Genomic DNA, 260000 nt, shown 5'->3' on the forward strand with positions numbered 1-260000 from the left:
ACAAGTCAAATTAGTTTATTCTTAAATTAGTAACTATTCTAAAAATTTTCACAACAGTTTGAACATTTATCAATGAATTCATTTGTAATTTTTCAAAACTATTATACTCAAAAACAATAAATAAAGCTTATTATATACTTTATCACTGTTTTAATAAAAGACCTCAGAGTTCAATGGAAAACTGCTTTCTTAAATTAATAACTTTTGATGACCTAATCTAGCCCACTAATAAGAAAAATATATAATTTTACCTGAAAGACTTAACAGAAGAAAATATGTGAACTTGAGTGACTTCAACCACTAATTGCAAAAGCATAACAAATAGTAAATCCAATAGATTCTGAGAACTCTTGTCAAAACCAGTTAAAGCCAAATCACAATCTAATATTTTAAGCATCATTGAAAGATTTTGAAAGTAAAAATCAGATCTATTCAAAATAAATTCTCTTGTGTACGAATAATAAACATTCATGTATTTTCCTTTAATAGCTTTTGTGAAGTATTTTTTCCCAATGTTTGAGTCAATAGCAATTGCATTCAAATCTGAAAATACTATTGGTTTAAAGTCGCTGACAAAGACCTGTTCACTAGGAGATTCTTGATTTTTAGAAGACTGGCTTATGATTTCATTTAAACTTGCATCTACATTGATTTCAGAATTTTTCGGTTCAAATGGTGGGATGTTATTAAAAGAATTTTCAGAACTTTCTGTAGTTGGTGAAGAAGATAACTCAGTATTCAAAGGCGTAAAACTTTTTGCTTTTATTCGATTATGCATTTTAAAGAAATCACTATTTGATGCATCCTCAGAATCACTGATAAGTGCGTTTTTATTTTCCAATGCATTCGTTATATCATCGTTTGTAATAACAGCATATTCCTCTGATACAAGTTTATCAATATGATTGTCACTGTTCAAAGATAACTCCTCAGTAATGAGATCAAGAGATGGTTTAAAGACTGAATTTCTTGATGATAGCATTATAAAAATATAGCATTATAAAAATAGTTATTAAAGAAAATGTAAGAGCATCAAAATAATACTATAACCATTAGATGACTAAGTTGACGCGTATATATGTAAAAAACTGTTATATATACAGCTGTTTCAACTTGTTTTGATACGCATGGAAACGCTTTATCAGCAGAATAAAAGTTTGAGATTTTTATTTTGTTTTTGGAAGAACTGTCACAATAATATTGGTCCGCCGATAAAAATGACCCCGGACTAAATTTCTCAGAAAATATATATCGGTTAATTTTTTTCTGAAATTGGTCTTAACCAGGGTTGCCAGATTGGCCACTTGGTGGCCAAATCCGTGAATCTGGCCACCGCAAAAAATAATCGGCTAAACGGCTATTTAGTTATATTTGGTTTTTTATTATATTTCTATTTTATTTCTTAATTGGCTTACTAAGATTTTTATTTTATTTAGTGTAAAATAATATTATTTTTAAACTTTTACAATGTTATTGTTATAAGTTTTTTTTAACTTCTAATAAAAACTTTATTAAAAAACAAAGCAAGAACAACAGTTTCATTTTATTCATTTTTAGAATCTAAAAAAATTTATCAGTATGTCTTCAGAAAAATGAAAGACTTCTTATGATGTTAATCGCTAATATAAAAAGATATGGGAGCAAAAGTTTTCATGGCTTCAAATGGTTGAAGATGGTACCCATAGAGCATATTGTAAATGGTGTCACTGCATTATTAAGCCCAAAATGACCAATCTTGTCAAACATAACAAATCTTTGAAACACAAACAAAGTACTCCATTAATTGAGAATTTCACCAATATAAATTTAGCAGAAGATATAAAAAAAGCTGAACTTCGCATCACCTTAACTATGACTTACCACTGTGCTGTGTGTACTGTTGATCACTTAAATGAAGTTTTTGTTGTTTATGGACGTGAAAGTTTACTTGAACATGTATATATATTAGGGCTGTTCATGTGAACACAGGAAAAAAAAATTTTTCTCGGATTTGAATGCATAGTTGTTTATTTTGTGCCATTTAACATAGTAATTGACTGTGGAAAAAATCTTTCCAATCAGATAATGTTTAGGGGGTGCTCAATGACCATAAAGTTTTACGAAAAACGTCAAAAACGTGTAAAAAGTTCCAAAGTTCCAAAAATTTCTAGAACCTGGTTAGTTAGATTTTTTCCACTGAAATATTGTCTGATTGCGTGCTATATAGATTAATTAAAGTGCAGCAGATTAACTGTCATCAGGGCACCAGACTAAAAAATGTCTCCTAGTGTTTAAAACAACTGTGTTTATATCATTTTGTTAAAATTTGTATTCATAATTTTAATACTATTATTTAACTCAATTTAGAATTTGTTCAAACAGAATAAAAAGGTTTACAAGTATAAATATTATTTTTATTTGGAATTTCAGTTTGACAACAAATGTATTAATATTTTGATAGTACCTAACCTTAGTAACCTATTACAGAAAACTAGCATGGTAGTCTGGTAGTGTATTGTTTGTTATTAAGTGCAGATAATAATAATTTCTAATTTGAAAATATTTATTTAATTTCTTTAGTAATAATTATTATAATATATTGCTGCAGCTGCATAAACCAACAACTGAATGATAAGTTTGTATAATATGGTATTGAGTTTTGATTTTCTCATAATATTTCAGTTATCATTGAAATGGCAGCATCATCTCGTGTTGCTATCTCTACACGACTTCAAACCAAAATCTTTTTAATTGGACAACCAGAGCCAAATCTTCCAGATAAAGTTCTTCCCTTAACATCTGATGTTTTAAAAACATTTTTTTATCATCTTAATTCAACCAAAAAGTCAGTGCCTGAAAGTCTTAAAACAACTGTTGATGAACTGATTATTATTTGGAATAAAGCCCGTATTCCGACAGCATTTCATCCGAATGTAGTCTTAAAGTTGAAAACTTTAGTCCAGGAATTTAAATTAATAAAAAAAAAAAAAATCCAGATTGTCAGATTCTCAGAAATCGAGAGAGAAATCATTTACAGACACCATTGGCCTACTTTTTGACATTGCCCACAAGGATGCTGAAACCATGATCAGAATTGAAGAAGATAAAGAATTTTTATTGGATCAGAGATGTCAGAGAAAAATGGTGATGTTTGGAGAGGACAAAGAACTTTCAAAATTAGAAGAAAGAAATGAAGCAAGGAAACAAGCAGAGAGAGAACGAAAGCTAAAAGAAGAGCAAAGACAATCTGGTGCGAGTGCAATAGTTCCTGTTATTGAACCTTTACATGACGAAAGTTATAGTGATGACAACGATAACGATGCTGTTGATAATGACAAAGTGGTTGATAGAGATTTTGAGATAGAAACCCTGTTTATTACAGACAACAAGTCAGTAAAGCAAGTTCTTCAGGGTCAGTTGAATCAAGTTTAGCAAGTACTCCAAAACGACAATGTATCTTAGATACAATTCTTGACTCGCCTGATGTTTCATCAACATTAGACAGAATTAATCTATCTGACACAAAATTTACTATACTAGCAGCAGCAATTGCAAGGGCTGGTGGACAGAACCTCGATGATGGATCATTGTCACGTTCTACAGTCCGTAGAAAACGAACCTATCATTGATCAAATATTGAAGCCACTGTTCGAACTGAATTCTGCGATTTGGACAAACCACCATTAATCGTCCACTGGGATGGCAAACTGATGATAGATCGTACAAATTCTGCAGCCCCTAAAGCAAATGTTGACCGGCTATCTGTAGGTGTGACAGGTCACAATGTTGACAAAATACTTGGAATAGCAAAACTATCAGCTGGAACTGGAGAAGCCCAAGCAAAAGCAGTTATTCATCTGCTTAATTTCTGGGACATAATTGGTGATGTTATTGGAATGAGTTTTGATACTACAGCCTCTAACACTGGCTCCAAAAATGGTGCATGTGTAGTTCTAGAGAAACATATAGGTAGAAATTTGTTATATTTCGCTTGCAGACACCATGTTCATGAGATCATAGTAGCAGGAGTGTTTGGATCACTATTTGGACCATCATCTGGTCCCAACATACCTCTTTTCCAGAGATTTCAGCAATATTGGCCCAAAGTTAATCAAGGAAATTTTAAACCTCTGGATGACATTCGAATGAAAATACCCCTGGTGCAAGAACTACAAAAAGAAGTGATTGCATTCCTCAAAGAAAACCTGCATGTTAAAATACCAAGGGATGACTACAAAGAAATCATGGATCTCTGTCTGTTAATACTTGGAAAACTGCCTGATCAAGAAGAGAAAAATTATCATTTCAAGATCCCTGGTGCTTATCACATGGCTCGCTGGATGGCCAAGGTTATTTATTGTTTTAAGATTTATTTATTTCGTGAAGAGTTCAAGTTGACCACAAAAGAGGAAAAAAATCTCTGTGAATTTTGCTTATTTGCTAGTCTGGTTTATGTAAAATCTTGGATATCATGCACAAATGCCAGCGATGCTCCAGTTAATGACTTGTTTCTGTTTCAGCAACTTAAGCAGTTTGCAGTTGTGAATAAAACGATTTCCGAAGCAGCAGTCAAGAACTTTCAAAACCATTTGTGGTACCTTTCACCAGAATTGGTCCCACTAGCTTTGTTTTCAAACAAACTTCAAACGGAAGAGAAGCGAAAAATGATTTCCAACATGAAATTTCACGGTAAGAACTGGTCTGAAAGATTGATCAAATTAAAGAACATTGAAAGTCTAGAGAAGAAATCTCTGGACATGCTGGTGACATCAGTTTCAGCAAGTGCGTTGCGGTCAATGAAGGTTGATATTGATTTTCTGTTCAACAACGATCCAGCTACCTGGAATGATTCCCCAGAATACCAAGAAGGAAAAAATTTAGTATATTCATTGAAAGTAGTAAATGATGCTGCCGAACGATCTGTGGCTTTAATGTCGATGTTTAATGAATCGATTACAAGGAATGAATCTGAAATGCAGAGGTTAATTCAGGTGGTTGAGGATCACAGAAAGCGAGTGCCAGATGCCAGAAAGTGTACTCTGAAGAGTTATAGTCCTCGCTAGCATTAACATTGCACGAACTATAACATTACGATAATTAAATGTTAATTGCTCATATGTTTTTTTGTTTATAATTCGTATTTTAATCAATGACAAAGAGTCAAAAATCCTAGTGTTTTATTTTGGAAAAATTCTGATATAACAAAAACCGCAGAACTTTAGTCGTATTGCAGTATTTTATTTCATTAATTTCTCTGCTAATAAACCAGTCTAAAGTGGATGTGGATTGTAATTTGTATTCAGAATTTAATATTTAGAGATAATTAAAACTGATCAAATCTGAAAAATCTAATTAACCGGGTTTTAGAAATTTGTGGAACTTTGTTACTTTTTCCATGTTTTTCACATTTTTCGTAAAACTTTATGGTCATTGAGCACCCCCTAAACATTATCTGATTGGAAAGATTTTTTGCACAGTTAATTACTATGTCAAATGGCACAAAATAAACAACTATGCAATCAAATCTGAAAAAAAAAATTTTTTGGACAGCCCTAATATATATATATATATATATATATATATATATATATATATATATATATATATATATATATATATATATATATAAATATATATGTATAATACTTGAATATGTATAATATGGGATTGATAAAAAATGTTATTTCTCCTTCATTGAGAGATGATGTTGTTGAAGACTTTAAAAATGAAAACTATGCCTTAATAATAGATGAGTCTACTGACATTTCAGCAAACAAACATTTGTGCATTTTAGTTCGTTTTTTTAGTGTTTTAAAAAATGAAATTGTGACAAAATTTATGGGATTAATTCTAGTCCATGAGACTACAGGAGAAAATATATTTCACTTGCTTGATGAAGAAATTAAAAAATGTGGTCAGAGTCTTGCTAATTGTATTGGATTTGCTACAGATGGTGCATCAAACATGACAGGATGTAATAATTCTGTTTGGACCAGAATTAAAGATGTTTCACCTAACTGTGTTCAGCTTAAGTGCATCTGTCATTTATTAGCATTGTGCCTTGAAAACGCAGTGTCTAAATTGCCTTCTAATATTGCATTTTTATTATCCCATTGGTTTCGTAATAGCTCATTAAGACGTGAAAATTACATCGATTTGTTTAATGTAATTAATGCTGCTACGGAATCTGAGACAGCTCGATATGCCCCTCTTCCATTTGAAAAATCTTCCTTTACAAGGTGGCTTGCTCGTGGAAAAGTGATGTTTAATATTTTAATGAATTGGGAAGAGCTTAAAGCTTACTTTTAGGGTTACTATTTGTGCTGAACTATCACCTTCAAATTTTAGGTCCAGATTCAAAGCAAGACTTTTAAAAGAAATGTTGTCAGATGTTGAAAATTTTTTATTTTTTCACTTTATAACACCAGTTTTTCCGGAATTTGAAAGAATGATTAGTCTCTTTCAGCAAACAAAAGCTGATCCGTGTGATCTTTATAAACAAATGAATTTGTTTCAAATGAGCCTTAATCATAGAATTTATGATTTTAACAGCAATAAGAAGAGTATATGACTTTGGTGCTAAATTTATAAAAGAATGTGATTCTTTTTTACAAAATTGCAATCATAGCATTGACTCTATTATGAAAATTAAAAATGTAAAAGAAATATGCTTGTGTGTATTAGATGAAGCTTATACTCAAGTAACATCTAGACTACCATCATCAATGGAGACATTTAAAAATTTATCGAACTTGAATCCAGACATTATTTTAAGTAAAGAATCAAGACCCAATGTTTCTGAACTCCCATTTTTACATCTATTAAAAGATGACTTGGGCTTAATAGAAGAACAGTATCAAAAAATTATATTTGTAGATTGGAAAGAAGAAGAACCATTTAAAATAGGTGGTTTTCCAACTGATACTGAGCAGTTTTGGCTAGTTTGGCTCCATTATAACACTTTTAAAAATCTTGCAAACTATGCCTTAACTTGTTTGATAACACCTGTTAGCAATGCTGTTGTTGAGAGGATATTCTCTCTTGCATCTGCCACTAAAACAAAAGCCAGAAATAGAATTTCACTAAATATGTTAGATGCAGTAGTAAGAATAGATCGGAACTAATTTTATCAGGAAAGTGCTGTCAAGATTTCATAATATCAAAAAAAAAATGTTGACTAATTTTAGTTCAAATATACTGTACAAATCTGATATTGGAGACTCTTCATTTTCAGAAAATGTTGATGACTTTGAAGTTGATATATAGGACGATTAAGGATTGTGTAATTAAAAACTTTATAAAAAAAATTAGTTAATGGTTTTATTTCTCTTAATAAATATGTTTACCCAAAATTAATATAATAATGAAGAAATCTATATAAAAATAGTCAGAGTAATAACAAAGCTTGGTCTAATATTGTATAATTATGTCGACCAAAATCAAAACAAAAGTTTTATTTAGTGTGTTAATTTAAAACATTTTTTTTAGAAAACTCTTTTAAATAAACTTTACTATATTTCTAGGAGCTATTCAAGTTATATAAAAAACCCTTGTAAAACGGAACAAAAGATAATAAACTCTCACTGCAATGTTTTTTTTCGTCTTAAATGGTAAATATGTGTTACTATTTTTTTTAATGATTTTTATAAAGAGGATACATATTAAATTAAATAAAAACTTTGATTTTTTTTTAAGATTTAACTTTTTGATAAAAATATATAATAATAATTGTTTACTATTAAATAGTTTAGAATTTACTATTCTCCATAAAAAGAAGTTTTTATTTATTTAACTAGTTAACTTAACTTGCTTTTATATTTCATTTAATTTTTATAACTACGGTTATGTAAATGTATATATATAACGACTGTTTTTACGGTATGTTGATATGATCTAAATTATCATTGGTTCAAATTTATCCGATTGTCTTATTACAGCCAATAAGATTTACATTTTCAAAATTAAACCAATGCCATCGCGGAAAATTTGGCTACTTTTTGGCCACTTTTGGCCATTTCTGGCTACTTAATTATATATTTCTGGCTACCGCATATCGCGAAATATCTGGTAACTCTGGTCTTAACTTGAAAAATTGGTCCGTAAAAAATAATTTAGTTTGCAAGTGCGTATATATTTTTAAATTATCATGGAGGACGAACTCGTAAAATAAGTTTTTACTTATTTAACTAATAAGCAATACCCTAATAAGCAATACCCTGATGGAAGTTTAGATGGCGAAAAAAGAATAATTAGCAAAAAAGCTTTAAATTTTATAATTTCTGAAGGAGGGGAATATATATATATTAAATAATATATATATTAAATAATATATATATTAAATAATATATATATATATATATATATATATATTAAATAATATATATATTAAATTATATATATATATATATATATATATATATATATATATATATATATATATATATATATATATATATTAAATAACATATATATTAAATAACATATATATTAAATAATATATATATTAAATTATATATATATATACCCCAAATTCAAGTAAAATTGTTTCATCTTTGTCAGTTGCCTTATCTCCTAAACATATTAGTAATTTGTCTTCGCCTAATAAAAGAAGTCCGTTGTTATCCAGGTTAAGAGCTGACCAGTCGACTCTTAACCTGGATAACAAAGGACTTTACTTTTGCGACTGAAATTGCTACCAAAAAAGCAAAAGCATAGAGAGGATGTAAAGGTGTTGAAAGAAAAAATTAAAACAAGGCCAAGATTTAAACATCTCAATGAGACTATTGGACGCAAAGAAAAGACAATTCGAAGTTTGCAGAATAAATTAAAAAGTCCAGCGTCTAAACTTACAGCTGAATGAGCTTCAAATTTCAAATTTTCGTTTGAAAAAAGAGCTGCAATCCACCTAAACAAAGCTGTCTACTGAAGAAGTTATCTTATGTCAACAACTTGCTGACAAGAATGCAGAGATTAGTGCCCTGCAAAATGATATGCTTATTTTACAGGAATAGCAGAAAGTACAAAGCACCAGATGTAAAAAAGTCTACTCGTTTGATATTAGGACACTTATGTATGTCAAGTTCCTACACACAGTGTGCCCCAACTTCTTCATAAAGTAGGAGAATATTTGGGTATAGATTTAGTGACATTTTGCATTGCAAAACTGTGGAGCAGATGATGCGCGAGCTGGGTATTATTTCAGAACTCCAGGCTGCTGAGATAGCATTCTCAACAAAAAATTTGACTCTTGGTTTTGATACCACAACCCAGGAGGGTGTTCATGTTAATGTTGTGCACTTAACAACTGAATCTTTACGTATGGTTGTAGCCATTGATCAGCTTGCTGGTGGTACAGCTTATGACTATATGAGTCATATTACAAAGTCTGTGGATAATCTTGCTAAGTTGTATAGTGACTTTTACTAGGAACAATATACTGATGTACGAAGCACCATTATCAGCAACATAACTAACACAATGAGTGACAGAGTGGCCGTAAACCATGCAACCATAACAAAGTTAAACACTTTTTGGCAGAAATCTCTAAATGAACTGAACTGTCACCTTCACCAATGGATACAATCACTTCTGCTTGCAAGTCATCACTTAAAGCTTTATAAACTTCAAAATTAAGCTTTTTGGTAGAGGTTGTTTTGCAGCAAACATTGTTGTTCAGTTAAATAAACTCTGTTACAAAGATGGTAAAGGTAAATAAATATGATAAACTCTTATCATATTTTTACTATAATGATGTTTTCTTGATATTTTGAATTATTTTATTTCAAGTTGTTATTTTGAATTTAAATCTGAACAAAATAAATGTGTTGATTAACATACTTTTTCAAATTTGAAAATAAATTTTTTGCATTGCACTTTTGGTTTTAATTTTGTTTTTATAGGTGATCCAAAAGGCTTTGTCACCTTTTTGGTCGAGCATGGTCTTCCTTGAGGACTTATACCACGCTCTAGGGGAAATCGATTGCACATACTTTTTCATACATGTGGAATTTTAATACATCACTACTATAAACTTCAGAGTTTTCTTTTTTCTGGAGTAGTCTTATGTGAAGGACTGAGAAATAGTCTTTTCCAAAACTTCACATCTGAAACGGGTTAGATGCTATGATGGATTAATAAATAAAATGTTTGGTTCTTTTTTTTTATAGCATATTTTATTTAATTTTAGGTATACGTGAGATGTGTGCCCTAGGTTTGTAAAGTTAGTGACTGGTCCCTGGATGAAAAAATTCTATGTTGCACCAGGACTTGACTACTTGTCTGACATCCAAGTGATCAAAAATGTTTGCAATGCACTTGTCGAAAGCAGCACAAAGACTCTTTCCCTTATTCACCGAAAAACAGACTTTTTTGGAGGTGATCTCAATGATCCAGTTTTTCAATCACTTATAGACTTTTGCCCAAGGACTGACGAAATGAGAGGCGCATTACCCAGCTGTCTAAATGCTGTCATTAGTGTTATTAAGCATCAGTAAGAGCGACAGTTTACTATGATCTTAACTGATCAACTCAAGTCCCAGACATTATCAGCACGTCCACATAATATTGACTTTGAAGAACTTGTGGGTATGTTTAGTGTTACAAAGCAAAAAGTTCCTAATGCCACAATTTGTTATTTGTCATCAAAAATTCGCGCATGCAAGAATAAGACTACTGATTTTCTTTCTAAAAAACCAAATGATATACAAAATAAATTGATCGCCTGGTCTATCTCCTCAGCCTGTAAAAAGCGCTTAGCAAACATACAATGCCATGAAGAAATGAAGGCAGAATTGATTAAACACATGGCTAAAAAGATTCAAAATAAGGAAGAGAAAGAAAGAAGAAAAGTGGAAAAAATATTTAAAAAATGCGTGCCTCTACAGGGAAAACAACTCTTCCCAGATCTGGAAAGTAATGAAACTGCAGATATTAAAGACATTCTCAATGGAGATGCTGTTGGAAAAGTATATGCCACATGTGGTATGATGCTGACACTAAAAGCCAAAATATGTACTATGGCAGGCTTCTTAGCATTAAAAAAAAATAATGCTTTATATATAGTTTCCTATTGGAAATCAAATGAAAATGAGGATGATGATGCTGTTGAATACAATATGAGCAAACATCAGTTATCTGCAGACATCATAAGTGGTGATTTGATGTTATCATAAGCAAGTTGTGTGCAAATATGCATATGTTATTGTAAATAATAACATAGTTTATATACTTGCATTAATAGATTTCATTTACAGATGTGGATATTTTTATTAGATCTATTTTACACTTTCACCCCTACCCACCCCCTCCTTTCCCCATCCCCTCCTTTTTTTGTATGCTTATAAAAGGATTTTTTTTTTTAATTCATTGATTGTATATATCAGTTCTTATTTCAGGTAGTTGGGTAGTAACCAATATCTAATAATGTTGATTTGGTTGCAAAGTGAGCACCATTTACATGAAAACCCTCCTGGGAAACAGGAAAGCTCACTTAAAGTTAAGCTTAACTATTTACTTGACTTTTCACAAATATGTTGATGATGATGTTGGTGATACACAGATGCTAATGCATTAACAAGACAAAATTTTAGTGTTAAGTCATTTTATTTAACCAATATACCTTAGACATATTGTATATTATAAACTATTTTAATGTATTTTTTTCAAGTATTATGGTGAGTAGTTGCTCAAGAAAACATTAAAAGGTTGGCTTTTTTTATTCATCAATGATTTTTCTATTTAAATAGTAAAATGTGTTATACATCAGGAGTTATTGTTATATTGATTAAATAGTTTTAATTGGTTCCTTTATGGTTTCGTTATAATAAGATCATTATTTTTTTAACTTTCATTTTTATGTCACATCTATTTTATTTCAGGTATTATGGAGAGAATGATATAAAGCAAACATTGAGGAATCAACTTGCTTCTATTGATGTTTCTATTTTAATGGTAAATTATGTTATGCATCAGAAGTTAAGCTATTTTGATATATTTTTACCCTAGAGCATACCAGATATATTTTATTTATCATTGCAAGGTTTCAACTAAGAGCATGTAGAAGGATAGAGTTTTGTTACTATGAATGCCTTAATAAGACAAGAAAATAGTTAGATTATATTTATTTACAGTTAGATTATATTTATTAGTGCAGTTGTAACAGTTAGGTATTTATTAATCAGGATATTTGACTTCTTTTACTTTGATGATTGTGGATTATATTTTTTCAGATATCTATTTTATTTTAGATACCGTTTAATAGTGTTTATTCTATGGACTAAAGAATCGACTTTTTATCTTATAGGATGTCGTCAATGCTCAATGGTAAAAAGAAAATTTGCGCTTTGTTGGCATTATGAAGTCAAAATCTTCACGCACAAAAAAAGGCTATTTTCATAGCCGCAATTCTGTTAAAAACATTAAGTATGCAAAATTTTTAACTATTGTGCAAAATTTTTAAACTATTCAAATATTCAATTATTATACATCATTGTAAAGAGTTTAAATCAGTATTACAATGGTGAAAATTTTATAAAAAACAAATGATTCTACTAAAAGTTATGCCCATTTAAGTGACAAAAATTCATTATAAGGAATGCTTAAGAAAACTGCAACCAACTTAAAAAATTAGCGTTCGGCTTACGGTAGTTTTATAATAAAACTTCATTGTTTAGTTTTTAGCGCATAACTTTGCCTCGCTTATATTTTTATTCCACTTATAACAAAAAAAAATTAAAATTGCTTAATTAAAAAAATTATTTCTATTAACGAATTAAAAAAATTATAAATAATAATAAGATAAATCAATTTTTATATGATTAAAAATTTTATTCATAAATTAATTTATTTTATAACTTTTTTTTTAAAGATAATGCTTATTATATTACACTTTACTTTACATATATAGGCTTATATATTAAAACGCGTAGTTCATTTGTTGCGTTATTATATATGTACATAGCCTACTAGAAGATAAACAGTGAACTGAGAGAAAATAATAACCTCTTTAATTATATCTATTTTTTGCAAGCAAATAATATGATTTGAAGAAAAAGTCGGAAAAGGATGTGATTTGTGTAAGAGCAATAGTTTTGGGGAAAAACAAGGCCTGTTTTCCCAACCGTACCATTGTTATTACTCAAGCCACATAATTTTCCACTTAATCCATGATAGGTACTAAAAAATACTATAATAAAAATTGTTTAATTACTTTGACACTTAGCGATAACATTTCATGTTAATTAGTATTTAGAGAGATAAAGACTAGGGATGGCAAAAATCCCGGAAATTCTCAATCCCGGGATTTCGGGATTACAAATTTGTCCCCGGGAAATCCCGGGAAATCCCGGGATTGAATGAAAAACTTACAATCATAGAAGATAAAGCCTGCGAAGATCTTTTAATTATCAAACACTATTATATGATTAATTTAACTGATGAAGTAAAGTAATTTAAACTATAAATAACACCTTTAAACGATAACACAAAATAACAATGTTTAAAAATAATATAAGTATACATTAATATATAAGAGTTATAATTCGTTTTGAAAGCTCCACCTTAAAAAACTCAAAGCGTCCATCATTTCATCGTTTAATCGTGTTCGATTTTTAGAGCATAAAAACCCAGCGGCTGAGAATGCTGGTTCAGACTCTACACTTGTTGGTCGTATAGATAGAATATAGTTATACACTTTTTGAAGGTGATCACCTCTTGTGCCACCACTTTCAAATAAAACATTTTTTTTTGAATCTTAGAAGTTATACTTTCTACCCTTATAGGTGTTGTTCGTATAGCTATCAATCCTTTTTCCATAACTTCGTTTAATTGTTCACTAATTGTTTTGACTTTCTTATCACCTTCGTTGCTTCTTAAAACCTGGTTTAGCTGAACATCACAACTGCTGTCTGCTGCTGATGCTATATCTGCGGGATGAAAACGCTTTATCATGCTTACTATAATCTTTCTATTTTGATTACTTGTATTTGGTACAAAAACATCTGTGATTTTCGTTGATGTAACCTGGCCATTATGAAGATAATAAACTAAGCTACCTAATGGTGTTCTCCTCTCTTTAATTCGGTGACTCAAAGCAGCATACAGTTTATTCCCGATTTCAGATTTTTGTTGTTTTATTTTGGTCAACATAAACTCTAATGCAATGTCAGCTGTAATTAAAGTTGCGTCTCGTCGACAAAGTGCTTCCACAGTGGCTTTAACAGGAGTCAAAAGTGCTACTAAATCAGATACAATTTTATATTCATTTTCGTCCATCTTAATTGAATCGTCAATTTTGGAATCCAATTCTAAATCTAGAAATGCCTTTTAAACACAATATTTTAATTTGTTAAATCTTTCAAGCATAAGCAATAAGCTGCTCCATCGGGTTTTACAATCCATAATCAAATGGATGACCTTTCCAAACTCAATTTTTACGTACTTTTGTAAATAATTTTCATTTTTGGTTGGGGACCTTTTAAAGATTTTTACAATTTTCCTGACCTTTGTTATGACAGGTCCAAAAACTTGGTGTTTAATAGTAACCTCAGAGGTTTCATTAAACAAAAATGAATTATTTGAATCTTGAATACAATCTTCCTCTTCAGAAGCATAGTCATTAATACAATTATTATCTTTTTCTTCATCACTGTGGTTCTCTAAACTTGCAAAGGTAGTGTGCTCATCATCTAAAATTTCATCGATTTCCAAGTAATTGGGGTCATTTTTATAAAGAACTGATATTACTGCCAGCTGTAGAGCGTGGGCAAAGCATAGATGTTGATCACTTTCTATAATTTTTCCAAGTTTCTTCATGACGCTTGCACCATCCGTGGTAATACCAATGATATCGTCCTCAAGTTTTATTTTTAAATTGTTGAGTCTTTCGTTTAGAAGTGAAACGTACTTTTCTGCTGGCATAGATCCTAAAATGCGAATCAAACCTAAATTCCAATAACTTTTCAACTCGTGTACGTTCACATTCATGTATCTGCAGTTTCCAAAAGAAGTCCACTCATCAAGCGTTAAGGAAAACTTGAAGCCTCTTGATATTTGATCAATTATATCCTTTATAACTAGTTTTTTAACCTGTTCATAGTAGTCTAACACCATTTTTCGAATAGTGTTTCGTGATTTTGGGACATTTTTAAAGCCTCGTGCAACTAACCCAGCTCGTATATCAGAAGAGTTGCAAATTGTATTAAATGATATACCATCTTTTTCTGCCATACGGGCAAATACTTCAGGTAGGCATTCATCTTTTTTCAATGTTGTTGGAAAATAACTTGTGATTTTCGGTTTTTTATTTTTCGGTTCTAATAATTCTTTTGAAGTTGTAGGTGTCGTGGATAAACTTGATTCCTGCGATGTTAATTTAATTTTATGTATGGAAAGTAAATGGGTATGAAGACCTTTCGTTGAACCACCAGCAATTTTTAATATTTTTTTGCATGTAATTACTTTGCATAAGGCTGTTTCATCTGCTCCTTTTAAAAAATGTTTCCATATGAGATTTGTGCTGTTGAATTCAGCGTAGTTAGTCATGATATTAGGTTAATTTCTATCTTATTGAAAAAAAAAAAGTTATATTTTAAGCTATTTATTGACTAATTATCTTTATTCATAATTCAAAATGAACTTATGTGAAAACTATTATACTTCGAATTAATAAATAAAGTTTATTTAATAAACCTTCCGTATTTGATAACTTTTAATGTTAAAGAACTTGTGACAATCACCCCAACGTTAAGAATTTAAAAAATAAAAGGAAAACATTGCATGGAGAATAAGCAGCTCAACAAATTTTATAGCGAAAATTTAGACATTTTAAATAAATTAAGTTTAATCAATTTTTGTTTTTATTTATTGTTTATTACAATCCCGATATCCCGGGAAATTTTAGAGACTAATCCCGGGATTTCGGGATCATGAATTTGTCTGTAATCCCGGGATTTCGGGATCCCGGGATTGCCATCCCTAATGAAGACTTGTATTTAGAAAAAGCGCTTCAGTATCATTTGTGTATCGCCTCTATTAACATCGAATAATACGCCTACCCCAATAAAAAAAGATTTATTTGTTTTAAAATATACTTCATAATATAAAATTTAAACTAAATTAATTGTTTTCCATATGCTAATTAATGTTTTTAGCAGAATTGTGGCTATGAAAATAGCCTAGTTTTGAAGCAAATCTAGCATTGACTTCCAAAGATAGAAAAAGTCGATCCTTCGAGAATATCTAAAAAAAACAACAACAGATTTTCAAATAAATCTATAGATCACCATAGCGCAACCATTATTAATAGAGAAGGCATATGTCCTGAAAAATAAATTAATATCTAATATGTTACAAATATGCTATTACTACATAATTTAATCTATAAGTATAAATTAACCTCTTTCCTGACTTATTTAAGATCCATAGAAGCAAGTCTATTTTTCAGTTTTCATACTGTGAGTTAAAACCTAGCAATGATAGATAAAATACATCAGATATTTAAAATAATTACTAAAAAAACCCATCAAAAATTAGGAGAAAAAAAGGTTTTTGTTTTAGGTTAAAAATAAATTAAAATAACTTAACTTCTGATGTATAACACATTATGTCATTAAAACAGAAATATTAATGGAACAAATTGAATTCTTCGATTTGTCGCCTGAAAAAGAAATATGATGTTAAAAAATAATAATCAAAAAAACTGATTTCTATACTGATTGATTTAAACTACTTAACACTAACATCTTGGTGTCCATGCATGCTAAAGGTCATCTTTCTAAGTTGAAATAGTATATCAAAAACCAGGTGATTGGCTCAAAGCCAATAGTAAATGAGCTTTGGTTTCCCATAGCACGTTGATCTTATTTAGATCTGTTACCCGATAACAACAGAAAAAAGAGGGTGAGGGGGCTTAATATACACATTAGGCATTAAAAAAATATTGCTAACTAAGGCACTTACCTAATATCTGTAAATAAAAATTATTAATGCCAGTATATAAACCATGTTAAGATTTACAATAACACATACCTTATTATAATCAATTTGCACATCATTTTTTTATGATATTACCATATTACCACTAATGATGTCTGCAGATAGCTGATATTTGCTCATTTCATACTCAACAGCATCATCATCCTCATTCTCATTTGGTTTCCAATAAGAAACTATGTATATACCACTGTTCTTCTTTTTAATGCTAAGAAGTCTGCCATAATATACATCTTGGCTGTTAGTGGCATTATCAAATCACAAGTGGCAAATACATCATCCAATAGGATCTCCAATAAGAATTTCTTCAATATTAGAAGCCTCGTCATTTTCTAGGTCAGGAAATATTTCTTTTATCTGATTAGGCATACAATTTTTTAAAATTTTATCTACTTTTCTCTGTTCTTTGTATATTTTATTTTGAATTTTTTCAGCCATACGCTTTATAAGTTCTGACGTCATTTCTTTATGACATTGTGCATTTGCAAATCGAGTTTTTCTGGCATTAGATACAGCCCATAATGATAATTTGTTTTGAATATCAGTAGGTTTTTTGGAGAGTAGAGCAGTTGTTTTATTTTTACAAGCACGAAGTTTTGAAGAAAGAAAGCAAAGCGTGGCATTTGGAGCTTTTTGCTTTGCAGCACTAAACATACCCATAAGTTCTTCTGAGTCAATGTTGTGAAGCCTTGATGATTTAGTCTGGTTCATAATTTGATCATTAGAACTCATGTTGAACTGCCGCTTGTACTGCCTGTCAATGACACTAACAACAGCTTTCAGACATTCAGCTTATGTTTTACTCATTTCATCAGTTACTGGGTAAAAGCTGATTATTGAATCAAAAATAGAATCTTTAATAAAATCTCCGAAAAAATCAGTTTTTTGTTTAAATAGATTTAGAGGATCCTTGCTGCTTTCAATAAGAATGTTCCGAACATTTTTGACTACCTGAATGCCAGATATGTAGTCAAGTCCCTGACCTGGTTGGATATAAAATTTTGTCATCCAAGGACCAGTCAGTAGCTTTCCAATTAAAGCTAGGGCACATAACTCACAGATACCTGAAACAAAAAATTTATAAATAAACCGTAATATTAGTCTCTAATAATCTATAATCCCCTAACTATTGCTCTTAGTAACATTACTATTGGTTTTAAAGGTTTATCCCATAGCCTTTAATATTGCACCCTTTCCTATCAATTTAATATCTGAATGTGTCCAAGAATGGAAACAATCATATAAAAGATTCACCTGTTTCAGATGTAAAATCTTGGTACAAACTATATCTCAGACCTCCGCATAACGCTAAGCCAGAAAACAGAAATGTTTTCAATATTTCATAGCGGTGAATCAAAATACCACATGTGAAAAAAATGTGTAGTCTGTTCCCTCTGTAGCGTGGTAGCAGTCCTCTGGGCAGCTTGTGTTGGTCCAAAAAGGCTACAAAACCCTTTGGGTCACCTTTAAATAACATAAAGTAAGTGTTTTAAAGAGCATAAGGAGCATGTGAAATAAAAAACATTTATATGCTAATAAAAAAAAACGTTTTAGATTTATATATCATAATTCACAAAATTATGTTGTGTTAAAGTAAAAAAGTGGGATTAAGGGACTGTGGCTATAGTTTACTTTACCTCAAGTAAACTATAGCCACAGCAAGAGCAAAACACTACACCATCTGGTGAAGCTCCATACCAAGGTTTGTTTTTGAACACACAAAAATCTTCATGAATGGGAATCGTATCATTTAGTACTTTTTCTTGACAAGGGTATCCAGAGCAGATATTTCTGAAGAATTCAATAGCTTCTTTTTCATGTTTTCTTCCCCACATTAAAGCTGGAGTTCTAACTTCACTCTTATCGATTTGACAAATTCTCCCTGCTCGTTGGTCAAACCACGTAGAAGAATAATACTGTGTTCTTGTTGCTTCCTCAATGTAAACAACATCCGCATGACTAAGAGTCAACTGGGTGGTTAACACTTCATGGTATTCTTCTAACAATAAATTGGTGTCAGCACCATACAAATTTCTTAACGATGGTGGTAGTGTCTGCAGTTTTACTACTTTGCAAATAAATTTTCTATTGAAATTGCTAAAAAGACTCAAGCCAACACTTTTTGGTTGCACAGATTCAATTTCTTTCAAAAAGTTCATTTTAGAATTATGTGTTGGAATGTTTCTATTTACTGTTAGCAATAAAACTTTGTTAAACTTTTGTTTTGCTGCATCTGAATTAATATTAATTTTGGCAACAGGACAACCTGCAATATTTCTTACAAATGTTTGATTCCATACACATGTTAACTCAGTTGGAGTGGATGATGTTAAACCAATGCGTACTGCAGCTTCAATCTTATATAACACAGCCCCAACATGAGAGCATGTTTCACCTAGACTTTAAAAAATTTGAAATATCAGAAATATTATATATATATATATATATATATATATATATATATATATATATATATATATATATATATATATGTATGTGTGTATATATATATGTATGTGTGTATATATATATATATATATATATATGTATGTGTGTATATATATATATATATATATATATATATATATATATATATATATATATATATATATATATATATATATATATATATATATATATATATATATATATACACACACAATACACATATATATACAATTGTTATAGTTTAACCTTTAATTAACCTTTTAACAATAATTTGACAAAATCGAATATGTTATGTATGATTTAGTATAAATCATACACATGATTATTAATTATGATTATAAGTTATAAAAGATATAATACTAATTATGCTTAATATTATCAAACATAATCTCTTATTGTTCATAATCTTTTAAACAATAATAAAAAATGATGCATAATAAAAAATTATAATTTCAGATTATTTAAAAAGTGCTACCAAGTAATGTCAACTTTTCATTATATCTTTCTTTAGATGTTGCATCTAGATTTTCAAAATATTCATAAATAGATTCTATAATGCTAAAAATAAACTAATAAATGCAATATTTATATAGAAGAAAGCGCTAGCCACAAAGTTTGTTTTCCCCTAAATCCCCTGATGCCTTCTAATCGCGAATTTTGATCACGTGATTTTCCGACTTGAAGGATACATGTTTTAAAAGAAATACTGTAACAATGGGAACACCTGAAGCAGGTATATATACTGCACTTTGTGCGCCAAAACCTAGGAAATCTTTTTCAGAACTCATGAGTAGGATGAAACGTAAAAAAACTGATAATCTTCAGGGACAAGAACTGGAAGAACTTCAACATGCTGTGAAAAGATTTACATCTAATCCCTTTACTGCACCCAGGTCTACTTTATATGGTCCAAATTTATCATTGCATACTTTTTGCAATTTGAGACTAACAGACAGAACATGGGCTGAATTTAAGAAAATCGTTACACAAAATTATATTCTTGTTCCTCCAGGTTTAACCAAGTTAAAAGAATACAAAAAATTGACATATCCAGAGCATGTGGAATATTCAGAAACTGAAGTAAAATGTAGTCTCTTCAATATGATCAAACATTCAGTTTCTAGTGTGTTTGAGCATCTTTTGGAGGATGAAGATAATCCTATCAAAGTTTTAGCACAGGAGGAACATGATAACATATACGTTATTTGCAAAGTGGGAGGTGATGGTCAGAGTGACCAATCTGAGTTTCAGAGTGCAGCAACTATGAAGAGAGGTATGGATGATTCCACCGTGTATAGCATAGTGTTTGTACTGTTGGAGATTCGAAGTCGGAAAAAGGTAATATGGAAGAATTGTAATCCAAATAGTCCAGATGCAACCCGTCATCTTGTTTTGTTTTGTCAAAGAGACTGCTAGTTTTATTCAAGAGAAGTTTGAACATTTATAAAATGAAATTTTTTCTTCAGAGAATATTAAGTTTACTCTTCATGAAAATACTTTTGTTATAATTTCAAGTTTGTCAACTATTTATACCACAATGAATGATGGTAAAACACTTAATGCTGTGGTATCAAAAAATGCTTAAAATTTTTTTAGCATTTCAGTGCTGTCATGAATGTCAAGCAAGTCCTATGGAGTTTAATTTGGAAACTATTTGGAAAAAAGATAAACTCGTAGACAAGAATATATTAAAACTTGGAGTTTGCAGTCTTCATTTGTGGATATGCAGCATGTAGTGGGTCTTCATTACTGCTTGCAAACTTCCTGCAGTGAAACAAGGAAAAAAAATTCCAGCAAAAAACAGCCAAGAATTTAATGAAAACAAAAAAAAATCCCATTCAAAACACAATTAAAAATAAGGGTATCTTTTGTCAGGAAGGGAAGTGGTACATCCAATACTGGCAATGTTGCACGAAAATTTTTTAATAATCAAATTTAAAATTCTTCCATCTGTGACTGGAAGAATTTTAAATTTGAATACCAATATGATCAAACTATTTAGGGACCTGCTCATCGATATGAACAGTACAACCACAAGACCAGATGTAAAAATTTTTAAGCAGAAATCTGAACGTCTGTTTGATCTCATTTCTAACAATCAGTTTTTAAAAGCCATTCCAATGTCACAGTCTGTGCATAGAATGATAGTTCATGGTGTTTTTTTTTATTAAATATTTTAAGTATCCATTAGGTTCTTTGTCTGAGAGTGCCATTGAAGCCAGGAACAAAGCCAACAAAACTGCACGAGTAGGTCATGCACGTTTAACTTTTTTTGTTAAAAATACTCGGGATACAGCTAATTATTTATTTATGACATGTGACATGTATCTATACTGCAAGAAGAACAAAATGCAAGTGGTATAAAAGCTATACTGCAAGAAGATTCAGCTGATAACTGTTCTTAAGGTAAATATTGGAGAAAGCTATGTGTATCTTTAATTTAGATATTTAATGTTATCGTTTAGTTCTATTAATGATACATTTTAGGTGCTGGTCGTAGCCAATCTGATATTTCTGAGGCCTTTTCACATAATCAACACAGTAGGTTTTTTTTATGCTTGCAAAAAAAAAACTCAATTATATCTATTTATTACACTGAATACAGTTTTTTTCTTGAATGTATAATTATTAGAATTAGAATTTGATAATAGATAATTTCTATAATAAATGTTTATATCTTAAACTATACTATTTATTGCAATAATGAAACTTTTTAAAATTTTAATGTTTATTGTTAAATAATTTTAGGAAGTCAAAGAGTAATGGTTCGTATTAAGAAAAGAAATCAAGAAAGTATCATTAAACCATGCAGCTGTAATTGATAAGCAAGTTTTAAAAAACGGTTATTTTCATAGCCATATATTGTTAAAAGCCTATATTAGCATCAGAACCTTTATTCTGCAATTCAAGGGAATGGAACTTTTTTATTTATTTCACTTTTATTTATAATAAAACACTTATATCTTATTTTTTGTATAAGTAAAATATAAGTAGAAGACAAAAAATGCCTGTAACCCCTAAAAAAGATAAACTGATATATCAGACTTATAGTTTTAAATATCAAAAATCGAATAAGTACGGACAAACCGCCAAAAAAACCGGAATGAAAATAAACCTCCAAAAAAACCGGTTTTAAAAAAGACCGGACTTTTTTATAAATATATGTATAAACAAACAATATCTCATAATTGATGCTTTGTTAAAAAAATTACTTCAAAATGTTAAACAGTTTGCTAGTTGTAAGGCTATTTCCATTTTTTTTTATCAGCGCGACGCATAGTGCGGTGTATGGTATTTAATAATAACGTTGTTGTTGATGAACTTATCGCAATACTCGATTTCCCGGTTTTCGCTTTTAAACTTTTCGCTTTAACGTTCTTTCGTTTTAAAACTTTTAGCTTTAACGTTCTTTCGCTTTTAAACTTTTCGCTCTGACGTCCTACTACCCCTACAAGGTAACTAGTTACGTAACAGAGTTAACTCGGTAAAAGAAAGACTTAATTACCTTGTCTTTCTTATATCGAGTTAATTCTGTAATCTATTATAATTCGATGCTTGAATTATCAATATTTATTTATAACAATTATTTATTCTAAAATAAATATTAATCTATTATTTGTACATAATTTTTATTTTTTTTAAGATTTTAAAATATAGATTAATGATAATGTTGATGAATATTTTAATCTGCTAAAATTTAGCAGTGTAAAATATTCATTAATTAGCCTAAATCATCAAATTTAGCGTAAATTTCATGATTTAGGCTATAGATTTCATCATAAATCATGATGAAAGAAGAAAAGTATTAGTTGCTTGCCATTTCCATCCTACTTCTTGTCATATGGGTAAAACAAGAACATTGGGCAGGATAAAAGAGCGTTTCATGTGGCACGGAATGTGCCACATGAAACGCTCTGCCCTAAAAAATTTCCATGAGTTGCTAATTTAGATTTTGTATTATGCGTTATCAAAAAATTTTGATTTTTCCTAATAACTATAAGGTATTGCTATACCATTCTAAATTCTGTTTATGCTTATATCATGTGATGTATGTCAGAAAATGAATAGAACGTTAAAATCTATTAAATGTATTACATTAAAATCTATTTAATGTATTACATTAAAACTAGAGACTGTTTTTCATGTTCACTCATTTTTTTAGAAGTCGTAGCCAGCTCGTATAAAAAGAGTTCTCGACGTAAAATTGTTAATTTTATTCATTCTCGACGTGAAATAATTAATTTTATTGTTGCGTAAGCAACAACGCAAAGAAACAGAGCTCGCTCAAGAAATAAAAGAGAAAGATGAAGAGTATGATGAATCTGGAGATTAATCTTCTGATGATTCATAAATTAATATATTCTGTTGAACAATACTGCGGTTTTATTTATAAATTCTCTTATGTTTAAACATAAAAGATGTAGAAAATGCTTCCTCCTATATATTGATATTTAAAAAAGGTTTTTTTCTCGGCATCGGAAAGAGCTTTTTGTCATACTTTGTATGAAGAGCTGTTATCATTTTCATTTAATGAAAACAGCTTATTATATATGAAAAGCAGGAATACTATAGTATATAGGATACTATAGTATACTTATAAGTATGACAAAAAAAATCTTTCTGACGTCGAAAAAATTTTTTTTTAGATATGCATAATCGACTAACAAAGACGTTTTAAAAACGCATTTTTATGTCTTTTCATGATAAGATAAAGACAAAAAAGACGTCTTTTAGGTGTCGAAAAAAGATGTCTTTTAGATTTGCATAATCGACTAAAAAAAGACGCCTTAAAGACATCGTAAATAAGACTTTTAAAGACGTCTTTTTTTCCACTGGGTAAAGCGTTCACATCATTTTTTTCCACAGCTTCATGAGCTTCTTTATAATTCATTTTTATCTGCAACGGCACCCTTGTTCAATAAGTGATTTTACAGCATTGGGATAATTTTCTACCATTTTAGAGAGGAATTTATATCTAGTTGTCCACTCGGTAAAATCAGCATGAACATCATCATTTACAGCGAGGCAAGTATATATCCCATGGGTGACCAGCGTTATGTAACAAAGTTATTGTTTCTTTTTGTTGTTTTTTCTTACACCTAAAGCTGTAATGCTATAATCCCACTTAACTACTTCATCAGTTAGAAATTTCACAATTTCTAATGACCCAATATGTACTGCTTTGAAAAGCCTCAATTTGCCAAGTATGATCAAACTTTTTGCTCGGAGGACAGCTCTGGCAAAGGTATTTTAACTTTGAGGAGATAATCTTCGAGCATCATTTTAACAGTATTGAGCTCTCTTTTTTGACAAGCGAATTGATAAATATCTTCTCGAGGACCAACGCTTATGTTATTATTTTCTCATGTAAGTGTTACACTCATCTTATTACTTACGCTGCAAACTTTCAATTAAAGATCCGAAAATGTTATGTTTATCAAAATGGCTCAAGCAGTAATAAATTTACAAACGCGTTTCCTTAATCTAGTCTGAGTTTGACACAAAAGATGGTCTTAAACAAGCATTTGATTAAGCCCATCAAGCATGGCAATCAGCAGTATCTACACGCTTAGCGGCTATCAATGCAGCTTTTTTTGCTGTAGGACAGCCCGGCAACTAAACTAATCTCTCTTTTGCAATTGTCTTTTATAGGAATGCATTAGGTGTGAACGCTGATCCTGTTTTGGTATCCCCCTCTCCCTGAACCCCAGTTTAACTATGTCGTTCTTGAGCTTTTTTTTTCTTTTTTTTTTATACTGTTAATTAGGTGCCCCAAGAAGTCCTAACGGTCTTGTCACAGAGCACCGCGGAAGTGCATTTAACCAGGAAGTTCACGCCTCCTTCCTTACCGTGACGCGAAAACGTGTCCAAGGCTCGTTTCGAACCTGGATCTCTTGCTTACAAAGCAAGCGCTCTAACCACTGCGCCACGGCTGCACATTACCGCCTTAGCAAGAGATTATGCTTACCGCCTTAGCAAGAGATTATGCTCTTCATGCTTCAAGCTTAGGAATTTGTGGCCTCTCTACATCTATGGTCAATTAGATAAATGCAACTATATTGTTAACTAGCAAAACTAAGCTGTGTTCATCAAAAAATATAAACATACAAAAAAATATTAAAATTTAAAAAAATACAGAAAAATAAAAAAAACCGTTAGCTTTACGTGAATCCAGAATTAATTTTATCAATAGCTTCAGTTCTTTTTTGATTCCAATCAGCTGTTGCTTTTGCAATTTTTCAGCAGCTTTGTCATGTCGTTTTTGCTCTTCAACTCTTCAATTGTTTTGCTTTTATCTCCTAAGAGAGTTTTATCTCCTGAGAGAATTTATCTCCTGGGAAAGCCTAATATCCCACTCCCTGTAAACGCAACAGCAATGGCTATAGCAACAAAGAAAATCATCCCAATGCCTGTCATCTAATGTTATTTATTGTATTTATTGTTTTGAAGGATGATCATTTTTCATAAGCTGTCTAGTATCCACTCGTAGTCAACAAGATTTTGTCGTATTACCTCATCGATAGTTAAAAACAAATTTTTCCGTCTGAGATTTCAAAATTGAGCTCGGTGCGCTTTGTTATTTTCATTTTTTCTACAGCTTTTGATACCTTTACAGTAAACAGTCCAACTTTTATACTGTAGATTACATCTGCTGCCAATTTCTTGTATGGATTGTCTTTGTTGTTGATACTCATTTTCTATGTTATATATATAAAAACTCACTGCTTTAATTAGAAGTTTTTTTAACCAATATTGAGTTTAAGTGGTAACCACTTTTACCGACAATGATTGTTTGAATGTTAAACCCTATAAATAAAAACAATGTAGCTTTTAAAATATTAAAGTCAGGTTTAAGCTCAGTTTTCGTTGTTATATAAAGCTTTTCAGAAATAGAAGATATTCCTGATGTAATTACACCCATCGTTATAGTATACCAGTTATTCATTCAAATAAGAGGTAAACGTTACTTCGAGAATTTTTTTCGAAAGCTTGGTATTGAATAAGCTTGATACCACATCTCGGTTTAAAGAAATCAATGTCAACGAGCCACTTTTTGGTTACTGTATAATTTAAGAGAAACTTTTGAACTTCGTCAAAGTTATTTTTTCTGACAATTTCAGCAAACATCATTGCTTGGAAAATGTCAGAAAGAGGAGCTGGAGGAGGGCTTGAGTTTTGTATTTTATATGAATGCATTTTATATATATGTATATTCTTTAATATGAATGGTTATATATTAGTCGTTGGAGCAACTAACTTGGGTAAAACAGAGCTTGTGCTTTGCGTTCTTGAAAGAAGGCCAACAGCCTGCTTTTATTTATTTCTGAATATCTATTTGTAGGTGTATGGGTTATTGGGATAATTTACCTTTTAATGCAACCGAAAGCTACTCTGTACCTCTCCTCCTCCAGGTACTCCCGTACCTGAGCCAATAAAAAAACTTCTTCAACTTGAAAGAGATTGTTAGAGTGTTTGTTAGGCTCTTCTCATCGTTGGATATCGTTGGATATCTTGTACATTTTCTGAGCTATTATCAGTTACATCAGCTGGCTCATTTTTTTGCATTTCTGCGTCAACTTGTCTGAGAAATTTTAGGTATTTTTAAGTATTTTTTTTTATTTTTAAGTTTCAAAGAGCATTTACAAATTCGTATTGTGCTTCTTTAGCTGCTGAATTTATACCAACAATAGACCTAACAGCCAGTTGAGCACTAATAACACAGATTGTGTATGCTCGTATGCTATCTAATAATGCTCTAACTCCTGCAGAAGTAAATCCTTCCGTACTTTCTGGAATTTGTCCTGCTAAAAGATTTATTATTTGAATTGCTCCTGTTTTTCTATCACGAACAAAACGCCTCTCGTTAAAATGTTATACCTAAGTCTGAAACCCCATTTCAGAAATATTAAACTCTCTTCTTATCTCCTCAAGTTGGCTAATTTTGTTTTAGATGGTAATGTAAGACCTAATCGCCAAAAAATTCGTCTCACAGTGAAAACATGAAATCTGTAAATATATCGCATATAAGGGTCTGTACAATAAAGCATAAGTGTTGATACTCCACATTATACAATGCATTATACCGTAGCTAATGGTACAGCAAAATTTAAAACATTTATATTTATGAAACAGTGTGTCCTGAAAAAAAATTACAACAAAAAAATAAAAAACAACAATATAAAACATATTCAAACATATGTTTGAATATGTTTCATTTGAAAAAAATTTTTTCGGGAGAAACATATGTGTCTCCCGAAAAAAAAAATGATTGTGAACACAAAAACAGTTATGACTCCATGGATGGGTTACTAAAATCCTCAAAAAAGAAACAAAAATTATATGATAAATACTTAAAAAAAATAACTTATAAAAACGAAATGACATAATAAAACTACAAAAATATATTCGAAAAAACAAAAAGAAACTCTAAAAAGCTTTATTATGCAAAGCTATTAGGCAAAGCAAGCGGAAACACCAAAAAAACTTGGAATGTAATTAAAGAAATAATTGGCAAAAATAATTATGCAAGAAACACTCTGCCGAAAAAAATAACAATTGATTAAAAAAGTATTTACGATAAATCAATTATGGCTGAAAAAATAAAGAGTTTTTTTTATTAATGCTGGTCCAAATTTGGCATCAAATATTCCTCTGAATTCAACTTCATTTGAGTTTAATTAAAAAAATTACGATAAAGTTATGAATGAACCTAATCTTAAATTAATTAAACAGCGAACCGCCTTTTATTATCTAAAAACTAACAAAAGTGTTGGATTTGTTAAAATTAACGTTAATGTTGTAAAATCTGTTTATGATATAGTCGAACCTATTTTGTTTCACATGTTTAATTTTTCTTTTAAAATAGGTATTGTCCCGGAAAAATTAAAAATTGTACGAATCACACCAGTTTTAAAGACTGACGATGACTCTATTATTTCTAATTATAGACCTATATCTATATTACCGTGTTTCTCAAAATTGCTTGAAAGAATAATGTACAACAGGCTATTTAATTATTTATCAGAAAACGATATGTTGTGTTCAAAACATTTTAGTTTCAAAGAAAAATGTTCCACATGCAGTGGTTGAAATAGTCAATCAAATAAAAAACGAATTATGTACTAACTACTTTACATTAGGAGTTTTCATTGACCTGACAAAGGCTTTTGATACAGTAAACCATAACATATTAATAAAAAAATTTGAATAATATTGAGGAAAAAATAATAACTTACTTTGGTTCAAAAGCTATTTGACCAATAGAAAACAATTCATCCAATATGAGCAAAAAAAAACAATTCCATATGCTGTGACTTGTGGTGTCCCCCAGGGCTCTATTTTAGGACCCTTATTATTCCTAGTATGTATAAATGATTTAAATTTAGCAACAGGCTTTTTAAATCATATTCTTTTTATAGATGACTCCAATCTTTTTTATTCCCAAAAAGATATTAAAACACTTTTTGAAACAGCTAACGAAGAGTTGAGTTAGGTTAATGAATGGTTTTTAAGTAACAAACTGTCTCTAAATGTAGATAAAAACAAATTTTTTTTTTTCATAAAGTAGATAAATTAGAAAATATTCCCATTAAACTGCCAAATCTAATAATCGATAACGTTAACATTAAAAGAGAAACTTCAGTTAACTTTTTGGGCGTAATGTTAGATGAACATTTACGTTGGAAAGATCATATAAAAAGCATTGAGAAAAAAATATCAAAAAATATTGCCATGATATGTAGGGCTAAACCATTTCTAAATAATAAATCTTTAAAAAGTTTATATTTTTCTTTCATTCATTGTTATTTGATTTATTGTAATATTGCATGGGCAAGTACAAACCATACAAAAAAAAAAAATTGTACAGTAAACAAAAATATGCTTGCAGAATATTATTTGGAGCTGATAAAATTGTACCATGCGAGCCTCTTCTGCGTATACTAGGCGCATTAAACGTTTATAAAACCAACTTACACCAAGTTTTAATGTTCGTGTATAAAATAAAGATGGGACTATCTCCTAAAATATTTCAGTCCTATTTTGAAAAAGTAGTGCATAAATACCCGACAAAATTTTCAGGTAATGACAACATTGTCCTAAAATATAATTTAAAACAAGTTACATATTCAATTCAATATCGTGGGCCTTTTTTGTGGAAAAAGTTTTCTAATATTGCAAATACGAAAAAAGGTAGTATAGAACAGTTTAAAAATGAATTGAAACAGGTGTTATAACTTATGGATTTTAACATATTCAATTTTAAATGCTTTTTTTAAACTAAAAATATAAAATATGTCTCAGAATTTATCAACTTTTTTTTTTCATTAATTCAGTTATGGTGTTTCCTCTAATTTTAAAAGTTATTATTGAAATCTAATCTGAGTTCTCGAATATATATATATATATATATATTTTTTTTTCTCAACTATCAATAAATTGTTATATATTTTACTTTTATACAAATTGGTTTTAAAATAAACATAAATATTACGGTTTTTGAAGTAATTCTTAAACTAATTGTTATTTATTTTTACATTTGTAATTTTCAATAAATTTGTAAAGTATAAATATATTACACGGATTTTGTAAATACGTACGATTGGGGCTCGGTGATAAGACAAAATAATGTCTTCTACTTGCCCCGCCAGTTTTTTTTTATTTATAAACTTTTAAATTGTAAAAGTTATTAAACGGCGAAAATAAACAAATAAGCAAAAACAAAAAATATATAAGTAATACTGTTAGATGGTTCTACCCAAGCCTGAGATGGATGCACTACTGCCGGATATGAATAAGTGAGAAAAATATTTATGTATGCTACACAAAATGAAAAGTTAGCATTATCACAGGAGTTTCTAAATCAGCAATTGTTATAGGACAGTGTGATTCACATTTTGTTGGAGTAGGTGGTTTTTTATCAATACAAGACGTTAATTTGCTTAACGTCTTGTATTGATAAAATTATACTTGGTAAAGGGTCTAAAGGTTCATACTTAAAGTTTGGATTAAACTCTAGAGTTGGATAGTCATGCTTCCCTCCACCAAGTTATGATCCATCTGACCCTGCTACATGCATGTTTGTTAAAACTGGATAGCCGTTGTATTTGCCTGGTTCACCTTTTATATTAATACTAACATGCTCAAGTGGATCCCATCCACCGGACGTAGTAGCATCAACTACCATTTTTAAAACTTAACTTCGTTTATTTCTATCACTTCGTTTCTTTTTGTTGTTATATCTATCTATTAGTCGTATGAAGTTCCAACAGCTATAAAAAGAATCCATACATTTTCTGCATCAAGTCCAACAATTATAATAAAAGTCCAACAATTTTAGAATCTATAATAAAAATCCACTAAAAATATTACCTAAATAGGAATAGCGTTTGCAGTTTGCAAGATGATCAAGGTATCCTTTATTTTGTTCTGAACCGTCTTTTTTAGTCTCTCCTTTGTTGGGTCCACCACTAGTTTATCTTTTATTAACTACTAAGATAGATAAACTACCACTAAAAGTTTTAACTAGCACGTAAATAATTGCATTAACAGCAAAAATTACGGCAGATGTTATCCAACCTTCTTGTGTAAAAATAATTTTTATTTTTTGTCTTAAAGTAAGCCTACCATCGAAATAAAGTGTACTAAAAAGTTCTCGAATCCTATAGTATTGGCTATTAAGTTTACTTGCAAAAAGCTTAACATTTACATCTGCTTTGTTAAGATCTTCCAAATATTCGTAACGGTTTCTATTTTCCAACTCTAAATCACCTAATTCTTTAATTTTTTTTATTTTTTGATCAACTATATCCAACTTATCATTAAGTCTACGTATCTCACTATTACCATCTTCTATTTTTCAATTAAGGTAATTATTTCTTTTTTTATAGTACATACGTTTTGATTAACTATTTTGTTACAACCAAAAATAGTTGTAACAATGCTATCAAACGTAGTAGTAAATTTATTTAATCCTTTTGAAATGGCAGCAGTTGGGTTTATTTTTTTCGCGTAAAGTATTTCAATTTTGCTTTTATTTATAAGATCAATAAGCATGTTAAAATGTGTATCCAATATTTTTGGTTTTTCTCCTTTATTAAAATCAAGTGCGAGATCCCTTAACTGATATTCAGGAAGGTTCGCTATAGATTGAAATTATCTCATATTATTTTTTGTTATATGAATATTAAAATATTTTTAACGGTTCGTACCTGAAAAATAAACGTTTTTTTCACAAATAACATTTTCAGTTTTATTTACGGCAAATGATCCCGTAATTTTAGTTTTATCGACTTAGTTTTGTGTCTTACTAAAAGCTTCAAGTTTTTCATATAAATGAACTGCAGTATTTATTGCTTAATACTGATATGCCTCACGTAATCTACTCATAGTGTTGTTTGCCCGAGCCCCGTTCGGATCCAATTTGTTGACTTCATTACGTAAATAAGTTGATCTATATTTTGGTAATAAATTATCAAGATTTAAGCGTGGTATATCAACTTCTAGACTTGTTTCATCCGGATTAATAAGATCCACTAATGGTATTTCCTCTGGTATTAATGCTTCTGCCTTCTTGTAGACAACAATATATTAGATAGTGATCACACCTCTAAATATAGCAAAAAATGAGTTCATCTCTTCAATCAAGTTATGGTACTTTATTAGACCCTCGGCGCAACCTCACTACAGTGTAAGGAGTTCGAGGTGAAAGATAAATCATCACCGTTAGTTCAAATCTAGCAACTCTAGCAAATCCATTAGGTCAGACGTTTTTAATTCGTTTTTTTAATTTTGTTACCGTTCATGATAGTTGTGCCAGGGTCAATCCGTTTGCTTTACGATGTTGTTTTCACTAGAGGTACAGACCTTACAGCAAGGGTTGTAGCGAATCTCGATAGAAGCCTTATTAATAGACTTACAATAAGAATGTAAGGTTAAGAAATTCAAAGTACTTTTGATTATGGTGATTATTGGAGTGTTCGAGATTTGTTCTTATCTTCATCAGCACGAGCACGTTTTTAGTACTAGATCCAGATCTCAAAAAAGTTAAATTGCCTGGATCAGCCTGGTTCGTCAGGTATTGACCACCAGGCTGATCCAGGCAATTCAACTTTTTTGAGATCTGGATCTAGTACTAGTTTAACAACTGGAGCTAATGCAGAAATATCACTTGTATTTGGAAGAGGTCCGGCTCCTGCTGGTTCAAAGTATTGCACGCCTCTTGATTTTGAATTGTTTAATAGTCAAGGACCGTTTCACCCTTTATCGTTTTCAGATCAATTTGAATATGAAATAGTTTTCTCTGACCGAAGTCAAGTTATAGTTTCAACTGATACTTTAGCTACTCCAAACTATGCTTTAAATAATTTCGTTCTGCAATATGAAGTTGTTAAAAAAGCTTGCAAAAGAAATTGCTTACAGTGGTGTTTCACGATTTGGTCTTTCATTCGAGCGAATTGTTCGTCATTGACGTGTGCAGAGAGATTCAATCCAACCCCTATTACAATTTACTGTTAGAAAAAAAAAAGTTTAGGGGTAAACTTAGAATTCGAAAGCCATTAGGTTTTCGAATTCCAAGTTTACCCTTAAACTATTTTTTGTTTATAAGTTGTTTAGGTGCTCTTAGAAGATCTATCGGTCTTATCACAGAGTATCGCGAAGAGCATTTAACTAGGATTTTCGTGCCTCTTTCCTTACTAACGTGGTTTATTGGGCTAAAGCCGGCGTCGAACTACGAACCTCTACAACTCCATTCGCTGCGCCACGGCTGCTAACTTTTAAATATCAAATCTCTAAATTTTTTATTCTTTATTTATAAAAAGAATTAAATAACAATCTTTAAAGCAGTATTATCGTCGACACAATATTAACACAAACGGTTAAAATATTCGTACCTCATTTATGTCCTTGTTTAAAAAAGAGGTTTTTAAAAATATCTACAAGCTTGTTGTCATAACGTAAACTAATGACGTAACTAGAGTGACGCAAATACGTTCTTTATAACTCCACGTACCAAATTGATTACCATTTTTATTTCCATTAGCTTGACTGCATTTTTTGAATAGAAAACTTAACAATAGCCTTCACATTTATTTCGCACACAACCATATCATTACTTTGGATATATGACACTAAGGTATAATTACACCATATGGTAGTATCATTTCCTGAATTGATGCCGCAAATGCATAAAAAAATGGAAACGTTATTTTTAACCTAATTTTTAAATATTTGAGTAAACCAATTTTTATGCTGAGGAGTTTCACAATGTAAGTATAATGCACGAGGATGGCGGCACCGCACCAAACATACTGGGCACTCCACTTCAGTGGTAAATGGTATGATCGATCTAACAAATAAGAATACTAAATAAAAGTCATACAAATAAAAAATCGAAATTAAAAAAAAAAAAATTGGTTTAAAACATACCGGCCTGTAAGTTTATGTAACTCTTCAAGCTTTTGACGCTGCTCTAAAATACGGGGGTCAATTTCTTTTTCCTTTATTAAAAAGATGCCTTTGTGATATGTATACAAGTGGTTTGGTTTTTCTTCATATCCGCAGTCAAATAAATAATCATCTTTAACCTAGACAAAAAAAAAAAAAAATGAATTTTAAATCTTAAATTTAAAAAGTCACAGATTTAAGTAATGTATTAAACTTATAAATACGCAAGCAGCAGATTTTTGACATCAACTTCACTAGTTACTTAGTAGGTGTACCAATACCACTTAGTGTCAACTTAGTACGTGCACCGTGCACCTACTAAGTAACTAGTTGACACTAAGTGGTATTGGTGCACCTACTAAGTAACTGGGGGGGGCACGTGCCCCCCGGTGTCGTTGGCCCTGATCATATGCCCTAAAAAATAACTACATTAATTACAAGTTACTTTGACTAATGAGTACCTATATTTTATCTTTTATTTCGAAAATATATAATTTCATTCAACACACCAAAATTTTTTTAATACTGCAATAAAGTATATGGTACTTTTGACAACTTTTATTGCCACTCATATTTTAGATACAGAAAAAAGAAAAAATCCTTTTAATGCTTGCACTATAAAACGTCTTTAATGCTAAAAATGAGTTATTACCAATAATAGACCATTATTATATATATTTATTTATTTTAATATACTTTAAAAATTACTTTATTTATAAATAAAAGTAAAAAAAATTTTTTTTATTCAATATTTCAATATGTAATTGTTTATGAAAATTATTGTACGAATCGATACATTTATTATCCGTCATAAGACGACAATTATTATTATTTTAGTATTTATGGGTGTATGTCACGTAATGTTATAACTGTGCACAGGCCATAATTGTGAATCAGGAAAATAATTATGAAAACTCATAAACTGTAATTACAAAATACATAGCTTGGTTGAGCTGCGTTTCAGTCGACTGCTTACACACAATACACACCAATTATAATAAAGTTAAAAAAAAGATATTTGACGTGTGACCATGTTGCGGTAAATAGAAAAATGCGGTCGAGTACCAATTGGAACGTATTATGAGTTCAAATGAGAATTCAGATAATCAATTAGGTAATTTTATTTCAAACAAATGTTCCTGGGACCACACAATGAATAATAAACAAATCTTCATGAGACCACACAATGAATAATAAACAAATGTTCATGAGACCACACAATGAATAATAAACAAATGTTCATGATACCACACAATGAATAATAAATGGATCGTCTAAAACCAAATCAAACTAATCCTCTAAAAGATTACCGAATGATTTCTAGATGTTACTTACTGGTGAAACAATGGTTGTTATGCTGATGCTCATATGATATTGTATCCTAATATCACAGCTTGTTGGCCACTAATGCCATTTGACAGTCATTTTCAATCCATATCGGCCACCAATTCCAGTTGACAGTCATTTTTAATCCATGTTACCATTCACTCGCTATGAGCTTCTGTGAATTCTTTTGGCATAAAATTACTTTTTTAATAAAATATTGTATGCTACCTTATACTTGATACCTTAATTTGCACTCGATACACTTTTAGATCATCATCATCTTAGCGCATTTAACAACTCTTCTTTAGTCATTTGATGGCGATAAACCAGATAAGTCAAAAAAAAAATCAGGTTCTTTTACTACTGAATGTGAACAAATTTGGTAAAATAAACGTGGACAAAATGGCAGTAATTCAGGAAAAAATGACGAAAAAGTGGTAATAATTCTTTTTTACTGCGATTCAAAATTTTAAAGTTTATAACAACCGAAAAAAACATGAATGTTTTAAATAGTGTTTCCTTTACACTATGTATTTATTATTATAATAACTATGAAGTTAAGTACTTAAAACATTTAATTATAAATTTAATGCAGTTATTTGAAAATTACTTTCAACATCAACTTTTTTAAATAAATATTTAAAAATATTTAAACTAATTGTATAAATATTTGAATTTATTATACAAATATTTAAGTCTATTATCAAATCTAAAAAATATTTCAATTTATTGAATAAATATTACAAAAAATATAACTTTGATTTTTTTATGATTTTTATGAACGTTTTTTAAATAACTTTATTTAAATAACAAAAATTATACAAAGTTAAAAAAGGAAAGAGAACAAACATAATAATGTTGAATTAAATATAAAAAAATAAAAGTAAAAAAACCTGGTTCCATAAAAATTCTTTTGGATATGATTCTGGTGTTTTATCTTCTCGCTGTTTGTTGATCAGGCTGGTATAAATTAAGAAAATAAAGTGATTTACATACTTGCAATGAGTATTTTAACAATAATGTCACTAGTGTAAAAACCTTTTTTAAACCCAAATTGTTTGTATAAACATTTTTTTTTTTTTGGCTTAAAATTATAAAAGAAGCATTGACTTTATTTACTTTTTTAAAAAAACCTCCCTCTTCAGACCTTTGATTACATACTAGGTCCCATATATCAGTAAAAATGGTCGTCAACAAAAGAAGTGTAATTTTATATAAAATTTAATATTAACAGAATTTTTGGATAAAATAAAAACATCTAAAAAAAATATTAAAGATTGTTTAAAAACGATTTTTAAAAAAATGCTTCTTAACTATTTTGAAATCTCTATGAAATTTTGAGGCAGGCTTTTCTGACAGCTTGTTTTAAGACAAAGCTTCGTTTAAAACAAGTTTTTTTTTGAGATGTTTTCTCTTCTGACAGCTTCTTTAGAGACTTTGATACACTTTTACTTATTTAAACCAGTATGAAATCTATGAAATCTATCAAAAGTATGAAATCTATGAAATCTATCAAAAGTATGAAATCTATGAAATCTATCAAAAGTATGAAATCTATGAAATCTATCAAAAGTATGAAATCTATGAAATCTATCAAAAGTATGAAATCTATGAAATCTATCAAAAGTATGAAATCTATGAAATCTATCAAAAGTATGAAATCTATGAAATCTATCAAAATATGAAATCTATGAAATCTATCAAAAGTATGAAATCTATGAAATCTATCAAAAGTATGAAATCTATGAAATCTATCAAAAGTATGAAATCTATGAAATCTATCAAAAGTATGAAATCTATGAAATCTATCAAAAGTATGAAATCTATGAAATCTATCAAAAGTATGAAATCTATGAAATCTATCAAAAGTATGAAATCTATCAAAAGTATGAAAATTTAAAAAAAAAACTTTTACAATGTCAATTCTAACTTCAAAATATTTAAATCAAGAAAGTTTACTTTTGGTTTAAAATCATTAAAGTTAAATTTTAAATAAAAATTATTAGATAAAAATATGTCATACTTTAAAAGTTTTTCGCGAGCATATTTCTGTATTTCACTAACTTTATCAATAGGATGCTCAATGGTTTCACTTTCAATGCCAATTGCAGTGTTGATAAGAAAACGAACTGAATTAATCTTTAAAAAAAATGGTAATATTTTTAAATCTTAAAATAATTAAAATCAGTAAAAAAATTTGTGTTTAGCAAAAAATCATTAATTTTCGTATAGAATGCATTTGGAGATATAGTTAAAAAAAATTAATTGTGTTACCATGTTTTGTTAAATAACATAATTAGAATGTGTTATCATGTTATCATGGCAACAGCATGCGTTATCTATTTTAGGTTTTATGTGTTATCATGAATTATCATGTTTTTTTATCATGACAATAGCATGTGTTAGTGAATCGAGTATTAGTAAAGTTTAACAATTACTTAAAAAAAAAATTGCAAGAAAATTTATCACAAACCAACTTAACACAAATTAATATTTAATAAAAACAAAATATAATTTTTGTTTTTCTTGTTTTTCGCCTCCTTAAGGCCAAGAAGGCCACTACAGATGAGGAGGCTACTTAATAGTAGTTATAACTCTCTCTCAACTCTATAACTCCGAAACATGAACCTTGACGAACAAGGCCGCTGCGCTGAGAAACAAGTTGAGCACGGTACTACCAGGGACGTGGTGGGGATCAAACTCGGAACCTCTCGCTTATAAATAAAGAATGGATCAAAAAGAAGAATGGATCAAAAAAGCCAATAAAAATTAGAGGAAATAAAAAAAAAGTTTTGAACATTAATGCTCAAATGTACTTTTTTTTTTTTTTTAAATAAAATTGAAATTTTAAAAAGATATTTTAAAATACAACATAATTCTTAAAAAAAATATTTGACAGCATTTCAAAAATATTTCCATATTTTTGTCTAAAAGTGGTGACCTCTTATAGTTAAAATGTTCCAAGTAGTCCTAATGATTACAAAGCAGCACATAAGTTCATGCAGGCACAGAAGTACATACATACATAGGGAAGAGTGAGGCATTATAATACACTATTAGTGTTTGCTTCATAACAATTTTTTTAATATGCTGTTTTTAAGGAGTTTAATTTGAAGAATAAATTTATACCTACAAAATTAAATTTATTAATTACCAAAATATAGAAGGTTAAACTTATGAGACTATTTAAAGGAAAAATAGAAATTTGTTTCAAGGTACCACACCCAGTACATTGATACAAACTATGAGCATCATTAAAAAAGGAAATAAAAAGTATTAAACTTAGAAGAAAAAAAGATTTACACTTGTAAGCCAAATAAATTAACAATTACAACTCATTGAATAACTTTAAAACTTAACAACTTTTAAATCTAATAAATTACTTTGCCATCAAAAGAGCGCAAAACTTGATTCCATGCAGGCCTAATGACATCAATGACATAATCAAATCAAATATCTTGACATCAATGACATAATCAAATCAAATATAAATATATCAAATGACATAATTTTTTTTTTTCAAAACATAGCTTTAGTAGTAACTATTTCACTATATGAAAGTGGTTGTCACAACTCTTAAGATCCCTCCACAACTACAATGTTGATAACAATGTTGATACAAGTTGATAACAATGTTGATACAAGTAGATAATTGTGAGATGAACATCACAAATGACAAAGGTATTTCAATTATTCTTTAGCTGATGAAGCAGCTTTATTTGTACTAAAGATTTAAGATCATAAGAAATTAGAAAACATCAAGATTATGCAAGATTATGCAAGAAAACACCAAGAATATGTTTGCAAATACCTATTGCAAAATTGAATTGTATATTGGTATTGTAGTCGTTTTGGCTGACATGCATAAATGTACATTTATCTATATTTAAATGCATTAGTCCAGTTAAAAATGTTGTCTAGATTTTTTTTTTGAGGTTACTTATACTACTGTTGTTAAATTTCTTGTAAGTAGCTTGGTGTTATCAGCATGCATTTCTTGTAAGACTGAAAAATTATCAGGAATGTCATTTATGAAAGTAATGAATAATACTGGACCAAGAACAGAGCCTTGTGAAACAATACTAACAACACTAGCCCATTCCAAGCAAGATTCACCAAGAACTACAGATTGTGTTTAATTAGATAAAGGAGTTTAGCCATTTATGAAATTTGCCTTGAACTCCGTTTTTTAATACATTAAAAGTCTTATTAGACTTTGATATAGGGTATAAAGACGAGAGTCAAAGAAAATTAAATTAACAGAGTTTTTGTTCCAATTCATTCAGTTGTAAAATAAAGTGTTTCTTGAAAATTTATTAATTATCATTATTAACAAAACTTTAAAGTATCATTATCTGCAATTTGATTGTTAGTTTTTTTTGTTTGATTTGAATATTCTTACTCAAGATTTTTTTGCTATCTTATCTATTTTAATTTCCTTATATAATGCAGCATTTGCAGATGAATTAGGTTTGATTAGTAGACTGTTGCAATGACTGGTAATGTTGCTTAGCAATAATGAAGTAATTGTTGCTGAGGTTTTTTAGTTTTTGCTCTCTTCTTTAAGCAATTTTATCTTTTCAACAAGACTACTGATAACAATGCAAACTTCACAAACCCAGACATAGGTGCATTTTGTAGTATCTGATAACCACTCGGTACCTACTAAAGTCCATTCAAATGGCTATTTTAGTATGCCATCAGTGACATTTTTATGCACATAAATCTAAATTTGATATTTAAAATTTTAATCCAAACACTTTTTTATGTAAAGAAAAAGAAACATCAAAAAAAAAAAAAAAATACAATTATTTCAAACAAATATAAGTCAGTTAATAATACACAAGTGTTTTGCAGAACACCTTGCAAACTAAAAATAAAAATTTACCAGGTCAGCAATCAAACTCTGATAAAAATGTAGATTAAAAAAAGATCCGTAAGTTTAAATAAAAAAAGATTAAAAAAACATTAATGTTATTTTTCTAATGTTCTTCTATTACTATTTTCTATTGTTATTTCCTTTCATCACATGCTTTCATCACATGCTTTCATCACATGCTTTCATCACATGCTTTCATCACATGCTTTCATCACATGCTTTCATCACATGCTTTCATCACATGCTTTCATCACATGCTTTCATCACATGCTTGCATCACATGCTTTCATCACATGCTTTCATCACATGCTTTCATCACATGCTTGCATCACACGCTTTCATCACATGCTTTCATCACATGCTTTCATCACATGCTTTCATCACATGCTGAACTTAAAATGAACTATGTATTTATAATATCTTTAATGTGGAAATTGTGGAATAAAAATAAAGCTGAAAAAAAAACAAATAACAAACCAATAATAAATCCTCTGCATCAAATTTTATATCAAAACTCAATTCTAGATCATGATCAGGCAATATTGATTCACCATTATCATTAGCACCTAGGCCACAAAGAGCACCAATATAATGAGTATTTTTAGCATGGCACCTATAAAAAAAATAACTTTAAAATATCTACTGTAACACATGAAAAATTGCCCACTAGGACATAAAAATCTCAGTAGAGTTTGTAAAAACAATTTAATATTATATCACATAAAACTTTCAAAAATACATAAAAACTATGAAATTTGTACATTTTTTTTAACCAATCATCTATTTAACCAAATTTTTAATGACCTATACATTCCTTTTTAAAAAACTCTTTGAATAAATTTCAAAGACTCATTTGAAATTTATTCAAAGAAATTGGCTTTCCGTTATTGGAAATAAAGACAAATAAAGAAAAACACAATGAAAGAACAAAAACTACAGAAAGATAAAATCACAAAAAAAGTTTTTCTTTTTTAAAAAGATTTTATGCAAACAGATTGTCTTAATCAACTCTTGCTTGAGAGTGTCAATATCTGATAGTTGACAATGGTAAAAACAGAATATAGATTCACTCTTGCCAATGTTTGTTTCACAAAATTCTTGTTTGTTTCACAAAATAAATGTTTAAAATTAAGAAACTATTCTTCAGTAAATAAAGTCTTAAAACAAAAATTCTTTTTAAAAATGAACCTTTAATATTAGGATTTTCTCCTTTTCAGTAATTGCTTTCTTGAAAATAGTTCAAAACCACCATTATAAATTTATCAATAAAATTTTTTAATCATTTATATCTTTTTTCATATCTGACCAAGAGTAGCCTCCTAACTTAAGTGGCTCCCTCAGCGTTGGGGAAATAAATACAGTAAATAAAAAATAGTATTCTTATTTTCTCCCCCTTATTAAGTCAATGTATATGCAAGACAAAATATCACAACATCAGAATATCACAAAATTAGGTTGATGGAACATCAAAATAAAAACTTGCATACAAATTTTTAAGTTGTTTTCATCCTGTCTTTCTGTATATCATACTACTTAAATTAGTTTCCCCTGGCTGATGAATATTATTATTCTGACACTATTATTTAGATAAAAGTGAAAAAATTTAATTCATCATTAAATTTGTTCCTCATTCATTTGATGAATGACAAATAACTTTTAATGATGAATTTGAAAAGTAAAATAAACAGTAAACCTGTTGTTTTTTTTGTACTTTTTTTTGTTAATGAATGCTTGAAAATGTATCAGAAAGATATTTAAAAATATGTCTATTTTTATTTTTTATTCTTTGTTACTAATTTTATTTCAGTTTTGCTTCAAATAAATTTTTTAACTTAAAGAAATTTTAATTTAACTATAAACTTTTTTTTTCGCATTAGGTTACCTATCTTTCAAAAACCAGGGTAACTAGTAACTTAGCAACAAGGTAACTTAACATTCACAAAGTATTTTAGGTTACTTTTTCCGCTTTTGGTTTTTTAAATATCTATAAACATCAGTTTTTAAAATTAAATTAAATAACTATATTAAAATATTTTTATTTAAATTATAAATTTTTCTGTGGTGGGCATCTAAATACTTGATTGTGCATAAAGGAGGTATGAAAATCCCTACTCCCATATTCAAATCATTACTAAAAATCTAAATAAATACTTAGTTGTGTAAAATGAAAATAAAAAATACCTCAATTCAGCAACAGGGGCAAACAATAATGCTAACATAGAATACAACCCGTGAATATTTGGAAGCAATGTGGTTTCCCTATAATTAGTAATTAATAAATATCAAATTTCATAAGATATCATGTAATAGAATTTTATTTATACAGGCTCCCAGGTGCTTAATACAAGGTGGGGTGAGAATAAAAGGATTGGTGGGAATAAACTGATCAGTGGGAATTTCTGTCCAGACGTATTAAATAAAGGGAAATAAGGAAGGAAGGTGTCTTAATAAACAGGCGGGTGGGAATTTTTATCTTTATTCCTATAAGTGAATTTATATATTCTAATATTTAAAAATTAGAAACCAAGATACCTGAAAACTAATAACTGAAAAATGATAACTGAAACAAGATAACTGAAATATTTTTTTTTAGTTATGAGATACAGCTTCTTTGTTCATAATGAGTAAAATTTAATAAATGGGGAGTGGGGGTCTCAACAAGCTCAGGGTCAGTAGAAAATTTTTCTGAAAAATATTAAACATCCACTACTGTGTATTAAGAGTACCATCTTTTTTTCCCTCTTGATATTTTATAATTCCTGTTTTAAATAACAAATTCAAGTAAATTTACCATGTCTTTTTTTCTGTTTAAGAAAAGACCACTCTCTAATTCTTTGTAACAACTATAACTAAAAAATTCAGGACAACATCTTAAAAAAAAAAGAAAAAAAGTGGTATATTGGCATTTTTGTAATTAAATTTGTTCTATTAAAATTGCAATAAAGGTTAAATTTTCAGGTGTTATATTTATTTTTAAATATCTTAAGCTGTTTTATTGGATTCTTTGGTTGAAAATATGTAAGTGTCCTTATTTTCAGCTTTCCATTGCACACAGAATAGAAACAAACACAAAACCATTTTTAAAAATAGTGGACTTTTTAAAAATAGTGGACAATTTTAACTTTGTCTTGAACCAACTTTCGTTGGTTCAAGACAAAGTTAAAATTGTTATATCTTTGAAATAGTTTGGGATTAATAAAATCTTTGAGTAGTGTAAAAATCAGCAAAATCTAAGACTTAGGGTTGCATGTTCTGGATATTTTCACATGAAATTATTTTCTAATGGTTCTGAAAGTCATAGCACTTTCCAATGTAATATGATAAAAATTACAAAGTATTATTTTCAACATGAATTTAATTGCATAACCTGATATATTTCAATCTGGAAATGGCATTTTCAATTTATTGTTGGTCAAATATTTTAATTTTTTTATAAAGAAAATTTTAAGAAAATAACAAAAGAACTTTTCTTTTTATTTATCTTTGTTTTTATTATTTATTTATATATATTATTTATTATTATTTAACCTTTTTATTTCATTTTAAATTTTAACAAAAGCAATTTTAAAATAACATAACTTAAAAAATACAAGCTATGTTTTTCTAAAAGTTTTGTCATAAAACTGAAATTTTAAATTAATACATGTGTGTTGATATTAAATATTAGATTTAAACTTTGGAATAAAGATGCTTAATTTTAATTTTGAACTTGTGTAACGTAAGTTAAAACTTTGTGAAATTACTTTTGATGCTCTTTTTAAAATGTCAACCATGAATTTCTCTTTTTTTTAAATGTCAACCTTCAACCTTGTGTTCTACTAGTTTTTTCTTTATGTCTTGTGTTTTTAGTCTTATGTCATTGTACTGCTATGTATAGCTTACCTTGCAGGAAAAGTACCAATAAAAATTGAAAAAATTGCAAACATAAAGAAACTAAAACCCTGCATTCCAGTGGAGTTTGAAAACTTTTATGCTGAAATTTAAATGTGGCCAACAACTGAAGTTGTTGAAGTTAAAAATGATGACGAAGTTGTCGTTACTCCTATTGCTTATCTCAGACTAAAGAGATTTATTAGAAGATATATTTTGAATACAAATCCTGCTCATCTTTATAATCAAAATCTCAACCTTTAATTCACATAAAACACAACTTAAAAGTTTAACTGGCCAGGTTAGAATCATGACATTAAAAAACACATAAAACACAACTTAAAAGTTTAACTGGCCAACTTAGAATCATGACATTAAAAAAATGACAATACAACATGCACAAAATTTATAAATGTAGATAATTATCTATTTCAAAAAAAGGTTATTATGATTTTTAGGTGTAATATGAAACTTTAATTTAAATATCTTTGATACTCTCATACCTCAATTATTATAAACTTGTTTCATAAAATGGCTTTACATTGTTCGTAAAAAGTTATCAATGTATATATTTTTCAAAATATTTTTGAAAAATTAAAAAAAAATTAACTTCCAACAAGGCTAAAAGCAACCTCTAAGTAAGTTGGTAGTTTACAAGATTTAATTGTTATCATCATGTAATTTAAGTCGGTAGTTAACAAGATTTAATTGTTATCATCATGCAATTTAAAAAGTTAACAGAAAAAATAGAAGAGAGTTAAAGTGCATGAAAGTGAAAGTGAAAGTATAAAAAGAGAAGTGAAGGAGTAAGAAAGATTTGTATAATAAATGTGTCAAGGAAATGAAAAAAAATAAATAAATGAAAAGAAGTTTTTTGAGCAGGAAGGAACAGGTGCAATAAAAAGATGCAACTTAGCTGAATAACAAATCATGCAAGATTGAATTTTGATTAATGAAACAAGTAATGATAGCTCATAGAGTAGGTCCAAAAGCATTTACAATTTGTTTTTGGATCTGTCTAAATAAGGGAGGGCCTTATTAAAAAAAACAGCTTAAACATGACAACAGTATTCCATACAACAATAAATCAGAGATTTAAAGCGCTAGAGAAAGGAATAAATAATAAAAACATGGCAAGCACAATAAAGAAAAGCAATCTTAGCAGATAACTTTGCAATGTATTGTATATATGGTTTTCATGAGGGGTCAGCAGTAAAAAGATAAACAAAGAAGACATAAAGTAGAGGGCTTAGTAAGAGTATTTCTATAAAAGCCACTCATCAATATAGGAATACTAATAACCATTATTAGTAATCCTATATTGGTGAATGGCTTTTATAGAAATACTTATACTTGCAATAACCATATATATATATATATATATATATATATATATATATATATATATATATATATATATATATATATATATATATATATATATATATATATATATATATATATATAGTTAATTCACCTCCCCAAAGCAGAGAAAGCCTTGGGGAGGTGAAAGCCCGAGGAGGCTACTTAATTGTGGTTATAACCCTCTCTCAACTCTATAACTCCAAAACACGAACCTTGACAAACAAGGCCCCTGCGCAGAGAAACAAATTGAGCGCAGTACTATCAGGGATGTGGTGGGGATTCTCGGAATCTCTCATTTATGAAGCAAATACTATACCACTACCACATATACATATATATATATATATACTACCATATGTATATATACTACCATATATATATACACTACCATATATACATATACATATATATATATATATAATACTATATATATATACACTACCATATATACATACATATATATATATAATAATATATATATATATTTATATATATATAATAATATATATATATATATATATATTTTCACCATCTTCACTTTCAACAAAGCTGCAAGCAACCACCATTAGAGCTAGAAGTTACTGAAAGAGAAAAGATGAAATCTATAGAGCAAGATAACAATTAACAGACAACTTAAAAGAGTGGAAATTATATGAACCAGGAAAACAAGAGGAAGAAAGCAAATTCCAAAGGACTGATGTTCAAGGAAAAAAATTAGCTGAATAAGAATTTTTGGAGCACTTAGGAACTGTCACAGTTAACAAGAATTTTATGAGTAACACAAGAATAAATTTTAGTTGATTGCAAAAATGCTAGCTCTTTAGAAAGAGAAAGAGAAGCAACATTATAACAATGTGATAATGGTTGGAGATTGGCTGCAAGAGAAAGTCCAATTTTGTTTACAATGCATTTTTGCACCTTGTCTAAAAAAGAAAGGACATCATTGGAAGATCTGCCCCAGATATGGCAACAGTATTCCATACAATGACGGATTTGAGATTTATAGAGTTAAAGAATAGAATCCTGAGTAAAAAAGTGGCAAGCACGATAAGGAGATGCAACCTTATCAGATGCTAATTTTGCATTACTCTGATATATATTTTCCAAGAAAGATTTGAAGTTAGAGTTAATCCTAGAAAATGAAGGGTAGATGACTCATCGAGTACATTTTCGCTGGTAAGGAAGAATTCAATAATCTTAAAGACCTGATACACTGTAAGAAGAGAGCTTATGGAGAAGACCAGCATGCCAAACTTTATCAAAAGCAACAAATTTAGAAATGTCGAGAGCAATAGCCTTAAGCTCTTCACATCTATCTAGTGCAGGATAAAACCTATCAGTTATTACCGTAAACAAAACAGCAGAAGAACAAGAAGATTGAAATTCATATTGATGATCAGAAAGTAAGTTATTAGATTCAAGATTAAGTGTTTGTTAATTAAAGACTTACAAACCTTGCTTATGATAGTATAAGACTAATGGGACGGTAGTTAGATGAGTCAGATTGCTCTCCAGAAGTTTTGACAATAGGGTTAACAGATGCCGCTTTCCTGCAGGATGAAAAACAAGACTCTGATAAGCACTTGTTAAATAGTTTTGAAAGTATAGATGACAGCTCCAGAGTATACTTCTGGAAGAAAATACTTCTGCAAGCTGTAGAATAGTCTTAGCAGAAAATCACTTTAGATACAGAAGCTGGAATGATACGAAAGTCAAGCAATAGACTATTTCACCTCTATATATTATAGACCTGTTTATTGGCTATACCAAGTAGAAGGCGACTAGTGGAACCAAGAGATAATATTTATGAAAAATTCTTAGCAAATCTGAACCATACAAGAGAGGTGAAATAACAGATTTGCCCTAGTTATAGATACTGTTAAAGATTCTCTAGAAGTCACAAGAACCTAATTTTTGAGATGAAATACGAGATTTTTTGACCTGAGAATAACGGGCTTTGTGTTAAACAAAACTTTTTTACAATGGTTTCTAGCAATAGAAAACAGACATCTGTTTTCTGGAGAATTGTTTTGCTGATAAATATGAAAGTAATGATTTCGATTGGAAATTGCAGCAGCACAATGTGAGGAAAACCATGAAGAAGAGTGAGGCTTGACTTGGAATTGTCGAGAAGTAATAACTGATTCCATTTCAGCCTGAATCCAAGAAGTTACATAAGAAGCCCATTTGTCAGCAGGTAAATGAAAGATTTCTACCCAAGGGCCATCACGAAGAAAATCACAGAACGAGTCCCAGTCAGCTTTAAGTTAGTTGTAAGTGGTACAGCCATAGAGGGATTTTGATGATAAAGAAGAATAAGATAATAGTTTTAGAGAGATCAAACTGTGATCAGAAGCACCTAAGGATGAATGTGGAGAAACTGAGCACTGACTAGGATCAGAAACAAGACATAAGTCGAGTAGAGAAGGTAAATGATTCAGATTATCTGGAAAGCAAGTTGGAAAGTTGACTATTTGTGTTAGAGATTAAGAAAGATAATAGTTGTGGGCTTTAACGCCTGCAGAGTCACTGACACTAGAGCCGAGCCATTAGGTGTGATGAGCATTAAAGTCGCTAATAACAAAGATATTGGATAAATAGATAGGGCTTGGTCAACTTAATCAAAAATAATATCGAAAATAGTGCAGTCTTGAAATGAAGGAGAGCAATATAGAACAAAGAAAAAGGCAAAAGAGGGAAGTGGTCCCAAACAAAAGTACATAAAAGAATAGTCTGTAGATTCAAACCTAGTTTCCAGACAAATGGGTGAATTCTTACAAATGTAAACACCCAGACCAAGCATATGACTATTGGAGACGAATTAAAGGAAGATAACCATCAATATTAAGATCACAATATGAGACAGTAAGCAGGTTGTACTGGTTTACATGTTACAAGTAGCAGGATAACCTAACCTGACATTGATTATATATATATTATAAGTATATATATATAATACAGTATATATATAACACAGTATATATATAATACAGTATATATATAATACAGTATATATATAATACAGTATACATATAATACAGTATATATATATATATATATATATATATATATATATATATATATATATATATATATATATCATAACATTTTTTATTACCATATGTATGCAAGTGTAAAATAACAAGAAAAAATAATAAGAAGCTGTAAAGCTTGGTCTGAAACAGCCATGAATATATATATCATAATGTTTTTTTAAAAATCAAATCAGTAACATCTTGTTTATATCATACCGAGCAATGATGCTATTCCCAGCTGAATTAACATTGACAGTTGCGGCAATCAATAACTTTTGATGCTTATCATGAGGATCTTCACATATTACCACACTATTAACGGAATCCTGTTCAACACGACATCCGCTGTGAAACGTGAAGAAAAAAAATACATAAATTATTAAAATGAAAACAACAAAAATGTTAACATGAAAATATAAACATACCGTAATCTCGCAGAAGCAGTAAGCCCAAAAAAACTCAATTCATAAGGGCTGTGAGGTCCTCGCAAAGGAATCTAACAAATTTAATTAGATTAAGATAATTAACTGTACAATAAATTAAATAGAGTAGGGGAGACCAGGGCTAGTTGGCAGCAGGGGTAAGTTGATGAACTGCATTTATCTTCAGAGCCTTTCATCAGAAATTGATAAAAATTACACAGAACCTTCCTAATTGATCACTTTATCATTCACTATAGTATTGTTAGGATTTGCGCATGCACATGGGAGATATTAAAATTTATGTATTTTTTGGACAAAAATGTAAATTTTGGAATATCGCTTCCAAAAGCTCTTTGACGTTACAAAGAAAATAGTTGTATGAAAAAAAAAAATTGTAAAAGTTCCAGTCACAATTGTTTTACTATTTCCAGTCAGACTTTTTTTCAAAATTGTCATTTTTCAGGATCTATAGACTGTTTATTGAAAAAAAGGCTTTTGGGGTAAGTTGACTCATAGCGTTTACTATGGAAAAATATATTTTTATAAAATTAATTAATTTTTTTAATCTTTACCAGTATTAAAAAAATTTATTCTTAAAATTATAAAAAAAATTTTTTTTTTAGGTTTTTTTTCACAGATAAAAAGTGGGCCACTGTTTTGGCTGTTACATGTACTAATATTTGGTACCAGCTAAAAGTAATTTTAAATTTTTGGCTTAAAATTGTTGCCAAAATTAATAGTAAAAAAATTTCTATTAATTTTGCACTTAATAGTACATTAATAATCATTTTTATAGTTTGTGCAAACTTACTCTGGGGTGGGGTAAGTTGGTGCAACTTTTTTTGAGGGCCTGGGAAGACCCCAAGAATTTTTTTTTTGTAAATGAATTCATACTCTTTGAGACTACACTTTAATATTTTCTAAAAAATTTGCTGTTAGGGCTACAGAGCTCATAGAGTAAAAACCAAGCCAACTAACCCCAGTCTTCCCTACAATAAAGCATAAATTAGGCTTGTAATGCCTGGTCAATTTTCTTTATCTTTTTATATTATTGTCAAATAATAGTTGGCATGCAGAAAAATATTTTTAACAGTAATAAAAATTTATTCATAACAACTTAATTAAAATAAACTTTAAAATAAACTAATTATTCTATCTTAGAAAAAAAATTAAGTGTTGAATAGCAAATTTTTTGTTCAGTAATATATATGAATATATATATATATATATATATATATTAATATATATATATATATATATATATATATATATATGAATATATATATATATATATATATATATATATATATATATGAGGCACTTGCAATAAAAACATTGAAATGTAATGAAATGTAAAAATATGACAAAATATTTTTATTTATTTTTGAAAAAATTTAAAGTAACTAAAATCTCAATCTTTTTATGTTTTGTCAATTTTTGATATTCACAGGGGTGTTTGTGATCACAGGGGTGGAGATCACAGAATTGGAGAAACCAATTTCAAATATTTCCATACAAAAATCATTACCTTTATAACTTCTTCCCCTTTTTCAATTCTTGAGACATCAGAAATAAATATATCTGATGATTCTTGAGTCATTGATTTAGTTTCTATGTTTAAACTTTGTTCATGATACCTCTAAAAACAATATTATTACAAAATTAATCACCAATATTACACCACTTATAATTTTGTAGAACTAAAAAAACAACAACCTGTGATTGCAATGTCTCTTCTTTGTATACAGCATAATTTTCTTTAATCAATGTCTGATTGATACTTGTATCACCATTAAACAACTCTAGGTGATAAGCGCCATGTACTACACTATACACCTAATAACATAAGAACTGAATACTACACGCACATCTAATAGTGTAAATCATAAATTTAATAACCAAAAACAAGTAAAATGCCTCGTTTTTTAATTTTTCTTATTCATTTGATATAACCACAAGGAATATCCAAGATTAACAACCCCCCCCACACACACACACACAACTACCTGCAACTAAATTAGAAGGTTTTATATCATAGTTTTCCCTCTTCTAGGTTTTGGAATATTTTCCATTGTTTTCACCATGGCTAAGGAGCTGCAGAGAAGCCTCATTTGCTTCCTAAGATACCAAAATCAAAACATATAAAAAAAAGTTGACGAAGAAAAAGTATACTTTTGCAATTAATACTGCTGATCCAACAGGAGCTAATTCAACAAATCTGTTCAATGCTTGATCCGTCCATTTAGTTCGAGAGGGTTTAACTTCACTTAAAAAACACTCAAATGCCTAAAGTAATAGAAATATATATATAAAGAAGCAAGTTTACACATATTGAATGACAGGTTAGGGTAAATTCTATGTGAAAGATTACAGCATTAAAATAACGATGTATATTTTTGTCATTGTTTTTCTTTTACATTTTATTCTAAAAATTAAGATGCACACATTAAGTTAAGAAAGACACAGAAATTGCTTATATTGTGTTTATAAAGCTGTAGTAGATATACAAATATACATAATACACAAATTTATTTCAGAACAAACAGCTTTTCTGAGTGGTAGCCCTGCCACTTATTTTCAGAGTGGTAGCCCTGCCACTTATTTGTCGTACTCTTGTTTATTGCATTTATTAATTCTAAAATTATATTGAAATAATAGCACTTTGATAAATCTCCTGTGTTTTTGGAAAAATAAGTCAGATTTATTAGATGGTGATGATAATGTTATAAACAAACTATACAACTTATATGCAACTTTTACTGCAAAGATGAAATGTATGATGTTAAAGTGACTATTTCAACTGAATATATTGATAAACACACAGATAAACATTTTGTGGAAAGAAACAAATATGATAAATGCAAAAAACACTCTTAGAGGCTTGATTACAGGGTCTCCTACGCATAATAAACATATTCTTTTATGTGAAACATAAAATAAAAGTTTATGGCATATCAATTTTTAATTGATATTATTCATTATATTTACATTATTTTTATATTGATATTATTCATTATATTTATATCATTTTTATATTGAACTATCACTTTTCTCTTTATGGTTCTTAATCTTCCTAAGACTGCAATCTTTTCTATTTATTTTCTAATCAAATTGACTGTGCCCTCTCTCTTTACCTCTTTGCCAATATTGTTGTTATTGGTGACTTTAATGTTCATCACATTGAATGGCTTGGCTCTAATGCCACTGACCCTGCTGGCATTAAAGCCTATAACTTCTGCATTTCTCAATCTCTTACTCAGATAGTTAACTTGTGAGTCATTTTCCTGACAACCCTAATCATTTACCTTCATTCCTTGATTTATGCCTTGTCTTCAATCCTAGCTTGTAATCAGTTTCTCCTTTTTCTCTTTTAGGTGGTTCTGACCATGCTATGATCTCTTTAATTCTTTCATCTCGTACTTCCTTTTTGGACTCACTCTATCATCGCAATACTTATTACTACTTTAAAGCTGACTGGGATTCTTTTCGTGATTTTCTTTGTGATGGTCCTTAGGCTGATGTTTTTTCTTTCTCAGCTGAAAAATGCGCCTCCTACGTAACCCCCTGGATTCAGGAAGGAATGGAAGCTTTTATTCCTTCCCTTACCTGTCAAACAATCAATATCGTTTTCGATCCTCTCGCTCTATGGCTGACTTGCTGATTGCTGTGACTGAAAAATTTTATTGTGCATTAGATGGAGGCAGAGAGGCTAGAGCCATTGCTCTTGACATATTTTACAAAAGACCAGCATATCAAACAAAGTTTGGCATGCTGGTCTTCTCCATAAGCTTGTTTCATATGGTGTATCTGGAAAAATTTTTGAGATTATCAAATTATTTCTTTCTAACCGCTTTATTAAAGTTATACTTGAAGGCCAACACTTTTCCAGTAACTTCTAGGGTATTTCAAAGTTCTTGATCATGTTTTGTTTCTTTTCTATTAATTAGTGATCTTCCCGACAACCTTACATCTAAAGTAGCTCTTTTTGCTGATGACTCAACTTTATACTTCTGTCTTGACAAAGTCTTCTCTTTCAATTGCTTAGAACAGACAACCAATCTTGAATCTGATCTTACTTCAGTAACAGATTGGGGTTCACAGTGGCTTGTAAATTTTAACTCCAACCAAACTCAGTTATTTACTGCAAACAACTATCGCAATACTGTTGACATTCCTATATTAATGAATATCAACCCTCTCACTGAGTCCTCTTCTTTACGCCTTCTTGGATTATTGTTTAGTTCTGACATTTCATGGAAACCATATATACAATTGATTACTAAATTAGCATTTGCTAAAGCTGCCACTATATAACTTATTGTTCTTGCCATTTTCTTACTCCTGACTCCATTCTCTAGCTCTACAAATCTCTTATTCATCCCTGTATGGAATACTGTTGTCATATTTGGGCTGGTTCTTCTAATGATAAGATAGAAGAACCAGCCTAAATTTTCTAGACAAGGTCCAAAAGTAGTTGGACAGGCTCTACCTGCTAAACTTGAGGTTCAAAAGCAAACAAGTTTAAAATAAAAAAAAGTAAAAGTTTGAAGTGAACATAGCTTTGAGTTATTGAGGACAAAAACTTGAATGAACCAATTTTGTGAAAATATTGTCCAAAAATGGTTGGTAATATAAAACTTGTTGAGATTTTCTGTTTCTAGAGAATAAAATTTGGGTAGCAAAATGTGTTAAACACTCCTTTCACCATACAGAATTATTCAATGCACTTACCTTACATACCTAAACAATTTTGGCATGAGAAAAAAATGTCAACAACATATATGAGACTTAGGCATCTACTAAACTTTATTAAATCTCTTAACCTTACTTATATGAAATACAAATGCCATATTGGGCTGGTTCTTATAAAGAGGTCCTCTTTTTTTAGACAAAGCCTAAAGAGCCATTGTAAATTTGTTAAATCTACTATAGCTGCCAAGGTTAGACTATCTTACCAACAAAGATTGCTTACAATGTGGTACAGTTGTCATTACTCATGAGCTAAATGTGAAAACCAGATAATAAAATAACAAATAGTATATATTATTTAAAAGAGATATAAAGAGATATAAATTTTTCTTTTTATAATAATATTTTATTAATAATAAAAATTTTATTATTGATAAAAATTATTTTTTATTCATTAATTTTTTAGCATCACTTTTTAGTATTTTGTTAAAAATAATATAATATACAAATAGTAATTGTGTCGTACAACTATTTCTTCTATTTTTCTGAGCTGGTTATGAACTAGTTTTTATTTGACAAGTTTAAGTACCTGAGAACATAATTAAAAAAAAATTATTACTATTAAAAGAAAAAATTTATTATTATTACTATTTAAAAAAAAAAAGAAGTTATTTGGTAAACTTTGTTTAAGAAATAGTAATATTTAGTTTCACATTTAGTATATAGTATTACTATCCACGTTTAGTCAATAGAAATATTTATTAAATTTGGGTACCCAAGTTTAATGAATAGCTATTCGCTATTCATGAAAACACTATTCAATGATGCTATTTTATTATTAGAGTTTTGATTAAGGATTAAAGAAACAAAGCATGAATCTATCCTTTATCCTTTATTCAGTAGACCTAAGATAAAGTAATGAAATGCAATTAAACTTAAAAAATAAATATTTTCAAATAAAACTGAATAAAAAATCTCTACGACTATCAAGCTACCAGAGTGTTATTTTTCAACTACCCAACCAAAAGTCTATTGGGGTTCCAAATATTAAGAATATGCAACAAACTACCATCAACAAATTTGATATCAAAGTTTGTCGTCAGTTTATCACTTAAAGTTGCTTTGTTGCCTGTTTATCCCTTAAATGTTAAACAAGAATTATTTCAAATGATGATATCAAAAGTCAACTTGTATTTTTATTAAAAAAGCAATGTAAAATACTTAACAAGATAAGAAGGAAAAACAATGACTACTATTTTATGTAGAAATCTATAAACACAAATGGTGATATATAGCAATTTAAAAAAATAAAATAATTACAAATGTATTCAGAGCTATATATATATATATCTATATATATATATCTATATATCTATATATATATCTATATATCTATATATCTATATCTATATATATATATATATATATATATATATATATATATATATATATATATATATATATATATATATATATATATATATATATATATATATATATATATATATATATATATATATATATATATATAAATATATATATATATATATATATATAAGCGGTAGTGGTGTAGTGGTTAAGCGCTTGCTTTATAAGTGAGAGGTTCCGAGTTCCATCCCCACCACGTCCCTGGTAGTACCGCTCTCAACTTGTTTCTGCGCGCAGCGGCCTTGTTTGTCAAGGTTTGTGTTTTGGAGTTGTAGAATTGAGAGAGGGTTATAACCACTATTAAGTAGACTCCTCATCTGTAGTGGCCTTCTTGGCCTTGAGGAGGTGAGTAACAAAATATATATATATATATATATATATATATATATATATATATATATATATATATATATATGTATTAAAAATTAATGTCAATGTTAAAACAAAAAATCTATAAAAACAAACTTGAAAAGGTAAAATCAGTGTTAAATAAAGAACTAAAAGATCGATATAATCAAGAGTAGGTGTTGGCTAATGGACCAAGAGTAGGTGTTGGGTACTGAAATGTTTCTACTTTCAACTTTCATTTTTTATGTTTCTACTTTACATTTTCCAAGACATAATTTTTTAATACCAGGTCTGATATGTTATAAAAATTTTTAAAGTTGAATCATGAAGAGTACTGAGCAAAGTAATAAACATAAGTAGCAATAATAAACAAAAATAAGTAACTAAGTAACAATACTATTTATCATAATACTAATGACATTATTATGCAGACAATATTTCTACTATGTTATATGTAAGTCAAAGTTTCAAATTTGAGCATTTATTTAGATTTGAACAAACCTGAAATGGTATTTCCAGCAAAGAATCAGGGCATTTTCGTATATAACTTTTTTCAACCAGTTGTGTTGAATTACCATAATCAAGGAAAAAGACCTAAAAAAAGTTCAAAACAGAAAATTAAAAAAAAGTTCAAAACAGAAACTTAAAAAAACAATTAAAAATCAAAAAAAAAAAAGGGAAAAAAAATTGTGACTTTTTTTTTTAAAAAGATTTACCTCTCTAAGTTAGATTTACCTCCCTAAGGCATCAAAGAGAGCAACTTCAGTTGAGGAGGGTACTCTTTTTTTTGGTGATAAACAAAAAAGGAAAAAGTGAGCAAGACAAAGACCAAAAAAATTTCGAAATAGAAATTTGATTGAGAAAGAAAGAAAAAAGATAAAGAGAAAAAAATTGGAAAAAATGAATTTTAGTGAAATTGTATAAATGAGATAAAGATTCTGTAACTTTGAGATTATGAAAACATTTACTTTTATCAAATTTGGTGAATAGGCTATAATCTCGGCTCTAAAAAACTCATCTTCATATGGAGCCAAGCAATAAGCCCCAACTTGGATATTTTCAGGCTCCATAGGTTTCCAGTTTCTACCACCAAACTCATTGATCTTGTTGTGAAGATGATGCATGATACGAATTGTTTCTTTATCGGCATAAGTTGCCCAAAAGTGGTCAACATTTAATACCTGAAATTTTATCATCAAAAACAAAATTATACAGAAAATTTATTTTTTACAATTTTTCATAGCATCATTTTATATATATGCTTTTATAGCATTTTTATGATACTATTAATATAAAATTGTTTCTATATGATTTAAAAAATATTTATACAATATTATAAGAATGCTTTAAAATCAAGTCTATTCTATAAAATGTATACTAACCTCTTGTATTTGAAGATGAAAATAACCACATTCTTTGAGCATAACCTAAACAATTTGCGAATGTAAAACTTTGATACCAAATAGTAAATGCAACTAAAAGTAACAAACACAAACTTGTTTCACGTTTCCTTGTAGAGTAACTGATATCTTGCTGTCTTTGTTTAAATAGGTGTTTATTCTAATGAAATCAGAAAAAAAAAATTATAAAAAACTTATATAACTAATCATAAATTATAAAAAGTTATAAACAATATCATATAACAACTAAATAGTTATTATGTATCAGTTATCATGTATATATGGGAGTTTATAATAACAAATTTAAGATTTAAGTTTGTAAAATTCAAAACATAAAGTTAAAAATATATGTACATATATATATATATATATATATATATATATATATATATATATATATATATATATATATATATATATATATATATATATATATATATATATATATATATATATACATACATACATATATATATATATATATATATATATATATATATATATAACCCTCGGAATTAGAAAAATGAGGTCGGTAATAATTTGCCGACCTCAATCGTGTGTGTGTATATATATATATATATACACACACACATACATATATACATATATATATACACATACATATATACATATATATATATATATATATATATATATATATATATATATATATATATATATGTATATATATATATGTATGTGTATATATTTATATGTGTGTGTATATATAAATATATATGTATATATATATACACATATATACATATATTTAATATATATATATATATATATATATATTTAATATAAATATGTGTGTGTGTGTGTGTGTGTGTGTGTGTGTGTGTGTGTGTGTGTGTGTGTGTGTGTGTACGTGTGTGTGTGTATAAATTATTTTTAAAAACATTAAATAATTTTCATTATCTAAAAATGCATCAAAAAAAAAAAATATGGTAAAGTTTAAAAACATTATTTTATGTTTTTTAAATAACCAAAAAACTTTTAGTTACCTGTTAGTGCGAAGCCCAGTTTCTGGATTGAAAGGCTGCAACGGATTACTTGCTAATGTTTTGCGTAACTCTTCATCTCTCTGCTTAGAAACATAGATGTCCAAGGGCATTCTTAAGTGTCTGAAATATAAAATCAAAAAATAATTTAAAAAAAACCTATATTACTTAATAGAAAAATACATTATTTTAAAATCACATAATACCTCATTTTGATAGCCATATAAACTGCAGGTGCAACCGGATTAAAATCTTCACCAGTTGAGAAATTCTCAAACTCAACAAATGCCCTTAAAAGTTTAAACTTTTTAAAAATCTAAACTAAATCTATTTGGCAATCATCATCATTTAATGGAAATATGTATACCTTGAGTTTTCAAAGTATAACTTCTTTCCTCTTCCACATTGTCGAAATAGCTTTGCTACACTTTGTTTGTAATGACATAGTGTAGGTGGCGCTCCTGAGATCTTTAAAAAAAATTTCATGTATTCATAAACTAATCAAAAAATCATTAGATTGTAAGAACTGATAGTTTATTTAAGTTATTTCTTTTACTTATAAATTTATATAAAATTTTAAACTAATATAATCTTAAATATATTCTATTTACACTACTTACAGAAATTTTGAGGCAAGTACTGATTTTTCGGAAGTGAACAAACAAACCTTTTCAAGTATTACTGTTGTGTTTACAAGAAATAAATATTATTAAACATTCTTTTAAAATATATTTCTATTTTTATTAAATTTTTTAATTCGTCATAATAACATGTTTTACTTTTTATTACAGCTGCACAGATCACCACACTTTTATGCATGAGAATATTGTTTTAAAAATAAATAAATCAAAAACAAATGAAATGTATTCTGAAATAGATTTTACATTTTATGGAATATTTACATATACATTACAAGTACTGATTTGTACAATACTTTTACAAAAAAAATTATTTGTAATAAAAATAACAAAATAAGAAGTTAAGTATATATAAAACAAAAAAAGCAAAATATTTTAAAAAACAATTGAAAACTATGCTAACAATTAAACAAATACAACAACAACATTTGTTTAAGATTACAACATTTAGATATTTATTTTAATAATAATTAAGTATAATAATTATTATTTATGTATAAAGTATAATAATTAATAAGGTCTCACTGGACAGTAGTACTTAATGTTTCAAAATATTTTTTTATAAATTTTATTTGACATCATTCCTATAAGTTTGCATAGGTTCTCTATGTATTCTTCACCAAAACATCCTAAATAACAGATCCCTATGTTTTACAGTTGGTAATAAACGTTTTTCTGAATACTTTTCTAGCATATCTTTGAACAAAAGAACAACATTTTGAACCAAAAACTTTTATTTAAAACACACTTTTTTAAATAGATCTACTCCCAACAATGCTACAAGTAACCACTATTTAAGTTAAGAATAATCAGGAAAAAATTGATATTGTTATTTTAGGAGTTTTTATAAAAATTATATAAAGAGTTTTAAAAATTAGAAAAGAATGAAAATAGCTGACACACTCATCTGTTCAAAGGACAATTTTCCTTTGTTGGAAATCGATCAACGTTCATGTCTTTTAACTTATTTTAGACTTTGTTATTTCTTGACCTTAATAATGGTTTACGTGCAGCTGCATGCTCAAACAGACTAAATTTCTTCAGTTCATCCTTGATGGTGAAAATGTTAATCATAAGATCATCAAACTGATTGTACGCAGACCTGATAATTTTGGTGATGTACCTTCTTTTCAATGAGGAAAATTTTTTATTCGTTTTGTCTTTTACTCACTTTTTTTTGAAATTAGGACTAGTGAACAATCTTTGTGGAAAAAAATCCTTTTATTAATCCCATTTTTTAAAGTAAAATAAAACTTTACTTAAACTTTATATGTTTATTTTATAATGAAACAAGAAAACTTTATCATATTTAGCAGGTTCCAATATATTTAGACCAATGTTTATTGGAATCAGGGATGCGGAGTCCCAAAAAGGACTCCGGATTTGAAAGTTACATAAATAAAAATTCTCATTCCTGATCTAAAAATCAGGTTAAAACCAAAAAGACCATCATTAAAAAATTTCTTTAACTCATTCATGTTGTATATAAAAAGAAAATAACATTATGGAAACCCATCCAAAACACATGGAACCATGGATATTATACATAGAAAAAAAAAAAAAACCTTTTATTTAATGACAAAAATTTGACAAGACTTTTTTCACTTATTGACAAATAGTGATACAAGATTAGTCAATGTAAATGCTAAACAACTCTTGATATGTAATAAGAAAAAAAATTCCTCATAACCAAAAAAGTTTTAAAAGACATGCTGAAGATTATTTGGATCAGTCACAGCAATACTTTAGTAACTAACTGACCTTTTATTTTTATCAATTAACTGACTCTTTTATTAGTAAGTGGCTGGGGCCCAGGCCCTAGCTCCAGCTAAATATGGAACTTTTTACAAACTCTGCCCAGCAAAATTTTAAGATTTAATACAGGTTAGCCTAGGCCGAAAAAAAAGGTAATATAAATTTATCCATATATAATTAATATTTATAAAGTACTGGCACATAATAAGGATATATATATAGGTATAAACATATATGTTTGCTATTTATTTATATGCTGGCATACAATATGCCTACATATTTATACAAACTTTAGAAGGGGAGAGTTGTTGAAATTGGAACATTATTTCTATTTTTACACTAACAATTCAATCAGTTCATTCAAAACTTATAATAGGATTAAAATTGTTCGAGCAAAATGAAAGTCTTCAATTAACAATTTGTATAAAAGCTTCAATTATTGTGATATTTTATTTGATTAACTAAAAATCAAAAATCTTTTATTTTACTAAAAATCAAAAATAATCAAAAGTATAGTTTTTGAAGCTAATGATGGTAACTATTTATTTTTAAACTTAAACTATTTCGATTTTTGTTAAACCCTTACCTTACCATATAATCATATAATTCCCAGAAGTATAGTTTACCTGGTGTAATAAATATAGTGTGAATACCTAATTAGACCACCTAACAAAAAAAATGATGCAAAAAAGCTTTAAAGCATTTTTTTCAAGGATCACTTACAAAATCTCTCAAACAATAAAACATTTTACTAGAAAAAAACTCAAATAAAGCCGAGAGACATTTTATTTCTAAAACAAATGCAAGTGTTACAATTAAAGAATTGTTCCAATTTTAGCAATTCTCCTTTATTTATAAGGTGTTTGCAGAGAGAAGATAATGATAAGATGGATATTAGGTGTGACTCTAACAAGACAAGAAAAGAAGTCATGATGACATGATGTCATGAAGTCATGATGACAATAAATAGGAATAGTAAGTGTATCGAAAAAGGTCAAAGAAAATTAAAGTGGTTTGGGTATGTTGAGAAATGAGGATGCAGATTATTTGGGTATTAGTATGTAGAGGGGTAGCAGCTTTAGGAATGGTAGAAGTAAGAAAACTTGAAGAGAGTGCAATTCATATGGTATAAGGAAAGAAGAAGCTGGAGATACATATTATAGGAAAACAGTATAAATTAGGAAGACTAAAGCAATAATGATAATGATGAAGATGATGATAATTGTGATGATGATCATGATGATGTTTAAATAAATATACAAACATTTTATTTATATAAAATACAACATGAATTTCAAATAAAAATATTACATTCTTAGAATTTCTTTATCCTTGGATTTAGGATCTTTTATCAAACCCGGCCCCAACCCCGGTCAAATATTAACCCTGGTTGCTTATTACCTTTCATATCTACATTTTTGTTTGAATTTACTTTAGTAACAACGTTACGTTTCATACCAACATTTTTGTTTGAATTTTACTTCTAAACATCACTCAAACTTAAGCAATAAATCTTTGCAAATATCGATGTAGTGAATATTAGCAAAGATTTATTCACGATAAATCAAAATTTAAAAAGATCCAAGAGAACTAGCAACAAGAACTATATTTATAAACAACTCTCAATAAGCATTTTGTTCATAACTTGTAACACTATGTTAGGTATTACATTAAACAAGAAGCCATTAAAAGTTATTGTATTATTGGATATTTAATTGATTATTCATTATGTTGTAGCCAGACCGTTTAAGAGTTCACCTCGTTTATCATTTTAAATTTTTAAAAAATTAAGGAGAAAAATAAAAAAATATTTTATCTACTAGATGATAATTTGTTTGAAATTGGATAATTTATTTGAAATTCAAAAGTTTAACCTTTGCTTAGTTTATTCCTCAAATAATAGTTTTTTCAAAAAACATCACTCAAGTGTAAAAAACAACAAGTGTATAACTCAAAAACATTCATCTCCCCAAAGCCAAGAAGGCCAATACAGCCCAGGAAGCTAATTTTAGTTGTGGTTAAAACCTTCTCATAACTCTAAAACATGAACCTTAACAAATTAGGCCGCTGCGCGGAGAAACAAGTTGAACCCCGTACTACCAGAGACATGGTGGGGATCGAACTTCTCACTTATAAGGCGAGCACTTTACCACTACACCAATACCACACTTAAAAATAACTTGAGTGCAACCTCCTTTTAAACAAATGTACAAGACTTTCAAATATATATGCTTTATTTACAAATTTTTCTTTTTTTTTTCTCTTTTGATTCTTTCAATTTTCAGGTTTCCCACTTTATTTAATAAATCATAAAATACTTTCCTTAGTAATCAAAGAGCTCCAGTACAAAAAAAAAATTACAATAATAATAAAAAAAAAAAATAAAAAAAAAATAAAAAAAATAAAAAAAATAAAAAAAATAATATTAAAAAAAATAATAATAATAAAAAAATAATTGCTATTACAACATAATACTTACAACAACAGTTGTGAATGGATTGAGACCTGACATTGTTTTGATGGCTTCTTGTTCATCCAATGGTTGAGTTTGAAAATAATTTGGATAAAAAGCACCTGCAATGACAAGCTGTGCAGAAAAATAAAAAAAAAACTTATGCAAAAGTGAACAAAACCTTTAAAAAGTTGTATAACTTATCTTTCAAGTTTTTTAAATAAATCAAGATTTTATTTCAAAAAATGATAAATAAATATTTTATACAAAGACATTAAAGATAAAAAAAAATGTAACCTTTAAAATAAATTCATCATCTTTGGGTAACACTTCACTAATAAAAAATTAAAAGAAATTATTAATGAAGTAATGTCGTAGTGGTGAAGTGCTTGCTTTGGAAGTGAGAAGTACCAAGTTCAATCCCTGCCATGTCCTATCACATAATAGGAATCAAACCTGCTAACTATAGATAAAGTTGTACATTGCTGTATGATCAAGTTGTATATTGTTGTCGTGGTACAGTGGTCTTCAACTTATATATAATTATATAAACTAGTTAATACAATAAATACCTTTCAAAAATGTTTTTATTTGCATGAATATTAAATTGTGCAAGACGGCTGTGCAACTCCATTATTAGTTCATCAACCTATTATAGTAACAGATTGATATACAATTTTTCTTAAATTTAATTTAAAAATATTGTTTACTATAAAATTTTTTTATCTTTTAACTTCAATAACTCAAATTTTATTTATTTATTCAATCAAAACTCAAAAGCCCACTAAACAAAGCATTTCAACATTCAAAAGAGGTTTCAGCAGAGGGTTTTTGACTCTCTTACTCAAATACATAAATATTATTGTGAAAATATCAGTACAAATAAAACTAGGTTTTTGACTCTTTTACATTACTTACAAAAAAATTTAAGTTTAAAAACTATTAAATTTTGCAGGTGAAATTAAAAATATCTTCTTACTTTATTATTAATATTTTGAAAATTAGAACTAGCTACCAGGGATTTAAAGTCATAGTATGGAGTTTAGGTTTCTGTAAAAAAAATATTTTTATAACTTCTGAAAGAATAATAAAACATTTAATGGCTTTAATTGTTTGATTTGTAATGGAGTTTTTTTTTTTTTTAAATCTTTTTTATAGATGTTTTAAAAAAACTAGAGTATGAAGTATTTTAAGTGTTAGTTTACTAGACTGTACTAGATGTAGTATACACTAATAACACAACTGGTATACACTATAATGACAGGACACTTCCTGCATACATCATCAAATACATAAAACTTATTTACATAACTACATTGGTGTAAAGCACTCATTATGCAGCAGTACAAATCATTTCATTATATAACATATACCACATATATAAACACTTTACAGCGGTATAAATCTGCTTATGAAGACTTGTATTTAACTTGCATCATCATTGCATCAACTACATTGGTGTAAAGCACTTGCATCACCTACATTGGTGTAAAACACCAACAACATTTTACAGCGGTACAAATCTGTATAGGAAGACTTGTATTTAACAATCTGTGTATGTGTCAAAAGTATCTGAAGAAGTGTGTGGAATTGCAAAACCCACACACACTTCTTGTTTATATTAATACTTAACATTATAATAAAAAAATAACAGCGTTATACACTTACATTTCTGAACATGTGCATTGCAGTTCTGTCAGTAGTAGTAATGCAGGTTGTAAAATAGTTTTAAACTCTTTAACTTTTTAGCACTTAAACAAGTTAATGTATTTCACCCATTATGTTCACTAAGTTTAGATAAATGCTGCTTTACAGTGAGGCTAGTGTTTGTAATATTAATTGGCACTTATAGAGATTTGCTTTTCATCTATTTTATGTATCTACTTTGCTATTATTCACAAAAAAAAGTTCAGTGGTTTATTTACTATTTTTTGTGGAGATTTGACTGTATAGGATAATAGTGTATGGTTATGATACATGTTTTTAGCTTAATTTTTGAGGCTCTATTCCAAAATCTTAACCTGCTTCTGAGATTATACCGTAACATAGACTATAAAAAAAATATATTTTTTCTTAGATAATTAGATATGGTCACAGTATATCTTTTTAGCTTGATATTTCAACCTATATCTATTAGCTTTAGCTTGATATTTCAACCTATATTCATTAGCTTTAGCTAGATATTTCAACCTATATCCATTAAAAATACTCTCATGATCATGATTATGATCATATGATAATAATATTTAACAGTTTAAAACGAATTGTTAAACTCATTTCAAATTAATGTCAATTATAAAATATTTACTCTATATTACATATTATATTACTTTACTTTATATCATATTAAATATTTATTTAAAGAATTTTAAATAATCATTAGAATAAACAATATCAAGAGTTTTGATGGTTTTATAATAATCACCTGGTATTGTTCCATAATCATGAGATAGAAATTTCTTTAGTGACAATATAATTATATTTTAAAAAAAATAAAACGTATAATTCTACATTTAGGATCTAAAATAAAATTTACTATTGTAATTTCAAACATAGGTAATCCATTAAAAGTAGAAAGCCTAGATCTTGTGCTTGATACCCATGATATCAAAGATAAAAAAGTGGTAAATAATGTTAATTCGATTATGGATTTCGGAGAAAAAATATTCAACCATTTTTTTCCAAATGGAATAAAGGAGTGTAAGAAGTCTATCTTTAATCCAATAAAACGAAATAAGCTACCACTTTTTAGTTATGTCAAAACAATAAAGAAGTTAAAAGATTAATCACAAATATCTATGCTCAAAAAGAACTGCCAATTGTTTTTGCAACCGTACATTTCCTACTAGATCCGAGATGGCAACCTTAACAAGTTTTTGCTCATAAAAACCACACTTTTCCACCGTCTCTTTCAAAACACAGTGGAACACGGACACAGTGGAACACGGACACAGTGAAAACACGGACACAGTGAAAATAAATCAGATCTGTTAACTTGTTTTTAATTTAAGTTCTTTTCAGTCCAAGTATCTAGTCTTCAAACAGATAGATTGATCTACTAGGACTTAGTGACCTACTAGGACTTAGTGATATCAAGCCAAAATATCAATAAGACTAATCTTGATCCCTAGATTGATCTACTAGGACTTAGTGACCTACTAGGACTTAGTGATATCAAGCCAAAATATCAATAAACCTAATCTTGATCCTTGCAAACATGAAGAAGCAAACATTAGTATACTTCTTCGCACATATAATGCTGCTATTACTTATAAGTAGTGGACTCAAAAAAGCTCAGAACTGTAGAAAAACTTATTACTTATACTTTAGATTATCTTTAAGTCAGAAAATATTTCATGTCATGAAAATAATTTTTATTAAAAATCACATGATCATGGTTTTCTAATTTTAGGTTTAGAACTTTTTCATAAGCTACATTTAAAAGAATTATGGATATGGTTTGGTACTGGCCAAAATCAAAGCTTCATTTCACTGCACGATCTTATAAAATGTCTTGATAAAACAGAAATGTTTACCTCTATTTCACGCAATAACAAGTTGCGATCAAGTTCATTTTTTTCGGGAAAAAGAGAAAAACTTTCCTGTAAAACTTGGGAAAAATTTGAAGATCTTACTAACAACTAGCAATCAATTTCCAATTGTCCCTCAAAGGAAGATATCAGTAGTATTTTCCACTTAATTAAAAGATTTATTGTGCTACTATATGACCCTGCAAGTTCATATGGTAGTGTAAATGAATGCAGAAAAGACTTATTTTCAAAAAAGGAAGTTTATCAGACACCATACCCCCAACGCAAGACGCTTTGCAACTGAATTACTCTAGAGTTGTTTATCAAGCTTCGTATTGCTGGGCACAATCATTGTGTAACAATTGATCATTGCCTCATCCATTTGAGTGGGGTTGGATTATGAAAGAAAATATTTACGAAATTGTTTGGACGACAATTCCGGAAGCTTCCAAAATGTGCAATGAACTTATACAATGTGGCAGCAAAATAGAGAAAGGTTGTAGAGTTTTTTGTACATGTGTAAAGGCATTGTTTTCATGTACCGCACTTTGCAAATTTGGTGGTGATTGTGAGCGTTAAAATCATAATTTACCGAAAAATTTAAATATAACGGGTTTTTTAAAGTTTATTTAATATTTTAAGGGGTAATTTTTGATTTATAACATCGTGTTTTTAACTATTTATTAAATATTAAAATTTAAATATTTTAGTATTATTTATAAAGTTTTTTTTAATTTTTATTAAAGTTAAACTAATTGTGTCATTTAATTATAATTGAAAAATACTATTTGGTACAAAAATATTACGCTTTTATCCCTGACTTTTAAATTTTTAAAGCCCTGTCTCTCATTACCAATTTATTTTTAACATATTGTGTTTATATATTCTTTTCTTGTTTTATATATATTAATATTTATTTATATATATTAATATTTATTCACATTTTGTGATTATTATAGTATGCAGCTAGAGTAAAAATCAAGGTAAAAATCAAGTATAATGCAGTTTCTTGTTTTTTATTTAACTTATATAGTTAAATAGAGTTGTTCATGTTATGTTTAAATTCCATTTAGTTTAGATGGTTTAATGAGGTTTATTCACCACAATTATATTATTTATTAGTTTATTGTATGATCTTGAGAGTATTTTTAAGGGAATGGAAGTTGATATATAAATATTAAAATATTTTACAGCTGCATTCTTTAAGACTCTAATGGTTGCCATTAAAAGCATTCTGCAAACCATTTAAAGATGATTTAATTGTTTTTGCATTTTTTAAATTATGTAAAGAAAGAAGTCACTATAAGAATAGGTCTAAAAACCTATTTGGTTTTTAAAAACATATTTGGCTTTTGTACCTAATAGGTTTTCAGAACAACTTTGTTTGACAAATGAAAAAATGACATTTAACATTTAGTAGGTAAAATGATGTTTCCCCATTATATATAAGTGTGATTTTCTTCTAACAGGGTGTAAAGAAAAAGATAAGTGACAACTGCTGTTATTTTCAAGGATTGTTGCAGGAGTCAAATTTAGGCAGAATGGGTTATACTCAGCAGAGAAAAATCCTAAAAGTTTCCCAGTATAGACGACTTTACAACCAGGTATGTAATATAATTATTCAGAAAACACAAGATTTACAATCAACTGCCCAATGTTATTGCAAGCAGCACTATAATGGTAATGTTTTTCCCACTTAAAATTCTAAACCATGAAAGTATTACATCGTGCAAACAGCAATTCCCAAATTCAAAGCTTACTCAAAAGTCACTAATAATTCAAATAGGGAAAAAGTCAAATCAAACCTTTTCGCCTCTTTAATAATGACAATGACAGCCATGTTAAAGTTAACATTGCTGCCCATAGTTTTGGCAGAAAAGCTTCTAATACATATCAAGGAACCGAATACTCAGGTACCTGTACCAATTTTTTGAGATTTGGATCTATTTGATTAGGGTATTTAGTTCCATATTATTTTTACATAAAATTACTTTTTATAATGTTAATGTTGCATACTATTATAGCACATAGTTTTAACTTTAGTTATACACATAGTTTTAAACTGTTGCACTTTAAAGAATTATATTATTTTAAAGCAATTTAGAAAAATAATTAGAAAAACAATGACTTTCCAAGAATTTAAAAGCAATGCTCCTATTTGGGAGCATTTTATTAAGTGCAAAGTAAACGAAACTGCTCAATACAAAACTTGTAATGCCATTGTAACAATCAAAGGAGGCTGCCCAAGAGTTATGCAAAAGTATTTAAAGATTATGTGTAAAATTGAGATGCCATTATTATCTCATTGCAATTGATGAACTTTCATTTAACACTGTTGCTAAAAGTAAGTGGTTACAAGAATTTGCTTTAGCCAAATGACAATAAAATACTTTCTAGTTCAATATCCATTAAAAATATTTTACTGGATCATGCTAAAGAAATCAAAGCTCATTTATTGGCTGAATTAAAAGACATGAAAGCTAACAAAATTGGATTTAGCTTAACTGTTGATGAATATACTTCAGTTAAATCGGGTCATTATGTGAACATAAATGTGCACAAAGGGAAGCTTTTTCATCAGGAGTATGCCATCAAAAAGCTGTTGAGTATGTAAAAAGTTGAGTGAATTCAAACTCGAACTTAATAATGATATTGTTAGTACAACTCTGTATGGTGCATCTGTTATGATTAAATTTGGCTGTTTAATCAACCCACTACATCAACTACTACACAATAATGAAGATCTCAGTATAAAATCTCTCAATAAAGAATTTTCTGTCTTTAGGCCAACAAAAAAATGTACTTCTATTTTGGAGACTTTATTTCAAACTATCAAATCAACACCTGTTGAGAGTGAACAAGCTTTTAGTGCATGCAGATTGTTTGTAACCAAACTTAGAAGTTGATATTAAATGATAACACTACTGATACCTTATGTTTTTTAAAAAGTTATTACAAAAATATTAAAAGTGTTAAAAATTTAAACTAAAATAGGTTTGTTGATATGAAATGCTGCAAAGGTGACTTAACTTGGACTAAGACAAACAGAAGCATAACATTCCTGAAAGAAGAAAAACCAAAATTACAAAAAACTATCAGAGTAAAAAAAGAAATAAAATAGAGTTTTGCAGATTCCAATGGACAAGGAGAAAATACAACAATGTTACCAAAAATTTTCTACAAAAATTGTAAACTGAAAGATAACCACTGATTACATATCAAGTCAAACGAACCATGAGTTAGTTAAAAGGTATGGCTTGCTTCTTTCCAAAATTCTGAGAACAATGCCATTTAGCAAAAAAACTAAAGTTTTACAGTTTTTAAATACAGTTTGCTACTATATTTCTGTAAAAATGTAAAGAACAGGGACTGTAGTGTAGAAGATAACTCCATTCTGTCATAAACACCACGTTAGGGAAAATTGGCTTTTGAAAATTAAAAAGTTTTTTGATTTTTTTAATTATATATATATATTTTTCTTTTTAATATATTCTCTTCAATGTGTCAGGAGCTGAACATCTTGCTCCTACATTAAGTTTATTGCATAACTCCAACGCTGCATTAATGATTCAACTGGGTTGAAATCTTGGACTGAAAATGGAATAGAAGCTAATAATGGAAGTGACTCAGATATTTCAGAGAAAAGCTGCAAAAAAAATCAATCAATTGTCCAGTATAGAAGAATGCTTTAAAAGACTTTGGCTAGAGTCTGACCCTTTGACATAGATTGTAGGTTGCAGAAGAACAAAACAAAGATACTGTTTTAATAGACAACATTCCGAATCCTCATGTATGCACAGAAATGCATCAATTCATAAACTTACAAGCAATCTTTTTGTTTGGAAATATTTTTTGTAAAACATTTGTAATCAATAACTTTTTAAAACCAAATCCTTTGACTTCTTCAAAAAAGAAAACAACCTAAAAGAACCTTCAGAAAACAATTTATAAACATGTTTTTTTTTAAATTGCAAGTGGGGCCGAAATAAGCTTTGCTTACACTGGCCCCACTTGTGAAAGAAAGCATTATTATGCTTCAGCAAAATAAGGCATTTTTGTTGTAGTTTTTGAATCATTTAATTTTGTATTATACATTTTTGAAATAATGACTGATATGTTAAAACATTTCAGCAAAATCATGTGCAAAAACTCAAAATTTTCACATCAATTTTATAAAAAAGAATTTTCTTCCTGAAATGCTATTATTAACAGCTAGAAAAATTTATTCTTTCGTCTCTCTTTTTTTTTTGTCTCGCTTTTGTAGGCTTTTAATCTCTGTCTTAATCTCTTTTGTAGGCTTTTAATCTCTGTCTTAATCTCTTTTGAAGGCTTTTAATCTCTGTCTTAATCTCTTTTGAAGGCTTTTAATCTCTGTCTTAATCTCTTTTGAAGGCTTTTAATCTCTGTCTTAATCTCTTTTGTAGGCTCTTAATCTCTTAATGTCGTAATCTCTTAACATTTCCTAATTTTCGAAAGACCAATAATCTTCTTTTATCATAATATTTTTGTAAAAAAAAACTATTTTATAACTATTAAATAACTATCAACAACTCTATTGGGTTTATTGGGTTTTAACTCTATTGGGTTTTAAAGTGTGTTTATTTTATCTTTTTCAGGAAATCAAGTTTAAATTTAATTTTCAAAACACTCAAAAAAAAAAATTTATATCAAAAATTTAAACCACTATACTGAAGTACCTACCTATGTAGCTTTTATATAACTAAAATCTATATCCCTGTTAGCTAAAACTGTTTAATTAACAAAAAAATTAAAAAATTATTTACCTCAACAAACCGCTTAAATTCAAGAAAGTTTTCATGTGCCCATTTTGTCTCATTCTAATAAAAATAAGTGATTCCATTGTTACTTTATATTATACTTTATTAACATTATTATTGTTAATACTTTGAATAATATTAATAATAATAATATTAATAATAATATTATTATTATTATTATTAAAATTATTACTATTTATTATCATTATTAATATTTGTTAAAAACAAAGCTTAATAGCTTTATAAATAAAAAGGTGATTAGATTAATTATTTAATATAGTATACCTACATTTGGAAATACACAAGTATTTCCAAAATGTAGAAGAAGTATAAAACCTGGACCTAAATACTTTAGGGCATGCAAAAAACCAGGACTAAAATACATTCTTTTTCAAACTATTTGGACATTTTATAAAAGAACTGAGGCATAGAAAAAATTCATTTAAAAGATACAAATTTGATTAAATAATGCAATTAAAATAATTTGACTACTTTAAAATAAAGTAAATTATTCTTGTTGAAGTTTAATGTAACATCTTTTTCTCAGTTTTTCTGTTTGTAGAAAACTATTTTTTATTTTTTTTACCAATTTACTATTTAATAGTATTTATTTAATAGTATTTATTTAATAGTATTTATTTAATAGTAATTATTTTATAGAAATGTTATTGAACTATTATGCTAAAATAAATACTGTGATTAACAATATTCAATATCATTAAAAAATAAAGCAGTATATTTATGTTATTAAAATTAATAAAAAAAAATTGTTTGTTATTAGTTGCTGGTATTATATAAGAAAAATATGCAATTCTTCTGTTTTTTGTTTGTTTCATTTAGTTTTTTCTAGTTGTTGAAATTTTGATTTCTGTATGAACTCTAATATTTTCTTATTTTTATTATTGTTATTATTACCATTATTGTTATTATTACCTTATTTTTACAAATTATTACTATTATTGTTATTAATTTCACCATTATTACTACAATTATAATTTGCTAGCTTGTTTTTACACTGCTTTATATGACCAAATATCTTGATGTATCTTTTTTTATAAATAATAATAAATATATCATTTCAAATTTTTATATAAATAATAATAAATATACCATTCCAAATTTTTATATAAATAATAATAAATATACCATTCCAAACCCAGTGTGTATCTTTCTAAACTTCCATGACTAAATAAAAGAACAAAAGAAAAAATTTTAAAAGAAAAAATAAACCAGTTAAACTTGATTATGTAACTAACTGCAGGAGGGAAAAATAAAATATTTAACTTACTTTATTTATAAGATAAATGTACTTTATTTATGTCATATTAAAAAAAAAATGATCTCAAACATAATCATTGGAACTAATTAAATCTTAAATTTTTAAAGTCATTTTAAAACTGGTGGTTTGCGAAGTAGATAGACTTGGATTGTTATCTTCTAGGGTTATTTATGTGGAAAAGAAAATTAATACATTTACACCCAATGCAGAGGGAACCAGTGTAGCTGAGCCACTAACTATTTATTTAATTATTTAGAAATGAGTAATTAAGATGTTTACAAATTAAAATTAAAATACTTTAGTAAAATTAATTCACTTTACTAAATAGATACTATTTATCACTTTAATTATAAATATAACCAATTGCATAAAACTTAAAAGTAGAAAGAACTTGAGTTATGTGCGCCATCTTGTCAAGCAATTATACACAACTTTTGTTAGACCTCTGATTGAATTTGCAGCACCAGTTTTGTCACCAAACTACAAAGGTGACATTGAAATATTAGAAAAAGTACAGCAAAAAATGACAAGGATGGCAAAGAACATAAGAAATCTACAGTACCAATACCGTTTACAGACACTAAATTTAACAAAGAGGGGATCTTATTCAAGTATTTAAAATTTACACCAAGGAAGATAAGATAAAATAAACAGATACATTTGAACACCAGGTTGAGGAGTTTTCAAAGAAACTTTTTTTTTGCTAATATCAGGGACCCATTAAATGTTCAAAGGTCATGAGGGTCTTTCAAAACATTTTACTAACACATTAAGAAAAAAACAATAATAATATTTTAATCAAGTAATAATAGTAGTTGTCAAAAAAAAATAAAAAAAATAAATTCAAATTATAATTTATTAAAATGTCATCAAAGCAATTTGAAAATCGTAAAAAAAAAAAACATGCACATACATGAAGAAAACCCATAATAAAACTACAAACGAGTCTTAAAAGCTACTAGAATTCCTATATCTACTGTTGGAAGAGTTGAAAAATGACATAAGAAGATTTATCCATCAAACAAACTAAAGGATCAGAAAGAAAATAAATTTTTAACAATAAATCAGTGGTAAATAAGATTCATTGTTCTTTTAAAAGAAATCAAGGGTTTTAAAGGGTTAGGGTTTTCTAACAGAGAAAGAGCTAAAAAGTACTGTGCAATTATTTTTTTTAAATAAAAAAAAAATTTTGAAATTAAAGGTATTTTTATACTCTTTAATTTCTTAACTTAAAAAAAAAATTTAAGAAACTTTTAAAAAACAGTTATTTTAAGTATTTTTAAAAAAAAATTTTCTCATTTTTTTTATCTCATGCTTTATACCCACAAAAAAGTCCCAATTTGTTGACTGCCATTAAAATTCATTGATGTATGTATGTATGTATGTATGTATGTATGTATGTATGTATGTATGTATGTATGTATGTATGTATGTATGTATGTATGTATGTATGTATGTATGTATGTATGAGCTTGGTAACTTTTAACTTGTGACAAACCTAGTATATTTCTAGAAATTTGTATGACAACCCAAAAAATGATGTCTAAAATGGTTTCAAATGTGGAAGGAAAGTGTAGGGGCACCCAAAGATTTATCTAAAATTAAAATATTGTTTTGTCTTTAAAAATGATTATGATATTCAAGCTTTCAAACAAAAACTTTTGAAAAAATAACAAAACAATAATAATATTTTGAGAGAAAAAATGACAAAACAAAAAATATTCTGTAAAATAAACTGTTCATCATCTTTGTTTATTTCTTTGTGTTGTAATGTTTCTGTGACACTGTTCACCAATTTATGGGCAATTTATATATCACCTATGTCTTCCTTATATTAACGATACTTTGCATAAATTTTGCAAAAATTTAAGTTTTTCATCTGACTTTTCTCATTATTTTTAAGGTTTTTTTCTAATTATTTTCAAGATTTTTTTTATTTATTTATGTTTTTATAATGTTTTTCAAATTTGTGCTATTTTTCTTGCGTATGAATCAGGGCTGTGGAGTTAGGTTGTGGACTTAGAGCTGTGGAGTTAGGGTTGCAACATTTGTGGCAGAGTCGGAGTTAGAGTCGCTAAATAAAATTGCGACTCCGACTCCAATAGTAAAACTTCTTGGTATTGCACATACATGTACAAAATATTTATCCTTTGAAGAATTTTTTATATAATTGGCCAAAAAAATTTTTTTAATTATCCTGTCATATTTTTTAGAGAATTTAAAGAATTTTTCAAAAATTTGTAAAAAAACACCCCCAGTATGAATATTATTTATTCTTCTGTTATTCAATTTATTTTATATATTCTATGAGCATTTTGAGTTGCTTGAATAATGCCTATAGAGTGAGCACCAACATTATATGCACCCCAGTAACCTCTTTTACTTTTCTTTGTTTTTTTGAAAAGTTGCCTTTTTAAACAAAACAAAGAAAAGTAAAGGGTTTTGCAAATTTACTTTTAAACTTCAAACATGCCAAACAATTCTATGTTTTTCTTTCTAGAATTTTAAAAGTTAATGTTTTAATTTTATGTTTTAATAAAGTTGTAATTTTAGAAAGTTAAAAGTTTTAATTCTGCTTAATAATAAACTTAATTATAACGAACTTAATTTTAAATTTATTTATTTATTTTTTTTACCTCAAAGCATTATTTTCCTATTTTTTAAAAACTAAGAAAACTTTTTTGTGGTCTAATAAAACTTGATACTTGGATATTTAGATAAATATATTATTTAAATATATAGTTATACAAATTTATATAGATCTATCATCTATTATACAATTTAATTGGTAAGATATATAATTCTATAAATATAATCTTATATAAATATACTATTTATTATGAAATTCAATATATAAAGATATCACTCAATAAATATTGTTAATATATTATAATTTATAAAAAAAATTAATATCATTTTTAATTTTCTCATGATAACTTTTTAATTACAATATTAAACTTTATGTACAGGAATTAAAAATACAAAATACAAAACACAAAACATAAACAGTATTCACCATAAAAGCATGTAGAGAAGCTAATAAATCACTCCCAGAATATCTTGACCAATGCATTTTATTTCTAAAAAATAAAAAAATATTTTAAAACTTATTTTTGCTGACCAAAAATGTTATTTAAAATATTGGTACATTAACTCAAAACATAAAACAATATCACATGCATACATATACATACATAAAAGAAAAAAAAAAACTCATCATACATTATTTTCCTTTTATAAGTAAATATGATTAAAAATGGAGCAAATAAAAAGTTTTGAATTTAAATTAAAAAAAACAACAACTTTAAATTAAAAGCTTTAAAAGAAAGTTCAATGTCATTTATTAAAAGTTTTTGCTTAAGTTTAGTTTTAAATTAGTATTGGGAAGAAAAAAATGTTTGTAATTCTTTACTTTTTGAATGAAAAAGTTTTTAAAAATTGTTTAAAAAATGTGTTTGTGTTGAGAAATTAGTAGCAAATTTTGAATACAATTTTTTTCTGAGAATCTTGGAGGGTATGTATATAATTTGTGGGATCAACATAGAATATTAAAATTAGAATCTGATAAAATGTTGAGGATTTTAAATTTTATTTAATTTTAAATTTGTTAAACAGAAATTTAGTGCGAGAAATTTGTTAAATAGAAATTTAGTGTGAAATCATTTTGTAATAATTCCTAATGCATGTTTACTTTTACAAAGCTTTTACAAATTGTGTTTATTTTAGTCGCATTTGTGGGTCACCAAGCAAATTAAAACCAAGTTTATGTAACGATTAATAAATTAATAGTAAAGCATGTTTAGTTTAACGCTAAACATGTTTGATATACTTATATCTATGATCACTTATATAAATAAGTAAAAAAAAGGTCTTAAATTTAAAAATTGATTGCTGCAGGTAATGTTCATTATATTTGTTTTTCCCTAATTGCTTAAAATGAATTTAATCCTGTTCATTAGATCACTAAGTTAGAATCTATGATATCATAATGATTAAGATTATGACGACAAACAATAACAACTATTAATATTGATCGTAATGATTAATATCATTACGATCAATATCAATAGCTTTTCTCAAATCAATAAAAACAAGGGTTCCAAGAGTATGCATTGGTCTAAAAGTGCTTTTTGATATGACAAATTTTGAATCTTAATGAAATGCTTTGCGTTCAAGAAATTCAGTTCATTTCTTGAACACAAAGTATTTCATTAAGTTTCAAAATTTATCAGTTTTCAAAAGTTTTGAATGTTTCAATTTTTGTATTACTAAATTCATTGGTTTTGATCTATTGACACCCAGTTATTTGAGTAGGATTATTTAAGATTGGAATATAACAGACACCCAGTTGTTTGTGTAGGATTATTAACTTATGGTTTGTTATATTATTAACTTTTAGTTTATCTTATTAACTTATAGTTTAATAATATACATAACATCAAAATCTTATAAAATAACAACATAATCTTATAAACCTATAGGGTTATAAACTTCAACAGCACAAAATATATTTTGATGATTAATAGAAAATTTTAAAAAAGATTTGTTTTAAAATTTTTTTTAATTCTGAGTAGTTATAAGATATATTGTAGTTAGAAGAACTACTTGCTGCAATAATAGCGTTTAGAAAATCTTCCCATTTTTAGTGTGTCAACTTGTTTCTCCGCGCAGCGGCCTTGTTCCTCAAGGTTCGTGTTTTGGAGTTATAGAGTTGAGAGAGGGTTATAACCACTATTAAGTAGCCTCCTCATCTGTAGTGGCCTTATCGGCCTTGAGGAGGTGAATAACAAAAAAAAAAAAAAACTTGATCTTCACTTAAAAGATTATGACAAAGAAAAAACTGTTTGTAATTCTTTACTTTTTGAATGAAAAAATTCTTAAAACTTTGAATGAGTTTGATATCACAATAGAGTAAATCACTTTTGAATAAAGTTTATTTGAAAGACTTAGTTTACAATATTATTTAACAATAAAATATATATTGTATATAATCTATTACTATTATACATATTGTAAATAATATATTGTTTTAAAGTAAAAATATATTGTAGCGTATTTTCCTTTTTTATATGTTTATATTATAAGTGTAAAATGGAAAATAACATCTATTGAATTTTAAAATAAATTTATATTTTTATAATACATAATAATCTTTTAAAGGATTTCCACATTTCTTTTTTTAAATTTAAACAGCTTTGATGACATTTAATTAAGTGAACTTTTTAAAGAACTGGCATTTTAAATAAAAAGGGTTTTGAATAACCTAAACATTAAATTAACACAGCCTTTTAAGAAGATATTTTTTAGGAAAAGTTTTATTTTTTATCATTAAACTTTTTTTACTTTTTTAAACGTATTTATTTGTACATTATGTTTATTTGTACATTATATTTTTTTGTACATTATATTTTTTTGTACATTATATTTATTTGTACATTTTATAAAATAATTTTTATCATTAAACAAATTAAAAATTTATTATGTAAATCTAAACCAAATTCATTGTATTTTAAAATCCATTAAAATATGACATCGAAGATTATTAAGGATAAAAAAAAAAAACATGATTTAAACTGATGGATTGTGTAAAAACAGATTGCTTGCACAAAAAGTTGCATAGGTGAGCAGCTTGCTTAGCTCACTATATTCTTTTGCCATAGATTTTTCTCACCTCAATCACCTTTTTCATTTTATATATATATATATATATATATATATATATATATATATATATATATATATATATATATATATATATATATATATATATATATATATATATATATATATATAAATTAGTAAAAAACACTTATCTAACTTTTATCTTCGACTTGAAGTTTCACCATTGCTGGATCATCAGGAAGAGTTACTAAATCTCAAAAAAAATTCAATTTATAGAAAAAAATATTTTACAGGAAGTTATAAATTATTATAAAAAATTTTTAATTACTATATTTTTTTGTTAACGGGAAGTTACAGAAAGTAATTATGAAATAATTTTCTTTGGAATGGGGATAGTTTAATTTGGTCATTTGTTTTTATAATTTTTTAAGAGGTATTTATTTTCGTGCCTACATTTAGAAATTAATTCAGATTTTTTATTTAATAAATTTTCTTGATTTAAATGAGTAATTATTTCAAATTTTTCTTGCAAACATAGCATACATTTTTTGGAAATGTTATTATAGGCAGGGGCAGATTTTAGAATAGACCATTGTAAATTAAAATTTTTATTTTTTTCTTTTAAATCCCAAATATATTTTGACAGCATAGTCTCTTTTGAATATTTTTTGTGTTTAAACGATTGTTTGTGGTTGGCATAACGTTTTTTCCATTTGCCTCGGTTAAGCCAATACATTGTTTATCAGGGTTGTTTTGTGAGGAAACAATGCACTTGTAAATTACATTTTTCGAAAGGCATTTTCCATTTAGAGGGCAATCTATTTTTTGTTTACAATTACAATAATCAGTGTTTTTTTCTTTTATATGTTCATTTTTATTAATTAACGAGTAGTTGTGGCCTTTTATAATTCTTTCTAAATTTTTTGTACAACTATAACTTACTTTAATGGTATTTCTGTTAAAAATCTTATGTAATTTATTAGAGGGAGGAAAATGTTTGTCTACTAATTTTAGAAAAATTTTACCTATATTTGTTGAAACAATTTTGCTGTACGGGGGGTTGAACCAAATTATGTTTCTATTTCTATTACGCTTTTTTGCAATTTTCTTTTCAAATTTTAGCTCGAAATTTTGAAAGCCACTTTTTTTAAGGGCATCTTCATAAACGCGTTTAGAGGAGTTAAAAATATTTTCATTAGAAGAGTTTTGGTTTAGCCTATTGTTAATTAAAATTGGAATTTGTTTTAGAATTTGAGGGGGATGGTTCGAATTTACATTAATATACAATAATTCGTCATTAGGTTTTTTGTAGGGCTTATAGGAACTTTCTGAGAGGTTAAATGTGACATCAAGAAAATTCACTATTTTTAAATTTATATTTATTTCAATTAGGAGGCCAATATTTTTAAAAACTTTAATAATATCTTTTCTAATTTTATCGAGTTGTGGCCCTGATTTTTTATGCATTATTATTAAACCGTCGTCGCGATAAGGACCTATGCCTTTCGAAATGCCTTTCGAAAAATGTAATTTACAAGTGCATTGTTTCCTCACAAAACAACCCTGATAAACAATATATTGGCTTAACCGAGGGGAATGGAAAAAACGTTATGCCAACCACAAACAATCGTTTAAACACAAAAAATATTCAAAAGAGACTATGCTGTCAAAATATATTTGGGATTTAAAAGAAAAAAATAAAAATTTTAATTTACAATGGTCTATTCTAAAATCTGCCCCTGCCTATAATAACATTTCCAAAAAATGCATGCTATGTTTGCAAGAAAAATTTGAAATAATTACTCATTTAAATCAAGAAAATTTATTAAATAAAAATCTGAATTAATTTCTAAATGTAGGCACGAAAATAAATACCTCTTAAAAAATTATAAAAACAAATGACCAAATTAAACTATCCCCATTCCAAAGAAAATTATTTCATAATTACTTTCTGTAACTTCCCGTTAACAAAAAAATATAGTAATTAAAAATTTTTTATAATAATTTATAACTTCCTGTAAAATATTTTTTTCTATAAATTGAATTTTTTTTGAGATTTAGTGACTCTTCCTGATGATCCAGCAATGGCGAAACTTCAAGTCGAAGATAAAAGTTAGATAAGTGTTTTTTACTAATTTATTATTGCTCTGTTCTTTAAGAACATTGAGCACTCTATTTGTAAAATACACTAACATAATTTACATATATATATATATATATATATATATATATATATATATATATACATATATATATATATATATATATATATATATCCAATTATCTCTAACTCCATCACTCAAAACTCATTCTAACTTGACTCGTCATTCACCAATGTCCTGATCTTTTACTGTATCTGTCCCTGCATGCTCTAAAAACTTTTATTCGTCTAGTTTTTTTCCCAGCACTGCAACCCTTTGGAACTCTCTCTACCATCATGTTTTTCTGACTCAAACTACTGACAACTTTTCAAACCTTCTGTCAATTATTTTCTTGCTCTTCAATTCTTATTTGTTTTCTAGTAACTCCCAACTTAACAGTAATTGCTTGCAGCCTTGTTGAGATCAAATCAAAATTAAATATATATACATATATATATTATATATATATTATATATATTACATATATATAATATATATATATATATATATATATATATATATATATATATATATATATATATATATATATATATATATATAATTTATATCGAGTCCTTGATTCCAGGTACTTAGAAGAAATAACAGGGTCCGAGTCTGGGTACATGGCACCAGGTCCATTTTAAAAAGTTGGAAGAGCTTGTGAATTTGAAAAAGTTGGAAGAGCTTGTGAAATCTCTAGTGCTGAATTGTTTTCACAAAAACAATTCTGACACTAAATAATTTGTGCTAATTAAGTTTGCCTAAATATATCAAGTTTCTTTTTAATAAAAATCTATATTTACACTCAAGGTCAAAAATTCAATGTCCATAAATAATCTTTCTCAATAAAAAGTTGTTAATATTTAAAATAACTTGCCGCCTGACGTCATTAATACCTAAAACATCAAGAACTTTAAAATTAAAATTAACACTATCAACTTCGAAAATACAATTCCGGCTAACTAATTTTTGTTTTATAATTGTGGTATTATATCAGGCCTTGTTAAGAAGCGTTACGCAGCTCGCATTTTGCTTGCGAAAAGGCGATTTGCCTACGCGTTCAACAGTTTTGCGCTACACAAAAACTTATATCTTTTAGAATATTCAAATTATCTTTTGATTGTCGTTAACGTGACGTAATGTAACATTTATTCAGAAGAAATAAAGTCGTAAGTAAAAGCATTTAACCGCAATTGTAAACTAATAGATTTTTTGTTAAAGAAACAGTTTGTTTCATAATTTTTTTTTTGTTGTTGTTAAAAATTAGTTAAAAAATAAAGTGTTTTAAGTTTTATCTTAAGGAATTAAATATATAAATTCCTTTTTAATATAAAAATTATTTTTAGTCATAATAGTTTAAAAAATGCACGACATTATTTTGATGTAAATATTTTATTAATAAGATATTTTGTTTATTGTTAATTCAATAACATAAAGTTTTAAAGAAGTTCGTTTAATTTATGAAAATAAATTATGATCACGAATATGTTATCGGTAACTGATAAATAACAAAAAAAAAACTCTTTATCGTTTAAAAACATTATTAAAAAGAGTTCACAAATTAAATAAGAAAAAATTTATTAACAGTTAATAAAATAACCAAAAACCAACTGTAAAATCATAAGAAAATAAACAAACATTATTTTACGTTTCATGAAAAAAAATTTTTTTTTCAAAATAAAATTTAGTTCATATTTGAAAAAAATAATAAAAATGATTTTTTAAATAAGAACTTAGATTTTATTTGTAACTTTTGTTATAGTGAGAAAAAAACAAACTGTTTGTATGATTTTTAACGCGTAAATAAAATAACTTTAATTACAATGCGGTACTTGAAAAGACGCTAGTGACGCAATATACCTTCTAACGATGCAAAATATATTTGCTGAGTTGAGTTACTTAAAAATGCGTTACGCGTTTTCGCTACGCAGCGAAATCTCGTAACAAGGCCTGTTATATATAATATTTTTTCATAATTTATCACTAAATAATTACTAATATGCGCTAATTAATTATAATGTATAATTTTTTAGAAACCATGAAGAACAAAGCAAAAAAAATCGCAAAGAAACAAAATGATGAAAAAAACTTAAGAATGAAAGGAGTAAAATTATTTTGTGTAATTAAAATAATTACAGAAATAACTACATGGAAGGTAATCAATTATGGAGCAGATTTATAATTATATTGACTAGGCTAAAAACTATTTAAAACTATTATCAAAATTAATTTTTTTTAAGACAGAAATAAAATTAAAACTTACGAGTATGCTTTAAGATCACGCTGAAAAGGCCGAGAAAAAATGCTTTTTAGTGAAAGACAACCAGCTTAAAAAAAAAGATTAATAGTAAATTTAGTATAACATATTTAAAAAAATAAAACATGATTAAGCTTACCTATGGTTAGACATTCCTCAAGAACACCAAAAGTATATCCAATAAGCAATAATTTTCCAATCCGCACATCAACTGGCAGCGAACCCAAAACGCGACCAACAAATGTAAGGTCACCATCTAGAGGATTAATTTTTCCGTTCTGTCGAACTGTTATAGCGCCAACCTTTTTAAAGTTAATTTAAATCCAAGTTCACATCACAAAGATATAAGTTTTAACAACTTTTTTCAAAGGTTATATTTATATATACACAAAAAACTTATAACTACACACATTTCAAAACATGAAATAAAGTTGTAATAATATAAATAAAAAAGTTTTAATTATCATTAGTAAGTAATAAATAATTAGTATTAAAACAATTATTATTAAAATAATAAACCATTAATAAGTAGTAAATAAATTTTACTTATATAAATACTTGTAAAAAACACAATATACCTCTTTTAAAAGCAGAATTGTTTTTTGGATATCTGTTAGTGAAGGTGGTTGTATAGATAACATCAGAGTATGAGCTGGAGAACCCAGATCAAGCAGCTTAACTTTTAAAACTAATTGTTGTAACGGAGAACGCTGAAATAATTTAAATACTATTATTGTATATATTGGAATACATTTATAATTGACCTATCAATATTAAAGCAAAACAGATATCAAAAGCAATATTAACAAAACAAAATTTTGGTAACATACAAGAATTTCTGGAGTGCAGTATTCTGGCAGTTCATAGAACATTGATTTGGAAATTAACCGAAAGCAATAACCTTCTGAAACTCTGCCAGCTCTTCCTTTTCGTTGAGTTAAAGAAGCTTGTGATGCCCATTGCAAAGTCAACCGCTGATAATTAGTTTCCATATCAGTTTCATTTTGCTTTGTAAGGCAAAAATCAATAACTAAATTAAATATAATAATTTTAAAATTACCAATAAACTTAACAGTAAAACATTATTAAAGAAAAATTTGTTTATATGGGTACACAGGTAGGTGACACAGTCATTGAGAAGATAGAGGTTGAAAAAAAGGTGTTCTTTAAGTTGTTGGTTTTGAGAGTAGAAAATGTATTTTCATTGCATCCAGAAAAAAAAACAAGAAGAGATTGAAATAAATTGCGGTGGAAAGATAGTGAATTGGAAAGTTTATTTTATCATAAAGAAACAATCAAACCAGCTGGTGGTGCAGAGGAGGCATCAGAATCAAGAGTTATGTGCGCCTGTGCCAAGTTCAGAGAATGATGATCAGATAGATGTGGTGTGACTTTTGAAGATAAGGAAAAAAAGACGATCTTAAACAGAGATTTGTTTTTAATGTCAACAATTGTCAAAAACTAATTATTTTTTTTTAACAATTGTTTACATTTGTCTCAATATTTTTTGGCATAAGTCTAAAAAAATTGTCTCTTTAATGTGTATTGAATGGATAAACTTAACTAATTACTTTTGAAACTAATTACCAAAGCACATTAATAACTTAAGTATCTCTATCGTAACGTACGCGCAAAAAATCTCTACTGTGGCAAAGTAGACCAGAATTGTCTAAAAATGGCAAAACTATTTATGGGTTAAATATACCCATATCATGTTTATAAGTGTTTTTTTGGGGACAAGGATTACATTTTTAGGCTCCATTTTAAGTTTGGAGTGGTCATGACCAAACTATTGGTCATTTTAGGGGTTATTAAGGGTGGTCATGGGATATCTTGGTAGTTTGTAAAATAGATGGGATATGTTGCTTGTCTAAATACAAGCAATTGCGGTGTTTAGGGAATTCAAATCTGGGCATATTCCGTCTTTAGACCGAATATGCCAATATATACAGATAAGAAATTAAAATTTTGTAAAATTGTCTTACTGACCATGTTTTCTTTTTTATATGAGTTTTACATTTTCACCAATATTTGAAAGGTAAAATATGGCCATTTTCATGGTCAAATTAATATAATGAGCTCAAAAATCATATTAGGGAAAAAATATATACCAGTTTTAGAGTGCTTGGAGTCTCTAATTACATTTATGAAAAAGAGGCGTTTTGCTAACCTCTGGCCACTGTGAATTACTTTGATGTTAATTGCAATTTAAGTTTTTTAAAAACTCTCACCCTTTTGTTTGTTATAGTATATTATATCTTTATATATCAACAATAGAACTTTAAAGATGTTTTAATTTGTATTTTAAAAAATCGTAAAAGATTTTAAAAAATTAACATGAAAGCGAACCCTTATGTTGTACTTCAGAAGCGCAGCAAGCTAACCACTTAGGCCACTAAGACACACTATACTGCTGATTTTTAACACTACTTAAAAAACAAAATAACTTTATAAAATGGAAAACAAGTGTTTTAAATCAAAATTAAGGAGAATTATGTAATTTTTAAGTAAGATTAAAATTTTTTTTAACTATTTAATAAAGGACTTTTTTCCTTTTGTTTATTAAATAGTTTAAAAACAAAGGACTTTTTTCCTTTGTTTATTAAATAGTTTAAAAACAATAAATAAATGCTATAAATCAAAATCAAAGAAATGTTGCCACAACTCAATTTTTAAGAAAAATTAAAACTGTAAAACTTGATATATGTTTTGACATTACATAGTTTAAAGTTTACATAAATTAGATATTTGAATACATTTTCGTACACATTTTCTGATACAAAAAGTGCTGCGACTCTCTCTTGCAATTAACTCATGTGTAATGGCTTCCAAGACTTCCGTGACAAACACTCACGAATGAGTATCAGCAGTAGCAGCAGCATTATATTCAGTATTAAAATATTATAGAACAAAAACGAAAAATGAACACTTTATTTAAATTTTAAGTAAAATAATTATAATAAAAACAGAAAAACAAATGATTTATTTTAATTCTAAGTAAATTAATAAAAATAAAAACAGAAAAATTAATGTTACATTGTGTAATGTAGTAAAGAAAATTAATTATAAAAAAAAGAAATATATAAAATTTAATAAAAGCTTGTTTTTTAAAATAAATAAATTTAATTTAAAAAATTAAAAATTTGATAAACTCTTGTGCTGTAAATGTGAGCACTTAAAAAATGTGAGCACTTAAAAAATGTGAGCACTTAAAAAATGTGAGCACTTAAAAAATGTGAGCACTTAAAAAATGTGAGCACTTAAAAAATGTGAGCACTTAAAAAATGTGAGCACTTAAAAAATGTGAGCACTTAAAAAATGTGAGCACTTAAAAAATGTGAGCACTTAAAAAATGTGAGCACTTAAAAAATGTGAGCACTTAAAAAATGTGAGCACTTAAAAAATGTGAGCACTTAAAAAATGTGAGCACTTAAAAAATGTGAGCACTTAAAAAATGTGAGCACTTAAAAAATGTGAGCACTTAAAAAATGTGAGCACTTAAAAAATGTGAGCACTTAAAAAATGTGAGCACTTAAAAAATGTGAGCACTTAAAAAATGTGAGCACTTAAAAAATGTGAGCACTTAAAAAATGTGAGCACTTAAAAAATGTGAGCACTTAAAAAATGTGAGCACTTAAAAAATGTGAGCACTTAAAAAATGTGAGCACTTAAAAAATGTGAGCACTTAAAAAATGTGAGCACTTAAAAAATGTGAGCACTTAAAAAATGTGAGCACTTAAAAAATGTGAGCACTTAAATAGGATAAAATAAGCAGTTTAATAAATATTTACTTATTAAAAAAAAGATTAATTTTATTAAAAGCTTGTTCTTCAATAATTATTTTTAAAAACAATTAAATTAATTTAAACAATTAAAAGTTTAATTGAAGAAAATAAAGCATGTGTCAATTGAAGAAAATAAAGCTTGTGTCAATTAAACATTATTAATGTGCATACTTTTATTGCAAGCATTTAAATAACATAAATATCCAAGCTAAAAAGGGGAATACTGCGTCAAAATGGGGAATACTGCGTCAAAGTTCAGTGAAATAGTTCAAGTAAAAGAAAAAATGGTTAGATGCATCATGAAGACTGTTAACAGAATGTTTTAGCTTGTTTTTTTCCATACCTTTAAAATATAAATAAATGATATTTAGTGAAAAGTAAAGATGCAATAACAAACTTAGAAACAAAAATGTTAAATTTTTTGTTGGTTTGTTTTTAAAAACTTTTTAAATTTAAACATTTTAAAAAATAAAATAAATTTTAAACAAACATGATGTTTATTTTTCTGTCAATTATATGCTAAATGTTTGAACACTTACCAATTTGTTGAACCCTGAGTATCAGACAGGGTGGGTCATAAAATATCAAAATAGTTTTGGCATGTGTAAAGCATATAGATGGTTAAGTATCAACATTTAAAAAGTTGGCAATTAGAAACAAGAAAATATGGAGAGAATGTGTTAAAGAGGTGAAAAGCTAAGAATAGATGCTCAAAATCCTGTATATTAGAGAAACTAAACTATTATAAAAATTAGTAGCATTAATAAAGGCTAACTCCAATCCATCGCTGAAACTTTTCATTACAGTTGCAGATTGGTGTTAAGCCTTTCTAATGCTAACTATTTGCTCATTGCTGATTGTGTTCGTATTAGTGGACAAAGGAGAGATAAGAAATTATCAAAATGTGTTTATGGTGGTTTTATACAACCACCAAACAAAAGAGACTTATTGTATAACAACCACTTCAAATGAATTTTAGATTATTTAGACAATTATTTTTTTACCTTTAAGTTATTTTATTTGCTGCCAAGAAAGTCCACAACACTACTCACTAAACCAAGTGATGTCAAAGATTCATTTAAATAGATTAATTTTCTAAAAGTTTTGAACTAATACTTAAAAATTTGCACACATGAGAACATTGGCATGAGAATATTTCACAGGCTTTTCAGAGTTAATTTTTTGTTTATTTCCTACGTACCAAATTTGTTTAACTGGGTTAATATAAATAAAAACTGTAAAAACGTTTTTCACTCAGTGTGAATAAGATTATATATATGGTGAAACAAATTCAAAGCAGCAAACAAAAATTTAAAATATGTGTACATAGATACACACATTACATACATACATACAAAAATAAATAAATACCATATTTAATATCGGGAACAGTTATAGAGCTCTCTGCAATATTTGTAGATAAAATAACCTAAGAAACCAATATAAGAAAAATGAATTAAAAGTTTACAAAAATTAGCTAATAAAAGATAATATAGACTTCTCAAGACCCTCTAGTGGGTTCCCAAAAAATTTTTTTTGCAAAGTTTTTTTTTTTTTTTTTTTTGTTATTTCACCTCCCCAAGGCCCAGAAGGCCACTACAGATGAGGAAGCTACTTAATTGTGGTTATAACCCTCTCTCAACTCTATAACTCCGAAACACGAACCTTGACGAACAAGGCCGCTGCGCAGAGAAACAAGTTGAGCGCGGTACTACCAGGGACGTGGTGGGGGATCGAACTCGGAACCTTTAGCTTATGAAGCGAGCGCTCTACCATTACACCACTACCGCATTTTGTGCAAGTGTGTCAAAGATGAAAAATTTATAAATTTTCAAAATCTAAAAATCTTAAAAATAGTAGAGTAAAAGCAGGTCTATTAGGAAATTAGGGGTTTGCAATCCTGAGCTTTTCAATCCCAGGATTTCAAGATTTACCTAATCCTGGGATCCCGGGATTAATCCTGGGATTTTTAAATACCTTGAAAGATTTTAACATATTTAAGAAGAACTTTAATAAAATTAAAAAGACATTTAAAATATGTTTGGAAAAAACTATTTATTAAATTATAAGGAAATTCTTTGGTCTTTGGTAATATTATACATACTTAATTATTAAATTATAAAAAATTTGTTGTTTTTATAGATATACAGTGTCCGACAAAAAAAAAGCTTAGTTAGACATGCAAGAACTCAACTAAATTTCTACAACTGATATAGAAAAAAATAAACAAAAAATTTTTATTTGGTGAATTGATTCTTAGATAGGAAAAAAACAAGAAAAAAATGACGAAAATTTGAGAATTTTTATTGAAATAACGAAATAAACCAAACTAATACTTTGTGGTGAAGCCACGGCTTTTGATCACTGCCTTGCACCGACGAGGCATACTCTCAACAAGTGATTGTAAGAGTTACCCAGAAATGTTCTTCCATTGATTTTGAAGAATTTGAAACAACTCTTCTTCATTTTTTGGAGCTCTTGTCTTGATTCCATGATCCAATATACTCCAGAGATTCTCGATAGGGTTCAGATCAGGACTTTGAGCTGGCCAAGAAAGAACCACTATTTTTTTGTTCTTCAAATAATTTTTCACATTGTTTGCCGTATGTTTCGGGTCATTATCTTGCTGAAAGACCCAACTTTTATCTTTAAAGAGCTCATTTGCACTAGGTATCAGTTGATGAATTAAGATTTGTATGTACATTTTACTGTCCATAATACCAGGAATTTTATACAAACGACCAACACCAGATGAAGTAAAACATCCCCATACATTCACTTTTTTATCATGCTTTACTGTTGGCTGTGTTACTAATAGATCGTAACGTTCATTATGTAACCGCCAAACACGCGACCGCACACTGAAGCGCAAACAAAATGGTGACTCATCACTCCATAAAACATTTTTCCATTGTTCGATTGTCCAATTCTGATATTACTTTGCCCATTGAAGTCTTTTTTTCCGGTTACTTTCAGAAATAAATGGCTTTTTAACGCTCCAGAAAGATTTAAATTTCCCAATAGAATGGATCCTTCGAAGAACCGTCTGTTTGAAAAAGCATTACTTCCAAATAAACTTTTGGTTTTTCACTGGCTGGGTACTTTAACTCAGATAAAACTCAATTTTTTCCAGCTAATTGTTATTGCAACAATCTTGATCTTCTTATTTTTATAAATGGTAATGTACTTGATGGGTTATCTACCCTTTGTTATCTAGGATTAACTCTTATTTCTGATCTTTCTTGGAAATAATATATCAAATCCATTGCAAAATTATCATCTGCCAAGGTTGCATTTCTATATTGTGCTTGCCACTTTCTTACACCGGATTTTATTCTCTATCTCTATAAATCTCAAATCTTGTATGGAATACTGTTGCCTTTTCTGGAGCCAATCTTCAAATAATGCCCTTTCTCTTTTAGACAAGGTTCAAAAATGCATTGTAAACATAGTTGGACCTACTCTTGCAGCCAATCTTCAAATATGATCACATCATAGTAATGATGCTTCTCTTTTTTGTTTCTATAATGGGCACTGTGCTAGAGCTAGCATATCTTGTGCTAGAGCTAGCATATCTACTTAAATTCATCCTCATGTTACTCGTCATTCAATTAAGTATGATCCTTTTTCTGTGACTGTTCCTAAATGGTCCAAAAATTTCTTATTTATCTAGTTTTTTTTCCTCGAACATCAATTCTTTGGAATTCACTCCCTTCATCTTGTTTTCCTGATTCATATAATTTGCCATCTTTCAAGTTGTCTCTTAATTATTATCTTGCTTTATTACCTTTATCTTTTCTATTCCAGTAAGTTCCAACTCAATTATTGGTTGCTTGCAGCCTTATTGAAAATGAAGATGTTTTTTAAAAAAAAAAAAAAAAAAAAAAACCAAGATACATCTGAAGAAAAAATTTGCAACTGTGTCAACAATCCATCTGCCCCATGAAAATTAAATATTTAAATTACTTTTATATATATATGAGATAGTGCATACATTGCAAAGAAATTAAAAACTTTTTTGTATGTTCTCTATTGATATTTAAAAAGAAACTTTTTTAACACACCCGCTTTTTGAGACCAAAGCACCAAAGAATATTTACTACTAAACACACACAATATAAACTAATGGTTTCTTATGATTTAAGCCTAAAATAATTATGTTAATTACTTTGTACTTAGGTTTGCTTTTTTAAATTGAATACCTTTCTTTCTCTTTTTTCAGAAGGTAAAAACACTTTAATTTGTTCATTGCTTGTAATCTGAGAATGAAGGGGTATAATTTTTAATCTTGAACGAGCTTCAATATCTGCAAGATGCAGATGCATTTGCTTTATTTCTGGCAATCCTAAAAAGGTAAGGTAAAACAAAATTGTTTTAAAAAAAAATCAAATAAATTACAATAATAATAACAACAACAACCTACATAATAATAACTAATAATAAAAATCAATGTGGTAATGTGATAACAGACTAGTAGTAGAAAACTAAACTCACAGTCACAAACTCAACCTGTAATTTAAACTAATTCATTACCTAAAACATAAGTCTTTCCACCAATTAAAATATGTAAAAGGAAATAAAAAAACTTTTTTCCTATAAAAAACGGAGAAGTGTTTTTGTTTCAGAGAATGTTAATGTTTCATCAAATAATGTTTCACATGACAAGTCAATTGCAGTTGCTAAAGACATTTTTAAGCATTAACTCAACATATTAAACCAAAGAGTCATTTCAACACAAAGCCATTATTTACAAAAAGACAGTTACAACTGTGGTGTTTATGTATGCTACTATGCATTACAGTTGTGTGAAAGTAAAATTCATAATGCATGTTAGTGACATCCAGCTGTTATAGACGTTTGTAAATACATAAAAAAGCATTTTTATCATATAGATATATTTTATAAAAACATTACTTAGGATAAGTAACATTTTCACTACAACAACATTAAAACTAGGTCAACAAAAGATTGCTGATCTTAGACACTGTCAGGTCATAAGTTAGGTCGACATTGCCAAATGCAGCCCCCAAATCCAAGGGCTGATAATTACAATAGTTATATATATAAACACAGAAAGATAATAAAAAACATTGGTGTAGTAATCCCATTAGAATTATGTAGTGAACTATAGATGAAATTACATCCTCAGGACCACAATGCATTTACTAATGATTTTTCAGAGAGCCTAATAAAGAGTGACAAGTACCACTTGTCAGAGATGTGTCCTTGTAACTGTTAATCATTGTCTTTAATATTTTTCATTTGAAAGTGAAATTTAAATAATAAGTGAAAAGAGTCTTACAAGTTTTTTATTAGTTTTTTATTTAATCTAAAAAATTATGCATAAAATCATTTTTAAAATGGATTCTGGAATTAAAATAATTATTTAGGAAAGTTTATTTGATATCAAAAAAAGACATTCTAATGTAAAATTGATTATTAAAAATGCATGCTTCTCATAACTCTAGAGTCTTTTGCAGAAGATCAAGAGAAAAGCTTCTCATTGTGTGCATTGAAGAGTTATTCTCTGCCTCTAAATTTCTAAATTCTAAGAGAGACTTTCAAGAAACCAATCACTATCCAATCCAACTTTAAGAATATAGTTTGATCCTATGACCTTTATTTTAATTTCAGTTCTCAATAACTCTTAGTGCATTCAAGTCTTTGCAATACATCTAAAGCCTTTTTAACTGTGAAGTATTGATTGCTTTTGTTTGTATCATAAAATCATTTTTATGCACAAAAATTTTTTGTGCATGTAAAAAGTCAACTCATACATACATACAGACTTTTTGCAATCATCATGATATTTTGTTTTATTTGGCATTTTGAGAGAATAAAGTTAATATAACACTTAAAGCTTAAATTTGTACTGTTGCCATATTTTATTTTATTTTTTTAATTGAAACTAAATGCAACACAAAACAAAACTAAGTTTTGTTTGTTTGTTCTCAAGTTACTTGAGAACTATCAACAACAAATATAAAATCTGCAACACAGTAAATAAGCTTACAGAAAGAAAGCTTACAAAAAAAAAGTACTTATTAATATTAGTACAATATCAAATATGCCATTGATGTATTTAACTTAGAATTGTGTTCTAAACAAAAGTTATTAAAAAAAAACCTCCCATAAAACAACTACAAAAGAGTTGAAATTCTAATTTAAAACCAATGTTGCCAAGTCTACAGCATATTAAAAATTATTTCATAAAAATATTTAATTTAAGATAATTCTGAACATTGGTAGAGCATCCCCTGATAAAAATTAGTTACAAAATGCAAAATATAACCAAAACATTTTCAGGACAAAACGGCATGTTTTATTTTTACATCAAAATATGTCTTTTTTATATCATAAAATTTTTTATAACAAATTATTTTTACAGTATTAAATTGATTTTAATTAAAAAAAAAATTAAGACAAGTAATGAAAATATGTTATTAAAATATAGTTTAAAAAAATTGAAAGTAGAAATTTAATAAAGCAATGAAAACAAAGCTATATGTTATAAAAATGTTTATTTCATAGAAAATGTCTTAGCTATTAAAATAATGATTTAATGTAAATTTTTTCTTTAAATTATTTTTTAATGAATCAAAATGGGTAAACCTATGCTTAGCCAAGTCACCATGCTTAGCTAAGTCACCAAGCTTAAGCCAAGTCAGCCAAGTTAGCAAGCCAGAATGCGCAAACAGCAAACACAACTGATGTTTAGAAAAAGAACATTTGAAGATGAATTGATGAGTGCGCTTTTCAGATAAATCAATTATGTCAACATCTTTATAAAACATGTATACGGAATAAATGTAAAAGAATAAAAATGCCATTTTTTACTTGACTTATGTCTTGTTTCTGATCCTAGTCAGTGCTCAGTTTCTCCACATTCACCCTTAGGTGCTTCTGATTACCGTTTGATCTCTCTAAAACTATTATCTCATTCTTCTTCATCATCAGAATCATCCTATCATCATACCTCTTACAATTACCTTTAAGCTAACTAGGACTCTTTTTGTGGTTTTCTTTGTGATGGGCCTTGGTTAGAAATCTTTTGACTTCCTTTTGAAAAATGTGCTTCTTACATAACTTCTTGGATTCAGGCTGGCATGGAATCTTTTATTCCCTATCAACGATTCCAAGTCAAGCCTCACCATGGTTTTCCTCACATTTATCAGCAAAACAATTCACCAGAAAACAAAAGTCTGTTTACTATTGCTAGAAACCATTTTAAAAAGGTTTTGTCTAATGCCAAAGCCCGTTGTTCTCAGTCCATGAAATCTCGTATACCATTTTAAACAATTAATCTCTTGTGACTTCTGGAGAATCTTTAACAGTATCAATAATAAGGGAAAATCTGTTATTCCACCTCTCTTATATGATTCAGATTTTGTCACCTTACCTGAAGACAAAGCTGAATTGTTTGCTAAGAACTTTTCATCAATTTCATATCTTGATTCCAATAGTTGCGTTCTACCTGATATAGTTGACAAACAGGTTGATCCAATGCTTGACATTCGTGTCACTCCAGCTTCTGTATCTAAAGTGATTTCCTGCTTAGACTCTTCTACAGCTTGTGGTCCGAACAACATACCTGTTATAGTCTTGCAGAAGTGTTCTCCGGAGCTGTCATCTATACTTTAAAAACTATTAAACAAGTGCTAATCAGAGACTTGATTTCCAGCCTGGTGGAAAGTGGCATCTGTTATCCCTACTTTCAAAAATTCTGGAGAGCGATCTGACTTGTCAAACTACCATACCATTAGTCTACTTCCTATCGTAACTAAGATTTTTAAGTCTTTAATTAAGAAAACACTTAATCTCTCATCTTGAATCTAATAACTTACTTTCTGATCATCAATATGGATTTCAATCTTCTTATTCTACAGCTGATTTGCTAACAGTAATAACCGATAGGTTTTATCGTGCATTAGATAGAGGTGGAGAGGTTAAGAGGTTATTCTTGACATTTCTGAAGCTTTTGATAAAGTTTGGCCTACTGGTCTTCTCCATAAGTATTCTTCTTATGGTGTATCAGGTAACATCTTTAAGACTATTGAATCCTTCCTTACCAATTGTAGTATAAAAGTTGTTCTCGATGGACAACACTCTTCTTCATATCCTGTAACTTCAGTGATTCCTCAAGGCTCTACCCTTGGCCCTTTACTCTTTTTAATTTACATTAACAATCTTTCAAATATTCTCACATTTTAAGTGGCATTGTTCGCTGATAATACTACCAATTATTCTTGATAAGAACGCCAACACTCTCTGATTGCTTGGAGGGGGCATTTGAGCTTGAAAAGGATCTAACTTCTGCTACAGCATGGGGCTCACAGTGGCTGGCAAATTTAAATTCAGATGAAACGCAATTTTTTTCAGCCAATCATTATTGCAATCGTTATAATTTAGATCTTCCTTTATTTATGAATGGTAATGTACATGATAAGTTATCTACCTTTCATCTTCTAGGATTAACTAACTTTTGATATTTCTTGGAAACTATATATCTAATCCATTGCAAAATTAGCATCTGCTAACGTTGCATCTCTTTATTGTGCTTGACACTTTCTTACTTAAGACTAGAGTCTTAAGTAAGAAAGTGTCAAGCACAATAAAGAGATGCAACGTTAGCAGATGCTAATTTTGCAAAGGATCTTTATTCCTATAAATCTCAAATCTGTCCTTGTATAGAATACTGTTCTTCCAATGGTCCCCTTTCTCTTTTAGACAAGATGCAGAAATGCATTGTAAACATAGTTGGACCTGCTCTTGCAGCCAGCCTCCAACCATTATTACATTGTCATAATGTTGCTTCTCTTTCTCTTTTTTACAAATACTATAATGGACACTACTCTAAAGAGCTAGCATCTCTTGTGCCATCTACTAAAATTCATTCTCGTGTTACTCGCCATTCAATCAAGTCTCATCCTTTTTCTGTGACTGTTCTTAAGTGCTCCAAAAACTCTTATTCCTCTAGTTTTTTTCCTCGAACATCAGTTCTTTGGAATTCGCTTCCTTCACCTTGTTTCCTGATTCGTCGTCTGTCAATTGTTATCTTGCTCTATAAACTTCATCTTTTCTCTCCCAGTAACTTGCAACTCTAATAGTGGTTGCTTGCAGCCTTGTCGGAAGCAAAGATGTTAAAAAACAAAAAAATGTTTGTTAGTGGTTATATATATTTTTTAACTATTCATATTTTTTTTACAAACACAATTTTTTAGTTTTTCAAAGAAGAAATTTTTTCTGGTTATCAAAAATGTTTTAGTTTCCTTATTTAGCTTAAAATTAGTTTCAAAAATGACAAAAGAAAATGAATGTTAGAAAAAATTATCCATATTCGAAAAATCCCAATAGAAATTACAATTTGTTAGAAAAAGAGTTGCAAATACACACATGCACCTTGTTCAGATAGATCCATATATCCTGTTCATAGTTTTTATTAAACAAAATCTAGCAAATGCAGATTTTGTGAAAGATTCATCCCATTAAATATTTTTATAGAACATCACAGTAATTATGGAAACAACCTAAAATAAGCTTTTTTACCAAAAAAGTAATTCTGAAAATAACTTTTACATATAAAATTTTTATTCAAAAATAACATTACCTGGAAGAAAAACAAGAACTGTTCCACGAGTTTCTGAGAACATACCAACTTTATAGTCATCACCTATTTCGTCAACATCAAGAGCCATTATAAGTTCACGGCAAAACTGATAACACTTTTCACTTATTTCTGGTTCATACAAACTTTGTTGTGGTGGCTAAAAAATCCATTATGTATACTATAGCATTAATATTCAATATAGTAAATAAAGTTTAATTAAAAGTTTATCATTAAACAAATTAAGTATTAATTATTTTATTAATTATTTTAAACAATAATTAATATTAATAAAAATTGAACTTACAGCAGCCAATGTGGCTATATCATTGAAGTAGTACTCAGACACTTCATACATTTTTCCCTCGACATTCAGAACAGGGGCTGGTTCTTGTTTCCCATTTATCAGCACAGAAAAATAGTTTGCAAATAAAGTAGAATCTACAGTTGCTGACATAAGAACAACCTAAAAGAATAAAATCTATGATAAAATTAAATATAGATGTATGAGTTTGAAAAAATATATATATATCCTGCTGCCAAAATTTTCTAGACAAGAAAAATACTTATAATATTTTAGTACAAAGGTATTAATGTTTTAATTTTTAATTTTTTTTTTACTTATGGTTATAATTATTTAGTATAGAAAATATTTTGACATTAAATAGAGATAAATAAGTAAAAGAAAAATACATTATCGCTTTCTTTTTGTCAGCCCTTTAATTTTAAAAACTTTTTGTAATTATTGGCAATCAATCAATTAATTTTTAAATGACTTCTGCAGAAACTGCACCCATGACTTCTTTAAGATATTCTATAACTGATTTTTTAACGGACATATTTTTCGAATATTTCTACCATGTTCTTCCCATGGTAACCATGGTAACTCAATTGGGTGTAAATCATGAGATTTAGCTAACTAACCAATATTTTTAAAAATTTCTTTAGCATCTTGTTCTTGAAGATAGTTGCAACATAATCTAGACTTATGTTTAGAATCATCTTGCATGAACACAATTCCATGACTAAAAAATTGTAAACTAGATAGAATAACATTTTCTTTTAAAGTTTTTTAATAATGTTCTTTTCTCTGTCAATTTTCACAAGGTAACCAGTGGCAGTTGAAGGAAAACATTCCCCCATCATCATGTTTCCATGTTTGACTGTTGGAACTACACACTGTGGATCCATCTCTTCTTTTGCTGTTCTTCTCAGTCATGTCTTTGGTTACCAAAAACTTCAAATTTGGAACCATTTGCCCAAACTACATTTTTATAATCTTCATTTTTCTTTGTATTTTTGGGCCCTCTTTAATTTCGTTTGCTTGTCTAAGCAGAGGTTTCTTAACAGCAACTCCAAAAAAAAACCTTGCTTCTTTGAGATGCTATTTTTTTTGTATTTACAGATGTTGCCTATGAATGACTTTCATTAAACTAAGCAATAATTTCTGGGGCAGAAAAAAAAGTCTTCTTTTACGTTTACTTATTAATACAATTGTTTTATCTTTACTTGATGTTGTGGATATCAATCTTCCTGTTTTTTTTATATCTGCAAAATTACCAGTTTCTTTCCAACGTTTGACAGTATCTTAAACAATACTTTTTGAAACTTTTTTGAAATATCACAAATATTGAAACCTTCTTTGTGAAGGGTCATTATTTCAAAACGCTTTACAATAATTAAATCTGATTTTTACCTATTTTTTTAATAGCTTGTTGAAATTTATTTGAAACACATTTTGAACCCAATTCTAATGTTCATTATATCAAGTTATAACTGACATATAACTGAATATAGGTTCAAGTCAATATTTAGATCATTTCTAAAGTGATGCATTTGTTAAAAGCAATGTTAATAAACAAAAACATCAATTATGTTTAACTAGCGAAGATAAAGCAGCATTATGAACCCAATGTATAAACTTTATTTACTATATTGACAACCTTGCCACCCTATCATATATATTTAACAACTTTTTTTCATATATATTTTTTGTCGAAATATTGTAAAACAAGCTAACCAGACCTGTAAAAATACTAGTCTTAATAAGCCTATTCCACACTGATTTTTTCTATACTTTTTCCTTATATATATATACTAGCTGTCCAGGCTCATAAATAGGGGTCTTTACTAAACCGACCATTTTTAAACTTACCTATTCCACACTGATCATTTCTATACTTATTCCTTATTTACTTGTTTCTCCGCGCAGCGGCCTTGTGCGTCAAGGTTCGTGTTTCGGAGTTATAGAGCTGAGAGAGGGTTATAACCATTATAAGTCAAATAATTCATTCTGAAAAATTTATGCTCTAAGCATAATAAATTTTTAAATTTTTTTATTCTTGCCATATATATTTATAGCAAAGAAGACTTCTTATAGTTAAAATTAAATTTTAAAGTTTTCTCATATTATACATATATTATACACAATCATTCCATATACCGCCTGTAAACTCAACTAAAGACATACACACTTATAGACATTTGTAAGTAATACTAAACAAATGGCGGAACTAAGAAGATGACATAATTTTAGCAAACAGAAATTATAAATAGAGTGGAGAGTCATGGCAAATCTTAAGTCAAAGTTTCAAATTTTCCACTTGGATGAGACAATATGTTTCGTGTTTTCAATCTTGTCAATTTTTTAAATACAATAAAATAAATACAAAAATTCAAAACATTCAAAAACGTTTAAGCGAAAAAGATTTTAATAATAATTATAAAAGTTTTCTTATTACACACGATCCTGTATAACTTTAATAGCTCAGTGGTTTAATGCCCTGTCATCAATGTCAATTTGCAAGGGATCAAACTCACTCCTTAACACAGTACATTTTTAATTTTTTCAATCTGGCCATATATATTTATAGCAAAAAAACAAATATAGCAAAAAAGACTTTGAATTGTTAAAATAAAATTTTAAAATTTTTGCTAGTTTCAGGCTATTTTTTTATTTTATTTTATTTTTTTTTTGCCTACAAAGCAGCACCTTCTGAAGTTAGTTATTAAATTTTTTATTTATTATGTTTCGAACCATGATTTTTTTTCAGACCATCCGCATCAACTAATTACATACGTCCACAGCTTATTACTACATATTACATTAATAATATAAGTATTTCTACCATGACACATGCACAACAAATTTCTCCTGGTGTTTTGATGTTTTTAGAAATTTTAAGCTTTTTATAATATAAGATCGAAGGATTTTTTTAAAATTAGGTGTAAAAATAAATAGACAGTATTCAAGGTAAACTGGCAAAACTTAAGTAAAATAAAAACACAAAGAATCAATTTGTTTTGAAATAAACTGATTCTTTTATGTAAATACATAAACAGAATTATCTTTTAAATTGTTCAAAAAAAGTTTCTACTTATTGCAATAATAAACTTGATTCAACTTCAGAATCTTGAGCACACCATTTTTTTATATTCCTGGACAATGTTTTCAATCTTAACTTTTACAGCTGCTTTATTGGAACGAAGTTGCTTATTATCTTCTATTGCTAATACTCCATACGTTCTTCTCCAGAAATTTATGCACCTTTTAGGTACAACATTCTAGTGCACCAGATTGTTGGAAGATAAAATGATGTCTATTTACTATTTGACCCTAAACCCTTAAGAAAATTTTTTGCCTTTACAGGCCTTGTTTTAAATAACAAATGTTTAACGCATTAGCTTAATGTGAATTTGACGTCATAAAACACTCTTTATCTTTTTTATTTTTTAAAGACATTTTTTAAATAACAATATTTTTAAAAACTTTTTTAAATTTCTGCAATAATAATAATTACCGCAAAACGAGTTAAATATTGTTTAACTCGTTTTTTATTAATACTATTACAACATGTTTATTGCTTTCATTTTTTTTTTATATTAAATAATTAAATTTAATATTACATTTAAAAAAAAATTTTATATAAAAAATTGTTTCTCTCAACATTTGTATGACTGAATTGAAATATGTTAAATTTTCTTAAAATGATTACTTCTTAAATGATCATTTTAAAAAATTTGCAACTAAAAAAGATCAATGCATTTTTGATAATACAAAAATTATGAAAAATCAAATAATAATTACAAGGTTGATACTTTATTTGTGAGTCCATATCAATTCACACAGGACATCGCATCTCACATCATGAAATATGACTATTTTACACCCAACTTTAAATCCAAAAGAATTTATTGCAAACCATTCAACTCCTTTACTTGAGAAATTAAGTTATGAAAAAAAAAACATTATAATAGGTCTATGAATTAATTCATGGGCTTTTTAATTGAAAATTGAAGGTTTATTTATTGATAAACTCCTTGTTATAAATTGAAGGTTTATTTATTGATTAACTCCTTGCTATTGTTCAACTCCTAACGATTTTGCAAGGTCCTCTTGCGTTTGACAAGAATCCTGATCGAGCAATGCTGCCAATTCTGCATCTTCAAATTTTTTTGGCTGTCCTGGTCGCTCTTGGTCTTCCAAACAAAAATCACCACTTTTAAACCGTGCAAACCACTTCTGACACGTTCGCTCAGCTAGAGCATGGTCACCATAAACTTCAACCAAAATACGATGACTTTCGGTAGCACTTTTCTTCATGTTAAAGTAATGAAGAAGAATCCCCCGTAAAAACACTTTATCAGGAACAAAAATCAACATTATCAGTTAAATTAAAAATAGTGTTGTTTATGCTTAAATCAAATGGTTTATAATGAAAATGATGCGCAATAACAGTGATCTTCACACGCATGCGTGGCTAAACGAAACGCTGAGACAATAAGCTAGTTTCGTAATCCCTTGTCAAACCGCACGAATTAATTCCTAGACCAAATATTAATGGGTGATTTTAACATGGACTTAATTAATTATAGAGAATCTCCTGTTGTTTCTAATTATCTCCAAACACTATGCTCTTGCTCGCTTCTCCCAACCATAATTCTTCCAACACGTATAACTTTAAAAGCCAAGACTTTCCTTGATAATAGTTTCATAAACTCCTATTCTCCTGAAACAACTTCTGGCAATCTAACAATTTCTATTTCAGACCACATGGCCCAATCTTCTGTATTCCTGGTATTAACCAAAAAAAATATATCAATAAAATTCTTTATAAGATGCTTCAAAAACTTTTATACTGACACCTTTATACAAGATATATCTAGTATGAACTGGGAGTTACAAATAAAAGACGAGGATATCAATAAATAAATGATAAGTTTTTTAAATACATTTGAAAAAGTTCTAGACAGACATGCTCCCTACAATGTTTTAACAAAAAAAAAAAATTAAAATTAAATCTAAACCATGGATAACCGCTGGTATTCTTAAATCCATCTCAACCAAAAAAGTCATTTAGAAAAAATTTGTTAAATTAAACAATATCAATACAAGAAACCTACTCTTTGATAAATTTAAGTTAAATAAGCAACTTACTTAAACAATCCCAAAAAATGTATTATATTTCCTTTTTCAACAACAACCTTTTTTTTTTTTTTTTGCTATTCACCTCCTCAAGACCAAGAAGGCCACTACAGATGAGGAGGCTACTTAATAGTGGTTATAACCCTCTCTCAACTCTATAACTCCGAAACACGAACCTCGACGAACAAGGCCGCTGCGCGGAGAAACAAGTTGACCTAAACAGCATTAAGAGAACTTGGAAAGGAATATAAGAAATAATCAGACCTAATATATACAATAACTTTTTCAACCTCAAAATAAATGATAAAGTCATTTCTGATCCAACCACAATTGCTAATATTTTTAACAATTACTTTGCTACAATCCAAGAGAGTTTAATAAACAAAAAAATTATCCCTAAATATGATTTTAGAGACTTTCTAAAAAATCCTAATGAAAGTTTTTTTTTCTTTGAGCCTGTGACTGAAGTTGAGGTGTCGAGTCTCATAATGAACCTTCAAAACAAAAAGTCTGGGCCCAATTAGCCTTCCCACATTTATTCTTAAGCTTATTTCAAACATAATCTCAAAGCCATTATCCATAATGATGAATAACTCATTTAGAAATGGAATTTTCCTAGATCTCCTTAAGATTGTTAAAGTGAAACCAATACATAAAAGAGGTTCTCTACTGGATTACTCTAATTATCGTCCAAATTCTTTTCTCTCAAATATATGCAAACTATTTGAGAAAGCTATACACAATAGACTCTACAATTTTCTGGAGAAATTTAAGTGTCATTATAAAAATCAGTATGGATTTAGAAACAATTATTCAACAATTCATGTACTAATTGGTATAACTGAAAAAACTAGAACAGCTTTGGACAACAAATTGTTTGCATGTGGTATTTTTGTTGATCTCCAGAAAGTCTTTGATGCAGTTGATCATTCCATTCTAATCAGAAAATTGGAGTACTATGGTATCAGAGACACAACATTCAAATGGTTTTCTTCTTATCTTCAAAATAGAACACAATTTGTTTTTATTAATGGGATGGAATCTGAATTAATAAAATTAACAAATAGTGTCCCACAAGGCTCTGTATTAGTACCATTGCTTTTCCTTCTCTTTATTAATGATCTTAATAGCTCTCTGAAGTTTTTCACTGATTACCACTTTGCTGATGACACGAATCTGTTAATAAACAAATCACTTAAAAAGATAAAAGTATTAACCATGAATTTATTGGATAGAAGCCACTGGAGCGAATCTACTCCAGTGGCTTCTATCCAATAAATTATCACTTAATTCCAAAAAAACAAAATTATTATCTTTAAATCAAGTCAAACAAAAAACAACAACTTGAATTTCAGATTAAGTAGTCGAAAAATAGATCCTGTGAATTTTATTAAGTACCTTGGTATCAAATTTGATTCCAATTTAAGTTTTGCATCCCATCTTCAAGACTTAGCACTGAAACTAAGCAGGTCCAATGGTATGTTGGCCAAAATTCAACATTATCTTAATTTTGAAATGCTCCTTAACATATATCATGCTGTTTTTGAGTCTCATCTTAGATATGTTTGTCAGATATGGGGACAAACCCAATATCTAACATTTAAAAAATTATTTCACCTCCAAAATAAAGCCCTAAAAATAATATATTTTCAGCATTTTAACTCTGACCCTAATATCCTCTACTACATATTAAAGATACTTAAATTAAAAGATCTTATTCAACACTCCAACTGTTTGTTTGAAAACATCAACATAAAACTTTACCTGCTCAATTTACTAATTATTTTATAAAAAAAATACTTGTTACCAAATTCAATCAGCTAAAAGCTTCAAATTATCTATACCTAAACATAGAACTGTTTATTATGGCCATGAATCTATTAAATATCAGTGCATATGCACATGGAATAGTCTCCCTCACAGTTAAAATCTCTTTCTACATTTTCCAAATTCAAAAACAATCTATTTAATTTTTTATTAAACGAATACTCTTCCTAATTTCTATGCTACTCGACTGCTAACTATCTACTATCCATCTTAACTTTATTCGCTTCAATGCTGGTTTATAACTACTAATACTTGCTCTTTCTTTTTCTCAAATTAATATTATTTTTTATATCACTATTTCAATCACTTTTTCAAACTCTCAGTATTATAAATATTGCTACTTTTGTTATTGTTATTGTTATTATCATTATTGTTATTATTATTATTAATAAAGTTGTTATTTTTATCGTTAGTATTATTATTATTATTTTGATTATAATTACCAATAACTGGAGTTTTTATTATTATTTCCTATTATTGTTACTGATACTTTTATTACTATATTATATATAATGTTGCTACTGTATATTAATATAACCTACTTTTCTTTTATTGCTGTATTTTAATTAGGTATATAAAAGTCTTATATGTTAGATAGATGTATAAAAGTAAATTAAATTTTGTTCTAAATATATATATAAATATTAAATAAGTATATTTTGTTTTAGATATATCAAACTTCTTACTTTATTATTATTACCTAAAGTTTTCTGTTTAAGTATTGTACTTAAACAGAAAACTGTAGGTAATAATAATAAAGTAAGAAGTTTGATATATCTAAAACAAAATATACTTATTTAATATTTATATATATATTTATTTTGTCTACATTTTTTTTAGTTTTTCATTGTGGTGTTTACTTAAAACTGGTACTTGTACTATATGTAATTATTGAAATGTAAAATCTATTTCAGAATACATTCGATTTTATTTTACTTTTGTAGATATTGGCACTTATTGTCCCCTTAGAATCATGACAGCCAGTCTCTACTTGTACCTTCAGAACCACATCATTTATTTATAGGTTCCAAGTCATATAACTTTAAAAATATTTGAACTATTTGCTTAGTAAATTGTATCTGCCTATTTTAGGATGAGAAATCCAATTAAGTAATAAGAAATGTAAACAATTTAAATAACATTATGTCATTTTTTATATATCTGATTTTTTTGCTTAAGTAACCCACGTGGGTTGCTTAAGCAAATAAGCCTTAATGATATTTAAAAAATAATTTCACACATCAATCAACATTTAATTAACTTTTTTAAAACATAAAAACTTTCATATGCAAATATACATACAGATGTTTTAGCGCCAAATTAACTTATACATCAAATATGTTGAAATGAGATTATAAAATAAAAGCTATAAGATAAAAGCAAGGTTCAAAATTTTCAACAAAAGATGACACTAAACAAAGTGACTGAACAACCTCGTGAAAATACTGAAGCTGCAAGCTGTAGCATTGAAGAGAACCAGAATACCAGATTCTGGGGCACAGAAAATCCACACCAAGTTCATGTGAGTCCGTTGCATCCGGTTAAAGTCACATGGTGTGGAGTAACATTAGATAGGGTTATTGGGCCCTTCTTCTTTGAAGATGCAAATGAAAATGCTGTGGCTGTAACTGCTGAGAGATATCAAGACATGCTAGCAAATTTTGTTCAACCTCAGTTAGCAAACATGGCAGGGTATTGGTGGCAACAAGATGGAGCAACTGCACATACCGCTAGAGCCACAATGCAGTTGTTAATTGGAATGTTTCAGGATTGGATAATCTCTCATAATTCCAATTTTGAATGGCCTACACGTTCTCCTGATTTAACAGCACCAGACTTTTGGCTTTGGGGAAATCTTAAAGACAAAGTGTATGCAAATAAGCCCCAAATTAAGAAAGAAAGAGCTTGACTTTCTGAAGCCGAGAATGGAGGTTATTTAAGAGACATTATCTTTCTTAAGTCAGAACTAACTTACAGACTCTAAACTTTGTAATAAAAAAAGAATTAATTAAATACAGTCATTTAAGAAAAAGTTATTTAATTTCTAAAATGTAAAGTTACTTATGGGCCACCTTGTACATTTATTAATAATTAAGTTACTCTAAGATAAAAAATAACAAAATAAAATACTCAAATACATATGTTTAGATCTAGTTACAGGTGCATTAATGTTATAAATTTTATGTTAGTAATCAAAACCCAACATAGCCAATCTAGTATAGAAGGCCAGAAAAGTTTGGACAAATAAAAAAAAAAAAAATATTTCAGTATAATTTACTATCTGGTTATTAATGGACCTTCGTAGACTTGCAATTGTGGTTAACCAACTTAACACTGTCTGTACTGTCTTTACTTCAGCTCAAATTTCCTAAGTTTTAAAGAAACATACAGTTCTTTAGGGATATAGAAAATCAAGAACTTATGCACGTACTGATATCAATACTTTTGAATTCTTTTCTGCCAAGCATTTGCCGAGTAAATTCATTGTCATTTCATAAAATATTGACTCTGTCTTTTGTTCTCTGAACTGTTATTATTTTAATTAGTGTTGTGACCAAAACTAAAAATTGTAACTAACTTAACTAAAAAAACCATAACTAAAATTAGTTGACTAACTTTTTAGTCTAACTAAAATTAGCCAATAAATTTTTAGCCTAACTAAAAATAATCAACTAACTTTTTAGTCTAACTAAAATTAGCCGACTAAATTTTTAGTCTAATTATAATTAGTTGGGTAACTTTTTAGTGTAAGTTGCAAAATATAGAGAGGCAATTTTATAATAACTATTATTATTATTATAAAAAAATAGTTATTATTAATACTCCAATTCATGTCTTCACTTGTCATTAAGCAGTAATATTTTGATGAACAAAAAAAAAAGGTGAACCAAAATTAAAGCCTTTTTGTTAAAGATATTAAAAAAGAAAACTAAATTTATTTTAAGAACAAAAAACCGAAAAACAATAATTTTTATTTTTCAATCAAAAAAACAGAATCGAAAGTTATTATGGAACGAAAAATAATTTCGTTTTAATTTAAAAAAAATTGAATTATTAGATATATAATTATTATAATATAAATCATTCATGTAAAATTCGCATATATTATTCGTACTGAATAAAAACTAAATAAAAATTATTATTGAACAAAAATATTAATCATCTTAATTTGAAATTAATTGGAAGTATATATATTTTCTAAACTTAAATGTCACCATCATTAATTTATTATTTTAAATTTCAATGAAAAGCAGTTTAGAATCTTTTAGCGTTTTTTCAATTTATAACAAAAGTGATTTACTAATTACAAAATATTTTAATTGAAACCAATTAAAATATTTTGTAATTGAAATGAAATGTTTTATGCAGAATTTGTTTCCGATTTCCTTTAAAAAACACCTCCAATCATTAATAATGATAAAAAGGTAATGTGTAACTTAATTTAGTTTTACACACATAAAAGCACAGATATTTAATTAAAGCTTTTAATTGCTTTTAACTGAGTTATTCTGCTAATTATTAACAAACCATTATTTAATTTAGTGAAATAAAATTTGGGGCAGTATTAGACAAAAAAAATATTTTTCTTAATTAATTTAATTTATTATAAATATTTCTGCGTTACAATTTATACTAAGTTCAATCAACTTTTTATCCGGTCAAATGGAAAATAAAATTAAAACACAGGAGATTGAAGAAGCAACAAAAACTACATGAATATTACTCAATTGAAAAAGAAAGTCTGAAATGTAATGAATGCAATATGAACAGATCTAAAAAGTACTCAAATAAAACATTAAAGAGTATACTAGATTACCATCTTGAACACGGTCACCAAATAACTATGCCAAAAAAAAGAACTACGGGTGGCATCTCAAAAGAAAATAGCGATAAGATTGATAAAAGTCTTTTAATTTTCATTATTGCCTGTTGCCTTCTGTTTATGTTGGTAGAAAGTAATGCGTACAAAGAATTTGTCTTGTGTTTAAATACAAAATACAAATTGCCATGCCGAAAAAAGTTAAGATCTCTTTTAACTGATTTACATTGAGAAAAAGTTGAATTTTCGAAGCCGAAGTTATTATCAATCAAAGTTTTATCTATTACTACTGACAGATGGATACCCTGTCAAAATTATGGCTACATATCTGCAACTGCACATTTCATTTCTGAAAAAACAAACTTCATCAGTTTTTGTTTGGGCTTTGCACACCTTAATTGCCATCATGACCCAGATAATTTGAAAGAGGCTTTGCTAAAAATATTAGAAAATTTTATCGTTGATAATAAATTAATCAGTGTAGTATCAAACAACGCCAGTAACATAAGCAATTGTCTAAATTCTTTAAAAGTTTGTTTAAACATTCAACCAATAAGATGTATGGAGCATGTATTGCAATTAATAGTTGTAAAAAGATTTAGTTGAAGAAAGCGAAAAAGATAGTTCATCTAAATTCTTTTTCATTGCAAAAACATTACCCAAGTGCTTCAAAATTGTTACACCATTTGATCATTGTTTTCAAGTTAATAGAAGAAAGTCAAATGCAACAAGGTGTCAAAAAAAATCACATTCTTCATTTGATTCAAAATATGAAAACTCGCTAGCACTCCACATTTCTCATGGCAGAACGAATGCTTAAACTTCACTCCTACGTAAAGGAAATCTTTAATTCGAAACAACAATACAAAGCTATGAGAAAAATTTGCTTGATGAAGATGAAATTGTTAACTTAAAAGAAATGGTAAATGCATTAGTAAGCATTAATCAAGTGAGTGTTTTACTATCTGGCGATACATATGCAACATGTTCATTAATTATTCCAAGTATAAATTACCTTGAGAAACTAGATAAGGAAAAAAATGAAACTCCTCCTTTAATTGTGCTAATTACATTGTTAGAATCTTTACAAACTTACAAAGATTCATATGATATATAGAATAACTTGTTTTTATTGTAAGTCACTTTTTTGGATCCAAATTATAAAAGTTTTCAATACTTTGAAAAGTACAAGAGAAAAAAATATTTCAAAAGCGTAAAGGAATTTTTGGCAGATTTTTATCTGGCAAAAAAAGTTTGTGAAATATTTCTAATTAAAAAGCTGACAAGGGAATCAAAAAAATTTAGGTTATCATTTGATGATGAAGAAGATGATTTTGGAAGTGATAGTGAAAAAAATGTAAATTTAGATTTAAAAAAAGATTAGTGCATGAAAAAGCAAACAAAAAAACGGTGCATGAACAAAATGTTTTAGAGTTTTGGCATCAAACTCAACATGTGTTTCCAATACTGTATTGTATTTCAACAATGATTTTATGTACACCTGCTACCAGTGCACCAAGTGAACTCCTTTTTTCTGACACATTAAACAATTTGTATGCAAAACAAACAGGATGACAGCTGAATGTTTTCAAATGTTAATATTTTTGTACTAAAACTTGGAATTTTTTCATTTAGTTTAAAACTAGTGCAGTTTATTCAATTGTAATCCAGAAGTATCTTCTTGTAACAATTGTTTTTAACTTTATTTTATTGCTCTGTGATAAAAATTTTAAAACTTAGTATTTTAACTCTTTTGTTTTGAAAATAATAAGTTTTGCTATAATATTTTGAATGTATATTTTTTTTAATAAATAACATAAGGAAGGAAGCTCTTATAGCTCTTATAAACTTACGATACTTTTCTACTGAAACATATTACAAATTTTTATTTAATTAAACTTAATTTTTTAATTTGTTTATTTTTTAATTTTTCTTACAATTGACTGCTTGCCCAAACCAAAACTCGCAGTCAATTATGTACACTCCCATGGCTGTTTAAACAAGTTCGTTTAAACAAGTTCGTTTAAACAAGTTCGTTTAAACAAGTTCGTTTAAACAAGTTCGTTTAAACAAGTTCATTTAGTCAACTCGATATATTTAAATAATAATTTTACTTAAAATTATTAAAGTAAATATTTTTTAGCCAAAATATTTTCGACAGAACAATTCTTTTTCTAAATTCAAAATTTCTTTTGTATCCAATATCCAATATCCCTATGTCGTCCTCAGACGATAATTTTAAATAATTTAATACAACATAAAAAGGTGATAATAGCACTATCCAGGAATTAAATTCCACCCAAAATTTAAAAATTATAACATTATACCATTAGCCCTAGTGTAAAATAAAAACGCTATCAGAAAACAATGATGAAAGATGCCAGAAATAAAAGCTCAATTGTTTAGCTTCTTTATTTTATGTTAGCTTCAAAAGTCTGAAAGGAGAACAGGAAAGCTATATTATTCCTGCTTTTCAAAATGCTGATATTTTAAAGAACTGTTGCAAAAAACTTAATTTGAAATGAATTCATTCAGAGGATTATTATTGCAAGTCATTCTTGTAGATTAATTTTTACTTTTCATATAATGCATAATGTAAGGTAAATTTTTGTAAGTGTAATATCCGGAAGAACAAATTGAAATCTAGCTAAAAAAGATGCGAAGTCTTCTAATACCATAAACAAACAAACTTTTCAAAAAACAACAAATATATTCTCACAATAGCTAAATAAAGTTATGTGCTTTTGTTAACATTGTAGATGCCATTTTAATTGCACACTACTTATAAAGAGTGGCAACAACCACAAAACCAGCTGTCTTTGAGATAGCGACAAATAAAACAATTAAATTTAGTTTAATGCGTTACTATGATAATTTGACTGGGCCATTAAAATCATTATTAGGACAATACCAAAATAGTATTCAAACACCTTAATTAACCAGCCTCAAGTGTGAAAATTTTATGCAATTTTTTTTATTACTTCATCTTGTTTTAGCCGACTAACTTTAGTTACACCGAAATATTAATCCACTAATATTAGCAAACTAAAAATTTAGTCAAAAAATTTAAGTTAACTAAAAAATTAGCAGACTCATTTTAGTTAGACTAAAACCTTAACTCCCATCCTTAATTTTAACTAACTCCCATCCCTAATTTTAATGTTACTTAAAAAAAAAAAAATCCTTTCTTATTCTCAGAATGAAAGGTAACAGCTGAATTTGAGTTATTTTCAGAAACTAATAGCTTTTATTTCTGTTGTTGATCAAGATTATCATTTACAATTGTCAATATTTTTTGTGTGAAGAGTTTTATGTTTTAATTCAGCTTTGCTAACACCACTTTGAAATATGCTTTTCATAATTTAATATTGTTTTTTCAACTTTAGCAACAAATAACCGTTGATACTTTGTGATACTGAAACACCATATTTTTAACTTTAAATAATCGTTGATACTTTGTAATGCTGAAAAGTTTTATTATTTCAAGACTGGTGTTTATTATTTTTTATAGCGAATTCTTTTGAGAAGTTGTACTTAAGAAGTCTTCTTCAATTTAAGATTTCTTAACTTTCTTATAACTCACAAGTATATTTTTTACTGAATTTATCAATTATACAACCGAAGCAGTTCAGTGGATATTTGGGGAAACAGTTTTCTTTGTTTGGTCAGCTTTCGCCAATTTTTTTTTTTTTTTTTTTTTTCAGAATTTAAATTGAACTTTTTTTTTGTGTGCAGTTTTTATTTTACTTATTTCATTTAGAGTTTAAAAAAAATGTTTCTCTTTTATCTTAATTATTTTATTAAGAATTGAAAAAAAATTTTTTTGCTTTTTTTATTTTAATTATTTAAAAAAAAAATTTTTTAGAATTCAATTGAAATGTTTATTTTACTTTATAAGAATCTAAATAAAATGTTCCTTTTTGCAGATGTTTTTTTCTTTCAGAATTTAAATAAAATATTTGTTTTGTTGTTTTTATGTTAATTATTTAATTTAGAATTTATCCAAAGCATTTTTTTAAATTTAATTAGCAATTAAAAATGAACTTTTAAAATTGCACACACCAACCTAATAATGATTACGCAGCCAGCGCTTTTTCTTGCACTAGCATTAAAGAAACTGGTTTCTCAATTTTTTTTGCCATATCTTGTGTCATTACATGACTACCTGAAATAAAATTTACATTTTTTTATTAGTGACTACCTATAAAGATAAAAACTGTTTGTTCATATTTCAATATTATACAACAAAACAACATAAAATTCTAGTAAAATCATTACTTCAGATAGATGACTGTTTTTAATCAGCACCCTTGCAGATCAAAACCTTTATGCTTTAAAAAATATCATAGAATATAATGATATGTACAACCTTTTTTGATATTATCAATATCAATGATTTACTTTTAGGTTTTATGTTTGCTATTGATGGTTTTCGGTGAACTTTAGAATAAGAATGGAGAATACTTGTTTGTTTTTTTATTTCTAAAAAATTTAACTCTTTCTGTTTGTTTTGAATCTCTGATCTATATAAGAAACCTTATGATAATATTTTCAAACTCAGTAATTAAAACAAAAGAAAAAAAGAAAAATTAATGCATTCAAATCAAAAACTAATTTTTACTTAAAATATATAAAAAATTATTAATTAGATTAATACATCAAAAAAATAATTAAAAACACATAAAATTTTTTTCACTATAAAGACCTGCTTTACAGACTTGGAATTGAAGACTATTTTTTCATTATCTCAGATTGCCCTAAATTCATTTTTCTTAACTTTGACTTATTTATGGTTTTGTATAACTTTCTAATAAGTATGTTTAATGATGACCACTAATGTTAATAAAGAAATGTTTGTTTAATATTAGTTAATATTGTAAATTACTTCTTTGTTTTTGTTCTGTAATTTATCATCTTCGATTACAATGTTAAATGATATAAACAATATATATATATATATATATATATATATATATATATATATATATATATATATATATATATATATATATATATATATGGGATGGGGCAGCAATCTTTATCTCATAGTCAAAAGTAACTTTTATGCTAAAAAAGTCTCTTTTGACAAAAATTTTGCGACTTTAACAATAAAGCTACATTTTATTGTCCTCAAAAAGCCAAAGCAATTAAATTAATGTGGAAGTACATTAAATTTTATCACTTTTTTATTAATTGTTTTTTTATTTTTGTTTTATTAAAATATATTTTTAAAATATGCGCGGAGTGTTGCTACATTGACTATTTTATATCCTGCTGCTACAAGGGATCGTTGCTAATTTGACTATCTTATAGCCTGACTCGCAATGGAGTGCTGCATCGACTATCTTATAGCCAGATTCAAAACAGAGTGCTGCTACATCAACTATCTTATAGCCTGACTTGCAATAGAGTGCTGCCACATCGACTGAGTGTTTGGTTAGTGCAGGCAGTCTATCATTTGAAAAAAAAAAACATTCAAATTTTTAAATTCTTTCTGGTCTGGTTTATTAGTGCTCTCTTCAAAACTACAGTTTATGGAAGAAACTTTGCAACTACCATGCAAGACTATATATATATACACACACATATATATATATATATGTATATATATATATATATATATATATATATATATATATATATATATATAATTTGTTTGATAAAAAAGTTTGATAGGTGATTTTTTACTAATTTATATATATATATATATATATATATATATATATATATATATATATATATATATATATATATATATATATATATATATATATATATAATTTGCAGTAGTTAAGACATTTATGACTTCCTGTAACTTTTGGTATAAATTGAAGTTTTATTAAGTTGATAAATCATTTCTGATGAGTATTTATAGATAAAACACAGTGTAAAATGAAAAAAGTTTGATAGGTGATTTTTTACTAATTTATATATATATATATATATATATATATATATATATATATATATATATATATATATATATATATATATATATAATATATATATATATATATATATATATATATATATATATATATATATATATATATATATATATATATATATATATATATATATATATATATATATAAATTAACTTAGTAAAATATATATTAATTTATAAAAGGTTAAATATAAAACATAAACATAATTTACCTTAACATGTCTTGATACTGTTCGTAAATACTTTCTCACAACAAGCATGCTGAAATCAATATCTTGATCTCTTTCGTGAATCTTAAATTAAAAAAAATAAAATCTTTGAATGGTTAGTTTAATGGATTGTTAAATAAAGTGAAGAAGAATTAATGATTAGTTGGATAACCGAATAATTTATTAGATAAATGACTGGTTGATCTAATATCACTCAGTGAAACTAAAGTGAAATTTTCTAGCCAAATATTCCAAAAAAATTATAATATATATTTGTAGAACAAAAAACAGTTTTTAAAAATCTTCTTGCATAATTTACAAATGTTTCAACTTTTGAAAACTCTGTTAACAAGCAATAATATTTAAAATAAAAACAAGAATATTTTTAAAAAATTTATGCAAAATATTTTGTTGTCAGCTCTTGGAATAACTCAATGATACCAGATGGCTTTTTTGTTATTATGTATAGTTTTTATAAATGTACAATAAATCAGATGATCACATGCACAAGACAATAAAACAGTTCTTATATCAAAATAAAATAAAGTTGATTTTTGCAATCACATTTTCTCATAAAATTTTTACAAAACATCTTAAAAACTTTATTGGTTACCTATTAAAAGGATCCCAAACCTCTGAGACATGTTGTGTTCATATTAAAGGGACCCCAAACCTCTGAGACATGTTGTGTTCATATTAAAGGGACCCCAAACCTCTGAGACATGTTGTGTTCATATTAAAGAGAATAACAAAAAAAAATATAATAAAACTATATTTTTTTTATTAGAACAATCGAATAAATGCATATCAAGAGAAACTAACTTTTTTTATTTTCGATCAATCTTTTACACAAACAAAAAAATCAATGACGTCATAACTCTTATGAATAAAACACGCTTGAATAAATTATTAAGTCTGTAGATTGCAGCGTATATTATAGCCTTTTTGGCCTACAACAAAATGGAAAAGGCGAGTTTTGACTAAAATTCTTAGGAATAAAACGGGATCCCTTTAAGGTTTTTAGCCATAGGACATCATAGGTACAGATCAACATAGAGAAAACTGATTTTCTAGTAAAATGCCTTAAACTTTGATGAGTCAATACCATAATTTCATAAAATAACAGTTTACATCTATGTTCATTAGCTAAGACATTGTATTGCTGAAAAAAAACTGTATTACAATCATTAAATGTACCTGCCTAATTTACTTTTGGTTGGTCTATGCGTAGATCAATCAATTTTTAAAATACAGATCCAACATCAGTCTTCTTAAACTTAACAAAATTTTATTTCCATCCCCAGTTATAGCCTGCTATTTCTTAATTGGCATCTCATAAGAGATATGGCGCCTAAACTTTAGAAACCTTGTTTTTGTAGTATATTATTTAACATTATATATTTTATATCAAGTGGTGGACAGCAATTTTTTTAAATAAGAAATTGTTTTTTTGACAAGCAGCAACTTTATTACCATTTCATATACAGTTATTTATTTACAGTTTCAGAGTTTTTATTGGTAAATAAAAACTTTAAGTTATAAATAATAATCTCAATGAAATTAAATTTTTTTAGAGCAAATAATCTGGAGTATCAAGTAAATAATCTGGAGTATCAAGTAAATAATTAGGAGTATCAAGTAATTAGGAACCACTTACACTTCTAGTTATTTATTACAATTGATTACAAAAAATTATTGTCATTATCTCTGAACTGTTAGTAACATAAAGTTATTTACAAATTTAAAAAATACATAAAATTAGTGCAACATCTAAAATTTAAAAATTAAATACCTCATCAAGAATAATATGTGTGTAATCATTAAGATTTTTATTTTTAATCAACTTTTGCAAAAGAACTCCTGTAGTCATATAGGTTATTCGAGTATCTTCTGTTACCTCACGCTTTCTTGAAACTTGAAAACCAACTAAGGTACCTATTGGCCAGCCTCTTTCCTGTGATACACGTTTTGCAATACTTACAGCTGCAATCTTTCTTGGCTGAGTTACAAGAATGTTGCAGTATTTACTCCGTTGTTGATGGTAATCCAGAATGTATTGAGGTACTTGTGTTGTTTTACCACTTCCTGTACTACCTACCAAAAAAAACTAGAATACTTATGATGATGATGATAATGATGACAATGATGATGATGATGATGATGACGATGATGTTGACCATAGTTAAATTTGGTATTGTCACTTTTTTTTTCGTTTATGTAGATTTTTTTCTCGGTATTGCAACTTTGTTTTTGCAGCAGCGCTATCGTTTTTGCAACCACATCATTTGTTTTTGCAACCGAAATGTGTATAAATTTGCTTTTGCAACCCGTAATTGGTCAAATCAGCACCGATAAAAAAATGTTTAAGCTTTCTGCCATTAAATTTACTTGAAGAATCTTCAAAAATTTGTTTAAGATGGTTTTAGATTTTTAAGAATGTTTTGAAAAGTTTGTAATAATAATAGTAATTTTAGTTTTTTAAACGGATTATAAAAATAGATTTTATCGAAAATTAAAAATAGTTGAAGCTGTATTTTCACTAAATGTTGTTTAGTTGTATACATACTGTATGTATGTCATACAAGAGTCAATGTCACATAAGCACTTGGACAAATAACTTAATGTTAATGTTTTAAATATTTAATATTATTCAATACCAATTATATTGATTTAACAAAAACACTTAGATTTTAAAGTTTTGATTTGTTGGTTAGAGACGCATAATTAATTTAATCAAAAGTTTCAAAAATATTTAGTCAGCTATACTATTTTGTGATAAATGTAATACAATGTTGCATTATTTAAAATAAGTAAACCCTGTTGCATTATTTAATTAAACACAATGTTGCATTATTTAGTTAAATAAATCCTGATCCGGAGAGCAAAACTTTAACATTGCATATGATTAATTAATCATATGCAATGTTAAAGTTTTACTCTCTGGATCTCTAATAATGCAATATTGAGTTTAATTAAATATTGCAACAGGGTTTGTTTAATTAAAAAATATTTATGCTAAGAGACTCTAAACATAAATGTTTTTTAATTGTAAAGTAAAATTCAGTTAACAGCATAATTCTACAATTGTATAATTTATTCAATGCAATATCTAATTTATCTCAAACTTTCAAACAATCTAGAGCTTCAATTTTGCAAAATGTATTTATCAAATGCAATATGATTAATAATTTTTATTACATAAAATGTATTGCATAATATTTAAATTTATAAACAAATAATATTTTTTTTGTATTCAGAAAAAAAATTTTAACAACTACATAAGCAACTATTTTTATTGTTTATTTTTAAAAAGTAATAATTTTTTAAAATAAGTTCTTGTAGTAAACCAATAAAAAAAAGAAATCTTTTAAAAACGAGAAATTAAAGTTTTGTTTTTTGGATATTTTTCTCTATTGAACAATTATAGAGATAAACAATCACTTGCAATGTGCTTGCAAATTATTTATAAGAATTTTATTTATATTACTTTTAAATTAAGGCAAAGATATATATAAAAACTTTATATATATATATATATATATATATATATATATATATAATTTATATATATATATATAATTTATATATATATATATAATATATATATACATATATATATATATATATATATATACATAATGTATGTAATTATGTATATATATATATATATATATATATATATATATATATATATATATATATATATGTATATATATATTATATATATATGTATATATATATTATATATATATAAATTATATATATATATATATATAATTTATGTATATATATAATATATATATATATACATATATATATATAATATATATACATATATATATATAATATATATATACATATATATATATATATATATATATATATATATATATATATATATATATACATACATACATACATACATACATATGTATATATATATGTATGTATGTATGTATGTATGTATGTATGTATGTATGTATATATATATGTATGTATGCATATATATATATATATATATATATAGAGAGAGAGAGAGAGAGAGAGAGAGAGAGAGAGTGAGATAAATTTTAAAAATTAATATCTTTAAGCAATGGTATTTAGGTTTATAGTTACATAATTTATACATAAAGGCATAATTTATTTAATGCATGAAGTAAAAGTAAAAGTACATGTAATTGAGTGACTTTTTTTAAGATTTTAAATAGTAAAAAAAAAAAAATACGATGAATTTTTAAAACTTTTTTTTATTGTTTTACTCCAAGAAAATTTATGTGATCAAGAGCTGATTAACTTATTAATTGAGGATCAACAACACTATCTATATAGTGCTTTGGCTTGGTCATATAATTTTATAAAAGTAAATTTTGTGTTTTGCTTTAATTTTTTTTTTATGTTTATTTACCATTTAACAGAATATGTAAAATATACATTTAAGTTAGTTCAAAGATCTCTTTAGAATTTTAAAAAATTCGTTGCATAACTGTTAGCTTGTTTGTTTTTTTAGTATAATGAATATGTATTCAAAGTTCTGGTGCCTGAAGCAATTATTTATCTTTTCGCTAAAGTTGAGGGAATGTTAAAAATTCAAGTATTCTTTTTATTGTTGAACTTTGTTATAATCTTATCCATTATTATCATTTTTAGTTATCTTTTCAGTTTTATTTAATCACTATACTTTTTAAGTTATATTAGTTTTGTAAATTAAAAGTTTAAACTGTTTTGAATTATTGTTAGGAAGAAGTTTTATTATTGTCATATATTTCAGAAAGGTAATTTATTATTTGTCTGAGAGTCATAAATGTATGAGTTAAAATAACTTTAGTCATGACTGTTTGTAATTTGTTGGTGACATTTACTGAATATAACTTAAGTCAGATGGTTAGAATAAATTATTATTGTTAAGAAAGCAGAGGAGTTTGGGTTGTAATATTAAAGTAAGTAGTTAATTGTAATACACAATAGTTGATTGTAATACACAATAGTTGATTGTGACACACAATATTTAATTGTAATACATAATAGTTAATTGTGATACACAATAGTTAATTGAGAAAATGTTTGAAATCTTTATAAAATCTTTGTAACTGTTAAGTTTGCAATTTAAAAATGGGAACAAGTTTTTGTGATTTTAAGGAGTGCATTAAATCTATTTTAAATTAAAATGTACAAACTCTTTTTATAGGACTGAAATTATAATATTGGAATAATTTGATCTGTGTTATCTAATCGTATTGCAAACTTTTTATTTCTCATCTTATATGAAATGCCATAGCATCAAACTTATTTTAATTGCTTTAATATTTTCTTATTAAAATTTACATATAGTTCATTTTATTTTACATATAGTAATTTAAATATAGAATGCATGTAAAGCAGTTTTAAACAAAAAAAAATTTTTCAAATTTTTCACTTGCATTCTATAGTAGAATAACGATTATAAGATTCACTTTCAGTTGGAGTTAAACATTTTCTTTAAATAGCTTTCTTTGAATATGGTTGAATAATATATATGTGTTAATTATATAATTATGTTAAATAATTTATATAACATTCATATATGGTTTATCTTTACATTTATATTTTTAATACTTTAGAAATCAAGAAATATCAGAGGAAGATGAAAATGATAAATCATCTGGTAAGAATCAGAATAAATTTAAATAACTAAGCTAATTTAATGCATTTAGCATTTTTTAAGTCAATTTTTAACTGTGTTGTATTATAAATTTAAATCATAAATTTGTTGTAGCTTCATGTTGTTTGTTGAAGCAGTTTTTAGTAATTGTATATTATTTATTTTTATATTTAATTGTATATTATTTAATTGTATATTATTTATTTTTATATTTAATTGTATATTATTTATTTTAGATTGTGGTAGTACTTTTTCACAAAATTTGATAGAAAGGCTAAAAAGTTTTCAAATAGCTAGTATGTTTTACCTGTACCTTTACTTTACTTATTAAATCATTGTAGTGTATATTATGATAAAAACAATACTTTGCAAGTAATAGATAATATTACTTTTGTATTTACTGTATTTTTTCAAAATTATTTTTCAACAATTATTTTTCAAAAGTTTTTTCAAAATTATTTTCAAAATTTTTTTAAAATTCAAAATTACTGTACTTTTGTATTTATTAGTATTTACTAATAGATAGTATTACGTATTACAAGTAATAGATAGTATTACTTATTGCAAAGTATTTTAAATATATTATTTTAAATATATTAAAACTATACAAATAATATATGTGTGTATAATTTTATGATGATTATATAATCTATATTATGATGATAAAGCTAATTACACTGATAAACAAATAAAATTTTATTGTGCAAATCTTGTTAACTAGGTGGTTTTTTAAAACAAATTAAATATGTTGATTTCAAATATGCCAACCATTTTTCACCATCACATCAAGTTGTAAAGATGTTTGGGTTGAAATCTTTAGTATTTAAGATAAAGTCCCTAATATTGTCGAAAAAAAAGTTATTCAAAAGTATGTCAACCTGGGTCTCAAAAGACGCGTATTTTCATAGAGATTTTAGATAAATATTTTTACTTAAAATTTATTGACAAAAAAAATTATGTGAAAAAATGCTAAAGACTTTTAAAAAAATTTTAACAAATTGTTTCTCAGCAATAATACAAAAAATACTAATTTTTATTACAAACAAATACCATTTTTAAAATCTCTATGAAAATACGCTTCTTTTGAAACCCAGGTTGACATACTTTTGAATAACTTTTTTTTCGACAATATTAGGGACTTTACCTTAAATACTAAAGATTTGAACCCAAATATCTTTACAACTTGATGTGATGGTGAAAAATGGTTTGCATATTTGAAATCAGCATATTTAATTTGTTTTAAAAAACCACCTAGTTAACAAGACTTGCACAATAAAATTTTATTTGTTTATCAGTGTTATAGTTAATTTGTTATATAGTATTCTCTTTTCTTTTTGATTCTGTTTCCTATATAATATTTCAAATTGTTTTTAGAAAATGAACGGTTACAAAGATGGTTTAAAAATCAAGAAAGTACAAAAGTTATATAAGACTGTTGTAATTGATAAAGAGGAAAATGTAATTTTTTTCTGTGCATTTAGAATTAATTTAATAATAAAATATTGTCAAGTTTATTTATAATGAAGAGTTTATTTCAATACTTATCATATACTACGTTTTTTTTATTAAAATGAATTGTGGATATGTTTCAGAATGTCATCATCAATGAATTACTATAAAATAATTACACAATAAAAATTATTACAGCTGCATGCCAAATATTTGATCAATTATTAATTCACACAACCAACAAATTTTGCAACAAACTCATCGCTAGTGATATTAATTGCAACTGCATTAAGAAAACTGCATGCCCCTTAAATAACCAATGTCTATCAAAAAATGTTGTATATAAAGCCACTTTATCATCGCTTAATCCCAGTCTTATGGAAAAATCTTACATTGGTATTAGTGAAAACGCATTCAAGCTCAGATTTGCAAACCACCTTAAATCATTTAATGCAACCAGGTATAGGAATGATACAAAACTTTTTTAAGAAAATCTGGAAACATAAAGACGCAAGCAACATGTCTATAATTAAGTGGAACATAATTAAAAGATGACAACCTTATAATCCATCTACAAAAAAGTGTAACCTTTGTATCAATGAAAAATATTATATTATAATAAATATTTTACTTTAGATAGTCGATTACTACATATCAAAAAAAGTGAATTGGTTTCTGCTTGTAGGCATAGGAAGAAATTTTTACTATCTAACTTTGATTCCTACAATTAGCAAATATCAGATTATGTATACTTGACGTCAGATGCCGTTGCAACGCTAAACTTGTATTTTTTATAACGGTTTTTATTTTCTATTTGAATAATATGGCTGATGATTGCCGAATGGCATGAAATATATATATATATATATAATATATATATATATATATATATATATATATATATATATATATATATATTAAAATATAAGTTTTTATTCAATATAAGTTTTTATTATGGGTTAATGTAACAAACTTATTTATTTTTTTTGATCAATGATCTTTTTTTATTTGGGATTGTTTTCTATAATGTAGTGTTGTTTTTAACAGGTTTGTTCAGAATTAAATGAAAATATTTATTGTGAAAATGAAGTGAAAGATGATAGAAATACAACTAAAGTTGATCAAGTTGAAAACACTAAACAATTGGTTAATGCAGAATAAACTGTGTTTGATTTTGGAAAAGTTTTTAAAGCTATAGATGTTGAAAATAAATATGAAGTAAATTTTGTTTTACTATATGTTTTATTATATTTAGCATCTGTTGCCAGACACTTTTTATTTTTTATCATTTTATTTTTTATCATTTTATTTTTTAACATTTTCCCTATGTTATTAATACAAATCTTTTATTTGATTTTTAACCATGATTATTAAGACAGAGTAATGTCATAAGTGGTTATTAAATTCGCTTGTTTAGCATAAGAACCTTACTAATTAATAGGATTTTGCTCATTACGGTGTGTTTTCTAGCAGAGCAGTATATATGTTTATCTTTTCTTTTTTTCTTTTTTTTGTATGTTTATGCACAGTCTGTTATTAGCTTTGTATGTTTTATTTAGACTACAATCTAAATTTTGAAAACATTGTTTCAATGTTTCTAATGAATTCATAATGAATTTTATATGTTCAGGAAAAATCTTCAGCATCAAGATCACCTTTAAATAACAGCGTGGATGCAATGGAACTCAATGTAATTTTAATTATTAAAATTTGTACTATTTAACCATATTTCCTTTTATGATAGAATTTTTCATCTTTTCAGTAAAAATTTTTATATTTTTGTATATTCATTTTGTTTGTTTTTTTCAGTTTATGTCATGAATACCTTCCCCTTAAGACTGAATGCTGACTTAAAAGTCTTATCCAAAACAATTAGTATTTTTTTGTTTTTAACTTAAAGTTTGTTTTTACCTGTATGAAAATACTAGTTTTTGCAAAACAAATATATTATTTTCATACATGTGAAAATAATATATTGGTTTTGCACATCAACTATTTAAGCTTGTGCAAATTGATTCTATAATTTCATTTTTGTTGTTTTCGCCCTTTTTTTTACCCAAATTATTTGGGTTTTTTTAAACCTTTATTCAATTATAATATTTGCAAATTTGAATTCTCTTTTTTTTTAAGGAATTATAAATAAAAAACATCTACTGTATTGTAAAATAGCATATAATATCTATAAATTTAATGTTCACAATTTAGGAGCACTTAAGTGATATGACCAAAGTGTATAAGCTGTTTGAAAAAAGATTTGTAAGTAAAAGTTTTTGATTTGTCATAAAAAAAAGTTTAAATTTACTTATTTTAAAATATTTAATGTTTTGAAAGATAACTGTTTTATCATGCTCTGTCATTCATATTAATTTAGTCTAAAAAGAATAAAGAATTGAACAATGATATTCACAGGTTAAAATTGTGACCAATTGAATATTTATATAAATATAATTACATAAATTTATATGAATATAATTATATAAATTTGTGTCTGAAGAATAATATTTGTTGTTTTAAACAGTCCAGTTGCAATGAATGAAAATGAACAAACAAAAATGGGAAGTATGCTAACAGGATTTATTAAAGTTGGTTTGGTGTCTGAGGCTGAAAAAGTAAGTTTTTTTTGAAAAAATTTAAAAAAAAAGTTTTTTCTGATTTTTTTTATTCTATTTAATACAAAATGATTATTTTATAAATTTATCTTAATTTATTATAAGAAGACTTATTTAATTAGAGTTTTGTATTTTTAATATAGTTATTTGAACAATGGAAGAGTTTGAAAAAAATAACTTGAAAGAAGTAAAAAAGTCTCTCTGTCAAAAAGTTAAATGCACAGAAAAAGACTGTGGTGCATACATTATTGATCTTCTCAGACATATTTGATCTTCCCATCAGACATTATTGATCTTCATTATTGATTAGACATTATTGATCTTCCCAGAATAGCGGGTTTTGTCTAACGCCAAAACCCGCTATTCTCAGGTCATGAAATCTCATATCTCATCTCAAAAATTAGGCTCTCGTGACTTCTGGAGAATCTTTAATAATATCAATATCTATGACAGCCAGAATATATTAATTACTGTTCAGTTTTAAATAAAAAAGCGCTAATAATAAGCTTTCTTGATTCTCGTCTTGTTTGCTATTGCTTTTAAATCAACAGATTGCAAGTTTGATTTAAAACTGTTAAGTGTAATTGATTGAATGACTTCTGCTGGTAGACTATTCCACCCATAAACGACTCTATTGCTGAAAAAATATTGCCCTATCATACAATTTCTAACCAATTCAGGTTTCAATCTATGTTTTGCTAATAAGGGCAAATCTATAATTCCACCTCTCTTGTATGGTTCAGACTTTGTCACCTCACCTAAAAACAAAGCTGAATTGTTTGCTAAAAACTTTTCATCAATATCATCTCTTGATTCCACTAGTTGCTTTCTACCTGATATTGCCAACAAACAGGTTGATCCATTGCTTGACATTCATATCACTCCAGCATCTGTATCTAAAGTGATTTCCTGCTTAGACTCTTCTACAGCCTGCGGCCCGGACAACATACCTATTATTGTCTTGCAGAAGTGTTCTCCGGAGCTGTCGTCTATACTCTCAAAACTTTTCAACAAGTACTTATCAGAGTCTTGCTTTCCAGCTTGCTGGAAAGCGACATCTGTTACCCCTATCTTCAAAAATTCTGGGGAGCGATCTGATTCGTCTAACTACCGTCCCATAAGTCTTCTTCCTATCATAAGCAAGGTTTTTGAATCTTTAATTAACAAACACTTAATTTCTCATCTTGAATCTAATCACTTACTTTCTGACCATCAATATGGATTTCGATCTTCTCGTTCTACAGCTGATTTGTTAACAGTAATAACTGACAGGTTTTATCATGCATTAGATAAAGGTGGAGAGGTTAATGCCATCGCTCTTGACATTTCAAAAGCGTTTGATAAAGTTTGGCATGCTGGTCTTCTCCATAAGCTTTCTTCTTATGGTGTATCCAGCAACATCTTTAAGATCATTGAATCCTTCCTTTCCAATTGTAGCATAAAAGTTGTCCTCGATGGACAACACTCTTCTTCTTATTCTGTAACTTCAGGGGTTCCTCAAGGTTCTATCCTCGGCCCTATACTCTTTTTAATTTACATTAACGATCTTCCAGATATTCTCTCATCTAAGGTGGCATTGTTTGCATTGATGACACTACCATTTATTCTTGTCGTGATAAGAAACCAACACCCTCTGATTGCTTGGAGGGGGCATTTGAGCTTGAAAAGGATCTTACTTATGCTACAGCATGGGGCTCTCAGTAGCTGGTGAACTTTAATTCAGATAAAACTCAATTTTTTTCAGCCAATCGTTATCGCAATAATTTAGATCTTCCTATATTTATGAACGGTGATGTACTCGATGAGTCACCTACTCTTCATCTTCTAGGATTAACTCTTACTTCCAATCTTTCTTGGAAACCATATATCAAATCAGTCGCAAAATTAGCATCTGCCAAGGTTGCATCTCTTTATCGAGCTCGTCACTTTCTTACTTCGGATTCTATTCTCTATCTCTATAAATCTCAAATCCGGCCTTGTATGGAATACTGTTGCCATATCTGGGGCGGATCTTCTAATGATGCCCTTTCTCTTTTAGACAAGGTGCAAAAACGCGTTGTAAACATAGTTGGACCTGCTCTTGCAGCCAACCTCCAACCATTATCACATCTTCGTAATGTTGCTTCTCTTTCTCTTTTCTACAAATACTATAATGGGCACTGCTCTAAAGAGCTAGCGTCTCTTGTGCCATCTACTATAATTCATTCTCATGTTACTCGTCATTCAATTAAGTGTCATCCTTTTTCTGTGACTGTTCCTAAGTGCTTCAAAAATGCTTATTTGTCTAGTTTTTTTCTTCGAACATTAGCTCTTTGGAATTCGCTTCCTTCATCTTGCTTTCCTGACTCATATAATTTGCAATCTTTTAAGTCGTCTGTCAATCGTTATCTTGCTCTACAATCTTCATCTTTTCTCTTACGGTAACTTCTAACTTTAATTAGTGGCTGCTTGCAGCCTTGTTGGAAGCGAAGATGTTTAAAAAAAAAAAAATCTTAGAAATGTACACAAAACTAATCCTGAAGTAGCTAGAAAAGCTAGAGGTATTTTTGATCTAAGAAAAACAAGATCCTCAGGTAGAGAAAAAATAAAAAAAAGACAAAATACATATGTCCTATATGTAGCATTGTTACAAAAAATATAAATGATCATCTTTTTAAATTACCAAATGAAGTTGGATATTTCCGAACATCTTGCTTGCCAAATGAACCTAAAAGCAATAATGATGATAATGATGATAATGAAGCAAATACTATGATTGAAAAAGGAGAAAATGACATTCTATGTTCTCAATATTATCTTCACACATTTCTTCTTTACTTAAAATGTCAATCAGGAGGTAAGAAAGATCCACAAGCTGCATCAAATGAAATGCATCAAATGATGGAACAATGATGGAAGTCATTTTACCAGACTCTCTAATGCTACCCAGCCTGTGGTTTTATGTTACACAAGTCTATTAAACCTTAAACTCTTACAAGATAAATGGTTCCCTTACTCTAAACAAAAAGGTTATGAGCCAGGCATTCAACGTTCTTATTTGTTATCATTAAGCCATTTCGTAAATTTTCTTCTACACTCTAAATTAACTCCCTGTGTTCCCAATATTGTTCCTTGCATCCTATCTGCTGATGTTCTCAATGTTTGTCAGAAAGAAATTAGTAATTAGAGAATTTCTTCGCGTTGTGAAGAAGCACTAAGAGAATATGATGTAATGATGGCAGATGCTGAAAATATAATTTCGAAGGAATCTATATTTTCAGCTAAAACTAAAAGTGATTTTTATCAAGATATTGTTAAAAATGTTAATTATATTTACAATAACTACAAAAACAGGCTGTCAGAGTTTCTAGTTAGTAATAGTAATAGTTAATGCGGACGAGATAAAGCGTCAGGCAATATCTATGACAGCCGGTATATATTAATTACTGTTCAGTTTTAAATAAAAAAGCGTTAATAATAAGCTTTCTTGATTCTCGTCTTGTTTGCTATTGCTTTTAAATCAACTGATTGCAAGTTTGATTTAAAACTGTTAAGTGTAATTGATTGAATGACTTCTGCTGGTAGACTATTCCACCCATAAACGACTCTATTGCTGAAAAAATATTGCCCTATCATACAATTTCTAACCAATTCAGGTTTCAATCTATGTTTTGCTCCTCTAATGTTAGATGCTCGACCTGATGAGGAAATAGAGTTCATTTCTTGATTTTGTTTAATATCAATCTTTTCAATACCTTTTAATATCATGAATTGCTGGATCAAGTCACCTCTTAGCCACCGAGTCTCTAAAGTTGTCATATCCAAAATTTCTAATCTTTTTTTGTACTCAAGATGTCTTAATTCCAGTATCATTTTGGTTGCTCTTCGTTGAATTTTTCTAGTTCATTAACATCTTTTGTATAATACAGACTCCATGCTTGAATCGAAAACTCTAAATTTGGACTAACATACGTACAATGCAGTGTTTTTATTAGATCTTTATCCTTGTACTTGAATGTATTATTTAGTAGTGAGAGCATACTAATTGCTTTACTGGCTGCATATTTTACTTGTTTGGCCCATTTCAAATCACTTGATATATTAACACCAATGCCTTTTTCTAGTTTTGACTTTTCAATTTTCATTAATGTATTGTTATTAGTCATAAAACAAGAATATTCTTTATTATTTGAACCAAAGTGCATAATTTTACATTTGGTGTTCCATTATGAAATGCATCCGTTAAAATATCTAGGTATTCAAATAGGTTTGTTGTACAACTTTTGTTTTTCATAAAACCATGTTGTTTTTTTGAAAGTAAATTATTTTTTATCAGGTATTGCATGATACAATCAGCTATTATTCTTTCCAATACTTTACATGGTATTGAAGTTAACGAGACTGGTCTGTAGTTTGATGCTTTTAATTTGCTTCCTTTTTTGAAAAGTGGCATAACATTTGCCTTTTTCCACATATCTGGTATAGTATCTGATTCAATTGATTTTTTGAACATTAAATATAATGGGTATGATAATGAAGAGCTGCATTATTTTAAAATATAAGGATGAACTAAATCAAAACCGACCGATTTTGACTTATCAAGTACTTTAAGTCTAGTTTGAACATCATTATGTGTTATTAGAACTGTGTCTAACAACAAATATGAAGGTATATTATGCAATTCAATAATGCTTGTATCATAGTCATCAACATACACAGAGTGAAAATATTTATTAAATTCAGTAGCTATAGTAAAATGATCATGTATAATTTCACCATTTTCATTTTCCAGAGCTTGAATTTGAGCTTTTACTGATTTCTTCTCATTGATATATTTATAAAGTAATTTAGGATTAGATTTGAATTTGCTGGCTATAGTTCTTTCTCACTGTTTTACATTGTTCTTGATATCATTTTTTATTCCAATTTTTAGCTTATTATATTTAGTTTTTGTTAATTCGTCATTCCAGCCATATCATTTGTTAGAGAGCCATATATTGTTTTTAGTTCTTATTTTATTTTTCAATTCAGGAGTAATCCATTTGTTTTTGTTCCTTCTATTTTGATAATTAATTCTTAAAAAAACTGTTCTGTTGCATAATTATAATGATACAAAAATAAATCATACATTTCATTCAAAGATTTACCTTTAAATTCAATTTCCCAATTCACGTTATTGAAATGACTTGAGAATAATTCATAATTTCCTTTTTGATATAATATAATGGATTTCTTATGTTCTTTAGAAGACTTAAAATCATTCATTAGATAAAGACACTTTAGTAATTGATGACCCTATTTGACATTCCCTAAAGGAGCTGAGTGAGTTATAGAAATAATTTTTTTTTTATTGTTTGTAATAATAAGCTCTAGAATATTAGTTGATTCGTAGCTTGCTTTTTGAAATGTTGGCTCCCATACACATTGAAACAGAAAACATTCTACTAGACATTCAATAAATTTATTAGTTTGAGATTCACTATCAGTTGCTGAAAAAGGACAATCATTGTCAGACCAATCTATTGTATTATAGTTGAAGTCCCCTGTAATAATAAGATCGCTGTATTCTTTCTGATAAATACTTGTCCTACCAGCATTAATTGATAACAAAATAACAAAATAGTTACTCAAACTCTGTTTACAAATATTAGAGACTGTGTTTTTTTTGGCCTAATAACCGATAACGTTTCACAGTCTGGAGCTGTCTCAAATATGACAGCTTCAGAATTTCGACCAACAGGAACTTTTTTACCAACAGGGAGTTTTATCGTTTTAGTGAGGAAACATAAAACTACTAAACAATACGGTCCATGTCAAATTATATTAAACCCTGATCTTAAAGTTATGTATGACTATTACGATCAAATTATACGCAACGCAATTCCAGGTAAAATATCTGAAAACTTTTTTATAAAGTGATCTGGGTGTGCGTTTAAATCAGGCAGTGATTCAACTCAATTAAATTCTTTTTTTCAAATCATTTACCAAATGAAAGTTCAATTGAAAAGCGATGCAGTGCTAAGATGGCTTGAAAAAGTCTACTTACTTTTTTTTATGACAACCATCCTGAATATAAAAGCAAGTTAAAACTCTAATTTTTAAATTTTGCATATATATATATATATATATATATATATATATATATATATATATATATATATATATATATATATATATATATATATATATATATATATATATATATATATATATATATATATACAACCCTCGGAATTAGGGTCGGCATTTGGCAATGCCGATCTAACTGCTGACCTGAAAGTGTTTGAGGTTTCTATATTTTATGGTTTGACCTTTGTATCAAATAATTATTGCCGACGTGATGCTGACCTCAAAAAGATTGAGGTCGGCAAATTATTGCCGACCTCATTTTTCCTAATTCCGAGGGTTGTATATATATATATATATATATATATATATATATATATATATATATATATATATATATATATATATATATATATATATATATATATATATATATATATATATATATATATATATATATATATATATATGTAAATTATGTTATGTTAGTGTATTTTACAAATAGAGTGCCCCATGTTCTTAAAGAACAGAGCAATAATAAATTAGTAAAAAACACTTATCTAACTTTTTCTTCTACTTGAAGTTTCACCATTGCTGGATCATTGGATCATCAAACTCTTCCTGATGATCCAGCAACTTCAAGTAGAAGAAAAAGTTAGATAAGTGTTTTTTACTAATTACTAATTCATATATATATATATATATATATATATATATATATATATATATATATATATATATATATATATATATATATGTATATATATATATATATATATATATATATATATATATATATATATATATATATATATATATATATATATGTATATATATATATATATATATATATATATATATATGAGTGTATATTGGTACATGTTGTATTCTATTAAAAAAGCAACTTCTTGCTGAAGAGTGATGGATATTTTTTGCAAAATAGATCAAACTATATTAGAATAATTTAAATTAAATTAAAATAGTTAATATAGTAGAGGAAATAGGTTTTAGATTTATCTATTTAAAGTTCTTAATCAACTTCCAGTGAGTCACTAAAATGGCATTATTTAAGGAGGGGAGGGGGGCCCACTATTATTACAATTAGCTAAGGGATAGTCCATAATTATCAAATGCATAATTTCACTAACAACAAAACATAAAAGATCAAAAGTTTTTCCTCGCCTTAAGTTAATTAAGCAATAAAACTAGCTCATCAAGTTTAATAAAAATCAGCACGTAAAAAAACTTAAGATCTCCTGTGTTTTAAATAAATTTAGCATTGTGTGATTATGAGCGATCACTAAAACAATTGGATAAAGGTTTCATTTTGTTCAACAATGGATCATGAATATTAAATAGGACTGAACTTTCGGAACGCATCTTTTACAATTATTATTTTATTTTATATACTTTAATTACAATTTATATATAGTTAGTTCCTTATCTGTTTCAGCTGAAACAGATACATGAAATTTATTTGATGCAGACTTATGACGTAGTGCGATGCTTGAGATCAAATCTCTGCTTAACCAAGTAAGTCATCCTCCTCTTAAAGCAGTTTCAAAGACTGTTACAGTAACTATATGTGTTATATATTAAAATATATTTCTATCAAAACTACAAAGCTTCTTTAAAAAAGTTTGAATGATATAAAGTTAGAGGGGCGGTGATGACATTTTTCGGAATAATACAGTATAAACCTTATCAATTTTAAACGATTCTCTAAACATATATAACCTAAAATTAGTTTATGAATTTAATTTATTGTATAATTTTTACTTTTTAGCATTGCTTAAAAAATCCTCCACTTTTAAACACCATACCACCCTTCAACCCACAGTTATAGATAAAAATAAACTACTCACTGTTTCTAGTTCACTGATTATATAATGTACACATTATCTTACGCTAAAGGTTTTAGCCACCAGAATTACTTTCTTTTAAGGGTCCAACCTGCCTTATGCATTCTTATATGCTCTTAAAAGATGTCTCTTGATACCCGATTTTTCTTAATAATTCAGCGCCTTTAGTCATGTACTTATCCAAACATTTACTCAATATTCCTGAAACAATATTTTAAAAAATAGACTATCATAGAAAGCTTTTTAACTTCTAGGTTTTTACAAGCGATCAGTATTGGAACCTTCATTAATCGGTAATGTAAAATTGTATCTTCTTTTTATTAAAAATTATTTCGGTATCTTTCATACCAAAGATAACGGAGTCCATCACTCACTTTCATAATCACCCATTAACAAAATAAAAATTATGATTTTTTTTAGATTTATCATGAAATCAAGTAAGTTTTAACTCAAGTATAATTAGAAACAATTTATACTTGCTTTTATTAAAAAAAAATGATAAATTCATGATAATTTCATATTCAATTTCAAATTCATGATAAATTCATAAATTTTAGAGTTATATGATAATGGTGATCATTATATTTTTAGGGGTGATCAATCCTAATAATGCACAGTGGGCCAGGTGGTGGACAAAACCTCAAAAATGAAAGTTTATTATTTCAAAAATCATATTATAAAACATAATCGCAATACTCTACTGACTAATTAAAACATTTGTTTGAGTTTAATAGTATATTTCAAAACCACAAAAATCAATTGCGGTTCCATGTATAATAATTTTATTTATTTTTTTAAAAAAGGGCGAGTTTTTTTAATTTTTGTGTATATCTTTTGTTAACAGTAACTTTAAAAAAAATATGTGTATGCGCAATTAGTTTATTTATTTTAACTATTAAATTGTATAGCTTTATGAAAAAAATAAATAGAAAAAAACCTTATTTATAAAACATTTGTAAACTGGCTTTATTATAACAAGGTAAGTTTATAACATTTAATATTTTTATTTCGTACAAAAAGTGTCAGATAAGTTAGGGAACCTACGAGAACCTATATCGAGTGCTTGAGCTAGTAAATGCTACATGTCTATAACCTATTAGAACTGTATACATCGCCCATTATTTCCCATTTTGAGTTTATTTGATACTTTAAAAATACGAGTTTCAAATCGTATTATTCGCTTGAAATCGAAATACTTATTTGAAACGTCATGTTTTTTATTCAACCAAACAATAACAGATGTTATTTTTCTCCAATACAATTCAATGCACATTGTACTGTTTGAATAATACTTTTTTTGTTTTTTACTTTAGTTATAATATGAAAATTGGTGAGATTCACACACTTATAAGACAAAACAAACTACTTCCTAATGATAAATCATTTTTTTCATCAGTATTAACTCTCCTATCTTCAGTAGATATTACACTAAACGATTGTGAGTGTAAAAAATTTATAAAAGTATATCGTAAAAAGTGGATAGCTGCATTTAATGATGCAAATTACTTTGAAAAAAGCAATGAAAAATGGTTAGCTCAAGATTTTCAGTTTACGTACATTACGCTAAATTCTACAGTTAATGACGTTGGAAGACCTTGTTGCTCTTTTAAAAACTCATGCAACAAAACAAAAAAGAGAAAGCTTAACAATGTTATTAACAGTTTATCTGGCTCTGAATTACTTCATGCAACAAAATTAAAATTTAAAAATGAGTTTAAGTACGAGACTGGTAGAAAAATTGCCGAAATTTCAGATGAAAAACCAGTTAAAAATCCTATGAAGTACACACCGGATGAAGGTCTAGCATTGGTTGTTGATGGTGGTTTATCAAAATCAACATACCAGCTTTTACGAAATGACGCAGAAGAAAAAGGCTGCCACATTTATACTTTATATAATGATAAACGGTTTTCAAAATCTAAATGTTATCCCAAAAACGTTTATGTAGATGAGTATGTCGTAAACATACCGCTAAAAGACCTTCTTATGCACACTCTTGAAAGACTGTGTGACGTACAAGCTCCTGTGCTAATAACAATGTTAGAAGAACTAACTAAACTGACATTTAGATGCAAAGCTGGGTTTGATGGTGCTACAGGGTAAAGCGTTTACAAGCAGGTTAGCCATAATGAAAACATTGAACGAAATCTAAAAAATGAAGAGTGCTTATTTATGACTTGCATAGTACCATTAGAACTCAGCGGATTTTATAATAATAAAAACGTAGTAGTGTGGAGAAACGAAAAGCCGTCATCAACTGCATAATGTCGAACCGTTAGATTTTCTTTTCAAAAGGAAACTAAGAATGTTGTGGAAGAAGAAAAAAAAACTATTGATTCCGAAATTGAGAACTGTGATGTCATTAACATTACTTTTGCTGGGAAAGAATTAGCTGTAAAATGTTTTATTGAGCTGACCATGGTAGATGGTAAAATTCAAACAATTTTATCAACTATGACAAACTCGACACAGTGTTGTCCAGTTTGTGGTTTATCTCCAAAAAACATGAATAACTTGGAGAAAGTTTTGAATTTAGACACCAATAATTTAGAGTTTAAATATGGTTAATCTAGTTTACACGCTTGGATAAACTTTTTTGAACTAATACTTCATGTTGGATATAAAAAGGAAACCGGAAAATGGCAGGCTAGAGCCGTAGCTGATAAATTAGCGGCAGAGCAAGTAAAGTGCCGAATTCAGACCGATTTTATGAACCAATTAGGATTGGTTGTGGATTTTCCGAAAAGTGGAGGTTCGGGTAAGTCAAATTTTATATTGTATAAAATTTATATTGTATAAAATATATATTATATATCCATATAATATATTAAATATAAGATATAATTTTCTAATTTTTAAGGTACTAGTAACGACGGAAATACTTCCCGCAGAGCTTTTGCCAACTATAAATTAACCGCCGTTAAATTGGAATAAAAGCGCAAAGTTGCATTATCGAATAAATTTCAACATACTGATGATGATGATGATGATGATGATAATGATGATGACGATAATGATGACAATGATGATAATAATGATGATGATAATGATGATGATGATGATGATGATGATGATGATAATGATGATGATGATGATGATGATAATGATGATGATGATGATGATGATGATGATGATGATGATGATGATGATGATGATGATGATGATGATAATGATGTGATGATGATGATGATAATGATGTGATGATGATGATGATGATGATGATGATGATGATGATGATGATGATGATGATGATGATGATGATGATGATGATGATGATGATGATGAAATATTATATAACATACTTAAACATATTTACCTTGAATAACTGTTACTCTATTAGCTTCAATTGTCTGAATGATTTCATCATGCTTGCTCGTAATAGGTAATAATGGATCATACTCATGTTTAAACTGATAATTATCATACACTTCAATTGAAATAGCTTTGCCTTCAATGGAATTAGTTCTTTCTTCAGGCTCTGGAAGCAACAACTCATTTTCTTTTTCTGGTTTAGATACTAAATTATCTGTAAGATCCCTTTAAAAGGCACAAATAAAACATGTTAATTTGTATATAAAAAGGAAAGCATTACAAAGCATAAATAAAACTTACTCTGTATCCAAAGACATACTTGATAGCTTTAAATGTTGCTCTAAAGAATCATTCCAATCTTTTTTATATGGCGTTGCATAACCACTATTTGACTGCATAAATGAGCAAGTGCCTACATGATGTTTTGCTATTTGGTGGCCATTACTTAAAGTTTTATTAGGTTTGATTTGAAAAAAGTCATTCATTACATCCGGTGTGATGTCTATTCCTAATCCAGTTCGCATCATTTTTTTTCTTCCAAAAAAATTAAACTATCAAGAAGTAACAACCAATAAAAAAAAGTAATTAGATAATTTTGTACTAACTGACTATCTTTATCAATTTTATATATATATATATATATATATATATATATATATATATATATATATATATATATATATATATATATATATACATATATACATATATATATACATATATATATATATATATATATATATATATATATATATATATATATATATATATATATATATATATATATATATATATATATATATATATATATATATATATATGTATAAGGTAGTTAAGGACATTTGAATTTGTAAAAAGTTTTTTTAAAATGTCTTTATCTGCTGTCTTTTGAAAAAAATATATATACTATGCATAATTCTTTTCTTTCTTTTTTTTTTCTTTTTATTTAATTCATCTCCCCAAGGCCTAGTAGGCCACTACAGATGAGGAGGCTACTTGTGGTTATAACCCTCTTCCAACTCTATAACTCTGAAACACGAACTTTGATGAACAAGGCCGCTGCGCGGAGAAACAAGTTGAGTGCAGTACTACCAGGGACGTGGTGGGAATCAAACTCGGAACCTCTCGCTTATGAAGCAAGTGCTCTACCACCACACCACTACCGCATTTATTTATATGATATAGGACTGCACGACACGAATATATTTAGGGCATTTCAATTCTTTAATAAAACACAGATAAATGACTTTTTTTAGAAAAAGATGATAATAAAGAACACAATCGAAACAAAACTTTTTATCAAGTAATACAAAAATACATATATTCATCATACTTAAATAGTCATATAACCTTCCATATGCCTATTTTAGTATGACGTCTCTAACGTTATTTCGTGCAAGTCTAAGTACACAAAAATATTTGTGTATACACACAAATATATAAATATATATTTTTGCTAACTTTAATTTTTAAATCACTAACTTTTTTTCTGACTTTTAAGAAAAAGAAATTCTCATCTGTTATAATATGAGTTTTACAATATGACATCATCATTTAAAAGATAATGAAAGATATAGATCTAAAAAGACAGTGAAATTGGTTATGTATTTTCCCAAATCACAGACCCCAGTATTTTTTTAAAGAAACCTAAGGTAGAGTCAATTTTTTCTCAGCTTTTGTGGCATTATTTGATTAATTTATATTTTGTCATAACTTTTACAATTACTATTTTTTTTTTTTAATTAAAATTTTAAATTTTTAATTAAAAATTAATTATTGATTGATTTCAAATTTAAAATTTTATGTAAACCTTATCAAAGAAAAGTTAACTGTAAAACAATTTTTTTTTTTTTCTTCGAAAAAAAAAAAAGAAAATTGATGTCAAATTTATTAAAAAAATTAAAAGCAAAAAAAATGAAAACAGTTGAAAACAAATATTTATTTTCTAAATAACAAAATTTGTAAATTTTAAAAAAAATTTATAAATCTCTTGGATTCTTATAAACTAATTTAAATTGAGGAAAAACCCAAACTCCAAATGTAAAAAAAACTACAAAAAATATTAAATATTTGTTCAATTTTTTAAATGCTAATAAATACTATAATTTAACTTTTCTTATAAAAATTGTGTTTAAATAATTTGCAAAAAAAAATATAAATAAAAAGTTGAAGTGTAAAAAAGCATTTGAAAATCAAAAAAATGCAAATAAAAATGTTTTATTTGTGAGTAAAAAAATAAAAACAAAAGTATATAACTTTTACACTCTTATTCAAGAACTTCAAAAACAAAAAGACAAATAATTAAATTTATTATAAATAATTCACAATAAATAAATTAAACCAAGTTTTAAGTTATGTTTTAACTAAGAATAAAAACAAAAAGCTACAAAGGTAAAATGCAAAATAACAAACTCAAGATATATTCAAACATTAAACCAACAAATATTTACTTTGCTTAAATATTTAAATATTATAAATATTGACTTTAATTATTTTATTACAAAATTATTTCTCTATCAAATCTCTTAGTTTAGCTCTCATATCTAACATACAACACAAGTTTTTCTTTTTCAATACATCAGATATAGAATATAATACACCATCATAGTTGAATACTGAAAAGCTTGGACATAATAAATTTTTTTTAATATCAATAGCAGCTTGTAGAGATTGTGCTAGATCAGAGTAAGCTGGATAAATTTTTGCATTCCATAAATTTCGTGAAGGACAATTTTCGGGCCATATATTCTGCTACAGAAAGGAAAAAATGCTAAAAATTTACCAAATATTAAATATAATTGCATATCAAAACTTTTAATTGTTGTTATAAAAGTGTTGTTATAAAATATGTTTTTTTTCCTCAACTTGTATCAAATTTTGTTACTAAAAATAACAACCAACCTAAAAAAGAAAATACAAAAGTTGTATAAAATTTTTTTCTCAGTAAATAAGTTTAGTTCTTGCCGCGAATTATTAAAACACTTTAAAAGTTAAAAAATGCGAACTGTCGCAGTCAGTATGTCTAAAACAATTACTTTAAATGTGGAAGAACAAGGTGTGCGACCGCACGTGCTTCCGGGGAAGGCTTGATTGAAAGTTTTGATATGCAAATTATTCACGATTTTTACAAAACTAATTTGCTATGTACTCTAGAACTATAAGAAACTTTGTTAATTTTTTTACTTACATTTATTTGTTTTCATGTCTTTTAGTTTTTAGAAGAAATAAAATAAAAGAATACCATGGTTTATTTCTTAAATGTATTTACAATACTTGATGCCTGTCTGAAATTATTTCCTTTATTTAGCCCAATTTCCAATGTTAATACAAATTACTAGAGATAATGAACATAACGATTGCTCTGTTTGAATAAATGTAATTAAAAACTTAAAGAAAAGTTTTAAATAGGCTCCTAAACATTTTGTTAAAAAAATTCAGTAAATTAACAATGCACTAGCCCACAAGCTTTTAGGCATCCTCAAAAACAAAACAAAAACAATACAAAAGTTTGTCAGGAAATAAACTGTCAGGTTTATATGCACAATTTAGATAATCCAACAAAAGCGCAGACTATTTCAATAGGGGTAGTGAAAACAACCAAATGTTTTATATTTGAATATTAGTATTAATGACTTTTTTTTCTTTTACATGAAAAACTTGTTAAAAAATAAAAAAAAATTATTACAAATAAGTAGCAATTAGCTTTCTCGCTTTCCTGAGCATTGATAAAAAATTGAAAAGTTCAGCATAAACATGAGAAAAGAAAATTCAAAATTGTCCATGTTTATAGCGCAAATAATAAAGTATTTCCTTAATATACTGACTGAAAAAAGTCACAAATAAGTTGTATATTAAAAAATGTTTTTATTTTCATTATATTCTCGTCTGCTTTTTTCCTTGACTTGTATCAATTTTGTTAATGAAAAATAACAAATGCCTTAAAAAAAAAGAAAACAAAAAAATTAAAATATTTAGGTATACTACTTTTTTGACAAAATTTTTATTTTTTAAATTTTCAATATTTTTTAGTTTATTTTATTCTGATTTTCTATTTTGTATAGTATTTGTTTTCATTCTTCCAGTATTACCATATTATTCTCTGCAGTTTCTTATAGTTTTATATTTCCGCAAATTCTTAAAACACTTACTATTTAAAATCGTGGTCAAGTTGTTTAAAATTACTACGTGGAGGAACATAGCGTGCGACCGCACTTACTTTCTGGGATAGCTTGATATAAGTGTTTTAGTTATTTATTTACTAATACCACTATGATACTGATGTGTGAGCTTTTCTTCTCTTTTTAAATCCTTTATATCAATCAATAAAGAAACACAAATGATTTCAACATATTAAATGTTAAACAAAATATAATACCACAAATTTATTATCACATAAAGTTACAAAAATTTGTAAAATAGATATAAGTTCACATACCTCATTTATATGTAAAAGAAAGACAAGTTCCTTTAAAGTTTTTCCACAGAACTGCAAATGACAAGTTTCAAAACTTGTAACAGAAGTTTTCAAATCATCTGTGACATCAAAAATAAGTGTCACATAATAAACTCTTCCTGAATCTGTTATTGGGATTGTGTGTAAAAATGTATTTGATGGAACACATGCTCCATTTGGAAAGGAACAATTACTAATTATACAGTTATCACCAATTTTATTATCTGCATTTAAAACAGAATATTCAACAATAACGCAATCTCCGATGCAAGACAAATCTGGGATGTATGAATGAATTAGTATATGCTGTTTGCTCCTGTCACCCAGTACACCACCATCAGTTTTTAACATTACATGATTTAAGCATGATAATTCCTCTCTAGAAAAAAAATAAGGCAATATTCAATAACATCAAACAAGAATTTGTGGGCTAACTTTGTTTACTGCATTGAGAGGGGGGGGGAGGGGAGAGAGTTAAAAGCCTTATCTTCCAAGCAAGAAGACTCGTTACATTATATTGTAGTGCTTAATTAGTCTATCAAAGAGATTTCTTTTAAGGACATGTATGAACATAAAAAAGATAATTTTTAAAAAATCTTGTAAAATTACTCTTTAGATTCAAAGAGGTGTTTTTCAATATATACTGCCAGTTTTCAAAACACCTTAAGTTGCTTTTTAGGTCGAGAAAAATACTATTTTAAATTTTTTCTGCAGTTTTACAAAAGATTTTTAATTAAAATAATTATTTATATAAGCTTTATTGTCTTAATTATATTATGGGTTGGAAAAAAAAAAAATTAATTTAAAATAAACATTTATGTTGATTTTTTTGTTGGAAAAAACATAGATATGCTTTTTTAAAGATAAAAGCGGCATTTAAAACGCCTTATGAAACAATGACAAGTAAATTTACTTTGATTTTTCCCAATGAATTTTTCCAAAAACTTGGCTATGTATCCAAACCGTAATAAATACACGTTTTTAAAAAATATATTGATGTATGTAAATTTTTTCTTTATGAAAATCAATATTTTGACTTTTTTTAAAGATAATTTATTTCAAAATGTAACTATTTTTGTGTTATTATTTTTTAAAAGACCACACAACATTTGGAGCAATTATTACAACTAGCTCCATGTTTTGCAATCTTTTTATAAACTTTTACACAAAAATCAACTATTTAAATTAGGCATCCAAATATTTTATTATCTGTCACTTTTTACAAACTTATCAACTTAAAAACTTTATTAAAATATAAATAAAAATCTATTCAAAATGAACCTAATTTGACAGAACTACAATAATTTAAGTGATGAAAATTCAGAAAAGGAAAATAACAAGGAATCGATAGTGTTAAATAAAGGACCATCGCAAGAAATTTCACAAAAATTAGAAAAGAAAAGAAAAAATTCTGAGAAATCAATACATAAAATTATAGTGGAAATTGCCAACATGATTGTGCAAAAAATATTGCTAATGATAGAAGACATGAAATTAATGATGATTTCTGGAGTAAATCACTGAAAAACATGCAAATTTTAACAAAACAAAAATGAATAATAGCAAATCCAAAAAGCTCAACTTTCGCTATTTTTTGGTTGGTGACAATGATGTCAACTATTTAGTATGTCAACTATTTAGTATGATAAAAATTTATCTTACCACTTTAGAATTAAAAAATACAAATAATAAAATGATTAGTCGAGCTTTTGAACAAACAATTCGACAAAAAAAGGTAGAAGAATTAGTTGCACATTATTGAGCTGCCATAATCGACTATATCTTCCTTCCGATTTGAATGTAAAGAAAATATTGGGGGACTTCAACAAGTATAATAATGTTGTTTGCTCTGAATCAACATACAGAAAAACTATTTAAAAAATTAAATATTTAAATTGCAAATCAAACAAAGGAAGAGTGTTACTCATGCCTTCACTTCTTTACACATTGTAGAGAAAAAAATCATTCTAAATTAACTTTAACTCCAGATTGTACAGTAGGGTGTCTCAAAAAAATTTTTTTCCCGAAAATCAAAATGTAGAAAAGCTTAATCGTTATCGTTATGTATTTGTAGCATATAGTGAAAATTTCAGCCGTTCAAATCAACTCTAAGGTAAAGAAGGTGGTTTAGTCAATTTCTTTGTAATAGAATATTATATTGCAAATTTATTATTTTGTAATAACTTTTTTTTATGTTAGGAGAACTTAGCAAACACATTTTCAATTAATGTAAATGTTTCAATAACATTATTAATATAATTATTTTTTAGTTATTTACACATTTTTGTTTATAATACATGACAAAAATTATTAAAAAATAATATAATTAATAATTCTAATAAGACATTAAAATGAAAAAAAGATTTGTTTGCTAATTCTCCTTACATAAAAATTGCATGCGTGCATATGAAAGTTTTACATAATAAGTAAGTTTTCATTTCATTAAAGTTTATTTTTCAATTGTAAAGCGACTTTTTTCAAATAATTTGTTAAGTGTAGATAATTATAATAAAAAACAACACGTGTATACTATGTATGATACGCTTTTTTTTTGCTTGGCAAAAAAAGTCTTTTTTAATAGTATTATTTGCTGTTACAAAACAAACTACTGTACTGTAAGCTATATTTTATACTATAAATTTATAAATATATATAATTTTATAAACTGTATTAGCTATATTTTCAGACAATGGCTTCAGGAAAAAAATGCCACAATACAATACTAGAGCCAGCTGAAGATTTGAGACAGGCTGCAAGAAAGCGTAGATAGTTTTATTTGTTATTGGTAGTGCTAAGAAAATGCCACTTGGCATTTTCTTAGCACTACCAAGATGAACTGTAAAGTTGGATGTGCCCTTGCTTTTTACCAACAAGATCAATGAGTACTAATCTCTAAAAAGACTCAAGACTCTAAGTCTACCAGAAGGAAGCTATTGCAAGAAAGTAAACAACTTTCTAAATGAAAGCAACTTTTTATTCCCAATTCATAAGGCCAACATCTTTAACTTAATAAAGAGTGATCCATTAAGGAGCAAAGAGGCTCAAAAAGAGGACATTGAATTTCTAAAGCACTGTCTCAAAGGACGCATGGTCAAGATGGCAGGTATTGAAGTTTCCTGGTACACAGACAGTGATAGCCTTCCAGACACTGACGAAGCTTTTATGCCTCCTACCCAAAAACCCAAAAAATTTCAGGGGAAGTAAAAGTTAGTCTTCAGCTAAGTATGGATGAACTCCTAAATAATTGGATCCCAATCATGACAAGATATGGTATTGGTGTTCGACCAGGAACCTGTTTATTGACATCTATTTATAAAGCTGGCGGTATTAACATTGAGGAGTTGAAGATCTCAAGATCAACTCTGACTAGGAAAGCACGCACTGTAGTAGAGTCAGAAGCCCAGATCATCAGAGAGCAAAACATGGACAAAGTAAGAGGCTTAAAGCTAGTGATTCACTTTGATACTAAAATTGTAAGGCAGTACACCAGTGAAGAAGCAGTTTCCACAAGTCATGAGAGGATCGCTATAAGCATTTCTTCTACGAAGCTGACCCTTTAGATTTCTGCTTGGTATTTTGAAAATTAAAAGCTCCAAGGGAAGCGACCAGGCTGTAGCCATTCAAAGTATCCTCGAATACTATGAGCTATCAGATCAAGTTATTAAGGTATGTGCTGACACCACAGCTAGCAATACAGGAAAGAACAATGGAGCTATTAGAAATGTTATTGTTCATGCTTTGGGGAGGCCTGTTCTCTGGCTAATGTGCAGACATCGTATATATGAGAGACATGTGTCTCATGTCATGGAACTTGTTTTTGGCACAACAAAAAGTCCAAGCCAATACCTCTATGTTTTACTTCGGCCGCAAATACATAGAGAAGTTTATAAACTTGAAAGAATTGTCAAATTTGAATGGTCTCAGGATGCATTTAGACCAGGTACTCTTTTGCACCAACTTGCAGTTGAAACTAAAGAATTTTGCACCACAGCACTTCAGAGAAGCACTTTCCAAAGAGGAGACTACAAGTCTCTTTGCCAGCTACTGGCTTACTTCCTCAGTGCAGGTTTATCTAATTTCTTCTTTAAGCAGCTGGGAGCTCACCATGAGGCCAGGTTAATGAGTGACTGTCTTTACCTTCTTGTTCTGCAGATGACACAGAACTATCATCCGAATGATTCACAAACAGTAGAGTCTGCTACTCTCAAGAACATAAACACTGCTACAAATTATATTGTGTTTTTCTATGGTCTATTCTTTCTGAAGAGTCCTATGGCAACTCAAGCTTCTTTAAATGACCTAAGAGCTTTTAAGATGTCAGATGATTACAAAGCCTACGCAGAGATTGGGAAAGTTCTCAACAAAAGCCTTCTACGGCACACTTGGTATCTAGCTCCCCAGCTTGTAGTTTTGTCTCTTGCTGACAGGGATCTAGATATACCGAGTTAAGAACAGCATCCTTAACAAATTGTTGTCTTTTGCCGTTCCAGAAAAAGAATATATGGTGCTTGAGAAACCTGGAATCCAGCCAGTCATTGTTCCAATGTCATCTCTTGATGATTTTGTCACTGAGCACTGAGTTATCTTCTCTTTTTTCTCCTAGAAATCACGAAGGAAGAGCTTTTGCTGTGGGGGGAGAGAGGTATAGCTGCTTGCGGAATTGAGAAAGCCCCTAAGTTATTTGTCAAGTTTTTTGCTTGTGCAAATCAGCTTGCAGTGATAAATGATAGGGCAGAACGTCACATAAAGCTGATCCAAGACTTTATTGGAAGGACACATAACGAGGATAGACTTCAGGATACTCTTCAGGTAATTACTAAACATTATTACACAGACCTATAGTGTGTAATAATGTAAAATTGTTAGGGGGAGGGGGTCGTTTTTGAAAAATTAGGCAATTTAAAATAGCAAACACATATCATGCTCATTTTTAATAATAAAAAAAGGAAGTCAATTGCATTTAACAATTTCCACCTAACAACCACTTACCCCACCCAATGTGCGCGCATGTTACACAATAATGTCTGCAAAATTTTTAAAAGTGTTTCCATATCATTTTATTTAATAAAATAAACTATTAATTTTAAATACTAACAATTTTATTGCTTGGATTATTTAATTATTTTACATAATAACCTGCTTTTTTAATTTTATTTATTATTTTCTAGGTTGTCCGTAAAAACAGACAACAAGTATTCAAGAAAGTTACAAAGAAGTACCTGCAGAACATCTAACAAGTATTACAACTGTAATCACGTTTTTGTTGCTTTTAAACTCAATTAAGAATTATTATCTGAAATAAAATTGTCACACAAAATCTGTATCTTCCTTATTTTATTAGATATATTTTAAATCGAAACCAGTGTTTTGTGAGTGTTTTAAATTTAAAACTATCTATATTTGGAACTTTAAAATATAATATTCAGGAAAAATTATATTATATAGAAATTTTCTAAAACCACCTTCTTTACCTTAGAGTTGATTTGGGAGGCTGAAATTTTTACTATAAGTTACTAATACATAATGATAACAATTTAACTTTTCCACATTTTGATTTTCAAAAAATAAAATTTTTGAGACACCCTATTGTACAGATTGCATGAGACGGAATATTCATATGAAAAGGGTTGGACACACCAGAAACAAATATAGACTTGATGCTGATCGAACTGTTTGTGCACAAGAAATAATAGTGGCGTCAGACATGGAAAAAGTAATCATGCTACCAAGAATGGAAAATCTTAAAGTAGCAATGTTTTGTCAGCAATTAATAACATACAATCAAACATTTGATTGTTGTGACTAGTAGCAATGTTTTGACAGCAATTAATAACATACAATCAAACATTTGATTGTTGTGACTAGTAGCAATGTTTTGACAGCAATTAATAAAATACAATCAAACATTTAATTGTTGTGACTAGTAGCAATGTTTTGTCAGCAATTAATAACATACAATCAAACATTTAATTGTTGTGACTAGTAGCAATGTTTTGTCAGCAATTAATAACATACAATCAAACATTTGATTGTTGTGACTAGTAGCAATGTTTTGTCAGCAATTAATAACATACAATCAAACATTTAATTGTTGTGACTAGTAGCAATGTTTTGTCAGCAATTAATAACATACAATCAAACATTTGATTGTTGTGACTAGTAGCAATGTTTTGACAGCAATTATAAAATACAATCAAACATTTAATTGTTGTGACTAGTAGCAATTTTTTGACAGCAATTAATAACATACAATCAAACATTTGATTGTTGTGACTAGTAGCAATGTTTTGACAGCAATTAATAAAATACAATCAAACATTTAATTGTTGTGACTAGTAGCAATGTTTTGTCAGCAATTAATAACATACAATCAAACATTTGATTGTTGCGACTAGTAGCAATGTTTTGTCAGCAATTAATAACATACAACCAAACATTTGATTGTTGTGATGGCCCTGTGAATAAAGCATCAGTTTTATCCAAAAAGCAGAAAGACAAAATGTCAACTTTACCATATACTAAAATCTAAACTTGTGTCATTACTTTGTCCTTTAATGCCGCCTAATAGAAGAGAGTTTCAGGAAAATTTGTTGGCCAGAGAATAAGAGTTTTTATTGACTTGAACAATTCTTCAATTTTAAAATTATATACTATAAACACCTTGTGCGCATAGAAATTTCCTTAATATTTGTTTTTTCCTTTTTGTATTATTACTTATTTCACCTCCTAAAATACATTTAATTTACATAATATAATCTTAACCTAATAATTGTTTTGTAATATTAGGGGGGAGGGGTGTAAACAAAAATTAAACCAGGCTAGGGCAGCAAAAATTAGAATTTGAATGAAAAAAAATGAAATTTTAAGAAATTTGGGGAGGAGGTAGCAATTCCCCACTCCAAAACCTCCCCTGTTCCTACATCAGTGGTATTATTTACGGTATATTTTAAAATTCTTAATAGTGATTATTGTTATATTATAATATTTATAATTATTGTTATAATTTAATAATTATTGTTATAATATAATATAACAATAACTATAATTGTTATAGTAAAACTATAATTAACTATTAAGAATTTCAAAATATATTGAAGTCGAATCATTTTTCCCAAATCAATCGCTATTCAATTGTTAGAAACTATTTCTTTTCAGGAAATAGTTTTTTATAAACTTTTAAAATTTTTCTTTTTTAGAAATATCCTGTCATAAATTTATTTTTAAAAATAATTTGTTCTGATAAAAATTGATTATTAGGAAGAAGGTTGAAGGTTGATCAGAATTAGGAAAAATGAGGTCGGCAATAATTTGCCAGCTTCAATCTTTTAGAGGTCGGCATCATCATCAAAAAAATTTGATACTAAAGCCATACTATAAAACATAGAAACGAGCTCAGCAATTTTTTGCTGACCTCAAACACTTTAAGGTTGGCAGTTAGGTCAGCATTGCCAAATGCTGACCCTAATTCCAAGGGCTTTATATATACATATATATATATATATATATATATATATATATATATATATATATATATATATATATATATTTATTTATTTACTGTTGATCTTAAAATTTGCCACCTGTGTGCCTTGCACACTTTGCAAACGCCACCAGCCGGCACTGTACATATATATATACATATTTATATATATATATATATATATACATATATATACATATATATATATATATATATATATATATATATATATATATATATATATATATATATATATATATATATATATATATATATATATATATATATATGTATATATATATATATATTAGTAAAAAACACTTATCTACCTTTTTTCTTCAACTTTAAGTTTCACCATTGCTGGATCATCAGAAAGAGAGGAAGAGTAACTCTTCCTGATGATCCAGCAATGGTGAAACTTAAAGTTGAAGAAAAAAGTTAGATAAGTGTTTTTTACTAATTTATTGCTCTGTTCTTTAAAAACATTGAGCACTTAACAATGAGCAACATTGAGAACATTGAGCAAAATACACTAACATAATTTACATATATTTACATATATATATATATATATGTACTTATCATATACCTAATATATATACACATATATATTAGGTATATGATAAATTTTAAATCAATTAGCCTGGGGTTCTAAATGATGAACTTTTGTCTATAAATCACAGAAATGACATTGATTTCACCATACCTTGAAAAAACTTCCCACACCTAAGACAGTTTCATATTTAACCATACAACACATAGCGGCCCAAAGGCTATTAATTATAATATGTCAGCTTTATATACAATACACATGAGAAATACATGAGAAGGAGAACCTACACTGTCCTACAGCATTTGTAGTGATGTTAATAATCTTTCAGATTTGTGTATTAGTATTAATAAATTTACAATTAAGATATTTGTTTGTTCTGCAAGAAGAACGAATGTCCTCCATCAACTTTACAGCTCTCTCGGCTACTATGTTGGATCGAGGCACATCAAGCATTGATGGTTCCTTCTTCCAGTGGGTAGAGAAGCATTTCACAGCTTTGGAACACTTAAGTTGGGATATTGCTGACAGCAGGTCTTCATAAGCCTCCTCTGCATAGTGCTGGTTTGAAAACCAGGCCCGCGACCATGTAGTTGCAACGAAATTGCAAGTTATCCTCAGCTGTTCTCGCCAGTTTGGAAGAATGAAAAATGCAATAAGCACAAAAATGCCTCTTGAGTTCCACCTGGCACTGTGCAGTGATGGCAGCTTGTGCCATTTGATACCATTTTGCCTCATTTTTGTAAAACTTGTATGCTTCACAAAGCTGAAAAAGAAATTTAAAGTCATCTCTCCAGCCAAGGTTCTCATACTCTGCTACCACTGCTGTGCCTTTGTAGGCATTTTTTAAATCATCATAATGCTCCATAATCTCATCAATAAACTTGTAGTTAATGTTAGGTGACTGTGATTGTATAGGAAAAAAGAAATCCAACACATGTCATAGAACAAGATCAAGAATGTGGTGTTGGTAGCCGATGTATTGAGGTTCATTGAATCCCTTGTCTCGAAATGTTTTCTGAAGCTTGGCTACAACTCCATTCTTGCCACCAGTATTTACAGCTGTTGTGTCAGAGATGATCATCTGAATACTGTTCCATGCATTGTAATCATCAAGTAGGTCCTGTAGTGCTTTATATATGTTTGCAGAGGATCCACTGTCACAAACCAAAATGCCAAGTTTTAATGTTCTTTTGTCATTTTTCAAGCACACAACTTGGTACTCAGTCTTGTCAATTTTCTTACCATCAAAATGCAAAGAAAATTTCTCTTCAGAGATCAGTTCCATAAGGCAGTTCTTAACTTGTTCTGCATCTCTGATTGTTCCACGCCAGACTCCAGACTGTGATGGTGTTGGGACACAAACTCCATCGTCAGCCAGACTTTGAAGCTTCCGTGACATTTTTCTGGTTGACAAAGAGTGACTAGATACTAGTTTGGCAGCAGACTTAGTTGACTGGCATGTTGCACGCTTTCTGGGAGATTCTCCTGGAACTGCCTCCGAGTCACCACTGCTGCTTCCTTCCTCAGAATCCTCACTATCGCAGGAAAGTGGTACGGAGATAACCGCTTGGTTTGTCGAGGGTTCTGATGTGTTTTTGGCCCTGTTTGATGGATGGATTGTTGACATAGGAGCCACTTTCATAGTTGTATATCCCACCCTGCCATCTGATTCAATTTGTACTTTGTACAGTTGTTTGTCCTCACTACAAAGCCAATTTCCATCTGGTTTTGTTATATCGAACAGATGAGCAAGATTTTCTTTAAATACTGCATTTGGTCACTTTCTTTGTTTTTCAAATGATGTGATAAGTTTGTCAACATTAGCAGACACTTGTTGTTTGGAAAGAACAGGAAAATTAAACTTCTGCCAAAGATTCATCAATTCCTCTGATATTTTTGTTAGTCGATCATGTCACCCTTTCAATTCATCAAAGAGTCCCAAGAATCTTCCAACGATATCTCTGTTGGAAGGCATTTTACACAATTTGTCGCTCATATCCTGTTTTACCTGTGGTATATTAGGACGGCGCTTCGTGCTTGATTTCAAATTTTGTGTCCACATTTCACTAGCTGCTTCCACTGCTGATTTTGACTTTTTACTTTTAAAGGACATATTTTCAAAAAAAAGCACTAAACAGCAGATCTTGCAAATTAATACTGCAAATAAACAAAAATTGTTTGAATGATATGAACAACTATACAATATACAATATTATATATTTACAGTTTTAAATATCAAAGTCAAGCATAAGGAAGTAAGAACTGGGAACAAAATCAAGTGCTAGGTGCGGGAGGTTTTTTTGTGATCCAATGAAATAAACCTCAAAACAGTGATCTATTGGTAAAAGTTCATCAAATGCAACATCAGAAAAATTAAAATTTTGAAAAAAGTTTCTTTGTCATATACCTAATATATATGTATACATACCTATAGTATCACTTATGGGAACAGATTTACAAAAAAACGAATACTTATGGGGACATAAGCATTATCGGGGACATGTTAGTATACCCATTAATTTTTTGTCCCAATAAGCATCATTTTTTTGTAAAAAAAAATGTCCCCATAAGCAAGCTTTATAGAGAACGAAAAGTACACTCATCGACTATCAAATAGCCTGACTTGCAACGGAGTGCTGCTATGTCGACTGAGGGTTTGGTTTAGGTCAGCATCAAGGTCAGGCTTAGGGTTAGGGTTACAGCAAGATTTAAATATGGTTATATTACTGTAATTAATCATTTTTATAAATAGATAAAAATAAAAATGAAATATAATATATAATAAATAAATAAAAATAAGAAAAATAAATATAAAAAAACTTTTTTTAATAATAAAGAAATAAATTTAAATAAGTATAAATAAAAATAAAAATATAATAACAATTAAAAAATAATTATATTTATGATAAAAACAGTATAGAAAAAGTAAAATAAAAAATACATAACGGGAACAAAAAAAACATGTCCCTGTAAACACCGACTAGGAGTATATTTATATATATATATACATGAGGGTTATATATATATATATATATATATATATATATATATATATATATATATATATATATATATATATATATATATATATATATATATATATATATATATATATATATTTATATATATATATATATATATATATATACATATATATGTATATATATATATATATACACATACATAAATAAAGAGTAGTATCCCTAATTACCTAAACGCATTGTCAATACAAAAATGGTATATATATTCTTGTGTTGTTCCAATATGATAAAACTTAGATTTATCAAGTAAAATAATGTTAAGTGGTGTTCCTTTTAATACATTAAAGATTTCCAATCTTGTCTTTTCTAATTCATCAAGTACAACTGTAACATTTTTAACATCTCTGCAATAATCTGAAGTAGCAGCTGAACCCAAAGATTGAAGGAAATCTATAATAAAATAACGTAAAGTTATGTTAATAAAATAAAAAAATAATAAAAATAAAAAATAATTAAAATCTCCCCATAACTATATCCCCATAAAAAAAAATAATTAAAACTATCTCCCTAAACTATATCCCCATAAAAGAGTTTTCAAAAAACACTTAAAAAATCTTTAGATATCCTTACCAATGTTCATTATCAGTAATCTTATGGATAAAATAGAAGTTGTTTATAAGATCTATTAATTCTCTTTTATACCATTAAAACTCTATCTTAGTAAGTGCGAAAATAACATCTATTTATCATAGTAAGTATGAAAACAACATATTTAGAAAGTGTAAAAATCTTTAAATATTTTATTGTGCTTGCAGAGTGGTAAAAAATTATTTAAATAAATTCAAAATAAATTAAATAATGAATAAATGATTGTTGCATAATAAACAATGTAAATCACAATTTAAACCACAATTTAAAATTCAAAATAACTAAACATGCTTTAAAAAAATTGGGTGCTTCAAAGTTAAATATTGAAATGAATAATGGCTCTAAGACTAAATCCTGAGTCAAAAAATTTGTCAGGTATGACACATTTAAATATCTATATATAATGAAATAAGTTTTAAATCCAAATAAAGTCAAAACATACCACCGTATGCATCTATTTCACAAGCTAATGGGCCATGCATTTTATACCAATTCAGCAACAACTTAGCAGTATTATTATCCATATAGTATGCACTATCTGAGTAAATATATTCTTTGCCATCATTAATAAAAACAGCACCTTGGCTTCTCATCAATTCTTTAGAAGGTTTATGCAAAAACCGCTTACATCCAGACATTTTTGTTGTAGTGCTATTGCTTTCTAACAACTAAAACAAAATTATGGTACAATAAAGAATTTATATATAACAAAAAAAATTAATGTGTGTATTAGGGTGTCCCAAAAAAATTCTTTTTTGGAAAAAAGAGATGTGCGCTATCTCGAACTTGGTTACTAGGTATATTATGACCAAATATATTAGAATTCTTAAATTTAAACGGTTATAAATGCTTGGTGTAAAACTTCAAATTTTTGAAATTTTTTGATTTTTTCCTATTTTTACAATAAAACTTGTAAATATAAGAAAAAAAATTATGTTAAACATTTATTATAAAAAAAATTATATAAAATATATGTTGCATATATTTTAAAGAACCATGGAAAGAAATATTGAACAAATATCACAAGCACTTCAAATCTGATTTAGCTGGGTTTTAGTCAGATTTGTATTCAACGTTTTTCCGTGGTTTTTTGCAACCAACAAGACAATTTGCTTCATATCTTCATTTTAGTATGACATAAAGGGGTAAACAGATTCTATCTGTTGACCAGCCTCGCACCCTTTCTTCATCTATTAGGCTGGTGCAGATGTATTTTTAATACATTGTTTCCAGTTTAGGATGTTGAATGCTGGATCTTCTTGACTCAATGCATGGGTTTGCTTGTGTCACTGTTTTTATGACTAGGCAACTCATTCTATTATCTCCTTATGAGGGTACAGCTCTAAAACTCAGTTTTATGGTTCTGAGGCCGGCTGGTAGTCAGGTTTCCCGAACTCTCTGGTAGCTCTCAGAGAGGCTGATTCCATCAACAGCTGAAAAATATCAAAGTATTAACAGTGCCATGTTGCGCATGGATGGTGTCCCTGTTTGTACTTTTGGTGTGCATTGCGGAGGCCACATTTAGAGCCCTTTTTACGGCTTAGGGTTTATTAGTAGTAATGAGGCAATTGGGCTATTAAACGGTGTTCTGAGTACTATCTATGCTTTGAGTCAAGTTCTTCAATCTAATTTAAAAATGAAGAAAGTACCAAAAACTATAAAACACAAAAAACCATCATCATCACCAAGTTCTCTAAACCTATCATTCACTAATATTCGTGGTCTTCGAAGTAACTTTTCTTCTGTTGAGTCTTATCTCTTGCAAAGTTCACCAGACCTACTTGCTCTTTGTGAGATTAATTTGAGTTCGGCTGTCTCATCTTGTGATCTTAGTGCTGATGGTTATCTTCCTCTGATTCATAAAGACTCCAATAGTCACATGCTTGGCCTGGGCATTTACATTCGTAAGAATTCACCTGTTTGTCGTGAAACTAGGTTTGAATCCACAGACTATTCTTTCATGTGCTTTCGTTTAGCACCACTTCACTCTATTGCCTTCCTCTTTGTTCTATATCGCTCTCCTTCATCTCAACCCTGCACTCTTTTTGACGTTATTTCTGATCATATTGACTTAGCCCTCTATCATATTGACCAAGCCTTCTCTTTATCCATCAGCTAATATAGTTGTTGTCGGTGACTTTAATGCTCACCACTCTGAATGGCTTGGCTCTAGTGTCAGTGACTCTGCAGGCATTAAAGCCCACAACTTTTGCCTTTCTCAATCCCTAACTCAAATAGTCAACTTTCCAACTCGCTTTCCTGACAACCCTAATCATTTACCTTCTCTACTCGACTTATGTCTTGTTTCTGATCCTAGTCAGTGCTTAGTTTCTCCACATTCACCCTTAGGTGCTTATGATCACAGTTTGATCTCTCTAAAACTAATATCTCATTCTTCTTCATCACCTGAATACCCCTATTATCGAACCTAATACAACTACAGTAAAGCTGACTGGGATTCTTTCCGTGATTTTCTTCGTGATGGCCCTTGGGTAGAAATCTTTCAACTTCCTGTCGACAAATGTGCTTCTTACATAACTTCGTGGATTCAGGCTGGCATGGAATCTTTTATTCCCTCTCAACGATTCCAGGTCAAGCCTCACTCTCCTCCATGGTTTTCCTCACACTGTGCTGCTGCGATTGCCAATCGAAACCGTTACTTCCATATCTATCAGCAAAACAATTCTCCAGAAAACAGACGTCTGTTTATTACTGCTAGAAACAACTGTAAAAAGGTTTTGTCTAACGCCAAAACCCGCTATTCTCAGGTCATGAAATCTCGTATCTCATCTCAAAAATTAGGCTCTCGTGACTTCTAGAGAATCTTTAATAATATCAATAATAAGGGCAAATCTATATATTCAGACTTTGTCACCTCACCTAAAGACAAAGCCGAACTGTTTGCTAAAAACTTTTCATCAATATCATCTCTTGATTCCACTAATTGCGTTCTACCTGATATTGCCAACAAACAGGTTGATCCATTGCTTGACATTCATATCACTCCAGCATCTGTATCTAAAGTGATTTCCTTCTTAGACTCTTCTACAGCTTGTGGCCCAGACAACATACCTGTCATTGTCTTGCAGAAGTGTTCTCCGGAGCTGTCGTCTATACTCTCAAAACTATTCAACAAGTGCTTATCAGAGTCTTGTTTTCCAGCCTGCTGGAAAACCGCATCTGTTATCCCTATCTTCAAAAATTCTGGGGAGCGATCTGATTCATCTAACTACCGTCCCATAAGTCTTCTTCCTATCATAAGCAAGGTTTTTGAATCTTTAATTAACAAACACTTAATTTCTCATTTTGAATCTAATAACTTACTTTCTGACCATCAATATGGATTTCGATCTTCTCATTCTACAGCTGATTTGCTAACAGTAATAACTGACAGGTTTTATCGTGCATTAGATGAAGGTGGAGAGGTTAATGCCATCGCTCTTGACATTTCAAAAGCGTTTGATAAAGTTTGGCATGCTGGTCTTCTCCATAAGCTTTCTTCTTATGGTGTATCCGGCAACATATTTAAGATCATTGAATCCTTCCTTTCCAATCGTAGCATAAAAGTTGTCCTCGATGGACAACACTCTTCTTCTTATTCTGTAACTTCAGGGGTTCCTCAAGGTTCTATCCTCGGCCCTATACTCTTTTTAATTTACATTAACGATCTTCCAGATATTCTCACATCTAAGGTGGCATTGTTTGCTGATGATACTACCATTTATTCTTGTCGTGATAAGAAACCAACACCCTCTGATTGTTTGGAGGGGGCATTTGAGCTTGAAAAGGATCTCACTTCTGCTACAGCATGGGGCTCAGAGTGGCTGGTGAACTTTAATTCAGATAAAACTCAATTTTTTTCAGCCAATCGTTATCGCAATAATTTAGATCTTCCTATATTTATGAACGGTGATGTACTCAATGAGTCACCTACTCTTCATCTTCTAGGATTAACTCTTACTTCCAATCTTTCTTGGAAACCATATATCAAATCGGTTGCAAAATTAGCATCAGCTAAGGTTGCATCTCTTTATCGAGCTCGCCACTTTCTTACTCTGGATTCTATTCTCTATCTCTATAAATCTCAAATCCGGCCTTGTATGGAATACTGTTGCCATATCTGGGGCGGATCTTCTAAAGATGCACTTTCTCTTTTAGACAAGGTGCAAAAACGCATTGTAAACATAGTTGGACCTGCTCTTGCAGCCAACCTTCAACCATTATCACATCTTCGTAATGTTGCTTCTCTTTCTCTTTTCTACAAATACTATAATGGGCACTGCTCTAAAGACCTAGCGTCTCTTGTGCCATCTACTAAAATTCATTCTCGTGTTACTCGTCATTCAATTAAATGTCATCCTTTTTCTGTGACTGTTCCTAAGTGCTTCAAAAATGCTTATTCGTCTAGTTTTTTTCCTCGAACATCAGTTCTTTGGAATTCGCTTCCTTTATCTTGCTTTCCTGATTCATATAATTTGCAATCTTTTAAACCATCCGTCAATTGTTATCTTGCTCTACAATCTTCATCTTTTCTCTTACAGTAACTTCTAACTTTAATTAGTGGCTGCTTGCAGCCTTGTTGGAAGCGAAGATGTTTAAAAAAAAAAAAAAAAAATAGAGTCTTGGATAAGTTTTATATTTCTTTCTGCACTATCATTGGTGACTTCCATATTTTTAACAAAAAATTTAAGGTTGTCTAAAACAGAAAAGTCCCTTTGTGCAACTAACTCAACTTGGTCATGGGTAAACTGGGCTAGGCAACACAAAATCCAGCTCTGATCACCAACTAAATTTGAAAGTGTTGTTGACGGTGTAATTATAGGCAACTTAGATTTACCTTTCATGAACTCTTCAGGAACCGGAAATTGTAAGAACTTTTTGAGTATATTCTTCTCGTCTTTTTCAACATCACCGTCCACTAAAGCTATTGCAATAAGCTGCTGACCAGGTATGATATTGCATACTTTTCAGTATTGATTGAGAAACACGTCTTTGAATGCTGCTAAATCATTAGCTGGTGCTTTAATACTCAGAGAGCTTTTAAAAAACCAAGGACAGTATGTTAGAGATATAAATAAAGAAGCTGTCTGAACCATCTTCTTCTCCTTTTCATTCATGATGCTTGAGACGTCTTTTGTCATTTTTAATGTAAGCAAATATATATATATATATATATATATATATATATATATATATACACAAACCAAAAAATGTTTTAGACTTTTCACCAAAGTATTGTATGCAGAAGACAAATTCAAAATTGCAAATAAAAACAAGGAGTATCTTGACGGTAATTTTGAGCATTTATTTGATTTGTCATCATGTAATTGTGGACTTCCAGTAGTAGCTTGCAATGATAGGCAAGAAAGACCTATTTTTATTTTAACATAATTTAAAACAATTATTATCATAAAAATAAATACTATAAAATAATTTCAGGATTTGCAGTAATACTTTTCATTTAAATTTTTTTTGGGTATAAATAAATTATGTTTTAAACATTTTTATAGATCTGCGAAGTGTAGGAACCTCACAGATTGCAAGACAAAACATTTTGCTTGTCTCTGTGAAGTTAACAAAAAGGTAAATAAGTTAAAATTATAAAAGTTAATTTAATTTTAATCTATAGTTTGTTAAACATCGAGTAGTCAGAATCAAAAGCATGTCAGAAAAAGAACATAATTACTTTTCTTTGACTTTGACAACAAATCATTTTGTTATATTATATCATATTATTAGGAAACACAAAATTGCAATATAACACAATAATATATTATATATGTATTTTTTTACTTTTACATGTCTTCATAATATATAATATATTTAATTTTAATTGACTTGGTGTAATTGTAAAAGTTAAACGTGTCACTTTTCTTTTCTTAAACGTGTCACTTTTCTTTTCTTAAACATATTATAACTTTTATGTTTTACAATTAAAAAGAGTTTTAAATTTTTTAGTTACAACTATCAGATAGAGAATATTTGAAAGATCAAAAATTGAAAATTGGAACTATTGGAAGTTTTCAAATTGGATTGATAAAAAAGCAGTTGCCAAAGAAAAAAGCAAGACCGTGAAATTAATGAGCAGATAAGATCTGCTAACTCACTTGCTCCAGAAATTCAATGTGATCATTATATGGATGGTGATTTAGATAATAAAAATGACTCAGAAACAGATTCAGACTTTTCCATAACCACACTAGCTGAAAGAAATTAAACTTGTTTAACAAACTTGGCAAAAGCCGCTATTAGGTTTCAAATAAGCAATGTTGCAACAGCTGCATTGGCAACAGCTAGATTAATTGACTATGGAATTGTTAAAGAAAATAATAAAACACAAATAATAACAAACAAACAAAAAATTGGGAGGGAAATTAAAAAAGAATCAGCAGCATCATAAGTTTTAAACATTTAGCTGACGTTAAAGCACTGAGGTTATTGGAGTTGATGGAAAAAAAGACAAGTCTACATTAACACATTCTATTAGGTATAACATTAATGAAGATCCAGTCATTGTTGCTGCAATCAAAGAAGAATATCATCTAACATTTACAGCAGAGAGTGGACCCACATCACAAAGTTATTTGACTTATGTAGCTATACCTAATGGATTTGGTGCAACCATGGCAAATGCTACTGCTAATGTTTTATTAGAATATAACAGTGTTCAGAGTTTAATAGCGGTTGTTTTAGATAATATAAGTTCAAATACAGGTTGTGATAGTGGTTTGGTTGTCAAACTTTCAAAAATTATAAACAAAAACTTACACCTTTTAGGATGTTTGCTGCATCTGAATGAATTGCCACTGCGACACATCATATCAGAATTAGATGGAAAAACAATTAGTCCTAATTTTTTCAAGGGACCAATCAGGAAAGCTGCATCTAATCTAACTCTTCATGAACAGCCATTGTTTCAATTTGTATCCATAAAGTCAGAGATAGAGTTGTTTGTTAACAGAGAGATCATAAGTGATCTTAGTACAGACCAGCGCAAACTCTATGAGTATTGCATTGGTATTTCCAAAGGTTTTATTTCTGAAAAGTTTGTTTCAAAAATAACCTGGACTAGTTTGCCATGCTAGATTGCTAACTTTAGCTCTCAGAATTATGTTATATGTTAGGACTAAGGAGCCATCTCTTGAGCTAATAGCAGTAACTAAGTATATTGTGCAAGTTTACTGTGTAATGTGGTTTGCTATTAAGCACTCTGGACAATACGAAGACACGTGTCTACTCCTATATAAAAATATTCAGTTGGTCAAGCTTCAAGAGAGCAGAATTCAAGGTATCGCTTTTACATGCATGCAGGAAAATTTTCTTTCCTGCATGCTGCAGGATATTATGTATATAAGAAATCGAGCTTTTAACCAAACTCTTATAATAAGAAAATTAAAAGAAGACATTATTTTCAAAACTCAGCTCAAGCCGAAATCGGTGATGAATATAAATTTTGATGCTGGTTCTTGGGATTTTCTTGTTACTGCTGATGAGATTCAGATTGAGCCACCAGCAACACTTAGTGCAACTTAGAAAAAATTGGAGAGACATTTGAATCTGGACAAAAATTTTGCCTAATTGATTTTCCTAACAATTCTCAATCCATTGAGAGAGCCATAAACCTAACCTTCAAAGCTGCAAAGTATTTTATGGTCAAGAACCAAAGTCAAAAAAAGAATAAGAGAAATGTAAAAAAATGTGATTATTTTATAAAATGAATGTCTAATTTTGTAATTTTCTGTGCGATTTAATTCAAAACAGCTAGCTATGAAAATTGCAAAATAAAAGCAGTTCTGATTATGTTCCCAATTGTTTAGTGTTGATAAAATAATATTCCTTAAAAATAAAAAGGCTACGAAAGTTATAAGCAAGACTGTAAAAAATGTCAAAATGGCTAAAAATTCAACTAAAGGTGAATATTTGTACCATTTTCTCAAACTGAATATAAATTAAACAAAGTTAAATTCAAATTTTTCTTGTTATTTATATCGCAATTATCAAATTCCAGGGTGACTCTTCGTTGTTTTCCAAAAAAACACCTTCTAGGCAGTGGCTTATTCTCTGAAGCCTATAAAAATAAAGAAAATATTATTAATAAAATATTTGTAAAATGGTGTGTGGGAACTGTTCAGTAATAATAGTATCAAGATGGTCAATATAACAAGATTAGCATAAGGTAGGACCATATGAGCTCCCATGCTAGTACCTTAGATTTGTCGATAATGTTGGTCATTGAATTTGAAAATAGTGTTGGTAAGTATGGTATCAAGTATAATAGATAGGACCTTAGAAGATGGGCATTAATGAGGTAGTTTACTGCTTAAAAAACTTTACTGCTTCAATGCCTTTGTTAAGTATTAATATAAATATTAGTATAAATTGCGATGACATTTGCAGAGACGAACCTGATCTCGTGTGAGATGAATTTGTACTGTTCAAGAATAGAATTGGTTGGTGTCTTTAAACTATGCTGGAAGTGATTCGATAAGGGATTGTATAACTTTGGTGATAAAATGCTTTTACTCCGCAAAAAGTTGATAAGTAATATATAGTTCATTGTATGCAAAGTTGGGTTGTATGGTAGTGGGCAGTAGTTTTTTGTCATCCCAAATCAAAGCAAATGATGTCAGCAAATCTTTAACTTTGTTTTCATAACCACTTGTTTTAAGAATAAAAATACTGCCTCCTTTATCCGCTTTTTTTATGAAGATAAATTTATTTGATTTCAAAGGCTTCTCTTTCTAGTAAGGTAATAAAACTTAGTTTGTCTGCTGTCAAGTAGTGTGGATCCATTTTTATAAACAGTTTCAAAAAAAAGGGTCAGAGTTGCATTGTGTGGGGTGAAAAATTCCTTTCCAATTGACATCTTCTTTTTTGTGGTATAGTGATATTAGGATCGTCATCATTAAAAAAGAACCTTAACTTCTTTCAAATTCTTGATGGTGTCTAAATAGGTTTTATTCTGTATATATTGTCCAGCCAACTGTACCCAAGCCCTATGGCCAGAACTTGTGTTTCAGTGTTTAGTTATGAAAGGGTTGAATATGTTTGTTGTTTGATTAGGTTAAACAATATTCCTTGATACTTTGCTAGTAGATAAATAATAGTGAATATTGTTAGTATATCGTATACAAATTTAACAGTAAAAAACTTGACGAATGGTAACAGCAACAATAGAAGTCGATAGTATGAAAGATAAACAAGAAATCTGACATGGACACCTATACATGAAGAGTCTCTGACACAAGATTTCACCAGAGAAGTAGTCATACCTCTGGGAATCAATGATGGATAAAACGCCTGTGCATGGAAAAATCTGACCTATGATTCAAAGGAAAATCTCTCTAATACACACTCAGAACTAGTGTACCAACCAGTGGCAACTCAGATTGTGTTCTGTGCGACATTTAAGAAGGCTAATGACATTTGTAATGATGTTGAAAAATTGGGAAAATGAGAGCATCATGCAGTTGGGTATGGGTAAAGGGTAAATATATAACAGTCTAAGTAGCTTGTTGTATCATTTAGTCGGAAGAAGTCACTGCTCCATGATCCATAAAAATAATTATTTGTTTTTGTGTAATTATTTACAAAAGATGGATTAGAATAGGTCGCGTACGCTTGTAGATGTAAAGGAAAAATAAAGATCTGAATAGTTCACAAGAATGTACTCTAAATGTGAAAAACTAGATATAGAATGTTGTATGCATATAAATCATAAAATATAACAAAAAGCCATAATAAATAATTCACTTTTAACAACGACTGCAACAACCTAAGTATTGATTGAAAAATCATATCTTTTAATTTTCAACCAAATGGTCAAAGTAAAAGCAATATTTTTCCACAATTATGAAAAAAAAACATTTTTGGTTAATTAGACGTAATCAACTTGTTTTTCAGCACAGGGGCCTTGTTCTTCAAGGTTCATATGTTGGAGTTATAGAGTTGAGAGAGGGGTGGCTATTATGGGGAAGCTTGAGGAGGTTAAATAACATTTTTTTTTTAAAGTGCAAATTAAAAAGATTAATAAGAGAAATTTTAACATTAGATAAACCTGTTAATATTATATAAGGCTATCAATATTAGATAAGCCTGGAAATTTATCAATATTAGATGTATCATATATGATACAAATAAATATTTTGCAATTTGTATACCTTAAAATAGTTTTTTTTTGATCAGAAAGAACAAATACGGTTAGCATTTATTTTACCTACATAACTTTTTAGGCTTCGAATTAAAAAAGTAATTAATGTTCTGTTGGAGTGCCTTATTGTCTTATCTTTTGTTGCGCAAGCTTTTGGTTAATAATTAAAACAAATTATATTATTTTAGCCTTAAGCTGTGCAAGAAGGGTGAATAAGAGTTTTAGGCAAAAGACTTTCCAGCCAAGCTCTGATAATTTTTGTTGTGTAGTTCTTGGAATAAAAGTACAGGTTTTGTCATATAGGAAGTAAATGTTGTGCTTAAGGCTTTTTTTTAAAAGAGTTCCGCTTGAAACTTTTTGAGCACAGTAGATCACTGCTGTAATTTATAAATCCAATTTATCAATATTAGATAAGCCATGGAAATGTTAGTCTGGCATTATTAAATAGAGTGGAAATGAGGCAATTCATCAATATAACTAATTTCCTAATACTGTAAAAAAAATGCTGATAAGAATGTGTTAACAACTGAAAATTAAAATAACTTTTTAATTTCAATTAAATAGTTCTGTATGATAGCTGACTGATAAATTAAGCACTATAAAAATATCAGAAAACAATTACACACTAATATCACATTCACATCAAAAATAAAACAAGTTTTAACAATGGTATTTTCAACACGTTTTATATTTTTACAATCACATCAATTTTAGAACTGGTTTTAATTCCACGCAGAAAGTGCAAAAACTATTTAAATAAAACAACCTTGCAATATTTTTTAATGAGACACAATTAGGACACAGTTTATTAAGTGCAGGTTTGGTGTGAATGGGGTATAATCTACAACTCATTTTATTTAAATTGCAATTATCAGCATCAATCAGCAGAATTAACTACTAGATTGAATCAACCAAATAAAATGTAAGTTAGTGTTTGTACCTGTGTTTTTTATATCTAAATTCCAAAAGCCAGACTAGAAAAAGAAAAACCAGAAAATGTTAGATCTTATGAACAACTTGATTTTCCTTAAAATAAAATACTTAGAAATAGAAAAGATCTTGTCAGTGCTGGTTAAAGAAGCAATTATAAATGGATAATTATAATAAAAAAAAAATTAAAAAAAAAAAAAAATGCATATCATGTTACTGCTGGTGTTGTGGAAGAAGTTTAAAATTTAATCTTTTTAATTTATGCTGATTAAATCACCCTTAAACTTTTTAATGGATTAGTCTAAAAAATTCTAAGGACTAAGTTAAGTAGATTGTTATCCTCCTCCTCCACTATTTACTGATTTTTTTACTTATAAAAAAAATACTTGTTACCAACTTCGATCAGCTGAAAGCTTTAAACTATCTATACCTAAACATAGAACTGTTTGTTATGGACATGAATCGATTAAATATCAGAGCATATGCACATGGAATAGTCTCCCCTCATAGTTAAAATCTCTCCCTACATTTTCCAAATTCAACAGTCTATTTAATTTTTTATTAAACAAATATTCTTCCTAATTTCTATGCTACTCGACTGCTAACTATCTACTATCCATCTTAACTTTATTCGCTTCAATGCTGGTTTATTACTACTAATACTTGATCTTTTTTAAAATTCTTTTCTACTACTTTTTTCATTTCAATGCTGATTTATTACTACAAATACTTGCTCTTTCTCAAATTAATATCACAATTCTATTTCCAACACTCACTATTATAAATATTGCTATTTTTATTATTGTTATTATTATTATTATTATTGCTATTGTTGTTATTACTACTATTAATATTATTGTTATTATTACTATTATTATTATTATTATTATTATTATTACTATTATTATTGTTATTATTATTATTATTATTATTACTATTATTATTATCATTAATAGAACTGTTACTTTTATCATTAGTATTATTATTATTTTGATTATTTTTACCAATAACTGTAGTTTTTATTATTATTGCCTATTATTATTACTGATACTTATATTAATATATTATTTACAATGTTGTTATTGTATATTATTATAATCTACTTCTCTTTTATTGCTATATTTTAATTAGGTATATAAAAGTCTTTTATTCTAGATGTATAAAAGTAATTTGAATTTTGTCCTAAATTTATCAAACTTCTTACTTAATTATTATTCCATAATGTTTTTCGTTTAAGTACTGTTTTACGTTGTTTTTTTTGCTTTTGGTTTTTTAGTTTGGTGTTTTAGTTTCTTATTATGGTGTTTACTTAAAATTAGTACTTGTACTATATATAAATATTCCATGAAATGTAAAATCTATCATAAAAAATCCAATTTGATTTGTTACGATATATGAGTTAAAGTGAAAACAAAATAATGCTTATGGTTTTAGACTTTCGTAACATCCTTAAAAATTAATTTTTATTTTTTTTCCTAAGTCCAACATTAGAAATTAAATGCCGCTATAATTTGTTTCTTGGATAACATTAAGAATTTGTCAAGTGAAGTTGTCTGCTGTAATAACAAAGAAAAGTTAAAATAACAAAGCAGCCAATAAATTTACTCTCTTAAGAAAACTATGTGAAACTGAGAAAATTGATAATTTTCAAGTTGCAAAAAATGTTATTCTGAAATTTTTCTGAAAGAGATAGTTTACTGAGTATTTATTTAAAAAAAAAGTTGATTTTATGAAATCATTAAATCAACAAGAAAGTCAGAAAGGACTTTTTCCATTGTAGTACATTTTATAATAAAAACTTAAAGTTATATGTAAATGATTTCTTATGACTTTACAAGTAATTAAAACATATTAACAAATTCAAATTAAATACATAAAGTCTACAATGGCTTTAAAAGCAGCCTACTTGACATAATAAAAACATTGACTTATTTACACTCAAGTTAAATTTGATAACAAAAACTTTCTTTTTTAAATTTGATTGCTCAATATAAAAAATTACCATTTATTTAAAAAAATTTTACCTGAGATGATTTTATATCATCAAGAATATAAACACCATGTGTCAAGCCAACTTCAATTGGAGAACAATGGGCAAGAGCAGTTACACCTTCTCTTGTAAAATTCCATTCATCTCCATCCAAATGATAGAGTTCAAAGCAATCACTACTTGCTACAAATATACCAGCATTCATTCTTTTTGGAAAATCAACAAACAGTGCAAGCTTGACTTCAATCATTTGAAATATTGGATTACCTTTAAAAAACAAAGTTTTTACTTAATTTTATTAAACATAATGGCATTTCTTTTGCTATTGACTTAAAAAAAGCTTTTTAAAATAATGAGTTTCATTTTATTTTGCAGTCAAAATAGGCTTAAATGTAAATTTAAACAAATCATTCTTTCTTGTGATTTAATTCTTCACTGCATATTTTGCATACAATTTTATGACTAAATAAATTTAACTTTGACTACAAACTAAAATTCTTTTACAATAACAGGTACTACAGAATAATTTTTGAATTTAATAAAACTTTAAATTTTATGAAATAGAATAGTGATATTAATTTTATTCAATTTAATAAATTGAATTTAAAAATTTAAAGGCAAGCAGCTAAATGGATAGCATGGGAAACAAATGTGATGTAATGGCTTAATTACACACAGTTATTCAAGTTGTATTAACAATTTATACAATAATTTTTCAGGAGGCTCAAAAATCAAATGTCTCCATTATTATGGAGGGTACCTTGTACCTTAAACAAAACATGAACCTCCTAACCTTAAACAAAACATTTAGCTCCTAACCTTAAACAAAGCATGTACCTCCTAACCTTAATCAAAACATGTACCTCCTAACCTTAAACAAAGCATGTACCTCCTAACCTTAATCAAAACATGTACCTCCTAACCTTAAACAAAATATCTACCTGCAAACAATAAACAAAACCTAATAATGCTTTTGTAACAACATGTTTTAATTGAAGTATACTAGTTTGCATTAAGATCTAAACTAAATCTGTGTACTGTAAGCCTAATCATTCAAAAGATCCTTAAGTATTTTGTTTGGCAAAACAATAAGCGGTTCACCTAAAGTTACTTTTTTAAAGTTTTTAATTTGCATCTAGATCTGTAACTGCATCCAGAAGTTTTCTGAATTGACCGGACCATTTATTGTTTAAAAGTAGTTTTTGATCGTATTTAACTATTAGATGTCTGAGGGGTAGTTCATTAGTATGAAGAGGGCATATAAGCCAGTTCAACTTTTTATTAATTTTTATTAACTCAACAAATTGTATGACATTTCTTTCCCATCCGGTTTTAACATTTGTTAAATCACCACCCAATGCTTGTATTGATTTTTCAACAAAATGTTGAATCATCCATTCTACTAAATGATTGTCAATTATTTCAAGTTTTTCTTCTTCAGTTGATTTTCTTCGAGTGAAGTGAAACAAAAAACTTTCAAACAAAAACAAAAACCTTCTGATTACATGCATGTTTACATGGTTACGTTCATCATCATGTTATGTTCATCATCATGTTACGTTCATCATCATGTTACGTTCATCATTATGTTATGTTCATCATCGTGTTACGTTCTTCTCTAATAGATCCAGGAAAAAATTAACTGGATGCATCTACTTTTTTAAAGTCTTTTTCAATATAAAACAAAATACAATTGATGTTCCTAAAGATTTTAAAGTTTTATTTTTTAACTCAATCATGACTTGAGCTTAAACTTTTTTGGTGGTCGATGAACTGCTTTCTCAGAAATTAATTCAGCATCAGTCTAGTCGAGTAATCAATGCTGAAGCAGCTATATAACTTATTTAAAATATATATGTTAGAAGAAAATAAACTTAAGTCTTTAATTTAATTTATGATAAAAATTAAATGCTTTATTTGTAAATTAAAATTTGAAAAACTTTAATTTATAAATTAAAATACAACCCATTTATAAATCAAACTAAAATTTATATAATAATTTTATTATAATGTTATTTAATATATTTATATTTTATGTTTTTTATGCTTATTTAAATTTCTATTTATTAAACCTACAAAAAAACAACCTTTTAACAATCTTTGGAAAATGACTCCTTAATTTCTTATATATTATTTTTTTTAAAGAAAACAACCAATGGCTTTTGAAAATTGCAAAAATCATTTACCTTCCTCTTTGAAGAAAAGGAAAAAAATATACAAAAAAAAATTGATACACGCACAAAAATTATAACAAAAAAACAGAAATGAAACTCAACATTGTGAAATTAAAATCAAAATTACAAAGAGTTAAAAAACTTAAAAAACTAAAAAAACTGATTTTTAAAAACTTTATTTTTAAGTTGGAATGTTATTTAAATTTATTTTTCTCTCTTAGGGATCGTACATAAAGTTTGTACGCTTTTATTTCGACTCTTTATTTAGTTTCTTTATTTCTTGTTTGTATCTAATATATTTTATATATTCATAGATTGTTTTTTAACTTTTTCATGTAATATTTTTTAACTAAAATCCTGTGTGAAATAATGTTAACAAAAAAAAGTACTGAATAATTAAAGTTATTGTTATGGTTACCAAGTTCAATCTGATTATGAGAATTAACTTAACTACAAACTTGTTTGTTTTTACATTAAGAGATTACCAAGTGCCAAAACAAGTTTTGTTTATATCTTGAACAAACCTAAGTAAATTAGTTTGGAGTTAATTAAACTTTCCAAAATAAACTATTTAATGAGATACTAACAAAAAACTTCATAAATTTTAAATCTTTGTGAATTAATATTTTTAATTTTTAATTTTTTAAATTTTAACGATTTTTGCTAAGGAAAATTCTGACTGATGATTTTTTCATTTAAAATCTGACAAATGCATTTTTATAGTTAATATACAACCTTTACACAAAAAAGTATTTTCAAATGACTTAAGATCAAGTTAAAAAAATGTTATATTTGGATTTCCCTTTTTTGCAGCTAATATTTAAATCTAATTAATACACATTGTTGTTATTTTATTAATACACAGAAAAATCGTAAATTCAATGTTTGTAGTTTAAGAAAGTTTTTGTTTTTGTTGAGTTTTTGTTTCTTAAATTAAGAAATATATTTTTGTTTTAAGATATAAATTGCGGTGTAGAAAACTTGCTTCTTAAAACCAGAAATCTATTTCTTGTTTCAAGATTCACAGCAAAATTGTAAACCCATTGTCCGTCGATAAGAAATTTTTTTCTCAAAACAAAAAAATATATTTCTTGTTTTAAGAAATAAATTGTGGGGTGAGAAATTTATTTCTTAAAACAAGAAATATATTTCTCGTTTTAAGAAAAAAAGTTCTTAATAAGAAATGCAATTAACTGGTTTTAAAGAAAAATACTTTACTTGAGCATATATATTTTATAATATATAAATCTTTATTTTAATAATACCAATAACAATAAGAACAATTGCAAATCATTTTGCATTGATTTAAAACAAGTTAGGCTATTAAAATCTAAAAACCAAAAATTAATTATCAATTTTTTGTTAAGTGAAAAATAATACAAATGAAATTGAATTGCTAATTGAGGTAAAAACATACACTTTCATGTACTTTTATAAAAGTAGAAACGTGGTTTGGTTTTATTACAATATTTATTTTGCTGTATCTTCAATTGTATCATAAACTGATGTGCTTAATGTAGTGCAACTTTTTCTTATAACCATCATGGACTAACTTTGTTTCTCTCTTCTGCAAAATTTTTGGCAAAATCTATTAGGATTTTTAGCTGTTTGATGGAATCTTCAACATATTGAAGCTTTAATTTTCTATCTATTTAACTGTCTAAGTGCAATAGAAAAAGATATTTAAATCAATGAAATAAAAACTAAATTTTTTTATTTGAAATATCTAAATCTTTTTAAATCTGGACAAGATAAAACAATGTAAAAATTCTTTCAAAATTCTTTTAAAATTACCTTGAGTAATGTTTTGTTGATGGAAAATCCTCTTTTCTGAGTTTGCATTTCTGAAATTCATCCTAACTTTTGAATCTCTGCATCATTTGGGTTTTTAACTTTGATATGAGCTTTAACTGTTTTGATGGTTGCAGAACAATATCATTAATAACAAATTTTGATAGCAAATTCTTTAGAAGTTTCTGTATCTTCGGAAACAAGACTGTAATCATTGGCTGTTTTGGTTTCTAATGCACCTGTAAGTCTTTGAAATCATGAATAATAAAAATGACGGAGAATCCAAAAGCAGGCAACATTTTATTATTTAGTGAGATCTTGATACAAATTTACCTTTTAATTTTTGCAATACCTGCTTATTATTGAACTCTTTTTTATTTGATAGAACTTTTGTATTTTGTTTCTGTTTCCTTAACTTTAATTATAGATTAAGCTGGGTTACACCAACTGAAAAGTTTATATCCTCAGAACAACGCCTACAGAACAATAACAACAGAACAATAACAACAGAACAATGTCTACAGAAGTTATGGTACCAAGACTAATTTGAAACTTTTATTCATGGCTAGCTCTTTTTTTAGGCTGATTGATATTTGGTCTTTTCTATACTGAAATATTTACTTAAAGTAAATTTAAAAAAATATAACTAAAAAAAAAAGATCTTGAAAACATAATTGACAACTTCAACAAGATTTCTTAAATAAGAATATTGTCAAGCCTGCTGTTGATTGTTTTTCAAATGACATTGTCAAACAGCTTTATTAAAAAAAAACCTGCCAGATTGCTGAAAAGACTTAAGGCTAAAGGGTACATTTACTTTAATGGGTTTAAAGACAACAAAGTATATTTGGAACTTTAATACTACAAACTATAATTAGTTTAACTCCATTTGCATTAATCAGTGACCAGATTTGTTTAATATTAGTCTAATATTGAACATATTGATATATTATTATATCGATAAATGGATAAATGAAAGTGACAATATTTGAATATAAGTCTCATATTGATTCTAATTTAGAGTTATTAACTGGTAAACCTTATAAAGTCTGATACTGCAAAAAGAATGTCTCTTGATTCCAGTGTCTTTGACATTCCTTTGAGTGATAGGTTGTTGTTTTGATTTAAATAGTGAATCAATATTTTGGGCTATAAAAAAAAAAAGGATAATGTGCCAATAAAACAATTTTAATAAAATTGTTGATATTACATAGTAGAACTTATGTAACCATTATTTTGAAAATAGTGACCAAATATCATTGTACCGGTTACAAATATTACAGTAAAGGTTACAAATATCACAGTAATGGTTACAAATATCACAGTACCAGTTACAATTTGAAGTATAAGTAGCAAAAAAATAGCGAAATTTAAACTAAAACTGCCATAAATCATTATACTAATAAGACTGAAATTTTATTCAGAGTTTAGCATGGCTATAGACTACATTTGCACCAAATTTAATCAAACTATTTGGAGTAGCTCCATTCTAAATTTGTTTTTATTGTATTTATAAAGTCAAAATATCACTTAATTTAAACATTCAAATTAAATTTTCTTCTGCAAACAAAATTGAAAGATTTTTAAATTTGCATCACAAGGTACCTTGATGTGTACGCTATATTTCCATATATGTGGCGTTTTTGGGTCAGCTGGGTTGGCATAATCAGGATTTATTATAACCATGTAAAAAACCTAAAAACTTATTCACAAACCTAAAAAATTGAAAGTCCAATAAGTTATTACTGTATTAATCATTTTGTACACACTAATTCTGGGTCAAAACTAATGGAAACCATGGAAACCAAAATTTACAGTTTTCAACCTAAATTAAATATATATTTGTTTAGACTTGTTTTGTGTTAGTTAAATTGAACGTGATGCATTTAACTAACACAAATTTAAACTATAAAGTATTTTAAAGATTTATTTGAAAAATAAATTGTAGCTTGTTTTAATTTTTGTTATTTTTTTTGTTTTTTTTGAATCTGTAATCAGTTTAATCAGTTGCTGCTGCAAAGAAGTTTGATTTAATATCAGGTTTGCTTTGTACAAAATGTATTTTTGTATTTTTTTATACATAATATATTTTTTGTGTTTAATTTTTGTATTTTATATTTTTGTTTGATTTTATATGCGATGCTCAATATTTACTTAGTGCAAAAAGACTTCATGTATAAGACATAAAAAAGACAAAGTGAAATACTCAATAACCAATTGATAAAATTAATCAAGAGAAATATAAATTCTTCTAAGATAAAAATGTTCTGAGAGAATAATTGTACAATAAAAAATAAATAGATAAGGGCAGCCGAATTCTATTTAAAACCTGAATTTAATACAAGCATATATAAAGGCTTGTTTCTAGTACTGACTATGAAATACTCTTTCTATATAATTATAATAATTATTATAATGTCTTTCTATATAATTTTATTACAATATATGATATAAATTAGAGTACATCAATAACTTTGTTTTTAACACGATTTGTGCTTTAATGTTTTAACTTTGCGACTTCCCATGAATAACATTTTACCTTTTTTAAATAAGCACCAGTGAAAAAAAAGTTTGTTATTTAAAATAGTGCTGATACTAGGTTAAACGCGGCTTGAAGTTTTAAACTCAGTTTTATTTGCAGATGACACTAATTTATTTTATTCTAATGGAGATATCAACCTTTTATTTAAAGTAGCAAACAAGGAATTTTTATATCTAGCAGAATGGTTTAAGGCAAACAAATTGTCCTTAAATTTAAATATACTAAGTATACTTTTTCATAGACTTCACAATAAAAAAAATACTCCATTAAACTCCTGATCTTTATATTGGCAACTCTAAAATAATTAAAGAGTCATCATTAAAGTTTTTATGAGTGATACTTGATGAAAACTTGACATGGAGAGAACACATAAGAATGATAGAAGATAAAATTTCAAAAAATATTGGCATACTATACAAAGTTAAGCAATTATTAAACCAAAACTGCTTTAAAATCTTATATTTCTCCCTCATACATTGTTATATAAATTATGCATATTGCAGCTCTAGTAGTAAAATTAAAAAATTGCTTAGTAGACAAAAACACGCTGTCAGAATTATTTCAAGTGCAGGTTGATTCACAAATTTTAAAGAACTCCTATAATATTTAATACACTTTTCAATAAAACTGATCACGTGTACCCTACAAGATTTTCATATAACAATTATGAGCAACCTAAAATGCACTATTTGGTTACTAAATTTTCTATTGCCATCAGAGGTCCTAAATTATGGAAAACTTTATTAAATAACCAGCTAAAAAATTGTTCTTCACTTTCTCTATTCAAACGAAAACTCAAACAAAAACTTATTGTTAATAAGTTTTTGTTTGAGTTTTCGTTTACAAAAAAAGAATCTTAAAAAGAATTTAATTCATGTTAATGAATTAAATTCTTTTTAAGATTCTTTTTTTGTAGATTTTATATAACACTGCATTGTCTTCTTTTTTTAATGACAAAATAAATAAATGAAGATAAAGTTTTAGCTGGAACAATTTTTAGAGCTTTATTAATGCTTATGAAATTGTATCTTATACCTAAACTTAAAAAAATAAGCAAGCTTATTATATCAGTGATGGATCCAGGATGGATCCATTTTTTTGTTTTTTGTATCACATTTGTGTCTCCTAAAAAAAAAAAAGGTCCTCCATTTCCAATAAATTTTATGACTTCACAGATTCTGGTGTGGGGGTAGGGGGCTTATTAGACATCTTCCCACCACCACCACCACCACCACTACCACGCACCCACCCAACTGGATCCATCACTGTACTATATCTAGAAATAAACAAAAAAATACAACTTGTCTCTTATTAAATTGCTAATTTTGTAAATTGACACATCAAAATCAACTTTTTAGATTTTCCAATATTTTTTTAGGTTTTTTAAGTAGCTATTATGGATAAAATGTGACATTAAAAAATAAATGTTAACGGTTTACAAGAGTCTAGAGCTTGCATTTAAATAAAAAAAAGTTTTTGAAATTTCATTTTAAAAATATACAGATTCAAAGGATAAACCAAATATTTTCGCAACTAAAGTTTTTTTTTTTTTGAAAAAATCAGATACTTTTAATGACAGTATTTCATGAACTGAACAAGATTTTAAGTAGAAATTTTCAGGATTCGCTTTTTCTATCAATATACAATAACCTATCAAGTTTCATAAAACCTGAGATAGTCCATGTTTAAAGCCTAAAACTTTAGCCCAATTAGCATGGGCATCAAAATCAATTTTATTTAAATTTTATTTTTTTAATAGAAGTTAATCTGCAATTTTAGGTTTTATTCAACCCATACTAAACATTCCAAATAGGATATTAACTATTAATGATTTATTTTTAATTTGAAAACTAGTAACTTATTGATCCCCTTCAAATCAGGAAAGTGGATGCCTAAATTATATACTATATTTTAATATAATAAATCAAAGTTATATCTTACCAAAAGGAAGTGCAGTAAAGATTTTTCCTAGTGCAGATGCTGAAGGAAGCCTTTGACTGTATCCACCTGATAAAAAAATAATCACTTTAAGAATTTCCAATTTTTCGCCATAAATTTGATTGAGCTCATCTATTATTGCAATTACAGCACCACCATTTCCTACCTTAACACCAACAGGGTCATGCATAACATGGTATGTAGGTGACAAAGGCAGCTCTTTGCGCTCTATTTTTTCTTTTATTTGCATTTCAAACGCAATTTTTTGATCACAGTCTAATGCACTCAACACAACCACATCCCAAAAAATTTCTGAGGAATATTTTCCTCTCATCTTATTAAATTTGACAATCTTTTCAAAAGTTGCATTTTTTATGATAAAATCAGACATACTTTGACAGTGATTTTTTAAACAGATGCTGAGACTTTATTAATTGAACCTTATATTGAACAACATTTAACAACTAAAACTTGTAGAAAATTTAATTTTAACATTAAAACATTAAAAAAGTTTTTATAAAACTTGCACTATATTTCAATACAATATAATAATGCATATATATGTGCATTATATTGTAATTATTATATTATTATTATATAATATTTATGGGCAATGGGAAATTACAAAATAATTATGCAACTTGTGCATGTGCGTTATATTATATGTGCATTATATTATATGATTTATATAAGAAACCAAGCATACAAGCTAGTAATAAGAAGTTCCTTATTTTAGAGGTTTATTTTCCCAATTTAGTATCAAAAGTCTTTTGAGTTTTTTAAGAACTTTTTCTCAATTAATGGATTGGATACGCTTTCCTTCCATTTTATTGCGCATGCAAATTAAAGATACATTTCAACTGTTGTTCTCCGTTTTGATAGTAATAGATCACTTGATTAAAAAAAGTGTTTATGCTGTTGTGATATGCAGTTAAAAAGTTAGGAAATTTATCTTATTAAAATGCCTTATCAATTCGTCGTGAATAGTAAAGGATTAAATAAGAAGTTACAATTTTTGTTTTTATACAAAAGTTTTAAATTAAAAAGCTTAAACACATATAACAATTTGTAGTTTATAAAGTTTTTACAAATTTCATACAAATTAAAACACTTTATTATTATTTTAAGTTTTTTTTTTTTAAAAAACCATCATTTAAATACATTTGTTTTATGACAAACAAATGCGTTTGTTTAGCAAAAAACAAATGCATTGAAATGAAGAGCGTTATTTTATGGGGCGCTTAGAGTACTTTCACGCAAGGGGTGGGGTGAGCGGGTGGTAATGAAAGAGGAGGTAAGGGGATGTTAGTCCAGATAAACGGGTATTAATGAAACACTTTTAAATCTAGTGTAGCTTAGCCCATCCCATTTTAACCCTCATCAAAAAATTTTGATACGCGGAGTGTCGTAAAATATTCCCAAGGGTATTGTTTTCCTAATGAAGTTTTTTTAATTTTTAATTCAGATGACTATTTTTACTCGCGCCACTCTCTTAAAGTTAAACATTTTTACGTTTTTTGAATTTTTACAGGCATTTTCAAACAATCGGCGCAAATAGACATTTACAAATCAATAGCTATATAATAACGTTATTACAAGTAATGGAAGGTTTTTCATCTATACCGATTGTGCGCTTTTTTTACTTTTCTTTTTGTTAACTGGTTGTATTTTAAAAACGCACAAATTTTTTATAAATTTAAAAAAAAGTGGTTTTTAAACACGATAGCGTGGAGGCCCAATACGCAGCAATTAGAAATTTAGAGTAATTAGAGTTTATATTAAGTGAACTCCAATCAAGTCTTTGTCGGCGTACATTAGTTACATGACCGAACTAATAGTACGTATTGCACCTTCTAACATCGTGTGCAATCCTATACGCTTTCAACATGCTATTTTTTTAACACGCTTCTTCTGTCTTTCACTCTAACATATCTTCGTTTTTCCCAAACTCATTTTACTCTTGGTCCGTAGAGCGGGTTATGACGCTCCTTTTGGAGCTGAACCAGTCTTTGCGGGCCTTGGTAATGTGGCTTCTATATGGCAGTTAGCCTGAGGAGGATAAACCACAATACCAGCAATTAGAAATTTGTTAGATGCTTTCTATCTCATACAGTTCACCCACTTCAAGCCCTGACTATTTAAAAGGTGTTTGAACAAGATTAGCTAAGTTTCCTGACCGACTATTATTCTTGTTAACCACCTGTCATCGTGTCGGAGAGCTTCATTTAGCCGTAGCCGTAAATAAAACTGTTGAGCTGGAGAATAAACTATTTATATCATAAAACCATAAAAGGTTAAAAAATAGTAAGGTAAAGATAAAACTGCTTCACTTTAAAATACAACTTTTGCATAAATAAAATGAATAAACTTCTAATTTTAAAATTATTTACATTTAGACTTTTAAGAAATGCAGGGATTATTGTGAATATGCAAAAAAAATCAAACGATAGGGTAAAAATTAACAAATATGGAGTTGTTTCGGATACCTTGAATTTCATGAAATTCGAGTTGCATTTCTCTAAATTCAGGCAGGTTTTTATTCTGGGTAATAAAATACTCAATGAAATCAAATGGCTGACTAAATTTGTCTCTCCAGGGAGTCGCGGTTTTTGACCTGCAACTTTTCTGATTCTGCAATTCTTTAAGTAAAACCAAATTTCATAAGTTTTGATATTCTAGTCTTATTATTTAAGAATAATTTGTGTCATAAAGTAACAAATTGTTCAAAAACAATGGTTAGCAAAATGGTTTAAAATCAGATGTAAAATACAAAGAAAATAACTCTAAACCAACTTTTTTTTATAATGACGTCTTTTCTTAAAATCAATATAATAAAATATAACATAATAATAAAATAAAATATAATAAAAAATGAAATAAAGATGAAATCAACAGAAATAGCACTTTGATTTTATCTTGTCAAAAATAAATGTAATATGTATTTAGCAATGTCATTTTTAACCTTATTTTATCTACATAGCATTACTTTTAATTTACACTTTTAAGAGCAACAAGACTATTGGCAGATGTATATTGAGCCTGCTGCAGAGGTGAAATTCAAATCATGGTAAAAGATGTTTGATGCTGGCGTTAGCATCTTTTGACCGAGATCACAATATAAAAATGGTAAAAAGTTCTGTATTCAAAAAAGGAGATCTGAAAAGGTGTAAAAACGGATAGAATCAAAGCTAAAATCCTTCTGAAAGCAGTTTTTATTGATAAAGACCTCCCACTAGGTCTTGAGATGTATATTTTACCAGACTACTGGGTAATTTTTGATATTCTAAGTCATAGTTTGAAAAAATGCCTACGATCGAGACTCCCTCAGACTTTTTGGTTACAATGAATTCCAAAACTTTTAAAATCTTTCAAAGTTGCTAACAACTCATCAGAACTCACAGCAAAATCGTAAATCTATTGACCATAGTTTAAGAAATTTATTTCTCAAAACAAGGAATTTATTTCTTGTTTTTAAAAATAAATTGCAGGGTAGGATATTTATTTCTTAAAACAAGAAACGCATTTCTTGTTTTAAGAAAATATTTCGTAATATAAAATTCAATTTTGCAGTGCTTACAGTAAAATTTATTCAAGATAATGTAGAGAGTGTGATGAGGTTGGAGAAGCTTTAGAAGCTACTTCAAATAAAAATTTCTTGTAAAAAACCATTAAAAAAAGAAGAAGAGTGGATATAAGGAGCTAGCTACGGCGACTGCTTTCTCACTTTCTCGTTATTGAATGGTTCTAATAAATTGAATCTTGATCCGATATCTAACTGCAAACTCTGAACCTTAAAAGTACATTTAAAAACTTTTTTACATATTTTCTTGAGATATTTGCCTTAAGCTGGAAATTTATATGTATATAAACATTTATTGCACATTTGCAGCCTTTAAAACGCTGAATTCTGAAACAAATTTGCTTCAGAAAAAAGAGATCTGTGGCAGTGACGGATCCAGGATTTTTTTGGTGTTTGAGATAGCTAACATGGAGCAAAACCCAAACATTTGTATGTTTATATTTATGTCAAATAATGATGCTTTTTAAAAGGTTGCTGGCTGGGAACAAAAAAAGCCCAAAACTTTTATCCCCCTGCGCCAAATGAGAAAACAACTAATGATGATGAAATAATTTTTTCGCTATTCTTAACTATATTTATATTCCTCAATAAATTTTGAGTATAAAATCTCTAAGCGTTCAAAAGTTATGACTATATAAAGTTTGTAACGCCTTCAAATTGAGGGGGGTTTAAACTTTATATGGTTATAACTTATGAACTCTAAGAGATATTAATATAAAACTTAAAATTTATCAATGAATATAAACAAAGTTAAAAAATGTTTCGAGTTTGTGTCATGTCTGTTAGCTATCACTATTAGGTCTTCTTGGAGTACCTAAAATAACCACAGAAAAAATGTGTATATATATATATATATATATATATATATATATATATATATATATATATATATATATATATATATATATATATATATATATATATATATATATATTTGAATCACATTAATACGTTTTGATCTAGTTTAGTTTACAACAAAAGATCCTAAGTCTTTTACCCAATCTTTAAATGAAACCATTTTGGATTTGGATTTGTTTGATCCAAGGCTCCAGTAACAGTATTTTAAAAAACGTCATTGAATAACAAAAATCAGGCAAAAATCATAAAGTTTGTTGTATGACTTGAAAAAAGCCTAAAGATCAACAAAAAAATCACTTTACAGTAGCCAAAGTGTTAATTTATCTACCGTAATCAGTGTAAGGTAGGCACAACACATTTCATAAATTAATAAGCAAAAATGTAGCTTCGAACAATCGGCGCGAATACTTCTTTCAAGAAAAAATAAAAAAGTAAAAAAAATTTTCATATAAATATGACCTCTACGCCATTCATTAGCCACTCCGCATAAAAATTGGTTGTCGAAAAAAAATTATGGGATTGGCTAGTATAGCTTGCGGTCAAATGCACATTTTTTAACAGCTGTTTCATTACAAATTCAATTGGGTTTAATATGATATATTAATTATCTTATTGTTAATATGCTTACATTAGTTTTATACTATGGTGAGAAATAAACAAAAACCTTATTTTTGAAAAATCGAAATTTCTAGATCTTTTTAAAGGTCGACGATTTTTAAAGTCTGATTACAATGCAGGTCTTTGTTCTTTTTAGTGATATATATATACATATATATATATATATATATATATATATATATATATATATATATATATATATATATATATATATATATATACATAGACGTTGAGTATTGGGTGCAAATTGGGTGCAAATATATATATATATATATATATATTATATATATATATATATATATATATATATATACATATATATATATATATACATTTTTGGGACTCTGAAAGGGCATAAAATGCACAAATATGGACATATTTTTAAATTACCAGTATTAATACCAAAATTAGTATTTAACCTAATTTTAAGATTTCGAACTTGAATCTGGTACTATATTTTAGCAAAATTTCAAATTTACGTTTTGATCAAGGGTAAAAAATTATGCCCAAATATGGTCATATTTTTAAATTACAGGTATTAATACTACAATTGGTATATAACCTAATTTTAAGATGGCGAACTTGAATTTGGTACTATTATTTGTCAAATTTTAAATTTACGTATTAATCAAGGGTAAAAAATTATGCCCAAATAAGGACATATTTTTAAATTACAGGTATTAATACCAAAGTTAATATATAACCTAATTTTAAGATGGCGAACTTGAATCTGGTAATAAAAATTAGCTCAATTTCAAATTTACATATTAATCAAGGGTCATAAATTATGTCTAAAAATAGTAATATTTAAAAAATTAAAAATCGGTAAGTATAAAAAGAAAATCGGTACATAACCTGTCTGTATTGTTAGCAACTTGAATAAACAAACTTGAATTAAGAAAGTCACTTTTAAACTTATAAAATTTATTAAAAAATAAATAAAAAAAATAAGTCAAAAATTATAAAATTTTAAAATTATAAACATATTTAATAAGTGCATCAATATAAATTTTGTCATTTAATGACATTTATGTTAAACTAATATTAACATTTATGAGGGCAAAGTGTTTACCTTTATTAAATAATAATATAAATATTCAACATTTTTAAAAATCAACGTTATTAAATACAGATCGACGTTAAAAGAATTAGTGAATATTTTTTTAAAATACAACTACAAAATATAGGATAAAATTTTTATAAGTACTAAATAGAATATTTTATCAATACTTCATTATAATTTATAAACACTACATAGAGAATAACGTCTTTCATGTTTCGGTATCCGAATCTGATTCGCTGGAGTCTGTATCAAAATTAGATAACTCATCATCATTATTTACAGCTACATTTTCACAATCTTTAAGATTGCAAACATTTGTGCATGATAAGCCGTTGTCTCTGCAAGAATAATCACCTTGTTTGCACTTTCGTTTACAGTCGCAGGAAAGCAATTCCATGACCTTAATAGTAAGCATTAATCACACTATCATTTTATAGAATCAAGTAATTTTTTTCAATAATACAAAAATGGTAATAATAAAGTCTATCTGACCTTGTCCGGAACAGGATTGCAGCTCATCCAGTTAATATTAATTCCATCAGTATGAACAATCCTTCCATGTTCTGGAGATGGAATTACAGGGTAATTAATTAGAGCTGATCTCCATAATTTGCATTGATAGTTAGCTCTTAAAATATGTTGATATAAGCTTGCTTTACAAGGTGGAAGTCTTTCACAATCAAGTTCTCCTCTTTTTGAGCAGTACAATTTGTATAGAAGATGATTTATGTCTTCACATTGCGTACCATATAAGTGACAAGTGAATGCTTCCAGCTCTTAGATTGTTTTCTCATCAAAATTAACGTTTTTTCACGCATTACAAAACAGCTCAAAGTACTTCTTGTCTGTAATCATTAGCTTTATGGCTTTATTTTTCCCTACCCCAGAAAATGCAATGACAGTATCACAACCTGTGTATGCATACAAACCAAGAAGGCCTTGAAAGAACGTGTTAATATGGATACCTCTAGACAAATATTTTCGCTGAACTTCTTTTCAATCCTCTCCAATGATATAACTCTATCTTTATCTCTAGTCCCTTTAGGGCATTTCCAAAAAACCACGCACAGAACATTGCACCTGTTGCATTAATTATTTTGAAAATAATGCAATTTGTAATCACCGACTTTTAATTTTAAATTAATTTTTTTATGGAGTCAGGCGCGGAACAGAAAAAAGCAAAAAATAAAAAATTAATAAATGAACCCTATTTTCTCTGAAAATGTATTAGTGACGAGTGTTTCGTTTTTTATAGGTAATCATACAAGCATTCTTAAAGATTATTACAAAATTACAGAATTCAACGATGTATCTTTGCTCCACGATATTAGTTTAAACCGAAAGCACGCACGGTGGAAATAGTATTAAATTTGTACCTTTCAGATGGAGATGATACCACGTTTATCAATAATGAAGATGATGAATTCTTAACAACTTTTATCATTTCTGATTGGTTACAAATTGCCATATAAGCACAATCAATATTAGAAAGAAAAGAGTGGTGGATACGAATACCCTTGACTTTAAACTTATCTTTGAGAAGCGTCTCATCAATCTCACTTTGGTTTGCGGTAATACACTCATTTGTAATCGAGATGATCTAAAAAAAATGAAAATTTAATAACTAAAAGTTCCATATCTACAACTTTCATTTTTAGATTTTTTCTCTAAATAATGACTTTGTTAATTTTTCACTTGCAACGCTCACAAAATCTTTTAAACTGCGACAATATCGTTTACCAGATTTTACTGTTGTCTAAACCATTCTTTTTATTTCTCCACCTATGCCATCAACTGCTCCCTTTCCGTGTGATGTTGCAAAAAATGACCAACGAATCTCAACAAGATCAGATGATAATTTGTACAAAGTGTAATTTACAAATATTATGATAACGACTTAATAATTGTTTGATAATGAACAAGACGGCATATTTATCATGAAGTAAACGATTGGATACAATGGCATAGGCATGTGTATTGTTCTTACTCCAAACTGCAGCAGTGAATACTGTTAGTTGCTGATGAACCCAGTTAGCAGATTGAATTTCACTCTGCTCCATTATGGTATAATTTTCACTGAAATTCATCTGATTTTAGAAGAATTAAAAATATGGATGAATAGTTAGTTTATAAATATAAAAAAAAAGTTTAATACAAAATTATTAAATTTTGCTATCGTATTACAAATGAAATTACAATTTTACTTACTTGTATTTTTTGATACATTTTGGTGACATAAACGAAAATATGCACTTTGTTGTTGCTTTATATACACATGACGTATATAACCTGGCAATTGTCGACGCAGTAATACGCACCCCTCTAACAAAGATGGTAGTGGTTGTTCAATTTTTTGCGCATTTTCTGAAGACCATTGGTCAAAAACATAGAGCGGTTTGTTGGAATCGTCACCAAATGAGTCTATTACATTAGAAACATATTCATCAAACTTTGGCAACCCACAGTTTTCTTTACATACCATAAACATGCAAGATTGGTTGTTTTGATTACACACAGATCTGTCAACTATGTCTGACATAATAATAAATTTTTTTTGAAAGACATTCGTTAACAACCTGAAATTTTCATGGTATATGCAAAGGCAAATATCGTGGGGGAGATCGTTTACTAGCTTGACATAGAATGGCCGCAGATCGTAAAACTTATTTTTCCCCACTTTTAAATTAATATGCCCACTTTTAAAAAGTGAATATGCTTCTCCTATCAGCATGTGACGAATTTGTTTCTAAAAGAAAACAAAAATTGTTTACAAAAGCTGAAAACCTTATTAAATAAAATGAAATTCCTACATATAAGCGATGTGTCCTTCTCTTTTGTTTTTTTATCAATAACAACATCTTTGCGTCCTAATAAAAATCTAGAACTTTGCAATTAACATCGTCCAAACCGGCGTATTCAGGGCCTGATTCTGAAATATCAAAAAGTAGTATGTTTTCACGTTTACTAACTTCTTTTAAAAGGTATTTTCTTTTGTTTTAATCGGCAGGTCATGCTGAATAAATTTTTAAGTGCCTTTCCAAAACTCTACGGAGATAAAAAGGATTGTTCAATATCAGATGTAGATTGGTTCACCTCTCGCTTTTGCTTCTTTCTTTTGCAATCTTTTCGACGTACTTCCTCCTTTTCCTTTTCGCTCATGTTAGCTCTTTTATTTTTCATTCGATCAGCAATCCGATATTCTGGATGTTTCTTTCTAAATTTTGCAAAAGTTTAGAAAGAGAATGCAAAAAAACGATGCTAAAACGTCATAGAAGAAAAAAAATGCTTTTGCCATTCAATTCGGTAATTTAAAAATATGCAAGTAAAAAAAACCACTTTAATTGGAACTTTTAATCACTTCATTTTCTAAATAATTAGATCTTTTAAATCACACACGGAAATTCAAAATGCCACTTTGGCATAAAATTTAAGATACCTCCAAAATACTTATTTCAATTTATGATAATGAAATATTAAAAGACATCATTATGTTTTAGAATCAAAAATATCTGGGCCATGAAATCAATTTTAAATATTATAATCACATGTAATAAAATTTTTGTTTTTTGTTAAAAAAAATTTTTTTATTTATTGCTAAGTTTGAATAATTAAAACATGAGGAAACACTTGTCTTTTATCATTTTTTTTTTTGATAATCAAAATATCACTTATCTTCTTTAGAATTCCATCGTCCGAATTAAAAAAACATTCGTTTTAAAATTTCATTTTTTTTTACTCACTGGAATGGAAATGCCCTGTATGGAAGAATACACTTACATTTATTTGCTCTAAAAATGATAAACCCATTACAAATACATCAGTATCAGGCGAGTGAATTACAAACTTCATAAAACTTGCTGAGAATGCGTGAAACATATGAAGAAAAATTTTAGTGTCAGCTTCTTCCTGTACTGTTTGCAATTCCTCGACTGATTCTATACATAATATTGAAAGTTTATAATATCTATCTTTATTTGTAACATAAAAAGGAATGATTTTTTCTGTTCTAAAGTAATTATTTCTACCCCATTCATTAACAAAAAACTCAATAACTTCTGTCTCATTACTTCCAACTAAAAGAAAGTCATTCCATTGTTTAACTGGATGATCTTCTTTGATACTACAGAATTTTATGAAATCTGCTGATGTTCGTTTTTTTAGTTCTGCATCTTTAATTGAATTCCCCATGTATGCATCAAATATAACATCTATGCGGTCTGCATTAACACTTAGATTCAATATTATCTGCAACAACCTTTGAGCCAATTGACCAAAAGCCAAAGCTGTTGTTTTTGCTTACTGTAAAATAGTCATACCATCAATCAAACTAATGTAGTGGAAAAGTTCATCAGACCTAGGTTCTGTGTCTTTTTCTAGTTCATAAAGGATAGAAACTTTTGATTTTTTTCTTAGGCCACCCATGTAATCTGCTAATGACAATGGAAGCGGGCCTAATGAATAGCTAAATACATTTTTTAAATCTAATTTACGCCTTTCCATGATTAAACAAATACTTGAGAATAAGTTTCGTGAAGCCTTTAGAGGAATAAATTTTTTGTTTGAGCTAGTATGTACCCCTTTTTTCAAAGTAGAAAATGTTTTAAGTTGCTACTTTTTCATGGGATCAAATATCAATTTAGCGGCACAAAAGAATAACTTTTCATCTACAAATGTTTTCAAAGAAGATTTTCCTTTTCTTTTTTTTTCCATTTAATAAATCATTGGCAATTTCATCTGAGGCTACAATGCCATTTGATAAACAAAGCAAAGGGTTTTCAGAAAATGGATTAATAAAGGTATCTTTCAAAACTAAGATCAATGACTTAACATAGTTCTCATCCTTTTTAATTCTACTTGATGTTAAATTTTTGTGTTGATGGACTTTATGACGCATATTGACAAATTCATGCAAAGACTTTCTATTCCCTGTTCTAAAAGGGTGAATTAAGTATCCACTTATTTATTGCATTACTGTTCGTTGAAAATCCTGTTGTACCTCCAGGAGTTTTAGTATGTCGGTTAATAGTGACTTCAACAACCTTATTATGTTCAACTTTACCAAATGTATTAAACTCACTAAGCTGAACAACAAAGTTTCCATTTGTAAATTCTTCATACACTATAGAAAAGTCATTTTCAAGTGCAATCATTTCTGTTAGGTAAGGTGACAAATACCTGGCATAATTGTAATTATCATAAGCAAAAGCATAAATTGTAATATCTCAAATGCACTCAAGTAGCAGTGACCACACTCCAGCTCTTACTGCATATAATGTGTTTAGCAGGAATTCAACCATTTCTAAATAAGATAACCAGTACTTTGTGAGTGGTTGCACCAACTTGAAGTAATTTATTGTTAAAACTAACAAATCTTATGTAAAACTGCTTGATTACATCTTTTTCCTTCAAATTTTCAAACTCTTCTTTGCACACATTCAGTTTAAATTTGGACAGATGCTCAGAGACATTATCAATAACAATTTGATCCTCTGTATGATCAACTTCTTCTTTAAATTTATTTATATGTAATCTGTATAAAGCTTCGTAAAGTAGTTTATTGCAATGCGCTGAACGATTGTACATCTTGCCTGATAAAGCTATTTCTACAGACCCATCTGCAATTACTTTACTTTGAATAAGTACATCACGTAATTTTGCGTCTCTAAACCTTTTTCTAATTCCGAGATACATCATAATCATGTGAAACATTCCATGCATTATGATGCAACTTTTGTATTTTTCTGGATATTTTTTCATTTGATTTCAACAGCTTTTCCATATATGGCTTGATCAAAGACACAGATAATCACTTCAACATTTAACTGCTCTTTCAACTTTAAACATCGATCAAGTATAGTATATACGGTTGAAATATCAGTAGGAGGTCTATCAATAGTTTTAAGATAGCAAATAGTAGATTTTGTGATACCTATTTCTTTTCTTATTTCAATATTAAATCCTGTCCTAGGAATTATCTGCGGTGAAGAAGTCTTTCGTGCTAAAATCCAAAGTATATTCCATACATTATGATGCAACTTTTGTATTTGTAACAAATTGTTCATTTGTTGACTTTCCAGCAACATTTTCCTTTTTTCATTTTCTAATAGTTTTAGGTTGGTTGGTCCTAATCGTTTACCAAAGTTAAAACTAACTGTGCTGTTGTTCAATGGTAAAGTAAATAACCGTCTACTTCGTTTAATTTTGGCTCCAAATTTTTCTCCATACTACCAATTTTTTTAGACGTTCCATGTTGTATTTATGTTCTATTGACTCAATGTGATGTACTAGAACCTAAGCATATATAAATTAAGGCACGCGATCAAATGAGCTTGATCAAATACAGAAAATAAACAAAAAAATGTAACTTAAAAAACTAAACTTAAATAATATTTAAGTTTAATATGTTAAATGATTACATAATAATGTTTCTTCAAGCCTAACAATAGTATCATGCACAGTAATAGTGTGTTTTTTATCCATCCTACTGGTACATAATCCTCATTCGTTTCTGAATCAATCAAGTTAAAAGTATTCTCAGTAAACGATTCTTCTATTTTGGATTTGCTTACACCGTGCCCCAACTTGTTATTCAATGTAATAAGTTCAGTACAGTTTGTTAACGTTTTTATAACAGTTGGGTACATTATACTTTTAGGAGTTTTGATTTTCCCTTTGGAAACTGCATATACAATGTCTTGTCCAATAGATATCTTTAATCGTATCACTCTGGTGCTAAATGATTCTTTAATACTACCTGACAACAAGACATTCAGAAAAAGGAATAAAGATTCTCTAATTTTCATGGTGTTCATATCTAAATCTTTTAAACTTGGTGGTCATGGCATAGTATCTTTAATTGCTTTTATATAATTTCTTTTTTCAAATGCAGCTTCTATAATATGTTTCTTAGATTCACAGAATTGTTGAAGTTCATTTAACTTATTTCTATTTAACAAGCTCCGTTAATACATCTTTAACTTTCAAAGAACTATTGTATACGTATAAGTTTTTTCAATTGAAATAAACTTATATTGTGTAATGTACATCTCGATGCGACGACGCAGGTTCTTTTTTGTATTTAATATTATATTAATTATAATATCGTGGGTAATATTATTATTATACTTCCTTAATTACACTTCAACACAATTTAAGAGCGCCTTGTATGCAATCACTTTCTACTTATTATTCTTTTCAGCAAGATCATTTTTCACGAATGATATAATATCTTCACATTCTTTTTTATAGTATTGTTCACGAGTATAATAACGATAACATGACTTATGATACTTTGCTTTTTAGGCAATTAAACCATCACTGCATATTGCCATAACTGTTTGATCATTTCTTTCTATGCTACACTTTCTAATTAGCTTATCAGCTCTCATTTTCATATAAAATAAAAGTTTTTCTGTATTTGATGATTTTGGTATATATTTCTTTTTTTTTACAAAATATACATTTCTTAGGCCTTCTTTAATGTTGCTTGCTATGTGCAATATTTTAACATCATCTCGAATCTTGGCAGCAATCAAAAACTTTTGCCAAGATTTTAGACTCGATAACTGAATCGTTTTGTTTATTTAACAAAAATCGTGTATACAGCATTCCATTTATTGATACTTGTTTAGCTAGATAAATCAAGCAATTAGATAAAGAAGTTCTTAAACAATTTTCAAAAAATTGAAAATATAGAAAAATAAAGTTCTTCTGTTATGGAAAAACTACATATATATACAGTCACGGACAAAAGTTTGGAAACACATAAAAAAAATTGCAAAACGCATTCTTTCATTCAAGTGAAAAATAACAAATGTGTAATAATATAAAGAAAATAAAAGTAACAATAAGCACCATAGCTGATAGACTAAAAATAGTTCATATTGCACAAAAATAAAGTAGTTTGTTTAAATTATTTAGTATTTTGTATGGCCGCAACGATTTTTTAATACAGCTGCTATACGACGAGACATTGAATGAATTAGTGAATGACAGTAATCTTCGGTGATATCCGATGTCCAGACTTGCTTGACTTTTTCCAGGAGATCAGCCTTAGAGGTTGGATTGCTTTCTGCCACTTTTCTCTTCATATTGTACCACACATTTTCAATGGGATTTAGATCAGGCGAGTTACCTGGCCATGGTCCCAAGATTTCAAAACATGATGATTTAAGCCACTGTTTCATTGCTTTAGTACCATGGCATGGCGCCCCATCATGTTGAAAGACTGTGGTTCCATGTATTTCCATAAAATTAGGCAATTTTTTTTTTAATACCTAAGTAAACATTGCCATTAATGGTAGTTCCGTCTGGCATATCCCAGAGACCTGCACGGCCAAACACTGATATTGCTCCCCAGATCATCAGCTTCTTTGGTTGTTTGACAGTGGGCAACACGTACTTGCTATTGTACATCATTAGTGCTGGGCGCCTAACTTTTGGTGCATAGGAAGTAAATTGTGTGAACGTTGACTCATCACTAAACATAACTCGTTCCCAATCATGCTCAGACCAGCACTTGTATTTCTCACAAAACTGCAATCGATCTTTAATGTTTTTCAATGACAGCTTTGGCTTTCTTGCTGGTCTGCAGCTTTTCAAACCTTTTTGAGATAATCTTCTTCGAATAGTTTTGTAGCTCATGTTTCTGCAGCTTTCCGGTAGTCTACTTCTTATGAACCCAGACGTTGCACGAGGCGTGCATACAGCAATCCTATAATTCGCACGATCATTTTGCACTGTAATTCTCCTTGGTCGGCCAGAGCGAGGGCGGGATAAATACGTTTTAGTGTCACGGATCCATTTAAATGTTTTACAAGCTGCAGCAGGTGATATATTTAAGATCTGCCCAATTGCTCTAAATGACTTGCCTTCGGATCGCAATATTTCCACCTGGGCTCGTCGAGTAACTTTCAGCTCTTGTTTCTTACCCATCCTGTAATTTAAAAAAGTATAAATTGATATAATATAAAAACAGAAATGAACAGTAATTATGTTTGCCTAAGTTAGTTCAGTATTTACAGACAGTATAGTTTCTTAATAATTTTAACATTACATGTACTGTACTGTATACCTGAATTACACACCTGTATACAGGTAAACAATTACAGTTACAATTACAGTAATTTAACTCATTATTACTACAGTCATTAATTTATTTTACACATAACAACAGCTTATTATCACTCACTTTTCTACAAAGCTAAATAAATAAAATATAACAACAAATTTATTTAAAGCGACACAAAATTAATCTTACCTTGAATTGCAAAGGGTAATAAATTCCAAATTTGCCTTAATTACTTTGTTTATACGATCAAATTTAGCACGTATTATCAAATAGCCAATTACTTTAATATTATGCAAGCATCAATATAATGATTTATGGGTGCCAAGGTAATTTGCAATGAAATATCCTAAAAAATCACTAAAAATTACAGTGTTTCCAAACTTTTGTCCGTGACTGTATATATATATATATATATATATATATATATATATATATATATATATATATATATATATATATATATATATATATATATATATATATATATATATATATGTATATATATATATATATATATATATATATATATATATATATATATATATATATATGTATATATATATATGTATGTATATATATAAGTATCATTATTAGAATAGTTATCAATGTATCAATTAAAATTAATAAAAATCCTCCTTGACTGCAATAGCTTTGAATATTAAGTATATTTTAGTAGTGAGTAAAGTTGTTAAATAGGTAAGATAGGTAATGTATTTTCACGTCAATACAACAATTTTTTTATTATTTTAATTTTGTATTACTGTATTTGGGCATTTTATTTGACCCTAAATTTCATGGTAATATTTCAAATTTGGCTAAAATACAACACCAAAATATGTTATGAGCAAATTTATAAGTTAAAAGATTTACTATTTCAATATGACCATATTTGGAGTTTAACCATTTCATAGCCCCAAAAGACCACTTAGCTAAAAAAATAACGAGTTCACCACCTATTTTCGGTTTCTACATATAATAATGATTTCAAAAATTTTTACATAATTTGGTGCCAAAAAAAAAAATGCAATTTTTTCGGGCTAATCCCACGGTCTATAATTCTTTGCTATAAACATACCCAAAAAAATTGTTTTTAAGATAAAACTTGGAAAACTTGACGAACGAGGGAATCATTTTTTCAGATAAAAAATACGTTTTTTCAATAAAATAAAACTTCAGATGGTCTTTTGATCTCAATTTAAGATTTTTTTCTCGCTGTATACTAGTAATTTAAAGTAATTTTTATGATATAGAAAATATCATGTCACTCGTCCAAAAGTTCATCGCTTTTACTTTTTACAAAAGTTCATACGCTTTTATTTTAGGCTCACCAAAGAGGCTCACTTGGTTTTCAAGCCTAAAATACCAAAATGAAAGCGAAGATGGACACCAAAATCGAGCATCATTTAGACTTTTTTACCCAACCTGATGGATATTGCGCAAGGCTTCTCTAATATCTATTACTATAATTACAGGTCACTTCTAGTTTTGCTGGAAGACCTTACCACCAACCCTAACTTTACCAAATGCTGAGTGGAAGCAATGGCCTTTTTGTCTTCTTTTTAGGTTTTTGACAACTTTTTTAAACTGGAATTTAAATGCTATATAATATAAGCGGTCGTCCGTATATTACGTCACGCTATAAAGGAAAGGGGGTTGGTAGTTTTATGACGACTCATACAAAACTTGCTTCTTAAGTGTTACAATTTTGTGACGAGAAGGGTGGGGGGTGGGGAGGAGGAGATCAAAAACGGTTAAAAACTGAGTGACGTAATTTATGGACGACCACTTAGCGTTTTTACAATTATAATAATCTCAATTATATTTATAATTATATTTATGTTTATAAGATTGGGTAATTTTATAAGAAGAAGAACGCGGAAACTCGAAGACCGACAAGACCTCAAGGTCTTGTCGTCGAGAACCGTTTTGTTTTCCAATTAACTTCGTTACGTTTATGAATGTGACAAATGCAGTTGAATATACTTTAAGTAAAAATAAATACCGTAAAAGATATATAACAATCAATGTAACTGTCTAAGAAGTGAAATAAAAGGATTTTACTTATAAAAAATAAAAAAATTTGAGTTATTGATAGTTAAATTGTTCAATATATATTGTATATATAACTGTATATATATGTATATATACATATCGTCGCAGTGGTCCATCATCTTCTTTCACAAATGCAGCTTGAACATTTTTGTTTGAGATATCAGCGATATCTTTTGAATTTTGAGTGGTTTTACCATTTGCTCCCTTTAATGCTTTTATACTATCTTTGACTGATCGTTGATTGCTCATGTAGCTGTAGAGAAGCTTTGGATTCATGATGGCTCTTTTTACCAGATCAAGTTCAAAGTTTTGTCTCACTTTTTAAACCTCGTCTGCTACATTTTTGCAAATCATTTTGTATTTAGATTTCAAAACAGGGTCTTTCCATTTACAGGAGCAGTTTTTATATCTTAAATTTTGTTTGCTTCTAATAAGAAACTTTAACCTAGCATTAACTCAGGCTGTTCTAATTTTTAAAGAGTTTAATGTCATTTTAATTGGAGTGAAATGATTACATGCCACCTCAGTATAAAAAATCAGTTCATCAAACATTTCTTGAACATTTTTGTTACTGAAGCATTGTAATCAGTCAACATTTGAAATTAGATCATATATAAGTTCAAAATTGCAATTAGTAAACATAAATCTTTGTTTACTTTTGTTGTCACGGATTGCTTTATCAGACAAGATGAAACTGAAACATATTATTAGATGGCCTTTAGTTATATTTCCCAAAATAAGTTTTGAATCTATTTCGTTAACATTTGCTGACTGAGTTGTAAAGATTAAATCTAAGGTATTCCTAAGTGGTTCATCTGACAGCTGGAATGTTGGTATGTTAATATGCTGATAAAGAAAATTATCATTTAAAGTATCTGTAAATTTATATTTAATTCCATTCTCATTTGAAATTGCATCAACACAGCCATTTGACCAGTTGATTGATAGGAAATTGAAGTCGCCCATGATAAGTAAATCTTTGAACTTATTTTTGTCTATATATTTGCGTGCCAGGCCAAAAACAACACCAAATTCTGCCATATCCAAAAAATCATTTGGCCTGTAGATGCATCCATGTAAATACTTGTCATTTTCAAAATAAACAACTGCCCACACCTGTTCTAGTTTACAGGGATTTAGAACAGCATTGTTTAGTTCGTAGGAGTCTAATGAGTTGTCTATATATAAACAGACACCACCGCCTTTTTGTCCGCCTGATCTGTCTTTTCTATACAGATGGTAAGTTTCAATGTTTACAACTGAATCACTTTTAAACCATGTCTCAGTCACAGAAATTACATTTGGTTTGTATTGTTCAATTACCACTTTGAACTCATTTAACTTGTTATCGAGAGAGTTAGCATTTAGGTATAAACATGACAGCTTTTTAATTTCATTGCAATCTGACACTGAATTATGTATAAAACTATTGATCTGATTTCTTTTTGAATTTGATGATCTTATTGCTACGGATGCTATACCAAAAGGGGTCATTGTCTGGTCTTGCTTGATTAATTTAATTTCTTTCAGTTCTGAGGTTAAAGTCTTGGAGTCTCTGAGCCTCAGTCAAATCTGGACTAAGATAAATATCTTTATGTGCGACCTTACTTCTCAATTTTTTAGCTGATGCTAATATTGTGTTGCGAAGAATATCCTCAGCTTATTCAACAAGAATTGGACCTGGTTTATTAGTTTTAGATCTCAGCCGTCTAACAAATTTTGATATTACATTCTCTTGATTTATGAACTCAAAAATTTACTTTTGACTCGTCTTCTTTTGATTTCATTTCTATGCTTTCTTTAGTTGATTCGGCCATTCCATAAATAATGACATTTTTTGCTCTTCTTTTTCTTTCGTCTTACTCATTAATAGCTACATTTGTTACCATCAGCTGCTCTGTAGGCTTCTTTTTTTGTATACCCTCTTTGACAATAAGCTTGATTCAGCTGCTTTATTTATTTCTGTCTTCAGATTTTTAATGTTTTCATTATTTTCAGTTTTTGTTGTTTCTAGTTTTGTCACGCGTTCAAAGAGTTCCAAATAAGCGTTAGAAAGCTGGCCAATTATGAATGTCTTTAGTTGATTGAGATTGTGTACCGGCACCCAATTTTGGTCAATTGTCTTGTTTAAAAAAATCTAAATTCATTCCATAACTGATATTAGAGAGCTACCACCTTGAATAGCAGTGGATTACCTCTTGTTGTGAGTTTATTAAACTTATTAACACAAATAGAACTGTTAGTTTTTTGTGTTGTTTTCCGCTTTTATAGTTTCCGTTTTCCGATTTAATTTTCCGATTTTGTGTTGTTTTCCGTATTAGATAGAACATTTTATTTATTATATTTGCAGATAGAACAAGATAATACTTAGGGAACGAAATAATACACAGTGGAAAAGCAGTAATTTAGAAAATCTCGAAGAAAAATTATAGTTTATTCGTGAAGTACATACATGTGGTTTAAAATAAGGTGGTACGAAGGTTTAGTAAGTACTACAAGCAGAAAATGTCAGCTTGGTACTTTTGGGTGGAATTATTATATCACAAACAAAAAATAACTAAAGTAAATATGCAATTAAAGTATAAATGCAATAAAAAAGTCACAAAAAAAAAGAAGACATTTTATCTCATTAAATAATTCTTTTAAAAAAATACATTGTAGAAACTACAAAATAAAATATTATTACATAACCCACCCGTATCGACATCCGTGTGAACACAAAAACCGTATCGACATCCGTGTGAATACAAAAGTATCCGAACACAAAAATATATTTAACGTGAATAAATTTTTGTTCATTTTTCACGAATATCCCATACGATTTAAGATTTAAAATATCATGTAAACAACTATTTACTTTATCTCAATGTTCGCTTTTAATCGTTTTCTTTTATTAAATTTCTTATATGAGGGTTATAATCCGGATCTAACATGGGATCATTTATAGCATTGTTACGCCCGTAACTTGCCATCAGATAAACAACAATGACAAAGAGACCTAACAAAACTACTAATATAAAGTATCGCCTCAAAAAGTTGTTTTTTGATTTCTTCTGATCGTTTCCGTCTAACCTAAATAAATATAATAAACAAAAACTTTAAAATATTTTATCATTTTTTTATATCTTTTTACTTATTATTTATTAATTTTTAATTATATTTTTAAAGGATTCTTCAAGCTACTTTTTAAAATCATTTTTATTATATCAAAATAGATAGCCAATCTGTACGTGAAATATTATATAGATAAATTACAGCGAGCACAAAAATACTAACTCCATAATAGTTTCAGCCATTTATTACCACGAACGGACGTGTTTGAACAGCAAAACAAGGAAGTCAAAAATGGTAAAAAATTTTACAATTGCTCAGTTAAAATAAATTTTAAAACTTCACGACAAATATTAAAATTTAAAACGACAAAACTGATAGGCCGGTGAACCAAATTACTATAAAAGATGAAGATAAAGTTTGATATTAGCGATTTAAAAAAAACTATCGATTTAAGAAAAAGCTATCTATTTTAAAAGCGAGAAATATAAAATTTTATTTCAACCCAAGCAACTTGTAACAGAAACCATAAAGGATCAGTGGCGTCGCTTAAAAATTTTTATGCTTCAGATACGACACTTTCAGCATCTGCTTACTCATAACTTAAGTATTTTTATTTTAAACAAGAAGGTCTTTCAAAAAGTCGCGGAGATTGAAGCATGGGAACGAAAATATACCAGTTGCCCCCGCCCCCTTTTTTTTAGTTAAATACTTAAAATATATTTTTTAGCAAATTATACTAAACTTAAATTCATCGACAGACTTTTTATCTTTCAACTTTCTTTTTCAGAAAGTTCTATCTAACAATTTTTGAACGTTTAAAAGTTATTATTATGTAAAATGAACAAACAATTGTTTGGGAGAATAAATATTTTAAATGATCATAAACGGGATCAAAAACGTATTTGTATTTAATAATAAAATGCTATATTGTTGTATTTGTATTTTATTTAAATAAAAAAGTTTTTTAATATTTGTATTTAATTGTGCAATATACCAATAACATAGCGTTTTTTGAATTCTTTTTGTTCCCACAAAAGCCAAGAACTAGCTAACTGAAGAGATTTAAAACAAATTCTGAAACTTAAACCAAACACCTAAATGCTTGGCTAAAAATATCTCACCAATAAGCACTATTCAGTTAAGATTTGTGCAAAAAGCTAAAAGATTTTCTTGGTACAGTGAATAAGTTATGTTTGACAGTTGATAAATGGTCTAAGAGATGCCTGCGTTTATATATTGGAATAACATGTCACTTCCCTGTTGACTATAATATGCAAAGTTTTATCAATATTTTAAGCAATCTTGCATGGAAGACTCTGCTGATCCACTTGAATACTGTCAGAAAAATTATCAAGATTTTGTAAAGCTTAATACATTTTATGTTAAACATTTATTACATATATACAATACATTATTACACTGTAAAATGAATCGGTTTTTTAGTGTTTTTTTGAAAAACTACTTGGTAATCATCGTTAACATTTTGCCAACATAAACTATATTCTTTAATTCTAAATATTGTCTTAAAAAAAATACTTATACAATTATTTTTTTTATTAAAAAAACTTTTTGAAATTTTAAAAAATTGCTTTTCGGAACAACCTGAAACTTGGTCAACTCTGGATGTTACGTTATGGTTAAAAAATTGTGGTTTGGAAACATGCGTCGACAAATTTACAGGTACTTTTTTAAAATATTTCAGATTTAGCTAAAATGGCAACTTTTTTTTTATTGTTCAATGTGTTCAACAACAGTATCAAGTATTTTAAAGCTGTATAGGCATTACAGTAATACCACTTACATGACTTTATTCTGAAGATTAACTGCTGTTATTCAACATGTAATAAAAGTTTTTAAAAGCTTCACAGTTTTCAACAGCATATAAGGAGAGCGCATGCAACTGATAACGACCCAAAACCGACACTTAGCACATCAGTTATAATGGAGGATTTTGATTTGTTATTACAAAATTCAATTTAAGATACAGATTTTCCAGGTCTATTTCTACAGACAATGTCTCGTTTGAAAAATTCTTTAGGCCCAGGGGCGGATTTAAACCCCGTCAAGTGATGCAAGTGATTGGGTAAAAAAATACAAATATTGATATTATGACGTCTAACCCCGCTTAATACTAGTTGTCGATTTTTATATTTTTGTTATTTTTATTAGAAATATAATAAGAAAAAAGTTTACAATGAAAACTATGCTTTGCAGAGGTTGCAAAAATTGCTTTATAAAAATTGGCAATGTAAACTATACTTTGTAGGATATGAGAAAATTATTTCTTAAAACTTCCTAATGTAAATTATACTTTGCAGGATAAAATTGGATAAGCTAATTGGTTCACGCTATTAAAAGGAACAATCTGATCGTTTAAAAACAAAACTTTTTTAAAAATCCAAGTGTAAACAATACTTTGCAGCATTTGCAGCAGTTATTTGATTGGTTAAAATATACTCCGTTCTATCAACAATGTATTTCCTTTAAGTCGTAATAGAGGGTTTTTGAATTTTAAGGTCCTTAAATTTAAAAAAGGTTAAATCCTCAAGTTATAAGCATGGCTTATAACTTAATTGAGGATGTTTTAAAAAGATTAAAAACTAACAATGTAAGTTTAAATATGTTTTATGAAACCTTATTGGATAAATTTACTAATAACAATAACAAAATGGTTACTAATAAAAATCTTATAAGTGGATTTTTTGATGGCGCATTAAGAAGAAATATATGTGCAGAAGTTTGTACACGTCTTACTTAAAAGACAATAAAAAGTATTGTATTGCTCTAAGGTAAGTCACTTTAATTTTTTTTCAAAACTAATTATCTTACTATATTTTAATACAATAAGTTAATCTGTTTTAATCTAAAATTTAATACTTTTTTGGTAAAAATATTTAATTTTAATATCGTATTAATCTAAAAAAAATTTGACTTGTTGACTAATTAACATTTGATAAGCGTCAACACCAACAAATGATATTAACATGTAGGTATTTAATATTTACATACCAATTTAAAAGAAATGCTTTGTTGATAGAATAGAGTATACCTTTATTGATAAAAGAAGTTTAGTTCTTAAAAACATGAAATAAATATACTTTTTTGTCTTAAGGTCTGAAGCATCTGGAAGGTGTATGTACAGCTCTGCGTCATTATTTTTTGTTGTTGACAATACACTGATAGATGTGTTGAGAGTTTTAACATCCCTTGAAATTTACATACATGCTGATTTTTACAGTAAGCATCCTTTATTTTTTTAAATATTTTCTAATAATAGTTCTCACTCTATTAATCTCAAAAGTTTATTGTGCATGTCAGTATCTCATTCTGCATTCTATCTTTGAAACTAGTAACATTATTAAAGCTGAAGCAATTGCAAACTGTGAGAGCACAGAAAAATGGGCTGGTTTTTTATGTTTGCTAGGTTTATCTTTCATGTAATATTGTTTCCTGATACCCAGATTTTGGTGTTGAAAAATACAAAATATTTTTTAATTAAGAGATGACACCGCTACTACCATTTAATTTTTTTCACCTTTTGTATACATTTTGATTTGTTATGATGGGAATTTTCAGTCTAGTAGATTTCAGCATAATCACTATGTTCCTAGATATTTATTCCTAAAACGCGTAAACTTTCCAATAAATCAAAAACAACAGTTTCAAAATTTTTTTTGCCAGTCTTGACACCTAATAAATTTCTAGATACAAAACAAACCACCATTGATCAAGTTGCTACAATTGTACCCAGTGCAGAAGCTAAAAATCCAAATAAAAAACCTTATTCTATCCTTAGATTTTTTCATAAAACAAACCCAGACTTAAAAACTGCTAGCGTAGTCTTTCAAAATACATCTTGTATTCTAAAATCAAATAGTTTTTTTCTCAATCAGCAATGTCTTCTTCTCAATCAACAACATCAAAAAAAAAAAATTTCTTCTCTCTCAAGAACATCTAAGGACAGTGTTCTATCAAAATTTTTTTTCACAATCTTCGAGCATTGGCAAAGTTAATAATGATAATATTGTATGTCCTCCGAACGTTATTTTACCACCTATAGAAGTACCAAATTCTGTGCAATCTTTTGAGCAAAATGATGTTGCATTCTTTAGACAAAAGATTGAATTTTTATATGACAGTGAAATTTTTTATTAATTAAAAATATGTTTATACCTGATAAAGATTATATTTTTCCAAAAGATTCTGGTCGTCAGTTTAGATACCTTTGGTTGAAAGAGTTTCTTGGCTGAGGTATTCTAAAATACTGATGGGGCTTTTTGTTTAGCATTATTTAGCAATAAATTCAAACTGAGATCACGTAAGTTAAGGCATAAGTCAACCAATAAATGTCATTATTGATGCTAATGTTAAAGAAAAAATCATTAAAAATCGCCAAATACTTCGCCTTATTGTTGATGCTATAATTTTTTGCGGTCAAACCAATACACCTTTCAGAGGCCACAGAAATGATTCCCAATATCTTCCAGAGGCTGGAGAATATTTGAAACGTGGAACTCGTTGTTTTAATAAACTTTTAAATTTTGCTGTGCGCAATGGAAATGATGTTTTGGGCTCTTATCTTAATAGTTGTTCAAAGAATGCTATCTTTATTTTGAAGACTTCACAAAATGAAATTATTAAATGTTGTGGTGAAGAAATTAGTGAATCTACTTTATCTGAAGCTCGCAAAAATGTTTTTTCTTCAATAATTGCAGATGAAGCTTGTGACTCATCTACTAAAGAGCAAATGTCATTAGTTTTACGATTTGTTGATAGTGATTTTTATATCAGAGAAGACTTTATTCAATTTATTCATTGTTATTTATTAGTGAAGGGACTAAAGGAAAAGATTTGTCTAATGAATATTCTTTTAAATTGTGTAAGCAACTTGAACCTAGATATAAAAAACTGAAGGGGTCAAGGATATGGCGGAGCTGGTTCTGTTTCTGGGTATATAAATAATCTTTCTGCTCAGGTTCTAAATATAAATTCAAAGGCTCTGTATACACATTGTCATAGCATAATGTCTAATTAGTCTAAGAGGTTTTTGATAAAGCTCGTGAACTTTTTTATTTTTTTAATTATTCAGAAAATAGACAAAGGTTTTTAGAAGCTAGCATTTTAGAGCTTGAACCTCAGACAAATAAAAAAAAGTTAAAGGATGTCTGTAGAACTAGATGGAATGAGCATATAGATGGCTCAAACACTTTTCTTGAACATTATCTATTTTCCATGCTTTATGTACCATGGTTTCCCCTGAGTGTTCTTTTAACAAAGACACACAAAAAAAAATCTTCTACTTTTTTAAATTCCATTAACGCTTTTCAATTCATCTTTACTTTAGCTGCGACAACACGTGTCTTTGATTGTACTTTACCTGTTACTCGGTTACTGCAATCAAAAACTATTGATGTCTTAGACGGTTTGCACCTTATTATAGCTCTTAAAAATACATTTGTTTCCATCAGAAATGATATAGATAATTTTCAAAATAGCTGCTACGAAGCATCATGTTTGCTTTCAAGTAAAGCTGACATTTTGGTTTCGAAACCAAGAACTTGTTTAATTCAAAAAAATCGTTCTAATGTTCCATCAGAGCCTGTTTCAGAATACTTCAAAAAAGCTGTTACTATCCCTCTTATAGATCATGTATTTACATCTATATCTACAAGATTTAAACCAGAAACTGTAGCTGCATAAAATGAGTTAGCAATTATTTCGTTTATCATGATTTCTTTTCTTAAAAGACCCAAAACCCAATTGTGTTGGAGGCAGCAGTTTATAACATTCTGTAATTTTTATATAGATGATTTTCCTAATATCAATACGTTGAATGGGGAACTAGTTTTTTGGGGAAAGTATTGGGAAAGTTCCTCTGAGACTATTCCTGACAATATATCTTTAACTCTTAAATCAATATCATTTCCTGGATTTGAAAACTTTAGGATAGCTTTAAGGATACTAGGGACACTTCCTGTAACTTCATGTGAGTGTGAGTGGAGTTTTTTTGTTATGCGTCGGTTAAAAGACTACACAAGAACAAGAATGTCAGAAGATCAACTTAATGGTTTGGCATTAATGTATATCCATCAAGAAATTATTCCTTGTATTGATAATGTTATTAATAGATTTTCTATAAAAAATAGACGATTTGAGTTCAATGATGTGTGTTTATGCTGCTTATTCTAACATACACCTACTTTATATTAAGAAAATCTTGTCCATTATCACTGCTCTTCATATAACAGCTAACAAATAAGCATGGAAACTCCTGGAAAGGCCAAGACATGTAACACCATATATACAACCTTTTATCTGACTATGCATATAAATCTGTATAATATATATAACCTCTATAATATATAAAACCTTTTATCTGACTATGTATATAAATCTGTTTGTATTTGTGTCTTTCTCTTTTCTGTTCTTAATTTTTATTTTTCCTGTTGTCCGTGTCTGGAAAAAAATATGTTCCTAGACATGATGTAGAGGGCTGATGAGCCCTGATATTGGGCGAAACGATCATTTGTTGTTTTATATATTTATTATTGTAATGTGTTGGTAGAGAAGAATCTACAGCTCTTTTAATAAGAAACACATTTTGTTAAAAAAAGTTTCTAAGTAAAAGATATAAGCTTTTCACTGCAATAGAAAGAAAATCCTTTTTAAATGCTCAAGCCCTCGGGCAGGAGGATTTAAACGGATATATAGGAGGAAGGGGGGCGCTATTAGGGCGATTGCTCTCCCCCCCCCCCTCTGGATGTTTTTTGGGATATTGGGCGCTAGGACGGGGGGGATCTAGCCCCCCCCCGCCCTTTTTTTATCTATTTGCCTTATGGGCGTAGTTGCGTCACTTATAAATGGCGTAAGGCGCTTTTTTTTGACGGGGTAAATTAAAAACCTGCGGCTGCCCCTGTTTAGGCCTTATGTTTCTAAAAGTAAGAGAAAAACATGTAGTTGCAAGCCGAGTTCATGTTGATTTAGCAATTGACATATGAGAAGTCTTTACTGTATTCTTTTTGTCTTACAACAATTTAATAAAGCAATTTATTCAACAAAATGATACTGTTAATTTAGTCCATATGTTAGATAATGACAATCTCTATGATTTATTTTCTTCTTTTATTCATGAACATCAATTGATTAATTTTTGCAAGTCTAATTTACAAATGGTGGAGCCACAAGAAAAAACAGTTAAAGGTTCCGACGGAGTCACTTATAAATACCATTATGTTAGTGTAAAAGATAATTTAGAAAGAGTTTTGGGTTAAGAAGATATATCTAATGAATTTTGTCACATGCATGCAAATGAAAATCCTACTGGTATTATGTATGACTATTGTGATGAAGAAATTTACAAAAGACATTCTTTTTTTACAAAACTACCCTTTGAAACTGTTAACCCTTTAGGTTCTAAAAAAGGAAAACAAAAACTTTGTGATGTTTATAACAATATTGGGAACTTGCATCCGCGCTATTGCTTAATAACATCTCAAATACACCTTGCCATGTTGTTCAGATCTAAAATACTGCAGTTTTCTTATTATTATGTATTAAAGCCACTGGTTGATGAATTAATATCCCTTATGTGTTCTTATGTGACTGTTCAGGGAGATACTAAACACAGTCTTCATGTTTGCATTGTCTTAGTATCTGCAGACAATTTAGGGGCCCACTCTCTTACTGGTTTTAGGTGCTTTTCAATTCAGCCTTTTTAGAAATTTTCCAATAATCATTATTGATTATGTTTCTATCCATGGTGACAGTTTTCCATCATTTTGGGAAGTCTTTTTACTGTTTTGTCAAATATCAGACATTTTATTTACTTTCATAATTAAACATGATCAAATTACATATTTATCATCTCATTGAGAATTTTCTTTTTCTATTTAATATTGAATATCCTGACAAAATGACTCCAAAAAACCTTTTTTTGGAGTCATTTTGTCAGGTTATTATATATATATAAAAATATATTCACAAAAATATATTTTGTATATATATATATATATATATATATATATATATATATATATATATATATATATATATATATATATATATATATATATATATATGATTAGGTTTAAGTTTTGCAGTGTGCGAAAAGTTATGATGTCCTGAAAGAAAAGTTTGTTTATGAAATGAAAATAAAAAAACAATCAATAAATTTTTACACAAACATATTTCAACCCGGTCCGTGGCTTAAATAGATAATATCTGCCTCCATTTATGTAAACATAAAATACAAAACTATGTTTACAGATATTTTTATATCTTCTGTTTATTCAGTAGTAATATCTCCTTTTTATTTAGTTTTTTATGGTTCTTTTATTTTAAGGAAATTATTATTTTTTTTAATCCATCCACTTCATACAGCTTCTGAAGACTGATACAGATTTTTGTTCTGAGTCCATGGTAATGTCTTATTTATTGCAACAGTTTAATAGTTTGTTTAACAATTTTTTATCTATAAAATATTGTGATATTTTAGGCACAACATAACCAGGATACTGCTGTTAAATCAGTTTTAAAGCCCCTGCCACCGCTAAAAACTTATTATGCCAATGTTATTTAAATGATTTTTTAACTAATGCATCAAGTTCCTACACATTTTTAGAGTACGAAAGAAACAAATACCCAAACATCATCGAGTGTACCTAATGTAATTTTATAAACAGATAATTCTGCTATAAATTTTCAAATGGTTTTTGAAACAGCTTTTTATTGTTTTAGTGTTTTGCATAATAATTTTGATGATGTTAATGACTTTTTGATTTTGTATAGGTTTCAAGCGTTCCACAGACAGATAATCAGTCAAATGTATGCCGAAAAATATTTATTTTTCATGCAAAAGTATTATCTTGGTATATATATATATATACAGTATTGGCCATTAATAACAATCTACCATGATTTTTTTGATATTATTCGACTTTAATAATAAGATTGATAATAGATCAATGATTGTTTGACTCATTTCAAATGTAAAAAGTGTAAATTAATGAGTATCATATTTTTTTTAAATAAATATAGATATTCATAAAAGTATCAATCGATGTGCTAATCATCTGGGGTTTTTTTTAACAACTACCTCATAATCTAGAATAATTATAATGGCCAAAATTAATTATCCACTCTATTATTTCAAAATTCCTTCAAAATTGTGTTTGTCTTTGAGTAAAACTTTGAAACTATTTGCAAATTAATAACTATTGTTAGAGAGTTTTTTTTTTAAATTGTAATAAATATTTAAAAAGTTTGTGTAAATGAAATATAAAATTTAGCATATAATTAGCAACTACAACATTTCAGCAATAAAAAAATCAAAATGACTGGAAAAACTATTGATAATATGACAAAATGTAAAATCATAGTTATGAATGAACAAAACATCTCAATGAGAAAAATTGTGAAACATTTAAACACAACACATCCAACTGTTAGCAGAATAATCAACCGATATCATGAATACAATACAATTGAAAATATTTCGCGTCCTGGAAGACCCAGCATTTCAAATGAAAGAAATGAACGTTCACTTAGTGAAAAAAAATAGAAAGTTATCATCTACTGATCTCAGTCCAAAATGGCAGGAAGCTTCTGGTGTTGTTGCTAGTGCACAATTAGAAGAGTACTACAAAAACATAATTACAAGTGGCAAGCTGCTTGCAAAAAACCTAGTCTATCAAAAAAACATCAGAAAGCAAGGAAAAACTGGTGCTTAGCTCATAAAATTTGGTCTAAGAGCATGTGGCACAACGTTCTTTTCGGCAATGAAATGAACATTGAGGTTGATTCAAGAAAAAACCGAGTAATGCTGAAAAGAATGCCACATGAAAGAATGCGCCCAGATTGTTCTATGTATAGAAAAAAAGGTGGCCGGTTCTAGACAAGAATTCAGGAAAGCCTTTCTAGGGTAGAAACATGAAAATTCTTGCTATGATAGAAAAAAACACGATTACTTTTTAGGATAGAATAATTGAAGGATAGAAAAGAAGAAAGAAATACATATATCCTTTCTGGCAAAGAAAAATGAAAAACTTGCTAGCAAAGACTTTTTTAGGATAGAAATCGCACAAGTAAAAGTCATTTTCTTTCTAGCAAAGAAAATTGGAAAAACGTACTAGCAAAGAAATTTTAGAAAAGAAATTTTAAAAACGCGCTAGCAAAGAAATTTTAAGAAAGAATTTTTTTTGGATTAATGAAATAAAACTCTGTCGTAGCAAGTTTTTTAGATTTATTAAATAAAATTCTTTCCTAGCAAGTTTTTCGCATTTATTAAATAAAATTCTTTCCAAGCAAGTTGTTTACGTTTATTAAAAAAAATTCTTTCTCAGAAAGTATTTCAAGTTTCTTTTCAAAATTTCTGCCAAAAAATATTCTTTTGTAAAAATTCTTTTCTAGTAAGGTTTCTTTATTTCTATCATAAAACATTCTATTCTGAAATTATTCTTTCCTAGTTTTCTATCCTCATTTTATTCTTGTCTAGCATGGCACACCGAAAAAAACAAGGTAGTGGCAGTATAGGCATCTGGGCCTGCATGAACTATGAAGGTGTCGGTTGCTTCAAACTATTTGATGGCAGGCTTGATTCTCAAAGATATTTAGACATATTGGATAATTATTTGATGCCTTCTATTGATATTTTCCGAAAAGACACGGGAATTATCTTCCAACAAGATAACGCTCGATGTCATACTGCTAAGATTTGCAAGCAATGGTTTGAAGAAAACAACATTAAAGTCATGTCTTGGCCTGCCAATAGTGCATATCTCAATTGCATAGAGAATTTGTGGTCTTGGTTAGACCACAATCTTGGTAAAATTGAAATAAAAGATCTAGACCAGCTGAAAGAAGAAGTAACAAAATTACTAAATAATGTTCCAAAAGATATTACTAAGAATTTAGTGAATTCCATGCCGAAATGGATCAATGAATGCTAAAAAGCTAAAGGATTGTCAACAAAATATTAATTTTTTTTTGTGTATTATAATTTTTTTTTGTTCTTATAGTTAGTTAATTTTGTTGATGTGGTTTGTTTATTTTGGCCACATTTTTTTTTTTGATACATATGAACACTTGTTTTCATTTCAATATTTCAGTTTTTAATTTTTTTAATTTATTATTACTTTATAATAAATTTATATAGCAATTATTTGATTTATTTGAATAAAAAAAAATTGAATAAAAAATTTTTTAATTTTTAAAATATGTAATTTCAAACTTATATCCATACTACAATAACATGATGGAATGTTATTAATGGCCAATACTGTATGTATATATATATATATATATATATATATATATATATATATATATATATATATATATATATATATATATTATATATATATATACATTTTTTATTATGGTAAAATGTTGCAATTTTAGTGAGTCCCAGCTAATCCGCTGATTCAAGCTTATTACAGATGCATGATAGTATGCTTGGTATTTGCAATCGTCTAAATGGTGAACCATTTAGTGTTCAAGGTTTGAATATTTTATATTACTAAGGCTCAGTATTTATTTTTTACAATGTTTTTTCATGGAAAATAGTAGTAGTATTTTTTTTAAGTAACATTAGTAACAGATCATTTTCTTTCATAAGAGGCACTTTCATAACAGGTCACTTTCTTATGAATGTGTACATTTTTTGTGAATTAAATTCTATTTAATCTAAGTTGATAAGCCTTGAACAAAGACAGGGAAGGTTGGAAGAACGCTTTTGTAACGATCCTGTTGATCAGAATATCAGCCAGATCCAGTTCCCAATTTTTAATTCTGTACTGTAATATTCTGAAGTTGAAAAGCACTTAAAGAATAAGGTATGTTTTTATTAATTTTTGTATATGCCATAAACTGTTGATTTTGGAATGTAACAATAATTATATAAAACATTTCTAATCTTTTTTAGCTGTCATGGATGATGTTTGAAGGAGGGTTGACTGCCCATGACCATATTTCAAGAGTGGTTAATAAGTTGCTAACACATGACATCATAAAAAGATCAACAGGCCTGGAACACATGTCAAACGTTTTTTGATCACCTGAAAAATCTGCTTAAAAGTGAGCGAAATTTAGAGCTACTTCGAATAATTTTGAAATAAAAAATACATTGATATTAAATTTTAAATAGCAGTCTTGTGAGTAACCCATTTGACTTACAATCACTGTTTGAAACAATAAAATGAAGTTACGAAAGTTGTTAATCTATTGTTATTAACAATTTACTTAAATTTATACGCATATTTATATTGTCGATGTGATTATATGTTACAGTCTCTTAAGTAAATAGTAATTATAAAGTGATTATTTTAATATGATGTATTTATAGCTTTAACTGTTCACTTTTCCCCCGGCATCATGAAAAAAGAAATTGAGTTAAAAGTTGCACGACTTTTCAATATCGCCAGAGATTGCTCTCGTGGTCGGTTACAGCGATGTAAGAAAAAAGCAGTTTCGATTGACGCGAAAGATACAGACAGTGACGAGAGAAGTGTAGAGGACAACGAAGATAATAACGCTCCTCGATAAAAGAAGCGAAAGGCATCTTTAAATAAATATTAATATCTTGTATTTTGAATTAATATGTAAATAATATGTAATATAAAAATAACAGTTTATGTAATATGAATCGTAATAATAAATAAATTTAAAAAATATTTTTACAATCTATAAAAAAAAAAAAAAAAAAAAACACGCTTTACTACTCATTTTTTGAATTTAAGGGTCACTTTAGGGCTAGCCCTTAAGGGACCCTTAAATTCCGCGCGGACATTTTAGTCAGGGTCCCTTAAGAGACCCTAAAGTTTTTTCAAGACGGGGTGGAGGTGGAGCATCAGCTTATATTCTGAATGAAGTTTGATAGATAGAAAGTTGAAATTTATTCCTGAAACCCTAATTGACTTTTTTTATTTGTATTCATGAAGTAGTAATATTCAGGTTTTAAGAATCATTTTGAAATTAATTTTGATTATTAAAATAGTTTTCTTTACTTATAGTAGTGTACACTGGATTTAAAGAATGGATTATAGGTATAATTTAAATTCGATTTAAATTTATTGATATTTTTATAGAAAAGATAATGGCCCAAATTTAAGATTAATAAAAAAAAATTTGACTCTAAAAAGCTAAAGCTTGGTTTCCAATAGTTGTAGAAATGTCGTACAACAGTTGTACAACAATAATGCTTTATAATGGAAACATTTTCTTGCGCAAGTTGCACAACTTAACGTCGGTTGTACAACGAAATTTATGTTGTAAAACAAAGGTTGCGGAAATAGAATCAAACCAATCTCAGCAACAACTGTTGTACAACATAAACGCAAAACTGTTGCACAACATTTCTACAACTATTGGAAACCAAGCTTTAGTAAACAGGGAGGAAGGTTATAATAAAAAAGGTGAAATGAGAATTTTTTAAAAATATGAATTCGCTTAGATGGTAAAAAATTCACAATTGATAAATTGGTAGGGGACGTTTCTTTGGCACCTGACAGTAGTTGTGCATGAAAGAGGCTGGAGTTGTGAAATTGGTTGGGAAGGGGCTTAGTATTTATACAAAAAATATCGCCAAAGGAGAAATAAATCCTTAATAAACAGGATTGCCAGAATTTTTATATTTAATAACACAAAACAATGATGATGATTTATATAATACATTTTAGTAGTGAGCAATATTGCCAAATTTCTTGGTTAATGCAATTTAAAGCAAAGAACTAAACTTCGATGTTCCTAGAAAATCAAAATTAAAGATCTCCTTTTTTGATGTATTGTTTAATGTTATACAACCTAGACATGGCTTGTATGTAAAATTTTGTATGAATTGATATTGATTCATGAAATGAGATTGATGATCTTTTATCTTATTTGATTTTTTTTATTTAAAGTAATCATTTTTAAGTTTTTTAATTAAATTATAAAATTGTATTTATAAATTATTCTAAGTTTAAAAGTAAAATTACAGAATAATTATAAAATTTAATATTTATTTATAAAATAACTATTTTTAAATGGCTATCCAAGTATTGTGACATGGATGTCAGGACTGTATAATTATGTTTATTAAAGTTCTAAAACTTCATTTTTTATTGTTTGTATTATTTTTTTTATTGTAACTTAACTGTTTGTATAAAAAATAAGTTGTATTCTTAAATCTATTTATTTTAGGTATCCAAGTAGTTGACAATTATACGATTTAGTTAATGAAGTGATTCTACGTGTTGAGGTGTTATGAAGTGTTTTCCAAATGTTAAGCCAACATAAGCAAGCACGACATTTTTGTTTACACTTAATTTCAAAATTGCGCCATTACCAAATTTGTTGTTGCACTTAGTTAAGAGCTAATTAAGAACATCTTGCTTATAAAGCAAACGCTCTACCACTACAACGCTGCCGCATTAATTAGTTTATTAAGTATTTTAATAAACAAGACAAACTTTTTAATTAATAAAACCATTTTATTAATTCTAAACAATACATGTTTCGACTATCAAATAGTCATCTTCAGTTGAAGTTTAATTTTTAAATTTGTTATAGGTGATTTTTTAATACCAATACAAAATGTAATTATCTGTGTACAAACTATTAATTTAATTACAAAAATACAACAAAAACTATTATAAGAATAACAAGTAATACTAAAAAAAAAAAGGAAGTGAATAAAGAATAGGTTAATAAAAAAATACATAGAGTAATAACTAAACAGAAAGTGTCAATTGGACATGGTTGACCTGTTTGTTCATACCAGGTTTCAACCATTCTATAAACAATTATTATTCGAAGCCTAATTTTTTTGTAGGAGTTTCTAGTTCATGCTTTAAAATAAAAACTTAAACGAGTTAGACGATCTCTTGTTAATGATGCCACAGTCAAGAAATACAAAAAAAAGTATGGACACGCCAATGGAGGTCTTAAAAGAAAATCTGACATTATAAATGAGTCAATGACTCAGATATTGCCTGCTAAGAGGCTCTGCCACTTGATTACACAAGTATATATATTTTTTGTAATAAAAAAGTTGAATGAAATAGATTACACTAACAATTACTTTATAGTTTTTATATATATGTTCATAGTATCATATTAATAAATATAAAATGTTATTGTTTACAGGAAGAACATGATGTCACTGACGACCTTTTAGCATTAATATCAGAAGAATGCAATAAACTATGTCCTGATATCCCTTTTTTAGTTCAAGTTAGTTTAATCATTGGCACTGTTAAGAAGCATTGTCAAAACAGCACTTTGAAGAATGTTTAACTAAAGTTTCCTGTCTCAAGTTTGAGAAAGTTGTAAGCTAATAATATTGTTATGCAAATAAACATGCACAGTGTTTTTCTGTAAATGTAATTTGTCTACATTTAAATTTAGCTGCTGGAAGCTTCAAATGTTTTGACCAGTACTGGTCAAAACATTTGAAGCTTCCAGCAGCATGGATGTCCTCAAATCTGATCTTAACATTTTTAGCGCAGAGAACAACCTCTTCACACTAACTTGAGTTGGTGGCAAGGCAGTAACTACTCGGGCAACTTCTCCGACCATTTCAGGATACATAACAATTGCTTGCAGTACTGTTACTTTTGATGAACGGTCAAATTGTTCCACTACTTTTAATGAGTTGAAATTTACTGGCAGTGTTATCTGATAGGGATGACTCTTTTTCCATGCGGGAACGCTTTGTACGGTCTTTATGGTCCAAATATTTCTCAAAATCAAAATCTTCATCAGTAGATGATGTTGAAGATGTGGCAGTATGACCCAATTCTTCTTGTTCCTGACAGTTCTGTAACTTGTTCATTCTTACAGCTATTTCAAACAGAGTTTCTTTTCCTTTAGCCAGCTGTTGATCATCAAGAAGTATCCGATGCATTGGGTCTACATAAACAGCTGCCAAAAGAATCTTATTTTCTAATAGTACTTTTTCTCTCTGTTTCATTGAAGCGGCAATGCCACTTGCAAATAACGCTCCTTTTTGAGACAGGCAAAACATCAAGTTTTTCCACTCCTTAAGGAAAATGCCTGGAGTTAAGTCCTCTCCTTGCAGTTTTTTAGTCACTGCAATTGGATGTTTTAGCAATTCTTTAAGCTCTTTCACCTGTTTCAATCGGCTTTTATGTAGCATCAATTGAGGATTAGCCAAGTCTACGAGAAAGGGTTTCAGTTCAACCAAGCGTTGAATCATTAAATAGGTACTTCCCCATCGTGTGACTTGATCAATAATTGCCCCTTTTCCAGCGCGTCTCTTCAAAATTGAGTCAACTTTAGGAGTTCTGGCTGCAGTAGGCAATTTTCTCAACTTTTCAATTAGTGCAGCAGCATGTCCTTCTTGCAGACCATCCCGTATAGCCAGCTGTAGCGTATGCATAGCACAGCGCATGTGATGAATGCGAAAACGTATCGACATCGAAGTTTCAACAAGCTCATCTAAACTGGCATGTTGCTGTTCATCTGAAGCAACTTCGGTTTGCTCCTCTGTCTCTATACTGTGTTCCTCTATTTCAAATATATCTGTTTTTCTGAGCCCAGTATGTTCTTCTAGCTGCCTGAAATAAAGCTGGAGAAATTCGCTGGTGTGATGAGCTTTGGTGTCTTTTACTGCCAATGTCTTGGTAACTATTTCATTATTTTATTTTAAGAAACACAAAGTGTCCTTTGAGAGATTCTTTAAGTTCTTCTTTTTGTTTAAAAGCTTCTTCAATCACTAATTTTCTAATACTCTCTCTCTCCAGAGAAATGCTAAGCTTGCAGGCCATTTCTCTATTAAGACCCATAAAAGCTGGTTTTGAAAATAATGATATAGGCAAAATTTGAGGGCTAGAGTTTGATACTTAAGCTTTAGACTGACAGAACAAAAAATATTTTAATGAATAATATATATAAATTCATATGAAATTTATGAAACTTTGAAAGATTTTTTTTAAGCTGGAGTCGGAGTTGGTATAATTTTTCCGACTCCGACTCCAGCCAAAAAGAGCTCCGACTCCGACTCCACGACTCCGACTCCACAGCCCTGCTTTTAACTGATATCGATGAGGAATCAGACAAAAGTAAGAGATATACATAGTTACAAAATCCATTCCATATGTATATACATATATATATATATATATATATATATATACACACACACACACACACACACACACACACACACACACACACACACACACACACACACACACACACACACACACACACACACACACGCACACACACACACACACACACACACTACACACACATCTTACTTTTTTGTAAGCAGCGATTTATCATATTTAGGCATTTTGAAGAATTAAGAGCTGCAATGTTAGTTCATCTGTTCACAGAGGAGTTTACTATATGTCTTTGACACGGTAAGAGTTTCATCTTAATCATGGTTATTGTAAATATTTGGTTCAATATAATTTAATTGTAACTTTTTATCTTGATTTTGGATCTTGATGTTTTATCTTGAATTAGGATTATTAAAAAAATAGCTGTATTTAAATTTTGTTTTTCTTTAACACTCAACTTTTTCTACAAATGGTATATGGTAACATGTTAATAATTTGAAATGTGGTAACTGTTAATTCGTTTATTACAAAGCAAAGTTTGTTTGAATTCCGCCAATTCTGTAGCGGGAGAAGAAGGGGGAGGGGGCAGCACACTCCCTGATTTTTTTGATAAAAAAAAAATTATTTCTAAAGGTAGTCAATTTCCGAAAAAAAGTAGAGGGGGAAGCCACGTGTATTCCTAGTTACCCTGGCGTTGTTGCCCGCGCAAAAAAATATATATATACCAGTTTTTCAAAAATCCGAAAAAGGTTTCAATTTGGCTTCAGTCTAAACAACAGATTTTGGTTTTTTGCTGCACTGTTTTATTTTACCGTGTACATACATAAAATACATTTATATGTTAAACAAATTTGTATATATAAAAAAAAAAATTTATAAAATTTTGTAACAACTTATAATTTTTTTTTTAATATATCTCTAGAAAAAAAAAAACAAGCCCCACCAGTTCTAGGCAGTTCTAAAAAGAAAAAGTCTGTTCTACTTGCATTCCATTGCCTATTTTCTTACTTCAAGCGCTTTTTAAAATGAAAAAACATTTTAACCTAGATAATTTACTCTATAAAAAGCCATAAATTTAAATTCTTTTATTATATGAATAAAGTTGTAAAAACTTTTTAGTTGAACCTTTTAAACAGGATCTACCAACTAAGTGCATAATGTGCAACTAATGTGCATAATGTTTATAAACTAATGTACATAATGTGCACCAACTAATGTGCATAAACTGATGTGCATAATAAGAATAATGTTCATAAATAATGTGCACCAACTAATGTGCATAAGCATAATGTGCACCAACAAATGTGCACCAACTAATGTGCATATTTCTTTTACCAGGTTAATTTTTTGATTTTCCCGTTTGCACAAATACTTTTTTTTTCACTGCAAAATATTCTATAATATTTTTCACAGCAAAATATTCTTTATCTTCATTAGTAGTATCTAAAGAATATTCAGCAATTCATCATCACCATTAATGATTTATTCAGAACTTCATCATCATTAATGGTCGAGTATAATTTAGTTCTGCAAAAATTATCCAATCTGTTATTCAAACTTTCATTGCCAGAGCAAATTTAGACAGTTGTTCATACCAAAACAAAGCCCCAAAACCAAAAAAAAAAAAAAAAGCACATAAACAATATTTGTGAATGAAACACATAATTATTTATGTTAATTATTTAATGTTTTTTTATAAATGTAATTTGTGTCAAAGGTAAAAAACTTCTCCTTAGAATCACACATAACATAAATTTTAAAGAGGCTTAGAAACAATAAATCCTGTCAGATAAACATCATTACCACTTATACTTTACCGAGCGATTTAGGTCTGCTCCATACAGCAGTAAATTTAGACTTAATTACAATTGGCCAATAACAAACTACACCCAAAATTTGTAAAGCACAAGTATTTTTGAAAAAGTAATATGAAAATAGAGGTTAGAAAATGAAATTCAAATTAATTTTAAAAATAATTAAAAAATAGATAACATACTATTGTAGAAAATTGGTAAAGAACAATTAATAATCATTTAAATTGACACAGGGGGGGGGAGGTAGACGAAAAAAAAGCGTATGTACTTTATGGACGACCCCAAACTTAATTTTAAAATCTTATTGCAAAATTTTATAACAATGGAATGTGTAAAAAATTTACTTTTTCGAAAGATAGAACGATTTTAAAATATCCATTGAGAGTTAACATTTGTTTTTGGCAATTAAGAGTAAACTGTTTTTGATGATAAATAAACGAAAGTGGAGAATTTCAGTCTTAAACTATCACGCAAATTTAATTTTTGAATGAATGAACTTTTGATCTTTAGCTTCTCGGTGTAGTTAGGGCAATTTACAAATTATTCGAATTCTTTTATTTGAAATTAGCATGATTTTATAAGTATTATGTCCAAACAAAACCTTTAGATGTTATAATTTTTTTTGCTTCAGGTTTTTTTAATATTTGAAGAAACTTTTTTCTTTTTTATATAATTTTCAAAGCCTTTTTACTGCCCCTAAAAATGAATCTAAAGAACACCATTTTAGAGCCTTAAGATCACTTTCTTCGGCGTTAACATGAATTTAGTTAAAATCTTTTGAAAAAGTGCAATAAGATCCTAGTTCTAATAGGTTCTGATGTATATTAACTATATATAGTTGTCAAAATACAATATTTCTACCAATTTTCACAAAAAATACTAGAATTTCGACCAAGAAAGAGCTTATAATTAAGAAAAGGCGCCAATAAACGATCGGAACAGATCATATTATTAAACTATGATGTTCATTTTAAGTAAATAGGTAAATGTTCATTTTACCTAAAAAACGTATTTACTTAAAATCTTATTCAAATTTGGACAAGCGATTGGGATGCTCAATAATTATTTACTAATAGTGTGTTATTTGCAACAAAAGCGTTTATTAAAGTCGTTAGTAAAATAGTTTTCTTATCGTAATTAAAGTAACATTTGTCCACCGGTAAATTCATATATTCAAAAAATGTCTTTAAATCAACTCCTTATCTTAGGATAAAACTAAACAAGATAAACACAAATGATTAAAACGATGATTGAAAAAATGATGACTAAAAATCATTGTTGCGGCACCGGTTTTAACTAGGGATAAAGAGGGAAGGGGGAGGGGGAGAAAAAGTACTCAAAAACATACCCCTCCCCCCCCCCCTCCAATGTTGCCGGAAAAAAAAAAGAGGATATCCCCAAATAATCTATTATTTTTAATATAACAAACCATAACGATGCCTAACTAGTCTTTGACACTTCAAAAAATAATAAACACCAAATATTAATTATTGGTTTGAAAAACAATGTTGTGAGACGACACCAATTTAGGCAAAATAAATAGTAAAAAATTATAAGAAACATTTAGACACAATAAAACACTCTTTAGAACAAAAAACGAAAGAACAAATTAAATTTTATGTACAAGATATATATAGAATATAACATACTATATATATTAGAAGTAGATAGAATATAAACATCCATATTTATATATACACACCTGTAAAACTACGAGCATACATACATCATACATGTAAAACTACATGCATATAAATGTTTGGTATACTTTAGTATTTTATAAATTTATTATTTCTAATAATTCTTATATTAAAATTCTTACTTTAGCAAGTTTCCTATCCAATGAAAAATTCCTCTTCTTTTATATTTGTTGTCATCGTGATCAAAAGATATATCAACTTTAGCATCATATCGAGTTGAATCAACAACTTTGTGAACTGGAGCAGTATCTTAATAAATCAAACTATCTACTTAATACAGCAACAAAACTTTTTCAAGAGAAATGCAATAAGGAAATTTACCTATATTATCAGTTTTTTCTTATTAGAAAATTCATAATGCAGAAGCTGTTGTACATTTTTTTACCAAAATTTTTTTTTTAAAAAAAATATCTTAAAAATCTTTCAAACAATCAAAAATATATATTTTTATTAACTTAGAAATGCATTAGCATATTTATCAAAATCAGCATTAGTCATATTAAATATTAAATAAATTATATTGTCATTAAATATTATAATATCATTAGTAATATTAGAGAGTATAATAATATTTAGTAAAGTTAAATTTTAGAAAATAAACAAACTTTTTATGGTTTCATATTTTTAGATTTAAGAAACTCTCAGCTGAAATAATTGTATAAGAAGGATGTTTATTACAATAAAAGTGAATTGTTATTGTTATTTTAAACAATAGAAATAATTAAAAAATAACATAAAAAACTATATTAATCCAGTAAACATCCAACCATCTGATTATTATACAGTGTTCATAACTTATTTAAAATCGGGTGTTTACTTGGAAATTTTATTAATAACATACTATCATTTAAGTACTTCTCTCGAACATTTTATTAATAACATACTATCATTTAAGTACTTCTCTCAAACATTTTATTAACAACATACTATCATTTAAGTACTTCTCTCGAACATTTGATGATGGAGCAGACTGTTTTGACAACGGCACAAAAGGGGTTTTTATAGTAGTTGATAGCGGTTTGTAACTTGATATTGGAGTTGATGTTTGAATATTTGTTTCTGCTACAACTGGATGCATTATAATAATTTACATGTAAAAAAAAAAAAATTAAAAAAGTCACATATAAAAATAAGTTTGTCTAAACATTACAGATTAAAATTGTATATTTAAATTAAAAATATTTTTATTATAAATATCAAGAAAGGTACCTGGAGTTACAGGTCTAACTTCAGATTTCTGCTCAACCTAAAACATTATTTTTGAATTTATAAAAATGAAAATACCTTAAGTTTTTAAGTATTATTTAGTGTAGTGTGAATAACAAAATTATTCACAAAAATAAAAATTAATCGCAAAATTAGACTTTTTTTTAAAATACGATTAATATCCATGTTGTAAATAACCATGGCAGGTATACCATTTCTATAAACAAGTTTGATTTTCTAAGCAACTTTCCTTGAAAGCTGTAAAACATTGAACTAATAGAATATTTTTTAAAAATACAAAAAATGTACCAACTTAATACTTAACTTGTACCAATAATTTTTTAATGTTAACCTTTCCAAGGCCAAGAGAACCTTTACAGTCAAAGGGGCTATTTTCACTTAATAGACTTTAAAAAAGATTGAAGTTTTTAAGTTATTTAACTCAAACTTAATTACCTCCAAACATAATTATTTCAAAACTTTAATATTTTCTAATGTCTAATAAGTAAATAAAACATTGAAAAAAAAAAGATCTGTTAAAAACTTTTGAACCTGCATTTGATATTTATCTAACAGTTGCGCTTCAAATGTAGAACATTTCACTATCTACGAACACACCAGCGACGCTTTTAAATTAAAAAAATACATTATCTTTATGCTTTAATATTTTCTGTTTAATCATCTTATTTAATCATTTGTTAAGATTTTGTTTCTCTTTACAGTTTATGCTTAATTTTTTCTGTAATTTAGTTTGGTTTTATTGGCGCATTTTTGAAACTCGCAAATTAGACAAAACATATAAAGAGCTGTGGTCAAGTTGTAAAAACAAAATATTATATACGTGGTCATATAAGGTGAACGTATGTCTCTACTCAGAAGGCTTGTTATTGTGTGTGTATTCTAAAAACATTATTATTTGTTTGCAAAATGTTATAAAAAATGGCATATATTTTATCATATTGACTCAAATAAGAATGTAAAATTCTCTAATAATGAATCTTATACTATTTTTTATGAGAACTTACAAAAGCTCATTTATAAAATGATTAGGGGTCATCCATAAATTACGTCACGCTCTAAGGAAGGAGGGGGGAGTGATTTTGTGACGACTCATAGGGACTTGTTACTAAAGTGTTACGATTTTGTGACGAGGGGGGTAGAGGGGTATCAAAAACGGTCGAAAATTGCATGACATAATTTATGGAAGACCCTTTAGAGTGTAGTATTTACTATATGTTGGGGGTTTTATATTGCCAGAAAATTTTAGACTTTAATTAAGATGTAATTTGGATTGAATTATGATTTTATTTTAACTATTGCAAATCCAAAATAGTGAATTTTAAGTATGTTATCAAATTTAATGAATGTTATCACTTTTGATGAATTGCCTAAAACCATTATTTTAGAAAGGAAAGAAGGCTATTACAAAATAAATCTTTTGATAATAAACATAAAGTAAGCATGCAAAATGCAATTATATGTTGTAATTGCAATACCCATTAATGATATAAAAAAAATTAAAAACATTAATAAAACTTTAGTAATATTGTAAATTATACTAATACATACTAATTTTTCAGGTTTCAATCCAAGACCACGCCTTCCCCAGGCAACAGCTGTAAGCCTTTGTCTTACAACATCAGCAACAGGAGATACCAATGCAGTGCTTGGAAAAACTGGAGCCTTAATATTAACAAGTTGCAATTTAAAATGCATTACTGCTCATTAGAAGGCTGCAGAATAATATATGAAATATAATAGAATTTAACAACCACCAAATATGTAGCCTCAGAAACATAAAATACAACCTTGCAGTCTGGACACTGATATGATGCAGAACTAGCATTTTCTGAAAATTTTAAAGCCCATTTATTGAAGCAATCCCAATGAAACAAATCTAAAGTAAATTAAAATATTTAATAAAAAAAAAAGACAAATAAAAAAGAAATGAAAATTGAAACCAAATATTTCATCTAAATAAAATTATATTAAAGCAGCAGTAAAAATCTTCTTTTTTTTTGACTGTATCCAGTGTAAATTTAGGTTAAATTTTGTAGACAGTGTTTGATTAGTGAAGACAGAGTTTGATTAGTGAGGTTGGATTAGATAAACTGCTATTTGATTTCAAGTCAATATAAATGAGATATGAAACTCAAGGCATGATGTGTTGTTGCCTAATCTGCAGAATTGGTCATTTGAAGTTGCAAGAAAAGCATCCTCTTGAAGAGCAAACCATAATTGAGAAAGAACCAATTGTGTATTGTAGCACATGCCTCAGCCCTTTAGGAAAAGCCCCACCAATGGTCTTAAACAAAGTTCAGAGAATACCTTTAATCTTTAGTAGCAAAAGATGCCAAACAAATTGCATCTCGAGTTATTACCAACCAAGTATTATCTCTTGAGGGAACTATTCAACTTGCAAAACCATCTGACATACCTCTAGTTACAATTATTTATTATTAATTATTACTCCCAGTAAATATTTATACTTAAATAAGTTTTACATATGAATTGAAGAAAAATCTTAACTATTAAGAAAAGAGACTAGATAGATTTCAGGAAGTATATTTTTGATAAGTTTCTAACCTTTTTAAAAACAAACAATTTGATAGCTTTACACAAACTTACTAAAAAAAGTTTATTATAAAATATAAAATATTCTTTTTTTGGTTTTAGTTCAAAGTAGTGCCCAGCTATCATCAAGCACTCTAAAATTGACCACTCTAGCCTTTGTAAACTTCTCTAGCACTCTGGCCTTTGTAAATGTACAATTAAATGGGTCTGTCAAACAACAGAAACTTGTTAGAACTATAAACTAAACATCAAGCAGCAAGATGATAGATTCAAATTTTTACATGAATTTTCTAAGAACTGGCCAACACTTGATTAATTTCTCTCGATCACTGAGATCACAGTGACAAATTCTTGTTGCAATTTCAAAAGCTTTTCCAGAAATTTATTCCAATATTGAAAAAACGTGGTCATTAATTAATGCAAATGGAGCTAAACTAAATTTAACTTGCAATACGAAAGTTGCAAACATATTTTTTGGTCTTCAAACCCATCCAAGTATGCACCCTTGCAAATGATGTGATGTCAAAGCCATGCGTCTTTCTAAATCTAGAAACTTGTTCAATCAAATCTAGCCACAACTCTTTTCAGCAATCTGGCGATGTTGTTGCCAATGCAAGCTGTTTGGCAATGTCATTTAAAAGGCAATCATCAGCAGGCTTGACAATATGATTTCAGAAATCATCCCACCAATGAAATTGCATCTTTTTTTAGGAATTGTCAATCATGTATTCAAGATCCTTAAAACTGCTTGGATAGAAGCTGTTATGTGGTTAGCTGCCCTTTACATTTAACTAAGCCCATATCATGGGGGCAAGTTTAAGGCAAATGAATGAAGAAAGTTTCTTAAAAATGTGGATGTACTGCAGTAACTTCCTATTACAAACATGGTTCACAACATTGCTAACATAATTAAAGCATTCAAAGGTTTTAAATTAGTTGTCAAAAATATTATGTAAATGATATTTTTATTTAAACCAAATAGTAACGCCCAAACATAAGCATACTCAGGATTCTAAAATCATTTCTTTTAATCTTATGCTTCCACAAAACTATCCATACTATGCTATTGTATGAGGTTTTTCTTGATATTATTATATTATGTTTGTATTGGATAAAGTTTTTTAATATTAAAAAAAAGTTGCACCTTATTGTCAAATTTAAAGAAGTTACTCTAAAATTGTTTAAAACATACTAAACAAAAACTAGTATCCAAATTTGAAAAGTTTGAAATAAAAAGTGGTAAAGGATGTAAAGCAAGATGTACAGGTGTAATTTAGGTGGCAAGAATGAAAGTACACTTAAATAAATGTTGTCATGAAAACAATGCAGAAAGTGATATAAGCAGGGTTGTATGGTTTTAACCAAATGGTTTAAACCATTGGTTTAAACCATGGTTTAAACCAATTTTAAAAATGTTGGTTTAAACCAAATTAATGTTTTTTTAAAAAGATTTGAACTTACAACAGGAAACTAAAAGAGGGTTATGTTCACAAATAAAACTAATCTTCAATATAGAGGATTTTTTTTGAATCCATGAATTTTGTTTTTGTTTTTTCATTGAATAGAGTCCTCAGTGTTATTATAGAACAGAGCAGTAATAAATTAGTAATAACACTTATTTATCTGTTTTCTTCTACAGGCTGTTTCTCCTTCAATAGGTTCATCAAGAAGCATTGCTTCCTGATGAACTTATTTCATCAAGAAGTTTTCTTAACGATATATATATATATATATATATATATATATATATATATATATATATATATATATACATATATATATATATATATATATATATATATATATATATATATATATATATATATATATATATATATATATATATATATATATATATATATATATATATATAGATATATATATATAGATTTATATGTTTAGCAAAAGTATAAGTAGTTATAACATAATTTATTGATACCACAAAAATGTCTCAAAAAACTGGGCGCAAATGTGATATGATTTGGTTAAAATATACACAAGTGACTGTTCCGGAGAGAAAGGGGTGTTGAGCAGTTTGTAATGCGTGTAGAAAAGAAATGGAAGGTCAAATTCAAAGGATGCATGAACATATAAAAAAGTGCAAGCAATCACAACCCCATGAAATTATGGATTCAATTGAAGATCAACAACTTCTTGAAGGTAATTAAATGACAGCATTGTCATTTTAAATTTTATACTTTCCCTAAATTGTAAACATATATATTTAGAATAATTCAATAAACTGCAATTTCATTTTAAAGGTAACTCACCATCAAGATCACAACAACAAATGAAAAGGTTTCAGCCCAATTCAACATCAGCTGATAAATATTTGAAAATTGATAAGTTTTTCACACGAACAAGCCTCAAAGAGAAAGATCTATTTGATCTGCAACTTGGTAGATTTATATACAGTACAAACTCTAGCTTCAGAACAGTTGAACACAAAGAAATTAAAAAATTTATCAATATGCTTTATCCAGGATACACTCTACCTAATAGAACTCAAATTGGAGGAGAATATTAGATAGAGTTTACAAAGAAGAAATTGAAAAATCTAATGTATTGAATGGAAAAATTGTAGCCATGTCTTTAGATGGCTGAAGTAATGTACATAATGAACCTATAGTTTGTATCTCTGTAATTACAGATAAAATTAACATTTTAGTAGAAACAATCAACACTTCTGCTCATTCACATACTGGTGAATATCTTACACAATTAGCAAGAGAAGCAATAGATTCTGTAAGATGTAAATTTGGATGCACAGTAAAAAGCTTTGTGACTGACAATGCAGCTAATATGAAATCAATGAGACAAGAAATGTCATCTGAAAAAGATATTATCATAACTTATGGGTGTGCTGCTCATATACTGAATCTTTTAGCAAATGATCTTAACATTGAAAATGTGAGCAAGCATGTTACACAAATAATAAAATATATAAGAAATAATTATCAAGCTGGAGCAATTTATAAATTAGGCGGAGGAACAAAATTGCCACTTCCTACTGAAACTCGCTGGAATTCTGTATGTGATTCACTTGAAAAATATCTCAACAACTGGAGCATCATTTTCACAATGTTTGAAAAAAATAAAGACTTGGATCCGATGATTGGTAAAAAAGTAAGGGATATACAGATATAGCGAAACGCAGAGGATTTATTAAAAATATTAAAACCAATTGCAGTAGCTCTAGATAAGTTTCAAAGTGATCAAACAAAAATAAGTGACACTGTTAAAATTTTTAAAGATTTGATGAACAGTTTATCATTTTTATCCAACGAAAAAAAAAAAATTGAATCTAGATACCTTCAGACTGTCAGTGATGCTCATTTACTGGCAAACATACTAGATCCTAGATATTTTGGATATAAACTTTCTGAAAATGAAAATGAAGCTGCCATGAATTTCGCAGATAAAGAGTTCAAGAATTTGTTACCAATAATTTTCAAATTAAGATCCAAATCTGCTCCATTCGATAAAAGCTATTTGTATAGTGAATCTGTTTTAAAAAATGTATCACCAATAGAATGGTAGAAATCTCTAAAAATTGTGAATTGTAACATATTGAAGGTTTATTAAATGCACCAGTTTCTAGTGCTGGAATCGAAAAAAAATTTTCAACTATTGGCCTTGTTCATTCTAAGTTTAGAAACCAATTAGGGGTAGAAAAAGCAGCAAAGCTTGTATTTATATATAGAACATTAAATAATGATGTATTGAATAATTTTGATGAAATATAACAGTAATATTGATAAAGAATATAGTTTACTCAAATAAAATGCGTTGTGCTTTTTTTTTAATTTAAATGGATAACTAAATACAACATTTTTTAATAAAAACCTAATTTAAACCAAAAAAACCATGGTTTTTTTGGTTTTTTTAAAAAAAACCTATGGTTTTTGGTTTTTTCCAAAAAAAACGGTTTTTTTGCAACCCTGGATATAAGATATAAAACTTTATAATAATAAATTTTTTTTGTAATTAGTATTATTTAAATATTTTTAAAAAAATTGAATTTCAAACTGCTTTTTCAAACAGTCAATTTGATGTTACAAAGCAACCCTTAGGATTATCATTAGTTTCAGCAAAAAAAATTTAATTTAAATGTTACCAGGAAAAAAAAACCACAGACAGAAAATATAAATAATAATGATCTGTTATTTTAAAATGTTAATTTAAATGCCTCTGTACATTAACTATGTCCATTATGTATCTAAATATGCATGTATGTATGGTGGTATGCAGGTATGTGCATTAAGTATATCATTATGTATCTGTCGATTATAATGGTCTATTAAATAAAAATTTAATTTAAATGTATCTGCAAAAACATTACGGATAGTAAATATAAGTAATAATGGTTATTTAAATAAAAATCTTAGTTCTGGGTTATTATCACAGGTTGTTAGAACAAGTCAGACTCAAAAGGTCACTTTTGATGAGCAGATAGCAAAAATGATTAGTGCAAGAAATTCATCATTTCAATTAGTTAATAATACAGAATTCCTAAAACAACTGAAATCATTGATGTCTATTAACTGAAACCATTGATGTCTACATAGTAATAATGATGGTTGGTCAAATGTTCACAAGAAGCCTATCATTTCTGTTACAGTTGCAAATGAAACCAGTGATATCTATTTAGTGACATCTTGAAGTTTTCACACTTGTCAATCTTGAAAAACCAGTTTTCTCAATTAAAAAAATAGAGCCTGAATTTGGGTGTCATGTAGAAACTATTGCTACTGACAATTGAGCTAATTTATCAAAAACAAGCTATAATATGAAGCTATAATATGAATATTGATGTAGTTACATATGGTTGCTCTGCACATTTAATTTGTTAGCATATGACCTAAAAATTGATAATGATAAAGATCAAATAGTAAATATTGTCCAATGTTTCAGGAACCACCACTTTACTTTGGCAGAATATGTAAAAGCTAGTTGACTAAATCTTGTATTGCTTCAAGATGCTTGCTGGAATACCATGTTGCAATATACCTTAAAAAGGTATATTGCAAGTTGGTAAACTCTACTAAAAATCTGTAAGTTTAACCAGACCATAATTTTTTACAATAATAATTTTCATTTACTCGACTAGATTATTTATTTACTGATCAAGAAGGAAAGATCATAATAGCAGAGCTAATCAAGACAAGTTCCCTTTGTACTCAAGTACTACTTATACGCTGAGTAGGCGGAGCTGGGATTTGATCCTGCAATCCTGCTGCTACGGCCAATAACAATTCCGTACTTTTAGCAGTGCTTTAACCAACTGAGCTATCCTGGCTCGCAATTAACACTACAGTGCAACAGAATGTCTCTAACTTAGTCATTAAAAGATCTGCAGATCTTTTAATGACTAAGTTAGAGACATTTAAAGTTAAATAAAAGACAAAGAGCCTATTGCTTTTGTACTTGATAAAGCAGTTCTACTTGCTCGCCTGTATTGCTTTTGTACAATGCAAAACAGCAGATGTAGTGAAAGTGGAATAATCTAGAAAACAAACTTTTACATAAAAGTGACAAAGTCGTCGAAAAGAAATTAAAAATAAACAAAAGAAAAGGCAGTGAGCCCATCCCATGTTCTGCCTTATCTTCTTCACCCTCATTACCAAAGTTGAATGTTGAATGAAGCTGAAATAAATACTGCATCGGAAAATGCCAATCTACAATGCCCACATATCATTCCTACAATTACAAATATCCATTCCTAAAATTTGATTTTAACTTGGAGGTTTTAACAGCATTATCATCAGTTCAGTGATGGAGATCACATTTTGATAACAATGTAAGGAAAACATTAAATACAATTTTCCAATTAAAGACTGTGGTAACTTCTGAATAATGTTCTTCTCTTATGATACATTTAAAACTTAGAAATAGAACTTCTTGAGCTTCTTGAATAAGGTCTAGAAAAAGCTACTGAGCTTGTATTTCTCTTCAAGGCAATTATTCAGCAAAAACTATTCAATTTGATATTGATGATTAAATCAAATGCTGCATACAGGGAAAAATTTCTCAGCTTTAAGTGGTGATTATGTTGATTGATTTGTTTTGTGCTCTGCAGTATTTTATTCTATGGCATACTTTGAGTCATTACTTCTATAAATACATAGTTCTGCTATATTTATTTTATTTTGTTTTAAAATATGACAAAAAAATGTTTTTAAACAAATTTTTTTAAATTAAAATCAAGTTTTTCTCTTTGACTAATGATTTAATCTTGATCTCTGAGACATGTTGTGTTCATATTAAAGAGAATGATAAAAAAATGTTTGGGCTAAATTTTTTTGATTAAAACAAAAGAATAAATGTATATCAAGAAAAAATAACTTTTTATCTTAATTGAAGCTCGCCTTCTCCATTTTGTTGTAGGACAAAAAGTCAGCATAATATATGCCGCAATCTACAGACTTGATAATTTATTCAAGCCCATTTTATTTCTAAGAGTTTCAGTACATGATATCATTGATTTTTGTTTGTTTGTGATCAATTATGTAAACAAATGAAAAAATCAATGACGTCATGTACTTAATAATTGCTCTAATTAATTTCGCCTCAATATATCAATATTTAAATTCAAGGTCAAATTATGCAAACTAAAGTGTAAACTTGATGCCCATATTCTTTCTCCTCATGGTTGGTAATATTAGAAATAACTTACCGTTTGATGTTTTTAATGCTAAAAACATCAAGAGCTTTAAAATTAAAATTAATATTATTAACTTCGAAAAATTCTCTTGTAAAATAATTCTCTCACACAATATAAAGAAGTTATTTAAATATAAATCAGTTTCCTTTTTGCAACCTCAAACACTCTTAGGTCGGCAGTTAGGTTGGCATTGACGAATGCTAACCCTAATTCCAAGGGCTATATATATATTTTTGAACTTAATGAATATTTTATATTAAACTAGTCTATTGATATTTAAAGAAAAATTAAGGAATTTTGATGAAAAACAAACTTTCTTTTTGTAAATAATCATAATTTTTAAAAATTTGCGTATAAAATTAAAAAAAGCCTTTCTATTTTAAACACCAAACCTTAAGAAAAAGCATATGTGTATTTAATTTATACATATACATACATACATATATATATATATATATATATATATGTGTGTGTGTGTATAAATATATATATATATATATATATATATATATATATATATATATATATATATATATATATATATATATATATATATATATATATATATATATATGTATATATGTATATATGTATATATGTATATGTATATATATATATATATATATATATATATATATATATATATATATATATATATATATATATATATATATATATATATATAGTTTTATAGATTGTTGCATTTGGGAGTACGGAAGGAAAAAAATGCTTTTTATTACAACAAATATGTCACTTTTAATTACTTTTAACTTTCGTCCAACATTTGCGTGTTGTCAGAAAGTTAAAACCATTAATTTAATTACAAATTAATTGTTTTTTTTTAAAAAAACAATTAATTTGTAATTTTTTTTAATTGACCAGAATGTTTTTAAAAACATTCTGAATGTTTCTAAAACTTTCTGAATGTTTTTAATAATATAAACAATGTTTTTATTTTTATTTTTTTTAATAAAAATGTTTTTATTTTTATTTTTTTTACTGTAAATCATGCACGGAGTATTGCTACATCAATTATCTTATAGCCTAACTCGCAACAAAGTGCTGCTAAATGGACTGACAAATAGCTTGAGTCGCAACTGAGTGCTGCTACATCGACTGACAAATAGCCTGACTCGCAATGGAGTGTTGCTACATCAACTACCTTATAGCTTGACTCGCAAGGGAGTGCTGCTACATCGACTGAGGGTTTGGTTGGGGCAGGCAGTCTAGCAAGTGATAAAATAAAAAATTCCGGTCTTGCATTTTAATTTTTACTTTTTGTCAACAAAATATGACACCATTATACCATTTAATAAAAAACTATTTTTATCTTATGCCTGTAATGTCTTCTTTTTGACAGTTTGATTTATGTAGTTTTGTAACAATTTTGTAACGTTTTTTATTACACCTGATGATGCTGACCGCAAAAGGTCAGCGAAATATTGTGTAAATATATAATTACATCAAAATATATTTAAAACAAAAAGTTTATACGCAGCCGTTTTAATCAAATCTAATATATATATATATATATATATATATATATATATATATATATATATATATATATATATATATATATATATATATATATGTATATATATATATATATATTAGAGTGTTCCAAGTTACTGTGTTCAAATTTTTTTTAATAATATCAATTTGGGTCATAATTGCTCTTGTATCTATACATGAAAGTCCTTAAGCCAAAAATGAGACAGATTCAGTAATAATTAGGGGTGGGGCAAAGTTGAACAATTTTAGCGGACACTAAAGATATTATGTAATTTTTCAATTTTTTTAAGCTTATCTGAAGTTATTTCATTTTTTGTTTGATGGTTTCATTTTATATATTTTAACCTCCAAGTGTGAGAGTAAGTACTAAGTAATGGTAGTTTTAGTTCATGAGAAATATAATAAATGTATAATAATTTTATAATAAATTAAATATAGTAATCTGTAAAATGAGATTTTAAAAAGAAATATATTATTTGTATAGCAACTTTTTTTGCTTATTTACTTAATTTTAATTTAAGTCAACTTTTAGTTGCTTTCACTTCTTCTCATGTTTGTATTTCTTGCACAAGTCTCCACTATTATTAATATGATTATTGATTAAGTCAATTATAATTTAATAATTAATTACTATACCACACGCAGTTGTTTCAGATTTGAATTCTTCAAAGATTCCAAGATAAATTATATTTTAAAAATTAAATTAAATATTTATATATTCATTGTTCAAACTGAAAGTTGTTATTATTAAACTAAAAATTATTATTCTGTAGTAGACTAGTAGTAGTAGTAGTAGTAGTAGTAGTAGTAGTAGTAGTAGTAGTAGTAGTAGTAGTAGTAGTAGTAGTAGTAGTAGTAGTAGTAGTAGTACTAGGTTATTTCAATCATTCATTAAAAAAAATTTTTAATGCTTGCGTGAAACAGAAGTTTGATTTGAAAAATGGCAAAAGCTCCAACAACGAGAAGTTCTGCCAGTGTGTGGTTAATTGGAAAATCAACTAAAGTGTTGGAATGCTCCAGACTTCCATCGAATCAACAAGTACTGGCAAACTTCCTCTACTATCACAAGAAGAAAAGAAATCATAAAACTCAAGTGCCAATATTACTATATCCGTCTTTTATTACTGGGATATGGCTAGGATACCGACTACACCAGTTAGATATTCTGCCAAAAAATTACTGAAGTTACGTAATGTCTACAAGTTTTTTAAAAAAAAGTCGCACAACAAATTTCGAGGGATACAGAATGAAAGAGGAAACTTTCAAAAATGATTTACATGAACTTTTTGATGTTGCACGATCAGATGCATTGCAGATTATTTGCATAATAAGGAAGACAAAGCATTTCTGGTATCCCAGCGAGAAGATGTCTCCAGTTCCAGTTTTGGAGGTATGGATAGCATTTGGCCCAACAGGAATCTCAAAAAATTAAACGAGCAGAAAAACATTTAAAACAAAAAGAAAGGGATGCTGAAGATGCCAGGAAAAACCAAGAAGTGGTCACTTCAACTCTACTGTCAGAACATTCTTCCAGCTCTTCCGCTTCTGAAACTGAGTTTATATCTGATGATGAACTTTTCAGCATTTCCACAAGGCTACCTCAATCAGCTCCAAAAAGGGCAAGGAATAACATCTGATTCCAGACTTGAACCTCACACTTGACCACGTTAACATTAGTGATATGCAAGCTAATTATGTTATTGCTGCAGCTGCTCAAGCCCTTGGACATGATCTGGATAGCATTTCAGTTTTTGCAGCGCTATCCGTCATTCTAGAATAAATACACGCAATTCCAAGGCAGTCAAGGACCAAAAATCATATTCAACCCAGGTACCACTTCTGTTGCACTGGGATGGAAAACTCCTACCAGATATTGTTCAGACAAATGTAAAGGTAGACAGAATTGCAATCCTAGTTTCTGGAGCAGGAGAAGAAAAGTCATTTGGGTTCCCAAAATCAGTTTTTATTTTTTAGCCGTTAAAGTGATCCCCAATTGCCAAAACAAGTTGTGTTCATAAAAAATCCTTGAGAAATAATTTTCATGTTAATTAAACTTTCCAGAACAAATTATTTATTAAGATATTAGCAAAAGACTTTATAATTTTTAATACCTTTTTTTTCTCGAAGGTAAGAAGACTTTGCTGGTCTGGTTAATGGGCTTTTGTAGTAAATAAATGACATCAAAACAAAAAAGTTCTTTCAAATAATTTTAACTCGAGTTATAAATGTTATTTTTGGGTTTTCCCATTTCAGTTAACTTTTATGTAAAAGAATGCCTTTGTATATTTTATAAAATGAACCAAATTTTTATAAACGAATAAAAATAACACGATCAATAAGTAAACGCTTTAAAAGCTGAATGTATATTTTATTTTTTTTTTAAAATACTAATATTAGTGCTTTAAATATAAGATATGTTAAATATAAGATGTGTATATTTCAAAATTATACTGATATTTATATAATGCGATAGTGGTGTAGTGGTAGAGCGCTCGCTTCATAAGCGAGAGGTTCCGAGTTAAGTAGCCTTCTCATCTTTAGTGGCCTGCTCGGCCTTGAGGAGGTGAATAACAAAAAAACAATCGAACAAAAAATTTATTAAAAACACATTTTTTTTATAAAAGGGAAAAATCCAATCTAATTGTTGATTGTGGAAAAATTATGTGGTAGGTACATTTACTATTCTAACAACATATTTTTATAATGGAAAAAACCATCCAGATTCATATTAACCACTTAACAGGAAGTGTAATTAAACGTAATTAAAAAAATCAACATTTAAAATAAAACAAGGTTTGTGTATACATAGTAAGTTTATCAACATCCAAAATAATATTTTGAAGCATTCCAACTTTACCATCTGACCAAAGTAACCAATATTTTTATCCAATTTTACCATTTGTCTAAAGTTTGTCACTTCAGTAACATAACGGAAGTGTAATATATAATAGATATATAATATATATATAATAGATATAAAATAGATATATAATATATATATATATATACATTATTAAATTTAATGTTAAAATTTATATTATAATAATATTTTACCAACCATAACAAGTTAGACGAATAACTTCTCCTTGTTTAACTGATTCAAGACACAGAGAACAAGTCTCACTGTAATCACTGTCTTGCAACCAGTTGACGTAAGATTTAATGATGCACTAATAAATAATATTTTTGCTTTATTTAAAACTATTGTTAAATATTCAAAGTTTGAATTAAGTGATCGCAAATCTCGATATCTGGAAATGCTTCTGGTTCTTAATTTTTAGTTTTTCACTAAAAAAAACTCAATAGTTTTTTTTCAATAAAAATATTTGCACATTGATCTTAAATTATGATATAAAATCTCATTATAAACCTTATTATTACTATTATTATTAATATTACTATTAAAAGCTATAACTTAAACTTTAATCTTTTAATTTATTTGATAAATCATTAGATTAAAGTAGTGAAATAAAGCATAATGTTAAAAATAAAACAACTGCAAATCACAAAAGTTTAAAGGAATTTTGCGGTGATCAAATATTTGGATTAAAAGAAATCGTGACTAAATTGTGGTTATAACTTATTTAAATATTATTCAATATATTCTCATAAATCAAATATAACTGTTTATTAATTGCTCTTTACTCTCTAATACAGAAACAAAACACAAAACAATACATTTTTTTGTTATCATATATTTATATAAGTATAAGTATTAATATATATCTATTACCCTTTCATTAAAGTAGTGTTACAGCTTTTAATAAATTTAGAATTTGAAAACCAGAAATATTTCCAGATTTCACAATTGGTGAACACTTAATTTGCGCCTATTATTAAAATAATACTATTGTATATATAACAATTATTGGATACATACCACAGAGTTATATATATATATATATATATATATATATATATATATATATATATATATATATATATATATATATATATATATATATATATATATATATATATATATATATATATATATATATATATATATATATATATATATATATATATATATATTTTATGAAAAGATCAAGAAAAATCCAATGGCAAGTGTCAACATATATATATATATATATATATATATATATATATATATATATACAGCCCTGGAAATTAGGAAAATTGAGGTTGGTAATAATTTGCCAACCTTAATCTGTAAGAGGTCATCATCTGGTTAGCAAAAAAAATTGATACAAAGGTTTCACCATAAAACATAAAAATAAGATCAGCTATTTTTTGCCAAACTTAAACACTTCTAGGTCAGCAGTTAGGTTGGTATTGTACATGCACATTTTTTGGGTATATATCACATCAACCGACACACTGTAACTATTGGAATTAGTGTATTTCAATTTAAAAATTGCAAAAAACCATTAATATCTCTTATGTAGCTTCTATTATGTATAGATGTAAACTATTCTAAGCTTCTACAACTCTACTAGAGAAAATATTAAATAATACTGTTACAGCATGCCTTTGTTAACTTTTGGCCATGAGCACAAAAACTGTAATGCTTCAATTGAGTTTAAGGTATTGAGTTTTTATCCAATAAACATATCAATATCTCCACAAAAACTTTATTTTTTTATTGAAAGATTATATCTCTTCATAAAAAACCCTCCTACCCTCTTCTAGTGTTGTTAAGTTTATTTTATGTAATTTTCTTTCAAATGACATTTTCTTTAAGCTGGTAAATATTTTGTATTTTTTCCAACTTTATTATACCTTGTTTTAAAAAAGGACACATATTTTGATGAAATGTGCATAAATACTTCTATGAAGTGTATATACATCAACTGATAATAGTGCTATGTGCAGTAGGGATAAGACAATTTTTAAAGACCCTATCCCCATGTTATTTTTTGTGGAGTTTTTATGAAAAGATCAAGAAAAATCCAATGGCAAGTGTCAACATTAAAAAAATGTCACCCCCCTTATTCAAAATTAAAAAAATATATACAATTATACATTGTACAAAATGGTTTTTTTTAATCAGAAATACAAACATAAAGGTTTTAGTGTTCATTTGTCAAAAGAAATTTAATGTTAATTTTTTCAATGCTTTTGCACAATGGAACTATATCCTGCAGAACTTTAACTGCACGTTCAGCACAAATGTTTGACCTTTGAGTTGGGATTGGAGTCGGCTCAACCGACCAAAAAGTCCTTAAAGTCTTTATTGCCTTTGAGTGATCTTTGCAAACGGCTGCCAAATTATTGTAGTTATCCTGATTATAAACCTGACCAGAAAACCAGATGTCACTCCACATGCCACTAATAAAGTCACATGATGACTGACCTTCGGCTGACTGTCGAAATTCTGGAAGTAAAATATAAGCTAGCAAAGCATAGATTGCTCGGCTGTTCCATCTTGCATTGCTTATATTTGGCAAAGTTCTGAAATTTACTTTAGGGAAGCATCCTGTTTTCTTAAACTGTCTGTAACAAGTGATCAAGTGATGAAGGAAAGCCATACCATCTCTAAAAACAATTTCTTCTTCTTTCTTCAGAGCATCTCCAGAATTGTCAAAAGATGCTTTCAGTTGCTGGTACTCTTCTGCTATTCTGCTAATTCTGCTAAAATGCTTCTGTAGTAGTGTGACTGGCCCAACAGATTTTCCTGTATTTGCAGAGCTTGTATCAGAATTTTTCTCCTGCTTTCATTGTAGCTTTGTAAACACCACTTTGACTTGGAATTGGAATAGAAATTCCATCTTTTGCAAGAGTTTTGCAGACTGTGTGTGCCTTTTTTGAACTCAGTTTTGCTTTTGTCGCCAAATTTATTGCATAATCAGTTTTTTGTCTTTTACGTTGTTGGAGCCTCTGAATCTTGAGAACCACTGTCAAAATCTTGTTTTTCTTCTTCAGTGCTAAAATGTTCTTCATCTTCACTGCTTAAATCATCCTTAGTATCTTTACTGACTTTTTGCTTAATCAACTTTAGTTTTCTAGGATGAACTCCTTGTTTCTACCATTTATTGACATCTGAAGATTATAGAACGCTTTATCTTCCTGGCACAACCATTCTCCATTTTCATCAGTTACGTTGAACAAGTTGGTAAAGTCTTGCGTTCCTGGTTTTCTGCTGTCTTTTTCATACTTGTTTAGTACATTCTCAATTTTTCTTTCCACTGTAGATTTGCCTTTTTGAATTGGAAGATTCAGTTTTTTCCATAAGATTTTTACTTCTTTGACCACTATCACAACTCTCTCCTGTCTACTTTTCACATTTGCAGCCGAACACTTAAATCTGTCCAGGATATGCTGTTCTGTTGGCATTTTGTTCATTTGATCAAGACTGTCAATAATCTTTGCATACTTTCTTGGCTGTTTCAAACCTCACCGAATTTGATTCCCATAGTGTCTTATTCAAATCTGAAGGAAGACTATTTTTAGACATCTTGACTATAGTCTTGTCGAATTATAATTTGAGTGTAAATTTAATTATCTACAAATAAACAAATCTTATGAGTTTAGGTTATCAAAAGAAGTTTATGAAATATCAAAAGTCAGGTGATGATAACAAATATAATATATAATATGAAAGATTATGTAATAAGAATGCATACATTTAGCAAAATCACACCAGCAATAAACTGAAGCTGTGATACCTTAAACTGTACTGTATCTAACAATAGATACACTATGAGTCATAAAAAAACATGCCACTGAACTTATTGCAATAACTTTGCTCATTGTGAACCGATTTTAAAAATGGTGTCTTCTTCAAGTAGAGAACAAGAACAATACTTGACTAATATAAAATATTACTTGTTAAATTCTTTTTTATTGTCTTAACCTAGAATTTTTAAACTAATTTTAACTTCTATATAAGAAATCAGACAATTATTCTGTTGTTAAAGTTTGGAGTGTTCGTGTACAGTCAGTTTTTAGAATTGGGTTGCCATTAGACGAATGTTTTTCTGCAATTCAATTCTTAACAAAACCTGAAATTTCGTTAGACATCAAACCAAATTTGACAAAGTTATGGTAGAAAGTTCAGTGGCATATTTTTTTATGACTCATAGTGTAGATGGGAGAAAACAGTTTTCAGCTAAGGGGGGTGAACTTTTTTAAGATTTAACACTTTCAAATGGTATTTCCAGTTTTAAAATGTAATTTCTCCACTCATAGTGGCATGGGAAACCAAAAATTGCCAAAAAAAAAATTTATTCATACCTCTAATGTGCAGTGAAATGTACATACATTGGCAACTTAAGCCAAAAATTTTATCTATTGAACTATTTAAATTTTGATTTGACAAGACTCAAATTAAGTAATCGTGAATTGCATTATCTGGAAATATTTCTGGTCATCAAATTCTCAGTTTATTATAAACTTTTAACACTGTTTTAATGAAATGTTCAGTTTATCATATTGCAAAAAACAAAACTACTGCAAAATTTTACTACTGCAAAAATAATAACACTAAAAAGTTACATATTTTAAACTATTGCTTGTTTAAACATCAGGCAATTTAAAGATTATAAATTGAAAAAAAATTTTTTTTACTAAAGGTCTGAAAAAATTTGTGCAATAATTTAAAAATCAACCAATAAAAAATTATACCAAAGCTATTTGCGAATTGCATGAAATATTAAAATCGATATTTGTTTAAGGAAAACTTTGAGGAATTATTTAAAAATTTGAATGTTTTAAATTAGAAACTAATTAACTAATAATAAAAATAATAATAAAAAAGATATATTTTAAAATAAGTTATTAGAGTTTTTTTATTTTGTTTTAAAATAATTGTAAAGAGTTTAAATTAGTTTTTATATATTTTCAAATTACTATGAATTCAATTTTGTATACATATCTGCTAAAGAGTTGCAGAGCATTTAATTTATAAGAAAATATTTAACAAAATATAAATAAGATATAAAAGTATTTAACATCTAATTTTGGGATTTCTTTTATTTAAAATATTTGATCACCACTAAATTCTTTTAGACTGTTGTGATCTGCGGTTGTTTATTAATACTACTTTGTACTATATGCTTTATTTTTCTAGTTTTATCTGATGATTTATAAAATGATTAAAAATCTTAAAGTTTAAATCATAATTTTTAATAAAAATAAAAATAATATGTTTTTTATGAGATTTAATAATATCATAATTCAAAATCAATATAAATACTTTTTATTGAATAACAGCTATTTATGAGCTATTGAGCAATAAAAACATTTACACTTAAAAGCTAAAAATTTAAAGACCGGAAGCATTTTCAAATATCGCAATTTACGATCACTCGAGTTGAAGTGTTGTAGCTTAAAATGTTTGATATAGTTTAAGTGGCATTTATTTAGAAAACATTAAGTCGCAATTAAATATTGTAAAAAATATTTTCACTGCAATTGTGAAATAATTTATATTTTTGAGAAAAAAAACAACAGATTATTAAATAATTTTTTACATAAAAATTTCCCAAATTGAATTAAAAAAAAGAAAAAGTCTAAACTTTTCATTATACTTAATTCAAAGATTTTTAAGTAAAAAAGCTTAAATTAAATACGACTTAAAAGACTGAAAATTTGCTTGAATATATATATATATATATGTATAATATATATATATATATATATATATATATATATATATATATATATATATATATATATATATATATATATATATATATATATAGTATATATATATATATATATATATATATATATATATATATATATATATATATATATATATATATATGTATATATATATATATATATATATGTATATATATTTATATTTGTATATATATATGTATATATATATATGAATATATATGTATAATATATATATATATATGTATATATATATATACAATATATATGTATATCCCTGGTAGTACCGCGCTCAACTTGTTTCTCTGCGTAGCGGCCTTGTTTGTCGAGGTTTGTGTGTAAAAAAAAATATATATATATATAAATAGACAGGGTGTTAGCCAGCCTTCTTTGTACTGCGTATAACACAAAGTTCCCAGTTGGTTTAAAATTCCCAAAGGTTCAAAAGATCATGAAGCACATGAAACGTATCATTTATGTTATACTTGCATAAAACATACAAGAAGATAATTAAATACATAAAATTAATACATTAAAATAAATAAATAAATTATTTAGTTATAGAAAGTTTTCTCTTTACTTATCTCTGACAACATTTTACAGCCTTAAAATATCATATTTAATGCAATTTAAAATCAATACAAATTTATTTAAAGTTTACACATAAAAATTTATTCAATGATAAAAATTATAATATAAAACCAGAACAAACATTCGATTATATATGTAAAAAAGTTCACGAAAATTTTAAATATTAAATACTAAAGTATTTAAAAACTTTCCATACAATATAAAATGTTTTTATCAGCAGTCATCTTATTAAAAAGTTGATACAGCTATTTAAAAAGTTACAAGAGGATCATGGAAATTTAATACTATTAGGCTTTTTTTTTTACATATATAATTTGGAAACGATAATAAATATAAAAGAAGACAGTATATGTAAATGCCTGTTTGAACTTTTTAAAACTGTATTTAAAAGCAATGTATGCAATTAAAATAGAATAAAGTATCAAATTCTTTCAATCAGAAGATTACTCAGAATAAAAAAGTGGAACAATTAGAATTTAATATTAACAAAATATAAAAATAATCCAGCTATGAATAAAACACACCAAAAAAATAACAATTTCAAAAATATTTATGTATGTAAAAAATGTCATATTTTTATACTTATTTGGAGTCTTAATTTGCTTGTATAAGAGTCATTTTTTGTAAGAATCAGGCAGTCAATGGAAGTGACCTCCTCCAAATTGCTTGAATTTTTTATATATTGATCAGAATATAGAGAAAACCTGTTGGGGAAAAAAAAAATTTTCAAAAATGTTTCGTTCACTCGGAATCTGGGCTTAAATTTTTGAGATTTTTTTAAAAATTTTTAGAAATTTAGTTTTTGCCACCTTTGAACCCATTTTTTTGGCAAAAAGTTGCACATAGCTTTTGTAGTTAATATCAGACGTAACCCAAAAGCTCTCTCTAAAAAATATAAAAAAGTTGCGTGACACTGTGCGGTTGGCTAATTATCATAGTTCAAAAGTACAAAATCAATCACTTTTGTCAATTTTTAATCGGAGTTAATTCTAGCGGCGAAGTGTTGCACACAATTTTTCTTTTAGGATTTGAAATTATCAAAGGTATTGAGTCTAAAAATGCAAAGAAAGTTATGTGATACCTAAGGCCCATTAATATGATAAGGCTTGAAATTGGAAAAAAATGTTTTAGTATACTTACGAAATGAACCATTACGGCAGAGGCGCTTAGTTTTGTAAAAATGTAAACATATCCAACTGTCAATACAAAAAGGTCCTAACATAATAATAAAAAAAATTCGTGTGATCTTTAGATATTAAGTTAAAAATAAAGGTACAAATTGTTAAAAATGATTAAGTACGAAGAAATATTTTTTTGGACACACAGATGAGGTTTTCGCTCACAATAAAATTTCTATCATCCAAAATTAGCATTTAGCATTACACAAAACATTGCACGTAATGTTAAGAAAAAATTTAAGCGTTTCTGATTATGATATAGAAATCATAACAATTGAAATAAATAATAATAAAAAACAATACATGATCAGAAGTGAATTATTTAAATTTACGTCATAACCAAATAACTTGTGGTGATCGAATGGAAGAAGAATCGCTGATATCACGATTGTGGAGAAACAAGCTAGTGGGCGGTTGTTTACTTTACCATAAAAATGTCTTAACTTTATTTTAACGATCTTTAAAATTTGCATAAATAGAGTAGATATTTTATCATTGCTATTGAGAAATAGGTACTGCATAAATAGAACTTGTTTTTAGTTGAGTATGAAACAAAACAAATATTTTTATGAAAACTGTTGTTGCTTTTCAAAAGGAAATTGTGGATCATTCAAAAAACATAACATTATAAACAAAATGTTCTACATTCATCAGCTGGGAGATGTTGATGTTAAGAAACACCTCATCAACTTAAAGGTAATTATGTATTTTAAATTTACGCAGACTGTAATATAATTTTTATAATTACATACTTTATAACTTCTCTGCAATAAGATTTTGAGACAAAGTTCTTTAAACAAAACAAAAATAGCTCTTTTAATTAATTCCTCACTCTTTTAATAAATAATCACTAAATTAATCACACTCTTGCAATATTGTATTTTAATAATAACAACAATGTATTTCAAACTTGTAAACATTTTTCGTGAAGAGTCAGATTATAAACAATGCTTTAAATGACACACTTAATAATTGTTTAAAAAATTGTTTTTAGGTCATGCGATTAAACGATAATAATATTTGGGAAGAAAATGGACTTATTGCAAATAGACTTCAAAGAAATCTTGAAAAGGATGAACAAATATGTGCTTTTCACCGGTACACGTTTGGTATTGCATGGAGTCCTCCAAAAACATGCTTTCATCCTCACCATCTAAATATAAAAGGAAAAAAATCTCCCGCTTTAAGGGCGTCACCAATACATGTTGTCATATCAATGTCAAAGCGATACAATGAAGTATTTTCAGTTGGTGCAATGCTGTGTTTTACCCATTTAAAGCAAGAAACTGCTTTATCTAGAGTCAACGAAAACACCAATTTATGTACAGAAACACAAACACAACAAGAACAAACATATATGACACCTGCTACTCCAGATGAAGAATTTGATCCCGGTGAAATTAATGTTTCACAGGAGATTTTGGACGAATCTCTAAGAAGCCGTGAGAGTGTAACTGAGGTTCTTAATGCAAGTCCAATAAAATTTAGATTAAAAAGGAAGTTCGAATATCTGGAAGATACTACTAAAGATAAGTTAAAACGCAAGTATGTTCGCCTAGAAAACTTATTAAAGAAAAAATTTGCGGAAGCTGTTGCTCCTCGACAAGAGGAAATACTTATAGATTTTCTTAACAGTAAAAATGTTGATGAAATAAATAGCCCTCTCCCAATTGAAATTATTCGTGCTCAGAAAGTATATAAGCAAAGTGATTCCATGGGAAAGTTAGTTATCCTCTCATTATTAGACCATACCAAGTATACCAAAAAGTTTATAATGAACACATTTGAGTGTACCAAACATCGTATAGAAACAGCAAGAAAATGGCATGCATCTCATAAAGGGTTGGCATTTCCAGAGAAGAAAGTATTCGTCCGATCTAGTCTTGATCAAACAAAGTGTGAACATTTCTTAGACTTTATATTTACAAGCGGTATTTTGCATGATGTTGCTTATGGAATAACCAAATTAAAATACGACAGCGGTGAAGAACAAAAGATAGTGCATGCAATACTGACGACAAAATATAGCCACGCTATCATGTTCTATCGAAAAAGTTGTAGTGAAAACAATTATATACCATTATCTGATTCAAGTTTGTGGAAAGTATTGCATGCAATAAAACCTTCAAGTCGAAAAAGCTTAGCTGGATTAGATGATGTTACTGCTTCAGGCATGAATGGTTTTCAAACATTACGAAAATTGGCACAAAGATTTAGTTTAAAATCTCTCAAAGCTGCCCTTGAAAAAGGAAAAAGGTATTTGAAAACAAGTTATCAAACCAACTGTAGTGTCAATGACTCAAACATTTCTTCTCATAGCTCAAAACATGCCTTATCAGATCCATCTGAAAAAAATCTTCAATCCAACACAGAGATATCAGAAGTGGTATGTGCCGATTGCTATGATTTGTGCAAAGCTATCGAGATGATCAAAGAACTAACAATTCAAAATTCTGACGATGCTGATTCTATTTATGATTTGGAAATTGCTGTAAAGGATGTATTCAACTACATAAAACACCTGATGAGAGATTCTCAACAGAAAAAGGCAAAAATTGAAGCTTTTAAGCAATTAAACGATGAAACTGCTTTCTGGCTTAAAGATTTTTGTCAAAAAATTCTTCCGGTTCGATACAGAGAGGGCCAAAGAGAGTATTTTGGCAAGAAAGGAATGAGTTTACATGTGGATATATTCTTCATAAAAATAGCAGGAAAGTTATTCAAACGTGTTTACTTTACTTCAATGTATAGGTGTGATCAGGGAATAGGTGATGTTGTTTCGTTAGCCACTGCAGTTTTAGACCAATTCAGAATTGATCAACCGCATATCAAGAAAATGTTTACCAACACTGATAATGCCGGCTGCTATCAGGGAAATCTTTCAGCTGAAGCAATCTACAATGTATGCAAAGAGAGAGATATAAAGTTGCTGAGATATGATTATAATGAACCCTGTTGTGGAAAAGATCAATGTGACAGGGAGAGTGCAGTTGTAAAGACAATTTTAAGGAGTTACGTTGACTCTGGTAATAATCTTTTGACTGCTGAAGATATACACAAGGCTATGCATTATAGTTTTGGCGCTAAAGATGCAAAAGTAGCAGTTGCTCAAATTAGCAATGATAAAACTGTAGTTACTGGACCAAAGATTAAGAACATTAGCAACTATCACTCATTTGAGTTTGGTGCGAAAAGTATGAAGATGTGGCGTTATTTCAATATCGGTGAGGGAATTGAACAAGAGTATGGAAATCTTAAAATTCAACCCTCGATTAAGTTGTTGTTGCCATATAGCAAAACAGGTAATTCAATTAAGCGTAACAAGTCACTTAAGGAAAAACAGAAAAGAAGTGACAGGCAATTATATTCATTAAGATTTTACACTGAAATGAATTGTACTTTATCATTTGAAAGCGATGCTGAGTTAGAAGAACACATGCTATTCGGTCTTCATACAGTTCCGAAATCATTAACATCATTGGATAAAGTTCGCAACTCGTTTGTTCATAAGATGAAAATTACTTCACAACTAAATATGCCAATTTCTTCATCCTCTAACAGTGCTTCCGTAAAAGACAAACCACATTGCATGAACATTTTTCTATTGCAAGGTTGGGCATTACCAGTTCGAAGTTCTTTCAGATTTTCAAATCAGCAGAAAGAACTGTTGTATAAATACTTTATTCATGGAGAAGAATCAGGTAATAAAATGAGCCCTGAGCAGGTTCACATGCAGCTGAGGAGAGAACTTCCGCCTGATCAATATGTAACTAGCCAACAGATAAGATCTTTATTTTCAAGGTAGGCATTGTTGCTATCAAAACTTTTGCAAATTAGATTATGTTTCTGACTGTTAAATAGTTCTTTTACAAATATGAATTAAAATTTAGGTGAAAGTTATAATTTTGTGTGTTTGTTTACATATGTTTAAAAATATGTACAATTGATATTGTTATAGATTTAGTAACCTGAAAAGAAAAGGTAAGCTGGTAGAACCGACAACAGAAAATAATGAAAATAGTCAGGTTAACGATAACAAAGAAGTTTATGGCGAAAATGATGACTTTAATCTGGCAGGAGACAATGAAGATGATAATAAATATGAGGAAGACATCGCCAATCTTGCAAAAGAAATTTGTCTTGTATGGAAAGTGAATGATTGGGTTGCTGTTGCATATGAAAAACAATGGAATATTGGATATATTGTGGAGGTAATATTATTCAAAGTATATATTAGTTTCAAGTTTTTATTTTGTTTTACAAAACAGTGCTCTAAAATAAAAGGAATATAAATAAAATGTAAAAATAATTTCAGAATGACATTATATAAGACTTTACAAGTTTTATTGAATGTAAGCAAAATTAAACAAATCATAAACTCTTTATTATATTATTTGAAATGTTGCGCTAATACTTTTAGGTATCTATAACTGGGATCAGAGTTAATTGTATGATTAACGGGCAAGAGAAGAATACTTTTCGCTGGCCAATTACTACCGAGGAGATAAATAACCAAACTGATAAAATTATCTGATTAGTAAATGCTCCTTTTCTAATCAGTGGTTGTGGCGATTATTCATTATTCGAAGAAGACTATAATACAGTCATATCATTATTCTTAGAGAAACTTACTGCAGCAGAGTAGAAATTATGTGTGATGTGGTGGATAATGTGTGTAAATGACTCTATTAATAAATGAAAAACTAATTTTTAAATGGAAAAACATTTAAATGTTTGATTTATGTTTTATTTAATTAGCAATATAGTTATCTTGATGTTAGATTTTTGTTCAGTTTTTAATTCATGCTATATCATGCGTGTGACAAAATCACACGAATTTTTTTTATTATTATGTTAGGACCTTTTTGTATTGACAGTTGGATATGTTTACATTTTTACAAAACTAAGCGCCTCTGCCGTAATGGTTCATTTCGTAAGTATACTAAAACATTTTTTTCCAATTTCAAGCCTTAATATATTAATGGGCCTTAGGTATCACATAACTTTCTTTGCATTTTTAGACTCAATACCTTTGATAATTTCAAATCCTAAAAGAAAAATTGTGTGCAACACTTCGCCGCTAGAATTAACTCCGATTAAAAATTGACAAAAGTGATTGATTTTGTACTTTTGAACTATGATAATTAGCCAACCGCACAGGTCACGCAACTTTTTTATATTTTTTAGAGAGAGCTTTTGGGTTACGTCTGATATTAACTACAAAAGCTATGTGCAACTTTTTGCCAAAAAAATGGGTTCAAAGGTGGCAAAAACTAAATTTCTAAAAATTTTTAAAAAAATCTCAAAAATTTAAGCCCAGATTCCGAGTGAACGAAACATTTTTGAAAATTTTTTTTTTCCCCAACAGGTTTTCTCTATATTCTGATCAATATATAAAAAATTCAAGCAATTTGGAGGAGGTCACTTCCATTGACTGCCTGATTCTTACAAAAAATGACTCTTATACAAGCAAATTAAGACTCCAAATAAGTATAAAAATATGACATTTTTTACATACATAAATATTTTTGAAATTGTTATTTTTTTGGTGTGTTTTATTCATAGCTGGATTATTTTTATATTTTGTTAATATTAAATTCTAATTGTTCCACTTTTTTATTCTGAGTAATCTTCTGATTGAAAGAATTTGATACTTTATTCTATTTTAATTGCATACATTGCTTTTAAATACAGTTTTAAATAAGTTTTTAAAAAACGCATTCATATTTTTGAGTTTTTGAGCTTATAAAATTCTTTTTATTTGCATTTTTATATTTATCGATATTAACTTTTTGCAATTACCTAAATTACCGCAAAACTAGTTTAATTCAATAATTAACTCAAAACGATGAAAAAATGCTCTTATCATTAGACAGTGCAAATCTGCATAACTAGCATTGGATAATCAGCGTATTTGACAAATATCTATTATTACAAAGAAAATAAATGAAACTCTCTATGCCAAAACAAAGCCAAAATCTGTTAAAACAAAAAAAAAAAAAGTTTTAACTTTCTCTACTAAAAACTGTAGTGCAGATACGTGCCCCCAACCTGTAGTAGATTAGCGGATTTATGTAATAATGTTATCGAATGTTTATTTAGATTCCGGTTTTTTTAAATACATTTATTATTTTCTTAACATTTGACAAAAAACTATAACGAAATGAAAAAAGATTTCTTGATTGCATATTAACAGTTTTGCAAATAACAATTATTTTTTACTTTTAAAAAGTCATAAACTAAAAACTTTAAATATTGTAAAAAAAAAACGAGCAAGTTAATTTTTAGCAAAATAAAATAAAAAGGTGGAATAAAACCCTTATAGGTTTAACTGATAGACATTTCTAAAAAAAAAGCAAAATTTACTAACTGAACAATATATAATAGTCATGTTTAAAAATAGTCAAATAAAAATCAATTAAAACTAAGCATTACATGGTAAAATATAAGAAATATATTTTGTATATAGGCTAACTTATTATAAGCGTACATGCTTTCAATGAACACTCTGTCTCTCAGGTGAAAAATCAATCATTATTATACACTGAGTCTGTCAGATGATAAAATCAATCATTATTAAAACTAAAAAACTAAATTTTTAAAAAAATAAATTAGTTAAAAAGATATTTTTTTAAACCAATTTTTTATTGCCCATTGTTGCTGCATTTCTAATACCTTAACTAATGTAACTTATAAAACTAATATAATCTAAATAAATATTAACATGCTCGCTAGATTAAGCTTGGGGTTTTTGTTGTACAAATAAATTTTCATTCTAAACATCTAGAAACCAAAAAAATGAATTTAATTTAAAAATAGCTAATGATAAATTTTATAAAAATCTAATATTTTTTTATTCAATATAAAGCTTTGGAAGGAACTTTTGTCTAACTTAAACTCAACTTTCTACTTTACTGGTGTCGGATCAAATAAAGTAGAACACGTTCATATCTGCTCTAACTATTATATGAATATTCACATATCATATACACTTTTTTTAAAAACATTATTCATTGAAATAATAATTTTACAAGAATTGAACATAAAAATATCTGCAAAACTGTATCTATAACAAAATGTGTATATATGTCTAAAAAATTTGATACGCAATACTTCTTTGACACAAAAATTACAGTTAACTACAGTTTTTGGATTTCTGTAAAAATTAAAATTTAAGAGGTATATACAGAATTCCAAAAATATCCAGAAAAAGATAATCCCAAAACTCAGTAAAGTATCTTTATTTTACTTAGTTTTGGTCTTATGTCTTTCGGACTTTATGTCTAAATAGATTTTTAGATCACTGTTCCATCAACTTTCACTTTCATGGAATCTCCTTTTATTGACATGTGTTGCTCTTGTTCAAAAGTTCTCTTGAATATGTCAAAAACAGTTTTTGAAACAGTTTTTCCAGTTGCTGGTTCCAACTGGAAAAACTGTTTCAAAGGATCTTTATATAATTAAAAAAATAGCATTAAATGTTAATATTAACACTCTCTAATTGCTTATTTGGCTCATCTACAAATCTTAGAAGTTTTGGTCTGAAGACATATGGCTTAGAATTATGGATCAGATTCTAAACTTGATTGATACTATTATGCCATAAATAAAATTATTATGCTATAAATGTTACCCATCTATTTGAAATCTTTCTGTAATTTAAGACCATTAAAGCTATAGGAAAAAAAATATTTTTTAAACTTTGCACTAAACTGCTTTAATAAAAAATAAAAGTTTCTTTAACGATAAAAATGTAATGTAAATTATTCTTCAGTCAGAAAAATGTTAAAAAAAGAAAAGGAAACAAAAAAGTATTTAAACGAGAACTTGTAAAACAAAATAAAAATTTTCAAAAATTTTCATTTAAAAACTCAAACGCTTGAAAAACCAGTTTTACGTAAAATTTAATACATTTTTTATTATCAATAATAAAAATGAAAGGTATATAAATGAATTCATTAAATTTAGCATCTATTGCCAAGTTATATCAAAATTTAATAACACAACAATAAAACTTAAAGAAACAAACCCGTTGATGATCTTTAACAATGCATGATTCACAGACATTCATTCGGCAAACGTAACAGAACTGATTTGTGACATTTCTTTGCTTGCATTTACAAACACCCATGATTAAATCTAATGTCGAGTTAAAGTGCAGACGAATAATAAGCCGCCATTATGAATTGTGTGTATATTTTGAACACGAAATTTTTTTCGGATTTAATGCAAAAATAACAAGAGACTATGTTTGCTTTGAACACGAAATTTTTTCGGATTTAATGCAAAAATAACAAGAGACTTTGTTTGCTTGATCTGTTTGATTATTTTGATTGGTCAGGTAGGAGAAGTTCGTGTATCTAGCAGATTTGTTCTATACCCAAATTCAAGCCCCCAGACTTGTCTAAATATGGTGAAACTGATATGATCACATCGCTATACCAACTAATTTGTGTTAAAACTCAGAGCAAAATTGACAAATAAGTCTACGCGTAAAATAAAAACGAGAATAAAAAATTTTGCACAAATTAAAATTCAACAATCTACCTCATTATTTTTAAGTACATGTTTTGGAATTATTTTTTTTCCACAAAACAAAATAAAAGAAAAATAAGACTCAAATTATATGTATGTTGCTCCAATATTTAGTCGATAAAGCGGTTTGATGACACCACCCAATGTTTAAACATCTAAAGAATCTTGTCACTAATATTTTACTTTAAATGTAATTATACTTTAAAGATGTGTAAATTAAACCCTAAAAAGATTTTAACAAAAACTCTTTTGATGTCTCTCATTTTAAACTTTTCGAATAATAAAAAACGAGCTTGGACCCACTTACAAAGTTGTTTGCCACATCAATAGCATTTAACGCATCTGCTTAATCTTTATGTACACGTGAAAGGAGATATGGTTTTCGCCTTCAACCTTTATTTTTTTCATTGCAAATAATCCAACAAAAATCATACTTTATGTATGAGTTGTGTTGGATTTCTTTTATAATTTATTTCATAAACAAATCAAAGTGTGTAAAGTATTTCCTAATCCAACGCAAGGTGTTTTCATTAAGTAAAGTCAATAAATTACCAGTTAATTGATTAGTAAATCAATTAGATGACCAGTAAACTAATTTTTTTTTAACATAAAATGTCAATATTATGTTTGTTTTTTAAAAAATTAATATGGAAGACCGAAAAAAAATTAAAAAGTTAATTTTTTTTTTCAAAATGTTTTACCTATTTAAAGTTACTATCGATGTTTTTTTAATTTGTTTTAATTTGTTTTAACTAAAATTCTGCTTTAATTTTTTTTTATTCAGTAATATGTTGAAAACCCAGTTATGGTAATGTTATATATACAGTTATGGTAAACCATTTTCCATATTTTATCATTGTTTTTTTTTATGTTCTATCTTTAATTTTGTCAGCGACAATCTTCCGTAGATACCCCATAGAATGATAAGATAATGAAAAGAATAAATGATTCAGAAAGTAAAGGGTCATTAAACACTATGCAACAGAGTATTCACGGCGTTTTTCAACTAAAGTAGCTTTATTCCTATTCTTTTGACTACAACTGTATTTATTTGGTAGACACTAGTTATATTTGAATATGTATATAATGTGGCAATATAAACCTACGCCCAGAAGCAGCAAAATAAGACTTGAATGAGCTGATAAGCAGACCAATTGGATGTTGTTTTCTTTACATATTTCAATAACTTTTAATAACACATGAGTGTTGTGACCATCTAACGCAAAAGTTTGTTCTCCGCCAGTTGCTTTTAACTGCTGGTATAAATAGCCGTTCCAACCACTCAATAAATTGCAATTTCTCCATCCATCCTAAATCTGATCTTGTTTGCACTGTACCGGTTAGACCATTTTTGCACAATGATTAATATAATTGTCTTTTCAATTTTTCATACGAAAGGAAATCATTTACAGAAAAGCTATATTCTCGAGGCGAAAGATCATTTACAGACAAGCTATATTCTCAATTTTGATTTCATTAGATTTTTAGCAATGAAGTAAAGATAATAATTAAATTTAGTACAGTTGATAAACTCCTTAACTGATATATCACTCATAACTACATCTGTTTTATATCCTACGTCTATTATAACCTTTCTCCTTTGTTTCTATAATACAAATACGACTGCTTACTAAAATATATTTGATAATCTGTGTATAAAGTTTGAGTTTTTATAAAAACTACGCGTGCGTAACTTTGTACTTTTTTTTTGCAACAATCATGGCAAAAGATCGGCAAGATTAGCAAAATTAACGCAGTGTTAACACTGTGCCAAGATTGTTTTACAATTTTCAAGATGTTTCCAATCGTAAAACGATCTTGGCAAATCATTGGTACTTGAACGACATCATTAGCTCGGTGGTGCCGATCACACTCTAGTGATAACCATGCATGTGCCATGCATGAAGAGTTTAACCATATATCACAATACTCATTGATAATTAAATAAAAGAAAATAGAAATTTAAAACCTAAAAGTACGAAAGAATTTATTGAATCTAAACGAGTGTAGAAAAAAGGGTTATCAAGTTTATATAAAAGAAATTTTTTTTCTTTATAGTAAAATAATAAACTATCATTAAAAATCTAAAATTTGAAATGTTGTAAGAAAAAGATGCCCAGTGTGACCCCCTAAAAAGTAAAATCTAGTTGAGCGTCAATCGGAATGTTTTGACTTAATTTTGACATAGAAAAAAAAATACTCAATACTCAAAATGACAAGATCCCTGGTTCATTTTTGTCCCATAGTTATGCGCAAAAATCTCTTGATGTGCTTCAATTTATTGAATGAACGCTCACTTAACAGCCACTGTCGCTGGAATCGAAGCAAAAATACGCAGCGTAATCACTACAGTTCTGAAAAGTTTCCAAAGTTTCATTTTAAAAATTTTGTTTAACAAGTGGAATAAAGCAAGAGGTTTCTCTCCAAAGTTTGCAGTGTATATTTGTTTTATGTGAAGTAATTCTTTAGTCAGTTCATTTTCAGACTTGTCACATGAATATTTGTCCAAAAAACGGGAGCAGGTACTCTTGATTTCTGCTTCAGACAGTTTTTGATATTTCCATAAAAACGAAAATATAGAACCAAGATTTAAAAAACAGCTTTTCCAGTCCAGGGTTAATTCTATTGACTAAGATAAAACTCGCATGTTCTATTTTTGGCGGCAGTAAACATTTTGTACTGTATATGTTTGTGCAAATTTGTAACTGGTTTACTTTGAATGTAAGAGCAATGAGGAAAAAAAAACCTGTCAACTAAACCAAAAAATGCTTTTTTTGCATTTATGCGGGTAAACTTTATTTGGTCAACCACTGGTAGTGGTTCCCCTGAGGGCGGAGCCTTGAGCAACTTGCTCGGGTGACTTATCCTTTGCACGGCGATGATGCTAGGGCTATTGCTCTTGACATATCTTAGACTTTCAACAGTTTGCCATGCTGGTCTCATCCATAAACTTACTTTATATGATGTATTTGGGTAAGTTTTTGAAACTTTCCCAAATAAATCATATTCGAAATCGCTTCTTTCTAACCGCTTTATAATATTCATCTTTAAAAGCCAACACGATTTTTTATTTTCAGTCACTTTAGGTTTTATCCTTGGTCCTGTTTTGTCTCTACATTAAATATCTCCTTGACAATCTTACATCTAAAGTGTTTCTATTTGTTTTTAAACCAATATATTATACTCATGCCTAGAGAAAAAATCTTCTCTATTCAATCGCTTAGAACAGGCCATTATTGGTAAAATGTTATTGTGTTTAGTGGATTTGCAGTGGACATATATAGACATTTTTATCGGTTCGTTGGAGCTTTGCTCATCGGTTACTTAGTAGACCATTAGTAACAACCGCTTTAAACAAAAAGCCGATAACTTTCCAACATGTTAATAGTGGCTAGTTATCGGCTAGCGACATTTGGCGGCTGCAACTAATGATCCACTAAGAAACCAACGAGCAAAAATACAGTGGACTGCTCAAAATGTCTACATAGGTCCACTAAAATTTCGTTTTAGAATGTTTGCTGGGATCTTACATTTTGCAATAATACACTGGGAAGTACAAAATTTAGTAAGCTTAAAAGAAACTTTAATTAACAAAATGCATGCTGGATTATATTTGGTGTTTACAGAACAGTTTATACTAAGTTAATCACTTTTAAGGAGACATAATGCCCTCAATGTTTATAAACTTGATAAACACCAAATTTTCCTGTTCTTGTTGCTGTTCAAAACAAAACACGGTATATCTCCTAATTTATACCTCTTTTATTATTTATATATCTTATAATTTATATATTTAATTTATATATCTTATAACTTATACCTCTTTTTTTATTTATATATCTTATAATTTATATATTTGATTTATATATCTTATAATTTATACCTAAGGTATACCTCCATATTTCATTATTTCTTTAGTGTAGTTTCTTATTAACACCACACAACATTTTAAATTACAGTTTTTTTGTAACAAAATTTTATTTAAAAATAAGCTTTTTTCAAATACCATATCGTAGACCATTTTTTTTGGAAAAGATCCCATTATTGCAAAAAAAAAAAAAAATTAAAAAGGAAGATCTTTAAATTTAAAGGGTCCTTAAATTCTCTGCCCCCTTATAATTGAGAGCCGTGAGGTCGCTTTGCGACCGCTCTGATGGAAGATAACTCTGTAACTTTAACTTACTTATTTTTCTTAATTAAAGTTAAACTTTAATTTAAGTTACAAAATAAAAACACATTTATTCATTATATATATTAAACCAATTAAAAAAAATCTTTTTATATAGCTCTTTAAATAAATAATACCTTTAAGTAAAATTTTAAGTCATATATTTTTTCTGCATTAGTGTGTTAACTGTAGTCATTAAAAAAAAATTTAATGCATCATGTTGTTTAAATCATCGCAGTTCGTTTATAGAAAAAATGTTATAGCTAACTTTATTTCATTATTCTATTTCTTTTTATAATAACACTTTAATTCTTACAGCGTGTATTGCTGAATTCTTCTCTCCCTTTTGCCTCAAACTGTTACAAATCTCCGTAGATTATATATAACAGATATAGGAGGAGTTTTTTAAATAGATTTTTTTTACTCTACTTAAAATTAAAGTTTAGTCATAATAATTTTTATTTCTGATTAACGTTCTTTTTCTAACTCTGTTTTTTATTTTCACTGCACTTTTATTTTCTAAATTTTTTACTTCCACTTTTTGTTGATTTATGATGGAATTTAAACGTCGTAGACTTACTTTCTGTTTTATTTTTAATTACGGAGGTTAAAAAAACTGTTTAAACATAAATTAATTTTTTTTGTGTTTATTTGGTTTCTTAAGATACGCGGCGAAAATATTTCCATATTAGATCTTTTTTTATAAGTTTAGTCTAAAATTCTTGCTAATTTGAATTCGTTTAACATCCCGTTAAAACGTAGAAGTAAGATTTAAAAAATGCAAAAAAGAGGATGGCATATCGCACAAATCAATCCGCATAAAAGGTTTCTTGATATTTTTCCTTTATGTCATAATAATTATTCGTTATTAAAAACGTAGTTATATTATAATAAAAAAATAATTAAGCGTTTCAGTTCACCGTATTAGTTTAAAGCTTCAAAGCTCATCGATCGGAGTTATTTAATGAACCCCCGGTAGGAAATTTAAATTTGAGATCCCATTTTGATATGAAAACAAATGCCGACAAAAATCCTCAATAAAATGATCGCTGGTGGAGCTTTGTATCAATTAAACTAGCAGTTATTTTATTTCCAAAGTTTTGCAGTTTTAGTTTGCAATACATTGTGAGTTTGCTTTTTTGTTTTCATTGTATTTCTTTTGCTTTTAGCTATGTCATCAGGCGCATTTTTGTTCATTTTTGAATACATTAACAATGTTTTGAGCTTGAGCTTTTGTGCAGCAGATAAATTTCACTCCAAAAAATAATTCATTTGTCATTGCGCTTCGCCAAATTTGCAATAGACAACAGCATGTTTTTTTACCAGATTCTATCAGTTAGGATTTGTTTACAGACAAACGCAAGGTCTTATATTTTCAATTAAAGACCTTTGAGCTTGGCACCTTTTTTTTGCTAATAATTTTTTTTTTTTTTTAAATTGTTTAACTGCGTTGTTCCAATTGATCTTGCAATACAAAAAGTTTTTTCCAATTAAACTAAGTAAACAAAGTTACTTTAGCAGTTTTGAAGTACACTTTTTTTAAAAAAAAACGGCAAAAGTATGACAAGTTTTTCCCATTTAAAAATCATTAATGCAAATGTTTTTAATGTTCTAATAATAATCAAATGCACCAAATAAAAATTTCTGGAATTTATTGAAATGCATAATGTTTTCTATAAAATCTTAAATAGAATTTTACCTAACTTCATTCTATATTACTCACTTTTTGCTAAACTCACTTTGAGCTGTATTTTCTGCAGCAAGTCTGTTTTCAGACTAGAAGATCAGGGAGTCATATATGGTACCTGACAATATTGCAGCAAGCATTGACAAAAGCTCAAATATGCTCTTTTTAATTTAAGACTTGCAGCTGGAGTTTAAAGTTATAAAAGACATTTCTGCAAAAGCTAGCTGGGTTGATATTTTTGTATTGATATAAGATTTTGAGCTAGATTATTTAAAAAAATGTTTTTAAATTAAACTTGATGAGTTTAAAAAAAAGTTTTTTGATACAAATTATATAATGGCTGGTGGGTTACCCACCAAAGATATGTTCCAAAGCTTGTTTGAAAATAGGATTGGCAGTAGTTTTTGCAATAGAGATATTAATGAAAATATATTTGGAGAAATGAGGGGAATAAATAATAAAGGTAGTCCAGATTCAGGATGGATGTTTCCTGGTTTAATTAATCCTGAACTATTTCCAGCATTTTTTAATAATCCAATACCTACACAGAGCTCAGTTTTTAATATGCCTAACAAACAATTCATTGAGAAAAGTCCTCAAGACACAAGGAATCAAGAGTTTACTCATTCTTCTCAATTTACTCATCATAATCTATTTAACAATCCAGATGGACATTTACAAAATAAAACAAAGTTGTATGAACTGAACGCTAGAAAACATCAGCAGGTTTTTGAAAATCGTCAGGAAAAATGTCAGAATAATTTATTAGGCTATAAATTTTCAGATGTTCCCTCTGGTTATCAAAATGGATTTCATCTTTACTCTGAACCATCTGGTATTCATAATGCTCACTTGAAGTCAGCTTTTAGCTACTCCCTTTCACCAAATAATGTACGGGAGCGTCGCTTGAGTTCATCAAGTGATAATATGAAGCAAGATATTACAGTTACTGCAGGTACTCCTGTAACAGAATCACGTGGGATTCCAGAATCATACATTCAACAGCATCATCAAAAGCAGTTTCATTACAATATGAGAAGCCCAATGTTTACAAACAATGATTCCCAACAAATGCAAATTGCCTTTGCAACTGCTGCAGCTCAAATGAGCTATCTTTCTTTACTAAAAAATAATGATAAGTTTTTGTTAAAAAGTCAGTCACAAAATAACCAGGATTTAATACGTAAATATCCTGATATGTACACATTTAATCCATTAGTTTCACCTGTAGAACAAAATAACAATCACCAAAATGTAGATGTTTTGAATATAAAAACTGTAAACTCAAACAATAAACCAAGTAATGAATTATATGCAAATACTGAAAAATCTCGTTTATCAGTAGATTGTAACATTTCTACCCCATCAAGTTATAAGTTTGCCTCATCAGGTAATTAAGGCTTAAATTTTTAATAATATGCAGTTTTATAGTGTATAAAATTATTTTAATAATTTATTTTGATATTCTTTTCTACTACATTTGGTCTTCAATATTTTAAATAAAGCAGGTATTCAACACGTTGAAGAAACTGCATTGTCTAATGCTGATGAAAAGTCAAATCAAAGCATTCCAATAACATGTTCTGTAAAAGTTTTTAATGGTAATGATGCAGATTCAGAAACAATGAGAAAATCAACAAGACCCAGTCACCTAGGTAATAATTTTGTTTTACTTTGCATTTAGTTTTATATGTATAATGTACAATAATAATAATAACTGTTGATCTAGAATAAACCTCAAAGCAGAAAATTAATTTATATATAAAAGGTTTATTTATTAAATTTAAGAAAACCAGAAATTATTTCATTAGGAGCCATTTAGCAATTAAGGATTAATCTGCCTATTAAGGTAGTAAACTATGTATGTCCAAATAAATTCAAATTATTTTGAATTGTATTAAATTATGATATAAATAAATAAAAATTGTTTTTTTCAACACTCCGATAATAGAATGGTGTGATAAATATAAAACAAGCAACTAAAACTCATTGAAAGTAGCTATGATTGGATTAATATAATTTGTCAGGTGTTATGGTATCTCTTCTAGCTTTACAGGAAGAGATTTTAATTTTCAGGTTTTTTAAAGTTTATATATATATATATATATATATATATATATACATATATATATACATATATATATATATACATATATATATATATATATATATATATATATATATATATATATATATATATATATATATATATATATATATATATATATATATATATATATATATATAAAGAGTCAATGATCAAAATAATTGTAAAAAATCTTTTTGATGCTTAAAAAAGTTTTTTTCCAATTAGTGGAATCAAGCTCTTCTACTATTCAAACAAGTTAATAAAAGATTTTTTAGGCAGAATACATTCCAGCAAGATTTTTTTGCAGATTATTTAATTCCTAAGTTGGAGTCTGAGATCAATCATAGAATTTTCATATTTATTTTAAATGAAGAAAATTTGTTTCAAAGATGAAATTTTAATTACGTATGAACTTTTTAATGTCGGTTTATTGGCGTTTTTGCAATTAAATTTTGCAATTGGATTTTTTTAATAAAAAACTTTAAAATATTAAATATTTACTAATTTATTCTTGTATACTCTGCTAATATATTCTGCAGACTTAAAGGTAAATGGTAAAAGAAAAAAACAGCTTCTTTTAACCCTAATAGATCTTTCTTATGTAAGTTCACCTTACAAAAGATCTATTCTTAGTTAATGTATCCAGTAAATGCATTGACTGAAGGTTAGGCCTGAGCTTCACCCTCAGTCAAAGTATTTACTGAAGCACAATATATATCACTAATGACACCATACTAAAAATATATATAAACAAGGGTCTACTCTTATTTCAGTGTAGTGTCATTAATGATATTTCATGCTTTATAAAAAAGCTACAGGAAAATTATGCAGCTCTTATTATGCAGCTTGTGAATTTTTTTTTCTAGACAAATAATTTTAACATTTTTAGTTGAGCATTTTTCAATAACATAAACATTATCAATAAAATAATTCAAGTTCTTTTCTCTCCAACCAAAATGTTTTTAAATAATTTTTATAGACATTTTGAAATGCATGCTGGATTTTATGCTAATTCAGCAATTTTTTAAATGATCTTTTATTATCAGTTCCAACAAGCTAAAGTGCAAGGATCAATGCACTGTTTAAAACCAAGCAGCTCAATGCTGAGCATTTTAAGAAAAAAAACAAACAGAATGGTTTTTGAAACCATTCTGTTTGTTTTTTTTGTGTCAAATATTATGTTCAACTACTGGTTTGTTTTCAAGTTTAATGCTTCATTAAGTTTTTTTTTTGATAAAAATGTAAAAAAATAATCAACTGTAAATTTATAAAGAATATTAAGTAAATTTAAAATGTAAAAAATGAGTTTAAATAAAAATTGAAAAATTTAATATATAAGCCTAAAAATTTTTAAATAGTCTCTCATTTTGTCAAATATTAAATTATGGTTACCCCCATCAGATCAGTCATGAACAGGTAACAATAGCACCAATGTTTGGCACTTTTTTAAAACCTTATCTATGAGACACATTAAATACATACACATGCATTGCATTGTAAGATAGACATATTCTCAATACTGTGTACATAGACATATACTAATATAATATTTATATATGCTATATATTATTCTTTTTTATATTACTTCTTGCTCTTCATGCAACCTATAATTTATTTTTATTTATTCTCTAAAAATTATTTATTTTTTTTCTTTTGAATTGCTTTTTGTTTAGGGTCTAACTTTGTTCCACAAACACAATTTCTTTCTGTTAATGTTAGTCATGGTACACCAGGATCTGATAAAGATAGTAACACTTCTTCAGTAAGTCCTGTGCAGAATAGCCCCTATGGAAATTCAGAACGTCAAAGCAGTCGAACACCTAGTCCTCAATCAGATCGATCTAAGTTAAAAACAGAGAATACTTGTTTGCAATGTCAAAAACATTTCAGTAGCTCAAGTGCATTAGCTAAGCACAAACTCATACATAGTGATGAACGTAAATATGTTTGTCATATATGCTCTAGAGGCTTCAAACGTCAAGACCATTTGTATGCATTTTTTTAGTTTTTAATTTTTTTGATTTTCTTTCATAAAATATATCTGTAAAAGGTATGTTTAATAAAAATTTAATATTCAAAAGTAATGTTTTAGAAATGGTCATATGATTACCCATAGAGATAAAAAACCTTATGAGTGCCACTTTCCAGAATGTAGGAAAAGTTATTGTGATATGCGGTCATTAAAAAGACATCTTGAAAACAATCATGGTAGTCCTATTGGTGGAGCAACACCAGGCTATTTGGCTGAAAATTCAACTTTATACCCAGCTTTTCCAACTGTATCTAGACCTAGTGATATAATTCATAGACCATATTTGAAAGTAGAATCTGATAAACGTCCTCAATCAAATGAACCTGTTCGCCCATCTAGTGCCCCAACTGCAGCCCCAGAGCCACAACGTATAATCAGAACTAGACGTAGCAGCAGTGTTGAAGATCACAGTATGAGCCTTGATCCTGATTTATTAAAAGAGTTTGATTTACGGAAAAAATCAAGACAAATGGCTAAAGAACTTCGTGATCATGAACCAATACAGTTAGGTAGTTTTTCTCAGTCGAATCCGTGTGCAACCTCAAATCATTTTATTATGTCAACAGGTGTATCAACTTCAACTGAGGCTAGTTACTCAAGAAACAATGATTATACTAGAAGTAGTGAAAAATATGAACAAAGAAGTTTTGAACACCATCAAATACCCCATGTTACCCATAGTAAAATATTTTCACCAGGACGAGTCATAACTCACCAAGAAAACAATCATAACTTGTCGAAAGATAAAACTGATTATGTACAGGCCCATTTTCCAAATATTTCTCAAAATATGCCACCTCAGTTGAATCCTCGTTTTGCATGGCACCCACATTATTCAGGAAATCGTCAGATTCAATCCCCTTGCACATCAATGCCCTATCTAATGACTAAACCTGTATTTAGACCTTATTCTCCTCATGGTTTGTGTCGATCGCATGATGACTTTCCTTCTATGCCTAGAAATGAAGCATCTACACCTAACAAAAATGATCATGATCCAGGGGAACAGGCTGTGAGTACATTTCTTCAAATGCAATATTTTTTGAAAGAAAGTTATGCTCTTGGACACAAAAATCACACACCAACCGATCCTACTGCTATTGCTATAGCTACTGCAAAAGAGCATATTGACTACAGACAACCTTTTCACGCAGCAAGAGATAGCTACTATGGCATTCAACCTTACAATGCAGAGTGGCAGACGGTAAGTAAAATATTTGACAATTTGATGATTTTTACTATGGAAATGAATGTTAATATTTCAATTAATTCATATAAAGTTTTGCCTTTTTTTTAAATTTGATCAAATATTTATCAGATTTAGAGAAAAGATTTTTTCTCTATTTTTTTACATTTATTGAAAGACATATATTTTGACATCTCCTAACCTCAATCTATTCTTCTATTTTTAAAATTTAGTTTTGTTTTAATATAATATGTACTGTTTAAACATGACTATTTTTATAATACTTTACACATTAGGTTACAAAGAATGATCCAAGTGTGCAAGATGCCAGTTATCACTCATTTTATCATAAGCAACAATTAAACTCACAAACAGAAAGTAAAAAAGAGAGCTACCAAGCAAGTCAAAGTACATCAAATCAATCACAATATTCACTTTTTAACGTTAATGATCGAAACATAGAACCATTTAAAGTGAATAAAGAAAGCAATGTAGAACATCGCCTTGGATATACTTTACAACAGTCAAATGATAAAATTAGGCAATTTGATCAATCAAAAAATTTTGATCCGTTGTATATAACTGTAAATCATAATCTTGTACCCCCACGTCAAAACAATCAGCCTGCATTTGAGTCTAAAGTTAAAATAGATGAAACATTTAATCATATAACATCACCAGTATCTCCAAATAAAAAACGCTCTCGTCCTAGTCCAATTGTAATTCCTGTGTTAACCAATCGATCAAATTTTACTGGACCATCATCGCCAACATGTGGTTTTCAAAGCATTGCAAAAGTAGTATATACTCCTCCAGCTATGTTAAGCCCACAAAGTATTTTTTTTAATCCTCAAGCCACTCCCAAAAATGTTGTTCCACAAGCTCCAGCTCGATATCTTTTATCATCAAGGAGAAGCAGTAAGTTTTAATATTATTACAACTAAGAAAATTTTTTTTGAAAACAAATTAAGTTTTAATATTATTACAAATTAAGAAAATTTGAAGTGTTACGAATTTAATTAAATTAAATTTATGTGTTAAAATAATTGAAAATAATTACAGTTATGATTTGTATTTCTTTAGCAAGTATAGATCAGCGTGATTTATCAGTTACTACAAAAGCATCACCAGAAGACCAAGGAGTACCTGAGATTCATGAGCCGTAATTTTTTTTTTTTTTTTGCCTTTAAACTTGGCAATTGTCTTACTTGATAATATTTGTTTAAAAACTAATTACATTTTTTGTCTTTTTAGAAAAATTAATGTTGGTATTCAGTTTCAAGCAGCCCTGCCAAATATTTGTATGATTTAATTTTTTTTTCAACTTATGAATTTTTAATGTTTGCATTTTTAGACTGATTTGGTTTCTTAATAAAGCAATAAAATTAATTTCATATTAGTAATAAATATAATATTATTCTTCAGTTTATTTATGTTGCCATTTTTAGCGGATCGTTCTGATGCCCAAAAAGATATTCATCGTGCAAGTCTCATGTGGTCTCCACTTAAAGCAGATGTGTCTAAAGATGCAGAGGGTTTGGTTCTAATTTGATACATTTTTTTGCTTCCTTTTCTAATTATTTTTTATATATAAGTTGATAATAAAATTGGTCTAATTCGGCTATTTAATGTAATTTGTAATTGGCTATTTAATATAATTTGTAATTTGGCTAATTAATGTAATAATGTTTTTTAGTGGATTCCTATTTGGAGATGGCATGCTCACTTGGCTTATATGGCGGATCTAATAACAAAGAGTATGCATTGCACATTTTACAAAGAACAAGGGGAAATGTTAAAGTATGTTGATTTGTTGTTAGATTTATTATAAAAACCTTTAGTGTCAATATGTAACTTAAAAAAATAAAATTGTAGGAAGCTGTACGATTATTATTATCAAGGCGACATATACTTCGTGCTGATGATCCAAATGCAGACTATCACTATTCTGGTTCTGTAAGATGGACAGCTAAAGAAAGATTGACATTTCGGCAAGCATATCGAACAAAAGGAAAGCTTTTCAGTGCAATTCAGGCAGATGTAAGTCTTTAGTATAAAAGCATTTCTTTGAATGAATGAATTTTTTTTATATTAGAGTTAAATGTGTGTAAAATGAATACTATATTACAATACTTTTATTTTTTAAATCTAACAAGAATTCAGTCTATATTTTCATTATGCCAACTTAACATTAATGTTTTTCTTAATTTTTGTTATTAAGGTTGGAACTAAATCTGTATATTTATGTGTTGAGTTTTATTACTTATGGAAAGCAATGCATCCGGAAAGTTTTCGAGCTAGAACTCGAGCAGTTGAAGTGGAATCAGATCAGGTTAGGTACCTAAGTAAATAAGGTTTTATATGAAGATTATATAAGGTTTTATATGAAGATTATATAAGGTTTTATATGAAGATTATATAAGGTTTTATATAAAGAATATAAATTATAAATTTTATTATGCAAAATATTTATTATAAATTTCTTTTTTGCAATTTTTATTACAATTTTATTTTATGCAAAATAAACTTCATAAAAAGTTTGTTATGGAGATTATTTATTTTGCATATATATCAAATATATTTGAATCAGGATGATGAAGAGGTTCCTCCAACACCAACAGCTGCTGTAGCACCACTTAGTACTTTGCGTGAACCAGTATTTGAATGTGACTATCCTGAGTGTCGAGCAAGGTTTGTTTCACGGCAAGCACTGAATGGACATATACGTATACATGGTGGCAGGTATATAAATATATTTTTTTTGCATAGTTAGATCTGAAAAAACTTCAACCTTATTAAATTGATCTACAAAAAAAAAATCTGCTAAATAGTGGAAATAATTATCAGATGTTCTATTGAAGTTTAAATTATTTTCAACTAATTATGTTCCTTTAATTTTTGATTAATTTAAGACATTTTAGTTTTCGTTCAATTTTTTTTTTAAACCAATTATAAAGATTTTTTTTTTATTCTGATTCACTCCCAACGAGGCTGCAAGCAACCACTACTATATTTGAAGTTACTAGAAAAAAAGTAGAAGACTGAAGCAAAAAGGTGACAAAAGCTGAAGGTTGTATGAATCAGGAAAACATGAAGATGAGAGAGAGTTCCGAAGGGTTGAGGTGCGGGGAAAAATCTAGATAATAATAGTTATTAGAGCATGCAAGGACAGATATAGTAAATGAATGAGTCTTTGCTGAATGATAAGTCAAGTGAGAATGAATTTTAGTTAATGGAACTAGAGATTATAGCTCCTTTGAGCACCAATCATGATAGTTTTTGAAGAAAAGAGAAAGAGATGCAACTTTACGACGATGGGAAAGAGGCTCAAGCTTAACAGATAGAGCGAGTTCAACTACGTTTATAATGCGTTTTTAGACCTTGTCTAAAAGAGAAAGAGCATCATTAGAAGGACCATCCCAAATATGACAACAGTGTTCCATACAGGGACGAATAAGAGATTTGTAGAGATAGAAAATGGAATCAGGGGAGAGAAATGGCGAGCATGATAAAGAGAAGCAACCTTAGCAGATGCTAATTTAGCAATCGATTGTATATATGGTTTCCACAAAAGGTCAGTAGTAAATGATAATTAAAGAAGGCGTAAATAATTTTATTTTCAACTGATTTTGGATGGTTTAATTTTCAGCCAAATGTAGGTGATTTAGATTTAAATTGACTTGTCTGTATTTTAAATGTTTGTTTTAAATATTTTTTACTGCTCCACTTGGGAAGATGAATCAAATATGTTTGCCGCAAAAATGTGTCAATCTCCACATAAAAACAAAGGCATTTTTTGCTTTATCAAAAGTAGTATTTTGTATTAGTTGTATTTATAGATTTTGCAATAAAAAATTATTGTGAAAAAATTAAGATTTTTACTTTTTGTCAGAAAGTTATACATGAATATTTATATAAGCAAAGAAAAAAAGAAAAAAGAAAAAATATGTTTTTTGATTAGAAAGATTAGAACTAGAGAAAGTTCAGAGGGGGAATATCAAATTCTTTTTAATGATTTGACACTTTATGATCATGACATTTTTTTCAAATATTTTCGAATGTCTCTTTCAACTTTTGAAAAACTTTTACGAATTGTGGCTTATGATACAACAAAAGCTAATATGAAAATGCGTTAACCTATTTGTGCCCAAGAAAGACTTGCAATAACAATAAGGTATTTGGTAACTGGGGATGCAGACACTACAATAGCTGCTAATTATCGAATGTCGCTAACCACTGTTGGTAGAATAGTTTATGAAACTTGTGCTAATGCTGTTTGGAACAACTTGTTATGAGAATACATAAAAGCGCCTAATTCTGAAACTGAGTGGAAAAAAATTGCACGTGAATTTGAAACCAGATGGCACTTTCCACATTTTGTTGGAGCTATTGATGGCAAGCATGTTCAAATGTTTGCTCCATCTCAATCAGGATTAAGCTGTTTTAACTATAAAAAGACACATAGTATAGTATTGATGGCCATCTCTGATGCTAAGTACCATTTTATTTTGATAGATATTGATAATAGTAGCAGACAAAAATATGGAAGTGTTTACAACAATAGTCAATTTGGGTTTCCCATAGAGATTTGCCAACATACTAAAAATTTCAAAAGATTCAAAAATATCTAATAATTATAAAAAAAATTTTGATTGCAGATGATGTATAAGGATTAAAAAGACACATGATGAAGCCCTATGCTTTTAAAAATCCTTTAATGGAATCTTTAAACTTGTTTTTAACTATTGACTTAGTAGAGCACGAAGAGTTTTTAAAAATGCCTTTGGTATTGCATCAAGTAGATTTTGTGTTTTTCATAAACCAATTATGGCTTTTATAGATAATTCTTGTCTTGATAAGAAGCCAACACTCTTTGATTGCTTGGAGGGAGCATTTGAGCTTGAAAAAGATCTCATTTTATCTACCCTTCGTCTTCTAGAATTAACTCTTACTTCCAATCTTTCTTGGAAACCATGTATCAAATCCATTGCAAAATTAGCATCTGCTAAGGTTGCATCTCTTTATCATGCTCACGACTTTATTACTCTGGATTCTATTCTTTATCTCTATAAATCTCAAATTGGTCCTTGTATGGAATACTGTTGCCATATCTAGGGCAGATCTTCCAATGATGCCCTTTCATTCTCAAGTTATTCATCATTCAATTAAGTCTCATCTTTTTACTGTGATTGTTCCTAAGAGCTCCAAAAATTCTTATTCGTCTTGTTTTTTTCCTTGAATATCAGTTCTTTGTAATTTGCTTCCTTGATCTTGTTTTCCGGATTCATATAATTTGCAATCTCTCAAGTTGTCTGTCAATCGTTATCTTGCTCTGTAAGCTACTTTTTTTTTTCCCGAGTAACTTCCAACTCTAATAGTGGTTGCTTGCAACCTTGTTGGAACCAAAGATGTTTAAAAAAAAAAAAAAGCTTATGTTGAAAATGTTATTGCAATAACAAAGGCTGTAGTTACATATTTTTTTAATGACTGAAAATGTAAATAACAATAATAGTTACTGCCCTTCAAACTATGTTGATCAGGATAGGCTGACTGGAATACAACTTGGTGGTTAGAGAAAAGAGGTGCCAAGTATAAATGGTTTAGTTGTTATTAGTAATACATCAAATAACTACTCTGACACTGCAAAAAAAATATGGGACTTCTTTAAAGAATTCTTCAGTCAAGAAGGTGTAGTAGATTGGCAATTAGATATCGTAAAGCAAATAAAATGAAATTAAATATAAGAATTTTTTTTGAGTAAATATAATAATTACATTTTGCATTTTTAACTTTAAGAGAAAAATAAATACAGCCAATAAAATACAACCTAAACAATTTTAAATGTCTTCAGATTTGACTCCAAATTCTATTTCTAA

General features: G+C 28.1%; 5 protein-coding genes across 6 annotated transcripts in view; 1 reads left to right on the forward strand and 4 right to left on the reverse strand.

The window, feature by feature from the left end:
• The window catches only part of LOC101235984 (uncharacterized), a 23183-nt gene extending 21849 nt beyond the window's left edge, over positions 1-1334 (reverse strand). The window contains exon 1 of the mRNA XM_065805709.1: positions 252-1334. Coding sequence (XP_065661781.1) covers positions 252-982 — 731 coding nt within the window. The 5' untranslated portion in view covers positions 983-1334. The remainder of the gene's footprint in view (positions 1-251) is intronic.
• A 31873-nt stretch (positions 1335-33207) lies between these two features.
• LOC100208448 (ATP-dependent RNA helicase TDRD9) lies at positions 33208-134229 on the reverse strand. The gene is made up of 36 exons (XM_065805710.1): positions 133912-134229; positions 133616-133836; positions 114489-114790; positions 112700-112780; positions 95776-95934; positions 95472-95628; positions 90067-90209; positions 87236-87293; positions 82910-83109; positions 82658-82789; positions 82219-82381; positions 82086-82149; positions 75076-75139; positions 71927-71965; positions 70787-70840; positions 63045-63121; positions 62770-62806; positions 62500-62607; positions 57995-58095; positions 57834-57917; positions 57631-57750; positions 56720-56783; positions 56606-56650; positions 56192-56404; positions 55725-55817; positions 50931-51044; positions 50475-50594; positions 50287-50397; positions 48762-48832; positions 48553-48681; positions 42248-42325; positions 40544-40679; positions 37211-37326; positions 36081-36147; positions 33844-34001; positions 33208-33763 (listed from the first exon to the last, which is right to left on the reverse strand). Exons 1-36 carry the CDS (start codon positions 134136-134138, stop codon positions 33631-33633), a joined length of 4239 nt encoding a protein of 1412 aa, XP_065661782.1. The 5' UTR covers positions 134139-134229; the 3' UTR covers positions 33208-33630.
• A 1306-nt stretch (positions 134230-135535) lies between these two features.
• LOC100207743 (fucose-1-phosphate guanylyltransferase) lies at positions 135536-171727 on the reverse strand. The gene is made up of 6 exons (XM_065805711.1): positions 171245-171727; positions 162831-163063; positions 150169-150394; positions 149309-149528; positions 138047-138443; positions 135536-136362 (listed from the first exon to the last, which is right to left on the reverse strand). The coding sequence occupies exons 1-6, from the start codon at positions 171630-171632 to the stop codon at positions 136117-136119; spliced, it is 1710 nt and encodes a 569-aa protein (XP_065661783.1). The 5' UTR covers positions 171633-171727; the 3' UTR covers positions 135536-136116.
• Positions 171728-191088: 19361 nt separating this feature from the next.
• On the reverse strand, positions 191089-242682 carry LOC100209984 (zinc finger protein-like 1 homolog). Its single transcript, XM_065805712.1, has 8 exons — positions 242457-242682; positions 227131-227242; positions 215128-215216; positions 214889-215002; positions 213323-213359; positions 213041-213181; positions 212236-212362; positions 191089-191554 (listed from the first exon to the last, which is right to left on the reverse strand). The coding sequence occupies exons 1-8, from the start codon at positions 242556-242558 to the stop codon at positions 191359-191361; spliced, it is 918 nt and encodes a 305-aa protein (XP_065661784.1). The 5' UTR covers positions 242559-242682; the 3' UTR covers positions 191089-191358.
• Positions 242683-248227: 5545 nt separating this feature from the next.
• The window catches only part of LOC100209907 (uncharacterized), a 13860-nt gene continuing 2087 nt past the window's right edge, over positions 248228-260000 (forward strand). Inside the window, exons 1-12 of one of the 2 annotated variants that reach the window (XM_065805713.1) lie at positions 248228-250207; positions 250323-250472; positions 252580-252895; positions 252999-254142; positions 254421-255042; positions 255208-255286; positions 255379-255425; positions 255573-255659; positions 255821-255924; positions 256000-256164; positions 256346-256456; positions 256715-256866. In XM_065805713.1, coding sequence (XP_065661785.1) covers positions 249154-250207; positions 250323-250472; positions 252580-252895; positions 252999-254142; positions 254421-255042; positions 255208-255286; positions 255379-255425; positions 255573-255659; positions 255821-255924; positions 256000-256164; positions 256346-256456; positions 256715-256866 — 4031 coding nt within the window. In that variant the 5' untranslated portion in view covers positions 248228-249153. The remainder of the gene's footprint in view (positions 250208-250322; positions 250473-252579; positions 252896-252998; positions 254143-254420; positions 255043-255207; positions 255287-255378; positions 255426-255572; positions 255660-255820; positions 255925-255999; positions 256165-256345; positions 256457-256714; positions 256867-260000) is intronic. The other variant, XM_065805715.1, reaches the window with a different exon arrangement.

This window comes from Hydra vulgaris, chromosome 09 (assembly GCF_038396675.1).
Source record: "Hydra vulgaris chromosome 09, alternate assembly HydraT2T_AEP".
NCBI lineage: Eukaryota > Metazoa > Cnidaria > Hydrozoa > Anthoathecata > Hydridae > Hydra > Hydra vulgaris.

Excerpts from the sequence above, each read along its gene's own strand:
- LOC100208448 (XM_065805710.1), bottom strand. The coding sequence starts at position 134,138 with ATGATGCGAACTGGATTAGGAATAGACATCACACCGGATGTAATGAAT. Across the intron at positions 62,608-62,769 it reads ATGATGAATTTATTTTAAAG|CTTGTCATTGCAGGTGCTTT; the intron begins GTTACATTTTTT and ends TTTTCTGCACAG. Across the intron at positions 51,045-55,724 it reads TGCTGGAAATACCATTTCAG|GCATTTGAGTGTTTTTTAAG; the intron begins GTTTGTTCAAAT and ends CTATTACTTTAG.
- LOC100207743 (XM_065805711.1), bottom strand. The coding sequence starts at position 171,632 with ATGTCTGATTTTATCATAAAAAATGCAACTTTTGAAAAGATTGTCAAA. Across the intron at positions 138,444-149,308 it reads TGTATTGACAATGCGTTTAG|AGAGGAATTATCATGCTTAA; the intron begins GTAATTAGGGAT and ends TTTTTTTTCTAG. Across the intron at positions 136,363-138,046 it reads TTCTTTTACATATAAATGAG|CAGAATATATGGCCCGAAAA; the intron begins GTATGTGAACTT and ends TCCTTTCTGTAG.
- LOC100209984 (XM_065805712.1), bottom strand. The coding sequence starts at position 242,558 with ATGGGTGTTTGTAAATGCAAGCAAAGAAATGTCACAAATCAGTTCTGT. Across the intron at positions 215,003-215,127 it reads ATCAGTGTCCAGACTGCAAG|GCTCCAGTTTTTCCAAGCAC; the intron begins GTTGTATTTTAT and ends GTTAATATTAAG. Across the intron at positions 212,363-213,040 it reads AGAGAAGTACTTAAATGATA|ATACTGCTCCAGTTCACAAA; the intron begins GTATGTTGTTAA and ends TGATTTATTAAG.